The sequence below is a fragment of the Rutidosis leptorrhynchoides genome, chromosome 5 (assembly GCF_046630445.1).
Source record: "Rutidosis leptorrhynchoides isolate AG116_Rl617_1_P2 chromosome 5, CSIRO_AGI_Rlap_v1, whole genome shotgun sequence".
Lineage (NCBI taxonomy): Eukaryota > Viridiplantae > Streptophyta > Magnoliopsida > Asterales > Asteraceae > Rutidosis > Rutidosis leptorrhynchoides.
The window spans coordinates 292,817,905-293,106,262 of record NC_092337.1 but is presented as its reverse complement, the minus strand read 5'-3'; the positions used below and the strand labels follow the sequence as shown (position 1 = coordinate 293,106,262).

General features: G+C 35.0%; 2 protein-coding genes across 2 annotated transcripts; one reads left to right on the top strand and one right to left on the bottom strand.

The window, feature by feature from the left end:
* The first annotated feature begins 28,025 nt into the window (after window positions 1-28,025).
* On the top strand, window positions 28,026-29,351 carry LOC139847979 (uncharacterized). Its single transcript, XM_071837720.1, has one exon. It carries the CDS (start codon window positions 28,077-28,079, stop codon window positions 29,028-29,030), a length of 954 nt encoding a protein of 317 aa, XP_071693821.1. The 5' UTR covers window positions 28,026-28,076; the 3' UTR covers window positions 29,031-29,351.
* Window positions 29,352-29,628: 277 nt separating this feature from the next.
* LOC139846906 (ATP-dependent RNA helicase DEAH11, chloroplastic-like) lies at window positions 29,629-36,282 on the bottom strand. The gene is made up of 3 exons (XM_071836477.1): window positions 35,450-36,282; window positions 31,746-34,860; window positions 29,629-30,987 (listed from the first exon to the last, which is right to left on the bottom strand). The coding sequence occupies exons 1-3, from the start codon at window positions 36,242-36,244 to the stop codon at window positions 29,774-29,776; spliced, it is 5,124 nt and encodes a 1,707-aa protein (XP_071692578.1). The 5' UTR covers window positions 36,245-36,282; the 3' UTR covers window positions 29,629-29,773.
* Between the last annotated feature and the right edge of the window lie 252,076 nt (window positions 36,283-288,358).

Genomic DNA, 288,358 nt, shown 5'->3' with positions numbered 1-288,358 from the left:
TATATATATTATTTGGAATAACCATAGACACTCTATATGCAGTAATGTTGGAGTTAGCTATACAGGGTTGAGGTTGATTCCAAAATATATATATACTTTGAGTTGTGATCTAGCCTGAGACGTGTATACACTGGGTCGTTGTAACATCCTCAATCGGGCCTAGATGTAAGATTACTAGATTGGCCTTAAGTTTGTATTGCGTTATTATATGCTTTTATTTTTATTTAATATTTATTATTAAATAATGATGTGGTTAGGACCAGTTTGTGACAAGGGTCACAGAACAGGTTTGTTTATTTAATTTGGACTTCATTTGGGTCTCCAAATGATGTACGAAAGATATCAGATAACTGATAAATACCCGTGTGTCACACAGTGTGGGAAGTATCCACAATTAAGTGACTAGTCTGTGTTCTTTCTTTCCATTTCTAGACCCTTCTTCCCAAACACTCCCGTACCTTCCCTTCCACCTACAATCAAACCCTAATCCTTAATCTTTAGCTAGAGCTCAAATTGTTCATATCTTTGTGTTCCTTGTGACTTACTGATTCTAACAAGGTAAGATTCATAACTTTTCATGCTTTAATCTTCAAGAAAATGGAGTTTTTGTGTTAGTTTTCATAAAAGTGTAAATTTGTGTCAAAACAAGTGATTTAAGTGTTGTTATGGTCAAATTGTTGTGGGTTTTGAGTCTATAACATGTAGTGAACAAGTTGTGGCCGAATTTGTTGTTTAAAAAGGGCTCTAGATCGAGATTTGAGGATATCATCGTGAAGTCTGTAGCCTTTGTTCAGTTTCTGATGAAGATGAACACACTCGGCCGACTGTCGGTCGACAGTCGACCGACTGAGGGTTGAACCGGCCGATTAACGAAGACAACCGACCGACTGTTGAGTGAACTGACCGACTGAGATTTACCATCGGCCGATTGATGTAATACCAAATAAGTCGACCGATTAGGAAAGTCAGTCGACCGATTGTATAGACAGTCGACCGACTGTAAGAGTCAGTCGACCGACTGAGTGTCCAGGGCAGAATATTTTACCAAAGTGTTGATTTTTAGCCGTTATGCTGCCCGTTTGTATTTTGATGTTTATGATGTAAATTTTGAAAGTGCATAAGTGTTAAGCAAAAATCTTTAGCGGACAGTTTTTGATACAAAAATTTATATATTGTGTTATTTGATGTTAACGAACAGAAACTAACTTGTGGATATGTTTTCTCAGGAGAAAGAGAAGGTTCAGTGATTAGATAGCTGAATACCTTCTCGTTTGCTGGTAATTAGTGAGTGGGACTAACTGGAGAATATAGTATATAGAAGCATGTTATATTATGATTGCCATGTTTGCTAGATATACTTATTGTTGTGGTTAGTTAGTACATTCTGATGACTGCATGTTGGTTGATGCTTGTCTGCTGGAGCTCAGTGCGTCCCTATTGTGTGGTGGCCTCAGTAGGAGAGATCAACCTGCGGGTTGGGTTCCTCATGTGGTGGCCTAGACAATCGTGGTGTATATATATGTGAATGACGCGTCCGTCGCGTGTGGATTATGTATATACACACGGTGGTGGAGGAACTTCTGGTAAGCCCCAGTCCGATCAGCTGGTGGTTAATGGTTTGGCCGAGCCACCAGAGTCTCTGTAGATGGCACTTGGGTGATGTTTGTGTGTTAGACTATTGTGACATGATTAGTATAACGCTTATGTATGCTATGGCCTGTAGTTAGTCGTACTCACTTAGCTTCGTGCTAATTCCCCTCCATCTCCTCCCCGCAGGTTCTTAGCTTTTGTAGATAGTGCTTTTGGGAGAAGACGGGCATGATGATGTTAAGTTTGACAGGGTTAACTCTGATGTGGTCTTTTAGAATATGAACCGTGTACTTTTGAAAACAGAATGTATTTACGTCTCTTCCTGTTAATATGTAAATTGTTTTAATGACACGTGACATCGGTTTGTACAAATGTTGATATCGTATTTAATTAATATTATGCTCCCGCCACGTATTTATAAAAAAAAAATAGCGGTGTCACAAGTTGGTATCAGAGCTGAGTTTGGCAGCATGTGCATTGTGATCTACATGTCATGTTCCCAAACTTAGAAAAGTCATGTCAAACATAACATGCTGGGGATGGGTTAAGTGAGTATTAGGATAGGATATGTGTTAGTTGTTAGTACTAACAGAATTTATACTAAGATTTGGTGTGAGTGTTGTGGTAGTGCAGCAATGACAGATAACGAAGCAACCGCTACTGGCCCTGCTGCCCCTGGAACTGGTATATTCAGAGCCCCTGACGAAGATGGACATGTGTCTTCAGAAGAAGAAACTTCTCAAGAAGTAATAGAACTTCAAAGTTGGTTACTAGAAGCTCAGGAGAAAATTAAGGAATTGGAACAAGAACGGACGCAATGGAACCCTAATACCAATGCGTTAAATACAACCTTTCATCCTAACTTTTATAATCAAGCCGGTGGTAGTTCTCAGTTACAATTTCCACAAAATACCTATCAAAACTATCAAATGCCATTTCCGTTTAACCAGACTTTTTCTAATCAAATAATGTACCCATTTCAAGTTCCTGAGACAATAAGGAAGTGTACCTATAATGTAGTGACCCGATCTTTTCCATGTTTATATATATTAATTGAGATTGATATTTACATGATTAAATGTTTCCAACATGTTAAGCAATCAAACTTGTTAAGACTTGATTAATTGAAATATGTTTCATATAGACAATTGACCACCCAAGTTGACCGGTGATTCAAGAACGTTAAAACTTGTAAAAACTATATGATAACATATATATGGATATATATATATATATATATATAGTTAACATGATACTATGATAAGTAAACATATCATTAAGTATATTAACAATGAACTACATATGTAAAAACAAGACTACTAACTTAATGATTTTTAAACGAGACATATATGTAACGATTATCGTTGTAAAGACATTTAATGTATATATATCATATTAAGAGATATTCATACATGATAATATCATGATAATATAATAATTTAAAATCTCATTTGATATTATAAACATTGGTTTAACAACATTTAACAAGATCGTTAACCTAAAGGTTTCAAAACAACACTTACATGTAACGACTAACGATGACTTAACGACTCAGTTAAAATGTATATACATGTAGTGTTTTAATATGTATTTATACACTTTTGAAAGACTTCAATACACTTATCAAAATACTTCTACTTAACAAAAATGCTTACAATTACATCCTCGTTCAGTTTCATCAATAATTCTACTCGTATGCACCCGTATTCGTACTCGTACAATACACAGCTTTTAGATGTATGTACTATTGGTATATACACTCCAATGATCAGCTCTTAGCAGCCCATGTGAGTCACCTAACATATCTGGGAACCATCATTTGGCAACTAGCATGAAATATCTCATAAAATTACAAAAATATGAGTAATCATTCATGACTTATTTACATAAAAACAAAATTACATATCCTTTATATCTAATCCATACACCAACGACCAAAAACACCTACAAACACTTTCATTCTTCAATTTTCTTCATCTAATTGATCTCTCTCAAGTTCTATCTTCAAGTTCTAAGTGTTCTTCATAAATTCTACAAGTTCTAGTTACATAAAATCAAGAATACTTTCAAGTTTGCTAGCTCACTTCCAATCTTGTAAGGTGATCATCCAACCTCAAGAAATCTTTGTTTCTTACAGTAGGTTATCATTCTAATACAAGGTAATAATCATATTCAAATTTTGGTTCAATTTCTATAACTATAACAATCTTATTTCAAGTGATGATCTTACTTGAACTTGTTTTCGTGTCATGATTCTGCTTCAAGAACTTCGAGCCATCCAAGGATCCGTTGAAGCTAGATCCATTTTTCTCTTTTCCAGTAGGTTTATCCAAGGAACTTAAGGTAGTAATGATGTTCATAACATCATTCGATTCTTACATATAAAGCTATCTTATTCGAAGGTTTAAACTTGTAATCACTAGAACATAGTTTAGTTAATTCTAAACTTGTTCGCAAACAAAAGTTAATCCTTCTAACTTGACTTTTAAAATCAACTAAACACATGTTCTATATCTATATTATATGCTAACTTAATGATTTAAAACCTGGAAACACGAAAAACACCGTAAAACCGGATTTACGCCGTCGTAGTAACACCGCGGGCTGTTTTGAGTTAGTTAATTAAAAACTATGATAAACTTTGATTTAAAAGTTGTTATTCTGAGAAAATGATTTTTATTATGAACATGAAACTATATCCAAAAATTATGGTTAAACTCAAAGTGGAAGTATGTTTTCTAAAATGGTCATCTAGACGTCGTTCTTTCGACTGAAATGACTGCCTTTACAAAAACGACTTGTAACTTATTTTTTCGACAATAAACCTATACTTTTTATGTTTAGATTCATAAAATAGAGTTCAATATGAAACCATAGCAATTTGATTCACTCAAAACGGATTTAAAATGAAGAAGTTATGGGTAAAACAAGATTGGATAATTTTTCTCATTTTAGCCACGTGAAAATTGGAAACAAATCTATTTCAACCATAACTTAATCAACTTGTATTGTATATTATGTAATCTTGAGATACCATAGACACGTATACAATGTTTCGACCTATCATGTCGACACATCTATATATATTTCGGAACAACCATAGACACTCTATATGTGAATGTTGGAGTTAGCTATACAGGGTTGAGGTTGATTCCAAAATATATATAGTTTGAGTTGTGATCAATACTGAGATACGTATACACTGGGTCGTGGATTGATTCAAGATAATATTTATTGATTTATTTCTGTACATCTAACTGTGGACAACTAGTTGTAGGTTACTAACGAGGACAGCTGACTTAATAAACTTAAAACATTAAAATATATTAAAAGTGTTGTAAATATATTTTGAACATACTTTGATATATATGTATATATTGTTATAGGTTCGTGAATCAACCAGTGGCCAAGTCTTACTTCCCGATGAAGTAAAAATCTGTGAAAGTGAGTTATAGTCCCACTTTTAAAATCTAATATTTTTGGGATGAGAATACATGCAGGTTTTATAAATGATTTACAAAATAGACACAAGTACGTGAAACTACATTCTATGGTTGAATTATCAAAATCGAATATGCCCCTTTTTATTAAGTCTGGTAATCTAAGAATTAGGGAACAGACACCCTAATTGACGCGAATCCTAAAGATAGATCTATTGGGCCTAACAAACCTCATCCAAAGTACCGGATGCTTTAGTACTTCGAAATTTATATCATATCCGAAGGGTGTCCCGGAATGATGGGGATATTCTTATATATGCATCTTGTTAATGTTGGTTACCAGGTGTTCACCATATGAATGATTTTTATCTCTATGTATGGGATGTGTATTGAAATATGAAATCTTGTGGTCTATTATTATGATTTGATATATTTAGGTTAAACCTATAACTCACCAACATTTTTGTTGACGTTTTAAGCATGTTTATTCTCAGGTGATTATTAAGAGCTTTCGCTGTCGCATACTTCAATAAGGACGAGATTTGGAGTCCATGCTTGTATGATATTGTGTAAAAACTGCATTCAAGAAACTTATTTTGTTGTAACATATTTGTATTGTAAACCATTATGTAATGGTAGTGTGTAAACAGGATATTTTATATTATCATTATTTGATAATCTAAGTAAAGCTTTTTAAACCTTTATTGATGAAATAAAGGTTATGGTTTGTTTTAAAATGAATGCAGTCTTTGAAAAACTTCTCATATAGAGGTCAAAACCTCGCAACGAAATCAATTAATATGGAACGTTTTTAATCAATAAGAACGGGACATTTCAGTTGGTATCCGAGCGTTGGTCTTAGAGAACTAGAATTTTGCATTAGTGTGTCTTATCGAGTTTGTTAGGATGCATTAGTGAGTCTGGACTTCGACCGTGTTTACTTGAAAAAAGATTGCTTAACAAATTTTGTTGGAAACTATATATTTTTAACATGTGAATATTATGTGATATATTAATCTCTTAACGCGTTTGATATTATGTGATAGATGTCTACCTCTAGAACAAGTCCCATTGACTCACCTAATAATAATGAAGAGTCAAATGTAAATTGGAATGATTCGTGGACTGATTCACAAGTTCCCGAAGAGGAACCGGAAGAAGTGTCGGACCCGGAAGAAGAATCGGAACCGGAAGAAGAATCGGAACCGGATGAAGAAATAGAACCGGTGGGGGAAATAATAAAATGGTTAAGTAAAAGAAAATCCTCAACCAACCGACCAAGGTTAATTATGGTCAATGGTGTTTCCGCCAAGGAAGCAAAATATTGGGAGGATTACCAATTCTCCGATGAATCGGATTCTGAAGAGAATTCCGATGATGTTATAGAAATTACCCCAACTGAATTTAAAAAGGCAAAAAAAAATAATAAGGGAAAGGGCATAAAAATAGAGAAATCTAATTCCAACCCCGATGAACTTTATATGTATTGTCAACCCCCGAAGTCCTTAAGTTGTAACAATGACCCGGGAACCTCTAAACCACCAGGTTTTTCTAAACCAATGTGGAAAACGACGGCTCGTATTAGGGGAACATCATATATCCCTAGAAACTTGGCAAAACGAACCAAAACCGAAGAAGAAAAAACAAGTGAGTCGGAATAAGATAGTTGTATTCGTGTGGTGTAATATATGTAATATAGTGTGCGTATGCTTCATGATATATGTAAAAATTGCTTGTATTAATAAGTATTTTTTTTTATGAATCTAACTCTTGTCTATTTTACAGTATAAAAACACAAAATGGATAGACAACCCAATATTTTAAGAGACCTACCCGGAGACATGATTGATGAAATCTTGTCTAGAGTCGGTCAGAATTCTTCGGCACAACTATTTAAGACGAGATCAGTTTGTAAGACATTCGAAGAACGTTCCAAGAATGCCTTGGTTTATAAAAGGCTTTCGTTCAAAAGATGGGGGATATCACATTGGGAAATCCATAAGTTACGATGTGTTTACTTTGACGCATATATTACGGGGAACCCAAATGCTATTTTACGCAATGGGTTAAGAAATTATTTTGACTCAATATATCCGAATATTGGACTTCGTGATTTAGAAAAAGCGGCTAACATGCAACATAAAGAAGCATGTTATGCTTACAGATTAGTAATGTTCGCTTCTCACCAAAGTGAGAACAAGAACATCGGGCTACAACTATTAAACAAAACGTTCCCACAAGTGACGGAGTCGGTAATTGGGGTAAGAAATGAGGTTTTTAGATTGTTACGGGACTGTTGGACATTACGTAACCCTCGTCCATTTGACGACGTTACAACACGCTGTCTTATCAACGGCCATAACGGTTATGTTCCACAAGACCAAGGATGGGAAGTAATCTTAGTAAAACCAGAATGCATGACTTGTTTCTGGACGTATGAATTACGTGTCTTTATTGCCTTTGCTGAACGACTTGTGTACTAGCTAGAATTATCTTCACAACCATCTTGTATCAAATTTATTGTGTGCTATATTTCATGCTATATGTAAAATAAGCGGTATTGTAAGTTTGTAAAATATTGTGTAAAAGTTTGAACGCGAAATATTATTATAATCAGTTTTTCATATAGAATTGTAGTAGTTGAATTGTATATTAGCTACTAAGTATGAACTTAACGGGTAGGTACTACCCGAATTTAAACTTATAAAATGCTAATATGAAGAAAAAGCTTTTATAAATGAGTTCATATTATGCTACGAAATACTATTAACTACTCTTAATATTCTGTATGATTAACTTGTTCCATTTGACTATTTTGAAGGAAATGGCACCGACTACTCGACACACCGTGAATATGAATGAAGAGGAATTCCGTACTTTTCTAGCTTCAAACATAGCCGCAGTACAGGCTGCGCTACATACCAACAATAACCTTGGATCTAGCAGTACAGGAAATCGTGTAGGATGCACCTACAAAGAATTCACTGCCTGCAAACCTTTGGAATTTGATGGAACCGAAGGACCGATCCGATTGAAACGGTGGACCGAGAAGGTCAAATCGGTGTTTGCCATAAGTATGTGTACTGAAGAGGACAAAGTGAAGTACGCTACGCATACCTTCACAGGTTCTGCGTTAACATGGTGGAATACCTATCTAGAGCAAGTGGGACAAGACGATGCGTACGCACTACCGTGGTCAGCATTCAAGCACTTGATGAACGAGAAGTACCGTCCCAGAACCGAGGTCATTAAGCTCAAGACAGAACTTAGAGGGTTACGAACCCAAGGATTTGATATTACCACGTACGAAAGACGATTCACAGAATTGTGCCTATTGTGTCCGGGAGCATTCGAAGATGAGGAAGAGAAGATCGACGCGTTTGTGAAAGGATTACCGGAAAGAATCCAAGAAGATATAAGTTCACACGAGCCCGCCTCCATACAACAGGCATGTAGAATGGCTCACAAACTAGTGAACTAGATTGAAGAAAGAATTAAAGAACAGACTACTGAAGAGGCCAATGTGAAGCAAGTCAAAAGAAAGTGGGAGGAAAACGGTGATAAGAATCACCAATACAACAACAACGGCAATTACAACAATAATCGCAACAATTATCCATACAATCGCAACATCAATCGCAACTACAACAAACGGCCCAACAACAACAACAACAACAACAACAACAGCAACTACAACAATCATCCCAACAACAATAATAACCGCAACAACAACAACAATCAGAAGCAGCTATGCCAAAGGTGTGAAAAGTATCACTCGGGGTTCTGCACCAAATTTTGCAACAAGTGTAAAAGAAATGGTCATAGCGCGGCGAAGTGTGAGGTCTACGGACCAGGGGTTAATAGAACGAAAGGAACAAATGGTGTCAGAACGAGTAATGGCGGAGCAAGTAGTGTCGGAGCAAGTTATGCCAATGTAGTTTGTTATAAATGTGGAAAACCGGGCCACATTATTAGAAATTGCCCGAACCAGGAGAACACGAATGGACAAGGCCGCGGAAGAGTTTTCAATATTAATGCGGCAGAGGCACAGGAAGACCCGGAGCTTGTTACGGGTACGTTTCTTATTGACAATAAATCTGCTTACGTTTTATTTGATTCGGGTGCGGATAGAAGCTATATGAGTAGAGATTTTTGTGCTAAATTAAGTTGTCCATTGACGCCTTTGGATAGTAAATTTTTACTCGAATTAGCAAATGGTAAATTAATTTCAGCAGATAATATATGTCGGAATCGAGAAATTAAACTGGTTAGCGAAACATTTAAGATTGATTTGATACCAGTAGAGTTAGGGAGTTTTGATGTGATAATCAGTATGGACTGGTTGAAAGAAGTGAAAGCAGAGATCGTTTGTTACAAAAATGCAATTCGCATTATACGAGAAAAAGGAAAACCCTTAATGGTGTACGGAGAAAAGGGCAACACGAAGCTACATCTTATTAGTAATTTGAAGGCACAAAAACTAATAAGAAAAGGTTGCTATGCTGTTCTAGCACACGTCGAGAAAGTACAAACTGAAGAAAAGAGCATCAATGATGTTCCCATTGTAAAAGAATTTCCCGATGTATTTCCGAAAGAATTACCGGGATTACCCCCACATCGATCCGTTGAATTTCAAATAGATCTTGTACCAAGAGCTGCACCAATAGCTCGTGCTCCTTACAGACTCGCACCCAGTGAGATGAAAGAACTGCAAAGCCAATTACAAGAACTTTTAGAGCGTGGTTTCATTCGACCAAGCACATCACCGTGGGGAGCTCCTGTTTTGTTTGTCAAGAAGAAAGATGGTACATTCAGGTTGTGTATTGACTACCGAGAGTTGAACAAACTTACCATCAAGAACCGCTACCCACTACTGAGAATCGACGACTTATTTGATCAACTACAAGGCTCGTCTGTTTATTCAAAGATTGACTTACGTTCCGGGTATCATCAAATGCGGGTGAAAGAAGATGATATTCCAAAGACTGCTTTCAGAACACGTTACGGTCATTACGAGTTTATGGTCATGCCGTTTGGTTTAACTAATGCACCAGCTGTGTTCATGGACCTTATGAACCGAGTGTGTGGACCATACCTTGACAAGTTTGTCATTGTTTTCATTGATGACATACTTATTTACTCAAAGAATGACCAAGAACACGGTGAACATTTGAGAAAGGTGTTAGAAGTATTGAGGAAGGAATAATTGTACGCTAAGTTTTCAAAGTGTGCATTTTGGTTGGAAGAAGTTCAATTCCTCGGTCACATAATGAACAAAGAAGGTATTAAGGTAGATCCGGCAAAGATAGAAACTGTTGAAAAGTGGGAGACCCCGAAAACTCCGAAACACATACGCCAGTTTTTAGGACTAGCTGGTTACTACAGAAGGTTCATCCAAGACTTTTCCAGAATAGCAAAACCCTTGACTGCATTAACGCATAAAGGGAAGAAATTTGAATGGAATGATGAACAAGAGAAAGCGTTTCAGTTATTGAAGAAAAAGCTAACTACGGCACCTATATTGTCATTGCCTGAAGGGAATGATAATTTTGTGATTTATTGTGACGCATCAAAGCAAGGTCTCGGTTGTGTATTAATGCAACGAACGAAGGTGATTGCTTATGCGTCTAGACAATTGAAGATTCACGAACAAAATTATACGACGCATGATTTGGAATTAGGCGCGGTTGTTTTGCATTAAAGACTTGGAGGCACTACTTATATGGGGTCAAAAGTATTATATATACCGACCACAAAAGTCTTCAACACATATTTAATCATAAACAACTGAATATGAGGCAGCGTAGGTGGATTGAATTATTGAATGATTACGACTTTGAGATTCGTTACCACCCGGGGAAGGCAAATGTGGTAGCCGATGCCTTGAGCAGGAAGGACAGAGAACCCATTCGAGTAAAATCTATGAATATAATGATTCATAATAACCTTACTACTCAAATAAAGGAGGTGCAACAAGGAGTTTTAAAAGAGGGAAATTTAAAGGATGAAATACCCAAAGGATCGGAGAAGCATCTTAATATTCGAGAAGACGGAACCCGGTATAGGGCTGAAAGGATTTGGGTACCAAAATTTGGAGATATGAGAGAAATGGTACTTAGAGAAGCTCATAAAACCAGATACTCAATACATCCTGGAACGGGGAAGATGTACAAGGATCTCAAGAAATATTTTTGGTGGCCGGGTATGAAAGCCGATGTTGCTAAATATGTAGGAGAATGTTTGACGTGTTCTAAGGTCAAAGCTGAGCATCAGAAACCATCAGGTCTACTTCAACAACCCGAAATCCCGGAATGGAAATGGAAAAACATTACCATGGATTTCATCACTAAATTGCCAAGGACTGCAAGTGGTTTTGATACAATTTGGGTAATAGTTGATCGTCTCACCAAATCAGCACACTTCCTGCCAATAAGAGAAGATGACAAGATGGAGAAGTTAGCACGACTGTATTTGAAGGAAGTCGTCTCCAGACATGGAATACCAATCTCTATTATCTCTGATAGGGATGGCAGATTTATTTCAAGATTCTAGCAGACATTACAGCAAGCATTAGGAACTCGTCTAGACATGAGTACTGCCTATCATCCACAAACTGATGGGCAGAGCGAAAGGACGATACAAACGCTTGAAGACATGCTACGAGCATGTGTTATTGATTTCGGAAACAGTTGGGATCGACATCTACCGTTAGCAGAATTTTCCTACAACAACAGCTACCATTCAAGCATTGAGATGGCGCCGTTTAAAGCACTTTATGGTAGAAAGTGCAGGTCTCCGATTTGTTGGAGTGAAGTGGGGGATAGACAGATTACGGGTCCGGAGATTATACAAGAAACTACCGAGAAGATCATCCAAATTCAACAACGGTTGAAAACCGCCCAAAGTCGACAAAAGAGCTACGCTGACATTAAAAGAAAAGATATAGAATTTGAAATTGGAGAGATGGTCATGCTTAAAGTTGCACCTTGGAAAGGCGTTGTTCGATTTGGTAAACAAGGGAAATTAAATCCAAGGTATATTAGACCATTCAAGATTATTGATCGTGTCGGACCAGTAGCTTACCGACTTGAGTTACCTCAACAACTCGCGGCTGTACATAACACTTTCCACGTCTCGAATTTGAAGAAATGTTTTGCTAAAGAAGATCTCACTATTCCATTAGATGAAATCCAAATCAACGAAAAACTCCAATTCATCGAAGAACCCGTCGAAATAATGGATCGTGAGGTTAAAAGACTTAAGCAAAACAAGATACTAATTGTTAAGGTTCGATGGAATGCTCGTAGAGGACCCGAGCTCACCTAGGAGCGTGAAGATCAGATGAAGAATAAATACCCGCATCTATTTCCAGAAGATTCGTCAACACCTTCAACAGCTTAAAATTTCGGGACGAAATTTATTTAACGGGTAGGTACTGTAGTGACCCGAACTTTTCCATGTTTATATATATTAATTGAGATTGATATTTACATGATTAAATGTTTCCAACATGTTAAGCAATCAAACTTGTTAAGACTTGATTAATTGAAATATGTTTCATATAGACAATTGACCACCCAAGTTGACCGGTGATTCACGAACGTTAAAACTTGTAAAAACTATATGATAACATATATATGGATATATATATAGTTAACATGATACTATGATAAGTAAACATATCATTAAGTATATTAACAATGAACTACATATGTAAAAACAAGACTACTAACTTAATGATTTTTAAACGAGACATATATGTAACGATTATCGTTGTAAAGACATTTAATGTATATATATCATATTAAGAGATATTCATACATGATAATATCATGATAATATAATAATTTAAAATCTCATTTGATATTATAAACATTGGTTTAACAACATTTAACAAGATCGTTAACCTAAAGGTTTCAAAACAACACTTACATGTAACGACTAACGATGACTTAACGACTCAGTTAAAATGTATATACATGTAGTGTTTTAATATGTATTTATACACTTTTGAAAGACTTCAATACACTTATCAAAATACTTCTACTTAACAAAAATGCTTACAATTACATCCTCGTTCAGTTTCATCAACAATTCTACTCGTATGCACCCGTATTCGTACTCGTACAATACACAGCTTTTAGATGTATGTACTATTGGTATATTGAAAGGACCCGTTCATATACATTATAAACGATTCACAATAGTTGATTACATTGCGAGGTATTTGACCTATATATGATATATTTTACAAACATTGCATTCGTTTTTAAAAGACAATCTTTCTTTACATCAAAAATTGACAGGCATGCATACCATTTCATAATATCCACTATCCAACTATAAATTGATTTAATAATAATCTTTGATGAACTCAATGACTCGAATGCAACGTTCTTCGAAATATGCTATGAAAGACTCCAAGTAATATCTTTAAAATGAGCAAATGCACAGCGGAAGATTTCTTTAACACCTGAGAATAAACATGCTTTAAAGTGTCAACCAAAAGGTTGGTGAGTTCATTAGTTTATCATAATCATTTATTTCCATTATTTTAATAGACCACAAGAATTTCATTTCCAGTTATCATAAATATACGTCCCATGCATAGAGACAAAAAATAATCATTCATATGGTGAACACCTGGTAACCGACATTAACTAGATACATATAAGAATATCCCCTATCATTCCGGGATCCTCCTTCGGACATGATATAATTTCGAAGTACTAAAGCATCCGGTACTTTGGATGGGGTTTGTTAGGCCCAATAGATCTATCTTTAGGATTCGCGTCAATTAGGGTGTCTGTTCCCTAATTCTTAGATTACCAGACTTAATAAAAAGGGGCATATTCGATTTCGATAATTCAACCATATAATGTAGTTTCGATTACTTGTGTCTATTTCGAAAAACATTTATAAAAATTGCGCATGTATTCTCAGCCCAAAAATATAAAGGGTAAAAAGGCAAATGAAACTCACCATACTGTATTTCGTAGTAAAAATACATATAATGTCATTGAACAAGTGCAAGGTTGGCCTCGGATTCACGAACCTAATTTAATTATATATATTTATGTGTTGGTCAATATTTGTCTAACAAATTAGGTCAAGTCATAGTGTACCACAATCCTAATGCTCGAGACTAATATGCAAAAGTCAACAAAAGTAAATTTGACTCAAAATAATTTCCAAAAATTTATACATGATTAATATATAGTTTAAATATCGTCGTTTTATATTTTTAAATATTTTTAAAAGATTTATTAGAGTAAATAATATAATTTATTTATTAATAAATAAAATTTTATATTATATTTATATAATAAAATATACTTTTATATATATTAAGTAATAAAATTTATAGGGTTCATTTAATATTATAAAGATAATATGATACGTATTATTAAAGTAAGTTATTACACGTAGTAAAATATGTTTGTATCAAATATTTATTTGATAAAATAATATCTATAATGATAGTAAGTAAAAGTTGTATTATTTTGTAATAATAATTATTATTATAAAAATATCAATATTTATAATTACTAAGATGACATTATGATAAAATGATAATTCTAATTATGATAACTTTAATATTTACGATAATTTTTAATATTATCTTTAAAATAATAATTCTATTTAAAATAATAATAATAATGATATTTTATAGTAACAATGACATTTCTATTAAAATGATAATTTTTGTTAAAATGATAGTTTTAATACTAACGATAATTTTAATAATAATAGTAATGATAAAAATAATAAGAACGATAATTTTATCTAAATCAATATCTTATAATATTTTAATTTCATCATGATACTCTTACCCATTATTTCCTAATCGTTTCGTTTAATAGCTTTTAATCGTCTTTTATATCGTGTTCGTAATAATGATAATAATAGTAATCAAAATAATTAGGTGTTACAAATATTTGTTTTAATTACACTAATATTAATAATGATAGTTACTATAACATTATTAACGATAATACTAATAATTATCTTAATGATAATATAGTAATAATAATAATAACAATAACAATAACCATTTTTAAATAATGATATATATATTAATAATGATAATAATAATAATAATAATACCAATAATAATAATAATAATAATAATAATAATAATAATAATAATAATAATAATAATAATAATAATAATAATAATAATAATAATAATAATTGGATAATAATAATAATACTAATTATAACTTTAACGATAATAACGATAGTAATAATAAAAAAAATAACAATTTTTAATGATAAATCCTTTTATTAATAAAGATAATAATAATAATAATAATAATAATAATAATAAGAAAAAACTAGAATGACGATAATAACGACGATAATAATAATCATTTTTAATAATAATACAAAAATTCGATGGACTATAACTTTAAATCCGTTCATCGAAATCATTCGATATCTAAATGAAAAGTTCTTAATTTTTCGCTAGCTTTCCAACGACATGCATATCTTATACCTTATCTCAGTCGCATATATAACTAATTCAGGATTCAACATAACCTAACTAAAGGCAATATCAAAAGTACAAACATGCATAATTCTATATACTCGAGCACTAGTCAGGGATACACTATTAGTATGTAAAAGTTAAATTATGAGTACTCACGTATCAATATTGAGATTCAATATTGCAGGAAAGGTACGTAGACGCAACGGAGATGATAAACACTATATTGACCTCACGAGCATACCCATGAACCATACCAATCACCTCCATATCTATAACCCATAATTTCCTTAATCCAATCCCACTCGAAAAACAATTTCGAAATCACTCGGACAGCATTCTGACGTAATATTTTATGTATACTAATAATATCTTGAAATAATACGGAGTAAATATATATATGTAAATCGATTGAGAGAGTTTAGAGAAAAATATTTTCAAGTTTCTATGAAATAATGAAACCTATTAAATTCTATTTATAATAGATTTTTGAATTATTAAAGTGAATTATTAAAGTATGAATTGTTAAAGTGAATTATTAAAGTATGAATTATTAAAGTGAATTATTAAAGTATGAATTATTAAAGTGAATTATTAAAGTATGAATTATTAAAGTGAATTATTAAAGTTAAAGTAAAGTAAAAATAAAGTAAAGGTAAAGTTTAAGTATAGTAAAAGTATAAAACTATGTACGTATAATACGTGTATAAATATATATAATATTAATTTAAATCGTTATATATATTTAATAAAATAAAATATAAATATCGTTATCTTTATCATACTGGTTAAGTAATGAGTTGTCAAAAGTGGTTCTAGATATTTATAAAAGTTATATACGTTTTAATAATAAAGTTCTTTTTAAACTGAAAACATTTTTGTACGTTTGAAACTAAATCAAATAAATATAATAATTTTGTTTTCCAAAACCAAATATATTTTTAAGAATCATTTTGTTTAAAGGTTAAAATAATGGAAATCGTTATATCATAAAATGTTTTAAAAAAGTAGAATCATATATATTCATAATAGGTTTCAAGTTTTTAAATTACAGTTTGTTGGTGAAGCATGGGATAAAGTTCAAAGGTTAAATAAACGTATGAAATCATCTTAATGAAAAATGTCGAGTTACTTAACTTGTCGATATCCAACATCTAAGTTATTTACACTTCACGTTCTTACTTATAAATCACTTTACCATTTTCTGAATGTTGTCAAAAAGAATAGATTTCTTAAATCACAGTGGACCTCATAACATAGACCCGTAATCATATCATAATGTATCTGATAAATCAACAATTTGATATTATCTTCTAATTCCATCGATAAACATATTGAAACAAATACGATCATGTAAAGTATTATACGTTTAATACTTTATTAATATTCTCAAGTTATAATATATATATATATATACATATATATACATATTTATTTATATATAACGGTTCATGAATCGTCTGAATTTGGTCGAGGTTATAATGAATGTATGAACACAATTTAAAATTCTTGAGATTTAACTTAACAAACTTTGCTTATCATGTCGGAATAATATAAAGATAAAGTTTAAATTTGATTGGAAATTTCCGGGTTGTCACATATATACACTCCAATGATCAGCTCTTAGCAGTCCATGTGAGTCACCTAACACATGTGGGAACCATCATTTGGCAACTAGCATGAAATATCTCATAAAATTACAAAAATATGAGTAATCATTCATGACTTATTTACATGAAAACAAAATTACATATCCTTTATATCTAATCCATACACCAACGACCAAAAACACCTACAAACACTTTCATTCTTCAATTTTCTTCATCTAATTGATCTCTCTCAAGTTCTATCTTCAAGTTCTAAGTGTTCTTCATAAATTCTACAAGTTCTAGTTACATAAAATCAAGAATACTTTCAAGTTTGCTAGCTCACTTCCAATCTTGTAAGGTGATCATCCAACCTCAAGAAATCTTTGTTTCTTACAGTAGGTTATCATTCTAATACAAGGTAATAATCATATTCAAACTTTGGTTCAATTTCTATAACTATAACAATCTTATTTCAAGTGATGATCTTACTTGAACTTGTTTTCGTGTCATGATTCTGCTTCAAGAACTTCGAGCCATCCAAGGATCCGTTGAAGCTAGATCCATTTTTCTCTTTTCCAGTAGGTTTATCCAAGGAACTTAAGGTAGTAATGATGTTCATAACATCATTCGATTCATACATATAAAGCTATCTTATTCGAAGGTTTAAACTTGTAATCACTAGAACATAGTTTAGTTAATTCTAAACTTGTTCGCAAACAAAAGTTAATCCTTCTAACTTGACTTTTAAAATCAACTAAACACATGTTCTATATCTATATGATATGCTAACTTAATGATTTAAAACCTGGAAACACGAAAAACACCGTAAAACCGGATTTACGCCGTCGTAGTAACACCGCGGGCTGTTTTGAGTTAGTTAATTAAAAACTATGATAAACTTTGATTTAAATGTTGTTATTCTGAGAAAATGATTTTTATTATGAACATGAAACTATATCCAAAAATTATGGTTAAACTCAAAGTGGAAGTATGTTTTCTAAAATGGTCATCTAGACGTCGTTCTTTCGACTGAAATGACTACCTTTACAAAAATGACTTGTAACTTATTTTTTCGACTATAAACCTATACTTTTTCTGTTTAGATTCATAAAATATAGTTCAATATGAAACCATAGCAATTTGATTCACTCAAAACGGATTTAAAATGAAGAAGTTATGGGTAAAACAAGATTGGATAATTTTTCTCATTTTAGCCACGTGAAAATTGGTAACAAATCTATTCCAACCATAACTTAATCAACTTGTATTGTATATTATGTAATCTTGAGATACCATAGACACGTATACAATGTTTCGACCTATCATGTCGACACATCTATATATATTTCGGAACAACCATAGACACTCTATATGTGAATGTTGGAGTTAGCTATACAGGGTTGAGGTTGATTCCAAAATATATATAGTTTGAGTTGTGATCAATACTGAGATACGTATACACTGGGTCGTAGATTGATTCAAGATAATATTTATCGATTTATTTCTGTACATCTAACCGTGGACAACTAGTTGTAGGTTACTAACGAGGACAGCTGACTTAATAAACTTAAAACATCAAAATATATTAAAAGTGTTGTAAATATATTTTGAACATACTTTGATATATATGTATATATTGTTATAGGTTCGTGAATCAACCAGTGGCCAAGTCTTACTTCCCGACGAAGTAAAAATCTGTGAAAGTGAGTAATAGTCCCACTTTTAAAATCTAATATTTTTGGGATGAGAATACATGCAGGTTTTATAAATGATTTACAAAATAGACACAAGTACGTGAAACTATATTCTATGGTTGAATTATCGAAATCGAATATGCCCCTTTTTATTAAGTCTGGTAATCTAAGAATTAGGGAACAGACACCCTAATTGACGTGAATCCTAAAGATAGATCTATTGGGCCTAACAAACCCCATCCAAAGTACCGGATGCTTTAGTACTTCGAAATTTATATCATATCCGAAGGGTGTCCCGGAATGATGGGGATATTCTTATATATGCATCTTGTTAATGTCGGTTACCAGGTGTTCACCATATGAATGATTTTTATCTCTATGTATGGGATGTGTATTGAAATATGAAATCTTGTGGTCTATTATTATGATTTGATATATTTAGGTTAAACCTATAACTCACCAACATTTTTGTTGACGTTTTAAGCATGTTTATTCTCAGGTGATTATTAAGAGCTTTCGCTGTCGCATACTTAAATAAGGACGAGATTTGGAGTCCATGCTTGTATGATATTGTGTAAAAACTGCATTCAAGAAACTTATTTTGTTGTAACATATTTGTATTGTAAACCATTATGTAATGGTAGTGTGTAAACAGGATATTTTAGATTATCATTATTTGATAATCTAAGTAAAGCTTTTTAAACCTTTATTGATGAAATAAAGGTTATGGTTTATTTTAAAATGAATGCAGTCTTTGAAAAACGTCTCATATAGAGGTCAAAACCTCGTAACGAAATCAATTAATATGGAACGTTTTTAATCAATAAGAACGGGACATTTCATATAAATAGTTTATGGACTGCAAACCTCCTGAGTACAGCGGACACACAAACCCTACGATGACCCTCAATTGGCTAAGAGAAGTGGAGAGGCAGTTAGAAGCATGTTTTTGTGAGCCAGAATCCATGGTGTTATTTGCTAGTAGGCTTCTCAAAGGTGAAGCAATGGAATGGTGGGACTCTATCACTGCATATTTACCTAAAGAACAGATCAGTCAAATTACCTGGGAACAATTTGCTGCTAAAGTTCATGAGCAGTATTGTTCTGAGTATAAGATGGAAAGATTGAAGACCGAGTTTCTGAGTATGAAGATGACAGAAAGTATGACGATTGATGAGGTTTTCAGAGATTTCACATCTAAGCTAAGGTTCGTTCAACAGTGGGTACCAACTGAGAAAGATAAGATTCAGCATTTTATGCGGGTGATTAAGCCGGAGTACAGAACCATTGCGAGATTTGCAACAACCTTGGCGCAGGCTCATGAGATGGCTAAAGTTACAGAAGGTGATATAATGGCAGCGAAAAGAGAAAGTTCGAAAAGTGGATCTTTTGGAGGAAAATCAGAAAGTCAGTCGGGTGGTCAATCTGTTCAGCAATCAAGTAAGCAATCAGGATTTCGTGGTAAGAAGTCAGGTGGGTTTAAACAGAAAAGTAAGTCTGGTATGAGTGGATCGGGTTCTAGTTAGTCTGGTTGGTGTAATGTTTGTAAGTCGACTCATGCCGGTCCATGTTCTCCAATGACCCGAAGATGCTTGAGATGTGGAGTACTAGGTCATGAAACAACAACTTGTTCCTTTAAGTCCGATGTATGTTGGACTTGTCATCAGGTAGGTCATAGATCAGTGAATTGTCCATCTGCGTCAAGAGCCGGTTCTGGGGCAGGGTCAGGGGCGAGGTCAGCAACTTCTGGGGGATCTTCTGCTTCTACCGCCGGGCAAAAGAGAAAGAATCCTTCAACAGCAGAGGCAAGGGCATTTCAGATGACGGTAGACGCTGCAACCACTACCGATGACGTCATTACCGGTATGTTCTTGGTTAATTCCTTGCCAGCTCGTGTGTTATTTGATTCTGGAGCGAATCTATCTTTTATGTCCTTAGGCTTCTGTGATAAGTTGAAGTTGCCTATTAGAATGTTAGATGCACCTTTGGGAATAGAAGTAGCTGATGGTAAAATGGTTCCATGCACATCATCTGTGTCTGGAATTACCATCGAAATTGACGGCCATTCCTTTCCTTTAACCTGTTTGTTGATGCCTATACCTAGCTTTGATGTAGTCATAGGCATGAATTGGTTAAGTGCTAATAGGGCTAATATTAAGTGTGATAAGAAGATGATTTCTTTCCGTTTGACCGACGAATCCCGAGTGATAGCTAGGGGAGAGCGCAATGGATTTAACTTCCCTATGGTTTCAATAATGAAAGCTCAGAAGGCAATAACGAAAGGGTGTGATTCATTCTTAGTCTACGTGATTGATGTTAAGAAAAAGAAGAAGCAGGTGACCGATATTCCTGTTGTGTCAGAATTTCCCGAAGTATTTCCAGATGATTTACCAGGGTTACCTCCAGTACGTGAAGTAGAGTATAAAATTGATTTGATTCCGGGTGCTACGCTAGTTGCAAAAGCTCCTTACAGATTAGCTCCGTCAGAAATCTGAGAAATGATGTCTCAGATTCAGGAACTGTTAGATAAGGGGTTTATCCGACCAAGTTCTTCACCGTGGGGTGCTCCTATTTTGTTTGTGAAAAAGAAAGATGGGTCGCTTCGTATGTGTATAGATTACCGCGACTTAAATAAGAGAACAATCAAGAATAAGTATCCGTTACCAAGAATAGATGACTTATTTGATCAGTTACAGGGTGCTTCCTACTTTTCAAAGATTGATTTACGTTCAGGGTATCATCAGGTACGTGTTGCAGAGACCGACATACCGAAAATAGCATTCAGAACAAGATATGGCCACTATGAGTTTCTAGTTATGCCATTCGGGTTAACAAACGCGCTAGCAGTGTTTATGGATTTAATGAACAGGGTGTGTCATCAGTATCTTGACAAGTTTGTGATTATCTTCATAGATGATATCTTGATATATTCGAAAACTGAGAAAGATCATGCTACACATTTAAGATTGGTATTAGAACTTCTGAAACAGGAACAGTTGTACGCTAAGTTTTCTAAGTGTGAATTTTGGTTGCGGGAAGTACAGTTTCTGGGTCATGTGATTTGTGAACAGGGTATTAAAGTAGATCAGTCTAAGATAGAGGCCGTAATGAATTGGAACTCACCGAAAATGCCGACCAAAATTATGAGTTTTCTGGGTTTAGCAGGTTATTACTGCCGATTTATCAAAGACTTCTCTAAAATAGCAGGTCCGTTGAATAAGTTAACTAGAAAAGATGTAGCCTTTCGATGGACTGATGAACAAGAAAAGGCTTTTTAGACTCTCAAACAGTTGTTATGTCAAGCGCCGATTTTAGCTTTACCAGAGGGAACAGAAGATTTTGTGGTCTACTGTGATGCGTCATGTGTAGGTCTGGGTTGTGTTTTGATGCAGAGAAATAAAGTTATAGCGTATGCTTCACAACAGTTGAAGAATCATGAACGAAACTACCCTACTCACGATTTAGAGTTAACTGCAGTTGTGTTTGCTTTGAAGCTTTGGAGACATTATTTGTATGGTACACATTGTGAAATCTATACAGATCATAAGAGTCTTCAATATATCTTTTCGCAGAAATAATTAAATATGCGTCAACGTCGATGTTTAGAATTGATTAAAGACTACGATTGTGAGATTAAGTACCATCCGGGTAAAGCAAATGTGGTCGCAGATGCTCTGAGTCGCAAGAAAACCATCGAAGATGTTAGATTTATGAGAATTGAAATAGTTTCAGACTTGATTGATCGATTGAAATCCGTTCAGTTAGTAGCTTTGAATGACGAAAACCTAAAGACTGAACAAATGACTAAAAGAAAGTTTGACCTATGCAATGATTCTAGAGGATTAAAGACCTATAAAGATCGAATTTGGGTGCCTATGCTTGGAGATTTGAGGGATTTAACCTATAGTGAAGCGCATAAATCGAGATTATCAGTGCATCCAGGTAGTACAAAGATGTATAGAGATTTGAAAACATTGTATTGGTGGCCGACAATGAAGACAGATGTTGCAAATTTTGTCGAAAAATGTCATATTTGTGCACAAGTTAAGGCAGAACATCAGAAACCGTATGGATCTCTAAGACAGTTAGAAATTCCTCAGTGGAAATGGGATCACATAACGATGGATTTTGTAACCAAGTTACCCCGAATCCAGAAAGGACACGACATGACCTGGGTGATAGTGGATCATTTAACAAAGAGTGCTCACTTTTTAGCTACTCGTGAAACAGCTTCGTTAAGTGATTTGGCAGAATTGTACTTGAAAGAGATCGTTAGTCGACATGGTATACCGTTGTCAATAGTTTCCAATAGAGATACTAGGTTTGTATCGAACTTCTGGAACAGTTTACAACAGAATTTGGGTACACGTGTGAATCTAAGTACAGCATATCATCCACAGACAGACGGTCAGAGTGAACGGACGATTCAGACATTAGAAGACATGTTGAGAGCGTGTGTCTTAGAATATGGTGGTTCTTGGGATTCGCATCTTCCACTGATAGAGTTCGCTTACAACAATTCGTATCATTCGAGTATTGGAATGCCGCCATATGAAATGTTGTATGGTCGTAAGTGTAGAACTCTGACATGTTGGTTAGAAGCAGGTGAGAAACAATTTGCAGGTCCCGAAAATGTTCAGTTAACTGCAGAAAAAGTCGAAATTGCACGTGAGAAGTTAAAAGCAGCCAGAGACCGACAAAAGATGTATGCTGATCCGCGCAGACGTCCGGTGACATTTAATGTAGGTGATCGTGTTTATCTGAAAGTTTCGCCGTGGAAAGGGGTGATCAGATTTGGTAAACGTGGTAAACTAGCACCTAGGTTTATTAGGCCATTTCCGATCAAAGAAAATTTGAATGATCAGACTGTTGTTTTAGATCTTCCATCAGAGTTAGCAGTAATACACAACACGTTCAACGTGTGCTATCTGAGAAAGTGCAAAGTAGACGACGAAAGTCAGATTCTTCCATTGAAAGATTTGAAAGTCGACTTGACTAAGAAACTAGTAGAGGAGCCGGTTAGAATAGTGGACAAGAAAGTCACAAAGTTAAGAAAGAAACAGATTCCTATGGTGTTAGTGGAATGGCAGCACAGTTTAGGTTCTAACTTGTCGTGGGAATCCGAGGAGTTAATGACGGTGCGCTATCCCCATTTGTTTGACCTTGACCAGATTCCGAGGACGGAATCTTCTTAAGGGGGGTAGATTTGTAACATCCTCAATCGGACCTAGATGTAAGATTACTAGATTGGCCTTAAGTTTGTATTGCGTTATTATATGCTTTTATTTTTATTTGATATTTATTATTAAATAATGATGTGGTTAGGACCAGTTTGTGACAAGGGTCACAGAACAGGTTTGTTTATTTAATTTGGACTTCGTTTGGGTCTCCAAATGATGTACGAAAGATATCAGATAACTGATAAATACCCGTGTATCACACAGTGTGGGAAGTATCCACAATTAAGTGACTAGTCTGTGTTCTTTCTTTCCATTTCTAGACCCTTCTTCCCAAACACTCCCGTACCTTCCCTTCCACCTACAATCAAACCCTAATCCTTAATCTTTAGCTAGAGCTCAAATTGTTCATATCTTTGTGTTCCTTGTGACTTACTGATTCTAACAAGGTAAGATTCATAGTTTTTCATGCTTTAATCTTCAAGAAAATGGAGTTTTTGTGTTAGTTTTCATAAAAGTGTAAATTTGTGTCAAAACAAGTGATTTAAGTGTTGTTATGGTCAAATTGTTGTGGGTTTTGAGTCTATAACATATAGTGAACAAGTTGTGGCCGATTTTGGTGTTTAAAACGAGCTTTAAATCGAGATTTGAGGATTTCATCGTGAAGTCCGTAGCCTTTGTTCAGTTTCTGATAAAGATGAACACACTCGGCCGACTGTCGGTCGACAGTCGACCGACTGAGGGTTGAACCGGCCGATTGACGAAGACAACAGACCGACTGTTGAGTGAACCGACCGACTGAGATTTACCTTCGGCCGATTGATGTAATATCAAATAAGTCGACCGACTAGGAAAGTCAGTCGACCGATTGTATAGACAGTCGACCGACTGTAAGAGTCAGTCGACCGACTGAGTGTCCAGGGCAGAATATTTTACCAAAGTGTTGATTTTTAGCCGTTATGCTGCCCGTTTGTATTTTGATGTTTATGATGTAAATTTTGAAAGTGCATAAGTGTTAAGCAAAAATCTTTAGCGGACAGTTTTTGATACAAAAATTTATATATTGTGTTATTTGATGTTAACGAACAGAAACTAACTTGTGGATATGTTTTCTCAGGAGAAAAGGAGAAAGAGAAGGTTCAGTGATTAGATAGCTGAATACCTTCTCGTTTGCTGGTAATCAGTGAGTGGGACTAACTGGAGAATATAGTATATAGAAGCATGTTATATTATGATTGCCATGCTTGCTAGATATACTTATTGTTGTGGTTAGTTAGTACATTGTGATGACTGCATGTTGGTTGATGCTTGTCTGCTAGAGCCCAGTGCGTCCCTATTGTGTGGTGGCCTCGGTAGGAGAGATCAACCTGCGGGTTGGGTTCCTCATGTGGTGGCCTAGACAATCGTGGTGTATATATATGTGAATGAAGCGTCCGTCGTGTGTGGATTATGTATATACACACGGTGGTGGAGGAACTTCTGGTAAGCCCCAGTCCGATCAGCTGGTGGTTAATGGTTTGGCCGAGCCACCAGAGTCTCTGTAGACGGCACTTGGGTGATGTTTGTGTGTTAGACTATTGTGACATGATTAGTATAACGCTTATGTATGCTATGGCCTGTAGTTAGTCGTACTCACTTAGCTTCGTGCTAATTCCCCTCCATCTCCTCCCTGCAGGTTGTTAGCTTTTGTTGATAGTGCTTTTGGGAGAAGACGGGCATGATGATGTTAAGTTTGACAGGGTTAACTCTGATGTGGTCTTTTAGAATATGAACCGTGTACTTTTGAAAACAGAATGTATTTACGTCTCTTCCTGTTAATATGTAAATTGTTTTAATGACACGTGACATCGGTTTGTACAAATGTCGATATCGTATTTAATTAATATTATGCTCCCGCCACGTATTTATTAAAAAAAAAAAGCGGTGTCACAGTCGTGGATTGATTCAAGATAATATATATCAATTTATTTCTGTACATCTAACTTTGGACAACTAGTTGTAGGTTACTAACGAGGACAGCTGACTTAATAAACTTAAAACATCAAAATGTATTAAAAATGTTGTAATTATATTTTGAACATACTTTGATATATATGTACATATTTGTTATAGGTTCGTGAATCGACCAGTGGCCAAGTCTTACTTCCCGACGAAGTAAAAATCTGTAAAAGTGAGTTATAGTCCCACTTTTAAAATATAATATTTTGGGATGAGAATACATGCAGTTTTATAAATGTTTTAAGAAATAGACACAAGTAATTGAAACTACATTATATGGGTGAATGATCGAAGCCGAATATGCCCCTTTTGCTTGGTAACCTAAGAATTAGTAAACCGATCTACTAATTGACGTGAATCCTAAAGATAGATCTATTGGGCCTAACGAACCCCATCCAAAGTACTGGATGCTTTAGTACTTCGAATTCGTTTTTATCATGTTCGAAGAATTTCTCAGAATGATAGGGGATATTCTTATATGCATCTAGTTAATGTCGGTTACCAGGTGTTCACCATATGAATGATTATTTTTGTCTCTATGCATGGGACGTATATTTATGAGAACTGAAAATGAAAATCTTGTGGTCTATTAAAATGATGGAAATGATTATTTATGTTAAACTAATGAACTCACCAACCTTTTGGTTGACACTTTAAAGCATGTTTATTCTCAGGTATGAAGGAAATCTTCCGCTATGCATTTGCTCATTTTAGATATATTACTTGGAGTCATTCATGACATATTTCAAAAGACGTTGCATTCGAGTCGTTGAGTTCATCAAGATTATTATTAAGTCAATTATAGTTGGATGTATTATGAAATGGTATGCATGCCGTCAACTTTCGATGTAATGAAAGTTTGTCTTTTAAAAACGAATGCAATGTTTGTAAAATGTATCATATAGAGGTCAAATACCTCGCAATGGAATCATATGTTATCGTATTCGTCCCTATGGATTAGGACGGGTTGCTTCATATATATATATATATATATATATATATATATATATATATATATATATATATATATATATATATATATATATAGTTATTTAGTTGTAACTAGTAAAATGGGCCCGTGCGATGCCGCGGGACCTTTCGGGTTTTATATTCATAGTTAATGGAGCGTTATGTATTTACAGAAGTAAAAATGTTTTGCTACGGGTGTTTTTAAATACACGTAGTTAGTATCTAATGTACCTAATGACCTTTTTAACGGCATGAAGATCGTGTAAAAAAAAAGGAAACAGAATTATCGATATGATGTAGTTAGTTTGAGGAGTTTATTATAGGTTATGGAACACTTATCTAAATACACGTAATTAGCGTTTTTTTTTTTAAAGTGTCCGTGTCGCGTATAGTTAGTCTCGTTGTGTTCGTTAGATTTTTTTGAGTTGAACGGTGGGTTCGAAAAAAATTAACGCGAGCCGAGCGGGAAGATAAGTCCCGTTGAGTATTGAATAGAATCCGAGGTATTTTGCGTTTTTTTAGACGTGTCCGTTTCGCGTATAGTTAGTCCCGTTGTGTTCGTTAGATTTTTTTGAGTTGAACGGTGGGTCCGAAAAAATTTAACGCGAGTCGAGCGGAAAGGTATGTCCCGTTAAAAATATGAGTGAAGTTTAATTAAGATTTTTTATTAAAATATTGATTTTACACTTGATACCCCTGGTTTGAGAGTTGGGTTGTAACTTGTCACATTTTTTAGGGGGTGATTTGTATTTTTTTTTCCTTTTTTTTTTTTTTTTTCCTGTTGTCGTTTTTGGGGAAAATTGGGTGGGAGGTGGGATAAAACGACCAATTGTGATTGTAATGTACTCGTAATATACAGCATTATAATAATAATAATTATAATATAATGTTTCTAGCACTAAAACTTAATACTCGGTATATAGATTATATGATTGTCCATTTATACTGTCCATATATATACTTTTGGTTAACGCGGAAACTACTCCAACACAATCCACAAAATTCCAACCAAAATATCCACGAAACTTCCTTCTAATTTCTAAGTCAATCCCTAACTTTTAAACTCATCACTTATATTGCTTTCATTCATTCATCTTTATTTGATCAACTAATTTATTATCATCATCATCATGTCAATCTTCCACAGAAAAACACTTGATCGAGTAATTATCACCACCACAATTCAAAAACTTTGTGCTCCTCTTGATGATACTTGTGATGATCTTTCACCACCACCACCACCGCTGCTGCCGCCGCCGGCATCGGAAAACCACACCCTTTCACCCCTTCAAGTCTTGATGATAAGTAGTCTTATTTCTTGTTTCTTATTTGTTTGTTACATCACCTTCATCAAAATATATTCGACTTTTCGAAACAGATCGCTTGCTAGGAATACCAATACCAATACCAACGCCAATAATAATAATAATAATAATGATAATGATCGTTTTAACACAAATGATGAGACACATAATGATCATTTTACTCATGATGAGTCGTCAGTAGTGTTTCATCCGATTTGGTTGATTAATACTGTCGGTCTTGATCAATCTGTGATCGACTCAATCGAAGTTTTTAAGTACAGAAAGAAACATGAAAGTGATGTTAAAGATTGTGCTATTTGTTTAGGTGAGTTTCAAGATGACGAAACACTTCGAATATTGCCGAAATGTTGTCATGTTTTTCATGTTACTTGTATCGATACTTGGCTACGATCTCATGTTAATTGTCCTGTTTGTCGAGCTCCCATAGTCGATAACAATAACAATAATAATAATGATAATGATAATACTAGCATTAGCATAGACAATCAAGTTGATCAAGATCCAACACATTCAAACACGAATGATGAAGAGATTGTAATTCCAGTTGATGATGATTTGGGAAATGATGTAATACGAGATGAAAACGAGCAAAAGGATGAAAAGAAATATTTGTGTAATGGGGTTAGGGGGCAGAGCGATTTAAGGGATTATTATTGTTGTGATCAACGAATTGAACCGATGAGGAGGTCGGTTTCTATGGACTCGTTTTCAGGGAGTCTAGAATTAGAAGTTTTGAGGAAAACGAATGGGTGGAGATAAGAGGAAAGCGTAGAGGATTGAGCTCGAGTATAAGCATAAGCATATGGTACTCATAGAGCAATGAAGAGCTCTTCGTTTGGAATTTAAAGTCTCAATCTCTATGATTGTTTCTTCATATGATCTTAGTTTTTTTTTTTTTTTTTTTTTTTTTTCTCTCTTTTCAAATGTTACTACCTTGTTTATGAGACCCAAGTGTATATGAAAGCAAGTTATATTACCTTAGGAAACATGGTATGATTCTTGATTATTACTTTCTACTATTATTTTTCTAATTAACTTTAATAATTATAATTATAATTATAATGTGTGGTTTTAAAACTATGTGTTGTAATTAGTTAGTTATAGTTCTAGTTATGATGCTGTAACATACATGAAGGATGGATCATGGTTAGTACATTAAGTAGTTTAAGATTTTTACTTTATCTTACATTCTTACTATGTATTGGTTATGGTTATTTTGTTACAAACAGCAAAAAAGGGTGAAACAATCACCACTTTGTACTCGGAACATGGCCATATACATTATTAGTCTTCAACTTCCATTCATTGATGTAAACTTGCATATGAAAAAGAGGCATCATGGTAATATAATCTCCCAACAATACTCTATACAACGAACCATTAGATGATTAGACCAAGGATGAGTGGATATATACATGTGTTTATATATATATATATTTATGTTATATATACAGATCTATTTATAAGCAAAAATATCAAACATTAGATTATTACTACTTGTATTAAACAATTGCGTGATGTATAGACCTCAAATGTCCATAGCAAACTTCACTGCTCTTAAAATGATCAAGACACACCCAACATATATGAATCCCACACCTGCACTCAATATGGTTGCACCCATCAATCTTCTCTATGGTGAACCTGCAAACAGGACAATGTCTAACATCTTCTTTCCCTTTCATCCACTCCTTCAACGACAAATCCGGATCTCTTTTAAACTCGGAGTACATTTCACACGACAAAAACGGATGGTATTCAAGGTGACATTTCGTACACGTCTCCACAGAACATGCCCCACATGCAAACGGTCTCCCGTGGTCACCGTTTTCCGCCACTTGATAAACCGACATACAGTCTGGTGAAGGGCAAAATCGGTATTTCCCACAGCTAGTGTCCACAAACGACCCTACTGAAGCACGGAAAAGTTCGTCTAGCTTATCGGTTAACAACAATGCTTTTAGGTCCACCATTAAGATCATGGCGTTACAACCCTCGTGTACACAGCGTATCGGAAAACTGTTCCCCGGGTTCTTGATTGCTGATTCACATTGTTCGACTAAACACGACCTGCAAAACTCGTGGTTACAGCTTTCCAGATGGTAACCATCTTCGACGTCACATAGACATATCGGACACGAAGATGTTTCGCTTTTACTATGATTGAAGCTTGTGCTTTTTACAATCTCGTGTATTGAATCTTCAACGTTTTGTCTTACTTCTTTACTGCCCCGAACGGAGATGGTATGTTGTCGTGTATTAAGTGTAAAATCGGAACCCGGGAATTTTTCCTTGAGCCCGTCAAGTGTGGGTCCAAACTTTTCGACTACTTTTTTCATCAGATCGGGCGGTAATGAAGGTCCTCTAAGACAAACTTCGAGTTGTTTGTTCTCGTGCAGAGCTACAAGTGACTGAACCAACTTGTGTTGGGCTACATCGAGCTTGTTTAATGGACCGAACACTCTGACAGTATGGTTATGTCTATCGAAAAGGAAGAAAGTGCCGGTTTCACGTTGAATAGACTTTTGAAGAAAAAAACCTTCTCGGGAAAAAATAAGTTGTATGACTGTAGGAGTGAGACGATCATCAACTATAGTTTTGCCGTTCATAAGCTGTTCCAGAGGTCTTCTTGATTCAGCCATAATTTTTGTAGCCTTAGCAGATATCTTAACACGATAAGACCCATTCTCGTTCCTATCAAGAAAGAACTCGGCTCCTAAAAGAAAATATGAGTATGATTATTAGATGATGTTAGGTCACACAGTTCAGCATAAAAAGAAAAAAAAGAAACAATGCAAACTATTGTTCACTAATATCACAGAGATGGAAATTTTGACCTCTTGACTTAAGAATGGGTCCGGTCAATTTTAGTTGCGTTTTATCTTAATTATTATATTTAGGGCATTAATCACATGGAACAAACAGTTTAGAGTTACTCAAAGCCTATATATAATGTTAGAACACAGAAAACAGGGCAAGGATAAAGAGTTTTTAGAAATTTTTAGCTTGAGCCACAAAAGGATGGATTGGGTAATAGGTCAGATGGGTTATGGTCAACACGGGTAACTTCTATATGTGGGTCAAAACAGGTTAGTGACGTAGGGCGGCCAACTCACCGACACCTTGATAGTCTACTTGTTAAAAAAGTTGCAGTATATAACTAGTGACTTTCATATGATTGCATAAACTATACTGTTGTTTCAATATATCTTAAAAAAAGGTTAAAAGAATTTGTAAGCAGCTACATACATGTTAGGTAACTTTTGACCTACCTAACCCGTCTAACCCTGTATAGCTAACTCCAAATATAGGTTGAAACTGACACCTCTATTTTACTAAACAGTAAACTTCATTAAGGTTCCATCCAACTGTTATATGAATTATAGGCCCTTCACCACCAACACAGTTTTTATAATTTGTGGATGATTCAAATTCACTAGCTTACACGCAATAAAAAAAATACGATGTAAATACCTTTTCGAAGTTTAAGAGTTTTCAGTAAAGCATGCAGTGGCTCCTTAATAACCATGTAGACAGATGCAGGGCATGAAACACTGCTATTAAACTGCTGCTGACATTTAATCTTCTGCCATGGCTGACATCCCGTTAATACTTTTCCATCAATCTGCTCCAAAGCTTTCGCTGCCTCCAGATGCAAACTTCCATCAAAACTAATTTCAGCTTTCATGAAATAATCCATCGGTTCAGACGGAAAAATATGAACACTAACACATTCATTCTTCGAATTATTTTTTACCGGCATAAACGAGCTTACCTCTCTTAATAGTTCTTCTTCAAGAGCCATTAATGGCGGATTCTCAACAGCAACAGCTCGGGGAAGGGAAAGGTTAACAATTTCCTTATTCGTTGCTTTACTTAACGCATCAAATAATTTAGCCTCGAAAACATCCGTATCAAGATTAGTCAACATAATACTATCTGTAAACTTCATGCTCGGTCTGCAATGCACATTTTTCTCCCCTATTAACAGATTTGCAAAATCTTCAACCATGGTTAAAACATCATCTTGGTTACACTTAACAAATGCAAATCCCCGATTCCGCCTTCGTGGCCATGATACTTTCGCTTTGACAGCAGGAAACGACAAAAACTTATTTTCACCGACATACGTAGTTTTAGCGGGAGTAACTTTTAACGAAGCACCGTTAAAGTTAAATGGACTTAACTTTGTAGCTCTTTCAGCAGCTTCAGGGGTAAGAAACGTTACCCGGCCCCACTTTTCGTTGTCTTGACCAATCCCGTTAAGCCTATGAACCGCACAAATAGCGCCATCTGTATGTTTCTCTAAAAAAGACAAAAGTTCCTTTTCTTCAACATCGTTTGAACCGTGAAGAAATATATCAACTGTAAGACATCTTTTTTCTAGTTCAAGATGCTTTATTTCAGCACCAGCACCAAATAAAGCTACAGGAGGGGAAATATATCTCCCGAGAAACAAAAATTTCTCAAAGCACTCGTTTTTTAACCAATTTGCTTCACGCGCTAACGCAGAATTCACAATTTTTAAAGCTTGTCCCATGTTTTCAGACGATGCAAACAAGCTGATTTCATTTAGGTCAACATTAACTTCAAGCCTGATTCGATCATCATTAACAGTATCCTTGATGTATGAAAGAAGATGTTTAAGACTAGAGTTTGACTTACCACAAAACCTTTTCAATAATGTAGTTCCGTATCCCGTTAACACCTTTACTTGCAGTTTTCGAGTGTCGATTTGTGAGATATCAAATGGAAGAGGGGAAAGGGTTTGCAAGGATTCAAAATCGATAGAAGTAACACACACCAAGTACTGATTCGGCATTGCGATAATTTCTCCAAAGACTACCCAATTTGGTTTTTCACCGAATATTAGTAAAGAACACGAAGGATGCAATTGAACATGAGCCCCCGTTAACGCCACTTCATAACCAAGATAATCGTTTCCAGAATACATCGCTACGTTATCAGCGAAGGCGGAAAGAATAACATCTCGAAGAACTTTATCGTATTCAGTAATCACTTCAGGATTCCACCGCCAATAAGTCGGGATAATAATATTGAGCTCGTGTTGAAGACATTTTTCCATTTCGTGCACTGCTTCTTGACATCTACGCATAGATTTTGCGTTTATGCTATTATCCCAACACCATTGATTTCTTTTATCAAACGGAACACGTTCCCATTTCATGTAAACAGCTAACAAAGTGAATAAATCACCATTCCGATGGCAAAATTGTACTTTTAGACAATCTGATTTTTGCTTTTCTTCATCTTTACCAACTCTGCAAAATATACTGCTGGAATTTGCCATAACCGCTGCAAGAGCAATTCCCTCCCGACCCAAACGGTTTTCAAAGCATTTTAAAATCATTTTACCCAAACGGGGCTCGATTCCTAGTTTAACCAACATCCTACCATCTGCTGTTATCTTATGAAGCCCATGTTCAAGTACAACGGCTCCCAAATGAATAAGATTCTTGAGAGCAGTCTCGATAGCTGCATTGCTTGGTGCATCAATGAAATCAAACTCCTCGATATTATGAATCCCGAGAGCGATAATTCTAAGAACTGCAATACCAAGATTTACTCTACGGATTTCAGGTTCTTGATGAGAAGGCATGGATAGAAAGTCGGTTTCACTATAAAGCCGATAACATCTTCCAGGTTCAGTTCTTCCAGCCCGACCCGCACGTTGGTTAGCTGAACTTTGACTGATTTTGCAAACTTTAAGAACATTCATCCCTGACCCGGGTTCAAATTTGCTCTCTTTGACCATCCCAGAGTCGACTACAAATTTGACTCCTGGAATAGTCAATGATGTCTCAGCAAGATTAGTAGAAAATATTACTTTCCGCTTGTTGGGATAATCTAAATACACACGATACTGTTCTTCATGCGATAACTTTCCATGTAAAGGTAACGCTACGGCTGATGGCACTTTAAACTGTTCACACGCCCATTCTACCTCATTTTGAGAAGTTAAAAAAGCAAGAATTGTTCCTTTTTCTTCCATTTGACGAATCTCACCCACCTTTTTTAACACGTCAGAAACATAATAGTCACACGAACCATTAGATATTTGAGGATCGTACTTGATATCCACAGGAAAAGTTCGGCCCATTACATGATATGAACCACAACCGAAAAAATATTTAGAAAGTTGCTCTGCATCAGCTGTTGCAGACATTATAATAAGCCTTAGGTCTGACCTTCGATGAAGTAAATCCTTGATTAGTGCCAAAAGAAGATCAGTGTTTAAACTACGTTCATGTGCCTCGTCAATTATAATGCAAGAAACCCATCCAAAATCCTTGTCGTTCATGTAATGCTGAAGTAAGCAGTGATCGGTCATGTATATCACCTTTGAATCTAATTCATTATGAGATGAGTAGCTTGAAGAAAAAATGACAGAATTATTCTCGTAGCACCCGCGGGTTTCTTCCTGTACTCTGCTTGCTAATGACTGAGCAGCAAGTTTACGTGGCTGAGTGCAAACTATTGACTTGTCAGCAGCCACTCCTGCATCAGTAAGAAACTGAACCAGCTGTGTGCTTTTTCCAGAACCAGTTTCCCCAATCAACACCATTACCTGCAATACGTACATATAGTTTCGATAAGCTTTGTATCGTTCCAATTTTATCGGATGTCTCTGAAGGGACATAGTTTCGATAAGCTATGAACACCAGAGTCTGCTTTGTGTCTATCCTAAAGAATATTGCTCCTTTTAAATTGAGATTGAACAGAGATAAATTATTATTATGCAGTCCTATTACTAATGTATTCATTTTAAAGTACTCCGCCTAATCCAGACTATTAGAGCTGGAATACCAAGTAAGGAAGGACTTCATTCAAACTGAGAACAAACTACTACTTCCAAAAGCAGACTATGAGGTTCATTGGCCTATCAAAATCAAAACTATACACAAATAAACTTCAACACTTTAGGTCAAACAAACTACTTCCAATATTCACAGATTACTTGGACTCAAGTTATCACAAAAAACACATTAAACTATATGAGAACAAACATAGAAGGGGGTGTTAACATTCGAATTCTAAAACAGAATCAAACACTCATGTGCTTTCTTACACTACAAACTGATTCCTAACATGTAATACACATACTGTTAGTAAAACATACGTAGTAGTAAATTTAACAGTAAGCTCAAACAAACAACCTGCTGGCAATGAATTTGCCAAAGAATGTCTTTACGATCCCCATAAACCGGCAACCCATGATCAAGCCTTTTGCATTCCCTCTTAATAATCCAATAAATCTTGTTCCAATCAAATTTACCTTTCAACATTAACACCTTAACATCACTCCTATCAAACACCTTCCCATCAAGATAATCAAGCACACATTCCATTCCATATTTAAACTCTCTAATCCTCCTCATAATCAACCTCTTCTCACTAACAAGTCCATCCTTCTTTTTCGACATCTCCATGTACTCCTTAAACGGTCTCGTCTTCCTTAATGAAGATTCTAACTTACTAATCTCATTCGAAACCGTATCCACCTTCTTCTCCCAATTCTTCACCAATTCCCCTTCCATTAACCCTAAAACTCGTTCCTTGAACAAAACCCTAAGCCGTGTATTCAACTCTTCAGTATCAGAAGGAACCATCAAATTCTGCACAAGTTTCGGCATAAACGAAAGAGATTCGGATAATAAAGCTTGCCATAAGTACACAACTGAATCAAGTGCTTTAGGCCACTGCTGGTAAAAAAACCTAGCAGCAACAACGCCTGTTTTGAGGATAATGTAATCATCAGGACTGTAATTAAATTTCTCCATGAGAGTAACAATTTCATGACGGTTGTAACCGTTGTAATCGGTGTTCAACGAACGTAGTTCAATTACGAAATTTGGCCGGTGGTGAGAGACGTAAGACGGCGGAGAACATGGCGGAGGTCGATCTCTTCGCCGGTGATGGTTCGCCGGAAACGAAGGCCGGTTACGGTACATAGTTCGATTTGATCAGTGAGTGTAAGTGAGGGTTTCGTAATTAGGTAAAAGTGGACGAAAACGATGAAATTTTATAAATATGAAAAAAAAAAAAAAAAAAAAAATTAAAATCAAACAACGAAAGTGAAAGGGTTCTGGAAACTAATAGGACACTGTATTTATACGAAGTATTTTATACACGTATAAGGTAAGGTACATGAGTAAATGTAAAACGTGATGCCCTGGAATTTATTTTTTTTATTTTTTATTATTATTATTTTTTTTTTTTTGTTACGATATGAACACGGGTGGGATAGATGCACTGAAAAAAGCAATGTCATTTATAAATAAATCTATATTATATTATATGATTGATGGATAGATAGATAGATAGATAGATAGATAGACAATAGCCTAGTTGGTGAATGACTCACTCTCCCTTAGAGAAGGTGAGGGTTCGATTCTCACTAGGTGAGGATTTTCCAAATAATTGGATCAAAAACCATTCTTACCGGGCCCAAATGATCCCTTGATCCCACGCATGCGAAGATTGCAACAATAACAATGCAGGTTCGAATTTCGGGTCTGGCATGCTGTGGGGTAATTGGTGATGGTGTTTCGCCAGGCTCCAGTGGGCTACCGGGGACCGCTGAATGGGTTGACAAAGTCAACACAGGGCTAACATGTCCCTGCCGATACACATATTTTTTGCAACAATATAAAATTCATTTCTACAATGCTTTACAATGTTTTTTGGTTTTATGATCGAGTTGTCGATCTACCATTGTAATTTTACATCGTTACCTTTCATTATATTGATGAAGGTTCCAATGAATTTCAATATATTTTTCTCTTTCGTCGGAAAAAAAAGATATAAAAGATTCTTATATTTATATTATATTATATCATTTTATGCTATACTATATGTTAAAACACAAATTTAATTATATCTTCTTTACTAATTTTGAAATAAAAGGTTGTCACTCTTTAAACCTATATATGATAGATAATGTCATAAATCTATTATTTGAAATATAAATAATTAATTATAATTGTAATTCACGTAGTTACAAGTTTTTAAAAAAATGCATCAAAAATAGAAAATACAAACCGAAAGGACTAAATTTTAGCATTTATTCTATATAAATAATACCTTATTTAATTATTCATAATTAATAGAATGATTAATTAATTTTCCATTCAATTCATATTCTTAATACTATTTCTTTTATAGAATTTTTTTTTTTCACATCTCTAAGTACCTAATCTCAATTACCATTCTTCTCTACATCCAATCATCGTAAAGGTTTGTAATTCTCATATAATTGATATTTTAAACTGTAATATGAAAATTAGCCTAAATATTTATGTATACAGTTAACTTCGTAAACTCCTATATACTATTAAAATCGATTACAGTTGTTTTGCTTTAATCATAGTTCTCATCTTTAATGATAACTCATTCACATTATGTTTAAATCGTTAATAATATGAAGATGGTTATACATTTTTCTAATATGAAACGAGCCTTTTCTCATGTGACCCTAGCCATCAAAGATACTATTGCTAATATTGTATATGAGGCCGTGCGTGGAGCTTTCCAAACTATTATTGATTATGCTCCTCCACGTGCCTCCATCTCTACTGTTGAAATGCCCCATTCATATTAATTATAAACGTTTCATATTAATTGGTTTCTTTGCGAGGTTTTGACCTCTATATGAGACGTTTTTCAAATCTTGCATTCGTTTTTAAAAACAACCATAACCTTTATTATTGAATAAAGGTCTTACTGACATAATTTAGATTGTCTATCAAAGACAATCTCTTTAAATAAATAAGTTTTTACACAACCCATTACAACATAATCAAATATATTACAACAAACACTCCGAATGCAAGTTTAAACAATATAAACAATTATGCCGACTCCAAATCTTGACCTTGGGTTGGCATACGACAGCGGAAGCGTTTTTAATATTCACCTGAGAATAAACATGCTTAAAACGTCAACAAAAATGTTGGTGAGTCATAGGTTTAATTTCTATATAATAATCATAATATTTAATGTAACATCCCGCATTTTTCCGCTTACTTTTCCGTTTAACTATTTAAATTCCGTTATATGTTTATAACGTCTCCTGTTGTTACGCGTTTTAAAAATATCTCGTTTAGGTAATGTAACACCCTAGGTAAATCCCACATCGCCCACGAACATGAGTGATCATGGGATTATAATGTAATACTCACGCTTAAATGACACAACGCGTTTTGAGATCACAGGCTGAGTAGAAGTGCGAGTACATTGTGGTTAAGCGTGCTCGGGCGAGAGCACTACCAGGATGGGTGATCTCCTGGGAAAGTGCTTCTCGTGTGTGGTCGCCAAGAAAAAGCCGTGCGCCTGCGGGCAAAGCGGACAATATTGTGGTCATGTTAAGCTGGGGTGTTACAGAATGGTATCAGAGCCACTCATATGCCGTTGGGGGTGGTGGGGCAAACCTCATCGAGGACGATGAGTCCCTAAGGGGGGGTGAATGTAACACCCTAGGCAAATCCCACATCGCCAACGAACATGAGTGATCATGGGATTATAAGGTAATACTCACGCTTAAATGACACAACGCGTTTTGGGATCACAGGCTGAGTAGAAGTGCGAGTACATTGTGGTTAAGCGTGCTCGGGAGAGAGCACTACCAGGATGAGTGACCTCCTTGGGAAAGTGCTTCTCGTGTGTGGTCGCCAAGAAAAAGCTGTGCGCCTGCGGGCAAAGCGGACAATATTGTGGTCATGTTAAGCTGGGGTGTTACAGGTAATTCACGCACCCGCAACCGAACTCGAGGGACTAGTTTCGCCAAAGAGCCAAAGAGGTGACTAGCATTTGACTAGTCAACCCCACCCCCTTTCTTTTTCATTTTCATTTTCCTTTTCTTTCACTACTTCTCCATTTTCTTTCAATTATCCATTTCAAAGAATCATCATCTAAATCCAAGCTAGCGGGTGTCTTGCAAAACAAATTACATAGTTGGAATCCTTGCAACTTCCTCTTCGATTCCATACCGATTTCATTACGTTTGGGTAACTTTCTAAAATCACTAGATTTTGTGTTCTTGATGTTTTTAACATATAAAGTTGTTAATTAGTGTCTATGGCTCAAGTCTAACATGAATATATGATTTATATGTTCGATTTTGTTATTTGAAGTAACAAGCTTGAACATAAACTTTGGTGTGTTTGATTTGGTGATTTGGTTGTGTGGATGATGTTAAATGTTATAAATGCATGTATTAAATGTGTTCCTAACATCACTAGCTTCAATTTGATGTGTATGTTGTTTTAGAAAACTTCATAAACATGATTAGTGATTTTGATGTTGTTGGTTAGAGTTTGATAGAATTGAATGTGAATATTTAATGTATTGAATGCCATGAATTGTGGTTGGTAAGTGGTTAGTTAGATTATATGCTTGATTACCTACAAAACGGCGTGTCATATGTATGCATTTAATTCCCGAATCCTATTTTGTGCATTTATGAACTTGAGCATTAATTGAGCATTAAATGTTGGAAAGTCGGTTATTGCAAATGATGTTTTTGGTTGATGAAATGTGTTTAGTTGTGTTCTTTGTCAAATTAGCTTTCCAACGATATAAAATGCGTGTCATAAGTGTTTACGGTTTGTGATTTATGTTTGATCGAAGTTCGGAAAAAGACTTGAACAATTGAAACTAACCAGGCACCAGCACACGTTATGTGCCGCGGCGCGGCCAGCCTATGTCGCGGCGCGACATAAGGCGTGTCCAGGTTCTGACCTCCTTGGTCAAAATAAGAAAAATGTTTGGCACGCTATGGACCTCCGATTCACATGAGACTTGTTCTAACATGCTTATATATGAATAAAAACCTCAGAAAAATAGTTCGGGACCCGACCCGAACGTGTTGACTTTTTCGCTGACTTTGACCGACCAAAGTTTGACTTTTTGTCAAACTTAACCAAACGATTATGCAATCTTTCTAATTTGTTTCTATACTTGTATCTTGCATGAAACTTGACAATTTGATTCACATGCTACATAATCGAGTGCCATAGGACTAATTGAACATCTTTGACCTATCGCGTTTACCGTTATTGATACAACCTATTTGTTTAGGTCAAGACTAGCATTGTTCTTTGCACACGTTACTTTGTGAAGTACTTTTCATACGTGCACTCAAGGTGAGATCATAGTCCCACTTTTACTCTTTTGAACTTACATTTGGGATGAGAAAACATAAACGTTTCTTTCTTCTAAGTGAACACAAGTACAGGAAAACAAACATTCTACATACGAGTTTGAACAAAAATCCTCAATTCGATTATCATTAGTTACACTTGCCGGGTGTAAGCGAGAACTTATGTTATATGGCCATATGGGTTTGACAAACCCTCATTCAAACGGTTCGCTACCGTTTACGAATGAAATATATTTTCGAGAAACAGTGTATGTTCTAACACTATTGTGATGGGGTTCTATGGAAGGAATGTTAAGCATTGATAATTGGGTGCTCGTGAAACAAACTTTTGGAATGTATTACTATTATATCAATGTTACAAATCTTGTGGTTCACTTGTACTTACTTACTTAAACCTATGATTTCACCAACGTTTTCGTTGACAGATTTCTATGCTTTTCTCAGGTCCTTGAACGTTTTGTGATACATGTTTCCCCTCATTACTTTTGATACTTGCTTGGATGTCGAGTATATACATGCATACATGGAGCATCTTTTGGCTACTTTTGAATCGTGTCGCATAGATTTCAATTATACTTATAACTTTGTAACGTAACTTTTGGATGAACGATTCTTGTAAACTTGGGAACAAATCTTAACTTTTGAAATGAATGCGACATATTTTCGGTCAAATGTCATTTTAAAGACTTATGACCACGTAATGGGACCTAAGTAGCCAGCGCCGTCAATGGCGATTTTCTCGGGTCGCTACAGATGGTATCAGAGCTTTGGTTGTAGGGATTTAGAGTTCATTGGTGTCAACCCCGAGTCATAGGGTACATTAGTGAGTCTAGACTACAATCGGCATATAGACTTGAAGTAGGAATTACTTGACTACTTGTGCATTATACTCGAACTCTTCTATCATATCTAATTCTTATTCAACCTTAATCTCACGTTACTTGATTTAATTGACGCGCCACCTTGACTATATGAAATAGTGTCGAATGCACATATGAATTAGGGTAATATAATTTCCGGGATTATATTACGGTGACTCATATGAACATTCCGACATTATGACATAAAGAATTTAAGGCGAGTCAAGGAAAATTTCTCTCTATCCTTATTCCATATCATGGTTAGTATTATTAAGAATACTAATCAACGGTATTCTTGTGTTTTGAAGGAACAATACCTCCTCGTCGTGTGCCACGCCATGAGACACCCGAACAAGCTCTACAACGAATGGTAGCCACCGCCGTAGAGGCGGCCATGGCCGATCACTCCACCAACAACAATAACAATAACAACAACAACAATCAAGGGGCCGGTAACTCAAGCGAAGGGTGCTCCTACAAAGCCTTCATGGGGTGCAAACCTCACACCTTTGATGGAACCGGGGGACCGGTTGTACTCACTCGATGGTTCGAACAAACGGAAGCCGTTTTTAGCATAAGCGGTTGTCGAGACCAAGATAAGGTCAAATACTCCACTCACACTTTCGCCGGTGCCGCCCTCACGTGGTGGAACACGTATGTACAATCGGTGGGTACCGATGAAGCTCACGCCCTCTCTTGGGCCGACTTAAGGGAAAAGATGATCGTCGAATATTTCCCTCGTGAAGAAACCCAAAGGCTCGAACAAGTGCTAAGAACTTTGAAAGCGGTCGGAAACGATCTCAAGGCTTATAATCAACGATTTTCTGAACTAGCCTTGATGTGCCCAAACCTTGTGAACCCCGAAGCTTTAAGGGTTGAACTTTACATGGATGGTCTCCCAAAAAGCATCAAACACGGGGTAATGTCATCCAAACCCACTAATCATCAAGAAGCTTTGAACATGGCCAGCAAGTTGATAGAAACGGTGGACGAAATTGTAGTGCCGGCACCTAAAGCCGAGGATAAGTCGGGTAACAACAAAAGAAAGTGGGAAACCCCCCAATCAAGCAACAACAACTTTGCCAAGAAGCCTTACACCTCCGACGGCAAGAAGGGTTATGCCGGAAACCTACCTCTTTGCAACAAATGCAACAAACATCACTTTGGCGAATGTGGCAAGCTAATTTGCTATCGGTGCCAAGGAATTGGTCATAAGGCCAATGAGTGTAAAAGTGTTGCCCCCATCGCTCGAAAGGGGCCCAATGCACCAAAAACGAGCACTTGTTACGAATGTGGCCAAACGGGCCATTATAGAAATGCATGCCCGAAGAAGAAAGATAACCCCAACACACGCGGCCGAGCTTTCAACATCAACACCGAGGAAGCCCGAGATGACAATGAATTAGTCACGGGTACGTTTCTTCTCAACAACACTTATGTTACTTGTTTATTCGATTCGGGTGCCGATAAGAGTTTTGTATCCAAGACTTTGACTCATTCTTTTAACACTCCACCACTTCCACTAGATACCACTTATACCATTGAAGTGGCCAACGGAAAACTATTGAGTGCCGACACATATTACCGGGGGTGTACGTTAAACATTTTGGGTAATGAGTTTGAAATTGACTTGATACCCATGGAACTAGGAAGCTTCGATGTAATAATCGGTATGAATTGGCTAGCCAAAACGAAATCTCACATCCTTTGTGATCTTAACGCAATCCGAATTCCTATCGAGAATGGTGAACCTTTGATCGTCTATGGCGATAAGAGTTGCACCGGACTCAACCTCGTTTCATGCATTAAAGTTAGAAAACTACTCCGTAAGGGTTATTTTGCGATCCTTGCTCACGTTAAGAAAGTCGAGTCCGATGAGAAGCACATCGATGATGTGCCAATTGTTAGTAACTATTTTGATGTATTTCCCAACGAGTTGCCGGGTCTTCCACCTCATCGACCGGTTGAATTCCAAATCGATCTTATTCCGGGAGCCGCACCCGTAGCACGTGCACCATATAGACTCGCTCCATCCGAAATGCAAGAATTGCAAAGTCAAATCCAAGAACTACTGGATCGTGGTTTTATCCAACCTAGCCATTCACCTTGGAGCGCTCCGATTTTGTTTGTTAAAAAGAAAGACGGATCTCTACGAATGTGCATTGATTATCGTGAACTAAATAAATTGACGGTTAAGAACCGATATCCTCTTTCTCGCATCGATGACCTCTTTGATCAACTACAAGGGTCTTGTGTATATTCGAAAATCGATCTCCGCTCGGGTTATCATCAATTAAGGGTTAAGGGGGGAGATGTCTCCAAAACCGCTTTTCGAACTCGTTATGGTAGTTATGAATTCCTTGTCATGCCATTTGGTCTCACTAACGCACCGGCGGTGTTCATGGATCTTATGAACCGCGTGTGCAAACCGTATCTTGACAAATTCGTTATCGTGTTCATCGATGATATTTTGGTTTATTCTAAAAGCAAAGAAGAACACGAGGAACATCTTCGATTTGTGCTTGAACTTTTAAGACAAGAAGACTCTATGCCAAATTCTCCAAGTGTGAATTTTGGTTAAAGGAAGTTCAATTTCTTGGACATGTTGTAAGTGACCAAGGTATTAAAGTCGATCCAACGAAAATCGAAGCCATTAGTAAATGGGAGACTCCTACTACTCCTACTCACATTCGTCAATTCTTGGGTCTCGCCGGATACTATCGTAGATTCATCAAAGATTTCTCTTTGGTCACTCGTCCTCTAACCGCGTTAACTCATAAAGGAAGAAAATTCGTTTGGGCAACCGAACAAGAATTCGCATTTCAAATCTTGAAAACGAAGCTAACCACCACTCCTATCTTGTCACTTCCCGAAGGTAAAGATGATTTTGTTGTGTATTGCGACGCCTCGAAACATGGTTTTTATGTGTGTGTTGATGCAACGAACGAAAGTCATTTCTTATGCTTCTCGACAACTCAAAATTCATGAACGAAACTACACGACACATGATCTCGAACTCGGAGCCGTTGTCTTTGCACTTAAAATGTGGAGACACTATCTTTATGGAACCAAGAGTACTATCTTTACCGATCACAAAAGTCTCCAACACATCTTCGATCAAAAGCAACTAAACATGAGACAACGAAGGTGGATTGAAACCTTAAAGGATTACGATTGCGAGCTTCGTTACCATCCTGGAAAGGCAAATGTAGTAGCCGATGCCTTAAGTCGAAAGGAAAGAGCGGTGCCTCTTCGTGTCCGAGCCTTAAACATCACCATCCACACAAACCTTAATAGCCAAATTCGGGTAGCCCAAGATGAAGCTCTCAAGGATGAAAACGTTTCACGCGAGCTCTTGAACATTCTCGTCTCTCGATTCGAAACTAAGGAAACCGGACTCCGATATTTCGCCGGAAGGATTTGGGTGCCTAGTTATGGGGACCTACGAAGTCTTATTTTAGATGAAGCCCATAAGTCACGATACTCGATTCACCCCGGTGCCAATAAGATGTACCACGACCTTAAACAACAATATTGGTGGCCGAACATCAAAAGGGACGTAGCTACTTATGTTTCCAAGTGTTTGACATGTTCCAAAGTCAAAGCCGAACACCAAAGACCGTCCGGGTTACTTCAACAACCCGAAATCCCGCAATGGAAGTGAGAAAGAATAACGATGGACTTCATCACCAAGTTACCAAAGACAACGGCGGTTATGATACCATTTGGGTTATTGTTGACCGTCTCACCAAATCCGCACACTTTCTCGCCATGAAGGAGACCGACAAAATGGAGAAACTTGCACAACTTTACATCAAGGAGATCGTAGCCCGACACGGTGTACCTTTATCGATTATCTCCGACCGAGATGGCCATTTTGTTTCTAGATTTTGGCGTACCTTGCAAGAAGCATTGGGAACGCGTTTAGACATGAGCACCGCATATCATCCTCAAACCGATGGGCAAAGCGAACGCACAATTCAAACCTTAGAGGACATGTTACGGGCTTGTGTTGTTGATTTTGGAAAAGCTTGGGACAAGCACTTACCTCTCGCCGAATTCTCCTACAACAATAGTTATCACGCGAGTATAAAAGCTGCCCCATTCGAAGCGTTATATGGCCGAAAATTCCGTTCTCCTCTTTGTTGGGCCGAAGTAGGCGACGTACAAATCACCGGACCCGAACTCATTCACGAAACCACCGAGAAGATAATTCAAATCCGAGATAGGCTTTGGACGGCCCGGAGTCGTCAAAAGTGCTATACCGACAAAAGACGCAACGACCTTGAATTTCAAGTCGGTGACCGCGTCATGTTAAAAGTTGCACCTTGTAAAGGTGTCATTCGCTTTGGAAAATGTGGGAAATTAAATCCGCGGTATATTGGTCCCTTCAAAATTGTAAGGACCTGTTCATATACATTATAAACGATTCACAATAGTTGATTACATCGCGAGGTATTTGACCTCTATATGATACATTTTACAAACATTGCATTCGTTTTTAAAAGACAAAATTTCTTTACAACGAAAGTTGACGGCATGCACACCATTTCATAATACATCCAACTATAATTGGCTTAATAATAATCTTGATGAACTCAATGACTCGAATGCAACGTCTTTCAAAATATGCCATGAATGACTCCAAGTATTATCCTTAAAATGAGCTAATGCACAGCGGAAGATTTCTTTAATACCTGAGAATAAACATGCTTTAAAGTGTCAACCAAAAGGTTGGTGAGTTCATAGGTTTATCATAATAATCATTTTAATATATTAATAGACCACAAGATTTCTGTTTATAAATATATGTACACTCGCAAGTGTATAAAAGTATTCTATAAGTTGTAGGCACCCGGTAACAAGCCTTAACGTTCATGTTTTACCCTCTGAAGTACACCAGATCAGGTGTGTTTAAAATAACCTCGAAGTACTAAAGCATCTCATAGTCAGGATGGGGTTTGTCAGGCCCAATAGATCTATCTTTAGGATTCGCGCCTACCGTACATAGACAAGTAGTTTAATGTTACCAAGCTAAGGGTATATTTCTAGTTTAAACCCACGTAGAATTAGTTTTAGTACTTGTGCCTATTTCGTAAAACATTTATAAAAACAACGCATGTATTCTCAGTCCCAAAAATATATATAAAAGGGAGCAAATGAAACTCACAATACTGTATTTCGCAGTAAAAATACATATAACGTCATTTAACAAGTGCAAGGTTGGCCTCGGATTCACGAACGTATCAATATTGAGATTCAATATTGCAGGAAAGTACGTAGACGCAACGGAGATGATAAACACTAGATTGACCTCACGAGCGTACCCATGAACCATACCCATCACCTCCATAGCTATAACCCATAATTTCCTTAGCTTCGACTCATTAAAAAAAAACTATTTTGAAATCACTCGGACAGCACTCCGTCGTTATATTTTATGTATACTAATAATATCTTGAAATAATACAGAGCAAATATATATATATATATATAAATCGATTGAGAGAGTTTAGAGAAATATATTTTCAAGTTTCTATGAAATAATGAAACCTATTGAATTCAATTTATAATAGATTTTTGAATTATTAAAGTGAATTATTAAAGTATGAATTATTAAAGTGAATTATTAAAGTATGAATTATTAAAGTGAATTATTAAAGTATGAATTATTAAAGTGAATTATTAAAGTATGAATTATTAAAGTGAATTATTAAAGTGAATTATTAAAGTATGAATTATTAAAGTGAATTATTAAAGTTAAGGTAAAGTAAAAGTAAAGTAAAGGTAAAGTTAAAGTATAGTAAAAGTATAAAAACTATGTATATATAATACGCGTATAAATATATATAATATTAATTTAAATCGTTATATATATTTAATGAAATAAAATATAAATATCGTTATATTTATTATACTAGTTAAGTGATGAGTTGTCAAAAGTGATTTTAGATATTTATAAAAGTTATATACGTTTTAATAATAAAGTTCTTTTTAAACTAAAAACGTCTTTGTACGTTTGAAAATAGATTAATAGAATATTATGGAAACTAATTCTCCACTAACTTTTGTCTAACTTTCGTAAATAGCTTTACAAATTATTCTGAATATCGTTAAGAGGAATAGATTTTCTCAAATCATAGTGGACCTCTCAACAGAGACTTGTAATCATAATTCAATGTTTCTGATAATTCAATCATTTAATATATTTTTTTTAATTTCGTCAAAAATCATATTGAAACAAATACGTTCGTGTAAAGTATTATACGTTTAATACTTTATTAATATTCTCAAATTATAATATATATACATATACATATCTATTTATATATAACGGTTCGTGAATCGTCGGAATTTGGTCGAGGTTATAATGAATGTATGAATATAGTTTAAAATTCTATAGATTTAACTTAACAAACTTTTCTTATCGTGTCAGAATTATAAAGATTAAAGTTTAAATTTGGTCGGAAATTTTCGGGTCGTCACAGTACCTACCCGTTAAAGAAATTTCGTCCCCGAAATTTGATAGAGGTCGTCATGACTAACAATGAGAATGTTATTATAACGATTATAGAGTTTTATCATGTTCAAGAAGCATGGATTAAATAATTCAATTACTAGAAGCGTGTGAGTGAATTTATCGTAAATGAATGAAATAAGATAATAGTGATTCGTCGTATCTTTTGACGTCATCATGATTGATCTCTGAAACAAAAATCTTTGTAATTTATATTGGATTTGATTATTCGGCAATTAAGAAAATGATGATCCTCTTCGAATTAATGCGATAATCCATTTTGATTTCTCTGTCGGATATTTCACTATAAATCCACCTCCTTTGTTTTCTTACAACTCACACCTTCTCAACTCATATTTTAAAGTATTTGTCAATATACTTTATCCAGTGCTGATTCTTGATATACTCCTCACTTTCATATCTGTAGCTCTTTTTTTTATCTTCCTCCGGAAGAATCTATTTACTTCTACTATACTCTTTGTTTTATAGTGTTTTTAGTTCTCCCGTGTCTTTATATTGCTATATGCATTGATATATGCTGTTTGTGATTTCTGGGTTGTTGTTGGGTTTTATATCTTCCCTTATATTTCAAAGTCCTTGCTTCTTCTATAATCATTGTCATCCACAGTTAATGCTCTATTCTATTTGCTATAATCTATACTCCCATTTCTAGTTCGGAGCTTTGTCCTTTCGTTTCTTCTTCTTGCGATTAAGCACCGCTTGTAATGGTCCAGAATTCGCAGATATAAATTTCGGAATGAACATTGTTAATGTTCTAGGAAGGAAATTGTAATGGCACGATCTTGACTTGTCAAATTACCAGAATACCTCGGAAAATGCCGAATCATCAAGAAATATTTTCTTGATATTTAGAGATCAAATAGAATACAAGAGTCGTGTAACATAGCACATGATGACGTTATGATCTGTGAATCATCATGTTCCATTTAGAAACTCAGCATGAATTACTGTAACATAATCACGTTGATCAAGTGTCATTATATTATACTAACTCATGCTTCAGCTCCCAACACTTCTTCAAGAATATTCCTATTTTAAACTCGAATGTTTCAGAATTTAGAAACTAAAATAGTTTCTTTTATGATATAATACAGATAGCGTGAAGAGGTAAATGATTTCAGATAAGAATAATTATAAAAATATCTTAGAATGTCTAATATCAGAGGATGATGAAGGATATTGTCCGCAGAGGTTTAGAGTCAGGAGCAAGGTATTGGTTAATGACTTCAGCAAGTACTGAATCATTTGGATTCTTTGAAGGCAGGTTCAGCCTTTGTGATTTGTCCACAGCCTCCTTTATACTTTGCTCAATCCGTTTTCCAGTTCCAAAGCTTCTCTTTTTCTGAGCTTTGCCAATATACTATCCTTTATCATCCAACTTTTTACTGTTAAGGTCGTTTACAGTTTTTGCTGCTTCATCAGCATTTTTCAAAATTTCGAGAACTGGTTCGCAGTTTAGGGTGTTTTTCAGAAATTTCTCATTCAAAGAATGTAAGTCTTGGAGGTAGACGTTGTGTGTATATGTAATTGTTGATGTAGACATGCTGCGAGGTTTCAAAATACTGATTACTGATTCTCAATAATTGGTATGGCAATTCTTGTTATAAGGTACGAATGAGTATATGATAGGGTTTCGATAACTATAATGATTTTTTTTTAAAGTCAAAGATCAGTGAAGTTGTTGGTAAGTTTATTGCTAATGTGGTGAATATAAACGATTCCCCGGTAATGTTGGCGAAAGGGCAACGTATCTATCGAGGTTATAATAAGACTGTTTTGATTGAGAAGTCGAAGTTGACTTGCTGGAGCTGTGACAAAACTGTCTATTTTGTAACGGAATTGAAAAGTTATTTTGGCTAGTAAATGCCAAAGGGTCTAACACGGATACGTGTCGAACTATGACTTGGGTTTTGAGAGTTTTTCAGGTGTATAACTGTGGGTAGCATGTGGTTGGATCATCATCTCGATTGTTCCTTAGTTGAAGTGTCTTCAGGAATTTCGAAGGGTTTGAGCACATATTGTAATCGTTAATACATATGATGTTCTAACACAGTTTTGAAGTCAAAGTATAGCTTTAAAAGATATAGGAATCTAAGAGTGATGATACTGGTTATATTTCGAATTAAATTATGCGATTTCAAAATCAGAATATGTAATTGAATTTGAATGAGTATGATTGTTTTGATTTATATGAAAGAATGGATATTGTTGTGAAAGTAGGGAGTATAGTTGATGATTGTTGAATCAGTTTTGAAAAATGTAATATATTAATTGTGAATTTATATATCTCTCGGGTATTACCTACCCGTTAAAAAAAATTTCACAATTAATATTTTGTACAAAAGAAGTTTATTACTGTCTTTATGAAAATATATGTGTATATTTTCTTTAGATGTAATATAGATTTAATGAGTTAATATTAAATTAAACTCATTTGTTTTATGGTTGGAACTAGAATTGAGTAATCCCTAAAACTTTATAAATTGCATAAGTATTTCTTCAATAATATTGAAATTATGAATCATTACTTTGTTATTTGTTGGTTTTCATGAAATTCTTGTGAACTTCGCAAGGTACGAATGATGTTATTTGAAAAGTTTCGAGTAAATCGATGATGAAAGTGTAAAATCAAACATATATTCGAATAATACACTTGATTAATTATGAATTGGATTTTTATTGAATTGAGACAGAGATTGTAATTAACTATGGTTAAGTTGCGGACGAAGGACGTACATCATTGCATATTTGTAATATGAATTAACTGAGTAGTTAAGATTCACACATAATAGCTTAGTACGGGAAGATTTATTATGGTTTAAAAATTTATACATATAAAATATACATATAAATCTTTCGATTGGAAATGAGTTAATACTTCATAACTCGTTGATACAATATATTTGTTGTTGATTCGTAATGATGTCCCCAATGATTCTTGAACTGACAGAGTTTGTGATGTTACAGGTGCTGTTGATTCTGACGATACTAGCGGCACTGACTGTGTTGATGATGCTACGGTCCTGTTGATGCTGTTGGTAAAACAATTCTAGCTTGTAAATCGTACACCATTTTCGATCAAAGTTTCTACTCTACCATCTCCATTCACTCATCCGATTTACGGTCAGAATTAAATAATCTCTAAGATTTTGGAGATTACATAACTGCCGCAGAGATATATCTTCAATGAAGTTTATGAATTAATACTTCATCGTTTGTTGTTGTTGATATTCCTGGATATTTACAGGGCGTATGACGTTGATGTTTGAGATACAGATTGTGATGTTGTGGTGTGGGATGCGGATATTGTTGTTGGTGGTGGTGATGGTACTGTTGGTGTTGCTGATGGTGGTACTGTTTATGCTGCTGGTGCTGGTGCTGGTGTTTGTAACCTTTGCACCATATTCTCCAAAGCCACTACCCGAGCACGAAGCTCGTTGACTTCTTTTATTACACCAGGGTGATTGTCGGTTCGGACGAGCGGATAAATAAAATCTAGAATTTGGTGTAGTATGTAATTGTGACGAGATACTCTAGAAATAAGAGAGAAAATGGTGTTTCGGATAGGTTCGCCGGTAAGTGCTTCAGGTTCTTCGCCAAGAGGACAATGTGGTGGATGGAAGGGATCACCTTCTTCTTGTCTCCAATGATTAAGGAGGCTACGAACCCATCCCCAATTCATCCAGAATAGATGATGACTAATTGGTTGATCCATTCCGGTCACACTGCTTTCGGAACTTGAGTGGGATTCCATTTCAGAATCCGAGGGACTTGAACTAATGACAAATTCCATTTCGTATGATTGAATAAAGAATTTTTCGATATGAAATGATTTTTCAGGTATCGAGTGGTATTCTAATTATATAGAGCAAAAGGTTTCGTAGATTACGGAGAAATTTACGGAATATGTCAGGCAAAGTTTACAGTAACAGATACGCTAAGATATGAATTTTGTCTATACACTATTCATGCAATCATTGCAATAAGATGTGTCTAGACTAAGAATGATAAGCAGGTAATTTCTGACAAAAATGATGAGCAAAACTTTTGACATGCAGACACGGTCGAAGTCCAGACTCACTAATGCATCCTAACGACTATCAGTTAGACACACTAATGCAGACCTGGTTCGCTAAGACCACCGCTCTGATACCAACTGTAAGGACCCGTTCATATACATTATAAACGATTCACAGTAGTTGATTACATCGCGAGGTATTTGACCTCTATATGATACATTTTACAAACATTGCATTCGTTTTTAAAAGATAAAATTTCTTTACAACGAAAGTTGACGGCATGCACACCATTTCATAATACATCCAACTATAATTGGCTTAATAATAATCTTGATGAACTCAATGACTCGAATGCAACGTCTTTCAAAATATGCCATGAATGACTCCAAGTATTATCCTTAAAATGAGCTAATGCACATCGGAAGATTTCTTTAATACCTGAGAATAAACATGCTTTAAAGTGTCAACCAAAAGGTTGGTGAGTTCATAGGTTTATCATAACAATCATTTTAATATATTAATAGACCACAAGATTTTCGTTTATAAATATATGTACACTCGCAAGTGTATAAAAGTATTCTATAAGTTGTAGTCACCCGGTAACAAGCCTTAACGTTCATGTTTTACCCTCTGAAGTACACCAGATCAGGTGTGTTTAAAATAACCTCGAAGTACTAAAGCATCCCATAGTCAGGATGGGGTTTGTCAGGCCCAATAGATCTATCTTTAGGATTCGCGCCTACCGTACATAGACAAGTATTTTAATGTTACCAAGCTAAGGGTATATTTCTGGTTTAAACCCACGTAGAATTAGTTTTAGTACTTGTGCCTATTTCGTAAAACATTTATAAAAACAGCGCATGTATTCTCAGTCCCAAAAATATATATAAAAGGGAGCAAATGAAACTCACAATACTGTATTTCGTAGTAAAAATACATATAACGTCATTTAACAAGTGCAAGGTTGGCCTCGGATTCACGAACGTATCAATATTGAGATTCAATATTGCAGGAAAGTACGTAGACGCAACGGAGATGATAAACACTAGATTGACCTCACGAGCATACCCATGAACCATACCCATCACCTCCATAGCTATAACCCATAATTTCCTTAGCTTCGACTAATTCAAAAAAACTATTTTGAAATCACTCGGACAGCACTCCGTCGTAATATTTTATGTATACTAATAATATCTTGAAATAATACAGAGCAAATATATATATATATATATATATATATATATATATATATATATATATATATATATATATATATATATATATGTATATGTATGTATATAAATCGATTGAGAGAGTTTAGAAAAATATATTTTCAAGTTTCTATGAAATAATGAAACCTATTGAATTCTATTTATAATAGATTTTTGAATTATTAAAGTGAATTATTAAAGTATGAATTATTAAAGTGAATTATTAAAGTATGAATTATTAAAGTGAATTATTAAAGTATGAATTATTAAAGTGAATTATTAAAGTATGAATTATTAAAGTGAATTATTAAAGTGAATTATTAAAGTATGAATTATTAAAGTGAATTATTAAAGTGAATTATTAAAGTTAAGGTAAAGTAAAAGTAAAGTAAAGGTAAAGTTAAAGTATAGTAAAAGTATAAAAACTATGTATATATAATACGCGTATAAATATATATAATATTAATTTAAATCGTTATATATATTTAATGAAATAAAATATAAATATCGTTATATTTATTATACTGGTTAAGTGATGAGTTGTCAAAAGTGATTTTAGATATTTATAAAAGTTATATACGTTTTAATAATAAAGTTCTTTTTAAACTAAAAACGTCTTTGTACGTTTGAAAATAGATTAATAGAATATTATGGAAACCAATTCTCCACTAACTTTTGTCTAACTTTCGTAAATAGCTTTACAAATTATTCTGAATATCGTTAAGAGGAATAGATTTTCTCAAATCATAGTGGACCTCTCAACAGAGACTTGTAATCATAATTCAATGTTTCTGATAATTCAATCATTTAATATATATATTTTTTAATTTCGTCAAAAATCATATTGAAACAAATACGTTCGTGTAAAGTATTATACGTTTAATACTTTATTAATATTCTCAAGTTATAATATATATATACATATACATATCTATTTATATATAACGGTTCGTGAATCGTCGGAATTTGGTCGAGGTTATAATGAATGTATGAATACAGTTTAAAATTCTATAGATTTAACTTAACAAACTTTTCTTATCGTGTCGGAATTATAAAGATTAAAGTTTAAATTTGGTCGGAAATTTCCGGGTCGTCACAAAAATCTTGGAGCGTATTGGAACCGTTGCGTATCGTTTAGATCTTCCGCCCCAATTGAGCTCCGTTCATCCTACCTTTCATGTATCTAACTTGAAAAAGTGTCTTGCCGAACCCGATATCGTCATCCCTCTCGAGGAACTTACTATTGATGACAAACTTCATTTTGTGGAGGAACCGGTTGAAATTGTGGACACCTCCGTGTAACACCCCGTTTTCCCGTGCGCGTCTAAAGGTACGTACTTAATCAATAGTACGCTTATAACTTACTCGTCATGTGATTAAATGAACTAAAGTGTTAGTTAGGTGTAAGTGCATATATGTATATGTGTGTATATATATATATATAGGTATATTCAAATGCGTGCGTGTACGCGTATATGAATGTGTCGTGTTTGGCGTCGAGTCGTGTGAGACTTAAGGTCGAGGTTTAGACGTGCATAGGAAGGGTGAAAGTTGTTGTGCTTGTGTTTGAACCTTTGTTTTATGATTTGTTGTCGAAGTGACCAGGAACAGGCCAATGCCGCGCCGCGAGGAATGGGGCCGCGACGCGACAATCAAAGCAAATCCAGATCAGAACTTGAGTTAAGAAGGGTGGTTTTTCCTTCTTTATGTCGCGCCGCGGCACATCTGCAGTTCAGACTCCGAATTCCACTCAAATTAAATAGGGTTTAGGGGAAATTTGGTCTTTTCGCGTATAGATCAGATTGGAGCCTTTAATCTCAACCACTTGTTCTCCATTTCTCATTTTCTTTTCCATTTTCTTCCACATATTCCTCCCAAAACATAAAACCCACTAAGTTTAATTTTGAGATTTGAAGGTGAAGAGTTGTGAATCAACCCTAGGAGCAAGGATTAAAGTTGTTCATCGTATCTCTAGCTACACGTTCATAGTCTTGGTAAGTTCTAACTCTAAGTTTTGAGTTTCATTTAGTTTAAGTTAGGGTTTGGTTCATATGGAACTCGTGTGACCCATTTGAGGGTTAAATGAGTGGTTTTTGGGTTAGATTGTTGAAAGGAAACCCTAATTACCATAACCTAGGGTTTGGTCTAATGAAATGGGGTTTGTAAGTGTTAATGGTGTTGTAAGCATTAAATACACTTGTTAAATATTGTTGAGATTGTGAATAGGTCATGTTTGACAAAGTTTGAATGTGTAAGTGTCAAAATGGGTCATATGAGTCAAAGTTGAACTAATTGGGTAAAATGGGTATGAAATACACTGATTTTATGTTAGTTGATGTTAATAGACCCTAATCACTAGCTTTTAGTGATTTATGACAAGGAATGGTCATTAATGGGCGGTTTTGGTGTAGTGAGTCATTTAATGCAATAGGGTCATTAAATGCTCAAGGGATAGAAGTTGGCATTTAATACAACTAGATTATATGTTAATAAATGCATAATGTAATAGGTACGTTACATTGAAGGGTTGCAAGCTCGGTTAGCTTCCACAAGAATCTTGAGGTGAGTGGAATGATTATGCATATGTGTATATAATGTATTTACTTGTACGAGATTCGATGTGGGTTTAAGTTCGGGCGGTCGATACCACATCGGGTCAATATATGATATGGATTTAAGTTCGGGCGTTCGATGCCATGTCATGTATGTGTGTGGGCGTGTAGCTTGGGTTTAAAGTTCGGGCGTTCGATACCACATTACACGTGACGGGTGGGTTTAAAGTTCGGGAGATCGATACCACTCCGGGGTTAGTGTTATAATTCGTTGTACGCTAACGATTGTTGGGAACACCAATGGGAAACTCGAAGTACCATTCCTTGTACTATTGGTTAACCATGGTTATGTGTTTGTTGTGTGGTGTTTTCACAATATTCGAGTTATATATGTTATCATTGTGCTAGCTTGTGGTCTTGGAGATTTAGCGTTATGCCTTGCGTTGGTATGTCTTTTAAATTGCTAGCGTGTATGAGGTAATTGTGTATGTGATTGCATGTAAGTAGGTTATATATGTATGTGTATAATTATTGCATTCACTAAGCTTTGCTTACCCCTCTCGTTGTTTATCTTTTTAGATGCAGGCGCGGGCAAGGGCAAGGGGGTCGTTGGGCACTAGGTGTCCCTTGTTGTTGTTATGTTGGAGCTTTTGGAAGTTGGCCTAGTTTTGGGTAGTTTAGTCCCAAACCATGCTCGGAACGTCGTTTGGTTTATAAACTATCATTTGTAATGGGTCAAACTTGTACTAAACTTTATTCGTGGCCCTCGTGCCTATTGTAAACAATTAATTGTTGTGCGTTTTAAATAGAACTCGTGAAATGGGTTACATATTTAATTGGCGTGTAATTGTGTAGTATATAAAAAAAAAAAATTATCGTAAGGATTACGGGTTGGGTTGTTACAAGTGGTATCAGAGCATGGTCTAAGGGATTTAGGTGACTTGAGATAGGCGCCTAGACTTAGACTTTTGTGTTGTGGAATTATATGCGGGACTTGTAGGACTACGGGTCGGTGCGGGCTTTGATTAGTTCTTTAATGCATAGGTGGACTAACTATGCTATGATATGATATTACTAATCATGTGTTATTGTTTTGAACATCGAGCGAGATGGTTGTGATACGTTTGAGCATGGCACGGCATGTGAGCGTAATAGTGAGTCGCGACCACTATTACGGTTGCAAGTCAAGTCAAGCGAGGATGTGCGACAAGTATCGAGCTAGATGTGGTGCGTGTGCGGTCATATGCATAGGTATATATGTGTTTTAAATTGTTGGTGATGTCTAATCCATTTTTAATCTTTAGAATGAAGAAGAGAAACGGAACGAATACGAATGGCAACGGTGGTCCTTCTCATGTGGAGGAAACGGACGAGATGACCACCAAAATAGAGGCCGCTCTAGAAAACTATGTTTCAATTTTCTCTCAAAAGGTTAAGCAAATTCTTGAAGAGTCGGTTTCGGAACAAATTGTCGATATGATTCAAGAACGGATGACTAATGCCGTTAAAGAAGAAGTTGAAAGGAGGTTTCCTAGACCTCAAAATGTGGGCGAGTTGGAGTTTAGCTACAAGAACTTCTTGGCGACTAAGCCTCATCACTTTCACGGGGATCCTGACCCCATGAAGAGTGCGGCTTGGATTTCCAATATTGAAGGTTGTTTTCGCACTACCGAGTACCCTCCACAAAAGAAAACAAGGCTTGCTACTAGTTTGTTAAGGGGCCATGCTAAAGATTGGCTCGATGGCAAGATTGATATGGTGGGTGATGCGGCTTTTGTGGGGTTATCTTGGGCGGATTTCAAGAAGGAGTTTTTCCTTGAATATCATACGCAAGCGGATCTTTCCAAATTGCGCAACGAGTGAAGGAACATGCGTCAAGGGTCTATGGACCTAAACACTCTTAAAACCAACTTTCTCGCTAAGGCACGTTTTTGTCCCGAGTATGCGGGAAATGATCAAATGCTAATGGAAGACTTTCATGCAACCCTTAGAGATGATTTAAAGGGTAAAATTAGTATCAGTCATGTTGAAACTTTCGCTAAGCTTTTGGCAGTGGCAAAAGGGTTTGAAGCGCAAGCTCCGAGTCCGGTTAGTTATGCGCCAAGTAAAATAAAGTTTGAAGCTTCTAGTTTTTCGAACAAGAAGAGTAAGGGAGCAAACAAAAGTGTCGGTAGCGTGAAGAGGGGTGCTTCTAGTGGTCACATGGTCACATGTTTCAATTGTGGGCAAAAGGGTCACTACTCTCGTGACTGTCCAAAACCGCCTACTAATACAATCACGTGTTTTAATTGTCAAAATGAAGGGCACCGGAAGTCAGAGTGCCTCGAACTCCGAAATGACCAAGTTCAGAGAATGGAGAAGGCGGTGGGGTCGGCTAGGGGACGTAATTATTTGATGACCAATGACGAAGCCAAGTAATCCAATGAAGTCGTTTCAGGTACTTTCATGGTTAACTCTAATCCGGCAAGGATTCTATTTGATAGCGGTGCAAATTTATCGTTTGTGTCTCCAAAATTTGTGCCTAAACTTAATAAACCATTAGCTAAGTTAAGTTATCCGGTAGAAGTCGAAATAGCAGATGGCAAGACGGTGCTAGTGGTTGATGTGTGTAAGAATTGTAATGTCGTGTTTGGTTCCGAGAATTTTAATATTGATCTTATTCCGATGACGTTGGGTGATTTTGATATCGTGGTTGGTATGGATTGGCTCGATCATAATAGAGCCTATATTGCGTGCCATGAAAAATCTATTCGTGTGAAGACCCTAAGTGGGGGAGAGTTAATTATTCATGGTGATAGACGTGGAAGACTTGTACCGATATACACTTTTGCACGGGCACGTCGTCTCGTTGTTACGGGTGGCATGGCTTTCCTTGCTCATGTTATTGATACTCGTGACGAGCCACTACCCATTCGTGAAATTCCGGTGGTTAGTGAGTTTGAAGATGTTTTTCCGGATGAGTTACTGGGTGTTCCGGCGGAAAGACAAGTCGAATTTCGCATTGAGTTGGTTCCGGGAGCTACTCCCATTGCTAAAACTCCTTATCGTTTAGCACCGATGGAAATGCAAGAATTGTTGAATCAAATTCAAGAGTTACTTGAGAAGGGTTTTATTCGACCGAGTGCTTCGCCATGGGGTGCTCCGATTTTATTCGTGAAAAAGAAGGATGGAAGTATGCGTATGTGCATTGATTATCGGGAGTTGAATAAAGTGACGATCAAGAATCGCTATCCATTACCTAGGATTGACGATTTGTTTGACCAACTCCAAGGTGCGACGTATTTTTCAAAAATTGGCCTACGGTTCGGCTATCATCAAATGCGGGTCCGTGAGGAAGATATTGAGAAAACGGCCTTTCGAACGCGTTACGGGCATTTTGAGTTTGTGGTGATGCCTTTTGGTCTTACGAATGCGCCGGCAGCATTCATGGATCTTATGAACCGAGTGTGCCAACCTATGTTGGACAAGTCGGTAATTGTGTTCATCGACGACATACTTGTCTAGTCGAGGAGTATGAAGGAACATGAACACCATTTGCGTAGTGTGTTGAAGACATTGCGAAAGGAGAAGTTGTATGCTAAGTTCTCAAAATGTGAATTTTGGCTAAGGGAGGTTCAATTCCTTGGCCATATTGTGAACGAGAATGGCATTCAAGTAGATCCGGGGAAGATAGAGACGGTGAAGAGTTGGGGACAACCGACTACGCCTACGGAAATCCGAAGTTTTCTTGGATTGGCCGGTTATTATCGTCGGTTTATCCAAGAATTTTGATGTGGTAGCGTGAGGGTACGAAATAGTATTATTTTTACTAGGAAATACTACAAAATATGACACAAGTTTTATTAATTTACGGATGGGATATACCTAAACCTTGCTACAACACTATAGGCAGTGTACCTAATCGTAGAGTAGTGTAGTTTTTAGTAAGTCCGGTTCGTTCCACAGGGAGCTGGTGATACTTACTATATTTTTAACAACTATATTTATACAAAATATATATAATTATATAAGTAGTAATATTATTATAAAAGGGGGGTTTTACCGTTTAATGACCGGTTTGTCGATTCTATATTTTAAGCGCAAAGATAAATGACGATAATTAAAGTGCGTAAAATAATGACAATAAATAAAATGACAGTAAATAAAATTGCGAGTAATAAAATGACAGTAAATAAAGATACGATGAGAAATATAATAAAAGAATTATGCTTATTTAAACTTCCGTAATCATGATGTTTGACTTTTTGATTTTAATTAATTGTCCAATGGGTTAATTGTCCTTTGTCCTGGATTATTTGAAACCTATGTGGTTTTTATCCATAATAGTCCATCGGTCATAAATATAAAGTGCGAGTGTCCCCGTCAAATTACCCTTATACCCGAAGTCAAATATTCCAACTAATTAAGGATTTAAACTGTGACGCAGTTATCACTTCTGTCAACAATTACACCAGTTATCACTGTATGTAATCTACCCCTGTTTTGATTAGATATGAATATTAATTTACCCACTTGATCAGTTTGAATAATCAATTACCCAACCCGAATAATTAATTAAATGATTATAATAGATTCCATATGAACGTCACTAAATAGGACAACCATAATCATTATTAATTATTAGGATAATTAATTTGAAGATAGGTTCGACAGACTCCAATGAGTTGTCACTCAATTAGACAATACCCCCCATCTATTAATAGTCAATAGTCCAATTTCCACAAGTGTCGGTCTTTTGCCCAAACCTTAATTATGGTACAAAGCCCAATTACCCAATTTTAGTAATTAGCCCAACATCATGATTACTTCGTTTTAAATAAGCATAATAATAACTTAGCTACGAGACATTAAATTAAAAAGGAAAGACATAACTTACAGTGGTGATTTATCGCGTAGTGTTACTCGGACAGAGTTCCGACTTAAAACCCGTAAATCATTTATTACATAACTAAACTAAAGCATAATTAAAATTATTATTAAAATTAAAATTAAAATTAATATTATATATAATACGTTACATAGAAATGAAAAGAAAAAGATTGGAAAAAGGTTACCTAAAACATCGAATTCACTGCCTTTTATAGGCGAATTATGAATTTGAATTTTCATTTATGACCTCTGAACTATGCTCAATTAACAACTTTTTATTATTTAATATTATTCTTATTATGAATTATTTAAATATTATATTTTATTCTTGTGCATAGTTGACTCGTAATTTTTACACCGTTGCGTCGAGCGTTGAGAGTTGGTTCATGTCCCTGTTCCGGATTTTCGAACGTCCTTTCGTACTATTTTATATCGTGTACTTTGCGTTTTGTAACTTGTACTTTTGTCATTTTTAGACGTTCCTCATCAATAAATTGAATCTTTTTTATTGTATCTTGTACTTTTTAGCTTTTTGGACCTTTGCGTCTTCAATTCGTCGTTTTCGCCTTTTGTCTTCGCACTTATTAAATATAAACGAATATTACTTGAAAATGGAACAATTGCAACTAAAATCTTGTCTTTCTTGGGGAATAATGCTATGAAATATATGTTCCTTTTTAGCCTTATCAATATCCCCACACTTGAGCGTTGCTTGTCCTCAAGCAATACAGTCTTGAAATAAAAACATACTAGAATCACTTCTTTATTCTTCACACTTTATACATCAGTGATTTTGATACGGTGTTATAAACAATGATAGTAACGATAGAACAATGGTTAAAGGTGGGTGTGTCATCCACAGTTGCCTTGGGTTTAGGTCAACGACACTTGCAATCAAATAGCCGATTTACTTTCGGTTTCCAAAGCAAAGTGCACATTTGAAAGGCGGTTTACAGTCCCACATGACTATAAAAATGTAGATCCTTTAGGAAATTGGATCTTTATGAAAACATTTGATCTTTTAAAAATTCAAGCTAGATTTTACCCTAGACAAGTTTTCTGATTTGACCCACCATCGGTGTTGCAAAATATATTTGTGGATCAATATTTTGGCTAAAAACATTTAGGTTCGTGTAATCCACTGCTATCCCGGTATCGGAAAGCACACATCCAGTTTACTTGTTCCGTATATTACCTTTCGGTAAACTACCGTCCGGTTGTAAAGGAAAGCGATGAACAAGAAACTGTTAAGGCAATGTCCCGTGACATGCAGATGATTATGGTCTTATTAACGTGTCGGATGCTAGAACTATCCTTGGTAGGAGCGATAGTAAAGATCATCCTATAATTTTTCGGTCTGGCACAAGGTCCTGTCTCCGACCATGCTATGCAACCACCGTTCTTACGGTTGACACCCGATTTGGTTCAGGTGACCTAATGAATTCCAGGTGAATTTCTTAGGATTTTACGTTCAATGGTAATGAACGCATTGAAAATGGGTTTTCAGAAAACAAATCGGTTTGTAATTTTTGATCAAAATATTTTCTCGTTCAAGCTCGAGTTTAGATATCATCGAATTCCATGAGTTTGAATTCTCAATCTTTAAGGTCAATCTCAAGGATTGAGTAATATCAGTCTTAAAAGCTGATTTTTAATCTTTTAAGGAGATTATCCTTTTCTGGGGATCTGATTCATTAGTCTTATCAAGCTAATTTGCACGGTGCCCCCCCATTGTACGAGATAAATCCTCCTCATGGTTAGGATAAATCTGACCACTTGGCGACCCTGTTTGATGCTGAGGTCCGTGGATTTCCTGCTGATTTTAGTGATGACTTTTCTAGATTTTTCGTCAACCTACAGCTGGTCTGGACGACAACTTCATGACCTAAATCAAGAAGCGCGTGTCTTTTTCGGAAGACTTTACTTCCTTTTAATGATGGAATTGATTCATCGTGTAGATCCATCTTTCTTTCAAATGTATTACAGTAAACCGGGTAAAACTGATTAGTATCGTCCAAAGCAAAAGTACCTGCAATAATCTTGTACAAAAATATGTGATATATGTTTTAAATTGAATAACTTGGTACATTCTTCCCACACTTAGTTTCTTTCTTTGCCTTTTTATTTTCTTCTATTTCATTTTAAATGAATTCAAGCGTTTTAGGGTGTTTCTCAATTTATGTCCGTATCTTGTAACGATAATTTCGGTATTATCACCTAGTTTTCATCGTTCATAAATATGTATAAACATGATTTTGAGTTCATTTAATTGAAAATTTTTCAAATTTTCACAAAATTTGGCAAATAAACTAAGTGTAAACCCGAGAGAATTTATAACCCTTCCCCACACTTGAGATCATGCAATGCCCTCATTTGCATGAAATCAGACTATAATTATAAATTCATGAGGGTGATTAGTGTAGAAAAGTGATTAAAAATACCCAGTTTGTAAGCATATTATTTTACATCACATTTGATATTTTGCGCCTTGTCATCAAAATTAGTAGCTTTTTGTTGAACTTAATGACAGTCTTTGAAAGTGCGCTGTTTTACCCTGTTGTGTACATAACATAAAATACAAACATATATACATATTTTTGAAGTTTGGTATATAACCCCTACGTTCAAAAATTAATATAATATATATATATATTTTTTTGCATACTTTAGATCAATAAAATTAAATGATAACAAAATTTGTCGCCCCGCCCTCGGGTAAAGCAATTTCAGTTCAACTACCTAATCTTCAACTCACGACGAATTTTAGAAATCATTTTTTTTACTTAATGAAATAAAGTAAATTTTGTTTTTAAATTCACACAAAACTTAAATTTAAAAAGCATATTAATTTCATATAAAACCTACAAAATAAAAAAAATCAGAATGGGGGAAGAAAACTAGTTCTTTAGTGTCTGCTAGCGGAAAAGACCAATCGAATTCCATTCTCGGAACTACACGAGAACAGAACAACTAACTCCAAACAGCATTTTCTTTTTAGAATATTTGAATCTCCTCACACTTAGGTAGATGTGGTGTCGAAATTGTGATTAACTTCATCGTTAATTTCTCTTGGACCATAATCAACTTGCATATCTGTGACTTTTGCTTTAAGCCAGTGACCAGCTTTTTCCGTAATATCCACAAATTCAACTAGCTTCGCCTTTTCTTTAGGCGACAGATTGGATACTAACCGGTTACATAACTTAAAGTTCCCCTTACTTCTAGCATCAATAGCCCGTTTAAAAAGTTTCTTCATTGAACTGTTAATAACGGGGTCATTTAATTTCGTATCAATAACGGGGTTCTTTGTTATCATGTCATCATTAGGTGTTACTTCATTTTCCCCACACTTAGGCGTTTTATTATTATTAAGCACTACCGTTGGAGTTGGTAAAACAACATGGTTCTTACCAATCGTTTTTTCTGGTTCAACGGTCTTGGTTGGTGGAGATTTAGACTTTCGAATCATAAAGGTGATAGATTTGTCACCACTTTTAAGTGTCATTCTTCCATTTCCTACATCAAATAACGCCCCGGTGGACGCAAAGAATGGTCGACCTAAAATTAGAGGAATGTTTGGGTCCTCTTCTATGTCAATGACAATGAATTCGACTAGAAAGGTTAAATTACCTACTTGAATGGGTAGGTTGTCAGCAATTCCAACTGGGTGCTTAATGGTTTGATCAAAGAGTCGAACACTCATATCCGTTGGACTTAACTTACCTACACCTAATCTCTTATATAAGGAAAGAGGCATAACACTTACACTTGCACCTAAATCTGCTAGTGCATCATACATGACACAATCACTAAGTAGACAAGGAACAATAAATTCACCCGGATCACCTACCCTAGGTGGAGGTTTTGGTGGAACTGTCTTCACCGGGTTTATATTTACGGCTTTTGTTTCTTTCACTTTCTTATTCTTTTTCTTCTTCTTCTTTCCAGAGGTATCACAATCTTTATTACCTATCACTTGCTCATACTCAACTCCTTTTCTTGGAAACGGGATGGGTGGTTTGTATGGTGCCACCATTGGCTTTACATACTCTGGTGGTGGTGGTGTAACTTCTTCATTGTTACTCTCATCTAAAACCTTCCCATCTTCTGGTACTGGTTTTTCAGAATTTGTTGAAACCATATTAACATTCTCATTCCGAGGATTTACTTCAGTATTACTCGGTAGCTTTCCTTGTTCCCTCTCACTCATCATGCTAGCAAGAGTACCTACGTATTTTTCTAGATTCAAAATGGAAGCTTGTTGAGTTCTTAATGACTGATCAAACCTCTCGTTCGTTTGGGTTTGAGATGTAATGAATTGTGTTTGAGATTCAATCAGCTTTGCCATCATTTCTTCTAGATTTGGCTTTTTCTCTTCGGGTTGTTGTGGTGGTTTATACAAGCTAGGTCTTTGTTGATTGAAAGTGTTGTTTTGAGTCGGTTGGTTATTCGGACCTTGTTGGTTATACTAGTTATTTTCGGGTCCTTTTGGATTGTAAAGAATGTTTTGATTTCGATTGAAGTTTAGCTTTGGCGGTTGATAATTATTTTGATAATTATTTCCCGGCCTTTGGTTCATATAGAAAACATTCTCTCGTTGTTCCATGGTTGGTTCAATGTGACAATCTTTCAATAAGTGTGGTCCACCGCATAGCTCACAACTGATTCGTATTGCGTGAATATCTTTATTCATCTTTTCCATTCGTCTTTCGAAAGCATCTATTTTTGCGGAAACGGAATCAAAGTCATGGCTAGAATCGGCTCTAGCCGCTTTAGATGATCGAAAGATATCTTTTTCTTGGTGCCACTCATGTGAGTGGGATGCTGTGTTATCAATAATTTTGTAAGCTTCAGTTGCGGTTTTCTTCATAATGGAACCACCGGCTGTTATGTCGATGTCTTTTCGTGTAGCAACGTTGACACCTTGGTAGAATATTTGTACTATTTGGTAAGTGTCTAAACCGTGTTGAGGACATCCTCTCAACAACTTTCCAAATCTTGTCCACGCCTCATATAGAGTTTCATTTGACTTTTGTGTGAACGTAACAATTTCTCCTTGAAGTTTCACGGCTTTAGATGCCGGAAAGAATCTTTTAAGAAATTTCTCAACTAAAACATCCCATGTGTCAATCGCCCCTTCAGGTAACGATTCTAACCAATCTTTGGCTTCTCCCTTTAAAGTCCAGGGAAACAACATGAGATAGATCTGCTCATCTTCCACTTCTCGGATTTTGAATAGTGTACAAATTCTTTTAAACGTACGAAGGTGTTCGTTAGGATCTTCATTCGGTGCACCACTGAATTGGCATTGGTTAGTTACCATGTGTAGGATTTGTCCTTTAATTTCATAATCTGGAGCATTAACTTCAGGTTTAATAATGGCATAACCTTGGCCCGTGCGTGTAGCTCTCATTCGGTCTTCCATACTTAGAGGTTCTAGATTTTCCATGATTGGAAGTGTTGTATCTGAATCACTAGAGGTTTCTGATTTAATGGTTTCTTCCTCAACAATCTCTGTTTGAATGATTGGTGGTTCCGGAGAAATAATTAATGGATCAGGGTCTCGGAATTGTCCCTGAGTATTCTCCGGATTCTCAATTGTGATATTGGTTTCAAAAACTGGATTATCGGAAATTTGAGTTGAAGTACTCGGTCGACTTGATGACGAGTCTAAAGAAAAATCAACGGCAGCTATATTTGTTAAACGATGTCTTGATCGAGTTACAGGTGGTGAACGTACAAAAGGTGGTGAACGTCTTGCTCGGTGCATTCACAGAATATCCTATTAGTTATAAAAATAAGAAAAACTTATATAAGTTGTCCAATTAATAGACTTTTCTGATTTTGCCTACGTTTCGAATAGCCAAAAGATGCAGCAGAGGGGCAGGATTCGTTTGGTCTCAATATAATTGAGTACTGTTTGGCTCCAATAACCCGGTCCACGTACAAATCCAACTATTACTACGAACCAGAAAATTTTGATGTCTATCAATTTAACCACTTAAAATAAATTTTCGTAATTTTAAGAAATTTAGATAAGAAGTAGAATAAAAATCTTATCCTAAAACTAGAATAGCGAGAAATAAGAAAGAAAAAGATTGCGCGTCGAAAAAGGTCGAAAAATAAAAGGTCGAAAAATAGGCGTCGAAAAATAAAAATAAGAAAGTAGCGCGAAAAACGGCGTCGCAAAATTCTAAAGCACCTAAATCTTAGTCTAAGGAATAAGCACTTAAGGGATTTTACGGCAAAGCCTAAAAATTCTAGAAGTAAAAATAACTATGGCAAAACTAAACTTAATACTAAAAATTGTAACTAGAGTCTAAAAATCTAAAGGTAATAAAAAAAAAAACTTTTTTTTTTAATTTTTTTTTTTATTTCGTTTTTTTAAGGATTTTAAATTTTTTTTTTAAAAAAAAAAAATTTTTAAAAAAAAAAAAATTTTTTTTTTATATAATTTTTTTTTTTTAAACTTTTTTTTTAAAATTTTTTTTTTTAAAAAAAAACGATTTTTTTTTTACAATTTTTTTTTTTAAAACGAATTTTTTTTACACAAAATATTTTTTTTTTTTTTTAAAAACGAAATTTTTTTTTTCTTAAAAAAAACGATTTTTTTTTTACACAAATTTTTTTTTTTTTTTTTTTAAACGAATTTTTTTTTTTTTAAACGTTTTTTTTTTTTTTTTTTTTTTGAAATTCTTTTTTTTTTTTTTTAAAACGAATATTTTTTTTATTATAATATTATTTTTTTTTTCAAAACTTTTTTTTTTAATTCATTTACTATTCATGAATAGTAAATGAAAATAAATTAATTAATTTACTATTCACATGAAAGCGACATGATAGAAATTATTAATTATAAGTTACATAATATACCCCTGAAGTATTTAATAAATACGACTTTTTAAAACTTTTAAAACTTTTACGTATCAAATTTGATTCTAAAATATTATTATATTATTATATTTTATTTCAATATTATTATATTATTATATTCTATTTCAATATTATTATATTATTATATTTTATTTCAATATTATTATAATTAAAAATATAGCGTTTTAGCGCTCCCCGGCAGCGGCGCCAAAAACTTGATGTGGTAGCGTGAGGGTACGAAATAGTATTATTTTTACTAGGAAATACTACAAAATATGACACAAGTTTTATTAATTTACGGATGGGATATACCTAAACCTTGCTACAACACTATAGGCAGTGTACCTAATCGTAGAGTAGTGTAGTTTTTAGTAAGTCCGGTTCGTTCCACAGGGAGCTGGTGATACTTACTATATTTTTAACAACTATATTTATACAAAATATATATAATTATATAAGTAGTAATATTATTATAAAAGGGGGGTTTTACCGTTTAATGACCGGTTTGTCGATTCTATATTTTAAGCGCAAAGATAAATGACGATAATTAAAGTGCGTAAAATAATGACAATAAATAAAATGACAGTAAATAAAATTGCGAGTAATAAAATGACAGTAAATAAAGATACGATGAGAAATATAATAAAAGAATTATGCTTATTTAAACTTCCGTAATCATGATGTTTGACTTTTTGATTTTAATTAATTGTCCAATGGGTTAATTGTCCTTTGTCCTGGATTATTTGAAACCTATGTGATTTTTATCCATAATAGTCCATCGGTCATAAATATAAAGTGCGAGTGTCCCCGTCAAATTACCCTTATACCCGAAGTCAAATATTCCAACTAATTAAGGATTTAAACTGTGACGCAGTTATCACTTCTGTCAACAATTACACCAGTTATCACTGTATGTAATCTACCCCTGTTTTGATTAGATATGAATATTAATTTACCCACTTGATCAGTTTGAATAATCAATTACCCAACCCGAATAATTAATTAAATGATTATAATAGATTCCATATGAACGTCACTAAATAGGACAACCATAATCATTATTAATTATTAGGATAATTAATTTGAAGATAGGTTCGACAGACTCCAATGAGTTGTCACTCAATTAGACAATACCCCCCATCTATTAATAGTCAATAGTCCAATTTCCACAAGTGTCGGTCTTTTGCCCAAACCTTAATTATGGTACAAAGCCCAATTACCCAATTTTAGTAATTAGCCCAACATCATGATTACTTCGTTTTAAATAAGCATAATAATAACTTAGCTACGAGACATTAAATTAAAAAGGAAAGACATAACTTACAGTGGTGATTTATCGCGTAGTGTTACTCGGACAGAGTTCCGACTTAAAACCCGTAAATCATTTATTACATAACTAAACTAAAGCATAATTAAAATTATTATTAAAATTAAAATTAAAATTAATATTATATATAATACGTTACATAGAAATGAAAAGAAAAAGATTGGAAAAAGGTTACCTAAAACATCGAATTCACTGCCTTTTATAGGCGAATTATGAATTTGAATTTTCATTTATGACCCCTGAACTATGCTCAATTAACAACTTTTTATTATTTAATATTATTCTTATTATGAATTATTTAAATATTATATTTTATTCTTGTGCATAGTTGACTCGTAATTTTTACACCGTTGCGTCGAGCGTTGAGAGTTGGTTCATGTCCCTGTTCCGGATTTTCGAACGTCCTTTCGTACTATTTTATATCGTGTACTTTGCGTTTTGTAACTTGTACTTTTGTCATTTTTAGACGTTCCTCATCAATAAATTGAATCTTTTTTATTGTATCTTGTACTTTTTAGCTTTTTGGACCTTTGCGTCTTCAATTCGTCGTTTTCGCCTTTTGTCTTCGCACTTATTAAATATAAACGAATATTACTTGAAAATGGAACAATTGCAACTAAAATCTTGTCTTTCTTGGGGAATAATGCTATGAAATATATGTTCCTTTTTAGCCTTATCAAATTTTCAAAGATTGCTTCTCCATTAACTAAGTTGACAAGGAAGAGTACGAGATTCAATTGGGAGAACGAGCAAGAAATCACTTTTCAATTGTTGAAAGAGAAATTGTGTCAAGCTCCGGTCTTAGTATTGCCGGAAGGTGTAGATGATATGATGGTTTATTGTGATGCTTCTTTGAATGGGTTCGGGTGTGTTCTAATGCAACGAGGTAAAGTCATCGCTTACGCCTCTCGCTAATTAAAGGAACATGGAAAGAGATACCCGACTCATGATCTCGAGTTAGCAGCGGTGATCCATGCTTTGAAAATTTGGCGTCATTACTTGTATGGTGTCAAGTGTACGATTTATTCGGATCACAAGAGTTTGAAACATCTTTTTGATCAACGGGATTTGAATTATCGTCAACGTAGATGGATGGATGTGGTGAAGAATTATGATTGTGAGATACTTTATCATCCGGGCAAGGCGAATGTGGTCGCGGATGCGTTAAGTCGAAAGAGTCACCACTCGGCGTTACAATTGGGATTGTTACGTATGATTATTACTAACGATTTTCTTGAAAAACTTGGTGTGATTCAAATAGAGGCTTACGTTCACAACAAGCATGCAGAACGAATTGTGGGGCAATCGGAATTCATTACGATGGGTTCGCGTGGTTTATTGTCTTTTTAAGAAAGAGTGTGGGTGCCTAAGATGGGTGATTTCCGAAAGATGCTTCTTGATGAGGCGCACAAGTCTAAGTATTCCATACATCCGGGTGCGACGAAGATGTACCATGATTTGAAGAAAGATTATTGGTGGCCGGGCATGAAACGCGACGTTGTTAAGTATGTTGAGCAATGCGTCACGTGTTTGCAAGTTAAAGCCGAACACCAAAAGCCGTATGGTAAGTTGCAACCGCTAAAAATTCCGATGTGGAAGTGGGAGCATATTACCATGGACTTTATTACCAAGTTGCCGAAAACGGCAAGAACCCAATTTGACACTATTTGGGTGATTGTCGATAGATTGACGAAGAGTGCGTTGTTTCTTCCTATTAAAGAAGCAATTTCGTCGGAGGCACTAGCGAAGATGTTCATTAAAGAGGTGATATCGAGACATGGCGTTCCCGCGTCTATCGTTTCGGATCGGGACATGCGTTTTACTTCTCGATTTTGGAAGAAATTTCATGAAGATATGGGTACGAGGGTAAATATGAGTATGGCGTACCATCCTCAAACGGACGGTCAAACCGAACGTACGAATCAAACATTGGAGGATATGTTACGTGCGTGTATCATTAACTTCGGTGGTAGTTGGGATGAACATTTACCTTTGGTGGAATTCTCGTACAATAATAGTTTTCACTCTAGTATTGGAATGCCACTGATAATGCTAAAAACGAACATATATTTCATAGCATTATTCCTCAAGAAAGACAAGCTTTTAGTTGCAATTGTTCTATTTACAAGTGATATTCGTTTAAATAATAAAAGGTGAAGACAAAAGACAGATTCGACGAATTGAAGACGCAAACGACCAAAAAGCTCAAAAGTACAAAATACAATCAAAGAGGTTCCAATTATTGATAAGAAACGTCTCGAAATTACAAGAGTACAAGATTCAAAACGCAAAGTACAAGATATTAAATTGTACGCAACGACGTTCGAAAATCCGGAACCGGGACCAGAGTCAACTCTCAACGCTCGACGCAACGGACTAAAAATTACAAGTCAACTATGCACATAAATATAATATAATATTTAAATAATTCTTATAATTATTTATATATTATATAAATATTTAAAACCGTCGGTAAACAAAGAGCCAAACTTGTGTGAGCTGTAAAAGCAAACTCCGCGACTGGCGGAGTTTGAAGGCCAAAAGGACCGCGAGTCGCGGAGGCCCAAATTCTGAAAGTCCCTATAAAGCCAACCGAATTCTGATCATTTTTTACACACTCTTAATCTATCTCTCTCAATATATACGTAAATATATATATTTATATTTTAATTTTAATTTTAATTTTAATTTTAATTTTAATCCTAATAATAAGGGTATGTTAGCGAATGTTGTAAGGGTGTAAGTCGAAATTCTGTCCGTGTAACGCTATGCTATTTTTAATCATTGTAAGTTATGTTCAACCTTTTTAATTTAATGTCTCGTAGCTAAGTTATTATTATGCTTATTTAATCTCAAGTAATCATGATGTTGGGCTAATTACTAAAATTGGGTAATTGGGCTTTGTACCATAATTGGGGTTTGGATAAAAGAACGACACTTGTGGAAATTAGACTATGGGCTATTAATGGGTTTTATATTAACTAAACAATACCTTGTTAATTTAATATACAAACTTATAATTCGACATATTTATATATAACCACATACGCTTGACTGGGTACGGTGGGCGGGATATCTATAAATACCAATAATTATTCATTTTACCGGACACGGAACTGGATTAATAGTTAATAGACTTGTTGAAACAGGGGTGAATTACATTCAAGGGTAATTGGTGTAATTGTTAACAAAGTAGTAAAACCTTGGTTTACACGCAGTCGATAACCTGGTGTATTCATTAAACAAAGTATTAAAACCTTGTTACAATTCGAATCCCCAATTAGTTGGAATATTTGACTTCGGGAATAAGAATAATTTGACAAAGGCTTTCGCTCTTTATATTTATGACTGATGGACTATTATGGACAAATCTGTATGGACATATTAAATAATCCAGGACAAAGGACAATTAACCCATGGGCATAAAACTAAAATCAACACGTCAAACATCATGATTACGGAAGTTTAAATAAGCATAATTCTTTTATTTCATATTTAATTTCCTTTATTTTATATTTAATTGCACTTCTAATTATCGCATTTTTATTGTTATTGTATTTAATTGCACTTTTAATTATCGTACTTTTTAATTATCGCAAGTTTATTTTATCGCACTTTTATTATTCGCAATTTCATTATCGTTATTTACTTTACGCTTTAATTTAAGTCTTGTATTTATTTTTAATATTTTACATTTGGTTTTAACTGTGACTAAAGTTTTAAAATCGACAAACCGGTCATTAAATGGTAAAAAACCCCCTTTTATAATAATAATATTACTTATATATATATTTGTATTTTTATAAAAGTAAACTAATATAGCGTTAAGGTTTGTTTAAAGATTTCCCTGTGGAACGAACCGGACTTACTAAAAACTACACTACTGTACGATTAGGTACACTGCCTATAAGTGTTGTAGCAAGGTTTAAGTATATCCATTCTATAAATAAATAAATATCTTGTGTAAAATTGTATCGTATTTAATAGTATTTTCTGTAAAAATATAAGCTATTTTATATACTACTCTGCTAAAACATCAAGTATTTTTGGCGCCGCTGCCGGGGAACTCTTAAAAGCCGGAAGCGCAACGCTAATATAAAAAAAAAAAAATTTTAGTTTACTTTTATTAAAATTTGTTTTTATAAAAATACGTTTTAAATATTCAAAAATATTAAAAGAAAAACAAAAATAAAAATATTTTTAGGAGTTTGATAAATATTTAAGTTTTATAAAGTTTCTTTAGTTTGTAAAAATATAAGTTTTATTTAATTTATTTTATAAATATATTTTATAAATTTAAAACTGAAAAAAAAAATATTTTTATATATATAAATCTATTTTTAAGATATTTTTAAATTTATAAAGAAGTTCTATTTTTATTTAAGTTTTTAAATATAAGTTTTTTTTTTATTATACAAATATTTTGATATAAACATAAAATATAAAACAGAAAATATAGAAAAAAAACGCGTCAGTTTTAAACTGTTCCAGGGTTGAATTTTGAAACCCCGCGACTCGCGGGGTTTACTGCTTGAAATACCGCAAGTCGCGGAGATACTCTGACACGCGACAGAACCCTAATTCTGCATTTATTACGGGTAATTATTAATTATTATAATTATTAACCCTAATTATTATTATTATTATAATTAGTTTTATTTTAAAGTTTTACTTTTTATTTAATTTATATTTTAGTTAAATTAGTTTAATTAAATTGTAAAATTAATAGTTTTATAAAATAAATAATATAAAAATAATATTTTTATAAAAAATTGTACTTTTTACAACTTTTTGTATATTTTTATATTTTATCAATTTTTAATTGTTTTAGCGTAATATTTGTATTTTTCGCTCATATTTAGTTTTAAACTTAGTTTTTGCCATAGTTATTTTTACTTCTAGATTTTTAGGCTTTGCCGTAGAATTCCTTAAGTGCTTTTTCTTTAGACTAAGATTTAGGTACTTTAGAATTTTGCGACGCCTTTTTAAGTTTTAGTTTCTTTTTAAGTTATTTCCATTTGGGATATAGTTTTTCCTGTAAACTTTAATATTTTTAGACGACTTTTACCTATGTATCAATTATCATTCCAATTAGTAATCTCAATTTACGATTATAATTTTAAGTTAGTTGTAGTAATAAGGTTAGGTTAGTCAAGTGTTTTTAAGTTTTATAAGTTTCTTTTATTTTTTCCGTCACCTTTTATTTTTCAACCATTTTTCTTTTTCGACCTTTTTCGACGAACTCTGTTTCTTTCTTATTTCTCGCTATTCTAGTTTTAGGACATAGATTTTTATTCTACTTCTTATCTAAATTTCTTAAAATTACAAAAATTTATTTTAAGTGGTTAAATTGATAGACATCAAAATTTTCTGGTTCGTAGTAATAGTTGGATTTGTACGTGGACCGGGTTATTGGAGCCAAACAGTACTCAATTATATTGAGACCAAACGAATCCTGCCCCTCTGCTGCATCTTTTGGCTATTCGAAACGTGGGCATAATCAGAAAAAGTCTATTGATTGGATAACTTATTATAATTTTTCTTTCCTTTTAAAAACTAATAGGATATTCAGTGAATGCACCGAGCAAGACGTTCAACACCTTTTGTATGTTCACCACCTGTAACTAGATCAAGACATTTAGCAAATATTACTGCTGTTGATTTTTCTTTAGAATCGTCATCCAGTCGACCAAGTACTTCAGTTCAAATTTCCGATAATCCATTTTTTGAACCCGACCTCACAATTGAGAATCCGGAGAATATTCAGGAACGATTCGTAGATCCTGAACCACTAAACTTTCCTCCGGAACCACCAATCATTCAAACAGAGATTGTTGAGGAACGAACCATTAAATCAGAATCCTCTAGTGATTCCGATTCAACAAATTCAATTATGGAGAATCTGGAACCTTTAAGTATGGAAGACCGAATGAGAGCTAAACGCACTGGCCAAGGTCACGCAATTACTCATCCAGACATTAATGCGCCAGATTATGAAATCAAAGGACAAATTCTACATATGGTGACTAATCAATGTCAATTTAGTGGTGCGCCGAAGGAAGATCCAAATGAACATCTACGTACCTTTAATAGGATCTGCACACTATTTAAAATCCGAGAAGTTGAGGATGAACAGATATTTCTCATGTTATTTCCCTGGACTTTAAAGGGAGAAGCCAAAGATTGGTTGGAATCATTACCTGAAGGGGCGATCGAGACATGGGATGTTTTAGTTGAAAAATTTCTTAAACAATTCTTTCCTGCATCTAAAGCCGTAAGACTTCAAGCAGAAATTGTTACGTTTACACAGAAGCCGAATGAAACTCTATATGAGGCATGGACAAGATATGGAAAATTGTTAAGAGGATGTCCGCAACATGGTTTAGACACCTGTCAAATAGTACAAATATTCTACCAAGGATGCGACATCACTACAAGGAAAGACATAGATATAGCAGCTGGTGGTTCTATTATGAAGAAAACCGAAACTGATGCTTACAAAATTATTGATAACACTGCTTCCCACTCACATGAGTGGCACCAAGAAAAAGATATCGTTAGATCATCTAAAGCAGCTAGAGCCGATTCTAGCCATGACTTAGATTCCATTTCCGCAAAGATAGATGCTGTGGAGAGACGAATGGAAAAGATGACTAAAGATATTCACTCAATACGAATTAGTTGTGAGCAGTGTGGAGGACCACATTTGACAAAAGATTGTCTCAGTATTGAATTAACAATGGAACAAAGAGAGAATATTTCATACATAAACCAAAGGCCTGGAAATAATTATCAGAATAATTATCAACCGCCAAGACCGATTTACAATCAAAACCAGAATTATAACAGAAATATTCCATACAACAACCAACAAGGTCCTAGCAATCAACAAGTATCCAATAATACTTACAATCAGCAAAGACCTAATTTTCAAAACAAACCACCACAACAAACCGATGATAAAAAGCCGAATTTAGAAGATATGATGACGAAGCTAGTTGAAACTCAAACGCAGTTTTTCACATCTCAGAAACAAACCAATGAACAAAATGCTCAAGCATTTAGAAATCAACAAGCTTCTATTCAAAATCTGGAACAAGAAGTAAGTAACCTAGCAAGGTTAATAGGTGAAAGAAAACCGGGAAGTCTACCTAGTGATACAAATGCTAATCCCCGGAATGAAACAGCTAAAGCCATTACCACAAGAAGTGGTACAACACTTAAACCACTTGAAATACCTGTAACTTCTGATGAAGCTATTCCTACTCCACAAGAACCACAACCTGATCAAGATAAGGAAAAAGAACCGGTAGTTGAAAAGGTTAATGAAGATAGCACAGTTAAGGCTAAACCTTATGTTAAACCATACCAACCACCACTTCCTTACCCGAGTAAAATGAAAAAAGAGAAACTTGAAGCCGAGCAATCCAAATTCTTGGATATGTTTAAACAGATAAATGTAAATCTTCCTTTCATTGATGTGATTTCAGGAATGCCTAGATATGCTAAATTCTTGAAAGATCTAATTTCAAATAGAAAGAAAATGGAAGAACTCTCGGCTGTTACTATGAATGCTAATTGTTCAGCAGTGCTGTTGAATAAGATACCAGAAAAACTATCTGATCCAGGAAGTTTCACAATTCCATGTTTTCTGGGTAGTCTTAGTTCAATAGAAGCATTAGCAGATTTAGGTGCTAGTATAAATCTAATGCCGTATTCACTATACGCTAAACTAGACCTTGGAGAATTGAAACCAACCAGAATAAGCATACAACTAGCCGATAGATCAATAAAATATCCTAGAGGGATAATGGAGAACATGCTAGTTAAAGTTGGTACTTTAGTATTTCCAGTAGATTTTGTTGTTCTGGACATGGAAGAAGATTCTCAAGTTCCTCTCATATTAGGAAGACCATTCTTAAATACGGCTAAAGCAATGATAGACGTGTTCGGTAAGAAACTGACCCTAAGTATAGAGGATGAGAGTGTTACCTTTTCAGTTGATAGAGCAATGCAACAACCACCATCTGCAGATGATACATGTTATTATATTCAAACTATAGATGCACATGCAGAATTATTAGAAGAATTTCCAGAATTACAAGGAACAGGAGAATGTTCTTTAGGAGAAGGTAATGAACCAATTGATGAAGCTGAAATGTTAGCTACACTTATAGCTAATGGATATGAACCAACAACAGAAGAAATTCAAATGCTAAAAGAAGAAGACAGATATCGATACAAATCATCGATAGAAGAACCTCCGAAATTAGAGTTAAAGCCACTTCCAAACCATTTGGAATACGCTTATTTACATGGTGAATCTGAATTACCTGTAATAATATCGTCTTCTCTTACTGAAAATGAGAAATCACAACTCATTTCTGTGTTGAAAGCTCATAAACCAGCCATTGCATGGAAGATTCATGATATTAAAGGAATAAGTCCTTCGTATTGCACACATAAAATCCTTATGGAAGAAGGTCATAAAACGTATGTGCAACGCCAACGAAGACTAAATCCTAATATGCAAGATGTAGTTAAGAAAGAGATTATTAAACTGCTAGATGCAGGTCTAATTTATCCAATCTCTGATAGTCCATGGGTAAGCCCAGTTCAATGCGTGCCTAAGAAGGGTGGCATGACTGTCATTACAAATGAAAAAAATGAGCTTATTCCTACTAGGACTGCAACAGGATGGCGTGTGTGTATTGATTATAGAAAATTAAATGACGTCACCAGAAAAGATCACTTTCCCTTATCTTTCATAGATCAAATGTTGGAAAGATTAGCCGGAAATAGTTACTATTGTTTTCTAGATGGATTTTCAGGATATTTTCAAATTCCAATAGCACTCGAAGACCAAGAGAAAACCACATTCACGTACCCTTATGGTACTTTTGCTTACAAACGCATGCCATTTGGACTTTGCAACGCCCCTGCAACCTTTCAAAGGTGTATGATGGCGATTTTTCATGACATGATAGAAGAATGCATGGAAGTTTTCATGGATGACTTTTCAGTCTTCGGTGATACATTTGAATCATGTCTAGTTAATCTGGAACGAATGCTTATTAGATGCGAACAATCAAATCTAGTACTTAATTGGGAGAAATGCCATTTCATGGTTAAAGAAGACATCGTTCTTGGACATAAAATTTCAAAAGAAGGAATTGAAGTGGATAGATCTAAAGTAGATGTAATTGCTAAACTTCCACATCCCACCAATGTTAGAGGAGTTAGGAGTTTTCTAGGGCGTGCCGATTTTTACCGACGTTTCATAAAAGATTTTTCTAAAATTGCCACTCCTATGAATTAACTCCTAGAAAAGGATGCTCCATTCATCTTTTCCGATGAATGTATCAAATCTTTTAATATTCTTAAAGAGAAACTCACTAATGCGCCGATCATGATAACACCAAATTGGAATCTACCATTTGAACTAATGTGCGATGCAAGTGATTTTGCAATGGGAGCCGTTTTAGGACAAAGGATTGAAAAACGATTTCAACCTATATATTATGCTAGTAAGACGTTACAAGGAGCACAAACGAGCTATACAACTACTGAAAAAGAACTCCTTGCTATTGTCTTTGCTTTTGACAAATTTCGATCATATCTCGTTCTAGCAAAAACGGTGGTCTATATCGACCATTCTGCTCTTAGATACCTATTTTCAAAACAAGATGCTAAACCAAGATTAATCCGTTGGATCTTACTCTTACAAGAGTTTGATATTGAAATCCGAGATAAAAGAGGAGCAGAAAATCTCGCCGCTGATCATCTTTCTCGTCTTGAAAATCCCGAATTAGAAGTTCTAAATGAATCGGCCATACAAGACAACTTTCCTGATGAACATCTATTGAAGATAGATTATAAAGAAATTCCATGGTTTGCAGACTATGCAAACTATTTAGTATGTGGATTCCTTGAAAAAGGATTATCGTACCAAAGACGAAAGAAATTCTTCAGTGATATAAAACACTATTTTTGGGAAGATCCACATATGTTTAAAAGTTGTCCTGATGGAATAATACGCCGATGTGTATTTGGAGATGAAGCTAGTAAAATATTAAACCATTGTCACACAGGACCAACATGAGGGCATTATGGGCCTCAACTAACTGTAAGAAAAGTTTATGATGCTGGATTCTATTGGCCTACAATTTACAAAGACGCACACCTTCTTTGCAAATCCTGTGATGCTTGTCAAAGGGCCGGAAAAATACGTCAACGTGATGAAATGCCACAAAATGTCATCCAAGTATGTGAAGTATTTGACATTTGGGGTATTGACTTTATGGGTCCATTTCTAAAATCTCATAATAATCTATATATACTCGTAGCCATTGATTATGTATCTAAATGGGCGGAAGCACAAGCTCTCCTAACTAACGATGCACGAGTTGTAGCCAACTTTTTAAAACGTCTTTTTGCAATGTTTGGAACACCGAAAGCTTTAATAAGTGATCGGTGAAATGTCCCGTTCTTATTGATTAAAAACGTTCCATATTAATTGATTTCGTTGCGAGGTTTTGACCTCTATATGAGACGTTTTTCAAAGACTGCATTCAGTTTAAAACAAACCATAACCTTTATTTCATCAATAAAGGTTTAAAAAGCTTTACGTAGATTATCAAATAATGATAATCTAAAATATCCTGTTTACACACGACCATTACATAATGGTTTACAATACAAATATGTTACAACAAAATAAGTTTCTTGAATGCAGTTTTTACACAATATCATACAAGCATGGACTCCAAATCTCGTCCTTATTTAAGTATGCGACAGCGGAAGCTCTTAATAATCACCTGAGAATAAACATGCTTAAAACGTCAACAAAAATGTTGGTGAGTTATAGGTTTAACCTATATATATCAAATCATAATAATAGACCACAAGATTTCATATTTCAATACACATCCCATACATAGAGATAAAAATCATTCATATGGTGAACACCTGGTAACCGACAATAACAAGATGCATATATAAGAATATCCCCATCATTCCGGGACACCCTTCGGATATGATATAATTTCGAAGTACTAAAGCATCCGGTACTTTGGATGGGGTTTGTTAGGCCCAATAGATCTATCTTTAGGATTCGCGTCAATTAGGGTGTCTGTTCCCTAATTCTTAGATTACCAGACTTAATAAAAAGGGGCATATTCGATTTCGATAATTCAACCATAGAATGTAGTTTCACGTACTTGTGTCTATTTTGTAAATCATTTATAAAACCTGCATGTATTCTCATCCCAAAAATATTAGATTTTAAAAATGGGACTATAACTCACTTTCACAGATTTTTACTTCGTCGAGAAGTAAGACTTGGCCACTGTTGATTCACGAACCTATAACAATATATACATATATATTAAAGTATGTTCAAAATATATTTACAACACTTTTAATATATTTTGATGTTTTAAGTTTATTAAGTCAGCTGTCCTCGTTAGTAACCTACAACTAGTTGTCCACAGTTAGATGTACAGAAATAAATCAATAAATATTATCTTGAATCAATCCACGACTATCACACCCCCAGTTAGGGCCTGGGTGAAATGTGACTTAATATCAAATCAACCAACATATTATAATATACGAGAACAATACTAAATGATAAAACAAACTTTATTGAGCACGCAGCGGAAAATGAAACGTAGTTACAATGATAGGAATAACAATAATGGAAATGTTCACATGCAGAAGTAATAAATGCGATATCTCTTGATCCTATGTCCAAGTAGCATCACATAAGCAGTAAGTATAAGAGCTTGAATCAAACAGCACCTGAGACAAAACATGCTAAAGTGTCAACCAAAAGGTTGAGTGAAGTTCATAGGTTTAACAAATAAGTTTGACCGTTTGTTTTAGACCACAAGATTTAATTTGTAAGGTTGATCTCCCGCAGGATCAAAAAGTTATGCCAGTGCGTGATATTTAGACTAAACGTTCAAGTTTGCCCCATGACAAGTTGTGTCTGTCCTTGTCGGTTTAAATTTCATTATCAAGTAATACAAAGACTGAGTCAAATGTATCGGGGACGTTACTCCCGATAGGCCTACCCCCAATAAATAAGCATGCCGCAGCACTTAAAAATATCACTGTAGGGACTTAGTCGGACATAGCCGGGTATAGCATAGTTTTAACAGTTGGTACTGATATTTAGACTAGACTTTCAAGTTTACCCCGTGTCAAGTTATCGTTTATACTTGTCGGTTGGGGGCTTGCTGGTCATAGCCCAACATATCATAGTTTAATAGTTGATACGTGTAAGTACTGATATTTAGACTAGACTTTCAAGTTTACCCCGTAACAAGTTATCGTTTATACTTATCGGTTGGGGGCTTGCTGGTCATAGCCCAACATATCACAGTTTAATAGTTAATACGTGTAAAATAGTTATAAAAGTTGTGCATGTATTCTCACCCCAAAAGTTATAAAACAGTTATGAAACAGTAAAAAGTGGGGCTATGAATTCACGTATATAAATATTGTAAAACAGTTATTAAAATATTGCATGTTAAAAATTTAAAAGCAAGCATGTGTCTCACCCCATAGTTTCAAAACAGTAATGAAATAGTAAAAAGTGGGGCTATGAAATTCACCTTAGTAAGTAGAGAGAGAGTTATTCCTCGGAATAAAGAGTTGAACGAGTGAGCAGGAAAGTCAACCTATTGACATTTAAGAGTAGTTAAGTGTTTTGCCCATGTTTAAGTTTAAGTATGTGTTTAAGTATAGTTTGTTTTACTAAGTTTCTATTCCTAGTAAGTTACTATTTTTATAATGTTTCCATTTTTAGAAAGTTTCTTATTTTACTAAGTTTCTATGACTATAGAGTTTCTACTTTTATGAGTGTTTTTCATTTTAGGATACTTGCCGTATTAGATAAGCTTCCAATCACCCCTTTCCCTTCGAATGGCTAATTTAGATCTAGGGGCTTGAGCCATAGGACCCTTTAAATCGGAAGTCCAAACCCTCTGCCTAGAATCTCGTAGAAACCATTCGTCAAGAAAGTTCGAAGATCTATACATCTCTAATACATATCCCAAAATATTTTTGTGCTACAATATAAGTAGTAGGTTATAGGTGCTAGTAATAGTAATAGTGTATACATGTTAAGTACTAGTATAAGTAGTATTAGGGTTTAAGGTTTTAATATGTATATGTATATATAATTCGTATATATACATAAAAATATTTTTTTTTTTACATGTATATATGTATATATAAATCTAGGAGTGTTTATGTATATACTTATGAATAACAAGTTTATAATATGAATATGAATTAACAAAGATTAAAGTTTATGTAAATAGTTTAGGGTTTATGTTATACCTTTGAAGATTCAAGATAATTAACAAAGAAAAGATGAACACGATGAAGATGGAAGATCAAAGCCTTAAAAATCTTGAAGAACTCCTTGAAGATTCTTGAAGAACACGAAGAACAAGCTTGAAGATCCGAATACCACAAGAGAGGGAGAGGGAGAGATTGTTTTTGAGAGAGGATTTTGGTGTGATTTGTGAATGAGAAACTAGGAGTTTATATAGTACAAGTATTAGAGTGTTAGTCAACATAAGGATGTTCTAATTAATGATTTTATTTTATTTTATAATTTTTAGTCAACAATAGGTGGTACTAGTTTATATATATATTATTTTAATTTTTAGTCAACATAAGGATGTAATTGTTTAAGATTCTTTAGTCTCATTATTATTACTATTATTACTATTATTATTTTTTACATTTACTACATGATAAGTATTATTTTCTTTTTACTAATTCATGACTTGTATATATTTAGTTCTCAATTGTTTTATTATTTATATAAATGTAAATTTTTATTTATTACTTATAGGTTATCAGTTATAATATTACATAAATGCATAAATTTTAATTAGCAGTGAGTGTCGACTAACAGTTTATTATTTTCATCTTTTATTAACTTGTCAATTATTGCACAAAGTTAATTAATATGTTTTCTAACTCTTAATACTTAACAATTGTTGATTAAAGTTTAATCATTAAGTTTTGATTATATTGTTTGGGCATTTAATATTGGAAAAATATAGAATGGAAAAATGAGGGTCGTTATAGTACCTCCCCGTTATTGAAAACTTCGTCCCGAAGTTTTTAGGTAGTTTTCTCGTTTGCATCAGCAGTTGAGAAGAGATGGGGATATTTCCGTTTCATATGGTCTTTGCGTTCCCAGGTATATTCGGGGCCTCTACGCGAATTCCACCGGACTTTAACGATAGGTATATTGCTTTTACGCGTTTGTTTGACCTCTCCTTCCATGATTTCTATAGGTTCTTCAACGAAGTGCATTTGCTCATCAATGCGGACATCATCCAGAGGAATAACGAGTGTGTCATCGGCAAGACACCGTTTAAGATTTGAGACATGAAACACATCATGTACTTGACTAAGTTCGGTTGGCAGTTCTAATCGGTATGCCACGGGACCGACTCTTTTAGTGATTGTGAATGGTCCAACATATCGTGGACTGAGTTTACTTCGCTTACCGAAGCGGACAACACCTTTCCAAGGGGATACTTTCAACATGACTTTATCTCCAACTTGGTATTCGATGTCTTTTCGTTTCTTATTGGCATAGCTTTTCTGTCGGCTACGGGCAGTTTCTAAACGTTGCTTGATTTGAACGATCTTTTCGGTAGTTTCGTGAATAATTTCAGGACCAGTTAAATGTCTGTCCTCAAGTTCATCCCAACACAAAGGGGATCTACACTTCCGTCCATATAAAGCTTCAAAAGGTGCAGCCTTAATGCTGGAGTGATAACTGTTATTATAAGAAAATTCAACCAAAGGTAGATGTCTATCCCATCCTTTGCCGAAATCGATTGCACAAGCACGTAGCATATCCTCCATAGTTTGAATGGTTCGTTCACTTTGACCATCGGTTTGCGGATGATAAGCTGTACTCATGTCGAGTTGAGTTCCAAGAGCAGATTGTAAAGTTTTCCAAAATCTAGAAACAAATCGACTATCGCGATCAGAAATGATCGAGATAGGAACACCATGACGTGAGACGATTTCTTTAATATAAAGCTGTGCTAATCTCTCCATCTTGTCGGTTTCCTTGATTGGTATGAAATGTGCAGATTTAGTAAGACGATCAACTACGACCCAAATAGTATCGTTACCGTTCGAAGTCTTAGGTAACTTAGTAACGAAGTCCATAGTGATACCTTCCCACTTCCACTGCGGAATGTCGGGTTGTGTCAATAGACCAGAAGGCTTTTGATGTTCGGCCTTGACTTTCAAACAAGTGAGACACTTACTAACATAAGTAGCAATATCGGCTTTCATGTTAGGCCACCAGTAGAATTCCTTCACATCGTGATACATCTTACTGGAACCGGGATGGATAGAATATCTAGTCTTATGTGCTTCATCCAAGACTAGTTCGCGAAGATTACCAAAACGAGGAACCCAGATTCTATTGCCAAAGTACCGTGTACCATTAGCTTTCACTTGAAGTTGGTTCTCAAAACCAATAGGTCCTTCACCTTCGATAAGTGTCGGTCTAATAGCTTCCAATTGAGCTTCACAGATTCGTGAAATAAGATTCGATTTGATTTTTAGGTTTAAAGCACGAACACGTTTAATATCGTCTTTTCGACTAAGGGCATCGGCAACTACATTCGCCTTGCCAGGATGATATTTCAGCTCACAATAATAATCGTTCAATGTCTCGAGCCATCGACTTTGCCTCATATTCAGCTGTTTTTGATCAAAGATGTGTCGAAGACTTTTATGGTCAGTGTACACCGTAAAGTGATTACCATAGAGATAATGTCTCCATATCTTTAATGCAAATACCACGGCACCTAACTCTAGGTCATGTGTGGTATAGTTTACTTCATGTTTCTTCAACTGTCTAGATGCATAGGCGATAACCTTCTCTCGTTGCATTAAAACACAACCAAAGCCATGCTTTGAGGCATCGCAGTAAACAACAAAGTCGTCGGTACCTTCAGGTAAAGAAAGAATCGGGGCTGTGGTCAACTTCTCCTTCAGAATCTTGAAAGCAGATTCCTGTTCTTCGGACCACTCAAATTTCTTCCCTTTTTGAGTCAGCTTTGTAAGAGGTTTGGCAATGAGAGAAAAATCTTTTATAAACCTTCGATAGTAACCGGCAAGTCCCAAAAATTGACGAATATGCTTTGCAGTCTTTGGTATCTCCCAGTTCTGAATAGCAGTAATCTTAGCTGGATCGACATGTATTCCGTTTCTATCAACAACATGTCCGAGAAATTGTACGGTTTTGAGCCAAAACTCGCACTTAGAAAATTTAGCATAAAGTTGTTCCTTTCGTAAGAGTTCAAGAATCATGCGCAAATGTTGCTCATGCTCTTTCTCATTCTTCGAATAGATCAAGATGTCGTCAATGAATACGATGACAAATTTGTCAAGATACGGTTTACAAACACGATTCATGAGGTCCATGAACACGGCAGGAGCATTAGTTAAACCAAAAGGCATGACACAGAATTCATAGTGCCCATAACGAGTGCGAAAAGCAGTCTTAGGAATATCGGATTCCTTGACCTTGAGTTGGTGATAACCGGATCTTAAATCAATCTTTGAATAAACACTTGACCCTTGAAGTTGGTCAAATAGATCATCAATACGTGGCAACGGATAACGGTTCTTGATAGTAAGCTTGTTAAGTTCGCGGTAATCAATGCACATCCTTAATGTACCATCCTTCTTTTTAACAAACAGAATAGGAGCTCCCCAAGGGGACGAGCTTGGACGAATGAAACCTTTATCCAATAGTTCTTGGAGTTGGTTGGATAATTCCTTCATTTCGGAAGGTGCTAAACGGTATGGTGCTTTAGCAACAGGAGCAGCACCAGGAGTTAAATCAATTTGGAATTCAACTTGTCGAGGAGGTGGAATACCCGGAAGATCTTCGGGAAACACATCGGGAAAGTCTTTAACTACTGGTACATCTTCAATTCGCTTCTCTTTCGATTCAATCAGATTAACGTGGGCTAGAATAGCTGGATAACCTTTCATAAGGTATTTGCGGGTTTTAATACAGGAGATAATATTGAGATTGGAACCACTCTTTTCACCTTGGATAATAAGAGTCTCTCCATTTCCTAATGGAACATGAACGGTTTTATCGTAACACATGATCGCAGCTCTTAATGGACGTAACCAATCCATTCCAACTACGACATCGAAACTTCCTAGCTCGACCGACAAAAGGTCTATCTTAAATTCTTTGCTGGCTAAGATTAGGTTGCAGTTTTTATAAATTTTATCAACTTTCATGATCTTTCCATTGGCTACTTCTACTAATCGTTTAGTTTCTAAGGGTTGAGGCTTTTCAGTAAATAGGGTACAAAATTCATTAGATACGTAACTTCGGTCGGCACCAGTATCGAATAAAATAGTTGCGTAGCAATTATTGACGAGATACGTACCCGTGATGACCTCATCTTCATCTCGGGCTTCAGCAGCAGTAATAACAAATGCACGACCCTTTGCAGCAGTAGTATTGGCTCCAGTAGCAGGATTATCTCTCTTCTTAGGGCAATTTGGACTAATGTGTCCCTTTTCCCCACAAGTATAACAAGTAGGAGGAGCTTTGGCAGGAACAATAGATTTATTCTTTGGAGGAGTCCTACACGTCTTAGCTACGTGTCCCACTTTCTTACACAACGAACAAGTGGCAGTGCACTGCCCCGGGTGATGCCTTTCACAACGAACACAAAAAGGATAAGTGCCCCTATAATTCGTCCTTGTACTATCCATAAGCTTTTTACTAACATTCTGAGTTGAACCTTGAGACGGCTCAAACTTCCTCTTACCATCATTACCCTTGGTTTCAACTTGCTTATTGGCCGACGCCCTTCTTCTCTTGGCCAACATGAGATTTTGTGCCATGAGAATCACAGCATCCAAAGTAACCTTCTCAGCAGCAATAACATTCCCTTGAACATCCTCGGGAAGACCTTCAATATACCGCTCAATTCTTCTAGCTTCAGTAGGAAACATTTCAGGACATAGAGTAGAAAGCTCCAGATAACGATTGGTATAATTCTCAATGTCAGTACCCTTGACCCTGAGTTCCCAGAACTCAGCTTCAAGCTTCTGAACTTGACTCCTTGGGCAGAATTTGTTGACCATCATACTTTTGAGTTCGTCCCATGGAATTGCATTAGCATTATCAATTCCTACGGACTTGGCATAAGCAGTCCACCAAGTTAAAGCATTACCACCCAACGAGCTAGTGACATACTTTACTCGATCATCATCACCACAGTTGCAAATACGGAAAATAGATTCCATCTTTTCGAACCAACGAACTAGTTCGACAGCTTCTTCGTTTCCCTTAAAAGCGGGAGGGTGACAGTTTGTAAAGTCCTTGTAGGAACAAGGTTTTGGTTGAGTATTAGCATGATTAGCTTGGGCGTTGCCTTGGGCAGCAGCGAGTAACTGTTGGAATTGCTCAGTAGTTAACACAACGTTGTTAACGGTAGGTGCAGCTGGACGAACCATGATGTCACTACATAAAAGTGAACATATGTTTGATAAGTTTAACAAGTTATAAGTTTGAGTAATCACAAGTATGAATAAACTAAAGTATTGATATCGCATGATATTAATAAAACACTTTATATTATTAGAACGAGGCATTAAATAAGCCTTTATTACACGATTCGGAAATAGAAATTGTTTAAGGCACAGCCTTTACATAGATGGAAAATAGGAAAAATAACTAGGAAATATTAAGATTGAAGTAGTCTTCATATTTCGTCTCCAACCTTCTTCATAAACTCCTCAACTTTCTCATTTTTCGACTTTTGTTTCTCATAGAGATACTCGAAGTTGTCATAAAGGTTGGTAACACGACTGTTTACGGCATTAGTGTTGTACTCTCTTATGGCAAGTTGTTCGTCGACTCGACCTTTCTCCATTTTCATTCGGACATCAACATCCTCCTTGAGGTAAGCAAGTGATTGCTTTCCCCAGCGAGTGTTGCGTTCTTCCTCGCACTTTAGCATCAGCAACTCCTTTCTTAGCTCGACGTTTTCTTTCATAAGTTTCTTCATTCGACGATCCGCTCTTTCCATGTGGCGAAGTAGACCTCCAATGTTTCTCTCGGTATCGTTTCGTAATCTCATGATTTCATACTTAGGACCATCATAAAAAGGAGATCGGGCTCTCTTCCTTGATGGACCAACTTCTTCATGCCGTTTTCCCTTATCTTGGGTTCTCGGAGTTAGGTAGTATTGAGGAGACCCATGTGAATCTAAAATAGTATTCGGGCTATAATTCAGCGGTGGTGAAGCAGGACTATAATGAGGACTTCGAACTGGTCTCGAAGTTGAAGAGTGTCCAACGCCTACTTCGGTGGTAGGGTTGTGAGTTGCTTTGTTGGACTTGTTAACGCTTGAGCTTGACATCCTATCATTAGGAAAGAGACCTTGATTAGAATCTTTGAGTCAAGTTTATTAAAGCATAATTGTTAAGATTATACGACAATCCTAAGTGCTTTAAGTCCAAGGCAGGAAAGGTTATAGTTTCCTAGATTGCTAAGGCACCCTAGCTAACAAGTAAGGCACACATAAAAATGCAATCCTGGTTCTCTATAACAGCCTGGTTTGCTCTGATACCAATCTATCACACCCCCAGTTAGGGCCTGGGTGAAATGTGACTTAATATCAAATCAACCAACATATTATAATATACGAGAACAATACTAAATGATAAAACAAACTTTATTGAGCACGCAGCGGAAAATGAAACGTAGTTACAATGATAGGAATAACAATAATGGAAATGTTCACATGCAGAAGTAATAAATGCGATATCTCTTGATCCTATGTCCAAGTAGCATCACATAAGCAGTAAGTATAAGAGCTTGAATCAAACAGCACCTGAGACAAAACATGCTAAAGTGTCAACCAAAAGGTTGAGTGAAGTTCATAGGTTTAACAAATAAGTTTGACCGTTTGTTTTAGACCACAAGATTTAATTTGTAAGGTTGATCTCCCGCAGGATCAAAAAGTTATGCCAGTGCGTGATATTTAGACTAAACGTTCAAGTTTGCCCCATGACAAGTTGTGTCTGTCCTTGTCGGTTTAAATTTCATTATCAAGTAATACAAAGACTGAGTCAAATGTATCGGGGACGTTACTCCCGATAGGCCTACCCCCAATAAATAAGCATGCCGCAGCACTTAAAAATATCACTGTAGGGACTTAGTCGGACATAGCCGGGTATAGCATAGTTTTAACAGTTGGTACTGATATTTAGACTAGACTTTCAAGTTTACCCCGTGTCAAGTTATCGTTTATACTTGTCGGTTGGGGGCTTGCTGGTCATAGCCCAACATATCATAGTTTAATAGTTGATACGTGTAAGTACTGATATTTAGACTAGACTTTCAAGTTTACCCCGTAACAAGTTATCGTTTATACTTATCGGTTGGGGGCTTGCTGGTCATAGCCCAACATATCACAGTTTAATAGTTAATACGTGTAAAATAGTTATAAAAGTTGTGCATGTATTCTCACCCCAAAAGTTATAAAACAGTTATGAAACAGTAAAAAGTGGGGCTATGAATTCACGTATATAAATATTGTAAAACAGTTATTAAAATATTGCATGTTAAAAATTTAAAAGCAAGCATGTGTCTCACCCCATAGTTTCAAAACAGTAATGAAATAGTAAAAAGTGGGGCTATGAAATTCACCTTAGTAAGTAGAGAGAGAGTTATTCCTCGGAATAAAGAGTTGAACGAGTGAGCAGGAAAGTCAACCTATTGACATTTAAGAGTAGTTAAGTGTTTTGCCCATGTTTAAGTTTAAGTATGTGTTTAAGTATAGTTTGTTTTACTAAGTTTCTATTCCTAGTAAGTTACTATTTTTATAATGTTTCCATTTTTAGAAAGTTTCTTATTTTACTAAGTTTCTATGACTATAGAGTTTCTACTTTTATGAGTGTTTTTCATTTTAGGATACTTGCCGTATTAGATAAGCTTCCAATCACCCCTTTCCCTTCGAATGGCTAATTTAGATCTAGGGGCTTGAGCCATAGGACCCTTTAAATCGGAAGTCCAAACCCTCTGCCTAGAATCTCGTAGAAACCATTCGTCAAGAAAGTTCGAAGATCTATACATCTCTAATACATATCCCAAAATATTTTTGTGCTACAATATAAGTAGTAGGTTATAGGTGCTAGTAATAGTAATAGTGTATACATGTTAAGTACTAGTATAAGTAGTATTAGGGTTTAAGGTTTTAATATGTATATGTATATATAATTCGTATATATACATAAAAATATTTTTTTTTTTACATGTATATATGTATATATAAATCTAGGAGTGTTTATGTATATACTTATGAATAACAAGTTTATAATATGAATATGAATTAACAAAGATTAAAGTTTATGTAAATAGTTTAGGGTTTATGTTATACCTTTGAAGATTCAAGATAATTAACAAAGAAAAGATGAACACGATGAAGATGGAAGATCAAAGCCTTAAAAATCTTGAAGAACTCCTTGAAGATTCTTGAAGAACACGAAGAACAAGCTTGAAGATCCGAATACCACAAGAGAGGGAGAGGGAGAGATTGTTTTTGAGAGAGGATTTTGGTGTGATTTGTGAATGAGAAACTAGGAGTTTATATAGTACAAGTATTAGAGTGTTAGTCAACATAAGGATGTTCTAATTAATGATTTTATTTTATTTTATAATTTTTAGTCAACAATAGGTGGTACTAGTTTATATATATATTATTTTAATTTTTAGTCAACATAAGGATGTAATTGTTTAAGATTCTTTAGTCTCATTATTATTACTATTATTACTATTATTATTTTTTACATTTACTACATGATAAGTATTATTTTCTTTTTACTAATTCATGACTTGTATATATTTAGTTCTCAATTGTTTTATTATTTATATAAATGTAAATTTTTATTTATTACTTATAGGTTATCAGTTATAATATTACATAAATGCATAAATTTTAATTAGCAGTGAGTGTCGACTAACAGTTTATTATTTTCATCTTTTATTAACTTGTCAATTATTGCACAAAGTTAATTAATATGTTTTCTAACTCTTAATACTTAACAATTGTTGATTAAAGTTTAATCATTAAGTTTTGATTATATTGTTTGGGCATTTAATATTGGAAAAATATAGAATGGAAAAATGAGGGTCGTTATAACGACCCAGTGTATACGTATCTCAGTATTGATCACAACTCAAACTATATATATTTTGGAATCAACCTCAACCCTGTATAGCTAACTCCAACATTCACATATAGAGTGTCTATGGTTGTTCCGAAATATATATAGATGTGTCGACATGATAGGTCGAAACATTGTATACGTGTCTATGGTATCTCAAGATTACATAATATACAATACAAGTTGATTAAGTTATGGTTGGAATAGATTTGTTACCAATTTTCACGTAGCTAAAATGATAAAAATTATCCAATCTTGTTTTACCCATAACTTCTTTATTTTAAATCCGTTTTGAATGAATCAAATTGCTATGGTTTCATATTGAACTGTATTTTATGAATCTACACAGAAAAAGTATAGGTTTATAGTCGGAAAAATAAGTTACAAGTCGTTTTTGTAAAGGTAGTCATTTCAGTCGAAAGAACGACGTCTAGATGACCATTTTAGAAAACATTCTTCCACTTTGAGTTTAACCATAATTTTTGGATATAGTTTCATGTTCATAATAAAAATCATTTTCTCAGAATAACAAGTTTTAAATCAAAGTTTATCATAGTTTTTAATTAACTAACCCAAAACAGCCCGCGGTGTTACTACGACGGCGTAAATCCGGTTTTACGGTGTTTTTCGTGTTTCCAGGTTTTAAATCATTAAGTTAGCATATCATATAGATATAGAACATGTGTTTAGTTAATTTTAAAAGTCAAGTTAGAAGGATTAACTTTTGTTTGCGAACAAGTTTAGAATTAACTAAACTATGTTCTAGTGATTACGAGTTTAAACCTTCGAATAAGATAGTTTTATATATATGAATCGAATGATGTTATGAACATCATTACTACCTCAAGTTTAGTAGGTAAACCTACTGGAAGTGACAAGAAATGATCTAGCTTCAAAGGATCTTGGATGGCTTGAAAGTTCTTGAAGTAGGATCATGACACAAAAACAAGTTCAAGTAAGATTTTTGCTCGAATTAAGATAGTTTATAGTTATAGAAATTGAATCAAAGTTTGAATATGAATATTACCTTGAATAAGAAAGATAACCTACTGTATATAACAAAGGTTTCTTGATCTTAGATGATTACTTGGAATGGATTAGAAAGCTTGGAAGTAAATTAGTAAACTTGAAGGGATTTTTGAAGTATTCTTGAAGTGTTCTTCCTATGATGATTATAGCTTGATTCTTGAAGTGATTTTTGATGAAGATGATGATTAACTACTGGAAAAATACGTTCATAATAGTGTGGGTGTGTTGAGAGAGAATTAGAAAGAGATTTGGAAGTGAAATGGAGTGAATGATGAGTGTTAATTGGTGAGTGGTGAGTGGGGTTAAAAGGAGTTCTAGTTAGTTGACTAGCTCATGGTAGAAGTTAAAATTGATTAGTCATACATGACATAATCAAGAGTGGAATCCCATGCTAGTTCCTATTGGTATATACCCATAGTAAGTACGTTTTGAAGCTGTGTATAATACGGGTAAGAATACGACTAGAATTCTTGATGAAAGAAAAGAATGGGAAAGTAACTGTAACCATTTTCGTTAAGTATGAGTGTTTCGATATATGTCTTGAAGTCTTCTAAAAGTATTTTAATACATCTAAATACACTACATGTATATACATTTTAACGGAGTCGTTAAGTCATCGTTAGTCGTTACATGTAAGTGTTGTTTTGAAACCTTTAAGTTAACGATCTCAATTAATGTTGTTAACCCATTGTTTATTATATCTAATGAGATGTTAAATTATTATATTATCATGATATTATGATATATTAATATATCTTAATATGATATATATACATTTAAATGTCGTTACAACGATAATCGTTACATATATGTCTCGTTTAAAAATCATTAAGTTAGTAGTCTTGTTTTTACATATGTAGTTCATTGTTAATATACTTAATGATATGTTTACTTATCATAATATCATGTTAACTATATATATAACCATATATATGTCATCATATAGTTTTTACAAGTTTTAACGTTCGTGAATCACCGGTCAACTTGGGTAGTCAATTGTCTATATGAAACCTATTTCAATTAATCAAGTCTTAACAAGTTTGATTGCTTAACATGTTGGAAACGTTTAATCATGTAAATATCAATCTCAATTAATATATATAAACATGGAAAAGTTCGGGTCACTACAGTACCTACCCGTTAAATAAATTTCGTCCCGAAATTTTAAGCTGTTGAAGGTGTTGACGAATCTTCTGGAAATAGATGCGGGTATTTCTTCTTCATCTGATCTTCACGCTCCCAGGTGAACTCGGGTCCTCTACGAGCATTCCATCGAACCTTAACAATTGGTATCTTGTTTTGCTTAAGTCTTTTAACCTCACGATCCATTATTTCGACGGGTTCTTCGATGAATTGAAGTTTTTCGTTGATTTGGATTTCATCTAACGGAATAGTGAGATCTTCTTTAGCAAAACATTTCTTCAAATTCGAGACGTGGAAAGTGTTATGTACAGCCGCGAGTTGTTGAGGTAACTCTAGTCGGTAAGCTACTGGTCCGACACGATCAATAATCTTGAATGGTCCAATATACCTTGGATTTAATTTCCCTCGTTTACCAAATCGAACAACGCCTTTCCAAGGTGCAACTTTAAGCATGACCATCTCTCCAATTTCAAATTCTATATCTTTTCTTTTAATGTCAGCGTAGCTCTTTTGTCGACTTTGGGCAGTTTTCAACCGTTGTTGAATTTGGATGATCTTCTCGGTAGTTTCTTGTATAATCTCCGGACCCGTAATCTGTCTATCCCCCACTTCACTCCAACAAATCGAAGACCTGCACTTTCTACCATAAAGTGCTTCAAACGGCGCCATCTCAATGCTTGAATGGTAGCTGTTGTTGTAGGAAAATTCTGCTAACGGTAGATGTCGATCCCAACTGTTTCCGAAATCAATAACACATGCTCGTAGCATGTCTTCAAGCGTTTGTATCGTCCTTTCGCTCTGCCCATCGGTTTGTGGATGATAGGCAGTACTCATGTCTAGACGAGTTCCTAATGCTTGCTGTAATGTCTGCCAGAATCTTGAAATAAATCTGCCATCCCTATCAGAGATAATAGAGATTGGTATTCCATGTCTGGAGACGACTTCCTTCAAATACAGTCGTGCTAACTTCTCCATCTTGTCATCTTCTCTTATTGGCAGGAAGTGTGCTGATTTGGTGAGACGATCAACTATTACCCAAATAGTATCAAAACCACTTGCAGTCCTTGGCAATTTAGTGATGAAATCCATGGTAATGTTTTCCCATTTCCATTCCGGGATTTCGGGTTGTTGAAGTAGACCTGATGGTTTCTGATGCTCAGCTTTGACCTTAGAACACGTCAAACATTCTCCTACATATTTAGCAACATCGGCTTTCATACCCGGCCACCAAAAATGTTTCTTGAGATCCTTGTACATCTTCCCCGTTCCAGGATGTATTGAGTATCTGGTTTTATGAGCTTCTCTAAGTACCATTTCTCTCATATCTCCAAATTTTGGTACCCAAATCCTTTCAGCCCTATACCGGGTTCCGTCTTCCCGAATATTAAGATGCTTCTCCGATCCTTTGGGTATTTCATCCTTTAAATTTCCTTCTTTTAAAACTCCTTGTTGCGCCTCCTTTATTTGAGTAGTAAGGTTATTATGAATCATTATATTCATAGATTTTACTCGAATGGGTTCTCTGTCCTTCCTGCTCAAGGCATCGGCTACCACATTTGCCTTTCCTGGGTGGTAACGAATCTCAAAGTCGTAATCATTCAATAATTCAATCCACCTACGCTGCCTCATATTCAGTTGTTTCTGATTAAATATGTGTTGAAGACTTTTGTGGTCGGTATATATAATACTTTTGACCCCATATAAGTAGTGCCTCCAAGTCTTTAATGCAAAAACAACCGCACCTAATTCCAAATCATGCGTCGTATAATTTTGTTCGTGAATCTTCAATTGTCTAGACGCATAAGCAATCACCTTCGTTCGTTGCATTAATACACAACCGAGACCTTGCTTTGATGCGTCACAATAAATCACAAAATCATCATTCCCTTCAGGCAATGACAATATAGGTGCCGTAGTTAGCTTTTTCTTCAATAACTGAAATGCTTTCTCTTGTTCATCATTCCATTCAAATTTCTTCCCTTTATGCGTTAATGCAGTCAAGGGTTTTGCTATTCTGGAAAAGTCTTGGATGAACCTTCTGTAGTAACCAGCTAGTCCTAAAAACTGGCGTACGTGTTTCGGAGTTTTCGGTGTTTCCCACTTTTCAACAGTTTCTATCTTTGCTGGATCCACCTTAATACCTTCTTTGTTCACTATGTGACCGAGGAATTGAACTTCTTCCAACCAAAATGCACACTTTGAAAACTTAGCGTACAATTCTTCATTCCTCAATACTTCTAACACCTTTCTCAAATGTTCACCGTGTTCTTGGTCATTCTTTGAGTAAATAAGTATGTCATCAATGAAAACGATGACAAACTTGTCAAGGTATGGTCCACACACTCGGTTCATAAGGTCCATGAACACAGCTGGTGCATTAGTTAAACCAAACGGCATGACCATAAACTCGTAATGACCGTAACGTGTTCTGAAAGCAGTCTTTGGAATATCATCTTCTTTCACCCGCATTTGATGATACCCGGAACGTAAGTCAATCTTTGAATAAACAGACGAGCCTTGTAGTTGATCAAATAAGTCGTCGATTCTCGGTAGTGGGTAGCGGTTCTTGATGGTAAGTTTGTTCAACTCTCGGTAGTCGATACACAACCTGAATGTACCATCTTTCTTCTTGACAAACAAAACAGGAGCTCCCCACGGTGATGTGCTTGGTCGAATGAAACCACGCTCTAAAAGTTCTTGTAATTGGCTTTGCAGTTCTTTCATCTCGCTGGGTGCAAGTCTGTAAGGAGCACGAGCTATTGGTGCAGCTCCTGGTACAAGATCTATTTGAAATTCAACGGATCGATGTGGGGGTAATCCCGGTAATTCTTTCGGAAATACATCGGGAAATTCTTTTGCAATGGGAACATCATTGATGCTCTTTTCTTCAGTTTGTACTTTCTCGAAGTGTGCTAGAACAGCATAGCAACCTTTTCTTATTAGTTTTTGTGCCTTCAAATTACTAATAAGATGTAGCTTCGTGTTGCCCTTTTCTCCGTACACCATTAAGGGTTTTCCTTTTTCTCGTATAATGCGAATTGCATTTTTGTAACAGACGATCTCTGCTTTCACTTCTTTCAACCAGTCCATACCGATTATCACATCAAAACTCCCTAACTCTACTGGTATCAAATCAATCTTAAATGTTTCGCTAACCAGTTTAATTTCTCGATTCCGACATATATTATCTGCTGAAATTAATTTACCATTTGCTAATTCGAGTAAAAATTTACTATCCAAAGGCGTCAATGGACAACTTAATTTAGCACAAAAATCTCTACTCATATAGCTTCTATCCGCACCCGAATCAAATAAAACGTAAGCAGATTTATTGTCAATAAGAAACGTACCCGTAACAAGCTCCGGGTCTTCCTGTGCCTCTGCCGCATTAATATTGAAAACTCTTCCACGACCTTGTCCATTCGTGTTCTCCTGGTTCGGGCAATTTCTAATAATGTGGCCCGGTTTTCCACATTTATAACAAACTACATTGGCATAACTTGCTCCGACACTACTTGCTCCGCCATTACTCGTTCCGACACCATTTGTTCCTTTCGTTCTATTAACCCCTGGTCCGTAGACCTCACACTTCGCCGCGCTATGACCATTTCTTTTACACTTGTTGCAAAATTTGGTGCAGAACCCCGAGTGATTCTTTTCACACCTTTGGCATAGCTGCTTCTGATTGTTGTTGTTGTTGCGGTTATTATTGTTGTTAGGATGATTGTTGTAGTTGCTGTTGTTGTTGTTGTTGTTGTTGTTGGGCCGTTTGTTGTAGTTGCGATTGTTGGGATAATTGTTGCGATTATTGTTGTAATTGCTGTTGTTGCTGTATTGGCGATTCTTATCACCGTTTTCCTCCCACTTTCTTTTGACTTGCTTCACATTGGCCTCTTCAGCAGTCTGTTCTTTAATTCTTTCTTCAATCTGGTTCACTAGTTTGTGAGCCATTCTACATGCCTGTTGTATGGAGGCGGGCTCATGTGAACTTATATCTTCTTGGATTCTTTCCGGTAATCCTTTCACAAACGCGTCGATCTTCTCTTCCTCATCTTCGAACGCTCCCGGACACAATAGGCACAATTCTGTGAATCGTCTTTCATACGTGGTAATATCAAATCCTTGGGTTCGTAACCCTCTAAGTTCTGTCTTGAGCTTATTGACCTCGGTTCTGGGACGGTACTTCTCGTTCATCAAGTGCTTGAATGCTGACCACGGTAGTGCGTACGCATCATCTTGTCCCACTTGCTCTAGATAGGTATTCCACCATGTTAACGCAGAACCTGTGAAGGTATGCGTAGCGTACTTCACTTTGTCCTCTTCAGTACACTTACTTATGGCAAACACCGATTCAACCTTCTCGGTCCACCGTTTCAATCCGATCGGTCCTTCGGTTCCATCAAATTCCAAAGGTTTGCAGGCAGTGAATTCTTTGTAGGTGCATCCTACACGATTTCCTGTACTGCCAGATCCAAGGTTATTGTTGGTATATAGCGCTGCCTGTACTGCGGCTATGTTTGAAGCTAGAAAAGTACGGAATTCCTCTTCATTCATATTCACGGTGTGTCGAGTAGTCGGTGCCATTTCCTTCAAAATAGTCAAATGGAACAAGTTAATCATACAGAATATTAAGAGTAGTTAATAGTATTTCGTAGCATAATATGAACTCATTTATAAAAGCTTTTTCTTCATATTAGCGTTTTATAAGTTTAAATTCGGGTAGTACCTACCCGTTAAGTTCATACTTAGTAGCTAATATACAATTCAACTACTACAATTCTATATGAAAAACTGATTATAATAATATTTCACGTTCAAACTTTTATACAATATTTTACAAACTTACAATACCGCTTATTTTACATAAAGCATGAAATATAGCACACAATAACTTTGATACAAGATAGTTGTGAAGATAATTCTAGCTAGTACACAAGTCGTTCAGCAAAGGCAATAAAGACACGTAATTCATACGTCCAGAAACAAGTCATGCATTCTGGTTTTACTAGGATTACTTCCCATCCTTGGTCTTGTGGAACATAACCGTTATGGCCGTTGATAAGACAGCGTGTTGTAACGTCGTCAAAGGGACGAGGGTTACGTAATGACCAACAGTCTCGTAATAACCTAAAAACCTCATTTCTTACCCCAATTACCGACTCCGTCACTTGAGGGAACGTTTTGTTTAATAGTTGTAGCCCGATGTTCTTGTTCTCACTTTGGTGAGAAGCGAACATTACTAACCCGTAAGCATAACATGCTTCTTTATATTGCATGTTAGCCGCTTTTTCTAAATCACGAAGTCCTATATTTGGATATACTGAGTCAAAATAATTTCTTAACCCGTTGCGTAAAATAGCATTTGGGTTCCCCGCAATATATGCGTCAAAGTAAACACATCGTAACTTATGGATTTCCCAATGTGATATCCCCCATCTTCCGAACGAAAGCCTTTTATAAACCAAATCATTCTTGGAACGTTCTTCGAATGTCTTACAAACTGATCTCGCCTTAAATAGTTGTGCCGAGGAATTCTGACCGACTCTAGACAAGATTTCATCAATCATGTCTCCGGGTAGGTCTCTTAAAATATTGGGTTGTCTATCCATTTTGTGTTTTTATACTGTAAAATAGACAAAAGTTAGATTCATAAAAAAAATACTTATTAATACAAGCAATTTTTACATATATCATAAAGCATAAGCACACTATATTACATATATTACACCACACGAATACAACTATCTTATTCCGACTCGCTTGTTTCTTCTTCTTCGGTTTTGGTTCGTTTTGCCAAGTTTCTAGGGATATATGATGTTCCCCTAATACGAGCCGTAATTTTCCACATTGGTTTAGAAAAACCTGGTGGTTTAGAGGTTCCCGGGTCATTGTTACAACTTAAGGACTTCGGGGGTTGACGATACATATAAAGTTCATCGGGGTTGGAATTAGATTTCTCTATTTTTATGCCCTTTCCCTTATTATTTTCTTTTGCCTTTTTAAATTCAGTTGGGGTAATTTCTATAACATCATCGGAATTCTCGTCGGAATCCGATTCATCGGAGAATTGGTAATCCTCCCAATATTTTGCTTCCTTGGCGGAAACACCATTGACCATAATTAACCTTGGTCGGTTGGTTGAGGATTCTCTTTTACTTAACCGTTTTATTATTTCCCCCACCGGTTCCGATTCTTCTTCCGGTTCCGATTCTTCTTCCGGTTCTGATTCTTCTTCCGGTTCCGACTCTTCTTCCGGTTCCTCTTCGGGAACTTGTGAATCAGTCCACGAATCATTCCAATTTACATTTGACTCTTCATTATTATTAGGTGAGTCAATGGGACTTGTTCTAGAGGTAGACATCTATCACATAATATCAAACACGTTAAGAGATTAATATATCACATAATATTCATATGTTAAAAATATATAGTTTCCAACAAAAATGTTAAGCAATCATTTTTAAAGAAAACACGGTCGAAGTCCAGAATCACTAATGCATCCTAACAAACTCGATAAGACACACTAATGCAAATTTTCTGGTTCTCTAAGACCAACACTCGGATACCAACTGAAATGTCCCGTTCTTATTGATTAAAAACGTTCCATATTAATTGATTTCGTTGCGAGGTTTTGACCTCTATATGAGACGTTTTTCAAAGACTGCATTCAGTTTAAAACAAACCATAACCTTTATTTCATCAATAAAGGTTTAAAAAGCTTTACGTAGATTATCAAATAATGATAATCTAAAATATCCTGTTTACACACGACCATTACATAATGGTTTACAATACAAATATGTTACAACAAAATAAGTTTCTTGAATGCAGTTTTTACACAATATCATACAAGCATGGACTCCAAATCTCGTCCTTATTTAAGTATGCGACAGCGGAAGCTCTTAATAATCACCTGAGAATAAACATGCTTAAAACGTCAACAAAAATGTTGGTGAGTTATAGGTTTAACCTATATATATCAAATCATAATAATAGACCACAAGATTTCATATTTCAATACACATCCCATACATAGAGATAAAAATCATTCATATGGTGAACACCTGGTAACCGACAATAACAAGATGCATATATAAGAATATCCCCATCATTCCGGGACACCCTTCGGATATGATATAATTTCGAAGTACTAAAGCATCCGGTACTTTGGATGGGGTTTGTTAGGCCCAATAGATCTATCTTTAGGATTCGCGTCAATTAGGGTGTCTGTTCCCTAATTCTTAGATTACCAGACTTAATAAAAAGGGGCATATTCGATTTCGATAATTCAACCATAGAATGTAGTTTCACGTACTTGTGTCTATTTTGTAAATCATTTATAAAACCTGCATGTATTCTCATCCCAAAAATATTAGATTTTAAAAATGGGACTATAACTCACTTTCACAGATTTTTACTTCGTCGAGAAGTAAGACTTGGCCACTGTTGATTCACGAACCTATAACAATATATACATATATATTAAAGTATGTTCAAAATATATTTACAACACTTTTAATATATTTTGATGTTTTAAGTTTATTAAGTCAGCTGTCCTCGTTAGTAACCTACAACTAGTTGTCCACAGTTAGATGTACAGAAATAAATCAATAAATATTATCTTGAATCAATCCACGACCCAGTGTATACGTATCTCAGTATTGATCACAACTCAAACTATATATATTTTGGAATCAACCTCAACCCTGTATAGCTAACTCCAACATTCACATATAGAGTGTCTATGGTTGTTCCGAAATATATATAGATGTGTCGACATGATAGGTAGAAACATTGTATACGTGTCTATGGTATCTCAAGATTACATAATATACAATACAAGTTGATTAAGTTATGGTTGGAATAGATTTGTTACCAATTTTCACGTAGCTAAAATGATAAAAATTATCCAATCTTGTTTTACCCATAACTTCTTTATTTTAAATCCGTTTTGAATGAATCAAATTGCTATGGTTTCATATTGAACTGTATTTTATGAATCTACACAGAAAAAGTATAGGTTTATAGTCGGAAAAATAAGTTACAAGTCGTTTTTGTAAAGGTAGTCATTTCAGTCGAAAGAACGACGTCTAGATGACCATTTTAGAAAACATACTTCCACTTTGAGTTTAACCATAATTTTTGGATATAGTTTCATGTTCATAATAAAAATCATTTTCTCAGAATAACAAGTTTTAAATCAAAGTTTATCATAGTTTTTAATTAACTAACCCAAAACAGCCCGCGGTGTTACTACGACGGCGTAAATCCGGTTTTACGGTGTTTTTCGTGTTTCCAGGTTTAAAATCATTAAGTTAGCATATCATATAGATATAGAACATGTGTTTAGTTAATTTTAAAAGTCAAGTTAGAAGGATTAACTTTTGTTTGCGAACAAGTTTAGAATTAACTAAACTATGTTCTAGTGATTACGAGTTTAAACCTTCGAATAAGATAGTTTTATATATATGAATCGAATGATGTTATGAACATCATTACTACCTCAAGTTTAGTAGGTAAACCTACTGGAAGTGACAAGAAATGATCTAGCTTCAAAGGATCTTGGATGGCTTGAAAGTTCTTGAAGTAGGATCATGACACAAAAACAAGTTCAAGTAAGATTTTTGCTCGAATTAAGATAGTTTATAGTTATAGAAATTGAATCAAAGTTTGAATATGAATATTACCTTGAATAAGAAAGATAACCTACTGTATATAACAAAGGTTTCTTGATCTTAGATGATTACTTGGAATGGATTAGAAAGCTTGGAAGTAAATTAGTAAACTTGAAGGGATTTTTGAAGTATTCTTGAAGTGTTCTTCCTATGATGATTATAGCTTGATTCTTGAAGTGATTTTTGATGAAGATGATGATTAACTACTGGAAAAATACGTTCATAATAGTGTGGGTGTGTTGAGAGAGAATTAGAAAGAGATTTGGAAGTGAAATGGAGTGAATGATGAGTGTTAATTGGTGAGTGGTGAGTGGGGTTAAAAGGAGTTCTAGTTAGTTGACTAGCTCATGGTAGAAGTTAAAATTGATTAGTCATACATGACATAATCAAGAGTGGAATCCCATGCTAGTTCCTATTGGTATATACCCATAGTAAGTACGTTTTGAAGCTGTGTATAATACGGGTAAGAATACGACTAGAATTCTTGATGAAAGAAAAGAATGGGAAAGTAACTGTAACCATTTTCGTTAAGTATGAGTGTTTCGATATATGTCTTGAAGTCTTCTAAAAGTATTTTAATACATCTAAATACACTACATGTATATACATTTTAACGGAGTCGTTAAGTCATCGTTAGTCGTTACATGTAAGTGTTGTTTTGAAACCTTTAAGTTAACGATCTCAATTAATGTTGTTAACCCATTGTTTATTATATCTAATGAGATGTTAAATTATTATATTATCATGATATTATGATATATTAATATATCTTAATATGATATATATACATTTAAATGTCGTTACAACGATAATCGTTACATATATGTCTCGTTTAAAAATCATTAAGTTAGTAGTCTTGTTTTTACATATGTAGTTCATTGTTAATATACTTAATGATATGTTTACTTATCATAATATCATGTTAACTATATATATAACCATATATATGTCATCATATAGTTTTTACAAGTTTTAACGTTCGTGAATCACCGGTCAACTTGGGTAGTCAATTGTCTATATGAAACCTATTTCAATTAATCAAGTCTTAACAAGTTTGATTGCTTAACATGTTGGAAACGTTTAATCATGTAAATATCAATCTCAATTAATATATATAAACATGGAAAAGTTCGGGTCACTACAATCGGGGTACTCATTTCTGTAATAATCAACTTGAGAAAGTTCTTAAAAGATATGGAGTAACTCATAAAATCTCCACGGCATATCATCCACAAACAAGTGGACAAGTTGAAAATACCAACCGAGCTTTAAAACGAATTCTAGAGAAAACCGTAGGATCAAATCCGAAGGAATGGTCCATTAAATTGGAGGATGCACTCTGGGCTTTTAGAACTGCCTACAAAACTCCAATTGGAACCACACCTTTTAGACTTGTTTATAGAAAAGCATGTCATCTTCCAGTAGAAATTGAACACAAAGCATTTTGGGCTTTGAAGACATGTAATCTTGATTTACATGAAGCTGGACGTCTACGATTAAGTCAACTAAATGAATTAGAAGAATTAAGACATGAAGCATACGAAAATTCGTTAATCTATAAAGAAAGAACGAAGAAATGGCATGATAAAAGAATCAGAAGTTCAAAAGAATTTAAAGAAGGAGACAGAGTTCTTCTTTTCAATTCACGATTCAAGCTATTTCCTGGAAAATTGAAATCAAGATGGTCTGGACCATTCATAGTCAAAAGAGTTTTCCCATACGGAACGATAGAATTAATAAATTCAAATGGGATTGAATTTAAAGTTAATGGTCACAGAGTTAAACATTACATACATGGTCCGATGGAAGTTGACAATGAAGTTAATCATAATTTCACCACCCATGAAAACCTTCAAAATGAAAACATAAATATGTTATCAACAACATATGGAAAATCAAAATTGGAATATAGGGAGAATTCAAATTTGAGTGATGAAGAAGAATTCCTATACAAACCTCCCATTCCAAGAAACGAAGAAAAATGTGAACAAGAAATTCAAATAGAAATGAAAGAATCAAGGAAAGAACACCCGAAAAAAGTTTACAAACGAACTCGACTTACTAAAGCAGGAGACCCGGGTGAATTTATCATTTCTTGCTTACTTAATGATGGTGCTGTATATAATGGACTCGCAGATTTAGGAGCAAGTGCAAATATTATGCCTCTTTTCTTATACAAAAGATTAGGCATGGGTAAATTAAAACCAACCAAAATAGGTGTTCAATCATTTGACCAAACCATTAAACACCCGGTTGGAATAGCAAATAATTTACTTGTTAACGTGGGAAGTTTGACCTTTGTTGCAAACTTCATAGTGATTAATATGGAGGAAAACCTTGATATTCCTCTAATTCTAGGTCGCCCATTTTTAGCAACCACCGAGGCATTCATTGATGTAAGAGAAGGTAGAATGACACTTAGGGATGGTGATACATCGATCACCTTTGTGAACCGAAAGTTTAGATCTCCACAAACCAAAACTGTTAGACCAATAAAAACGCATAAGTGTGGGGAAGATGAAGAAACACTTAATGATGATCCAATCACAAAGAATGCCGCTGATGATACGAAATTAGATGAACCCATTTTTAACAGTTCAATGAAGAAACTTTATAAACGGATTCATGATGCTAAGATTAAAGGAAACTTTAAGTTATATAACCGATTAATATCCAATTTATCGTCAAAAGAAAAGGCAATGTTAGTTGAATTTGTGAAAGTTACGGAGGAAATCAACAAATGGATTGAAGAAAAAGTCAAAGATATACAAGTTATTGAAGATTCAATTGAAAATAATGTTAATCACAATTTCAACTAAGTATAGGGGGTTTATGTATTTCTGTTAGAGTTAGATTGTCTGTTTTTGTGTAGTTCTCGAAAATGGAACCCGAATGGTCTTTCCCTAGCAGACCCTAAAGAACTAGTCTTCTCCCCCCATTCTGAATTTTTATTTTTTTTAGGAAATAAAGACTGCCTGTGAACTAAACCATGGTCTAATGCTACACGCTTTGATCACTAAACGTAATAATGACACACTACCGAGTGAAATAGTATCAGTAATCAGAGAAAGAATGGACGGAGTTAGAAAAGAATCCAGATGCGAAGATAATAAGTTACAATTTGGTAAAGGAAAATCAAAATCCGCAGCAAAAAGAAGAGCACGACACCTAGAAAGATGTCACAAATGCGGAAAATGGTCACATGGAGGTAAATGTTCAAATAATCAAACCTATTCAAACACCGAATTTGTTACTTTATGCAGAGACGGACCGTTCATATGTTTAGAAGAAAAGACACTAAATGCTCAAGGTTACGCCTATGTAGCTATGGAAAACCAATTAAACCGACTATCTTATGAATGGGATAGATCATATAACTAAGAATACTATCTCACAGGTAAGTCTGTACAGTCTCAATTTTTTTTTTATTTTTTTTATTTTTAACCTTTTGATAATAAACGCTAATTTGTTCGCTATAAAGTATTAAATTGGTATTGAATAAAATTAGGTTTGGCGACCTAAATTATTGATATCATTTAAAAATTTATTACATCACTGCGAAATTTAACGTTTATTCTTAAGGTATAAATATCTTTAATCAATCAACCCAAAATATTTCAAAAATTCGTCATGAGTTAAATTAGGTCTTGGAACCGAAATTACTTTACCGAAAAGAGGGGCGCATATTTTTGATAATATTTGATTGATTAAAGTGGTATAAAAAGCCAAAAAGATTTTTAATTTTATTTTTACCATGTTTTTAAAATTAATATATAAATCTTAAATTAATATTGTAAACTTTGTAAAATCAATATATTTAAAATTGTAAATATTTGAAAAATTAATATAAGTTTGGTGTGAATTTATAATATGAATTTTTAAATTAAGTTTGGTGTGAATTTATAATATGAATTTTTAAATTAAGTTTGGTGTGAATTTATAATATGAATTTTTAAATTAAGTTTGGTGTGAATTTTTAATTTTTAAAATATGAATTTTTAATTTTATGCATTTTAAATTGTAAGTTTGGTGTGAATTTTTAATATTAATTTTGAATTTTATATTTAAATTGTGTGAATTTAAAAACAAAAATTTACTTTATCTCATTAAGTTAAAAATATGATTTTTAAAATTCATCGTAAGTTGAAGACTAGGTCTTTGAACCGAAATTACTTTACCCAAGGGAGGGACGAGAACTTTTATTATCATTATTTTTAATCTTATTGAATTAAAGTATGCCAAAAACATTAAAAAACCAAAAATCTTAGCTTTTAAAATAATCGCTACAAAAAGAAAAATTTTAAAATTTTGTCGAGGAACGGACTAGGACATCGATCCGAAACGACCTCGTCCTAAATAACAAGGGAAACAAAATTTTAAAAATTAATTACTTAATTATTTTATAAGTTAAAGATTATATAAAAAAAAAACAAACTCCGCGACTCGCGGAGTTTGAAGGGTAATTCACCGCGAGTCGCGGAGGGATCAGATTACAGAAAAAATAAAAAGAGCTGAAACAGCTCAGTCCACACAACACACAAAGAAAACACTGCGAAATAACTGCCGAAAAAACCCCCAAAAACACCCCCAAAATCACAATTTTTAACCGTTAATCATCAAATCTTTTACTAAAATCATGTTGAGAAGGATGCTATCAAGGAATTACTCAAGAAAAACGGTAAATTTCTACACCTAAACACCATTTAATCCGAAAATTAGTGTTCTTGAGCAATTTTTTTCCTCAATTTGATTTTGATGCTTTTTAGTGTAATTAGGCTTAAATTGTTTATGTATTATGCTTGTATAACCTAGATTGATGCTGTTTAACATGATTAGAAGCCTTAAACTTCAAATTTTGAGTAATCCAGGGTTTGTGTTCTTGAGCAAATTTGGGGCTTTTTGATATAAACAGGTTATGGCCGATTTTTGTCATGAATTGTTGCTAAATTAAGTAGTGTAACATATTTAGGTAGTTAAATGATCCAAACTTTGAGCCTAAACATGATTTTGAGAATTAAAGTGGACTTTTTCAAGTCTAAAAATTCATGAACTTGATTTTTGAAAGATAATGCCATTTGAAACTTGTTTATTTGCTAGTAATGATTATTTTGACATGTTATTTGAGTTGAATGCTTATGAACTTGGCGAACATTTTCGTATATGCTTATTTGAAAAAGTGTAGATTTGATAAAAATGTGAAAATGAGCTTAAGTTTGATATAAATTGATCATGTCATTGTAATTATTTTGATTGCTGATTTTGCTGACACTAATGCATATTTGGATGCACAAAAATTGTGTTTGATGTGTTTTGCAGACTGAAAGGGGTGAATCTTTATCCCAAGCTCGCAATGCTCCTGCTGAGAATACGGAACAACAGGAGGTGGATAACTACTACAAGCAGGATATACCTCATCCAGTCATGACATTTTCTGATATGCACTTGGAAGATTTGCATCCGAACCTGAGATTTGACAGACTTTGGATAGATTATCCAAAGTATCAAAGGGGGTTGCATACTCTTCATTCTAAAGTTGTTGAGGTACCTAGGGTCATAGAATGGGGACCCTTAGAAACTGTAGAATTGGCCGGGTCAATTAGGGAATTACTTGCACAGAGGTATGGTAATTCTACTTTTAATGACTGGGTACATTTATTCACCATGCGTAGACCTGTATATAAAGTATGGTGTGAAGAATTGTTGTGTAGTATAGAATTAAATGATCGGGTAGCTAGTTTAACCCATCGATCTTTTATTAGATTTTTGTTAGGAGGTTCGATGCGCCACATGTCTTTACTAGACATGGCTCAGGCTTTACGTATATATACGCCTGAGGAGTTAGCATCTGCCGATTGTAGAGGGTTGATACTAAATGGTAGAAAGATAGATGAAAATTTTGATACACACAGTGTGTGGAGTCAAATGATAAGCCATCACCGTTTCAAAGGGGAAAATTACTCTTATTTGGATATAGATAGAGCTGAATTAAGAGTGATTCATAGGTTTTTAGCTAATTCGATTACACAAAGAGGTAAGAACAAGGAAAAGGTAAATGAACAGGATTTGTTTTACCATATGTGTATTCGAGACCCACAAAGCGCTGTAAGTATACCTTATTGTGTGGGTTATTATTTATCAGCTATGGTTAGGGGGATGAGACCGCATAGCATAATAGGAGGTGGTATTTTTTATTACTTTGATTGCTGAATATCTCGGTGTGGATATAAGTCGGGGGGGATTATTAGACGAAGAACAAGAACCCCGCGATACTATAGGTTTAAATGTATACCATGGTGCGAAAGTTTTGAAGAGGCGAAATAACGCCGCAGTACAATACCAAGGTAGACATCCACAGGTTGAGAGAAACCAACAGCAAGGTAATGTAGGAGGGGGAAATGAAATGCAAGAAATGCAAAGGTTTATAGCTGCACAGGAGTACGAAAATGCTAGACAGAGAGCATTTGAAGATTGGCAAGTTCATCAAAACCAAATCATAGCTTATTGCCAACATATAGGTAGAAACTATATTCCTACTCCGAAACCCATCTTCCCTCTCTGGTCTATAGAGATGCAACCACCGTATCCTACGTATAACCCTGCCGAAGCATTCTATAGCACCTATGGTTATGCTTGGAACCCCTATTGGTATCAGTATCATCCCTAGTCTACTTAGTTTTATTTATTTTGTAATTTGTAATGATGATACGTTTAATACTTATGTTAATATTGTAATAGTTTTTATAATTTTCTAACTTTTATTCTTAGATTTTAATAATTTTTGAATGTGGGGTAATATACCAAACTTCAAAAATATGTATATTTGTTTGCAGTTTATCTTATGTACACAACAGGGTAAAACAACGCATTTTCAAAGACTGGCATTAAGTTCAGCAAAAGCAACTAATTTTGACGACAAGATGCAAAATATATGTGAAATAACAACAAGACGGAATGAACAAATGATGTGCACCATTTATCATTCAGCAAACAAACGCCAATATATTTGGAAACTTTGGTAAAATTTAATCATTTTCACACAAATCACCCTCAATAATTTAAATTGTTACTGATTTCTTGCAAATGAGGGCATTGCAAGATCTTAAGTGTGGGAAGGGGTTAAATTCTTTCGAATTTTAAAATTTTTACTTTATACACTTGGTTACCATTAAAAATACTAGTAAAGCAGTAGTTGTATTAGAATCTAGTGCTCTCTGATAATAAAGAACAGCCCTAGTCTTATATACTGACTACCCAATTCTAGTAAAAAAAATTTCAAAATTTTCAATTAAATGAACTCAGAATCATGTTTATACATATTTATGAACGATAAAACTAGGTTTTAACACCGAAATTATTGTAACCTCGGAAAGGACATAAATTGAGAAACAAACCAAAATGTTAAAATTCATTTAAAATGGAATAGAGGACGATAAAAAGGAAAATAAAAGCCAAGTGTGGGAAAATTACCAAGTTATCTTAAACATATGTCACATATTTCTGTAACAAATAACTGAAAATACTTTTGCTTTGGACTAAACTAAACTGTTTTACCCAATGAAAGAAAAGAAGAGATGGATCTACACGATGAATCAATTCCATCATTAAAAGGAAGTAAAGTCTTCCGAAAAAGACACGCGCTTCTTGATTTAGGTCAAGAAGTTGTCGTCCAGACCAGCTGTAGGTTGATGAAAAATCTAGAAAAGTCATCACTAAAATCAGCAGGAAATCCACAAACCTCAGCATTAAACAGGGTCGCCAAGTGGTCAGATTTATCCTAACCATGAGAAGGATTTATCTCGTAAAATGGGGGGGGGGGCACCATGCATATTAGCTGGATAAGACTAATGAATCAGATCCCCAGAAAGGATAATCTCCTTAAAAGATCAAAAATCAGCTTTTAAGCCTGATATTACTCAATCCTTGAGATTGACCTTAAAGATTGAGAATTACAAACTCATGGTATTCAATGATATCTAAACTCGAACTTGAACGAGAAAATATTTTGATCAAAATTACAAACCGATTTGTTTTCTGAAAACCCATTTTCAATGCGTTCATTACCTTTGAACGTAAAATCCTAGGAATTCACCTGGAATTCATTAGGTCACCTGAACTAAATCGGGTGTCAACCGTAAGAACGGTGGTTGCATAGCATGGTCGAAGACAGGACCTTGTGCCAGACCGAAAAATTATAAGGGTGAGCTTTACTATTGCTCCTACCAAGGATAGTAATTGCGTCCGACACGTTATAGACCATAATTAAAAGCATGTCAGGGAACATGGCCTTAACAGTTGCTTGTTCAACGCTTTCCTTTACAACCGGACGGTAGTTTACCGAAAGGTAATATACGGGACAAGTAAACTGGATGTGTTGCTTTCCAAATACAAGGGTAGCAAGTGGGTGACACAAAACCGCAAGTTTTGAGCTAAAATTTTCAAATCTGAAACCCACCAAACCCACAAAAATATTTTGCAAACACCGGTGAAGGGTTATTCCGGAAAACTTATCTAGGGTAAAAACTAGATTTAATTTTCAAAAGATCAAATATTTTCATAAAGATCCAATTTCCTTAATGGATCTAAATTTTTATAGTCATGTGGGACTGTAAACCATATCGTTACTACCATTGTTTATACCGCCGTATAGAAATCACTGATGTACAAAGTGTGAAGAATAAAGAAGTGATTCTAGTATTTCAAGACGATATTGCTTGAGGACAAGCAACACTCAAGTGTGGGAATATTTGATAATGCTAAAAACGAACATATATTTCATAGCATTATTCCTCAAGAAAGACAAGCTTTTAGTTGCAATTGTTCTATTTACAAGTGATATTCGTTTAAATAATAAAAGGTGAAGACAAAAGACAGATTCGACGAATTGAAGACGCAAACGACCAAAAAGCTCAAAAGTACAAAATACAATCAAAGAGGTTCCAATTATTGATAAGAAACGTCTCGAAATTACAAGAGTACAAGATTCAAAACGCAAAGTACAAGATATTAAATTGTACGCAAGGACGTTCGAAAATCCGGAACCGGGACCAGAGTCAACTCTCAATGCTCGACGCAATGGACTAAAAATTACAAGTCAACTATGCACATAAATATAATATAATATTTAAATAATTCTTATAATTATTTATATATTATATAAATATTTAAAATCGTCGGTAAACAAAGAGCCAAACTTGTGTGAGCTGTAAAAGCAAACTCCGCGACTCGCGGAGTTTGAAGGCCAAAAGGACCGCGAGTCACGGAGGCCCAAATTCTGAAAGTCCCTATAAAGCCAACCGAATTCTGATCATTTTTTACACACTCTTAATCTATCTCTCTCAATATATACGTAAATATATATATTTATATTTTAATTTTAATTTTAATTTTAATTTTAATCCTAATAATAAGGGTATGTTAGCGAATGTTGTAAGGGTGTAAGTCAAAATTCTGTCTGTGTAACGCTACGCTATTTTTAATCATTGTAAGTTATGTTCAACCTTTTTAATTTAATGTCTCGTAGCTAAGTTATTATTATGCTTATTTAATCCGAAGTAATCATGATGTTGGGCTAATTACTAAAATTGGGTAATTGGGCTTTGTACCATAATTGGGGTTTGGATAAAAGAACGACACTTGTGGAAATTAGACTATAGGCTATTAATGGGTTTTATATTAACTAAACAATACCTTGTTAATTTAATATACAAACTTATAATTCGACGTATTTATATATAACCACATACGCTTGACTGGGTACGGTGGGCGGGATATCTATAAATACCAATAATTATTCATTTTACCGGACACGGAACTGGATTAATAGTTAATAGACTTGTTGAAACAGGGGTGAATTACATTCAAGGGTAATTGGTGTAATTGTTAACAAAGTAGTAAAACCTTGGTTTACACGCAGTCGATAACCTGGTGTATTCATTAAACAAAGTATTAAAACCTTGTTACAATTCGAATCCCCAATTAGTTGGAATATTTGACTTCGGGAATAAGAATAATTTGACGAAGGCTTTCGCTCTTTATATTTATGACTGATGGACTATTATGGACAAATCCGTATGGACATATTAAATAATCCAGGACAAAGGACAATTAACCCATGGGCATAAAACTAAAATCAACACGTCAAACATCATGATTACGGAAGTTTAAATAAGCATAATTCTTTTATTTCATATTTAATTTCCTTTATTTTATATTTAATTGCACTTCTAATTATCGCATTTTTATTGTTATTGTATTTAATTGCACTTTTAATTATCGTACTTTTTAATTATCGCAAGTTTATTTTATCGCACTTTTATTATTCGCAATTTCATTATCGTTATTTACTTTACGCTTTAATTTAAGTCTTGTATTTATTTTTAATAATTTACATTTGGTTTTAACTGTGACTAAAGTTTTAAAATCGATAAACCGGTCATTAAACGGTAAAAAACCCCCTTTTATAATAATAATATTACTTATATATATATTTGTATTTTTATAAAAGTAAACTAATATAGCGTTAAGCTTTGTTTAAAGATTTCCCTGTGGAACGAACTGGACTTACTAAAAACTACACTACTGTACGATTAGGTACACTGCCTATAAGTGTTGTAGCAAGGTTTAAGTATATCCATTCTATAAATAAATAAATATCTTGTGTAAAATTGTATCGTATTTAATAGTATTTCCTGTAAAAATATAAGCTATTTTATATACTACTCTGCTAAAACATCAGCCACCGTATGAGATGTTGTATGGTAGAAGGTGTCGAACCCCGATTTGTTGGGGCGAAGTGGGACAAAGGGAAGTCGGGAGCTCCGACTTGGTATTGGAGACAAATGATAAAATCGTTATGATTCGGGAACATTTGAAAAAGGCGCAAGATAGGCAAAAATCTTACGCCTATAAGCGTAGATGTTTGATCGAATTCCAAGAAGGTGATATGGTGATGCTCAAGGTTTCGCCATGGAAGGGTATTATTCGGTTTCGGAAATAAGGAAAGTTAGCTCCTCAGTTTATTGGGCCGTTTAAAGTTTTAGCTCATGTTGGTGAAGTCGCGTATCGTTTGGAATTAAATGAAGAACTTGCGGGGATCTATAATACATTTCATGTTTCCCATCTCCGAAAGTGTCTGGCGGATGATTCTTCATGGATGCCTTTAGACAAAATTGAGCTAAACAACAAGTTAGAATACGTTGAAGAGCCGATTGCTATACTCGATGAGAAGGTAAAAATGTTGCGTAACAAAGAGGTGAGGACCTTTAAGGTCCAATGGCGTCGTAGTAAAGGTTCCGAGTTTACTTGGGAGCTCGAAGAATTTGTGTTGTTTTATCTTCCCTCGTGTCACGCGGCTTGGATCGCGAGGACATGCTCCGATTTAAGTGGGGGAGAGTTGTAACACCCCGTATTCCCGTGCGCGTCTAAAGGTACGTACTTAATTAATAGTACGCTTATAACTTACTCGTCATGTGATTAAATGAACTAAAGTGTTAGTTAGGTGTAAGTGCATATATGTATATGTGTGTATATGTATATAGGTATATTCAAATGCGTGCGTGTACGCGTATATGAATGTGTCGTGTTTGGCATCGAGTCGTGTGAGACTTAAGGTCGAGGTTTAGACGTGCATAGGAAGGGTGAAAGTTGTTGTGCTTGTGTTTGAACCTTTGCTTTATGATTTGTTGTCGAAGTGACCAGGAACAGGCCAATGCCGCGCCGCGAGGAATGGGGCCATGACGCGACAATCAAAGCAAATCCAGATCAGAACTTGAGTTAAGAAGGGTGGTTTTTCCTTCTTTATGTCGCACCGCGACAAACGAGCCGCGCCGCGGCACATCTGCAGTTCAGACTCCGTATTCCACTCAAATTAAACAGGGTTTAGGGGCAATTTGGTGTAGCGACCCCGACAAATCGTCAAGTGACGGCGTCGACTACGTAGGTCCCATTACCTGGTCATAAGTCTTTAAAACAGACGTTTGACCCAAAATATGTCGCATCCATTCAAGTGTAAAGATTGTTTCAAAGTTTACAAAGATAATTGACCACAAGTTAAGTTACAACGTTATAAGTACAAATGAAAACTATGCGACACAGTTTACATAAGTTCGAAAGATGCTCCAAAATGCATGTATACTCGACATCCAAGCAAGTATCAAAAGAGTGCGGAAGCATGTATCACTAAGCATTCAAAACCTGAGAAAACATAGAAGAATCTGTCAACGAAAACGTTGGTGAAATCATAGGTTTAGTAAGTATTAAACGTTGTTTTTGGACCATAAGATTTTGTATCTCCATAACGTAGATTATCCAAATCATTTGCATTCCAAAAGTATTGTTATACGCGAGCACTCAATTATCAAAACTTAACCAACGTTACCCCATCACACAGTGCTAGAACCCACACTAAAACACAAAAATATATTTCATCCGCATAACGGTAGCGAACCGTCCGAATGAGGGTTTGTTAAACCCGTATGGCCACACAATATAAGTTCTCGCTTACACCCTGCAAGTGTAACTAATGATAATCGAATTGAGGCATTTTTGTTCTAACTCGCACGTGGAATGTTTGTTTTCACACTTGTGTTCAAAACATAAAAGTAAGTAGTACAAGATGTAACAAAGTATATGTTTTCTCAGCCCACGATTTAAAAGTATAAAAGTTGTTGAAAAGGTGGGACTATGATCTCACCTTGAGCGCGAGAGTTAATAAAGTACTTCAACAAGTAAACGCGTGCAAAGATAAAGCTAGTCTCGACCTAAACATATAGGTTATATCAATATCGGTAAGCACAAATGGTCAAAGATGTTCAATTAGTCCTATGGCTCGTTACGACTCGATTATATTAACATGTGAATCAACTAGTCAAGTTTCATGCAAGTTACAAGTAATTAATCATGTTAGAAAGGTTGCATAAGTATTTGGTTAAGTTTGACAAAAAGTCAAACTTGGTCGGGTTCAAGTCAACGGAAAAGTCAACGGGGTCGGATTGGGTATCCGACAATTTTTCTAAGTTATATAATCATATATGAGCATGTTGGCCAAGTTTCATGTTAATCGGAGGTCCGTAGCATAGCAAACATTTTACGTCAAAATATCAAAGCAAACAGCCCATTTTAGTGTATCAGGACGGCGTCCCAATTGTCAGGACGGCGTCCTGATATGAAGAATGGGACGGCGTCCCAATTGTCAGGACGGCGTCCCAATATGAAGGGTGGGACGGCGTCTAGGAGGTTGGGACGGCGTCCCAAAAGGCTTACAGGTCCTGTTTGCAGAAAACACAAGGCACGAGCCAAACTTCAATCAATCCTAGTTTATGATCCGCAAACAATCAAGACATGTATTTTATATCACCGGAAAGCTCTTTCGACAAGGAACACAACTAGATACATTTCCTAAATCAAATTTATCATTTTAGACAACAAAAATCTCGTCAAAAGTTCGTTAAACGTTCCAAAACAAGGTTTCAAGTTCATCAATTGCAATTCAAGTTTCGGGAATCCAATTTATACATATGATATGCCGTTTTGAAGGTAATGAAACATGTAATACAACTAAACACTTACTAACAACATTTCATGGCGTTCAAATCATCAAAAGTTCATTTAAAGTCTATCAAACTCTAACGAAAATTCACAAAAATCAATAGTCATGAGTTTGATGTTTCCTTAATCAACCTATACATCAAAACGAAGCTAAAGATACTAGTAACACTTTTAAAACATGTACTTTAACAATCTAACAACATTTGATCATCCAAAATCAAGGATTTAGCAAAAAATTTTCATATTGAACTAGTTACACCAAAAACAACGAATCGAGCATACAAATTACATACACGACATCACAATGAGCCATAGACGCTAATTAACAACTTTATAAGTCAAGAACACGAATTTAAAGAAATCTAGTGTTTTAGAAATGTTACCCAAATGAGATGAAGTTGGTACCAAAACGAAGAGGAAGTTGCAAGGAGCTCAAATATGTAATTTGTTTTGCAAAATACCCGCTAGATCATAAATGGATGATGAATCTTTGTGTTTGGAGTTAGAGAGAAAATGGAGGAAGTAATAAAATGGAGGAGGTGATAATGAAAGGGTGGAAAGGGTTTGACCCTTTGACCTAGTCAAAGGTTTGAACCCTTGGCAAGTTTGGTCCCTCAACTATGAATCGGGTGCGGGAATTAACCGAACGAATTATTTTAAATTTCACGGGAGTACGGGAGATATTAAAATCCGATAACGAGAATATTTAAAATGTTACTTAACAAAGGATACGAATCCAGATACGAAGGGTATTATTTAAAAAGAAAAAGACGGGCGTTAAAATAATTTAACGGAAAAATGCGGGATGTTACATTATCCACACCTCAAAAGAAATTTCGTCCCGAAATTTAGTTGGAAGTAATAATCGATGCCTCTCACTCGAGGCCGGAGATGTTAATGCTATGAATAAGTGAAGGTACGTCCTTGAGTGTTCTCATGAATTTGGATTTTTTTTTTTTTTTTTTTTTTACGATCCCCGGTTTCAACTGGTTTTCCTATGAAGAGAAGTTTGTCATCAATAGCTGGTGCATCTAGAAGGATTGCAAGTTCCTATTCCGCAGGACACGTTTCTAAGTTTGTTACACAAAATGTAAGGTAAACGGAAACTTAATTGAGTCGGCAGTTCTAAATGGTAGGAAGCGGCTCCAATACGCCCCAAGGTTTCAAAAGGTTCAATATTGCGGATATAACCTTCCTCGATTTCCCGAAATGAATTACACCTTTCCAAAGTGCGGTTTCTCAATACTACGCGGTCACACACTGGGTTTGGTGGGGTTTTCATCTAAGTTCGGCATAACTCTTCTGGCGACAATGGGTTGTCTCGAGCCCTTCTCGGACTTGAACGATCTCAATTGTTGTTTCTTGATGGAGTTCAGATTTCGGTGGTTGATGCTTTGGTTAAATGAACAGGGGTATGACATTAGCGGTCATATAGGGTTTCGGAAAGTGCTGCGTTAATATACGAGTGATAGCTGTCGTTGTAAGAGGAACTACTGAAGGTGACAATACCAGTTTGTAACATGTCTTTCCAAGATTGAATCGTACGTTTGCTCGGTTCGTCGGTTGTGGGAGATACGCGGCACATGTGTCTAAGCGGGTTCCAAGGTTTCTTGTAAAACTAGAAGTGAAACGAGTATTTCGATACGGAATAATTGACAAGGATACACCGTGTTGGAATAGAATCTCTTAAGATATGTTTGAACAAGTTAGTTAGGGTTTCAAAAAAAAAATGTTCGTTAGGACTATTCACCCTCGTGGCGAATACTAATGTAATGTGAGGAGTTTCTCTATCCATGGAGAAATGTTACAAGGAGTTTCCTTAAACGGAAATGCGAGCGATAAAGATAGGAGTGAAATGAGGACTGAGAATAGGATGAGCTTACATCTCGAGGTTGCCATAACGTGCCTCTAGTTGTCGAAAATTGAAGTCTGGAAGAGAAACAAGATAGTACACGTAATTGTATAGTTCGGGGTTGAATAATAGTTGGCCGATTATCAGAAACACAAGGACTCAAAGAAGAGTGAAGTATCGTTGGATTGTGTGTTATCTTAAATTCCAGTAATATCAGACAGTAACGGTGAAATAACAGAGGTATGTGTGTGGTACGTGATGACGAGAAAGTTGATCGGATCTACAGTTTAGTATTCGAATTCTTCGTGCAAAATAACGAATTTTAGTTACGTAAATTTTGAGTCGAGAGAGTATGCCTTTCGGCGTTCATGTAGAAATATTTCCATGTTTGAGTTCCATCTGTTGCTATACGATTTTAACTAGAAATGTTGGTGTGAAGAATCACGCTCAAGGTTCGAACACGGAGAGGTTTAAAGTTTTCCCTTAGTGAGTTAACGAGTTTAAAAGTCGGGTAACACGAGAAAAGTCAGAAATGAATCTTCGGTGATAACAGGCGAGATCTAAGATTTTACGAATACAAGTCTGAGTTGAGAGAGTTTCATGATTACGTGTAGCTTGATTTCGAGATTGATTGTAATGCCTTGACCATTAACATCATGATCTAGAAAATTTGACTTCGTTTAACAGAAATTCTCACTCGGAGAATTTGGTATAGAGTTGCTCTTTTCTCAAAGTTCGAGCGTAAGATGATGATGTTGTTCGTTTGCCTTCTTTACTTGAATAAGTTAAGATGTCATCTATAAATATGATAACAGATTTGTCTAGATAAGTTGCATACGTGGTTTAGGAGGTTCATGAATACGGACGGAGTCCTAAATAAATCAAACGGTACTAAGAGGGATTTACAACTAACGTTGCGAGCTCGGAAAATGGCTTAGGAGACATCGTCTCCCTTAACCCCCAATTGATGATAACCAGAACGGAGGTCGATTTGGAATACACGGGATCCACGCAAATAATCATGAGGTAATGGATACGAGGAAGAGAGTATTGGTTTCCAACCGAAAGTTACTTAGTTCACAATAATCTATACATAAATGTAGGGCAACAATTTCTCCTTAATGAATAGGTTTTGAGTTCCTTAGTTCTATAGGTGTCGAGTCCAATTTCTTAACGCATATCCTCCGATAAAATTTATAGGCACACAATATTTTCCGACGGTCACTTAAATCGTCTAAGTAGTATCTGGGGAAAAGAGGTGGAATATAAAGAGCACGAGTCAAATCTGTGATGCCCCGTACAAAACCATCGTGTACGAATCATCAACAACAGGATCATTACAAGGTTAAGTACTATATGCTGTAATTAAAGAAGTTGCATTCACGATAAAAAGGTGATGTCATAACCGACATCAAATGTTTTACATTTCAAAAGCATGCTTCACTAAGTAGAAGCAAATAAATAAGTGTACGTGACCCCAAAGGTCGTTACATAACATAGTTTCAAAAGTAAATAAGTTTGAATGCAAGATAAGTAGTCATGCGATAACAACTCTAAGCAGCGGGTTCTACAGCACGACAAGTAAGACAGCGGAAGCAACCTCAAGCACCTGAGAAATACATGCTTAAAAACGTCAACACAACGGTTGGTGAGCTATAGTTTAAGTATAACAGTATGTAAGGTAGGCCACGAGATTTCAGTGCTGCAAAGAGCGTTTCAAAACAGTATGATAAAGTATATGTTAACCGTGGGCACTTGGTAACTAACTTAACGTTTAAAATACCCCCTGAAAGTACACTTGGCGAGTGCGTATGTTTACGAAGTATTAAACACTCGTTGACTGCTAGCGCGACTAGCCCGAGTGGGGATGTCAAACCCTATGGATCCATATCTAAGATTCGCGTTCATCGGTTCAAAAACCAATGACTAAACGTTACCGAGCTAAAGGGAATGTTTCTGCCGTTATATAACCCACACATATATTAGTTTAAGTACTCGTGCCTAGTATGTAAAATATAAAATCCGCATGTATTCTGAGTTCCCAAAATAAGTTTAAAGTAAAAAGGGAATGCTATAACTCACAATGATATGTAGCGGTAAAGTAGTAGTCGGGAAAGGTGTGCAAGTAAATGGTCCGAATTCCTCAACCTAAGTCAAATAGTACTAAGTCAGTAAATCGTCTTAATAGGTTTAAAAGTATGTATTTAAGGTCTTAAGGGTCATCATCAATCATCATTAAACAAAAGGCGTAAAGTAAGTTTCGTTTATGAAAGTAGTTTTCAACAAAGTCTGACTTCAGTCAGTCACCACGGCCTCTACCCTTACTGAATTAAGGTGAGACCAGTGGCCATGGCTCCTTCTATGAGTCCCTTAAGTGTGGTAAAATTTACAGAAGCAAACTCGTCTTGGTTTGACCATGGCGACGGTCTAAGTGCAAGTAGGTCAGAAATTTCTGCACAACGTTAAAGGACATAGTGACGATCGGAGGGCCATAAATCCTAAACCGTAACTCGGATTAAGACGAGTCCTATATGAAAAGTTATCTACACGAACTGAGATATCTGAAAATCAAGGTTACATTAGCCCAGGTGTACTGGTCTGTTACAGAAACCAGAAAAACAGAAACTGTACACAGAAAACAGAAAAGTAAATGGACATAGTGACGCTCGGAGGGCCGTAGACTCTAAACCGTAACTCGGATTAAGACGAGTCTTATATGAAAAGTTATCTACTCGAAAAGTTCTATCTAAAAATAAAGGTTAGAACAGCCCAGGTCTACTGGTCTGTTCCAGAATCATCAGGTCAGTAGGTTTTGGACAGAACAGTGAGTTTAAAAGGGGTTCCGGTGGTCTTGGTGCTTGATGTTCATCATGGTTCTCATCCTTGATGCATATAGCTTCAAGTGTACAACTCATTGATGTATATACATCATCTTAAACAAGTCTTGACCATCATAACCCTAGTGCAAGTCTAAGACATGAAGCACAACTCACTTAAGAGTTGCATGTAGTTTGATGAACCAAAGTTACATCAAAGTCTTAGGTTTGACACTTACATGAACTATAATAGAAATATTGAACTCTAAACTTGAAAATAAACTAACTACATGAAATTAAAGTGCAATAAATGAAGAAGTAACTAAGTAAACATGTAGTTTGTTCATGGTTGTTCATACTTTAAAGATTCAAACCAAAGTTTGATCTTTAGAAAGTAAACTTTAAAGTTTACTTCATGAACTTCAAGTATGAGTTTAATCAACACTTGAACTTGCAATCTTTTAAGAAAGTATATGTAGAATCATAACTAGTAAGCTATGTTCTTGAGTGTTCTTGCAATTACAAGATAAAAGAAGAATCTAACTAGAAAGTTGATTCTTGTAACAAGTATGTAACAACAAGAAGTAAACAACTATAACTAACAAGTAATCAAACAACAAAGATGATGATGATTTAAGGTGTATAAATTCAGTTTTGTAAGAAAAGAAAAGGAAGAAAAGAAGTTCATAATGCTTACAATCTAGAGAGAAAAAGAGAGGAAAAGTTGAGAGGATTTTGTGTGTGTTTTTGAGAGGATTTGTGAGTGAAGTAGTAAACAAGAAAATGAAACAAAACACTCCTAAAGGGAGCTTAGGGGCTGCAGTTTTTCAGCAGAAAATGGGGGGAAAGGAGAAGTTTTGTGGTCACTAGAATGTAAAGCTTCATAAAGGTGGTTAATGAATGGTCATGCATGGGGATAACAAGCTAACTAGATTCTTTCAAGTATTAAACTAAGTAGTCTCCATCTAATTGATACTTACAAGTGTAGGACATGGGCTAACTAAGTCCATTAATAATGTAGGGTGGGCTTGGAAGTCCAATAACATGAGTCCATTACACTAACAAAGCCCAAGTTCAAATAAATCACAAGTTAAACCAATTAAAGCCCAAGTAACTAACTAATAGCCTTAGTTAATTAAAATGATTAATAAATTTAATCATGAATGTAAATAATATCTAAAAATATTATTCGTGAAAGTTTCGGGTGTCACAAAGACGTTTCGGGCTCTTAAAAGTCAAGTACGGGCAATCAAGGCAACATGTAAATGTAATAACATACATTCGTTTAATCATACGTATTAATAATAGTAATTATTAATAAATAAATGTTGGAAATTCTAGGGTCGTTACATTACCCACCTGTTAAAGAAAATTTCGTCCCGAAATTTAAGCTGAGGTAGATGGAGGAGTCGGGAAAAGATGAGGATACTTCCGCATCATTTGATCCTCTCGTTCCCAAGTAAACTCAGGTCCTCGTTTGGCATTCCATCGTACTCGAACGATCGGAATCTTGTTGCATTTCAAAGTTTTGATCTCACGATCCATAATCTCAACTGGTTCTTCCACAAAGTGGAGTTTGTCGTCAATCGTAAGTTCCTCAAGTGGTATGATAAGTTCGGGTGCAGCAAGACACTTCTTCAAGTTCGATACATGGAAGGTAGGATGAACTGAGCTCAATTGTGCTGGTAGATCTAATCGGTAAGCAACGGGTCCAACACGTTCCAAGATCTCAAAAGGACCAATGTATCGTGGGTTTAACTTTCCACGTTTTCCAAAATGAATCACACCTTTCCAAGGTGCAACCTTTAACATTACACGATCACCAACGTTGAATTCAAAGTCTTTACGTTTAAGATCGGCATAACTCTTCTGACGAACACGGGCAGTCTTAAGTCTAGCTTGGATCTGAGCAATCTTCTCCGTGGTTTCGTGGACTACCTCGGGTTCGGTGATTTGCTTTTCGCCTACTTCGGCCCACCAAATAGGAGATCGGCACTTACGGCCATACAATGCTTCAAAAGGTGCAGCATTAATGCTAGAGTGATAACTGTTGTTGTACGAGAATTCAGCGAGTGGCAAATGTCTTTCCCAGGCCTTTCCAAAATCAATGACACATGCACGCAACATGTCCTCCAAGGTCTGAATCGTGCGTTCACTTTGCCCGTCAGTCTGAGGGTGATAAGCAGTACTCATGTCGAGACGAGTTCCCATGGCTTCTTGCAAGGAACGCCAAAATCTAGAAGCAAAACGGGGATCGCGATCGGAGATGATCGATAAAGGTACACCGTGTCGTGATACAACCTCCTTGATGTACAGCTGAGCAAGTCTTTCCATTGTATCAGTTTCCTTCATCGCTAGGAAGTGTGCAGATTTGGTAAGGCGGTCAACAATAACCCAAATAGTATCGTATCCGCCCACCGTCTTCGGCAGCTTAGTAATGAAATCCATTGTGATCCTTTCCCACTTCCATTGTGGGATTTCCGGCTGTTGAAGTAACCCAGAAGGTCTCTGATGCTCGGCTTTAACCTTCGAGCAAGTCAAACACTTACCAACATAAGTCGCAACGTCCTTCTTAAGATTCGGCCACCAATACTGTTCTTTAAGGTCGTGGTACATCTTGCCCGCACCGGGGTGAATCGAATATCTTGATTTGTGTGCTTCATCAAGTATCAGGTTTCGTAGATCTCCATAATAAGGTACCCAAATTCTTCCGGCATAACATCGGAGTCCAGACTCCCTAACCTCGAATCGAGAGACAAGTATGTTCAAATGTTCGTGAGATATGTTCTCCTCCTTAAGAGCCTCAACTTGGGCTACTCTGATTTGGTTGTTGAGGTTCGAATGAATGGTGATGTTCAGAGCCCTAACACGAAGAGGTGCCATCCTCTCCTTTTGGCTTAAAGCGTCAGCTACAACATTGGCCTTGCCAGGGTGATAACGGAGTTCACAATCGTAGTCGTTGAGCGTCTCGATCCATCGACGCTGTCTCATATTCAGTTGCTTCTGATCAAAGATGTGCTGGAGACTCTTGTGATCGGTGAAAATAGTGCTCTTAGTTCCATACAAATAATGTCTCCACAATTTGAGCGCAAAGACAACGGCTCCAAGTTCAAGATCATGTGTAGTGTAGTTCCGCTCGTGAATCTTCAATTGGCGGGAGGCATAGGCAATAACCTTTGATCACTGCATCAGTACACAACCAAAACCACTCTTCGATGCATCACAATAAGCAACGAAATCATCACTGCCTTCGGGAAGCGATAGAATAGGTGCGGAGGTTAACTTCTTCTTCAAAGTTTGGAATGCTGATTCGTGTGCGGGTTCTCAAATGAACTTCTTCCCTTTGTGAGTCAGCGCGGTCAAAGGACGCGCAATCAGAGAAAATCCTTCGATAAACCTCCGATAATAACCGGCGAGACCTAGGAATTGGCGAATATGCATTGGAGTAGTGGGGGTCTCCCACTTGCTGATGGCTTCAATCTTGGCGGGATCAACTTTGATACCCTGGTCGCTCACAACATGACCCAAAAACTGTACTTCCTTCAACCAAAATTCACACTTGGAGAATTTGGCATAAAGTTGTTCTTGTCTCAAGAGTTCAAGTACTAGTCGGAGGTGTTGCTCATGTTCTTCTTCGCTCTTAGAGTAGATGAGGATATCATCTATGAAGACGATAACAAACTTGTCCAAGTAAGGCTTGCAGACATGATTCATGAGGTCCATGAACACGGCAGGTGCATTTGTCAAACCGAATGGCATCACGAGAAACTCATAATGACCATAACGGGTTCTGAATGCAGTCTTCATCACGTCACTTTCCTTCACCCTCAACTGGTGATAGCCGGATCGTAAATCGATCTTTGAATAAACGCTCGATCCTTGTAGTTGATCAAAAAGATCATCAATTCGCGGAAGTGGATACCGATTCTTGATTGTCAATTTGTTGAGCTCACGGTAGTCGATACACATACGAAAGGATCCATCCTTCTTCTTCACAAACAGAACAGGTGCGCCCCAAGGCGAGAAACTTGGTTGGATAAACCCTCGATCTAATAGCTCATGTAGTTGACTCTGTAATTCTTGCATCTCGGAAGGTGCGAGTCTATAAGGTGCGCGAGCTACAGGTGTAGCTCCTGGCACTAAATCAATCTGAAATTCTACGGCTCTCGGCGGTGGTAATCCAGGCAATTCCTCTGGGAAGACATCAGAAAATTCGTTCACAATTCGAACGTCGTTCACACTCTTCACCTCAGTTTCTACCGCTTTCACATGTGCTAGGACAGCAAAGCGTACCTTCTTCATAATCTTTTGCGCTTTCACGCAACTAATGAGGTTCAACTTCGAGGTACATCTCTCTCCATAGATAACCAGTGGTTCGCCATCTCCTTGTGGTATACGAAGTGCTTTATCTCCACAGATAACATCGGCCTTTATCTTGCTCAACCAATCCATACCGACGATCACGTCAAAACTTCCCAGTTTGATAGGTATCAAATCAATTTCGAAATCTGCACCAGCTATGTTGATAATAGCTCCACGACTAATATGGTCAACCTTTTCAAGTTTTCCATTGGTGACCTCGACAAGCATACTTTCTTTTAACGGGACTAATGACCAATTAATCTTATCGCAAAAATGTCTACATACATAACTTCTATCCTCACCAGTATCAAACAAGACAGAAGCTAAAAGATTGTTGATTGTGAATATACCTGTCACCAAGTTGGGGTTATCGCGTGCATCCCTTGCATTAACATTAAAAGCTCTAGCACGCGGTGGTCCGCCATCCTTTCGTTTGTTCGGGCACTCGTTTCTGAAATGGCCCGTCTGCCTGCATTCGTAACACCCTTTCGGCCCGTTGGTGTTCGGCCTCCCTGTCATCGTGGTAGTCTTGCAGTCTCTACCGATGTGCCCGCTCTTCTTGCACTTCTCACAAACAGCATTACAATACCCAGTGTGGTGCTTGTAGCACCTCTTGCATTGTGGTAGCGTGCCCTTGTAGTTCGAGTTGGAGTTGTTGTTTTTGGGGTTGGGGTTGTTGTTGTTTTGCCTGAACCCCGCCGGGTTTTGATCATAGTTTCTACCCCTGTTGTTGTTATTGTTGTTGTGGTTGTTGTGGTTGTTATCCCATTTCCTCTTTTTGCTACTACCAGCTTCAAACTTAGCCTTCTCCGGCTCATCAATAAGGATCTGATTCATGAGAGTATGCACCATGCGCATTGCTTCGGGAACATCCGGTGGTTTGGATGAGGTGACATTTCCTTTGATGGACTTAGGGAGTCCCGAGAAGTATTTCTCCATGCGCTTGAATTCGGGGGTGACCATGGTCGGACACATAAGTGCCAACTCCAAAAACCTACGGTTGTAACTGTTAAGGTCGTTCCCTACGGCCTTTAACTGCATAAATTCGATTTCCATCTTCTGAATTTCGGTTCTTGGACAATACTCATCAATCATAGCACACTTAAACTCTTCCCAAGGCGTAGCATACGCCCCATCAATCCCTTTTGCTTGAGCTAACGTGTTCCACCACGTTAGCGCACCGTCTGATAGCGTGCAAGATGCAAACTTCGTCTTATGGTCCTCCGAACAGTTGCTAACTCGGAATACTGATTCAAGTTTTTCGAACCATCTGGTGAGACCAACTGGTCCCTCGGTGCCGCTGAAGTTATGCGGTTTGCAGCTCTGGAATTCCTTGTATGTACACCCATTTCGAATGGGTGGAATAACCGGTGGTGGTGGCGGTGGAGCTTCGAGATTTCTTTCTGCTAGGGCTGCAGCGACCCGTTCGTTGATCATGTCCTCAATCTGGGCGGCGGTAGGTGTGGATCTTCCGTTAGCCATGATATTCTAAACAAAAATTTTGACCCAAGTCAAAATCCAGCATTCGATATGTAGTAATATAGTACATTGTAACCAACATGGAATCAAAACATCACATGTTATTAAATAATGCATCTAGGTACAAATACCACAGAATCATCGTACAGTAATGTAAATAGAACACCGTGCAAGAATTAAATAATGCAAAGTTCCATTCATTAATAATAATAAGTTTCATACATCTGAATAAGTTCGTACAATACATGTGAAATACATGAAACTATATCTAGATTACATCATGAAATCTAAATACAAGGTCCTATGGTGAAGGCGGGTGAACTGCTCCTCGAGCCAACTGCTCCTCGAGCTCAGTGACTCGAGCTCAGAGAGTCTCAGTCTCCCTCATCAGTTCCTCGTTAGAGGGAGCTGGTGGGGCAGGCGGTGCAGGTGGGGCGGGTGGTGCGGGTGGTGCCGGTGGTGCTGATGTAGATGGTCCGGCTCCGGATGTAGACGGTACGTCCCTAGATGTAAGTGGTCCGTATCTAAATCTAGGTGGTACGGTTCCAGGAATAGTCAATACGTAACGGGGAACCTTACGTATCTGTGGGTCGGCAGGGTATGGCACAACTCGTTTACGAGCAGTAACTCTATGACGATGGCCAAAAGCGTCAGTAAAAGCACGACCTCTATTCACCCCTGGAATGACGGTGCCGTCGAAACGGTACCGCTTCATCGGCGGGGTGGAGGGTGCCTGAATAGGTCTATCAGCAGGATCCTCATCATCGCTGGAGTCGTCTGATGATGAAGAATCGGCGGATGATGAGTCATCCGAATCGTGTGGTGGTGACACTGGTGGCTGAGCTGGTAATCCGAAGCGTCCGAAGGCGGCCAACATCTGTCGGTGTCTGCCTGGTGGAATCACGACTAAACGTCCGTCGGGAGTGCGTCGGCAAGGCGTGCGCATGTGGTTACGAAACGGCCCTTCCCCGAACTCCGCGGGGATCTCAATACCACCAATGCGGGGCTGTGACCTCGGGGGTCCGGGAGCGGACACTGGGGCAGGTGCACTAGTACCATCTCCGGAAGTGGAAGCGCCGGGATCACTAGTGGGTGTCGGGGCCGGTGTATCGGCAGTAGCAGTAGCAGGTGTAGCAGTAGGTAGGGCGACGGGGTCTGAGTCTGTACTGCCCGAAATGCCAGCAGGTGGAACATCCGACATCTGAACAAGGAAAAATAAATTTTCCATGTCAGTATGTCATAAAGCAAGCAAATAATAGGCCAACAGTTTAAATCATGTATAACGGTAACCAGCATGGCAATAACAGTAATTCGTATGAAAGTAGCATGCAATCGAAAGCAAGTAGCATCATGCAGTAGTGAAATCATGTAGTAGCATACGGCATATAGCAGAAAAAGTAAGCATTAGCATGCAGTAAATTCAGCGGAAACAAGTAAACTAGCAAGTTGTAGATTAGTCCTATTAGTGAATCCTACTCGAGTCGGTCTTAGACTCACTAATGCGACCTAATTCCCTACAACCAATGCTCTGATACCAAATGTGATGCCCCGTACAAAACCATCGTGTACGAATCATCAACAACAGGATCATTACAAGGTTAAGTACTATATGCTGTAATTAAAGAAGTTGCATTCACGATAAAAAGGTGATGTCATAACCGACATCAAATGTTTTACATTTCAAAAGCATGCTTCACTAAGTAGAAGCAAATAAATAAGTGTACGTGACCCCAAAGGTCGTTACATAACATAGTTTCAAAAGTAAATAAGTTTGAATGCAAGATAAGTAGTCATGCGATAACAACTCTAAGCAGCGGGTTCTACAGCACGACAAGTAAGACAGCGGAAGCAACCTCAAGCACCTGAGAAATACATGCTTAAAAACGTCAACACAACGGTTGGTGAGCTATAGTTTAAGTATAACAGTATGTAAGGTAGGCCACGAGATTTCAGTGCTGCAAAGAGCGTTTCAAAACAGTATGATAAAGTATATGTTAACCGTGGGCACTTGGTAACTAACTTAACGTTTAAAATACCCCCTGAAAGTACACTTGGCGAGTGCGTATGTTTACGAAGTATTAAACACTCGTTGACTGCTAGCGCGACTAGCCCGAGTGGGGATGTCAAACCCTATGGATCCATATCTAAGATTCGCGTTCATCGGTTCAAAAACCAATGACTAAACGTTACCGAGCTAAAGGGAATGTTTCTGCCGTTATATAACCCACACATATATTAGTTTAAGTACTCGTGCCTAGTATGTAAAATATAAAATCCGCATGTATTCTCAGTTCCCAAAATAAGTTTAAAGTAAAAAGGGAATGCTATAACTCACAATGATATGTAGCGGTAAAGTAGTAGTCGGGAAAGGTGTGCAAGTAAATGGTCCGAATTCCTCAACCTAAGTCAAATAGTACTAAGTCAGTAAATCGTCTTAATAGGTTTAAAAGTATGTATTTAAGGTCTTAAGGGTCATCATCAATCATCATTAAACAAAAGGCGTAAAGTAAGTTTCGTTTATGAAAGTAGTTTTCAACAAAGTCTGACTTCAGTCAGTCACCACGGCCTCTACCCTTACTGAATTAAGGTGAGACCAGTGGCCATGGCTCCGTCTATGAGTCCCTTAAGTGTGGTAAAATTTACAGAAGCAAACTCGTCTTGGTTTGACCATGGCGACGGTCTAAGTGCAAGTAGGTCAGAAATTTCTGCACAACGTTAAAGGACATAGTGACGATCGGAGGGCCATAAATCCTAAACCGTAACTCGGATTAAGACGAGTCCTATATGAAAAGTTATCTACACGAACTGAGATATCTGAAAATCAAGGTTACATTAGCCCAGGTGTACTGGTCTGTTACAGAAACCAGAAAAACAGAAACTGTACACAGAAAACAGAAAAGTAAATGGACATAGTGACGCTCGGAGGGCCGTAGACTCTAAACCGTAACTCGGATTAAGACGAGTCTTATATGAAAAGTTATCTACTCGAAAAGTTCTATCTAAAAATAAAGGTTAGAACAGCCCAGGTCTACTGGTCTGTTCCAGAATCATCAGGTCAGTAGGTTTTGGACAGAACAGTGAGTTTAAAAGGGGTTCCGGTGGTCTTGGTGCTTGATGTTCATCATGGTTCTCATCCTTGATGCATATAGCTTCAAGTGTACAACTCATTGATGTATATACATCATCTTAAACAAGTCTTGACCATCATAACCCTAGTGCAAGTCTAAGACATGAAGCACAACTCACTTAAGAGTTGCATGTAGTTTGATGAACCAAAGTTACATCAAAGTCTTAGGTTTGACACTTACATGAACTATAATAGAAATATTGAACTCTAAACTTGAAAATAAACTAACTACATGAAATTAAAGTGCAATAAATGAAGAAGTAACTAAGTAAACATGTAGTTTGTTCATGGTTGTTCATACTTTAAAGATTCAAACCAAAGTTTGATCTTTAGAAAGTAAACTTTAAAGTTTACTTCATGAACTTCAAGTATGAGTTTAATCAACACTTGAACTTGCAATCTTTTAAGAAAGTATATGTAGAATCATAACTAGTAAGCTATGTTCTTGAGTGTTCTTGCAATTACAAGATAAAAGAAGAATCTAACTAGAAAGTTGATTCTTGTAACAAGTATGTAACAACAAGAAGTAAACAACTATAACTAACAAGTAATCAAAAAACAAAGATGATGATGATTTAAGGTGTATAAATTCAGTTTTGTAAGAAAAGAAAAGGAAGAAAAGAAGTTCATAATGCTTACAATCTAGAGAGAAAAAGAGAGGAAAAGTTGAGAGGATTTTGTGTGTGTTTTTGAGAGGATTTGTGAGTGAAGTAGTAAACAAGAAAATGAAACAAAACACTCCTAAAGGGAGCTTAGGGGCTGCAGTTTTTCAGCAGAAAATGGGGGGAAAGGAGAAGTTTTGTGGTCACTAGAATGTAAAGCTTCATAAAGGTGGTTAATGAATGGTCATGCATGGGGATAACAAGCTAACTAGATTCTTTCAAGTATTAAACTAAGTAGTCTCCATCTAATTGATACTTACAAGTGTAGGACATGGGCTAACTAAGTCCATTAATAATGTAGGGTGGGCTTGGAAGTCCAATAACATGAGTCCATTACACTAACAAAGCCCAAGTTCAAATAAATCACAAGTTAAACCAATTAAAGCCCAAGTAACTAACTAATAGCCTTAGTTAATTAAAATGATTAATAAATTTAATCATGAATGTAAATAATATCTAAAAATATTATTCGTGAAAGTTTCGGGTGTCACAAAGACGTTTCGGGCTCTTAAAAGTCAAGTACGGGCAATCAAGGCAACATGTAAATGTAATAACATACATTCGTTTAATCATACGTATTAATAATAGTAATTATTAATAAATAAATGTTGGAAATTCTAGGGTCGTTACAAAATCCTTGGTTATAAAAACGTCTAACGGTACTCGAATCGAATAAGTATGAAATATACGGTTTGTTGTGAAGAAACGTACCCGTGACTAGTCCATCATCGTCTCGGGCATCCTAGGTGGCGATGTTGTAAGTTCAACGGCGCGCGTTGGTTTTTGCTTTATTCTTTGGGCATTCATTCCTAAAATGACCCGATTGCCCACATTTGTAGCAAATACTCGGCTTTGGTGCGTCGGGCCCCTTTTGAGTGACGGGGGCAGTACTTCCACAATACTTGGCAATATGACCACTACCTTGGCACCGATGGCAAATTAGCTTGCCACATTCACCAAAATGATGCTTGTGGCATTTGTTGCAAAAAGGTCGTGTCCCGGCATAACTTTTCTTGCCGACGGGGGTGAGAGGTTCCTTGGCAAAGTTGTTGTTGTAGTTGCTCGATTGGGGGGCTTCCCATTTTCTTTTGTTGTCACCCGACTCATCCTCGGCTTTAGGTGCCGGCACTTCAATCTCGTCTACCGTTTCGATCAATTGACGGGCCATATTTAGGGCCTCTTGGTGATTACTGGGTTTGGATGACATTACTCCTTGTTTGATGCTCTTGGGAAGACCATCCATGTAAAGTTCAACCCTTAGAGGTTCGGGGGTCACGAGGTTTGGGCACATCAAGGATAGCTCAGAAAATCGTTGATTATATGCCTTTAGGTCATTCCCGACCGCTTTTAAAGTTCTTAGTTCGTGTTCGAGCTTACGGGTCTCTTCGCGCGGGAAGTATTCGGTGATCATCTTTTTCTTTAAGTCGGCCCATGAGAGAGTGTGAGCTTCATCGATACCCACCGACAGCACATACGTATTCCACCATGTGAGGGCGATACCGGCAAAAGTGTGGGTGGAATATTTGACTTTGTCTTGGTCCCGACAACCGCTTATGCTAAAAACGGCTTCTGTTTGCTCAAACCATCGGGTGAGCACAACCGGTCCTCCGGTCCCATCGAAGGTGTGAGGTTTGCACCCCATGAAAGTTTTGTAGGAGCAGCCCTCGTTTGAATTACCGGCTCCATGGTTGTTGTGGTTGTGGTTGTTATTGATGTCGGAGGAGATACTAGCCATAGCCGCACCTATGGCGGTGGCTATCATGCGTTGAAAAGCTTGTTCGGAAGTTTCATTACGTGGCCCGCGACGGGGAGGCATTGTTCCTTCAAGACACAAGAATATCGTTGATTAGTATTCTCAATAATACTAATCATGATAGGGAATGATGATGTAGAGAAAATTTTCCTTGACTCGCCTTAAATTCTTTATGTCATAATGTCGGAATGTCCATATGAATCACCGTAATATAATCCCGGAAATTATATTACCCTGATTCTCATGTGCATTTAACATTACCTCATAAAGTCAAGGTGGCGCGTCAACAAAATTTATCAACGTAAGATCAAGATCGAATACGAGTTAGATATGATAGAAGAGTTCGAGTATAGATGCACAAATAGTCAAGTAATTCCTACTTCAGTCTATATGCCGGTTGTAGTCTAGATTCACCTATGTACCCTATGACTCGGGGTGGACACAAATGAACTCTAAATCCCTACAACCAAGGCTCTGATACCACTTGTAGCGACCCCGACAAATCGTCAAGTGACGGCGTCGACTACGTAGGTCCCATTACCTGGTCATAAGTCTTTAAAACAGACGTTTGACCCAAAATATGTCGCATCCATTCAAGTGTAAAGATTGTTTCAAAGTTTACAAAGATAATTGACCACAAGTTAAGTTACAACGTTATAAGTACAAATGAAAACTATGCGACACAGTTTAAATAAGTTCGAAAGATGCTCCAAAATGCATGTATACTCGACATCCAAGCAAGTATCAAAAGAGTGCGGAAGCATGTATCACTAAGCATTCAAAACCTGAGAAAACATAGAAGAATCTGTCAACGAAAACGTTGGTGAAATCATAGGTTTAGTAAGTATTAAACGTTGTTTTTGGACCACAAGATTTTGTATCTCCATAACGTAGATTATCCAAATCATTTGCATTCCAAAAGTATTGTTATACGCGAGCACTCAATTATCAAAACTTAACCAACGTTACCCCATCACACAGTGCTAGAACCCACACTAAAACACAAAAATATATTTCATCCGCATAACGGTAGCGAACCATCCGAATGAGGGTTTGTTAAACCCGTATGGCCACACAATATAAGTTCTCGCTTACACCCTGCAAGTGTAACTAATGATAATCGAATTGAGGCATTTTTGTTCTAACTCGCACGTGGAATGTTTGTTTTCACACTTGTGTTCAAAACATAAAAGTAAGTAGTACAAGATGTAACAAAGTATATGTTTTCTCAGCCCACGATTTAAAAGTATAAAAGTTGTTGAAAAGGTGGGACTATGATCTCACCTTGAGCGCGAGAGTTAATAAAGTACTTCAACAAGTAAACGCGTGCAAAGACAAAGCTAGTCTCGACCTAAACATATAGGTTATATCAATATCGGTAAGCACAAACGGTCAAAGATGTTCAATTAGTCCTATGGCTCGTTACGACTCGATTATATTAACATGTGAATCAACTAGTCAAGTTTCATGCAAGTTACAAGTAATTAATCATGTTAGAAAGGTTGCATAAGTATTTGGTTAAGTTTGACAAAAAGTCAAACTTGGTCGGGTTCAGGTCAACGGAAAAGTCAACGGGGTCGGATTGGGTATCCGACAATTTTTCTAAGTTATATAATCATATATGAGCATGTTGGCCAAGTTTCATGTTAATCGGAGGTCCGTAGCATAGCAAACATTTTACGTCAAAATATCAAAGCAAACAGCCCATTTTAGTGTATCAGGACGGCGTCCCAATTGTCAGGACGGCGTCCTGATATGAAGAGTGGGACGGCGTCCCAATTGTCAGGACGGCGTCCCAATATGAAGGGTGGGACGGCGTCTAGGAGGTTGGGACGGCGTCCCAAAAGGCTTACATGTCCTGTTTGCAGAAAACACAAGGCACGAGCCAAACTTCAATCAATCCTAGTTTATGATCCGCAAACAATCAAGACATGTATTTCATATCACCGGAAAGCTCTTTCGACAAGGAACACAACTAGATACATTTCCTAAATCAAATTTATCATTTTAGACAACAAAAATCTCGTCAAAAGTTCGTTAAATGTTCCAAAATAAGGTTTCAAGTTCATCAATTGCAATTCAAGTTTCGGGAATCCAATTTATACATATGATATGCCATTTTGAAGGTAATGAAACATGTAATACAACTAAACACTTACTAACAACATTTCATGGCGTTCAAATCATCAAAAGTTCATTTAAAGTCTATCAAACTCTAACAAAAATTCACAAAAATCAATAGTCATGAGTTTGATGTTTCCTTAATCAACCTATACATCAAAACGAAGCTAAAGATACTAGTAACACTTTTAAAACATGTACTTTAACAATCTAACAACATTTGATCATCCAAAATCAAGGATTTAGCAAAAAATTTTCATATTGAACTAGTTACACCAAAAACAACGAATCGAGCATACAAATTACATACACGACATCACAATGAGCCATAGACGCTAATTAACAACTTTATAAGTCAAGAACACGAATTTAAAGAAATCTAGTGTTTTAGAAATGTTACCCAAATGAGATGAAGTTGGTACCAAAACGAAGAGGAAGTTGCAAGGAGCTCAAATATGTAATTTGTTTTGCAAAATACCCGCTAGATCATAAATGGATGATGAATCTTTGTGTTTGGAGTTAGAGAGAAAATGGAGGAAGTAATAAAATGGAGGAGGTGATAATGAAAGGGTGGAAAGGGTTTGACCCTTTGACCTAGTCAAAGGTTTGAACCCTTGGCAAGTTTGGTCCCTCAACTATGAATCGGGTGCGGGAATTAACCGAACGAATTATTTTAAATTTCACGGGAGTACGGGAGATATTAAAATCCGATAACGAGAATATTTAAAATGTTACTTAACAAAGGATACGAATCCAGATACGAAGGGTATTATTTAAAAAGAAAAAGACGGGCGTTAAAATAATTTAACAGAAAAATGCGGGATGTTACATTTGGTCTTTTCACGTATAGATCAGATTGGAGCCTTTAATCTCAACCACTTGTTCTCCATTTCTCATTTTCTTTTCCATTTTCTTCCACATATTCCTCCCAAAACATAAAACCCACTAAGTTTAATTTTGAGATTTGAAGGTGAAGAGTTGTGAATCAACCCTAGGAGCAAGAATTAAAGTTGTTCATCGTATCTCTAGCTACACGTTCATAGTCTTGGTAAGTTCTAGCTCTAATTTTTGAGTTTCATTTAGTTTAAGCTAGGGTTTGGTTCATATGGAACTCGTGTGACCCATTTGAGGGTTAAATGGGTGGTTTTTGGGTTAGATTGTTGAAAGGAAACCCTAATTACCATAACCTAGGGTTTGGTCTAATGAAATGGGGTTTGTAAGTGTTAATGGTGTTGTAAGCATTAAATACACTTGTTAAATATTGTTGAGATTGTGAATAGGTCATGTTTGACAAAGTTTGAATGTGTAAGTGTCAAAATGGGTCATATGAGTCAAAGTTGAACTAATTGGGTAAAATGGGTATGAAATACACCAAGTTTATGTTAGTTGATTTTAATAGACCCTAATCACTAGCTTTTAGTGATTTATGACAAGGAATTGTCATTAATGGGCGGTTTTGGTGTAGTGAGTCATTTAATGCAATAGGGTCATTAAATGTTCAAGGGATAGAAGTTGGCATTTAATACAACTAGATTGTATGTTAATAAATGCATAATGTAATAGGTACGTTACATTGAAGGGTTGCAAGCTCGGTTAGCTTCCACAAGAATCTTGAGGTGAGTGGAATGATTATGCATATGTGTATATAATGTATTTACTTGTACGAGATTCGATGTGGGTTTAAGTTCATGCGGTCGATACCACATCGGGTCAATATATGATATGGATTTAAGTTCGGGCGTTCGATGCCATGTCATGTATGTGTGTGGGCGTGTAGCGTGGGTTTAAAGTTCGGGCATTCGATACCACATTACACGTGATGGGTGGGTTTAAAGTTCGGGCGATCGATACCAATCAGGGGTTAGTGTTATAATTCGTTGTACGCTAACGGTTGTTGGGAACACCAATGGGAAACTCGAAGTACCATTCCTTGTACTATTGGTTAACCATGGTTATGTGTTTGTTGTGTGGTGTTTTCACAATATTCGAGTTATATATGTTATCGTTGTGCTAGCTTGTGGTCTTGGAGATTTAGCATTATGCCTTGCGTTGGTATGTCTTTTAAATTGCTAGCGTGTATGAGGTAATTGTGTATGTGATTGCATGTAAGTAGGTTATATATGTATGTGTATAATTATTGCATTCACTAAGCTTTGTTTACCCCTCTCATTGTTTATCTTTTTAGATGCAGGCGCGGGCAAGGGCAAGGGGGTCGTTGGGCACTAGGTGTCCCTTGTTGTTGTTATGTTGGAGCTTTTGGAAGTTGGCCTAGTTTTGGGTAGTTTAGTCCCAAACCATGCTCGGAACGTCGTTTGGTTTATAAACTATCATTTGTAATGGGTCAAACTTGTACTAAACTTTATTCGTGGCCCTCGTGCCTATTGTAAACAATTAATTGTTGTGCTTTTTAAATATAACTCGTGAAATGGGTTACATATTTAATTGGCATGTAATTGTGTAATATAAAAAAAAATTTATCGTAAGTATTACGGGTTGGGTTGTTACACTCCGTTAAGACATTGAAACAAAGCCAAATCCCGATTGTCAAAGTTCATTGGAATGCCAAAAGAGGACCCGAGTTTACTTGGGAAAGGCAAGATCAAATACAAAAGAAATACCCTCACTTATTCCCGATTCTGGAAACGCAAGATCCCGAGGAAGAAACAACGACTACTACGCCTACTTAAATTTCGGGAAAAAATTTCTTTTAAGGAGTAGGTAATGTAACATCCCGCCTTTTTCCGCTTACTTTTCCGTTTAACTATTTAAATTCCGTTATATGTTTATAACGTCTCATGTTGTTACGCGTTTTAAAAATATTTCGTTTAGGTAATTCACGCACCCGCAACCGAACTCGAGGGACTAGTTTCGCCAAAGAGCCAAAGAGGTGGCTAGCATTTGACTAGTCAACCCCACCCCCTTTCTTTTTCTTTTTCATTTTCCTTTTCTTTCACTACTTCTCCATTTTCTTTCAATTATCCATTTCAAAGAATCATCATCTAAATTCAAGCTAGCGGGTGTCTTGCAAAACAAATTACATAGTTGGAATCCTTGCAACTTCCTCTTCGATTCCATACCGATTTCATTACGTTTGGGTAACTTTCTAAAATCACTAGATTTTGTGTTCTTGATGTTTTTAACTTATAAAGTTGTTAATTAGTGTCTATGGCTCAAGTCTAACATGAATTTATGATTTATATGTTCGATTTTGTTATTTGAAGTAACAAGCTTGAACATAAACTTTGGTGTATTTGATTTGGTGATTTGGTTGTGTGGATGATGTTAAATGTTATAAATGCATGTATTAAATGTGTTTCTAACATCACTAGCTTCAATTTGATGTGTAGGTTGTTTTAGAAAACTTCATAAACATGATTAATGATTTTGATGTTGTTGGTTAGAGTTTGATAGAATTGAATGTGAACATTTAATGTATTGAATGCCATGAATTGTGGTTGGTAAATGGTTAGTTAGATTGTATGCTTGATTACCTACGAAACGGCGTGTCATATGTATGCATTTAATTCCCGAATCCTATTTTGTGCATTTATGAACTTGAGCATTAATTGAGCTTTAAATGTTGGAAAGTCGGTTATTTCAAATGATGTTTTTGGTTGATGAAATGTGTTTAGTTGTGTTCTTTGTCAAATTAGCTTTCCAACGATATAAAATGCGTGTCATAAGTGTTTACGGTTTGTGATTTGTGTTTGATCGAAGTTCGGAAAAAGACTTGAACAATTGAAACTAACCAGGCACCAGCACACGTTATGTGCCGCGGCGCGGCCAGCCTATGTCGCGGCGCGACATAAGGCGTGTCCAGGTTCTGACCTCCTTGGTCAAAATAAGAAAAATGTTTGGCACGCTATGGACCTCCGATTCACATGAGACTTGTTCTAACATGCTTATATATGAATAAAAACCTCAGAAAAATAGTTCGGGACCCGACCCGAACGTGTTGACTTTTTCGTTGACTTTGACCGAACAGAGTTTGACTTTTTGTCAAACTTAACCAAATGATTATGCAATCTTTCTAATTTGTTTCTATACTTGTATCTTGCATGAAACTTGACAATTTGATTCACATGCTACATAATCGAGTCGTAACGAGCCATAGGACTAATTGAACATCTTTGACCTATCGCGTTTACCGTTATTGTTACAACCTATTTGTTTAGGTCAAGACTAGCATTGTTCTTTGCACACGTTACTTTGTGAAGTACTTTTCATACATGCACTCAAGGTGAGATCATAGTCCCACTTTTACTCTTTTGAACTTACATTTGGGATGAGAAAACATAAACGTTTCTTTCTTCTAAGTGAACACAAGTACAGGAAAACAAACATTCTACATACGAGTTTGAACAAAAATCCTCAATTCGATTATCATTAGTTACACTTGCCGGGTGTAAGCGAGAACTTATGTTATATGGCCATATGGGTTTGACAAACCCTCATTCAAACGGTTCGCTATCGTTTACGAATGAAATATATTTTCGAGAAACAGTGTATGTTCTAACACTATTGTGATGGGGTTCTATGGAAGGAATGTTAAGCATTGATAATTGGGTGCTCGTGAAACAAACTTTTGGAATGTATTACTATTATATCAATGTTACAAATCTTGTGGTTCACTTGTACTTACTTACTTAAACCTATGATTTCACCAACGTTTTCGTTGACAGATTTCTATGTTTTTCTCAGGTCCTTGAACGTTTTGTGATACATGTTTCCGCTCATTACTTTTGATACTTGCTTGGATGTCGAGTATATACATGCATACATGGAGCATCTTTTGGCTACTTTTGAATCGTGTCGCATAGATTTCAATTGTACTTATAACTTTGTAACGTAACTTTTGGATGAACGATTCTTGTAAACTTGGGAACAAATCTTAACTTTTGAAATGAATGCGACATATTTACGGTCAAACGTCATTTTAAAGACTTATGACCACGTAATGGGACCTAAGTAGCCGGCGCCGTCAATGGCGATTTTGTCGGGTCGCTACATTTAATAAGCCACGAGATTTTATTTAATTAAATGCGCAGGATCATTACAACTGCAAAAATCATTCATACGATGAGTCGCCTGGTAACCGACCTTAACATGGAGCGCTTAAGATATCTGGCATCATACATTTCACTATTTAAATGTATGACAAGAACCCTTCGAATTACTAAAGCATTTCCACTATTCCAAAATGGGGGTGTTGGTGCCCGTAGATCTACCTTTAGGGTTCGCGTCAATTAGTGTTTTTCACTAATTCTTAGGTTACCAAGCATAATAATAATAAGTAGAGATATCTGGTATAACAAAACAACCGTAGAATGTAGTTTCGTGAACTTGTGCTTATTTTGTAAAACATTTATAAATTTGCATGTATTCTCATCCCAAAATAATTTAGATAGTAAAAAAGGGACTATAACTCACTTGTGATGATTTCCGAATAGATGGTGATAAGACTTGGCCTTTGACAAATTCACGAACCTAATAATAATGTTCTTGTGTCAAGATATATATATATATATATATATATATATATATATATATATATATATATATATATATAATTAATATTCCATACTTATGATACTTGTGATAATTTTAATTGTCCATTGTTAGGAGTCCAATGTTAGTAGTCCAATAGTCCGATAGTCCAACAGTATAAATATATATATAAATATAAATGCGTATATTGTGTTAGAATTCACTAACACTATAATATATTGTCTTAATATAATAAGACACATAATATGTATATTGTCTGAAGCAATCTGCGACCCATTGTATACATGTCTCAGGCTCGATCACAACTCAAAGTATATATATTATGTTGGAATCCACTTCGACCCACAGCTAACTCGAGATTACTGCCAATGGTGTCTTATAGTTCGTTCCAATAATATATATAGAAGAAGTCAAAATGATATGTCAAAACTTTGTATACGGATCCACAGTGATCAAGTCATATATATATATGGTGCCTTACGATCTTTATTAAGACTATAATATATTGTCGTAGAACTTAATTGTGACAACCCGGAAATTTCTGACCAAATTTAAACTTTAATCTTTATATATTCCCGACTCGATAAGCAAAGTTTGTAAGTTGAATCTCAAGAATTTTAAACTGTGTTCATACACTCATTTAAACTCGACCAAATTCCAATGATTCACGAACTATTATATAAACGAACATGATTATATATGTATATGTGTATATATTATAACTTGAAAACATTAACAAAGTATTAGACGTATAATACTTTACATGAACGTATTTGTTTCAATATGTTTATCGATGGAATTAGAAGATTATATCAAATGATTAATTTATCTGGTACGGTGTATGATTAAGAGTCTCTGTTGAGAGGTTCACTTTTGATTTAGCAAACCTTTCCTTTTTAACGGTATTCAGAAAAATTGGTAAAGTGATTTATTAGAAAGAACAAAAGTGTCAATTAACGGGAACTAGACAAGGGTTAGTGGAGATTCTCGTCGGATTTTCCATTTATGCTTTTCAATAATTGTCTCGTGACTTTTACTAAGATAAAACCATCTGTCATGTTAAGATGATTTTTTTAAACGTACATTTATCCATTTGATCTAATCCTACAACCCATGAATAAACTGTAAGTTAATAACTTGAACCTGTTATAATTTATTTATTGTTTTACTCTCTTAAGTAAAAACATTTTTTCGACATAATAGAACTAGTTTATTAATATATATGTTTAAATAACGTAGGTTGGAATATTAGTTGTTAGATATATGAATAACTTGCAACGTACATTAAAAAGTGTTCATTAAATATATATGTTTTTAAATTAGTTTAGTACACGATAATAACATTCGCTTAGTGATGCGATTGATATTTAAAAAGTTAATACACAAATGAATTGTATTTAATTAAGTTTTTAAATGAAAACGTTACGAGTTATAATATTTTTCTGAACGATTTTTAAAACGAACTTTGAAAAATAATTGGTTTTGAAAGATTAAATATTGTATCATTAGATAAATATTTCAAACATATATTATGTACAAATTTACAATTCTAAATAAAAATATATACATATATTTTAATTTAGTCATAAAACGTCCCAATTTAAAATAATATATTTTGGTAAACAACGAGTCACTGATTTATAGAAGCAAATGACCACGACGCTCAAATTGTATAAGATACATTTTAATAAAGTAATTTATTGATAAATAAGTCAAATTATTATTAAAGGTACACGTCGCGTCGTAAAAGGCTAGTTTTCTAAACGTACGAAAGTGCGCTCGAAAAACTGAAAGTGGTACATGAGTCGAGTGACAACGTACGAGTCATTTGAACAAAAATTACATTTTTACTACGCACGTAAATATAATATAATATTTAATTAATTCTAAAGATTAAATATATTATATATTAAATAATATATAATTATATGAATCTTACGTAACATTTATATATTATAATTAACAAAGTGTCGGCAGAGAAATTTAAGCTATTGTGAGCTGTTTTTTGGTACCATGCACTTGCATGGTTTTATCACACAAATCCCATGCACTTGCATGAGGGGTTAGGTGGGGAAAACATTGCATAAAGGCTCGAACGATTTCATTCCTGATTCATTTTTTTTCTTCATTTCATTCGATCTATCTATATGTATATTTATAATATAATAATTATTATTATTAATATTAAGATTATTAATATTAATCTTATTATTATTATTATTAGTAGTATTATTAGGAGCGATATTATTAGTATTATACATAAAATACTACGGCGAGGTTCTGCTCGCGCGTTTTCAAAACAAATTTTATGAGCGGGATAGAGCTAAGGAAATTATTTGTTACAGCTATGGAGGTTATGGGTATGGTTCATGGGTATGCTCGTGAGGTCAATCTAGTATTTATCGTCTCTGTTGCGTCTACGTACCTTTCCTGCAATATTGAATCTCAATATTGATACGTAAGCACTCATAATTTAACTTTTATATATTAATAGTGTATCCCTGACTAGTGCTCGAGTATATAGGATTATGCATGCTTGTACTTTTGATATTGCCATTAGATAGGTTACGTTGAATCCTGAATTAGTTACATATGCGGTTGAGATAAGGTATAAGATATGCATGTCGTTGGAAAACTAGCGGAAAATTAAGAACTTTTCCTTTAGATATCGAATGGTTTCGATGAACAGATTTGGAGTTATAGTCAATTGAAATTTAGTATTATTATTAAAAATGATTATTATCATCGTCGTTATTATTGTCGTTCTAGTTTTATCTTATTATTATCATTATTAATAAAATGAATTATCATTAAAAATTGTTATTTTTATTATTAATACTATCGTTATTATCGTTAAAGTTATAATTAGTATTATTATTATTACTATCTAATTATTATTATTATTATTATTATTATTATTATTATTATTTTTATTATTATTATTATTATTATTATTATTATTATTATTATTATTATTATTATTATTATTATTATTATAATTATTATTATTATTATTATTATTATTATTATTATAATTATAATTATTATTATTATTATTATCATCATCATTATCATTATTAATATATATATCACTATTTAAAAATGGTTATTGTTATTGTTATTATTATTATTATTATCAATAAAATAGTTATTAGTATTATTAATAATATCATAGTAATTATCATTATTAGTATTATTGTAATTAAAACTAATATTAGTAACACCTAATTCTTTTAAGTACTATTATTATTAGTATTATAAACACGATATAACAGACGATTAAAAGCTATTAAACGAAACGATTAGGAAATAATGAGTATGAGTATCATGATGAAATTAAAATCTTATAAGATATTGATTTAGATAAAATTATCATTCTTATTATTTTTATCATTACTATTATTATTAAAAGTATCGTTAGTATAAAACTATCGTTTTAACAAAAATTATCATTTTAATAGAAATGTCATTATTATTATAAAATATCATTATTATTATCATTTTAAATAGAATTATTATTTTAAAGTTAATATTAAAAAGTATCGTAAATATTAAAGTTATAATAATTAGAATTATCATTTTATCATAATATCATTTTTAGTAATTATAACTATTGATATTTTTATTAATAGAATAATAATAATTATTATTACAAAATAATACAACTTTTACTTACTATTATTATAGATATTATTTTATCAAATAAATATGTGATACAAACATATTTTACTACGTGTAATAAATTTACTTTAATAATACCTATCATATTATCTTTATGATATTAAATGAACTTTATAAATTTTTTACTTAAGATATATAAAAGTATATTTTTTTTATATAAAGTTTTATTTATTAAATAATGAATTATATTATTTACTCTAATTAATCTTTTAAAAATATTTAAAAATATAAAATGACGATATTTAAACTATATAATAATCATGTATAAATTTTGGAAATCATTTTGAGTCAAATTGACTTTTGTTGACTTTTGCATATTAGTCTCGAGCATTAGGATTGTGGTACACTATGACTTGACCTAATTTGTTAAGACAAATATTGACCAACATATAAATATATAATTAATTTAGGTTCGTGATTCGAGGCCAACCTTGCACTTGTTCAATGATGTTATATGTATTTTTACTACGAAATACAGTATGGTGAGTTTCATTTGCCTTTTAACCCTTTATATTTTTGGGCTGAGAATACATGCGAAATTTTTATAAATGTTTTACGAAATAGACACAAGTAATCGAAACTACATTATATGGTTGAATGTTCGAAGCCGAATATGCCCCTTTTAACTTGGTTGCCTAAGAATTAGGGAACAGACCCCCTAATTGACGCGAATCCTAAAGATAGATCTATCAGGCCCAACAAGCCCCATTCTGGAATTTGGAATGCTTTAGTACTTCGATTTTATCATGTCCGATGGGTGTCCCGGAATGATGGGGATATTCTATATGCATCTTGTTAATGTCGGTTACCAGGTGTTCAATCCATATGAATGATTTTTGTCTCTATGCATGGGACGTTTATTATGAGATCTGAAAACGAAATTCTTGTGGTCTATTAAAATGATGAAAATAAATGATTATGATAAACTAATGAACTCACCAACCTTTTGGTTGACATTTCAAAGCATGTTTATTCTCAGGTGTTAAAGTGTCATTTACTTAATAATAATCTCTACTGAACTCAACGACTTGAATGCAACCTCTTTTGAAATATGTCATGAATGACTCCAAGTAATATCTTTAAAATGAGCAAATGCAAGAAATCTTTTAATTCAAAGTTTAAGATAGATTTTTAAAATTAAACCCAAAACAGCCCCCGTTCGACTAAGACGGCGTATATTCGATTTTAAGGTGTTCTTCGTGTTTACAAGTTTTATATCCTTATGTTAGCTTGACATACAGTCATAATACATGTGTTGAAGTATTTTAAAAGTCAAGTTAGAAGGATTAAGTTTGTTTGCGAACAAGTTTAGAATTAACTAAACTATGTTCTAGTTGTTGTAAGTTATAACCTCATAATAAGATAGCTATATAGATATGAATCGAACGAGATTATGAATAAGGTGACTACCTCAAATCAACTAAGTGATATTACTGGAAAAATAAGAAGAGAAACTTGAGGTTGAAGGTCTTTTTGATAGCTTGGAATTCTTGGAGTAGAATCATAGGATGAACAAAAGTTCGACTAAGATTTCTATCTTAAATTAAGATAGTTATAAGTATATAAATTGAACCAAAGCTTATATATGATTCTTACCTTGATTTAAAATGATAAGTTTCTGAGATTAAAAGGATGTTCTTGATCTTTGAAGTGTTGTTGGAATGGATGAAAAGATTGGAAGTAATCTTGAAGTATAAACTTAAAATGGAAGTAGTAACTTGTAGTGTTCTAGATTGGTTTTTCTTATGATAATTAAAGCTTGTTTTTGAGGCTAGATCTTCATGGTTATTTGCTAAGATGTTTAAGGGTGTTTAAGGCTTAAGAGAGTTTGTGTTTAGCTAGAAAATGGAAGTAGAAAAATTGAATCAAAATGTTATACAACCTAGCCATTAAATGGCGTGAATTAATGGGGAACCAAAACAAAATTCAAGTTTGTAATCTTGTGTATTTTACATGCTAGCTTACAAATCCTAGTTACCTCATATCTAGGGCAGAAATTTGGTTGATTAGGATGTTGATTTGATGTGTATATACCAATAGTAAATACGTATAGAAGCTGGGTATTATACGGGTATAAATACCGAATGAATACGAGTAGAATTCTTGATAAAATTGAATGAGAAAAATGAGTATAGCTATCTTTGTTGAGTATAAGTATGTTAGTATATATGTTTAAGTCCTTCAAAAGTGTATTAATACATATTAATACAATACATATACATACATTTTAGTTTAGAAGTTACTACAACGTTAATCGTTATATATATGTATATAGTCTTGAAGTCTTTAAGTTAGTAATCTCATTTTATGTATATAACCAATTTTTATTATATGTAATGAGATACTTAAATATCATTTTATCAAATCATAAGTATATATATATATATATATATATATATATATATATATATATATATATATATCCATATATACATCATTATATAATTATTTCGAGTTATGACATTCGTGAATCGTCAGACAAACTGGGTGGCCAAACATTTGTATAAAATTCATTTCAAATAACCAAATCTTAATGACTTTGATTGCTTAACATGTTAAAAACATTAATTATGTAAATATTAATCTTCTATATATTAGCGGAAAAATCCGGGTCGTTACATTACACACCCGTTAAATTAAATTTCGTCCCGAAATTTAGAATAGTACCTAGTTAACGTGCGATATCGGAAAACAAATGTGGGTACTTCAGCTTCATTTGGTCTTCTCATTCCCAAGTAAATTCAGGTCCTCTACTAGCATTCCATCGAACCTTAATGATTGGTATCTTACTTTGTTTGAATCGTTTGACCTCACGATCCATAATTTCGACGGGTTCTTCGACGAAATTTAGTTTCTCGTCAATTTTAATCTTGTCTAAAGGAATAATGAGATCTTCGGTAGCTAGGCATTTCTTCAGGTTTGAAACATAAAAGGTGTTGTGAATCTTTTCTAATTGTGGAGGTAGCTCAAGTCGATAGGCCACCGGCCCAATGCGTTTTTCAATCTTGAATGGCCCAATGTATCTTGGGCTCAATTTCCCCCATTTTCCAAAACGAATAACACCTTTCCAAGGTGATACCTTAAGCATAACCATATCACCTTCCTCAAACTCTAAAGGTTTTCTTCTAACATCTGCATAGCTCTTTTGTCGACTCCGGGCTGTTTTCAATCGTTGCTGAATCTGAATGATTTTATTGGTGGTTTCTTGGATAATTTTCGGACTTGTAATCTGTTTATCCCCCACATCAATCCAACAAATCGGAGACCTGCACTTCTTACAATAAAGTGCCTCGAATGGTGCCGCCTCAATACTAGAATGATAGATGTTATTGTAGGAAAACTCAGCTAACGGTAGATGTCGATCCCAACTGCTTCCAAAATTAATAACACATGCATGTAGCATGTCTTCGAGTGTCTGAATCGTCCTTTCACTCTGCCCATCAGTTTGTAGATGATAGGCAGTACTTAAATCTAGACGAATTCCCAACGCTTCGTGTAATGCCTGCCAGAATCTGGAAGTGAATCTGCTATCACGATCAGAGATAATAGAGATTGGTATACCATGTATAGAAACAACTTCTTTCAGGTATAATCGTGCTAATTTCTCTATACCATCCTCTTCTTTTATTGGCAGAAAGTGTGCTGACTTAGTAAGACGATTGACTATTACCCAAATCATATCATAACCACATGCAGTTCTCGGTAACTTAGCAATGAAATCCATGGTAATGTTTTCCCATTTCTATTCTGGGATTTTAGGTTGTTGGAGTAGACCCGATGGTTTTTGATATTCAGCTTTGACTTTAGAACAAGTCAAACATGCTCCTACATATGTGGCTATATCGGCCTTCATTCCTGGCCACCAAAAGTTTCTCTTGAGGTCTTGGTACATTTTCCCCGCACCGGGATGTATTGAATATCTGGTTTTATGTGCTTCATCTAGTACCACTTTCCTCAAATCCCCATTCTTTGGTACCCAAATTCTTTCAACTAAATATCTGGTTCCATCTTCCCAAATATTAAGCTGTTTTTATAATCCTTTGGGTATTTCCCTTTCAAAACTTCCTTCCTTCAAAACCTCCTGTTGTGCCTCTTTTATTCGAGTAGTAAGATTAGTATGAATAATCATGTTCATAGCTTTTACTCGAATAGGTTCTCTTTCCTTTCGACTCAAGGCATCGGCTACCACATTCGCTTTCCCCGGGTGGTAACGGATTTCACAATCATAATCATTTAGCAGCTCAACCCACCTACGCTGCCTCATATTTAGTTTCTTTTGATTTAAAATATGTTGGAGACTTTTGTGGTCGGTGTATATGATAAACTTGACCCCATATAGATAATGTCTCCACATCTTTAATGCAAAAACAACGGCGCCCAATTCCAAATCGTGTGTGGTGTAGTTTTGTTCATGAATTTTGAGTTGTCGAGAAGCATATGCAATCACCTTCTTCCGTTGCATAAGAACACACCCAAAACCCATTCTTGATGCATCGCAGTAGATAACAAAATCTTCCATTCCGTCAGGTAACGATAAAATAGGTGCTGTAGTCAACTTCTTTTTCAACAATTGGAAGGCACCCTCTTATTCGGAAGTCCATTCATACTTCTTCCCCTTATGTGTCAAGGCAGTTAAAGGTTTGGCTACTCGAGAGAAATCTTGAATAAATCTCCTATAATAACCGGCTAAACCCAAAAATTGACGTATTTGCGTTGGAGTTTTCGGGGTTTCTCAATTTTTGATGGCTTCGATCTTGGCGGGATCAACTTTGATTCCATTACTACTGACTACGTGGCCAAGAAATTGTACTTCATTTAACCAAAAAGCGCACTTAGAGAATTTTGCATAAAGCTGTTCTTTTCTTAACAATTCTAACACAAGTCTCAAGTGTTGTTCGTGTTCTTGGTTATTCTTCGAATAGATAAGAATGTCATCAATAAAAACAATAACAAACTTATCTAAATATGGACTACATACTCGATGCATGAGGTCCATGAAAACTGCGGGTGCATTGGTTAGACCGATTGGCATAACCATGAATTCGTAATGGCCATAACGAGTTCTAAAGGCTGTTTTCGGTATATCGGCTTCTTTAACCCTCAGTTGATGATAACCCGACCTTAAGTCAATTTTGGAGTATACGCTCGAACCTTGGAGTTGATCAAATAGGTCGTCGATTCGGGGTAAAGGGTATCGGTTTTTAATGGTGACTTTGTTCAGCTCACGGTAATCGATACACATGTGAAAAGACCCATCTTTCTTTTTAACGAACAAAATTGGAGCTCCCCATGGTGACGTACTCAGTCGGATGAAACCACATTCTAATAATTCTTGTAGCTGACTTTGAAATTCTTTCATTTCGGTGGGCGCAAGTCTATATGGAGCACGAGCTATTGGTGCGGCTCCTGGTACAAGATCTATTTGGAATTCAACGGATCGGTGTGGAGGTAGTCCCGGTAATTCGTCCAGAAACACCTCAGGAAATTCTCTTGCAATGGGAACGTCATCGATTTTCTTTTCTTCTTTTTCAACCTTCTCGACGTGTGCTAGTACGGCATAACAACCTTTTCTTATTAGTTTGCACGCATTCAAACTACTAATAAGATTTAATTTGGCATTACCCTTTTCTCCGTACACCATTAAGGGTAATCCGTCTTCTCTCGGAATGCGAATCACCTTCTCATGACAAACAACTTCGGCTTTCACCTTAGACATCCAGTCCATTCCAATAATTACGTCAAAGCTTCCCAATTTCACCGGTATTAAATCAATTGCAAACGTTTTGCTAACTAAACTAATTTTTCGATTTCGGCAAATTTTATCAACCTTAATTAGTTTACCGTTTGCTACTTCAACTATACACTTTTTATCCAAAGGCGTTAACGGGCAAATTTAATTTGGCACAAAATTCTCTACTCATATAACTTCTATCGGCACCCGAATCAAATAAAACATAAGCAGGGGTATTGTTTATAAGAAACGTACCCGTAACAAGCTCTGGGTCTTCCTGTGCTTTCTCTCCATTAATGTTGAAGGCTCTCCCACGGCCTTACCTATTTCCATTTCGGAACTGGTTTATGGTATGGCCCGGTTTTCCACATCCATAGCAAACAACATCGTTATTATTTGTTCCGGCATTATTTGCTCCTCTGTTTCTATTTGGTCCGTAGACTTCACACTTTGCCGCAATATGGCCATTCCTATTGCACCTGGTACATAACTCTCTACAAAACCATTCCGGATGAAACGTATCACACCTTGGGCATATAGTCCTTTGCTTTTTGTTGTCGTTGTTGTTGTTGTTGTTGTTGTTAGGGTTATTGTTATTGAGACATTTGTTGTTGTTATTGTTGGGATTGGGGTTGTTGTTGTTGTAGTTATGGTTGCGGTTATTGTTGTAATTATTATTAGGATGGTTGTTGCGGTTATTGTTGCAGTTGTTGTTGCGATTATTGTTGTTGGGGTGGTTGTGATTGTGGTTGTAGTTGTTGTTTTGATTGTTGTTGTTGTACTGGTGACCCTGGTCACCGCTTTCCTCCCATTTTCTCTTTCCCTGTTTCATTATGGCCTCCTCGGCCGCCTCTTTCTTTATCCTTCCTGTAATTTAGCCTATTAATTTGTGGGCCATACGGCTCGCTTTCTGCATTGTTGCAGGGTCGTTAGTACCTACATGCTCTTGGATTCGTTCCGGCAACCCTTTTATGAATGCTTCAATTTTTTCTTCTTCGTCCTCAAATGCTCCAGGACACATTAAAGCCAGTTCATTGAAACGCCGCTCGTAGGTAGTGACATCTAACCCTTGGGTTGTTAGTGCTTTAAGCTCTGCCTTGAGCTTGTTGATTTCGATTCTGGGACGGTACTCTTCCTTCATCATGTGCTTGAAGGTGGACCATGGAAGTGCGTAGGCGGTATTCTGTCCTACGTAGTCCATGTAGGTATTCCACCATGTCAAAGCAGTACCCCTGAAAGTATGTATGGCATACTTAACTTTATCCTCTTCTGCACAGTTGCTGATTACGAACACGGTTTCAACCTTCTCTGTCCACTGCTTTAGTCCAACGGGTCCTTCCGTTCCTTCAAACTCATTGGATTTGCAGGCCATAAAAGCTTTGTAGGAACATCCAATCCGGTTGCCATTGTTTCCTCTACTGCTGGAACCCGATTGGTTATTGTTGTTCATTGCATTCACCACAGCAGCCATATTTGCAGCGAAAGCTTGAAGTTCTTCTGTGTTCAATTGTTGTTGTCTAGTAACTGGAGGAGCCATTTCTTTCAAAAATAGCCGAATGAGTTAATCACATAGAATTTTTAGAAGTAGCCAAAAAGTATTTTATAGCTTAATATGAACTTATTATTATAAAAGCCTTTTCTTCATATTAGCGTTTTATAACTGTAATAATGTTCATACTTGGTAGCTAACACACAAATTAACTACTAAAATTCTAATATGAAAAACTATGGTAAGTTATTACGTTACTACGTAATAATAAGTTGTAATAATAAAAATAAACCTTCCATGCTTATTCTTATTATTATACAATCATAAGGAAAAATTACATCGCAAACTTTCATACAAACTTAAACGTACAATATACTACATATTTCACAATGCATGGAATACAGGATAGCTGCCGATGGTTCAAGAACGGCGAGATTTCTTGGATGTTGACGTTGTTTCTTTCTCGGCCAAACGTTTGGATTTTCGTTTGGATAGTTGTTTTTCCAATTCCTCCCAATTGGTTCTTTTGGCTAATTGTTTGGGAGCAAAACCACCAGTCGTTATACGAGCAGTCATGTTATAAACTAGTTTCTTAGATGGTTCAGGTGGATGATCACAAACATTTTGGATCATAATAGGTTCATCGGGTTTGGGATCGGGTATAACAGCCAAAGATTTTCCCAAATCACGTTGTGGTTCGGTAATTTTCACAACTTCTTCAGGATCTTCTTCTTCGGGTTCCTCCTCTGGATCTTCTTCCGGATCCTCTTCTGGAACCTCTTCTGAAAATTGTGAATCTTCCCAATTTTCCCAACAATTTTCCTCTTTAATGGTAGTACCAAAAGTTAACTTTTCCGTTGGTTCATAAGTCGTATGCTTTGACTCAGTCTCCGAATCACTTGATAAGTAAATGAAATCTGAATCACTAGAGATGCTTATATGATCGGATGAAGTCATCTATCACATAATAGCAGGCACGTTAAGGGAATAATATATCTTATAATATTTACATATTAATAATCTTATGTTTCCAACAATTATGTTAAGCAATCATTTTTAAAACAAATACGGTCGAAGTCCAGACTCACTAATGCATAAAAAAAATTCGTTAGACACACTAATGAAAAATTTTCTGGTTCTCTAAGACCAACGCTCGGATACCAACTGAAATGCCCCATTCATATAAATTATAAACGTTTCATATTAATTGGTTTCTTTGCGAGGTTTTGACCTCTATATGAGACGTTTTTCAATTTGCATTCATTTTTAAAAACAACCATAACCTTTATTATTGAATAAAGGTCTTAATGACATAATTTAGATTGTCTATCAAAGACAATCTCTTCAAATAAATAAGTTTTTACACAACCCATTACAACATAATCAAATATATTACAACAAACACTCCGAATGCAAGTTTAAACAATATAAACAATTATGCCGACTCCAAATCTCGACCTTGGGTTGGCATACGACAGCGAAAGCATTTTTAATATTCACCTGAGAATAAACATGCTTAAAACATCAACAAAAATGTTGGTGAGTCATAGGTTTAATTTCTATATAATAATCATAATATTTAATAAGCCACAAGATTTCATTTAATTAAATACGCAGGATCATTACAACTGCAATAATCATTCATACGATGAGTCGCCTGGTAACCGACCTTAACATGGAGCGCTTAAGATATCTGGCATCATACATTCCACTATTCAAATGTATGACAAGAACCCTTCGAATTACTAAAGCATTTTCACTATTCGAAAATGGGGGTGTTGGTGCCCGTAGATCTACCTTTAGGGTTCGCGTCAATTAGTGTTTTTCACTAATTCTTAGGTTACCAAGCATAATAATAATAAGTACAGATATCCGGTATAACAAAACAACTGTAGAATGTAGTTTCATGAACTTGTGCTTATTTTGTAAAACATTTATAAATTTGCATGTATTCTCATCCCAAAATAATTTAGATAGTAAAAATGGGACTATAACTCACTTGTGATGATTTCCGAATAGATGGTGATAAGGCTTGGCCTTTGACAAATTCACGAACCTAATAATAATGTTCTTGTGTCAAGATATATATATATATATATATATATATATATATATATATATATATATATATATATATATATATATATATATATATATATATATATATATATATAATTAATATTCCATACTTATGATACTTGTGATAATTTTAATTGTCCATTGTTAGTAGTCCAATGTTAGTAGTCCAATAGTCCGATAGTCCAACAGTATAAATATATATAAATATAAATGCGTATATTGTGTTAGAATTCACTAACACTATAATATATTTAATATAATAAGACACATAATATGTATATTGTCTGAAGCAATCCGCGACCCATTGTATACATGTCTCAGGCTCGATCACAACTCAAAGTATATATATTATGTTGGAATCCACTTCGACCCACAGCTAACTCGAGATTACTGCCAATGGTGTCTTATAATTCGTTTCAATAATATATATAGAAAAAGTCAAAATGATATGTCAAAACTTTTTATACGGATCCACAGTGATCAAGTCATATATATATATGGTGCCTTACGATCTTTATTAAGACTATAATATATTGTCGTAGAACTTAATCACGGCTATTATAAATTGTATTTCCATAAGTTCGGGAACAAGACATGTATAAATACATGTAGGATACAAGGTAAGTTAGCTAGGATAAGGTTAGCATCTATTTTTATTAATCAAAACCGTAGCTAAAAACAAACAAAAATATCCAATTTTATTTTACCCATAATTTCTTCGTTACAAATCCGTTTTGAGTGATTCGAATTGCCATGGTTTTGTATCGAACCGTTATTTATTAATCTAAACAGAAAAAGTATATATTTATAGTCAAAAATATAGCTTAGGTGTCAAATAAGAGAAGATAGTCATATCCGTCGTAAGAACGACATCTTGATGACCCTTTTGAAAAACATACTTCCACTTAGAGTTTAACCATAGATTTTGGATATGTTTCGTATCCATATAAAATAAGATTTTTCACCAAAGGAAATCTTTTAATTCAAAGTTTAAGATAGGTTTTTAAAATTAAACCCAAAACAGCCCCCGTTCGACTAAGACGACGTATATTCGATTTTAAGGTGTTCTTCGTGTTTACAAGTTTTATATCCTTATGTTAACTTGACATACAGTCATAATACATGTGTTGAAGTATTTGAAAAGTCATGTTAGAAGGATTAAGTTTGTTTGCGAACAAGTTTAAAATTAACTAAACTATGTTCTAGTTGTTGTAAGTTATAACCTCATAATAAGATAGCTATATAGATATGAATCGAATGAGATTATGAATAAGGTGACTACCTCAAATCAACTAAGTGATGTTACTAGAAAAATAAGAACAGAAACTTGAGGTTGAAGGTCTTCTTGATAGCTTGAAATTCTTGGAGTAGAATCATAGGATGAACAAAAGTTCGAATAAGATTTCTATCTTAAATTAAGATAGTTATAAGTATATAAATTGACCCAAAGCTTATATATGATTCTTACCTTGATTTAAAATGATAAGTTGCTGAGATTAAAAGGATGTTCTTAATCTTTGAAGTGTTGTTGGAATGGATGAAAAGATTGGAAGTAATCTTGAAGTATAAACTTAAAATGGAAGTAGTAACTTGTAGTGTTCTAGATTGGTTTTTCTTATGTTGATTAAAGCTCATTTTTGAGACTAGATTTTCATGGTTATTTGCTGAGATGTTTAAGGCTTAAGAGAGTGTGTGTTTAGCTAGAAAATGGAAGTAGAAAAATTGAATCAAAATGGTATACAACCTAGCCATTAAATGGCGTGAATTAATGGGGAACCAAAACAAAAATTCAAGTTTGTAATCTTGTGTATTTTCCATGCTAGCTTACAAATCCTAGTTACCTCATATCTAGGGCAGAAATTTGGTTGATTAGGATGTTGATTTTATGTGTATATATCAATAGTAAATACGTATAGAAGCTGGGTATGATATGGGTATACATACCGAATGAATACGAGTAGAATTCTTGATAAAATTGAATGAGAAAAATGAGTATAGCTATCTTTGTGGAGTATAAGTATGTTAGTATATATGTTTAAGTCCTTCAAAAGTGTATTAATACATATTAATACAATACATATACATACATTTTAATTTAGAAGTTACTACAACGTTAATCTTTATATATATGTATATAGTCTTGAAGTCTTTAAGTTAGTAATCTCATTTTATGTATATAACCAAATGTTATTATATGTAATGAGATACTTAAATATCATTTTATCAAATCATAAGTATATATATATCCATATATACATCATTATATAATTATTTCGAGTTATGACGTTCGTGACTCGTCAGACAAACTGGGTGGCCAAACATTTGTATAAAATTCATTTCAAATAACCAAATATTAATGAGTTTGATTGCTTAACATGTTGGAAACATTAATTATGTAAATATTAATCTTCTATATATTAGCGGAAAAATCCGGGTCGTTACAACTATTGAAGACCATCTTAAGCAGATAGTTGGTTTTGCTAACACCGTAGCTGATGATATTGAACGCAACCAGCTAAGTACTGCAGATCTGGGTCATCTAATTCTCACTCATGAACAATATGTTTCTCATCTCTCCAAAATTGAAGCTGATCTTAATGAAGAGAGACAATGCAATCCCTATCTAAATGAGGAGAATCGAATTCCTGAGGACCGGATCGAAGATCTTCAAAGACAACTAGACTTCAGGGTACCAGTTACATAGTATCTAAGACTTGTTGAGACTCTGCACCAAATGGTTGAATGTCAAGCTGCTAACAGATATGATGTGGCACGAATTGCTATGATTGTCTTTATAAATGAAGTTAGAACCGCTAATCTCTGTACAAACCATCTTGGTGCTGACCCTGGAGCTCATCTCTCTAGAGCTGATGCTGAATGGAACATGTGCTGAAGATGTTAAGGATTTTAGTACTGGCAACATGTTAAGAATGTTGGTACTGGCAACATGTTAAGAATGTTGGTACTGGCAACAATAAGTCTAGTAGCCCCCAGTCTAAAATATGTGCTGACGATGTTGGTACTGGCAGTAAGCCCAGTAGTGCCCAGTTAGAAGCAATGGTTAAAGCAAAAATCCCTGTTGTTTCTCAAAGTATTGAAAGAAAGAAAAATTCAAAGATCCGTTTAGAGACACCAGAGAAAACAGCAAGCTGTTAATGATGCCTTCAATGCTTGGTTCGGGGAATACTCTAAAAAAGACAACAAAAGATCATTGACCGAGTAAATCTCACTAATGCTCAAAAGGAAAGAAAATGCCAAATAGCTAAACTCAAAAAGCACTTGAAACAACATGAAACAACCTAAATCCGATTATCCGAATACGAAAACATTTTTTTTATATGTATAAACAAGGTTAATACATTAAAACACACGATCCATTTAACACTAGTTTTAACGTGTCCAATAAAAAATTAAACACATGTTTAACATATGACCAAATCCAAAACGTTCAACTCGACACCTTTCGACTCATTACACAACAAGCAAGTAATTACGACCCATTACGCTACAAACCGGGTTAAGACTCGATAACCCAACCCGATTCCAAGAGCATAATCCCGTGAATTTACCAAGCCCCCAATCTACGTACGAGTATCCAAATGCTACCCCATCAAGCTCAAGAAACCCAAAAGCAACTAGTCTATCAAGTAGTAGTCTCCTCCTTAACAAATGGTACTTATAAAAAGGTAACAACAACGAGGGGTAAGCTTACGCTTAGTGAATACAATAATTATACATATACATATATAATCTACTTACTTCCAAACACTTACACAAATACCGCATACGAGGTAGCAATTCAATAACCATGCAATCACAATGCATAAACTAAATATCCACAATTCACAATAAGATATCATCGCCAATAGCATATAGTTCACAATTTAATATGCAAATACAAAAATCACACAACCATGGTTAACCAATAGCACAAGGGAATTGAAACGACCCGTCCATATTACTATAAACGCAGTACGTTATTCATTGGTCCCATAGCGAGGTATTTGACCTCTATATGTTACGTTTTAGAAAAATATTGCATTCATTTCATAAAAAGCACACCATTATTATACATAATGCATGTTTTAAACAAGTGGGCGATTATTTAAGAAATAATCCCCATGATACATTGGTTTCCAAATACTATACACGTGACATAACAATCGAATATAATACATGACAAAGGTTTTATTTAATGCAACACTTCATTTAAACAAAAGCATGAGACTCCATGCACAGCTTGCTCAGATAATGCAACAACAGAAGACTTTCTTAAGGACCTGAGAATAAACATGCTTAAATAGTCAACACAAAGGTTGGTGAGATATATAGGTTTAGCATCGATATAAATATAGACCACAAGATTTTCATAGTTATAAATATATGTATACTCGCAAGTGTATAGAAGTATTCTATAAGTTATTGAGCGCTTCGGTAACCATACTTAACCATTAATGTGGCATATTCCCTTTATTATGAAATCTCCCTACACTGTACCAAGTGTAGTAAAAATGAAGTACTATGCAACCGTTTACGATACTAGAGCGACTAGCCCGGTTGGGGTTGTCAAACCCGATAGATCTATCAATAGGATTCGCACTTACATGTTCTTACAACATGTAAATATTAGTTACCAAGCTATTAGGGAAGATATGCAAGGTGGTACAACTCAACATAGAATATATTTTAAGTACTTGTGTCCATGGCGTGAAACATAAAATGCATGTATTCTCATCCCAAAATATTTGTAGAGTTTAAAAATGGGACTATATACTCACGGTAGTAAAAGTATATTAATAATAAGTTTTTAACTTATTAAAAATATGGTCGTCGTCCTTGGATTCACGAACCTATAATAATAATAACGATTCAGATAGTAATACATGTGAACAAAATTAATATAGCAAGTTCATATCATATATTCAATCACATGTGATTGTTTAAGTTTATATTTTAATCACATGTGATTATTTATATTTTCAATCACATGTGATTATTTAAGTTTATATTTTCAATCACATGTGATTATTTATATTTTCAATCACATGTGATTATTTAAGTTTATATTTTCAATCACATGTGATTATTTAAGTTGTCAAGTTTAGTAGTCCAAAATAGTCCGAAAAGTCCAACAGTCCAATAATCGGTATATATATATATATATATATATATATATATATATATATATATATATAAAAAATCTTAGAATTACCTCACGGTGTATTGTGTACGTATTGTCTTGCATCAATCTAGAGACATATTGTATACGTATTGTCTTAGAATTAACTAAGACGTATTGTGTACGTATTGTCTTAGGATTTATCAAAAGTATTGTGCACGTATTGTCATGGAACGTACCAAGATTATTATATATATACAATTTCGAAATTAATCAAGATTATAATATTTTGTTATACTAATGATAACATGTCCAAATATATATAGGATATAGGAAAAGTTAACAAGGATATGGTTAATATAGTTTTTATAATATAAATTTCGTCCATACCACGTTAATTTTAGCAGGTTTTGTTTTGCTCGCCAAATATTCATTACAACTCCGTTTAAAGTGAATCAAATTGCTATGGATTTCTTAAGAAGTCAATTTTACAAAACCAATTCGAAAATTTTATCCTAAGTAGTAATTTTTAGAGATTTACCCTCTTTTTGTGTCGGTGGACAAATTTGGAAAAATCCCGGCATCCACCCAATATATGATTTTTGATAAAATACTTCCACTTTGTCTAAAATCATGAAACAAAATACTGGAAGTCTTATTTACATATATTAACATATTTCCAAAGTCTTAGCCTCGAACTCAAAGTCTAAGATAGGTTTTTAATTCCCAACCCAAAACAGCCCGCTTTTTACTGAATGGAGATTAAAGGATATATGTAAGTTTCAAGGTGTTCTTCATATGTACAAGTTATAAGTTCTTATATTAACTTAATATAACATCATAATACATATAAATAAGTGTTATTAGAGTTAGGTTAGAAAGATTAGATTAGTTTTTCAAACAAGTTTAGAATCAACTAAACTATGTTCTAGTTTATAAACTCTTATATAGATAGCTATAAACATATGAATTGAACAAGAGTTGAAGTAGAGTTTTTACTCAAGTTTAGAATGTAAAGTTGCTGGAAAGAAGTAGTAGAACAAAACTTGAGAGAGTTCTTGCAAGTGTGTGTGAAAATTAGAAGTAAAATTTGAAAAATGAATGTGTAAAAATGAGTTAGAAATGGTGCTTATTTATAGTCTTGAAAATTTGGCTTTTAGTGAAAATATCTAAGATAAGTTAAAATGTATTAAGTCATGGATGACATATTAAATTGATTAGGTCATGGATGACATATTACACAAATAATTGCAGATTTCTATTGGTATATACCAATAGTAAATACTTCTAGAAGCTGTGTATAATACGGGTAAAAATACCGTATGGATGTGAGTAGAATTCTTGAGAAAATTGAACAGAAATACGAGTATAGCTATCCTTTATATGTATTGGTATATTATAAAGTGTATTCAATACTTGTAAGGATGTATTTACACTCGTAATACATTATATGTAAATACATTTTAACATAAGTTAATTACGTCGTTTAAATAGTAACATATATATTGTTCATAAACTCTTTAAATTAGTAGTATGAAAATATATATACAATACTTTGTTAATATACTTAATGAGATATTTAATTATCATATTTTCAAGTTAAATATATATAAATCCATATATATACACAATAATTAAACAATTAAATCAAGTTATGACGTTCATGAATCGTCGGAATAAAAGGGTGAACAAAAGCTTGTGTAAAACTCTTTCTAGAGGTTCAAGATTTATTAAAAATTCATTGCTTATAAAGTCGGAATTATATAAAGATTAAGTTTAAATTTGGTCGAAAATTTCCGGGTCGTCAAAGGAATGGTACTCGCGAATGACCAGCGGTGTTCACAACAACCATTAGTGTACATACGCATTGTTTCACTAACGCCTGGGTGGTATCGAACTCACGAACTTAAAGCCACCCATCACGCTTAATGTGGTATTGAACTCACGAACTTAAACCAACATTTCAAGCCACACGTAATGATGTGGTATCGAACTCACGAACTTTAAACCTACATCACACACCAACCTACATGACAATGAGGTTTCGAACTCACGAACTTTAAACCCTCATCTCATGCCAAACACAATGTGGTATCGCACTCACAAACTTTAAACCTACATCGCATCCCACCCAAGTAGATACACCATATACATACACGCATAATTATTCCACTCATCTTTGGATGCCCGCACAAGTCATGTAATATGATTTCCGCCCAAATATCCAAGCAAGTAGTTATCTATATCACACATAGGCACAAAATACACATAAATAAACATTCTCTAAAAGAGAATCCGTCACACTAATCCCCTAGCCGAGGGATCACACCTTGCTCTCCAAAATCCATCCATTTAACACCTAATGGACACAAACCAATTACTACTTCGGGTGGTAATTCAAATCGGCTTTACAAAGTACAATTTAACCCCAAATTATATTTTACACCAATTAGGCCAACCTAGGTCCTGACACTAGATTACTACTTAGGTAGTGATCATTTCAAACCGTCATTTACACCAAAACTACAACACGTGCAATATTGACCCATATCACACTTGACCACATTCGACTTATGTCAAACTCACCCAAAATCACTAATAGCTAGTGATTATGTCTCAAAACACCAATTAACACATAAACCAAGTATTTACATACTTGATTCACCAAAACTTGACTTAAATTTAGTTTGACACTAAATCAAAGTCAACACCCAATTTTGACTCACAACATGTTCTTATGAACATCAAAATCACCAACACACTTACAATCTAGTGATTAACACCCAAACCATGACAAATACTTCCAAATTCATCATCTAACCCTAAACCTACAATAAACGGGTTTAGTTACACAATACATACAACAAAACCCCCAATTTCATAAGAAATGAGGTTTATAACCCAACACTAACTCAAACCTAACTCAAATCAATAATCACACACTAAAATTCAGATATAGCGTTTACCTTAGCACCATAACGAGTCCTAGTAGCTAGAAACATAAAGAGCACCAAGATCCACTCTAATTTGGGCAAGAATCATCATCTTCTTCATCCATTCAAGCTTTCTCTCTCTAAAAACCCACTTCCTCTCTCTAAGAAGGGTTTGATTGGTGCGAAATGAAGATAAGATATGGTTTGGGGGTATAAATCTGACCCCATGTGAAAAGACCCAAAGGTCCTCATCAATTTTACAAAATTACAAAATAAAACCCGTCAGGCAACAGGAACGCCGTTCCTCAGCTTCAAGAACGTCGTTCCTGTGAACAAATGGAACGTCGTTCCATAAAGAGGAACTCCGCTCCTCAAACGGCCTCTAGACTCATTCTATTAAGGTTTTGTAATTTTCATTGTTACACAACGTCATTCCTTACCTTTGGGATGTCGTTCTTGCTTCTGGAACGTCGTTCTTGCTTCTGAAATGCCGTTCCTATCTGAAAAAAGTAGGATGTTACACAACATAAGAAGAGATAAGCTAACTATAAGATCAGATTTGAGAAGAAGAAGGCAACGCTCTATGATGAGATAACAGACCGAATTAAAGATCTTAATGCTGAAAAAGTACAAGCTTAAATACAATCTAATCAGCGTCAAGCCGAAAAGAGTGCTATCTTCCAACAATGGTTATTCTCCAGCGTGCAAACAAGAGCTTCTGATCAACCAGCACTACCTGAACAGCAACAACAACAACATCAACCACTAGAGGCTAGTCAAACCTCTATTGGTAATCAAGATATTCCAGTAGAGACACACCAGTCTGTTACTGAGGGGGAGCAACTTCAATCAATTCCCCTCATGGCAACACAAGGATCAGCATCACCACTTGAACTCGAATCAATTGATAAACAGAGGGTGAAATCTCAACCTAGAAATCATCAACTTCTTCAATCTGAAACTTTATTTATGTCAAGTGGTGAAGATGTTGAAACAAGCAAACCTTCTGATTCTAATGAAGAAATTATACCACCCATCAAGTATCCAATACATTATGTTCCATTGAAGGATTGGGTGAAGATTATATCAGGAGTGAAAGACTCAACATGAGAAGTTGAGAAAGAAGACCCATCACGAAGTATGCTGCTGGGTAATCGAAGTGATTAAGACCCAACATAGGTGGATGAGTTAGGTGCTAATGAAGATACTACTTCTGCTGGTGAAGGACCAACCCGTGTTTCTGGTGACCAATTGTGACAACCCAAAAATTTCTGACTAAATTTAAACCTAATCTTTATATGAATTCGACACATTAAGCATAGTCTGTTATCTTGCATATCAAAATTTTAAACTGTTTTCATGAATTCAATTACCTTTCGACCAATTCCGACGATTCACGAACAATTATTTGTAAATAATAATGCATCAGTATTAATTTATTATATTAATATTATTATTAATATTAATATAATATTTAACAAAATTATCATTAATTATTATCATTTACAATTATCATTATCAGTATTGTCATTATGATTAAAAATATTATTATTAATATTATTATTATTACCAAAATTATTATTATTTGAATTATTATTATCATTTTTACTATTAATATAAGTATTATATTTATATTATTATTAGTATTATTATTATTATTATTATTAAGTATTAGTATTAGTATTATTAGTATTATTATTATTAGTAGTATTATATTCATTATTATTAAAACTATCATTTTAATAGAATTAACATTATTATTATTATTATTATTATTATTATTATTATTATTATTATTATTATTATTATTATTATTATTATTATTATTATTATTATTATTTTTATCATTAATATTATTCCAAAAATTATCATTTAGATTATTATTATTATCATAATTATTATAGTAGTTATTATTATTATTATTATTATTATTATTATTATTATTATTATTATTATTATTATTATTATTATTATTATTATTATTATTATTATTACTAGTATCAAGTATTATTTTCAAAATTATTATTTTCATTATCATTTTATTGTTAATATAAGTATTTTTATTATTATTAAGAACTATTGTTATTATCATTTTCATTAAAAACTACTGTTATTATAATAATTATTATTATTAATATTATTATTATTAATAATTCTATTATTATTAAAAGTATTATTGTTATTAATATTAATTATTAATTATTAATATAAATTAGGAATTAGGTATATATCACTTTCTATTATTTTTTATTTTATTTTTTATCGTGATCTGCATTTTTATTTTTAAAACTGATCGTATCTGCTTTTAATTTTTCTAAGTAATCGTGATATATTTTTTTCTCTCTACTGGTTTTGATTTTGTTTTATGTCGACCACTTCATGCTATAAATCAATCGAATTGCTTGATTAAATCATTCAATTCTTCATCCCCATTATCAATTACAACTATCCACTACTTGCACTTCATGAATTAAAACAGAAATTTTTATAAAAAGCTCGATATCTCTGTTTTGAACTCAAAAGATCAAAAATTCGATTTTGTATTAATTTTTTGAAATCTATTAATGCAGTCTTGTTAGGAATCATTTAATCAAACTATCTGTAAAGTTTCAAACCCAATTCCTTCTATTGATTTCGAATTTGAGAGTCAAAGTTTTAAAATCAAAAGTCAAACAATTGTTCTTCATGAAATTCGAGTTATCTGTGATGTTTCAAGTTTAATTAAGGATATAGAAAGTTTATAGGAGTGATTTAGAAAATATTTCATGAAGGAATCAAGGTCTCAAAACAGCCCAATCTCAAAAATCGATTATCATGTTCTTAGTTTTTTTTTACAGCACAGCTATTGCCGTGAATGCTTTCTTTCTTTTCTTTTGATTCAAATCATCAAACGGGTGTATCTGTTTCTATTTTATTACCCAAATCCAATAGATAATTCATTAGTATGATTATCTTGATCACTGATATAATGAAGAAGAAGAAGAAAATGGGAAACAGATTAATAATGGGTTAAATATAATTGGGTACGGTTTAAAAACAGAAAGACAGAAGCAATCGAGTGGTTTTTGTATATTTTCGGGTTTACAAGAAGTCGCGGGTTCGAGCCCGGCTTAGAGCATTTTTTTAAAAAGGCTTATTTTAAGGTAGTTTTCACTTATTATTATTATTATTATTATTATTATTATTATTATTATTATTATTATTATTATTATTATTATTATTATTATTATTATTATTATTATTATTATTATTATTATTATTATTATGAATATAGTAATTATTATTAATATTATTATTACTAATATTATTATCATTACTAAATATTATCATTTAGTATTATTATTATTATTATTATTATTATTATTATTATTATTATTATTATTATTATTATTACTAATATTAATATAAGTATTATGTTTAACATTATCATTATTATTATGAGTATCATTATTAATGAACTATAATTAAAATTATTATCATTAATAATGAAATGGTTATTTTTATAGTTATTATTATTATTATTGGTATTATTATTGATATCAGTAATACTAAAAGTATCATTATTTTTAAATCTATTAATTTATTTAGTATTATCATTAAGAATATTATTAGTAGTATCATTATTATTATTTTTATGAATATTACCATTACCATTATCATTATGAATATTATTATTATTATCAAAAAATAATACAACTCTTTATTCATTATCATTATTAATATTATTTTATCAAATAAATATATATATATATATATTTATATATATAAGTATATATATAGAAATATATAACAATTACAATAATATATATAAACTTGTTCAATTACGAGTATATGTGTTAATATATATACTTGATATAGGTTCGTGAATCCGAGGTCAACTCTGCACTTGTTTAGTGCCGTCATACGCATAATTACTACGAAATATCGTATCGCGAGTTTTCATAGCTCCATTTTTATCTATATTTTTGGGCTGAGAATACATGCACTATTTTTATAACTCTTTGACAAAATAGACACAAGTACTAAAACTTCGTTCTACGTGGGTTTGAATCAAAAATCCCCTAGCTTGGTAACTTTAAACATTGGTCTTTGTACTGATGGTGCAAATCCTAAAGATAGATCTATCGGGTTTAACACCCCCACCCAGTATGTTGTACTAGTCAATGATTTATATTGGCTTAGAAGAACGGGTGTTTAGTACTTCGAGGTTAACAAACATGCACTTGATTCGGTGTACCTATTATTATAACTCATGGGGTAAAAATTTTGTTAAGGCTAGTTACCGGGTGCTCACAACATGGAATACTTTTATACACTGTGGTGTATGTATTTATTTATTGAAACTGAAATCTTGTGGTCTATTATATATATACTGAAATCATGATTTATGATAAACTTATGAACTCACCAACCTTTTGGTTGACACTTTTAGCATGTTTATTCTCAGGTATTACATAATGTTTCCGCTGTGCAGTTGCTAATTGAAAGCAACATTACAACGAGTCATTTATGGATAATTTGAAAGACTCTGCATTCAAAATCATCACTGTGCATCATCTAGATGTCAATACCTCGCAATGGGACCAGATGTTGACGTACCGCGTCAATGGCAATTTTGGCGGGGCGTCACAGTTGGTATCAGAGTGGTGGTTGTAGGGAATTAGGCAGTTTTAATGTGGATAACCCAGATTAATAGGGTGCATTAAAGTCTAGTCTACAGCCTGACCTATAGCTTTAGAACATTATTACTTGCATCATATATATGCATATCTTTTATTCTGTCACTCCGGGAGGAACTCCCATTGTGATTCACAATATTCAATAACTCACGCGCATTATCTTTATAAAACCACCTCGGTTGGTTAAACCTAGGGCTGTCACTCATGATTATTGACATTCTTGACATTCCTATGTCATCTATCCTGATTTTGTGTATTACGTATGTATTACATGAAATGTTATCCATGATTTTTGAAATTTCTATGTTTGTTACTACTTATACTCAAACGTATATAACCTCCCTTTTATATTACGTACCTATGTGCCCTTATGCCTTTGTGCATTGGTTTGCGAACCGGAAAATGTCATTATTGGCTCATAAAAATTCTCGATAACTCAAAGACATCATAATGTCATCACTATTCATATTCATTACTTTTAAAATTTTTGTTTTCTCATTATTTTTTATCATTGAACTTTCTTGACGGATGGCGTCTACGAAACTCTAGAATGGAAGGGTTTGGATTACCGATTTAAAGGATCCTATAGTTCAAGCCCCTAGACCTGAATAGGCCATTACGAATTGAAAGTCTTTAAGCGAAAGTTTATCTGATTACATACTTATCATTTTTAATCTAGACACGTCATACTGCAATTATTGCATAAATGGAGTATAGACAAATCATATCTTATCATATCTATCCCAATAGACTTTGTCTGACACTTTTCCTAAATTCGCTCCGTAAATTACGGAATCTTTTTGCTATATATATGTATTCGAGGAGACAAATATATCATTCAGTGTTCAACACTCATTCATAACAAAAACCCTTTATCCAATCATATAATATGGATTTCTCACTTGATTCCTCGAACTCCTCGAGCTCCAATGGCAGTGTAACTGGAATGAACTAACCAATTAGTCATCATCTTTTCTGGATGAATTGGGGGTGGGTCCGTAGTCAGCTTGATCAATGGAGACAAGAAGAAGGTGATCCCTTCCACCCACCAAATTGTCCTATTGGCGAAGAACCTGAAGCACTTACTAGCGAACCAATCCGGAACACCATTTTCACCCTCATTTCCAGGATATCCCGTCACGAATATATAATATCTAGAATTCAAGATCTTATTCATCCACTCGTCCGAACCGCCAATCATCCCGGAATAATGGAAGAAGTTAACGAGCTTCGCGCTCGAATAGTGGCTCTGGAGAATATGGTGCAAAATCTAAGAGTATCAGCAGCATAACCAGCACCACCAGTACCAGCAGTACCGCCAACATCACCAGCACCACAAACACTGAAAGCACCAGCAGCATTACAAGCTCCGCAAACTCCGAAATCACTGAAGACATCAACACCACAGCCACCAAGGAATATTAGTAATAATGAGTTAAGATGTATTAACTCATTCTTCCCGAAGATTATATATATATATATATATATATATATATATATATATGTATATATATATATATGTATATATATATGTATATATATATATATATATGTATATATATATATATGTGTATATATATATATGTGTATATATATATATATGTATGGTTAGGAACAATAATAAATCTTTTCGTACTAAGCTATTACATGTGAATCTTAACTAGTATGTACTACTTGGTTAATTCATATCACTAATATGCTATGATGTACATCCTTCGTTAATGACTTAACCATCGTTAACTACAATCTCTGTTTCAAATCAATGAATTCCATTTCATAATAAACCAAGTGTATTATTCAAATACATGTTTGATTGTATACTTTCATTGTCGATATACTCGAAACTTTTTAGAAAACATTATTCGTGCCTTGCAAAGTTCACAAGGATTCCACGAGTATCAACATCTTATACCGAGGTATATCAATAACAATGAACGATGAAGTATTGATTCATAACTTCATTAGCGAAATATTTCGCGACAATTACGAAATCTCTCAAGTTTTGAAGACTATTTATTATCGTTCCAACCGCAAATCAAATGAGTTTAATATTACATTAATTCATAAAATCTATATTAAATATGAAGAATACATATATGAACGTATATCTTCATAAAGATTGTAATTAAAAATTCTTTTGTACAAACTATTGATGGTGAAAATATTTTAATGGGTAGGTAATACCCAAGAATTATATAAGTTCACAATTAATATGCTACACTGTACTATCTTTAATTTGTTAACCATACTCACTACTTTCACAACGATATATATATTCTATAATAGAAATCAGAACAATCATTCTCATACAAATTCAATTACATATTCTGATTTTGACATATCGGATTTCAAGTAAAGCTTTAGCAGGTGTTATCTTCCTAAAGATCACTACATTCATGAATTATATTCATTCGTATTCTGTTATGAATTATCACATCAAAGCACCAAAATTATCATACGTTAATTTTGAAAATTACAACATTTCTTCGTCAACCGTTAGATCCGTTGATGGTTACATCTAGCGTTCAACGCTCAAAATCAAAATTCTTAAAAACAATTCAGATTGATAACCAATGATTCAGATATGAGAATGCTGATAAAGCAGCAAAAGCTATAGATGGTCTTAATGGCCAAAAGCTTGATAATAAAGAATGGTGTGTTGAAAAAGCTCAGATTTGGAACTGGAAAACGGATTGAGCAAACTATGAAGGAGGCTGTGGACAAATCATAATGACTAAACCTACCTTCAAAGAATCTAAATGATTCAGTGTCTGCTGAGATCTTTAGCAAATACATTGCTCCTTACTCTAAACCTTTACGGACAAATCTTCTTCATCATCTTTCGATCTTCGAAATTCTCAGATATCATCGTATCTTTAAGAATAAATATCCTCAATATTTCTGAAGATATCTTCATAATTATTTTTGTCTGAAATCACTTATCTCCTCGTGTTATCTGTATTACATCAAAAAGAAAACTATTTTAGTTTCTAAATTTTGAAAAATTAGAATTTAAAATATGAATGTTTTTGAAGTAGTGTTGGGAATTGAAGCATGAGTTAATATAATATAATGACGCCTGATCAATGTGATTATATTGCAGTAAGTCATGCTGAATTTCTAATGGAACGTGATGGTAGTGATTGACAGACCTTACCCTTATCATGGGCCATGTTACATAACTCTTAGATTCTACCTAATCTCTAAACATATCAAGAACATATTTTCCTGATAGTTCTATTTTTTCTCGTGACTTCGGGTAATGTGACAAATCAAGATCGTACTATTACAATTTCTTTCTTAGAACATTAGCAATGTTCATTTCGAAATTCATACCTACGAATTCTGGACCATTACTTGTTAGAGTCGAGAAGAGAAAAACAAAAGCATGAAATTTTGAAATAGAATAAGGAGTATAAGTCACAGCAAAAAGGAAAGATCATTAACAGTGGATATCAATGATTATGGAAAGACAGAAGCATGGAGCTAAAAAATATAAGGGAAAATATAAAGCCCGATAACAACACAGAAATTACAAACCGTGTATATCAATACATATAGCAACATAAAGACACGGGAGGATTAAAAAACCCCAAGGTAATAGTAGAAGTAAACAGATTCCTCTGGTGGTAGATGAAAAAGAAGAATGACAGAAGCGATAGTCAGAAAAATATCCAGGAAAGAACTGGGTGGAGCATTTTCACAATCTTTGGAAGTATGAATTGAGGAAGAAAGTATAGGAGTGGTGAAAATAATGAAACGGGAGAAGTTAATTTATAGCGAAATATCTAACATAGAAATCAAGGCAGACTACCGCATTTAATTAAAGAGAATCATAATTTCCTTAATTACCGGAGAATCAAATCTTATACAGATTACGAAGATTTTCTTTAAATCCATTGAATTTCGAAAATCAATCGTGACTACGTCAAAAGTTAAGGCGAACATTTAATTTCCTCATTTCACTCTTTTACGATAGCTTCGTTTATACTCTTTCTATAATCGAATCGTTTTATCCATATTATTCAAAGGTGATAAAACTCTATTTTCAACTCATATTCATCATTAAAATATTCTTGTTGTCAACAATGACGATCTCTATCAAATTTCATGACTGTGATTTTCACGAACTCCTCTCTGTTTTGTCTGCCCAAATGTTGCGGCATAAACGCTCAAGGTTTTAAATTAGCTCAATACTATTCATAACACATTTCATGTATCCAATTTACCGAAATGACTTGTAAAACATCATCAATCTTTTCTGAGAAAACCTAATCAATGACACTCGTGTTATTCCCTTGAATGACCTCCGCATTAATAATAAAATGCACTTCGTAGAAGAAGCTGTAGAATTTATGGATCGTAAGATTTAAACGCATGAAACAGAACAATATTCTATCCGTTGGAATTCACGCAAGGCCCCGAGTATACCTGGGAATGTGAAGACCAAATAAAATGAAAATATCCTCACTTTTTTACAAACAATGCCGACTGATGGCAACAACTAAATTTCGAGACGAAATTTCCATTAACAGGGGGATACTGTGACAACCCGGAAATTTCCGACTAAATTAAAACCTAATCTTTATATGAATTCGACACATTAAGCATAGTCTGTTATCCTGTGTATCAAAATTTTAAACTGTTTTCATGAATTCAATTACCTTTCGACCAATTCCGACGATTCACGAATAATTATTTGTAAATAATAATGCATCAGTATTAATTTATTATATTAATATTATTATTAATATAATATTTAACAAAATTATCATTTATTATTATCATTTACAATTATCATTATCAGTATTTTCATTATGATTAAAAATATTATTATTAATATTATTATTATTACCAAAATTATTATTATTTGAATTATTATTATTATTATTATCATTTTTACTATTAATATAAGTATTATATTTATTATTATTAGTATATTATTATTAAGTATTAGTATTAGTATTAGTATTATTAGTATTATTATTATTAGTAGTATTATATTCATTATTATTAAAACTATCATTTTAATAGAATTAACATTATTATTATTATTATTATTTTTATCATTAATATTATTCCAAAAATTATCATTTAGATTATTATTATTATCGTAATTATTATAGTTATTATTATTATTATTATTATTATTATTATTATTATTATTATTATTATTATTATTATTATTATTATTATTATTATTATTATTATTATTGTTATTATTATTATTATTACCAGTATCAAGTATTATTATCAAAATTATTATTTTCATTATCATTTTATTGTTAATATAAGTATTTTTATTATTATTAAGAACTATTGTTATTATCATTTTCATTAAAAACTACTGTTATTATAATTATAATTATTATTACTAATATTATTATTATTATTATTATTATTATTATTAATTCTATTATTATTAAAAGTATTATTATTATTAATATTAATTATTAATTATTAATATAAATTAGGTATTAGGTCTATATCACTTTCTATTATTTTTATTTTATTTTTTATCGTGATCTGCTTTTTTATTTTTAAAACTGATCGTATCTGCTTTTAATTTTTCTAAGTAATCGTGATATATTTTTTTTCTCTCTACTGGTTTTGATTTTGTTTTATGTCGACCACTTCATGTTATAAATCAATCGAATTAGTTGATTAAATCATTCAATTCTTCATCCCCATTATCAATTACAACTATCCACTACTTGCACTTCATGAATTAAAACAGAAATTTTTATAAAAAACTCGACATCTCTGTTTTGAACTCAAAAGATCAAATATTCGATTTTGTATTAATTTTTTAAAATCTATTAATGCAGTCTTGTTAGGAATCATTTAATCAAACTATCTGTAAAGTTTCAAAACCCAATTCCTTCTATTGATTTCGAATTTGAGAGTCAAAGTTTTAAAATCAAAAGTCAAACAATTGTTCTTCATGAAATTCGAGTTATCTGTAATGTTTCAAGTTTAATTAAGGATATAGAAAGTTTATAGGAGTGATTTGGAAAATATTTCGTGAAGGTATCAAGGTCTCAAAACAGCCCAATCTCAAAAATCGATTATCATGTTCTTTGTTGTTTTTCTACAGCACAGCTATTACCGTGAATGCTTTATTTCTTTTCTTTTGATTCAAATCATCAAACGGATGTATCTGTTTCTCTTTTATTACCCAAATCCAATAGATAATTCATTAGTATGATTATCTTGATCACTGATATAATGAAGAAGAAGAAGAAAATGGGAAACAGATTAATAATTGGTTAAATATAATTGGGTACGGTTTAAATACAGAAAGACAGAAGCAGTCGAGTGGTTTGTGTGTATTTTAGGGTTTACAAGAGGTCGCGGGTTCGAGCCCGGCTTGGAGCATTTTTTTAAAAAGGCTTATTTTAAGGTAATTTTCACTTATTATTATTATTATTATTATTATTATTATTATTATTATTATTATTATTATTATTATTATTATTATTATTATTATTATTATTATTATTATTATTATTATTATTATTATTATGAATATAGTAATTATTATTAATATTATTATTACTAATATTATTATCATTACTAATTATTATCATTTAGTATTATTATTACTAATTATATTATTATTATTATTATTATTATTATTATTATTATTATTATTATTATTATTATTATTATTATTATTATTATTACTACTACTACTACTACTACTACTACTACTACTACTACTACTACTACTACTACTACTACTACTACTACTACTAATATTAATATAAGTATTATTATTAACATTATCATTATTATTATGAGTATCATTATTAATGAACTATTATTAAAATTATTATCATTAATAATGAAATGGTTATTTTTATAGTTATTATTATTATTGGTATTATTATTATTATTGATATCAGTAATACTAAAAGTATCATTATTTTTAAATCTATCAATTTATTTAGTATTATCATTAAGAATATTATTAATAGTATCATTATTATTATTTTTATGAATATTACCATTACCATTATCATTATGAATATTATTATTATTATCACAAAATAATACAACTCTTTATTCATTATCATTATTAATATTATTTTATCAAATAAATACTTATATATATATATATATATATATATATATATATATATATATATATATATATATATATATATATATATATATATATATATATATATATATATATATATATATATATATATATATATATATATATATATATATATATATATATATATAAGTATTTATTTGATAAACGGCACAACAGAGGTACCACTTACATTTCCTCCATCTTCCCCCAAGCCAAATGACAAAAACACAGTTTGGGAAGATGAACCTTCTGAACCAGTGAAGCCTCTGTAGTGACCCGAACTTTTCCATGTTTATATATATTAATTGAGATTGATATTTACATGACTAAATGTTTCCAACGTGTTAAGCAATCAAACTTGTTAAGATTTGATTAATTGAAATAGGTTTCATATAGAGAATTGACCACTCAAGTTGACCGGTGATTCACGAACGTTAAAACTTGTAAAAACTATATGATGTAAGATCCTGAATTTTATGCATCAGAAAATGTTCCTGAAAGTGTCAGAAAATGTGTGCACCAGAAAGCGCCACAAAAGGTCTACCTAACACTTATGAATTTTCAGAATTTACATCAGAATCAGGATTAGTCAGAATCAGTCCCTGAACTTCAGAATCGGTTTAAACCCTTGTGCGCGCCGCGCACATTCAAGGGTGCGCGCCGCGCACCCCACCTGAGACAGTTTTTCTGTCTTTTCTATTTTTGAGTTAAATGAGGGGCTTTTTGGCCTTTTCACTTGAGGACGGATCTGTGGACATATTGGCAGTTTTAGATCCACTTTTGGATCACTTTCACATCCACAAACACTCTCATCTATCTTAGAGAGAGAGAAAGAGAATTCTAGAGAGAGATTTGGGGTTTTGGAGATGAAGAAGCTTGAATCGATCAAAAGCTCGGGTGTTAACGTTGTTCATCTCGTTCTTGGCTACGTTTTGGTAGTGTTGGTAAGCCCTAACTCCGAATTTAATTGTAAGATTCTTGTTTATGTTTAGGGTTTGAGCTTGTAAGGGTTCTAAACCCCATTTCTCATGAAATTGGAGGTTTTATTGTATTGCTAGTGTAAGTGAACCCGATTATTGTGGGTTTAGGGTTAGATGACAAATTAGAAGTATTTGTCATTGGTTTGGGTGTTAATCACTAGATTGTATATGTATTGGTGACTTAGATGTTCATAAGAACATGTTAGTTGGTTAAAATGAGTGTTAACCTTGATTTGGAGTCAAACTAAGATATGAGGTCAAGATTTGATGAACCAAGTATATAAATGTTTGATTTAGGTGTTAATTGGTGTTTTGAAATTATAATCACTAGTCGTTAGTGATTTTGGGCGTTTTCGGGACTTATGTCAAAACGGGTGAAATGAGATGGGTCAATTTGGTAATGACTTTAATTTTGGATTAATGGGTTAATAAGCAATTTTATTAAGACCTATATTGGCTTAAATGGTGTCAAGTATAATTTTGGTTAAATTGTACTTGTTTGAATGGGTCAGAATTACCACCCGTAGTGGTAATTGGTGAAGTCTATTATAGGTGACTAAATGGGCGGGTCGTTGTGTTAGATAGAAACACTCGGTTAAGGGTGCTGGCGTCGAATTCTCTTGTAGAGAATGTATGTTGATTGTGTGTATATCTATATGCATATTATAGGTAAAGTTTGCTCGTTTGCGTTTGGATGTGAATTACATACATGACTTGTGCGGGCAATCCAAGGTGAGTGGAATAATTATATGCATATGTATATAATGTATTTATTTGTATGCTATGGTATGAACCAAAGAGCCGGTAGTGCCATAGTATGTGCGAGCGTGCTATGATGTAAACCAAAGAGCCGGTAGGGTCATAGTACGTGTGTTATAGTGTGAACCAAAGAGCCGGTAGCACTATAGCATGATTTGTTAGGGTGTGAACCAAAGAGCCGGTAGCACCTTAGCGTTGTTAGAGTGTGAACCAAAGAGCCGGTAGCACTCTAGTGTGAGTATGACTCGAGTTGTGATGTGAACCAAAGAGCTGGTAGCATCATGACAAATGCGTATGGTGTGAACCAAAGAGCCGGTAGCACCATGACGCGAGAATGGTTAACCATATTTTGTGTGTGTTGTTTATTTAGCATTTAATATTGTGATGAATATATGCTAATTGTTATGCTAGCTTACGGTATGGGAGATTATTAGCTTTATACTTGCGATGGTATGCTAATTAGATTGCTAGCATGTATGCGGTATTTGTGTAAGTGTTTGCAAGTAAGTAGATTATATTTGTATATGTATAATTATTGCATTCACTAAGCTTTATGCTTACCCCTCTCGTTGTTTACCTTTTTCAGGTATTTTGTTATGAGGCTAGCTAGTTGTTAGACTAGTTGCGTAGGAGCGCTTGGGCTCGATGGGGTAGCTTTTGGATATGCGGACGCGGACTGGGGTTTGGTAGTCCCCGGGATTCTGCTCTTGGTATCGGGTTGGGTTATAGAGTCCTAACTCGTCTAAGTGTAAATTGGGATTGAAACTTGTATTTTGTACGAAAGTTGTAAAACGGCCGACGTGGGCCCGGTGTCGTAAAACTCGTTTTATTATTAGAACGCGTTAGTCTTGTTTATTATAATGTGTTGCGAAAAGCGTTTTGTCTAAAAATGTCGGGAAGTGGGAGATCTTTAATCAAAATTTGGAAAATCCGGATAGAGGCTGTCAGTGAAATGTCCCGTTCTTATTGATTAAAAACGTTCCATATTAATTGATTTCGTTGCGAGATTTTGACCTCTATATGAGACGTTTTTCAAAGACTGCATTCATTTTTAAAACAAACCATAACCTTTATTTCATAGATAAAGGTTTTAAAAAGTTTTACGTAGATTATCAAATAATGATAATCTAAAATATCCTGTTTACACACGACCATTACATAATGGTTTACAATACAAATATGTTACAACAAAATAAGTTTCTTGAATGCAGTTTTTACACAATATCATACAAGCATGGACTCCAAATCTCGTCCTTATTTAAGTATGCTACAGCGGAAGCTCTTAATAATCACCTGAGAATAAACATGCTTAAAACGTCAAGAAAAATGTTGGTGAGTTATAGGTTTAACCTATATATATCAAATCATAATAATCGACCACAAGATTTCATATTTCAATACACATCCCATACATAGAGATAAAAATCATTCATATGGTGAACACCTGGTAACCGACATTAACAAGATGCATATATAAGAATATCCCCATCATTCCGGGACACCCTTCGGATATGATATAAATTTCGAAGTACTAAAGCATCCGGTTCTTTGGATGGGGTTTGTTAGGCCCAATAGATCTATCTTTAGGATTCGCGTCAATTAGAGTGTCTGTTCCCTAATTCTTAGATTACCAGACTTAATAAAAAGGGGCATATTCGATTTCGATAATTCAACCATAGAATGTAGTTTCACATACTTGTGTCTATTTTGTAAATCATTTATAAAACCTGCATGTATTCTCATCCCAAAAATATTAGATTTTAAAAGTGGGACTATAACTCACTTTCACAGATTTTTACTTCGTCGGGAAGTAAGACTTGGCCACTGGTTGATTCACGAACCTATAACAATATATACATATATATCAAAGTATGTTCAAAATATATTTACAACACTTTTAATATATTTTGATGTTTTAAGTTTATTAAGTCAGCTGTCCTCGTTAGTAACCTACAACTAGTTGTCCACAGTTAGATGTACAGAAATAAAAAAATAAATATTATCTTGAATCAATCCATGACCCAGTGTATACGTATCTCAGTATTGATCACAACTCAAACTATATATATTTTGGAATCAACCTCAACCCTGTATAGCTAACTCCAACATTAACATATAGAGTGTCTATGGTTGTTCCGAAATATATATAGATGTGTCGACATGATAGGTCGAAACATTGTATACATGTCTATGGTATCTCAAGATTACATAATATACAATACAAGTTGATTAAGTTATGGTTGGAATAGATTTGTTACCAATTTTCACGTAGCTAAAATGAGAAAAATTATCCAATCTTGTTTTACCCATAACTTCTTCATTTTAAATCCGTTTTGAGTGAATCAAATTGCTATGGTTTCATATTGAACTCTATTTTATGAATCTAAACAGAAAAAGTATAGGTTTATAGTCGGAAAAATAAGTTACAAGTCGTTTTTGTAAAGGTAGTCATTTCAGTCGAAAGAACGACGTCTAGATGACCATTTTAGAAAACATACTTCCACTTTGAGTTTAACCATAATTTTTGGATATAGTTTCATGTTCATAATAAAAATCATTTTCTCAGAATAACAACTTTTAAATCAAAGTTTATCATAGTTTTTAATTAACTAACCCAAAACAGCCCGCGGTGTTACTACGACAGCGTAAATCCGGTTTTACGGTGTTTTTCGTGTTTCCAGGTTTTAAATCATTAAGTTAGCATATCATATTGATATAGAACATGTGTTTAGTTGATTTTAAAAGTCAATTTAGAAGGATTAACTTTTGTTTGCGAACAAGTTTAGATTTAACTAAACTATTTTCTAGTGATTACAAGTTTAAACCTTCGAATAAGATAGCTTTATATGTATGAATCGAATGATGTTATGAACATCATTACTACCTTAAGTTCCTTGGATAAACCTACTGGAAAAGAGAAAAATGGATCTAGCTTCAACGGATCCTTGGATGGCTCGAAGTTCTTGAAGCAGAATCATGACACGAAAACAAGTTCAAGTAAGATCATCACTTGAAATAAGATTGTTATAGTTATAGAAATTGAACCAAAGTTTAAATATGATTATTACCTTGTATTAGAATGATAACATACTGTAAGAAATAAAGATTTCTTGAGGTTGGATGATCACCTTACAAGATTGGAAGTGAGCTAGCAAACTTGAAAGTATTCTTGATTTTATGTAACTAGAACTTGTAGAATTTATGAAGAACACTTAGAACTTGAAGATAGAACTTGAGAGAGATCAATTAGATAAAGAAAATTGAAGAATGAAAGTGTTTGTAGGTGTTTTTGGTCGTTGGTGTATGGATTAGATATAAAGGATATGTAATTTTGTTTTCATGTAAATAAGTCATGAATGATTACTCATATTTTTGTAATTTTATGAGATATTTCATGCTAGTTGCCAAATGATGGTTCCCACATGTATTAGGTGACTCACATGGGCTGCTAAGAGCTGATCATTGGAGTGTATATACCAATAGTACATACATCTAAAAGCTGTGTATTGTACGAGTACGAATACGGGTGCATACGAGTAGAATTGTTGATGAAACTGAATGAGGATGTAATTGTAAGCATTTTTGTTAAGTAGAAGTATTTTGATAAGTGTATTGAAGTCTTTCAAAAGTGTATAAATACATATTAAAACACTACATGTATATACATTTTAACTGAGTCGTTAAGTCATCGTTAGTCGTTACATGTAAGTGTTGTTTTGAAACCTTTAGGTTAACGATCTTGTTGAATGTTGTTAACCCATTGTTTATTATAACAAATGAGATGTTAAATTGTTATATTATCATGATATTATGATATATAATATATCTCAGTATGATGTATATACAGTTAAATGTCGTTACAACGATAATCGTTACATATATGTCTCGTTTCGAAATCATTAAGTTAGTAGTCTTATTTTTACATATGTATTTCATTGTTAATACACTTAATAATATATTTACTTATCATTTAACATAATTAACCAAGTGTATCAATATCTTAATATGATTCATACGTACCTAGTAAGACGTTGTTATAACGATAATCGTTATATATATCGTTTTCGAGTTTCTTAAATTAATAGTCTCATTTTTATGTATATAAATCATTGTTAAAATACCTAATGAGATACATACTTATAATAAAAACATGTTAACTATATATATAACCATATATATGTCATCGTATAGTTTTTACAAGTTTTAACGTTCGTGAATCACCGGTCAACTTGGGTGGTCAATTGTCTATATGAAACATATTTCAATTAATCAAGTCTTAACAAGTTTGATTGCTTAACATGTTGGAAACATTTAATCATGTAAATATTAATCTCAATTAATATATATAAACATGGAAAAGTTCGGGTCACTACAGTACCTACCCGTTAAATAAATTTCGTCCCGAAATTTTAAGCTGTTGAAGGTGTTGACGAATCTTTTGGAAATAGATGCGGGTATTTCTTCTTCATCTAATCTTCACGCTCCCAGGTGAACTCGGGTCCTCTACAAGCATTCCATCGAACCTTAACAATTGGTATCTTGTTTTGCTTAAGTCTTTTAACCTCACGATCCATTATTTCGACGGGTTCTTCGATGAATTGAAGTTTTTCGTTGATTTGGATTTCATCTAACGGAATAGTGAGATCTTCTTTAGCAAAACATTTCTTCAAATTCGAGACGTGGAAAGTGTTATGTACAGCCGCGAGTTGTTGAGGTAACTCAAGTCGGTAAGCTACTGGTCCGACACGATCAATAATCTTGAAAGGTCCAATATACCTTGGATTTAATTTCCCTCGTTTACCAAATCGAACAACGCCTTTCCAAGGTGCAAGTTTAAGCATGACCATCTCTCCAATTTCAAATTCTATATCTTTTCTTTTAATGTCAGCGTAGCTCTTTTGTCGACTTTGGGCGGTTTTCAACCGTTGTTGAATTTGGATGATCTTCTCGGTAGTTTCTTGTATAATCTCCGGACCCGTAATCTGTCTATCCCCCACTTCACTCCAACAAATCGGAGACCTGCACTTTCTACCATAAAGTGCTTCAAACGGCGCCATCTCAATGCTTGAATGGTAGCTGTTGTTGTAGGAAAATTCTGCTAACGGTAGATGTCGATCCCAACTGTTTCCGAAATCAATAACACATGCTCGTAGCATGTCTTCAAGCGTTTGTATCGTCCTTTCGCTCTGCCCATCAGTTTGTGGATGATAGGCAGTACTCATGTCTAGACGAGTTCCTAATGCTTGCTGTAATGTCTGCCAGAATCTTGAAATAAATCTGCCATCCCTATCAGAGATAATAGAGATTGGTATTCCATGTCTGGAGACGACTTCCTTCAAATACAGTCGTGCTAACTTCTCCATCTTGTCATCTTCTCTTATTAGCAGGAAGTGTGTTGATTTGGTGAGACGATCGACTATTACCCAAATAGTATCAAAACCACTTGCAGTCCTTGGCAATTTAGTGATGAAATCCATGGTAATGTTTTCCCATTTCCATTCCGAGATTTCGGGTTGTTGAAGTAGACCTGATGGTTTCTGATGCTCAGCTTTGACCTTAGAACACGTCAAACATTCTCCTACGTATTTAGCAACATCGGCTTTCATACCCGGCCACCAAAAATGTTTCTTGAGATCCTTGTACATCTTCCCCGTTCCAGGATGTATTGAGTATCTGGTTTTATGAGCTTCTCTAAGTACCATTTCTCTCATATCTCCAAATTTTGGTACCCAAATCCTTTCAGCCCTATACCGGGTTCCGTCTTCCCGAATATTAAGATGCTTCTCCGATCCTTTGGGTATTTCATCCTTTAAATTTCCCTCTTTTAAAACTCCTTGTTGTGCCTCCTTTATTTGAGTAGTAAGGTTATTATGAATCATTATATTCATAGATTTTACTCGAATGGGTTCTCTGTCCTTCCTGCTCAAGGCATCGGCTACCACATTTGCCTTCCCCGGGTGGTAACGAATCTCAAAGTCGTAATCATTCAACAATTCAATCCACCTACGCTGCCTCATATTCAGTTGTTTCTGATTAAATATGTGTTGAAGACTTTTGTGGTCGGTATATATAATACTTTTGACCCCATATAAGTAGTGCCTCGAAGGTATTAATGCAAAAACAACAGCGCCCAATTCCAAATCGTGAGTCGTATAATTTTGCTCGTGAATCTTCAATTGTCTGGACGCATAAGCAATTACCTTCGTTCGTTGCATTAATACACAACCGAGGCCTTGCTTTGAGGCATCACAATATATCACAAAATCATCATTCCCTTCAGGCAATGACAATATAGGTGCCGTAGTTAACTTTTTCTTCAACAATTGAAACGCTTTCTCCTGCTCATCCTTCCATTCAAATTTCTTCCCTTTATGCGTTAATGCAGTCAAGGGTTTTGCTATTCTGGAAAAGTCTTGGATGAACCTTCTGTAGTAACCAGCTAGTCCTAAAAACTGGCGTATGTGTTTCGGAGTTTTCGGGGTTTCCCACTTTTCAACAGTTTCTATCTTTGCCGGATCCACCTTAATACCTTCTTTTTTCACTATGTGACCGAGGAATTGAACTTCTTCCAACCAAAATGCACACTTTGAAAACTTAGCGTACAATTCTTCCTTCCTCAATACTTCTAACACCTTTCTCAAATGTTCACCGTGTTCTTGGTCATTCTTTGAGTAAATAAGTATGTCATCAATGAAAACAATGACAAACTTGTCAAGGTATGGTCCACACACTCGGTTCATAAGGTCCATGAACACAGCTGGTGCATTAGTTAAACCAAACGGCATGACCATAAACTCGTAATGACCGTAACGTGTTCTGAAAGCAGTCTTTGGAATATCATCTTCTTTCACCCGTATTTGATGATACCCGGAACGTAAGTCAATCTTTGAATAAACAGACGAGCCTTGTAGTTGATCAAATAAGTCATCGATTCTCGGTAGTGGGTAGCGGTTCTTGATGGTAAGTTTGTTCAACTCTCGGTAGTCAATACACAACCTGAATGTACCATCTTTCTTCTTGACAAACAAAACAGGAGCTCCCCACGGTGATGTGCTTGGTCGAATGAAACCACGCTCTAAAAGTTCTTGTAATTGGCTTTGCAGTTCTTTCATCTCGCTGGGTGCAAGTCTGTAAGGAGGACGAGCTATTGGTGCAGCTCCTGGTACAAGATCTATTTGAAATTCAACGGATCGATGTGGGGGTAATCCCGGTAATTCTTTCGGAAATACATCGGGAAATTCTTTTGCAATGGGAACATCATTGATGCTCTTTTCTTCAGTTTGTACTTTCTCAACGTGTGCTAGAACAGCATAGCAACCTTTTCTTATTAGTTTTTGTGCCTTCAAATTACTAATAAGATGTAGCTTCATGTTGCCCTTTTCTCCGTACACCATTAAGGGTTTTCCTTTTTCTCGTATAATGCGAATTGCATTTTTGTAACAGACGATCTCTGCTTTCACTTCTTTCAACCAGTCCATACCGATTATCACATCAAAACTCCCTAACTCTACTGGTATCAAATCAATCTTAAATGTTTCGCTAACCAGTTTAATTTCTCGATTCCGACATATATTATCTGCTGAAATTAATTTACCATTTGCTAATTCGAGTAAAAATTTACTATCCAAAGGCGTCAATGGACAACTTAATTTAGCACAAAAATCTCTACTCATATAGCTTCTATCCGCACCCGAATCAAATAAAACGTAAGCAGATTTATTGTCAATAAGAAACGTACCCGTAACAAGCTCCGGGTCTTCCTGTGCCTCTGCCGCATTAATATTGAAAACTCTTCCGCGGCCTTGTCCATTCGTGTTCTCCTGGTTCGGGCAATTTCTAATAATGTGGCCCGGTTTTCCACATTTATAACAAACTACATTGGCATAACTTGCTCTGACACTACTTGCTCCGCCATTACTCGTTCCGACACCATTTGTTCCTTTCGTCCTATTAACCCCTGGTCCGTAGACCTCACACTTCGCCGCGCTATGACCATTTCTTTTACACTTGTTGCAAAATTTGGTGCAGAACCCCGAGTGATACTTTTCACACCTTTGGCATAGCTGCTTCTGATTGTTGTTGTTGTTGCGGTGATTATTGTTGTTGGGATGATTGTTGTAGTTGCTGTTGCTGTTGTTGTTGTTGTTGTTGTTGTTGTTGTTGGGCCGTTTGTTGTAGTTGCGATTGATGTTGCGATTGTTGGGATAATTGTTGCGGTTATTGTTGTAATTGCTGTTGTTGTTGTATTGGTGATTCTTATCACCATTTTCCTCCCACTTTCTTTTGACTTGCTTCACATTGGCCTCTTCAGCAGTCTGTTCTTTAATTCTTTCTTCAATCTGGTTCACTAGTTTGTGAGCCATTCTACATGCCTGTTGTATAGAGGCGGGCTCGTGTGAACTTATATCTTCTTGGATTCTTTCCGGTAATCCTTTCACAAATGCGTCGATCTTCTCTTCCTCATCTTCGAATGCTCCCGGACACAATAGGCACAATTCTGTGAATCGTCTTTCGTACGTGGTAATATCAAATCCTTGGGTTCGTAACCCTCTAAGTTCTGTCTTGAGCTTATTGACCTCGGTTCTGGGACGGTACTTCTCGTTCATCAAGTGCTTGAATGCTGACCACGGTAGTGCGTACGCATCGTCTTGTCCCACTTGCTCTAGATAGGTATTCCACCATGTTAACGCAGAACCTGTGAAGGTATGCGTAGCGTACTTCACTTTGTCCTCTTCAGTACACTTACTTATGGCAAACACCGATTCGACCTTCTCGGTCCACCGTTTCAATCCGATCGGTCCTTCGGTTCCATCAAATTCCAAAGGTTTGTAGGCAGTGAATTCTTTGTAGGTGCATCCTACACGATTTCCTGTACTGCTAGATCCAAGGTTATTGTTGGTATGTAGCGCAGCCTGTACTGCGGCTATGTTTGAAGCTAGAAAAGTACGGAATTCCTCTTCATTCATATTCACGGTGTGTCGAGTAGTCGGTGCCATTTCCTTCAAAATAGTCAAATGGAACAAGTTAATCATACAGAATATTAAGAGTAGTTAATAGTATTTCGTAGCATAATATGAACTCATTTATAAAAGCTTTTTCTTCATATTAGCGTTTTATAAGTTTAAATTCGGGTAGTACCTACCCGTTAAGTTCATACCTAGTAGCTAATATACAATTCAACTACTACAATTCTATATGAAAAACTGATTATAATAATATTTCGCTTTCAAACTTTTATACAATATTTTACAAACTTACAATACCGCTTATTTTACATAAAGCATGAAATATAGCACACAATAACTTTGATACAAGATAGTTGTGAAGATAATTCTAGCTAGTACACAAGTCGTTCAGCAAAGGCAATAAAGACACGTAATTCATACGTCCAGAAACAAGTCATGCATTCTGGTTTTACTAGGACTACTTCCCATCCTTGGTCTTGTGGAACATAACCGTTATGGCCGTTGATAAGACAGCGTGTTGTAACGTCGTCAAAGGGACGAGGGTTACGTAATGTCCAACAGTCCCGTAATAATCTAAAAACCTCATTTCTTACCCCAATTACCGACTCCGTCACTTGTGGAAACGTTTTGTTTAATAGTTGTAGCCCGATGTTCTTGTTCTCACTTTGGTGAGAAGCGAACATTACTAATCCGTAAGCATAACATGCTTCTTTATGTTGCATGTTAGCCGCTTTTTCTAAATCACGAAGTCCAATATTCGGATATATTGAGTCAAAATAATTTCTTAACCCGTTGCGTAAAATAGCATTTGGGTTCCCCGCAATATATGCGTCAAAGTAAACACATCGTAACTTATGGATTTCCCAATGTGATATCCCCCATCTTTTGAACGAAAGCCTTTTATAAACCAAGGCATTCTTAGAACGTTCTTCAAATGTCTTACAAACTGATCTCGCCTTAAATAGTTGTGCCGAAGAATTCTGACCGACTCTAGACAAGATTTCATCAATCATGTCTCCGGGTAGGTCTCTTAAAATATTGGGTTGTCTATCCATTTTGTGTTTTTATACTGTAAAATAGACAAGAGTTAGATTCATAAAAAAAATACTTATTAATACAAGCAATTTTTACATATATCATAAAGCATAAGCACACTATATTACATATATTACACCACACGAATACAACTATCTTATTCCGACTCGCTTGTTTCTTCTTCTTCGGTTTTGGTTCGTTTTGCCAAGTTTCTAGGGATATATGATGTTCCCCTAATACGAGCCGTCGTTTTCCACATTGGTTTAGAAAAACCTGGTGGTTTAGAGGTTCCCGGGTCATTGTTACAACTTAAGGACTTCGGGGGTTGACGATACATATAAAGTTCATCGGGGTTGGAATTAGATTTCTCTATTTTTATGCCCTTTCCCTTATTATTTTCTTTTGCCTTTTTAAATTCAGTTGGGGTAATTTCTATAACATCATCGGAATTCTCGTCGGAATCCGATTCATCGGAGAATTGGTAATCCTCCCAATATTTTGCTTCCTTGGCGGAAACACCATTGACCATAATTAACCTTGGTCGGTTGGTTGAGGATTTTCTTTTACTTAACCGTTTTATTATTTCCCCCACCGGTTCTATTTCTTCATCCGGTTCCGATTCTTCTTCCGGTTCCGATTCTTCTTCCGGTTCCGACTCTTCTTCCGGTTCCTCTTCGGGAACTTGTGAATCAGTCCACGAGTCATTCCAATTTACATTTGACTCTTCATTATTATTAGGTGAGTCAATGGGACTTGTTCTAGAGGTAGACATCTATCACATAATATCAAACACGTTAAGAGATTAATATATCACATAATATTCACATGTTAAAAATATATAGTTTCCAATAAAATTTGTTAAGCAATCATTTTTCAAGTAAACACGGTCGAAGTCCAGACTCACTAATGCATCCTAACAAACTCGATAAGACACACTAATGCAAAATTCTGGTTCTCTAAGACCAACGCTCTGATACCAACTGAAATGTCCCGTTCTTATTGATTAAAAACGTTCCATATTAATTGATTTCGTTGCGAGGTTTTGACCTCTATATGAGACGTTTTTCAAAGACTGCATTCATTTTTAAAACAAACCATAACCTTTATTTCATAGATAAAGGTTTTAAAAAGCTTTACGTAGATTATCAAATAATGATAATCTAAAATATCCTGTTTACACACGACCATTACATAATGGTTTACAATACAAATATGTTACAACAAAATAAGTTTCTTGAATGCAGTTTTTACACAATATCATACAAGCATGGACTCCAAATCTCGTCCTTATTTAAGTATGCTACAACGGAAGCTCTTAATAATCACCTGAGAATAAACATGCTTAAAACGTCAACAAAAATGTTGGTGAGTTATAGGTTTAACCTATATATATCAAATCATAATAATAGACCACAAGATTTCATATTTCAATACACATCCCATACATAGAGATAAAAATCATTCATATGGTGAACACCTGGTAACCGACATTAACAAGATGCATATATAAGAATATCCTCATCATTCTGGGACACCCTTAGGATATGATATAAATTTCGAAGTACTAAAGCATCCGGTTCTTTGGATGGAGTTTGTTAGGCCCAATAGATCTATCTTTAGGATTCGCGTCAATTAGAGTGTCTGTTCCCTAATTCTTAGATTACCAGACTTAATAAAAAGGGGCATATTCGATTTCGATAATTCAACCATAGAATGTAGTTTCACATACTTGTGTCTATTTTGTAAATCATTTATAAAACCTGCATATATTCTCATCCCAAAAATATTAGATTTTAAAAGTGAGACTATAACTCACTTTCACAGATTTTTACTTCGTCGGGAAGTAAGACTTGGCCACTGGTTGATTCACGAACCTATAACAATATATACATATATATCAAAGTATGTTCAAAATATATTTACAACACTTTTAATATATTTTGATGTTTTAAGTTTATTAAGTCAGCTGTCCTCGTTAGTAACCTACAACTAGTTGTCCACAGTTAGATGTACAGAAATAAATCGATAAATATTATCTTGAATCAATCCACGACCCAGTGTATACGTATCTCAGTATTGATCACAACTCAAACTATATATATTTTGGAATCAACCTCAACCCTGTATAGCTAACTCCAACATTCACATATAGAGTGTCTATGGTTGTTCCGAAATATATATAGATGTGTCGACATGATAGGTCGAAACATTGTATACGTGTCTATGGTCGAAACATTCCGACTATAAACCTATAATTTTTCTATTTAGATTCATAAAATAGAGTTCAATATGTAACCATAGCAATTTGATTCACTCAAAACGGATTTAAAATGAAGAAGTTATGGGTAAAACAAGATTGGATATTTTTGATCTTTTTAGCTACAGGAAATGTTTAACAAATCTATACAAATCATATCTTAGCTAACTTATATTGTATTATACATGTATTCTAATATATTATGTAATCTTGGGATACCATAGACACGTCTGCAAATGTTTTGACATATCATATCGACCCATGTATATATATTATTTGGAACAACCATAGACACTCTATATGCAGTAATGTTGGAGTTAGCTATACAGGGTTGAGGTTGATTCCAAAAATATATATACTTTGAGTTGTGATCTAGCCTGAGACATGTATATACTGGGTCGTGAATTGATTCAAGATAATATATATCGATTTATTTCTGTACATCTAACTGTGGACAACTAGTTGTAGGTTATTAACGAGGACAGCTGACTTAATACACTCAAATCTTTAAAACATAATAAAAATGGTTGTAATTATATTTTGATCATACTTTGATATATATGTACATATTTGTATAGGTTCGTAAATCGATCCGTGGCCAAGTCTTATTTCCGAGGAAGGAAATATCTGTGAAAGTGAGTTATAGTCCCACTTTTAAAATCTAATATTTTTGGGATGAGAATACATGAAGGTTTTATAAATGATTTACAAAATAGACACAAGTACGTGAAACTACATTCTATGGTTGAATTATCAAAATCGAATATGCCCCTTTTTATTAAGTCTGGTAATCTAAGAATTAGGGAACAGATACCCTAATTGACGCGAATCCTAAAGATAGATCTATTGGGCCTAACAAACCCCATCCAAAGTACCGGATGCTTTAGTACTTCGAAATTTATATCATATACGAAGGGTGTCCTGGAATGATGGGGATATTCTTATATATGCATCTTGTTAATGTCGGTTACCAGGTGTTCACCATATGAATGTTTTTTATCTCTATGTATGGGATGTGTATTGAAATATGAAATCTTGTGGTCTATTGTTACGATTTGATATATATAGGTTAAACCTATAACTCACCAACATTTTTGTTGACGTTTAAAGCATGTTTATTCTCAGGTGAATACTAAGAGCTTCCGCTGTTGCATACTAAAATAAGGACAAGATTTGGAGTTCATGTTTGTATGATATTGTGTAAAAGCTGGATTCAAGAAACATATGTCGATGTAATATATTTCTATTGTAAACCATTATGTAATGGTCATGTGTAAACAGTTAAAACAACCCAACCCGTATTAAAACCGGCCCATAAATTTGTTTTCCTTTTAATACGCATTAAATAATACTTTAGGTCCCATTACACTAATTCCAAAACATATTTGTTACCAAAGTAAGTTCAATGAACTTAAAACATACATCAATAATTTAAACTCCCTATTACAATGGTTCGTTAATTAAATTGTAATCCGGTTGTAATCATTATGACCCAACTAGTTACGTTTACACAAAATCGAGCATGGTGATTTGGGACTACGCTACCCAAATCCTAATCGAGTCCAAAAGCAAGATCTTCTAAAGCAACCTAGCCAAGATCTCTAATCCCCAAGCTTACCCGAGCCGCCAAGCATGCGAACCTATAAAAATATCAACAACGAGAGGGTAAGCTAACACTTAGTGAGTGATAATATACTACATACATATATATGTATAAAATGGACACGCCACACAAAAGTCAAATACCACATACCGAAGCATCCAAGTATAAGGCAACTACACTAAGCATACCGTACGATCTCTAAGCACAAGCTAAAGATATCAACAAAGTATAAGTTAGTTCACCAACGACAAGGTGAACAACGCCAATGAGCTACACCCGGAGGGTTAGCTACATCACAACAATACAACAATATACGTATACAATATTTAACATGCTAAACAATATCCAACAACATAATATGGTTAACCATAATGCTATGGTGCTACCGGCACGTGGTTCACACCATACACATTTGAGTCTCACTCTTTTATAGTGCTACCGGCACGTGGTTTACACTTCGACGCTACCGGCACGTGGTTCACGCTCATTTTATAATGCTACCGACACGTGGTTCACACTCGATGCTACCGGCACGTGGTTCACATCATTATATTTATAGTGCTACCGGCACGTGGTTCACACTCGATGCTACCGGCACGTGGTTCACATCTTATCGCACACATGTTATGGCACTACCGGCTCGATGGTTCATGCCATAACACCAACAAATAGATACGCCATATACACGTATGTATAAATACTCCACTCACAATATTAACCCTTCGCCATTGGGGTTATATAATCCACATCACATGCCTATGTGATAACGTACACACAAAGTGTGCACCTCGCCAAAGGTAGTCAACCAAAACGCACAACCGTGCCAATTGGACCTATACACAAGTCCATCAATCCACCTATATGTGAAGTGAGCTCTATGACCGAGAACAACTTCACCCGACCCGCACCCATCCTACACATACATATGAACATAGGATATTAACACTCACCTTGTCACCTTGATGAATGCAACCGAATAATCCGCAACACGCCAATGGAAAGTACCTATTCCACCAATCACATAACAAACAACAGAATTAGGGTGGATTTACAAATCGACCCAAATTGACAACTAGTGAAAATTCGACCCAAATTGCACTTCCAAGCTCAAAGCACGCCAAAGCTAACCAACAATCGCTAACACAAGTGAAAATGGTCCTAATATGCCAATTAAACCCAAGCATAAGCGTTAAACACCAATCTTGTCCAATATGACACCTTAACCCTAATTTTGACCCATTTCAAAATTAGTTAACCAAAATACACCCAAAGTGGTTCCAACACTTCTATAATCACTAATACTAGTGATTACACAAAACATACAAGTCCTAAACATGGTTAAATCATTAACCAACCCAAAACCTACCAACATCAACAATAACTAGTTACAATTACCCATTTCACCTCCTAAATGGGTTTTACAACTAACTAGCTCAAAACCCTAAACTTGAATATCAAATCACCAAGATGAAATTCGGAGTTAGAACTTACCAATACCGCCAAAATGATGCCGTTAACGAGTGGAACAACTTTAACACTTGAGGTTTAACCCGAAACACACTTCTTCTTCTCCAAATGGAGCTCTCTCTCTCTCTAAATCTCTCCTCTCTCTCTAGGGTTTGAAGATGAGAGTGTTGGTGAGTGAAAATGAGGATAATATGAGCCTTGAATCAGTCTTATGGCTCTAGAACAGGCCATAATTGAATTTACCAAAACACCCTCAAAAGATTCCATTAAAATGGGTTAATAATGTCATTACAGCGACATTTGTCGCGTTTCGCGACACCTTGTTGCTTTTCACGACACCAATACGCGACACACAACACTCAAACGTGACAAAGTGGACAGAAATCGCCATCAGAAGTTGTCTCGTTTCAAGCATGTTTGTCACGGAACGCGACGCACCAGAACGCGACAAACTGCACTCAAACTCGACAGTTTACCTGATGCACTCCAATTTCACTTTTAAAACATCCCAAAGTCAATCGTGGTTAATGCATTACATCCAAACTATTAAATAATCATTCTTGGACTTCAAATGACGCCCCGAGCGTCATGTTTAGAAAAACGGGGTGTTACAACTCTCCCCCACTTAGATTCGATCACGTCCTCGTGATCCTAATCACTTAATCAATCCAAACCGACATACTACGGTTCTCAACAAATGTTTCAATCTGACTTTCATCACATTACTCATTAACCCAAGGACTAATCCATTAACTAAGACATACACTTGCACGCATTCTGAGCCGTGCAATACACGCAACAACCGAAGGTTACAACAATCACTTAGAATACGCGAAATTGCCACGTATTCTTCCAATTCTGTCGGGCAATTCTTCTCAAAGAGTTACCCTTAGCAACTAAATTATCACCCGCGATTTATCAAATCACAATCCGAGCACTAAAACCTTACTCATTCCCTCGCATCTGGAAAAATCAACCAATCTCGAACCGAGATATCAATCCCTTAGCGTACCCTTACCGAGTACAATGCTAAAAGCAACCAATCTCAACCTAAGGTCAACAACCCGAAACGATGAAGACCGAACCAAACGAATCCTTACGGATAACACTTTCCACTTAACATCCCTTGTAGTGCGCAATACAACCAATACGCCACTATCCTAACATCATAAGCAACGGCTAAAACCAAAAGCGCCCAAAATGACTATGGCAATGCTAATCCTAAGGTGTACAAAATCGACTATTGTCACACCTGTAACAACATGTGAGCGAAACACGGCTATCGCATCACTAATCACACAACATGGTCCTCACGATCCCACCATCAGTGTATAAAACAACCGATAGATCACACCACCGGATGAAGTCAGCGGACCCCGTCAACGGTCATGCTTCACCGATATGTCACTACTCCCATGATGAAGTCAGCGGACCCCGAAGGTCATGCTTCACCAATCAACAATACCATGATGAAGTCAGCGGACCCCGAAGGTCAAGCTTCACTAATCAACGCCCTTTTGGCCTCGAACAACGAGTAGCGTAACATCGCGCCCTGCTACGCCATAGTGAATCCTAATAGATACCACTAACCATTCACACAATCGATCAAGAACCACCTACATCAAACATAGGTACAAAACAATAATTCTCTAGAAGAGAATCCGATACGCACATCCCTTAACCGAGGGATTTCAACTTGCTCGCCAAACACGTCCATTATTTCTCAACGAGATTTACCACATTACCACCTCGGTGATAATCTACGAATCCAAAAATCATAAGCACAATTTTAACCAAAGTTGTACTCTACCACAAATCGACCAAAACTAGGTCTGAACACAAGTTTCGGATCTACCATAAGCATTATCCGAAATCTCACCCTAAGGCCTCCTCGTGCGGGAGTGTAACTCCCCCACTTGGAACTGCGTTCCATATCCACAACTCGTACAACCGTACAATGCTACCAAAGGTAGACTTTACAAACATTTGGGTTCACACGACCCATCTCCACATCTTGCTCCAACCTTGAGCACACGAAGGATTTCAATCAATCCTTAAACACTTCGAATGAAAAGTGTACCACGATTACACAAACCATACCCTCGCAATCATCCAATTGCTTTAGTTTGTCAAATTCCACCTAGTCACTCATGTACTTGAGGGTTTCACTTCGGTACCTTGAGTACAATATAACCACAACATAATCGGAGTCGAACACCACGCTAGTAGGTATAAAAGAGGCACCTAATGTCGCGTTATATAAACTCCATTACCAACATACATCGAGATTCAAAACACTCGATCTCAAGGGTTTCATCCCACCCATCGAACCTCATGGTTCATCAACTCCAACACACAAGCGAACACGCGCTTAACAATCGAACACCAAAACCCATTTCCATGGCTTGGTAGAAACATTTCCCAAATACTAAGGAATGCTTGGTTGTACCAAGTCTTACGCCCTTCGCCCGTTAATCAAACGTTACCATAGGGTACTTCCATTAGGAACGTCACCCATAACAACAATATGCACAACACAAGGCATTTTACAACTCAAACACAAACGACACTTAATAAATAATCAAAGGACATATTTATTAAAACGAAACGTACCTTAATGTCTCCTTGCCGCACTCGTCCCCGCTAACTTGGGACATTCCGACTTACGATGTCCTTCTTCTTGGCAATTGAAGCACACCATGCCATCATCCTTTGGCACCGAACATTCCCACGACTTGTGACCCCTCACGCCACAATTGTAACATCGAGACGTACTAGAATCCGGTATACCCATCCACTCGGACCCTTAGTCCTCTTACTCGGAGTACCATACAAAACAACCCTTCTCTCACTTGAAGGTTCACACCTCTTCGATCGTGAATACGACTCGAAACCTCTAGCCAAGTCAAATAATTCCGCAAATGATTTCGCTTGACCCCGGCTAATTTTACTCTTCAAGTCATCATTCAAGGTCCGATAGAAATCTTGCATCAACAAATGATCATTCCCCAAATACTCCGGGTAAAAACGAGCCTTCGCCATAAAGGTCGTCTTGAGAGTATTCAAATCCATAGAACCCTGTTGCAAATTTCGTAACTCATTACGCATTTTCGACAAATCGGCTGAAGTTCGGAACTCCTCAAAGAATTCCTTCTTAAATTCGTCCCACGATAAAGCCATAAACGGCTCACCACCGACAAGATCAATCTTACCATCCAACCAATCCTTCGCCCTACCCCGCAACAAACTAGTAGCGAGTCTTGTCCTCTTCTCAGGAGGGCATTCAATAGTACGAAAACACCCTTCGACATCCGAGATCCAAGTTGTGCTTATCAAAGGATCCGGTTTTCCGTCGTACATCGGGGGTTTAGTCCTCATGAAGCTCTTAAGACAATGCTCCATTTCACCACTACTCCGAGATTCAGAATACTTCCTATCCATTTCTTCTCGAAACACACTCATTTGCTCCGCAACGGTGGCCGCAACTCTAGCGTGAAACTCCAAATCGTTCGTCTCGATCCCGTTTCCCGTCGCCATTCTAAGGAATGCAAAGCGATTAGATCACGAACGTATAAAGCACACACACAATACCGCCCCCATCTTGCTAAACACTCGTCGTACATCACTTGCTAGACACGATTTTCACCAGTAATAAGGTTTGCAAGTCCTTATTACGTACACACGCCGTATCAACTCGTTAGTACAACGACCGCCTCGCTCGATGATATAAACAAACACAAACAAAATTCTACGCGATATGCACATACGCGAGAATTATTATCACAACACAATTAATATATTAATAATATCCGCATTACTAATATAAACGTTAGTCCACCTACAAACAGGGCACTAACTATAACCTATTTCGACTCGTAATCCTACAAGTCCCGCAACAATTAAGCACACACAAAAGTCTAAGTTTAGGCACCTATCTCAAGTCGCCTAAATCCCTTAGACCATGCTCTGATACTACTTGAAACAACCCAACCCGTATTAAAACCGGCCCATAATTTTTTTTTTCCTTTTAATACGCATTAAATAATACTTTAGGTCCCATTACACTAATTCCAAAACATATTTGTTACCAAAGTAAGTTCAATGAACTTAAAACATACATCAATAATTTAAACTCCCTAATACAATGGTTCGTTAATTAAATCGTAATCCGGTTGTAATCATTATGACCCGACTAGTTACGTTTACACAAAACCGAGCATGGTGATTTGGGACTACGCTACCCAAATCCTAATCGAGTCAAAAAGCAAGATCTTCTAAAGCAATCTAGCCAAGATCTCTAATCCCCAAGCTTACTCGAGCCGCCAAGCATGTGAACCTATAAAAATATCAACAACGAGAGGGTAAGCTAACGCTTAGTGAGTGATAATATACTACATACATATATATGTATAAAATGGACACGCCACATAAAAGTCAAATACCGCATACCGAAGCATCCAAGTATAAGGCAACCACACTAAGCATACCGTACGATCTCTAAGCACAAGCTAAAGATATCAACAGAGTATAAGTTAGTTCACTAACGACAAGGTGAACAATGTCAATGAGCTACACCCGGAGGGTTAGCTACATCACAACAATACAACAATATACGTATACAATATTTAACATGCTAAACAATATCCAACAACATAATATGGTTAACCATAACGCTATGGTGCTACCGGCACGTGGTTCACACCATACGCATTTGAGTCTCACTCTTTTATAGTGCTACCGGCACCTGGTTCACACTTCGACACTACCGGCACGTGGTTCACGCTCATTTTATAGTGCTACCGGCACGTGGTTCACACTCGATGCTACCGGCACGTGGTTCACATCATTATATTTATAGTTCTACCGGCACGTGGTTCACACTCGATGCTACCGGCACGTGTTTCACATCTTATCGCATACATGTTATGGCACTACCGGCTCGATGGTTCATGCCATAACACCCACAAATAGATACGCCATATACACGTACGTATAAATACTCCACTCACAATATTAACCCTTCGCCATTGGGGTTATATAATCCACATCACATGCCTATATGATAACGTACACACAAAGTGTGCACCTCGCCAAAGGTGGTCAACCAAAACGCACAACCGTGCCAATTGGACCTATACACAAGTCCATCAATCCACCTATATGTGAAGTGAGCTCTATGACCGAGAACTACTTCACCCGACCTGCACCCATCCTACACATACATATGCACATAGGATATTAACACTCACCTTGTCGCCTTGATGAATGTAACCGAATAATCCGCAACACGGCAATGGAAAGTACCTATTCCACCAATCACATAACAAACAACAGAATTAGGGTGGATTTACAAATCGACAACTAGTGCAAATTCGACCCAAATTGCACTTCCAAGCTCAAAGCACGCCAAAACTAACCAACAATCACTAACACAAGTGAAAATGGTCCTAATATGCCAATTAAACCCAAGCATAAGCGTTAAACACCAATCTTGCCCAATATGACACCTTAACCCTAATTTTGACCCATTTCAAAATTAGTTAACCAAAATACACCCAAAGTGGTTCCAACACTTCTATAATCACTAATACTAGTGATTACACACAACATACAAGTCCTAAACATGGTTAAATCATTAACCAACCCAAAACCTACCAACATCAACAATAACTAGTTACAATTACCCATTTCACCTTCTAAATGGGTTTTACAACTAACTAGCTCAAAACCCTAAACTTGAATATCAAATCACCAAGATAAAAGTCGGAGTTAGAACTTACCAATACCACCAAAATGATACCGTTGATGAGTGGAACAACTTTAACACTTGAGGTTTAACCCGAAACACACTTCTTCTTCTCCAAATGGAGCTCTCTCTCTCTCTAAATCTCTCCTCTCTCTCTAGGGTTTGAAGATGAGAGTGTTGGTGAGTGAAAATGAGGATAATATGAGCCTTGAATCAGTCTTATGGCTCTAGAACCGGCCATAAGTGAATTTACCAAAACACCCTCAAAAGATTCCATTAAAATGGGTTAATAATGTCATTACAGTGACATTTGTCGCGTTTCGCGACACCTTGTCACGTTTCGCGACACCAATACGCGACACACAACACTCAAACGTGACAAAGTGGACAGAAATCGCCATCAGAAGTTGTCTCGTTTCAAGCATGTTTGTCACAGAACGCGACGCACCAGAACGCGACAAACTGCACTCAAACTCGACAGTTTACCTGATGTACTCCAATTTCACTTTTAAAACATCCCAAAGTCAATCGTGGTCAATGCATTACATCCAAACTATTAAATAATCATTCTTGGACTTCAAATGACGCCCCGAGCGTCATGTTTAGAAAAACCGGGGTGTTACAACAGTATATTTTAGATTATCATTATTTGATAATCTACGTAATGTTTTTAAAACCTTTATTGATAAAATAAAGGTTATGGTTGTTTTAAAAATGAATGCAGTCTTTGAAAAATGTCTCATATAGAGGTCAAAACCTCGCAACGAAATCAATTAATATGGAACGTTTATAATCAATATGAACGGGACATTTCAGTTGGTATCAGAGCGTTGGTCTTAGAGAACCAGAAAATTTGCATTAGTGTGTCTTATCGAGTTTGTTAGGATGCATTAGTGAGTCTGGACTTCGACCGTGTTTTCTTTAAAAATGATTGCTTAACATTTTTGTTGGAAACTATATATTATTAACATGTAAATATTATGTGATATATTAATCTCTTAACATGTTTGATATTGTGTGATAGATGTCTACCTCTAGCACAAATCCCATTGACTCACCTAATAATAACGAAGAGTCGAATATATATTGACAAGATTCACAAGTTCCCGAAGAATCGAAAGAAGAGGAAACGGAACCGGAAGAAGAGGAACCAGATGAAGAGGAACCATAAGAAGAGGAACCAGAAGAAGAGGAGGTTCCGGAGGGGGGAATAGTAGGAACCATAGAAAACCGGTCAAATAAAAGCTAATCCTCAACCAATGGACCAAAGTTAATAATGGTCAATGGTGTTTCCGCTAAGGAAGCAAAATATTGGGAAAATTACTAATTTTCCGATGAATCGGATCCTGATGAGGATTCCGATGATGTTATAGAAATTACCCCGACCCAATTTAATGAGGCAAAAGAAAATAATAAGGGAAAAGGCATCAAAATAGAGAAATCTGATTCCGACCCCGATGAACTTTATATGTATCGTCAACACCCGTATTTTCAATGTCGTGACAATAACCCGGGAACCTCTAAACCACCAGGTTTTTCTAAACCAATGTGGAAAACGACAACTCGTATTAGAGGAACATCATATATCCCTAGAAGATTAGGAAAAAGAACCAAGTCCGAAGAAGAAGAAACCAGTGATTCAGATTAGAGGGGTGTGAGCATGTTGTGTAATAAATGTATTGTAGTGTGCTTGTAGTTTTATGTTCTATGTAAAAATTGCTTGTATTTTTTGTTTTTACGAATCTAATTGATGTTTCGCGAGGTGTATATAAAATAGCTATTAAATTTAGCAGGAAATACTATTAAATACGATATAATTTTACACAAGATATTTATTTATTTAGAGAATGGATATACTTAAACCTTGCTACAATACTTATAGGCAGTGTACCTAATCGTACAGTAGTGTAGTTTTTAGTAAGTCCGGTTCGTTCCACAGGGAAATCTTTAAACAAAGCTTAACGCTATATTAGTTTACTTTTATGAAAATACAAATATATATATAAGTAATATTATTATTATAAAGGGGGGTTTTTACCGTTTAATGACCGGTTTGTCGATTTTAAAACTTTAGTCGCAGTTAAAACCAAATGTAAAATAATAAATAAATACAAGACTTAAATTAAAGCGTAAAGTAAATAACAATAATGAAATTGCGATTAAAAGTGTGATAAAATAAACTTGCGATAATTAAAAAGTACGATAATTAAAAGTGCAATTAAATACAATAACAATAAAAATGCGATAATTAGAAGTGCAATTAAATATAAAATAAAGGAAATTAAATATGAAATAAAAGAATTATGCTTATTTAAACTTCCGTAATCATGATATTTGACATGTTGTTTTTAGTTTTATGCCCATGGGTTAATTGTCCTTTGTCCTGGATTATTTAATATGTCCGTCTAGTTTTTGTCCATAACAGTCCATCAGTCATAAATATAAAGTGCGAGTGTCCTCGTCAAATTATTCTTATACCCGAAGTTAAATATTCCAACTAATTGGGGACTTAAACTGTAACAAGATTTTAATACTTTGTTTAATAATTACACCAGGATGTCGACTGAGTGTAACCTAAGGTTTTAATATTTTGTTATCAATTATACCAAGTGTCCTTGTACATAATTTCACCCCTGTTTTAATTATTCTAGTGGCTATTAATCCATTCCCGTGTTCGGTTAAATGAACGATTATTCGTACATCTAAATACCCCACCCATCGTGTCCGATCGAGTGTATATGGTAATTTATAGGGACGCCCAATTGTAAATCTTTATATTAATATTAACAAACTATCATTTAGTTAAACAAATATAAAGCCCATTAATAGCCCATAGTCTAATTTCCACAAGTGTCGTTCTTTTGTCCAAACCCCAATTATGGTACAAAGCCCAATTACCCAATTTTAGTAATTAGCCCAACATCATGATTACTTCGGATTAAATAAGCATAATAATAACTTAGCTACGAGACATTAAATTAAAAAGGTTGAACATAACTTACAATGATTAAAAATAGCGTAGCGTTACACGGACAGAATTTCGACTTACACCCTTACAATATTCGCTAACATACCCTTATTATTAGGATTAAAATTAAAATTAAAATTAAAATATAAATATAAATATATACGATATAGATAGAGAGATGGATATATGAGTGTTATTTGCGATCAGAATTCGTTTGCTTTTATAGGGAGTTTCAGACTTTGGGGCTCCGCGACTCGCGGCATTTTTTGCCTTCAAACTCCGCGAGTCGCGGAGTTTGAAATTACAGCTCACTCCAGTTTGGAGTCTTTCTTGCCGACGGTTTATTTTATTTATATAATATATAAATAATTATAAGAATTATTTAAATATTATATTATATTTATGTTCATAGTTGACTTGTAATTTTTAGTCCATTGCGTCGAGCGTTGAGAGTTGACTCTGGTCCCGGTTCCGGATTTTCGAACGTCCTTGCGTACAATTTAATATCTTGTACTTTGTGTTTTGAATCTTGTACTCTTGTAATTTCGAGACGTTTCTTATCAATAATTGGAACCTCTTTGATTGTCTTTTGTACTTTTGAGCTTTTTGGTTGTTTGCGTCTTCAATTCGTCGAATCTGTCTTTTGTCTTCACCTTTTATTATTTAAATGAATATCACTTTTAAATAGAACAATTGCAACTAAAAGCTTGTCTTTCTTGAGGAATAATGCTATGAAATATATGTTCGTTTTTAGCATTATCAAATATTCCCACACTTGAGCATTGCTTGTCCTCAAGCAATATCGTCTTGAAATACTAGAATCACTTCTTTATTCTTCACACTTTGTACATCAGTGATTTCTATACGGCGGTATAAACAATGGTAGTAACGATATGGTTTACAGTCCCACATGACTATAAAAATTTAGATCCATTAAGGAAATTGGATCTTTATGAAAACATTTGATCTTTTGAAAATTAAATCTAGTTTTTACCCTAGATAAGTTTTCCGGAATAACCCTTCACCGGTGTTTGCAAAATATTTTTGTGGGTTTGGTGGGTTTCAGATTTGAAAATTTTAGTTCAAAACTTATGGTTTTGTGTCACCCACTTGCTAACCTTGTATTTGGAAAGCAACACGTCCAGTTTACTTGTCCCGTATATTACCTTTAGGTAAACTACCGTCCGGTTGTAAAGGAAAGCGTTGAACAAGCAACTGTTAAGGCAATGTCCCCTGACATGCTTTTAATTATGGTCTATAACGTGTCGGACGCAATTACTATCCTTGGTAGGAGCAATAGTAAAGCTCACCCTTATGATTTTTCGGTCTGGCATAAGGTCCCGTCTTTGACCACTATGCAACCACCGTTCTTACGGTTGACACCCGATTTGGTTCAGGTGACCTAATGAATTCCAGGTGAATTCCTAGGATTTTACGTTCAATGGTAATGAATGCATTGAAAATAGGGTTTTCAGAAAACAAATCGGTTTTATTTTTGATCAAAATATTTTCTCGTTCAAGCTCGAGTTTAGATATCATTGAATTCCATAAGTTTGTAATTCTCAATCTTTAAGGTCAATCTCTAGGATTGAGTAATATCAGGCTTTAAAAGCTGATTTTTTTTATCTTTAAGGAGATTATCCTTTCTGGGGATCTGATTCATTAGTCTTATCAAGCTAATTTGCATGGTGCCCCCCATTGTACGAGATAAATCCTTCTCATGGTTAGGATAAATCTGACCACTTGGCGACCCTGTTTAATGCTGAGGTCCGTGGATTTCCTGCTGATTTTAGTGATGACTTTTCTGGGTTTTTCGTCAACCTACAGCTGGTCTGGACGACAACTTCATGACCTAAATCAAGAAGCGCATTTCTTTTTTTGAAGAATTTACTTCCTTTTAATGATGGAATTGATTCATCGTGTAGATCCATCTTTCTTACAGTAAATCAGGTAAAACTTTTTAGTTTAGTCCAAAACAAAAGTATTTTCAGTTATTTGTACAAAAATATGTGATATATGTTTTGAATAACTTGGAGAATTTTCCTTTTTATTGTCCTCTATTCCATTTTAAATGAATTTTAACATTTTGGTTTGTTTCTCAATTTATGTCCTTTCTGAGGTAGCAATAATTTCGGTGTTAAAACCTAGTTTTATCGTTCATAAATATGTATAAACATGATTTTGAGTTCATTTAATTGAAAATTTTGAAAAATTTTACTAGAATTGGGTAGTCAGTATATAAGACTAGGGCTGTTCTTTATTATCAGAGAGCACTAGATTCTAATACAACTACTACTTTACTAGTATTTTTAATGGTAACCCAGTGTTTAAGATAAAAATTTTAAAATCCGAAAGAATTTAACCTCTTCCCACACTTAAGATCTTGCAATGCCCTCATTTGCAAGAAATCAGAAACAATTTAAATTATTGTGGGTGATTTGTGTGAAAATGATTAAATTTTTACCAAAGTTTCCAAATATATTGGCGTTTGTTTACTGAATGATAAATGGTGCACATCATTTGTTCATTCCGTCTTGTTGTTATTTCACATATATTTTGCATCTTGTTGTCAAAATTAGTTACTTTTGCTGAACTTAATGCCAGTCTTTGAAAATGCGTTGTTTTACCCTGTTGTGTACATAAGATAAACTGCAAACATATATACATATTTTTGAAGTTTGGTATATTACTCCACATTCAAAAATTATTAAAATCTAAGAATAAAAGTTAGAAATTTATAAAAACTATTACAATATTAAATAAGTATTAAACGTATCAACATTACAAATTACAAAATAAATAAAACTAAGTAGACTAGGGATGATACTGATACCAATAGGGGTTCCAAGCATAACCATAGGTGCTATAGAATGCTTCGGCAGGGTTATACGTAGGATATGGTGGTTGCATCTCCATAGACCAGGGAGGGAATATGGGTTTTGGCGTAGGAATATAGTTTCTACCTATATGTTGGCAATGAGCTATGATTTGGTTTTGATGAACTTGCCAATCTTCAAATGCTCTCTGTCTAGCATTTTCGTACTCCTGTAAAGCTATAAACCTTTGCATTTCTTGCATTTCATTTCCCCCTCCTACATTACCTTGCTGTTGGTTTCTCTCAACCTGTGGATGTCTACCATGGTATTGTACTGCGGCGTTATTTCGCCTCTTCAAAACTTTCGCACCATGGTATACATTTAAACCTATAGTATCGCGGGGTTTTGGTTGTTCGACTAATAATCCCCCCCGACTTATATCCACACCGAGATATTCAGCAATCAAAGTAATAAAAATACCACCTCCAATTATGCTATGCGGTCTCATCCCCCTAACCATAGCTGATAAATAATAACCCACACAATAAGGTATACTTACAGCGCTTTGTGGGTCTCGAATACACATATGGTAAAACAAATCCTGTTCATTTACCTTTTCCTTGTTCTTACCTCTTTGTGTAATCGAATTAGCTAAAAACCTATGAATTACTCTTAATTCAGCTCTATCTATATCCAAATAAGAGTAATTTACCCCTTTGAATCGGTGATGGCTTGTCATTTGACTCCATACACCGTGTGTATCAAAATTTTCATCTATCTTTCTACCATTTAGTATCAACCCTCTACAATCGGCAGATGCTAACTCCTCAGGCGTATATATACGTAAAGCCTGAGCCATGTCTAGTAAAGACATGTGGCGTATCGAACCTCCTAACAAAAATCTAATAAAAGATCGATCGGTTAAACTAGCTACCCGATCATTTAATTCTATACTACACAACAATTCTTCACACCATACTTTATATACAGGTCTACGCATGGTGAATAAACGTACCCAGTCGTCAAAAGTAGAATTACCATACCTCTGTGCAAGTAATTCCCTAATTGGCCCGGCCAATTCTACAGCTTCTAATGGTCCCCATTCTATGACCCTCGGTACCTTAACAACTTTAGAATGAAGAGTATGCAAACCCCTTTGGTATTTTGGATAATCTATCCAAAGTCTGTCAAATCTCAGGTTCGGGTGCAAATCTTCCAAGTGCATATCAGAAAATGTCATGACTGGATGAGGTATATCTTGCTTGTAGTAGTTATCCACCTCCTGTTGTTCCGCATTCTCAGCAGGAGCATTGCGAGCTTGGGATGAAGATTCACCCCTTTCAGTCTGCAAAACACATCAAACACAATTTTTATGCATCCAAATATGCATTAGTGTCAGCAAAATCATCAATCAAAATAATTACAATGACATGATCAATTTATATCAAACTTAAGCTCATTTTCATATTTTTATCAAATCTACACTTTTTCAAATAAGCATATACAAAAATGTTCGCCAAGTTCATAAGCATTCAACTCAAATAACATGTCAAAATAATCATTACTAGCAATTAAACAAGTTTCAAATGGCATTATCTCTCAAAAATCAAGTTCATGAATTTTTAGACTTGAAAAAGTCTACTTTAATTCTCAAAATCATGTTTAGGCTCAAAGTTTGGATCATTTAACTACCTAAACATGTTACACTACTTAATTTAGCAACAATTTATGACAAAAATCTGCCATAACCTGTTTATATCAAAAAGCCCCAAATTGCTCAAGAACACAAACCCTAGATTACTCAAAATTTGAAGTTTAAGGCTTCTAATCATGTTAAATAGCATCAATCTAGGTTATACAAGCATACTACATAAACAATTTAAGCATAATTACACTAAAAAGTATCAAAATCAAATTGGGGAAAAAATTGCTCAAGAACACTAATTTTCGGATTAAATGGTGTTTAGGTGTAGAAATTTACCGTTTTTCTTGAGTAATTCCTTGATAGCATCCTTCTCAACATGATTTTAGTAAAAGATTTGATGATTAACGGTTAAAAATTGTGATTTTGGGAGGTTTTTTTCGGGTTTTTTCCCTGTATGTTCGCTGATGACTCGCGGAGTTTGTTTGTTTGTTTTTTTTTTTTATTTCTTATACTAATTAAAACAATTAAGTAATTAATTTTAAAATTTTGTTTCCCTTGTTATTTAGGACGAGGTCGTTTCGGATCGATGTCCTAGTCCGTCCTTCGACAAAATTTTAAAATTTGTCTTTTTGTAGCGATTGTTTTAAAAGCTAAGATTTTTGGATTTTTTAATGTTTTTGGCATACTTTAATTCAATAAGTTTAAGAAAATAATGATAATAAAAGTTCTCGTCCCTCCCTCGGGTAAAGCAATTTCGGTTCAACGACCTAGTCTTCAACTTACGATGAATTTTAAAAATCATATTTTTAACTTAATGAGATAAAGTAAATTTTTGTTTTTAAATTCACACAATTTAAATTTGAAATTCAAAATTAATATTAAAAATTCACACCAAACTTTAAAATTTGAAATGCATAAAATTAAAAATTCATATTTTAAAAATTAAAAATTCACACCAAACTTAATTTAAAAATTCATATTATAAATTCACACCAAACTTATATTAATTTTTCAAATATTTACAATTTTAAAAATATTGTTTTTACAAAGTTTACAATATTAATTTAAGATTTATATATTAATTCTAAAAACATGGTAAAAATAAAATTAAAAATCTTTTTGGCTTTTTATCCCACTTTAATCAATCAAATATTATCAAAAATATGCGCCCCTCTTTTCGGTAAAGTAATTTCGGTTCCAAGACCTAATTTAACTCATGACGAATTTTTGAAATATTTTGGGTTGATTGATTAAAGATATTTATACCTTAAGAATAAACGTTAAATTTCGCAGTGATGTAATAAATTTTTGAATGATATCAATAATTTCGGTCGCCAAACCTAATTTTATTCAATACCAATTTAATACTTTATAGCGAACAAATTAGCGTTTATTATCAAGAGGTTAAAAAAAAAAAAAATAAAGACTGTACAGACTTACCCGTGAGATAGTATTCTTAGTTATATGATCTATCCCATTCATAAGATAGTCGGTTTAATTGGTTTTCCATAGCTACATAGGCGTAACCTCGAGCATTCAGTGTCTTTTCTTCTAAACATATGAACGGTCCGTCTCTGCATAAAGTAACAAATTCGGTATTTGAATAGGTTTGATTATTTGAACATTTACCTCCATGTGACCATTTTCCGCATTTGTGACATCTTTCTAGGTGTCGTGCTCTTCTTTTTGCTACAGATTTTGATTTTCCTTTACCAAATTGTAACTTATTATCTTCGCATCTGGATTCTTTTCTAACTCCGTCCATTCTTTCTCTGATTACTGATACTATTTCACTCGGAAGTGTGTCATTATTACGTTTAGTGATCAAAGCGTGTAGCATTAGACCATGGTTTAGTTCACAGGCAGTCTTCATTTCCTAAAAACCTAAAAAAAATAAAAATTCAGAATGGGGGGAGAAGACTAGTTCTTTAGGGTCTGCTAGGGAAAGACCATTCGGGTTCCATTTTCGAGAACTACACGAAAACAGGCAATCTAACTCTAACAGAAATACATATTATCCTTTAAAGACTTGATTCTCCCCACACTTAGTTAGCTGTGGTGTCGAAATTGTGATTAACTTCGTTGTCGACTTCCATCGGACTATCTATGTAGTGTTTAACTCTGTGACCATTAACTTTAAATTCAATCCCATTTGAATTTATTAATTCTATCGTTCCGTATGGGAAAACTCTTTTGACTATGAATGGTCCAGACCATCTTGATTTCAATTTTCCAGGAAACAGCTTGAATCGTGAATTGAAAAGAAGAACTCTGTCTCCTTCTTTAAATTCTTTTGAACTTCTGATTCTTTTATCATGCCATTTCTTCGTTCTTTCTTTATAGATTAACGAATTTTCGTATGCTTCATGTCTTAATTCTTCTAATTCGTTTAGTTGACTTAATCGTAGACGTCCGGTTTCATGTAAATCAAGATTACATGTCTTCAAAGCCCAAAATGCTTTGTGTTTAATTTCTACTGGAAGATGACATGCTTTTCCATAAACAAGTCTAAAAGGTGTGGTTCCAATTGGAGTTTTGTAGGCTGTTCTAACAGCCCAGAGTGCATCCTCCAATTTAATGGACCATTCCTTCGGATTTGATCCTACGGTTTTCTCTAAAATACGTTTTAAAGCTCGGTTGGTATTTTCAACTTGTCCACTTGTTTGTGGATGATATGCGGTTGAGATTTTATGAGTTACTCCATATCTTTTAAGAACTTTCTCAAGTTGATTATTACAGAAATGAGTACCCCAATCACTTATTAAAGCTTTCGGTGTTCCAAACCTTGCAAAAAGACGTTTTAAAAAGTTGACTACAACTCGTGCATCGTTAGTTGGGAGAGCTTGTGCTTCCGCCCATTTAGATACATAATCAATGGCTACGAGTATATATAGATTATTATGAGATTTTGGAAATGGACCCATAAAGTCAATACCCCAAATGTCAAATACTTCACATACTTGAATGACATTTTGTGGCATTTCATCACGTTGACTTATTTTTCTGGCCCTTTGACAAGCATCACAGGATTTGCAAAGAAGGTGTGCATCTTTGTAAATTGTAGGCCAATAGAATCCAGCATCATAAACTTTTCTTGCTGTTAGTTGAGGCCCATAATGCCCTCCTGTTGGTCCTGTGTGACAATGGTTTAATATTTTACTAGCTTCATCTCCAAATACACATCGGCGTATTATTCCATCGGGACAACTTTTAAACAGATGTGGATCTTCCCAAAAATAGTGTTTTATATCACTGAAGAATTTCTTTCGTCTTTGGTATGATAATCCTTTTTCAAGGAATCCACAAACTAAGTAGTTTGCATAGTCTGCAAACCATGGAATTTCTTTATAATCTATCTTCAATAGATATTCATCAGGAAAGTTGTCTTGTATGGCCGATTCATTTAGAACTTCTAACTCAGGATTTTCAAGACGAGAAAGATGATCAGCGACGAGATTTTCTGCTCCTCTTTTATCTCGGATTTCAATATCAAACTCTTGTAAGAGTAAGATCCAACGGATTAATCTTGGTTTAGCATCTTGTTTTGAAAATTGGTATCTAAGAGCAGAATGGTCGGTATAGACCACCGTTTTTGCTAGAACGAGATATGATCGAAATTTGTCAAAAGCAAAGACAATAGCAAGGAGTTCTTTTTCAGTAGTTGTATAGTTCGTTTGTGCTCCTTGTAACATCTTACTAGCATAATATATAGGTTGAAATCATTTTTCAATCCTTTGTCCTAAAACGGCTCCCATTGCAAAATCACTTGCATCGCACATTAGTTCAAATGGTAGATTCCAATTTGGTGTTATCATGATTGGCGCATTAGTGAGTTTCTCTTTAAGAATATTAAAAGATTTGATACACTCCTCTGAAAAGATGAATGGAGCATCATTTTCTAGGAGTTTATTCATAGGAGTGGCAATTTTAGAAAAATCTTTTATGAAACGTCGGTAAAAACCGGCATGCCCTAGAAAACTCTTAACTCCTCTAACATTGGTGGGATGTGGAAGTTTAGCAATTACATCTACTTTAGCTTTATCCACTTCAATTCCTTCTTTTGAAATTTTATGACCAAGAACGATGACTTCTTTAACCATGAAATGACATTTCTCCCAATTAAGTACTAGATTTGATTGTTCGCATCTAATAAGCATTCGTTCAAGATTAACTAGACATGTTTCAAATGTATCACCGAAGACTGAAAATTCATCCATGAAAACTTCCATGCATTCTTCTATCATGTCGTGAAAATTCACCATCATACACCTTTGAAAGGTTGCAGGGGCATTGCAAAGTCCAAATGGCATGCGTTTGTAAGCAAAAGTACCATAAGGGCACGTGAATGTGGTTTTCTCTTGATCCTCGGGTGCTATTGGAATTTGAAAATATCCGAAAAATCCATCTAGAAAACAATAGTAACTATTTCCGGCTAATCTTTCCAACATTTGATCTATGAAAGGTAAGGGAAAGTGATCTTTTCTGGTGGCGTCATTTAATTTTCTATAATCAATACACACACGCCATCCTGTTACAGTCCTAGTAGGAATAAGCTCATTTTTCTCATTTGTAATGACAGTCATGCCACCCTTCTTAGGCACGCATTAAACTGGGCTTACCCATGGACTATCAGAAATTGGATAAATTAGACCTGCGTCTAGCAGTTTAATAATCTCTTTCTTAACTACATCTTGCATATTAGGATTTAGTCTTCGTTGGCGTTGCACATACGTTTTATGACCTTCTTCCATAAGGATTTTATGTGTGCAATACGAAGGACTTATTCCTTTAATATCATGAATCTTCCATGCAATGGCTGGTTTATGAGCTTTCAACACAGAAATGAGTTGTGATTTCTCATTTTCAGTAAGAGAAGACGATATTATTACAGGTAATTCAGATTCACCCTGTAAATAAGCGTATTCCAAATGGTTTGGAAGTGGCTTTAACTCTAATTTCGGAGGTTCTTCTATCGATGATTTGTATCGATATCTGTCTTCTTCTTTTAGCATTTGAATTTCTTCTGTTGTTGGTTCATATCCATTAGCTATAAGTATAGCTAACATTTCAGCTTCATCAATTGGTTCATTACCTTCTCCTAAAGAACATTCTCCTGTTCCTTGTAATTCTGGAAATTCTTCTAATAATTCTGCATGTGCATCTATAGTTTGAATATAATAACATGTATCATCTGCAGATTGTGGTTGTTGCATTGACTGAAAAGGTAACACTCTCATCCTCTATACTTAGGGTCAATTTCTTACCGAACACGTCTATCATTGCTTTAGCCGTATTTAAGAATGGTCTTCCTAATATGAGAGGAACTTGAGAATTTTCTTCCATGTCCAGAACAACAAAATCTACTGGAAATACTAAAGTACCAACTTTAACTAGCATGTTCTCCATTATCCCTCTAGGATATTTTATTGATCTATCGGCTAGTTGTATGCTTATTCTGGTTGGTTTCAATTCTCCAAGGTCTAGTTTAGCGTATAGTGAATACGGCATTAAATTTATACTAACACCTAAATCTGCTAATGCTTCTATTGAACTAAGACTACCCAGAAAACATGGAATTGTGAAACTTCCTGGATCAGATAGTTTTTCTGGTATCTTATTCAACAGCACTGCTGAACAATTAGCATTCATGGTAACAGGCGAGAGTTCTTCCATTTTCTTTCTATTTGAGATTAGATCTTTCAAGAATTTAGCATATCTAGGCATTCCTGAATTCACATCAATGAATGGAAGATTTACATTTATCTGTTTAAACATATCCAAGAATTTGGATTGCTCGGCTTCAAGTTTCTCTTTCTTCATTTTACTCGGGTAAGGAAGTGGTTGTTGGTATGGTTTAACATAAGGTTTAGCCTTAACTGTGTTATCTTCATTAACCTTTTCAACTACCGGTTCTTTTTCCTTATCTTGATCAGGTTGTGGTTCTTGTGGAGTAGGAATAGCTTCATCAGAAGTTACAGGTATTTCAGGTGGTTTAAGTGTTGTACCACTTCTTGTGGTAATGGCTTTAGCTGTTTCATTCCGGGGGTTAGCATTTGTATCACTAGGTAGACTTCCCGGTTTTCTTTCACCTATTAACCTTGCTAGGTTACTTACTTCTTGTTTCAGATTTTGAATAGAAGCTTGTTGATTTCTAAATGCTTGAGCATTTTGTTCATTACTTTGTTTCTGGGATGTGAAAAACTGCGTTTGAGTTTCAACTAGCTTCGTCATCATATCTTCTAAATTCGGCTTTTTATCATCGGTTTGTTGTGGTGGTTTGTTTTGAAAAGTAGGTCTTTGCTGATTGTAAGTATTATTGGATACTTGTTGATTGCTAGGACCTTGTTGGTTGTTGTATGGAATATTTCGGTTATAGTTCTGGTTTTGATTGTAAATAGGTCTTGGCGGTTGATAATTATTCTGATAATTATTTCCAGGCCTTTGGTTTATGTATGAAATATTCTCTCTTTGTTCCATTGTTAATTCAATACTGAGACAATCTTTTGTCAAATGTGGTCCTCCACACTGCTCACAACTAATTCATATTGAGTGAATATCTTTAGTCATCTTTTCCATTCGTCTCTCCACAGCATCTATCTTTGTGGAAATGGAATCTAAGTCATGGCTAGAATCGGCTCTAGCTGCTTTAGATGATCTAACGATATCTTTTTCTTGGTGCCACTCGTGTGAGTGGGAAGCAGTGTTATCAATAATTTTGTAAGCATCAGTTTCGGTTTTCTTCATAATAGAACCACCAGCTGCTATATCTATGTCTTTCCTTGTAGTGATGTCGCATCCTTGGTAGAATATTTGTACTATTTGACAGGTGTCTAAACCATGTTGCGGACATCCTCTTAATAACTTTCCAAATCTAGTCCACGCCTCATATAGAGTTTCATTTGGCTTCTGTGTAAACGTAACAATTTCTGCTTGAAGTCTTACGGCTTTAGATGCAGGAAAGAATTGTTTAAGAAATTTTTCAACTAAAACATCCCATGTATCAATCGCCCCTTCAGGTAACGATTCCAACCAATCTTTGGCTTCTCCCTTTAAAGTCCAGGGAAATAACATGAGATATATCTGTTCATCCTCAACTTCTCGGATTTTAAATAGTGTGCAGATCCTATTAAAGGTACGTAGATGTTCATTTGGATCTTCCTTCGGCGCACCACTAAATTGGCATTGATTAGTCACCATGTGTAAAATTTGTCCTTTGATTTCATAATCTGGCGCATTAATGTCTGGATGAGTAATTGCGTGACCTTGGCCAGTGCGTTTAGCTCTCATTCGGTCTTCCATACTTAAAGGTTCCAGATTCTCCATAATTGAATTTGTTGAATCGGAATCACTAGAGGATTCTGATTTAATGGTTCGTTCCTCAACAATCTCTGTTTGAATGATTGGTGGTTCCGGAGGAAAGTTTAGTGGTTCAGGATCTACGAATCGTTCCTGAATATTCTCCGGATTCTCAATTGTGAGGTCGGGTTCAAAAAATGGATTATCGGAAATTTGAACTGGAGTACTTGGTCGACTGGATGACGATTCTAAAGAAAAATCAACGGCAGTAATATTTGCTAAATGTCTTGATCTAGTTACAGGTGGTGAATGTACAAAAGGTGGTGAACGTCTTGCTCGGTGCATTCACTGAATATCCTATTAGTTTTTTTAAAAGGAAAGAAAAATTATAATAAGTTATCCAATCAATAGACTTTTCTGATTTTGCCCACGTTTCGAATAGCCAAAAGATGCAGCAGAGGGGCAGGATTCGTTTGGTCTCAATATAATTGAGGACTGTTTGGCTCCAATAACCCGGTCCACGTACAAATCCAACTATTACTACTAACCAGAAAATTTTGATGTCTATCAATTTAACCACTTAAAATAAATTTTCGTAATTTTAAGAAATTTAGATAAGAAGTAGAATAAAAATCTATGTCCTAAAACTAGAATAGCGAGAAATAAGAAAGAAAAAGAGCTCGTCGAAAAAGGTCGAAAAAGAAAAATGGTTGAAAAATAAAAGGTAACGGAAAAATAAAAGAAACTTATAAAACTTAAAAAACACTTGACTAACCTAACCTTATTACTACAACTAACTTAAAATTATAATCGCAAATTGAGATTACTAATTGGAATGATAATTGATACATAGGTAAAAGTCGTCTAAAAATATTAAAGCTTACAGGAAAAACTAAATCCCAAACGGAAATAACTTAAAAAGAAACTAAAACTTAAAAAGGCGTCGCAAAATTCTAAAGCACCTAAATCTTAGTCTAAAGAAAAAGCACTTAGGGAATTCTACGGTAAAGCCTAAAAATCTAGAAGTAAAAATAACTATGGCAAAAACTAAGTTTAAAACTAAATATGAGCTAAAAATACAAATATTACGCTAAAACTATTAAAAAGGGACAAAATATAAAAATATACAAAAAGTTGTAAAAAATACAATTTTTATAAAAATATTATTTTTATATTATTTATTTAATAAAGCTATTAATTTTATAATTTAATAAAACTAATTTAACTAAAATATAAATTAAATAAAAAGTAACTTAAAATAAAACTAATTATAATAATAATAATAATTAGGGTTAATAATAATAATAATTAATAATTTCCCGTAATTAATGCTGAATTAGGGTTCTGTCGGTGTGTCAGAGTGTCTCCGCGAGTTGCGGTATTCCAAGCAGCAAACCCCGCGAGTCGCGGGGTTTAAAAATTCAACTCAGGTACAGTTTTTTATTCGACGTGTTTTTTTTTATATTTTCTGTTTTTATATCAAAATATTTGTATAATAAAAACTTATATTTAAAAACTTAAATAAAAATAGAACTTCTTTATAATTTTAAAAATAGATTTATATATATTAAATTTTTTTTTTCAGCTTTATATTTATACAATATATTTATAAAATAAATTAAATAAAACTTATATTTTTACAAACTAAAGAAACTTTATAAAACTTAAATATTTATCAAACTCCTAAAAATATTTATATTTTTGTTTTTCTTTTTGTATTTTCGAATATTTAAAACGTATTTTTATAAAAACGAATTTTAATAAAAGTAAACTAAAAATATTTTTTTTTTATATTAGCGTTGCGCTTCCGGCGTTTAAGAGTTCCCCGGCAGCGGCGCCAAAAATAACTTGATGTTTCGCGAGGTGTATATAAAATAGCTATTAAATTTAGCAGGAAATACTATTAAATACGATATAATTTTACACACGATATTTATTTATTTAGAGAATGGATATACTTAAACCTTGCTACAATACTTATAGGCAGTGTACCTAATCGTACAGTAGTGTAGTTTTTAGTAAGTCCGGTTCGTTCCACAGGGAAATCTTTAAACAAGGCTTAACGCTATATTAGTTTACTTTTATGAAAATACAAATATATATATAAGTAATATTATTATTATAAAGGGGGGTTTTTACCGTTTAATGACCGGTTTGTCGATTTTAAAACTTTAGTCGCAGTTAAAACCAAATGTAAAATAATAAATAAATACAAGACTTAAATTAAAGCGTAAAGTAAATAACAATAATGAAATTGCGATTAAAAGTGTGATAAAATAAACTTGCGATAATTAAAAAGTACGATAATTAAAAGTGCAATTAAATACAATAACAATAAAAATGCGATAATTAGAAGTGCAATTAAATATAAAATAAAGGAAATTAAATATGAAATAAAAGAATTATGCTTATTTAAACTTCCGTAATCATGATGTTTGACATGTTGTTTTTAGTTTTATACCCATGGGTTAATTGTCCTTTGTCCTGGATTATTTAATATGTCCGTCTAGTTTTTGTCCATAACAGTCCATCAGTCATAAATATAAAGTGCGAGTGTCCTCGTCAAATTATTCTTATACCCGAAGTTAAATATTCCAACTAATTGGGGACTTAAACTGTAACAAGATTTTAATACTTTGTTTAATAATTACACCAGGATGTCGACTGAGTGTAACCCAAGGTTTTAATATTTTGTTATCAATTATACCAAGTGTCCTTGTACATAATTTCACCCATGTTTTAATTATTCTAGTGGCTATTAATCCATTCCCGTGTCCGGTTAAATGAACGATTATTCGTACATCTAAATACCCCACCCATCGTGTCCGATCGAGTGTATATGGTAATTTATAGGGACGCCCAATTGTAAATCTTTATATTAACATTAACAAACTATCATTTAGTTAAACAAATATAAAGCCCATTAATAGCCCATAGTCTAATTTCCACAAGTGTCGTTCTTTTGTCCAAACCCCAATTATGGTACAAAGCCCAATTACCCAATTTTAGTAATTAGCCCAACATCATGATTACTTCGGATTAAATAAGCATAATAATAACTTAGCTACGAGACATTAAATTAAAAAGGTTGAACATAACTTACAATGATTAAAAATAGCGTAGCGTTACACGGACAGAATTTCGACTTACACCCTTACAATATTCGCTAACATACCCTTATTATTAGGATTAAAATTAAAATTAAAATTAAAATTAAAATTAAAATATAAATATAAATATATACGATATAGATAGAGAGATGGATATATGAGTGTTATTTGTGATCAGAATTCGTTTGCTTTTATAGGGAGTTTCAGACTTTGGGGCTCCGCGACTCGCGGCATTTTTTGCCTTCAAACTCCGCGAGTCGCGGAGTTTGAAATTACAGCTCACTCCAGTTTGGAGTCTTTCTTGTCGACGGTTTATTTTATTTATATAATATATAAATAATTATAAGAATTATTTAAATATTATATTATATTTATGTGCATAGTTGACTTGTAATTTTTAGTCCGTTGCGTCGAGCGTTGAGAGTTGACTCTGGTCCCGGTTCCGGATTTTCGAACGTCCTTGCGTACAATTTAATATCTTGTATTTTGCGTTTTGAATCTTGTACTCTTGTAATTTCGAGACGTTTCTTATCAATAATTGGAACCTCTTTGATTGTCTTTTGTACTTTTGAGCTTTTTGGTCGTTTGCGTCTTCAATTCGTCGAATCTGTCTTTTGTCTTCACCTTTTATTATTTAAAGAATATCACTTTTAAATAGAACAATTGCAACTAAAGGTTGTCTTTCTTGAGGAATAATGCTATGAAATATATGTTCGTTTTTAGCATTATCACTAATCCTTGTCTATTTTACAGTATAAAAACAAAATGGACGTTAAGGGTAGACAACTGAATATTTTAGAAGACCTACCAGAGGATATGATTGAGGAAATCTTGTCTAGAGTCGGTCAGAATTCATCAGCACATTTAGTTATGGCGAAATTAACTTGTCAAACATTTGAAAGACTTTCCATAAATGCCTTAGTTTATAAAAGGCTTTCCTTTGATAGGTGGGGTATATCACATTGGGGAGACTTTAAGTTACGCCGTGTTTTCTTTAAAGCGTTAAATGCGGGGAACCCAAATGCAATTTTACGCTACGGGTTAAGAACCTATTTTGACTCAACATATCCCAACATAGGATTTCGTGAATTAGAAGAGCTTCTAACATGCAACATAAAGAAGCATGTTATGCTTACGGGTTAGTGATGTTCGCTTCTTACCAAAGTGAGAAAAAGAACATCGAATTAAAGCTTTTAAATAAAACTTTCCCACAAGTGACGAATTCAGTAGTTGGGGTGAGAAACAAGGTTTTTAGATTATTACGGGGCTGTTGGACATTACCAAACCCTCGTCCTTTTGACGAAATTACAACATGCTGCCTAGCTAATGGTCATAACGATTATTTTCCACAAGACCAAGGATGGGAAGTTGTCTTAGTAAAACCAGAATGCATGACTTGTTTCTGGACTTATGAATTACATGTCTTTATTTCCTTTGCTGAACAACTTGCGTATTAACTAGATTTATCTTCAAAAACTGTCCTGTATCATAGTGTACTATATTTCATGTTATATATAATATAGCGAAGTTGTAAGTTTGAAGAATATTTGTATGTGGTATATTATTATAATCAGTTTTTCATATGGAATTGTAGTAGTTGATTGTATATTAGCTGCTAAGTATGAACTTAACGGGTAGGTAGTACCCGAATTTAAACTTATAAAAAGCTAATATGAAGAAAAAGCTTTTATAAATGAGTTCATATTATGCTACGAGATACTATTGACTACTCTTAATATTCTGTATGATTAAATTGTTTCATTTGACTATTTTGAAGGAAATGGCACCGACTACTCGACACACCTTGAATATGAGCGAAGAGGAATTTCGTGCCTTTCTTGCTTCAAACATAGCCGCAGTACAGGCCGCGCTACATGCCAACAATAAATCTGAATCTAGTAATACAGCTAACGGCGCAAGAAATCATGTAGGATGCTCCTACAAGGAATTCACTGCCTACAAATCTTCAGAATTTGATGGGACCGAAGGACCAATCGGATTGAAACGGTGGACCGAGAAAGTTGAATCGGTGTTTGCCATAAGTAAGTGTGCTGAAGGAGACAAAGTGAAGTACTCTACGCATACCTTCACAGGTATTGCGTTAACATGGTGGAATACCTATCTAGAGCAAGTGGGACAAGATGTGCTTACGCGCTACCGTGGTCAGCATTCAAGCACTTGATGAATGAGAAATACCGTCCCAGAACCGAGGTCAATAAGCTCAAGTCAGAACTTAGAGGGTTACGAACACAGGGATTCGATATTACTTCGTACGAAAGACGATTCACAGAATTGTGCCTATTGTGTCCGAAAGCGTTCAAAGATGAGGAAGAGAAGATCGACGCGTTTGTGAAAGGGTTACCGGAGAGAATCCAAGAAGATATAAGTTCACACGAGCCTGCCTCCATACAAAAGGCATGTAGAATGGCTCACAAACTAGTGAACCAGATTGAGGGAAGAATTAAAGAACAGGCGGCCGAAGAGGCCAACGTGAAGCTAGTCAAAAGAAAGTGGGAGGAAAATGGTGATAAGAGTCACCAATACAACAACAACTATCCCAACAATCGCAACATCAATCGCAACAACAACAAACGGCACAACAACAACATCAACAACAACTACAACAATCATCCCAACAACAATAATAACCGCAACAACAACAACAACAATCAGAAGCAGCTATGCCAAAGGTGTGAAAAGTATCACTCGGGGTTCTGCACCAAATTTTGCAACAAGTGTAAAAGAAATGGTCATAGCGCGGCAAAGTGTGAGGTCTACGGACCAGGGGTTAACAGAACGAAAGGAACAAATGGTGTCAGAACGAGTAATGGCGGAGCAAGTAGTGTCGGAGCAAGTTATGCCAATGTAGTTTGTTATAAATGTGGAAAACCGGGCCACATTATTAGAAATTGCCCGAACCAGGAGAACACGAATGGACAAGGCCGCGGAAGAGTTTTCAATATTAATGCGGCAGAGGCACAGGAAGACCCGGAGCTTGTTACGGGTATGTTTCTATTGACAATAAATCTGCTTACGTTTTATTTGATTCGGGTGCGGATAAAAGCTATATGAGTAGAGATTTTTGTGCTAAATTAAGTTGTCCATTGACGCCGTTGGATAGTAAATTTTTACTCGAATTAGCAAACGGTAAATCAATTTCAGCAGATTATATATGCCAGAATCGAGAAATTAAACTGGGTAGCGAAATATTTAAGATTGATTTGATACCAGAAGAGTTAGGAAGTTTTGATGTAATAGTTGGCATGGACTGGCTGAAGGAGATGAAAGCAGAGATCGTATGTTACAAAAATGCAATTCGCATTGTACGAGAAGAAGGAGAACCCATAATGGTATATGGAGAAAAGGACAACACGAAACTACATCTTATTAGTAATTTGAAGGCACAAAAACTAATAAGAAAAGGTTGCTATGCTGTTCTAGCACACGTCGAGAAAGTACAAACTGAAGAAAAGAGCATCAATGATGTTCCTGTCGCAAAAGAATTTCCCGATGTATTTCTGAAAGAATTACCGGGACTACCTCCACATCGATCTGTTGAATTTCAAATAGATCTTATACCAGGAGCTGCACCAATAGCTCGTGCTCCTTACAGACTCTCACCCAGTGAGATGAAAGAACTGCAAAGCCAACTGCAAGAACTATTAGAACGTGGTTTCATTCGACCAAGCACATCACCATGGGGAGCTCCTGTTTTGTTTGTCAAGAAGAAGGATGGTACATTTAGGTTGTGTATTGACTACAGAGAGTTGACTAAACTTACCATCAAAAACCATTATCCACTGCCGAGAATTGACGACTTATTTGATCAACTACAAGGCTCGTCGGTTTATTCGAAAATCGATTTACGTTCTGGATATCATCAAATGCGAGTAAAGGAGGATGATATTCCAAAAACTGCTTTTAGGACGCGTTATGGTCATTACGAGTTTATGGTTATGCTGTTTGGATTGACTAACGCACCAGCTGTGTTCATGGACCTTATGAACAGAGTGTGTGGGCCATATCTTGACAAGTTTGTCATTGTTTTCATCGATGACATACTTATTTACTCAAAGAATGATCAAGAGCACGAAGAACATTTGAGAAAAGTGCTAGAAGTATTGAGGAAAGAAAAACTGTACGCTAAGTTTTCAAAGTGTGCATTTTGGTTGGAAGAAGTTCAATTACTCGGTCACATAATGAACAAAGAAGGTATCCAGGTGGACCCGGCAAAGATCGAAATCGTTGAAAAGTGGGAAACCCCAAAAACTCCGAAACATATACGTCAATTTTTAGGATTGGCTGGTTACTACAGAAGATTCATCCAAGATTTCTCCAAAATAGCAAAACCCTTGACTGCATTAACACATAAAGGGAAGAAATTTGAATGGAAGGATGAACAAGAGAAGGTGTTTCAGTTATTGAAGAAAAAGCTAACTACGTCACCTATATTGTCATTGCCTAAGGGGAATGATGATTTTGTGATTTATTGTGACGCATCAAAGCAAGGTCTCGGTTGTGTATTAATGCAACGAATAAAGGTGATTGCTTATGCATCTAGACAATTGAAGATTCACGAGCAAAATTATACAACTCACGATTTGGAATTGGGTGCTGTTGTTTTTGCATTAAAGACTTGGAGGCATTATTTTTATGGGGTTAAAAGTATTATATATACCGACCACAAAAGTCTCCAACATATATTTAATCAGAAGCAACTGAATATGAGACAACGCAGGTGGATTGAACTGTTGAATGATAATGATTTTGAGATTCGATACCATCCGGGGAAGGCGAATGTGGTAGCTGACGCTTGGAGTAGAAAGGACAGAGAACCTATACAGGTAAAAGCTATGAATATAATTATTCGTACTAACCTTACTACTCAAATAAAGGAGGCGCAACAGGGGGTTGTAAAAGAAGGAAAGTTGAAGAATGAGATACCCAAAGGATCAGAGAAACATATTAATATTCGGGAAGACGGAACCCGATATAGGGCTGATAGAATTTGGGTACCAAGGTTTGGAGATGTGAGAGAAATGGTACTTAAAGAAGCACATAAAACTAGATATTCAATACATCCCGGAGTGGGGAAGATGTATAAAGATCTCAAGAAACACTTTTGGTGGCCGAGTATGAAAGTTGATATTGCTAAATATATAGGAGAATGTTTGATGCTTTCTAAGGTCAAAGCTGAACATCAGAAACCATCAGGTCTACTACAACAACCTGAAATCCCGGAATGGAAATGGGAAAACATTACCATGGATTTCATTACTAAATTGCCAAGGACTGCAAGTGGTTATGATACTATTTGGGTAATAGTTGATCGTCTCACCAAGTCAGCACACTTCCTGCCAATGAGAGAAGATGACAAAATGGAGAAGTTGGCGCGATTGTATTTGAAGGAGGTTGTCTCCAAACATGGAATACCCGTCTCTATTATCTCTGATAGGGATGGTAGATTTGTTTCAAGGTTCTGGTAGACGTTGCAACAAGCATTGGGGACTCGTCTAGACATGAGTACTGCCTATCATCCACAAACTGATGGACAGAGCGAAAGGACAATACAAACGCTTGAAGACATGCTACGAGCATGTGTTATTGATTTCGGAAACAGTTGGGATCGACACCTACCGTTAGCAGAATTTTCGTACAACAACAGTTATCATTCTAGTATTGAGATGGCACCGTTTGAGGCACTTTATGGTAGAAAGTGCAGGTCTCCGATTTGTTGGAATGAAGTTGGGGATAGACAGATTACGGGTCCGGAGATAATACAAGAAACTACCGAGAAAATCATCCAAATTCAACAACAATTGAAAACTGCCCAGAGTCGACAAAAGAGCTACGCGGACAGTAAAAGAAAAGATATAGAGTTTAAAATTGGAGAAATGGTCATGCTTAAGATTTCACCTTGGAAAGGCGTTGTTCGATTTGGTAAACGGGGGAAACTAAATCCAAGGTACATTGGACCATTCAAGATTATAGATCGTGTCGGACCAGTAGCTTACCAACTGGAGCTACCTCAACAACTCGCGGCTGTACATAACACTTTCCACGTCTCGAATTTGAATAAATGTTTTGCTAAAGAAGATCTCACTATTCCGTTGGACGAAATCCAAATCAATGAAAAACTTCAATTCATTGATGAACCCGTCGAAATAATGGATCGTGAGGTTAAGAGACTTAAGCAAAACAAGATACCGATTGTTAAGGTTTGATGGAATGCTCGTAGAGGACCCGAGTTCACCTGGGAGTGTGAAGATCAGATGAAGAAGAAATACCCGCATCTATTTCCAGAAGATTCGTCAACACCTTCAACAGCTTAAAATTTCGGGACGAAATTTATTTAACGGGTAGGTACTGTAGTGACCCGAACTTTTCCATGTTTATATATATTAATTGAGATTGATATTTACATGAATAAATGTTTCCAACGTGTTAAGCAATCAAACTTGTTAAGACTTGATTAATTGAAATAGGTTTCATATAGACAATTGACCACCCAAGTTGACCGGTGATTCACGAACGTTAAAACTTGTAAAAACTATATGATGACATATATATGATTATATATATAGTTAACATGATATTATGATAAGTAAGTATCTCATTAGGTATTTTAACAATGATTTATATACATAAAATTGTGTTTATTGAATTAAGAAACTCGAAACGATATATATAACGATTATCGTTATAACAACGTCTTACTAATTACATATGAATCATATTAAGATATTGTTACGCTATGTTTAATCATGATAAATGACAAGTAAACATGTCATTATGTATATTAACAATGAACTACATATGTAAAAAACAAGACTACTAACTTAAGGATTTCGAAACGAGACATATATGTAACGATTATCGTTGTAACGACATTTAAATGTATATATATCATATTAAGATATATTAATATATCATAATATCATGATAATATAATAATTTAACATCTCATTAGATATAATAAACATTGAGTTAACAACATTTAACAAGATCGTTAACCTAAAGGTTTCAAAACAACATTTACATGTAACGACTAACGATGACTTAACGACTCAGTTAAAATGTATATACATGTTGTGTTTTGATATGTATTCTTACACTTTTGAAAGACTTCAAGACACATATCAAAGTACTTCTACTTAACAAAAATGCTTACAATTACATCCTCGTTCAGTTTCATCAACAATTCTACTCGTACGCACCCGTATTCGTACTCGTACAATACACAGCTTTTAGATGTATGTACTATTGGTATATACACTCCAATAATCAGCTCTTAGCAGCCCATGTGAGTCACCTAACACATGTGGGAACCATCATTTGGCAACTAGCATGAAATATCTCATAAAATTACAAAAATATGAGTAATCATTCATGACTTATTTACATGAAAACAAAATTACATATCCTTTATATCTAATCCATATACCAACGACCAAAAATACCTACAAACACTTTCATTCTTCAATTTTCTTCATCTAAGTGATCTCTCTAAAGTTCTATCTTCAAGTTCTAAGTGTTCTTCATAAATTCCATAAGTATAGTTTCATAAAAATCAAGAATACTTCCAAGTTTGTAAATCTACTTCCAAGCTTTCTAATCCATTCCAAGTAATCATCTAAGATCAAAGAACCTTTGTTATTTATAGTAGGTCATCTTTCTAATTCAAGGTAATATTCATATTCAAACTTTGATTCAATTTCTACAACTATAACAATCTTATTTCGAGTGAAAATCTTACTTGAACTGTTTTCGTGTCATGATTCTGCTTCAAGAACTTTCAAGCCATCCAAGGATCCTTTGATGCTAGATCCATTTTTTTCATTTCCAGTAGTTTTATCCAGAAAACTTGAGGTATTAATGATGCTCATAACATCATTCAATTCATACATATAAAGCTATCTTATTTGAAGGTTTAAACTTGTAATCACTAGAACATAGTTTAGTTAATTCTAAACTTGTTCGCAAACAAAAGTTAATCCTTCTAATTTGACTTTTAAAATCAACTAAATACATGTTCTATATCTATATGATATGCTAACTTAATGATTTAAAACCTGGAAACACGATGAACACCATAAAATCGGATATACGCCGTCGTAGTGAAACCGGGGGCTGTTTTGGTTTGGATAATTAAAAACTATGATAAACTTTGATTTAAAAGTTGTTCTTCTGGGAAAATGATTTTTCATATGAACATAAAACTATATCAAAAAATCAAGGTTAAACTCAAAGTGGAAGTATGTTTTCTAAAATGGTCATATAGACGTCGTTCTTTCGACTGAAATGACTACCTTTACAAAAAAGACTTGTAACTTATATTTCCGACTATAAACCTATAATTTTTCTGTTTAGATTCATAAAATAGAGTTCAATATGTAACTATAGCAATTTGATTCACTCAAAACGGATTTAAAATGAAGAAGTTATGGGTAAAACAAGATTGGATATTTTTGATCTTTTTAGCTACGGGAAATGTTTAACAAATCTATACAAATCATATCCTAGCTAACTTATATTGTATTATACATGTATTCTAATATACTATGTAATCTTGGGATACCATAGACACGTATGCAAATGTTTTGACATATCATATCGACCCATGTATATATATTATTTGGAACAACCATAGACACTCTATATGCAGTAATGTTGGAGTTAGCTATACAGGGTTGAGGTTGATTCTAAAAATATATATACTTTGAGTTGTGATATAGCCTGAGACGTGTATACACTGGGTCGTGGATTGATTCAAGATAATATATATCGATTTATTTCTGTACATCTAACTGTGGACAACTAGTTGTAGGTTATTAACGAGGACAGCTGACTTAATACACTCAAATCTTTAAAACATAATAAAAATGGTTGTAATTATATTTTGATCATACTTTGATATATATATGTACATATTTGTATAGGTTCGTGAATCGATCCGTAGCCAAGTCTTATTTTCGAGGAAGGAAATATCTGTGAAAGTGAGTTATAGTCCCACTTTTAAAATCTAATATTTTTGGGATGAGAATACATGCAGGTTTTATAAATGATTTATAAAATAGACACAAGTACGTGAAACTACATTCTATGGTTGAATTATCGAAATCGAATATGCCCCTTTTTATTAAGTCTGGTAATCTAAGAATTAGGGAACAGATACCCTAATTAACGCGAATCCTAAAGATAGATCTATTGGGCCTAACAAACCCCATCCAAAGTACCGGATGCTTTAGTACTTCGAAATTTATATCATATCCGAAGGGTGTCCCGGAATGATGGGGATATTCTTATATATGCATCTTGTTAATGTCGGTTACTAGGTGTTCACCATATGAATGATTTTTATCTCTATGTATGGGATGTGTGTTGAAATATGAAATCTTGAGGTCTATTGTTATGATTTGATATATATAGGTTAAACCTATAACTCACCAACATTTTTGTTAACGTTTAAAGCGTGTTTATTCTCAGGTGAATACTAAGAGCTTCCGCTGTTGCATACTAAAATAAGGACAAGATTCGGAGTCCATGTTTGTATGATATTGTGTAAAAACTGCATTCAAGAAACATATGTCGATGCAATATATTTCTATTGTAAACAATTATGTAATGGTCGTGTGTAAACAGTATATTTTAGATTATCATTATTTGATAATCTACGTAATGTTTTTAAAACCTTTATTGATAAAATAAAGGTTATGGTTATTTTAAAAATGAATGCAGTCTTTGAAAAACGTCTCATATAAAGGTCAAAACCACGCAACTAAATCAATTAATATGGAACGTTTATAATCAATATGAACTGGACATTTTAGCCTCCTTCTCCTCCAAAACTTTTATTTGAAGAATGAGAAACCCAAATGTTGAACATTTCTATTGAGGAATGACTGTAAAGGGATGCAGCTGTTAGAGCTGATAATGAAAGAAGAATCAGGATGCTCTATCATCCGTTGGATCAAGAACACTACATTCTTGTTGCCAACCTCAACATGTCTATAGAAGAATACCTTAAAGTAAACAGGCCGAGGCTAAGAACTGAGGATGAAAAGCTAAATTTTGTTGAGCCTAGCTGACTCAGCATTGGTTTGTAAGAGTACTTGATTCTAGTGAGTATAGAGGAAGGAAGATTGATGTCAGCTGCAGCTAAAGAATTGAACTTTTCACGTGAAGAATATTTATTGTCTGTTCAACTAGAACAGTAGGCAAAGTCTGATGATGAGCTGGCTGAATGTATAAGTCTACAACAATAAGAAGAAAAGTTGGTTGCTTAACAACAAAAAGAAGTTAATGAGCAAAAATCTCTTAAGGCGGCCAGATCACTTGTTGTTGCTCAAGACAGAGAATTAGATGCTGAAGAGGCAACTGAAAAGATAGCAAAGAAAGCCAAGCCTACTCTCAGTGCCAAATCTCAAGCTACCTGGGATAAAATGATGAAGGAAAAATATATTGATGTAATGAAATGAAGACCAAATCTGGAAAAAATCATCAAGTGTAAAAAATGCACAAAAAGTGTCTTCAACATCAGCAGAGACAATAATGTATTTAAGCAGGTTAAACTGATCGATCTAAGAAGATATGTTCATTCTGAATGGATGGAGATACTTGACTACTTTAGAGGTAAAAGGGACAGTGAGCTAAAAAGTATTATAGTTGAAGAATTGAAAGAATTGTTCAAGATGTCCACTGTATATGCTAATTTACCAGAAGTTCATATTCATGCTGAACTGGCAAATAAGATTAAAAAAGCTAGTGCTAGCCCATTCAGAAATGATCCAATCATACTACCACCATTCATACCCACGCTCAAAATAGAAGATCTTCATGAAATCTTCCCAGATGTAAAGATCAAAGAAGAACAAGCTAAATAAGATTAGAACTTTGTTCTTTTGATAATCTGTAACTTTTATAATATTCCATTAAAAGTTGTAATGAACTCTGAATGAAAATAATGGATATTATCATTTGAGCTATCATCAAAAATATATCAAGTTATAATATTTAGATAACTCATCAAAAGATCCCAGGAAAAGTAAACTTAAGGGACAATTTCCTAGTTATTATCTTAAGTCCTTTGATTTTGGGCCTCAATGTTTATCTTTTCCTATTACATGTTTTGTCATCATCAAATAGGGGAGATTGTTGAGTCCCCTACATAATTAAGGATTTAATTATGACTAAACATGATTATGAACACTAATTTTTATGTGTGGCTAGCATAGGTTTACTTAAATATATCTAGGTCTGCGAACAACAATGTATGCTGTGTCTAAGTAGGTTAGTGTGATGCTTTAAATATCAGTACAAGATAGTTAAAAGATTCAAGGGTTCTTAATAGCCAGCATAGAATGTATGTCGAACCAACAGAAGAGTTGTAGAAGAACCAACATGAAAACAACTAGCATCTGGCTGGAGCAGCACACAATACTTAGACAAATTATGCTCTATTATAAGCATAATTGTTTTCTGTGTTGTCTGCATTAAAAAGTACTATTCAACTGACATCGAAGACTAAGTTGAAGAGAAAAGGGCACGTGTCATCAGCTGACAAAGAACCTTACAAGATAACTAAGGAATGCAGAAGGTTAACCCATGCGCAGTTTATGGTTAACACTTTATTCAACGCCTAAGGAATCCAACATTCTATTTTTTTATTCAAATGGGATGTCTAACCATTTGGGGTGTTCCTGCAAATAGCTACCAAAGAAGAAAGGGAGTCATGTGCTCTCTGACAAAGTTGTCAGTTAAAGTACAAACATTCTTTGTACCAATGGACAATAGATTATTTACACGATTTTTAGGATCTCTATAAATAGTTGAATTCCACTATTGTAGTATTTGATGGTGTAGGTATTAAATCAATAGAGTCCAAACCTTGTATAAGCTTAAGATGTTCGAAATCTATATAGGCGTAATTTGTATCAAACGATTATCTATTCCGCCAAAGGATAACTGTGATTCTTTGAGATTATTTCAGTAAAAGAATAACATTGAAAATTACATCGACTCTGATTTAATTATTTGTTAATTACATGTTTAATTGATAAAATGTTTTAATTAACAAAATAAATTGTGCTCACCCCCTACAATACTTCATGTTGTTTATCGGGACCAACAGGTATATCGAACCTAGTTAAAATCCTAACTTTAGTACATTCCCAAAGTCGTTTAGTCCAAGCTAGTGAGTGTCTTGCTACACGATTTGGGAGCCCAAAGTGCTTTGAGAGGGGGGGGGGGGAGCTTCCAAGAATTCGAATTGTTCATTTCAACATGAAGTGATGTTATAAGAATGAATCTTGTATATGAACGTTACAACACTCGCGCTTCAATTAAAGAATTGTTAGTTTGGGGGAGAGCTAAAGATTCAAAGAAGATCCTACAACATACAGGGAGTTTACGATCATGGCTTACCGGGATTCCATTGTACTTTGATATAGAGCCCATGTGCTTTGTGGGGGTGCTTCTAGAGTTTCAGCACTTTAACTCAAGTCAAACTAAGTCTAGTTCAAAGACCGTTGAAGATAAAAGAATGTCAAGATTCAAGATCTTCATCAATGGCCATATTGATTCGTAGGGGAGTTAGTTAGTAATAGAAAAGTTCATTTCATGTAATTTTGTATGTTTCCCATAGGGAGTTACTTTTGGAAACACAATCAACTCACTGGGGGAGAATGTTGGAACCCTGGAAATGAGTCAATTGTACTACAAAAAGTTCTATAGATGAGGGTTACATATAGAACCCTAGGGCACCTTAGTTAGTCAACGATAGCCACAGATATTGTGACGACCCGGAAATTTCTGACTAAATTTAAACTTAAACTTTATATGATTTCGATACGATAAGCAAAGTATGTAATGTTGAGTCTAGAAAAATTTTGGAACGATGTTCATATATTCAATTGACCTTCGACTGCTCTCGACGATTCATGAACAATTAATGGTAAATAGATATGTGTGTATGTATATATAAATAATAATTCGAAATATAATTCGAAGTATTATATGTTGTTGTTATTAAAAGTTAATAAAATAAAAATAAGATATAATAATAATTATTATTTAAAATATATCTATATATATAAATAAAGTATATTAAAAATAAATATTAAATGATTGTAATACTCGTTTGATGTTTCGAGTGATATTAAGTAAGTTAAATTTAAACTTATATGATTTTAAAATAAATGGTGATCCAAAAATGAGTCTTATAAATTTTAGGCTTATTAATGCATTTCTTCATCACAATTTGATTCAAAAATTCTAAGATACTAGTGGTCATTGCCCGTGCGTTGCACGTGGCGGGTTATTTGATGGACATGTGACAGGTTCCAACACAAAATAGTTATAATGGTTGCATGTTAAAAGGATTGGTTAATTACTAACTTGTAACACAAAAGACTTATACAGCCTGCATACATAAAGGATATGATGATTACAATATCCAGAGTTCGGGAAAACGGTTACACGCAATGCAGAACCAACGTTGAAATTATTCATATGCCTCATAGGCTATAGTAAATGATTTACAAAACTGCAACTGCAGGATCGAATGTAGGGCTTTAAGCCAATTTTTTTGACCCGGACGTAGTTTCCAAACTGTGGAGTAACCTGATTTGGTTTCCTGAAAGAAAGAAATTGCAAATGAAAGAACCTGACGCAGTTTACAAAGCGGGACGATTGATGTATAATATAAATGGTAACAAACCTGATATAACGTAGACATGTAGTTGAACCAAAAAAAAGTATGGCTTTCTTGAAATTTCTTTACCTGCACGCAAGTAGGGCAATAACCAATCTAATAGTCAACTATTTTGTTATAGAGTGGCATATGAATTTAGGCATAACGTAGACATGTAGTTGAACCAAAAAAAGATAATATAACCATTGTACATTGAATATGCAGGCGAATGGAGAAGAGTCAAATTATATTATTTCTATAAGTGTAGATCATCATTACAAAAATAAGTTGTATTATTTCTAATTCTGCTAGGGACCTAATATTTTGCTAACTATAATACATCACAATTTATTGATCTCTTGACACATACAAATGGAAAAAAAAAACCTTAGCTGTTTTAGAAATGCCAAAACAGTCAACAGTCAACTGGTTAAAATGGGTTGACCTATGCAAAGGAAATACCCATAACACATGGAAGCCAACTGTCAATTGGTTCAAATGGGTTGAGCTAAGCAAAGGAAATACCCATAGCATATGGAAGTCAACTGTCAAGTGGTTAAAATGGGTTGACCTGTGCAAAGGAAATAGCCAGAACACATGGAAAGAAATACAATATAGTAATTGTATAGTTGATATTCATGATGGCAATCTGATAAATGGAATTTTCAATATGGGAGTTGGTGTGAACAGTTGTTGGGGGTAGACAGATACACAAAAAGCAAGGAATGGGACAATCAACCATGATTCCAAGTTATTTCAAACTGCGGTTAAATATAGGGTGTTAACAACAAACAGATGTTTAAAAAACCACATTATTATTTACTGGTTTAGTGAATGGTGATGCTGACCTGTTTTTTATTAGGCGATAGCATTGACCATGGAAGACTGTGGGTCTGTGGCAGTGACAGTCAGGAAACCCCTAATTAAACTGTCACATGAGTATATTATTGGTAAATCTGACAAATCTAAGTACGTTGCAACTGAGGAAGGTGGATCCTTGCAACTGAATTAGCACTTTGTTATCCTTCAGAATGCGATAATCGTCTTTATTTGGTATGACCTCGAATTTGTTGAGTAAATAAACTGAACCTTCCTTCAACCTTGAGATAAAACAATGGGCAACAGTATTCCTGGCAGTCAATTGAATGACATCACCCTGACCAACATAGTATATATACATATTATCGTTAGACATGGATGATTAATACATATAGGTGTATGTGTATTCTAATATAGAGGGAAAATAAAAGCAGGCGTAATCATATATACATGAGTCAAAATGCAGCATGGGAAAAGTAATACAAACAATATAAATATAAACATATGTAGAGAGGGAGATGTAACCATATATATATATATATATATATATATATATATATATATATATATATATATATATATATATATATATATATACATATATATGCGTACATCGACAAATATTCAAAAGAATGTATGTGTGCAAATATATATAATTCCACGCATATTAAATATACCCAGAAATTCAAAGTATGGCTCAACATATGCATACTAAAGAAATATGTACAATATATATACAACAGGCATATACACCTACACAGATAGATACATATATATGTATATACACACACACACCAAAATATATATGTATACACACCCACACAAACAAAAACACACACACACACACACACATATATATATATATATATACATATATATATATATATACATATATCCATCTATTTATGTATACATATATGTGTGTATAACAAAGGGGTTTGGAATATTAGACAACATAAACATATTTAAAAAACCTGATATGCAGAATTTGTAGGTCCAATAAAACATTAAAAAGAGGTTTGCAATTGAAATGCATGTTTCAATCAGGTATATTGTAGGAAAAAGGACAATAAGCATAACATGTAGCCACACAAAGCATTAAAAACATGGTATAATTGAAATAGATGTTTCCCTCATCTATGTTGTAATACGTATACATACACATCACCCAAATTTTATATAATATATCCATTTAAATAATATATACAGATACAGATATAGCATTAAAAACATGGAATAATTGAAATAGATGTTTCCCTCATCTATATTGTAATACATATACATACCTTCTCATCAGTAGCAATGAAATCAGTGCTCAGGTATTTTCCATACGATGTGTGGGTATCCCACATGTGGCATCTCATGATCCGAACCTCCGCCTCCTTACCAACCTGTAGATCACGAAGATACACATAGCTTTTTGGGGTGGCCTGGGCTGTGGAGTTTTCATTAGCTAGGGCCATTTCAATATTTGTTGTTGGTAATAATGCATAATACGGTCATATACCACAACAATTTATAACCAGGTACCCTAATTATTGAAGGCCACAGTTAGAGAAGATGAAAACTAAAGGAGGAATATGAAAGGAGAATGTAAACGAACTCCATAAATTAAATATTGGCAGTTACATTCTTTGACACCCGAATTAAATAGATTTAATGAAATCATTGAATTCAATTAATACAATGTGTGCCGACTTTTGAAATCCCTAAACACACAGACCAAATTTCAAGGCGAATTACCTGTGATAGCAGCCCATGATGAGGAAGACGATGGAAGAACAGTGGGGATAGGGTTCGTAGTGGCTGAAGTCCCGTCGAGATTCAATTGTTTTGCACCAGATCTGGAATAATACACATGCAATCGAGGTTTTACGGTTTGGGTGAGGGATGGAGGGGTGGGGTAGCTTTTGAATTCGGGTAAATTAAAAAAATAAAATAACTTAAAAAGGTTTAATTAATTTTAGGTAGCAGCTGATTTTTCTGTATCTATAATCTGTAATGTATAAACTTAAACTATATTATTAATAATATAATATTAATTAATATTAATATACTTAACATAATAATAATAATAAGAACAAATTGAATTAATGTATTATGGTTAAATGGGTGGTTAAATGGGTGTAACTTTATTTTAATCCATGGTTAAAGGGGTATTTAAATAAGTAATAGATGGTAAATTCTTAAGGGCAAATGCCTCATTTATGAATTTGGGAGTCAAAATTTGTAAATATAATAATAATTAATATTAATATACTTAACATAATAATAATAATAAGAACAAATTGAATTAATGTATTATGGTTAAATGGGTGGTTAAATGGGTGTAACTTTATTTTAATCCATGGTTAAAGGGGTATTTAAATAAGTAATAGATGGTAAATTCTTAAGGGCAAATGCCTCATTTATGAATTTGGGAGTCAAAATTTGTAGGTATATAGATTATCGTATCTTTCATTATTAATATCCTCAATATTTCTGAAGATATCTTCATAAATATTCTCGTCCGATATAAATTATCTCTCCACGCTATCTGTGATATATCATAAAAGGAAACTGTCTTAGTTTCTATATTCCGTAAACCCTCGAGTTTAAAATAAGAATGTTTTTGAAGTAGTGTTGGGAACTGAAGCATGAGTTAGTATAATATAATCGCACTTGATCAACGTGATTATATTACAGTAAGTTAGCCTGAGTTTCTAGTGGAACGTGATGATTCACAGACCATAACATCATCATATGCCATGTTACACTACTCTTACCTTATATCTAATATATAAACATATCAAGAACATAACTTCTTGAAAGTCTTATCTTTTCTCTTGAATTCTGGTAATTTAACCAATCAAGATCGTGCTATTACAATTTTTCTCTTAGAACATTAGCAATGTTCATTTGAAACTTCATACCTACGAATTTGGACCATTATTCGCTCGACTTAAAGTCAGGAAGAGAAAACAAAAGGATGGAACTCCAAAATCTAAAGGAAACAAAGGGAATGGAATTATAGTGAAATATTAGATAGAGAAATCAAGACAGATCATCGCATTTGACTAAAGAGGAAACAAAATTCCTTAATTACCGAAGAACCAAATCTTATTACGAAGATTTCCTTTAAATCCCTTGAATTTCGGAAATCAACCGTGACTACGTCACCGGTTAAGATGAACTTGCATTTACTCATTTCTCTCTTTTGTGATAGCTTCACTCGTACTCTTCACAAAATCAAATTGTTTTATCTATATTACTCAATGATGATAAAACTCTAATTTTCAGCACGTATGCGTCATGAAAACATAATTATTGTCTACCATGACCATCCCAATCAAATTTCGGGACGAAATTTCTTTAACGGGTAGGTACTGTGATGACCCGGAAATTTCCGACTAAATTTAAACTTAATCTTTATATGATTTCGATACGATAAGCAAAGTATGTAATGTTGAGTCTAGAAAAATTTTGGAACGACGTTCATATTGTAGTGACCCGAACTTTTCCATGTTTATATATATATTAATTGAGATTGATATTTACATGATTAAATGTTTCCAACATGTTAAGCAATCAAACTTGTTAAGACTTGATTAATTGAAATATGTTTCATATAGACAATTGACCACCCAAGTTGACCGGTGATTCACGAACGTTAAAACTTGTAAAAACTATATGATGACATATATATGGATATATATATAGTTAACATGATACTATGATAAGTAAACATATCATTAAGTATATTAACAATGAACTACATATGTAAAAACAAGACTACTAACTTAATGATTTTTAAACGAGACATATATGTAACGATTATCGTTGTAAAGACATTTAATGTATATATATCATATTAAGAGATATTCATACATGATAATATCATGATAATATAATAATTTAAAATCTCATTTGATATTATAAACATTGGGTTAACAACATTTAACAAGATCGTTAACCTAAAGGTTTCAAAACAACACTTACATGTAACGACTAACGATGACTTAACGACTCAGTTAAAATGTATATACATGTAGTGTTTTAATATGTATTTATACACTTTTGAAAGACTTCAATACACTTATCAAAATACTTCTACTTAACAAAAATGCTTACAATTACATCCTCGTTCAGTTTCATCAACAATTCTACTCGTATGCACCCGTATTCGTACTCGTACAATACACAGCTTTTAGATGTATGTACTATTGGTATATACACTCCAATGATCAGCTCTTAGCAGCCCATGTGAGTCACCTAACACATGTGGGAACCATCATTTGGCAACTAGCATGAAATATCTCATAAAATTACAAAAATATGAGTAATCATTCATGACTTATTTACATGAAAACAAAATTACATATCCTTTATATCTAATCCATACACCAACGACCAAAAACACCTACAAACACTTTCATTCTTCAATTTTCTTCATCTAATTGATCTCTCTCAAGTTCTATCTTCAAGTTCTAAGTGTTCTTCATAAATTCCAAAAGTTCTAGTTTCATAAAATCAAGAATACTTTCAAGTTTGCTAGCTCACTTCCAATCTTGTAAGGTGATCATCCAACCTCAAGAAATCTTTGTTTCTTACAGTAGGTTATCATTCTAATACAAGGTAATAATCATATTCAAACTTTGGTTCAATTTCTATAACTATAACAATCTTATTTCAAGTGATGATCTTACTTGAACTTGTTTTCGTGTCATGATTCTGCTTCAAGAACTTCGAGCCATCCAAGGATCCATTGAAGCTAGATCCATTTTTCTCTTTTCCAGTAGGTTTATCCAAGGAACTTAAGGTAGTAATGATGTTCATAACATCATTCGATTCATACATATAAAGCTATCTTATTCGAAGGTTTAAACTTGTAATCACTAGAACATAGTTTAGTTAATTCTAAACTTGTTCGCAAACAAAAGTTAATCCTTCTAACTTGACTTTTAAAATCAACTAACCACATGTTCTATATCTATATGATATGCTAACTTAATGATTTAAAACCTGGAAACACGAAAAACACCGTAAAACCGGATTTACGCCGTCGTAGTAACACCGCGGGCTGTTTTGGGTTAGTTAATTAAAAATTATGATAAACTTTGATTTAAAAGTTGTTATTCTGAGAAAATGATTTTTATTATGAACATGAAACTATATCTAAAAATTATGGTTAAACTCAAAGTGGAAGTATGTTTTCTAAAATGGTCATCTAGACGTCGTTCTTTCGACTGAAATGACTACCTTTACAAAAACGACTTGTAACTTATTTTTCCGACTATAAACCTATACTTTTTCTGTTTAGATTCATAAAATAGAGTTCAATATGAAACCATAGCAATTTGATTCACTCAAAACGGATTTAAAATGAAGAAGTTATGGGTAAAACAAGATTGGATAATTTTTCTCATTTTAGCTACGTGAAAATTGGTAACAAATCTATTCCAACCATAACTTAATCAACTTGTATTGTATATTATGTAATCTTGAGATACCATAGACACGTATACAATGTTTCGACCTATCATGTCGACACATCTATATATATTTCGGAACAACCATAGACACTCTATATGTGAATGTTGGAGTTAGCTATACAGGGTTGAGGTTGATTCCAAAATATATATAGTTTGAGTTGTGATCAATACTGAGATACGTATACACTGGGTCGTGAATTGATTCAAGATAATATTTATCGAGTTATTTCTGTACATCTAACTGTGGACAACTAGTTGTAGGTTACTAACGAGGACAGCTGACTTAATAAACTTAAAACATCAAAATATATTAAAAGTGTTGTAAATATATTTTGAACATACTTTGATATATATGTATATATTGTTATAGGTTCGTGAATCAACCAGTGGCCAAGTCTTACTTCCCGACGAAGTAAAAATCTGTGAAAGTGAGTTATAGTCCCACTTTTAAAATCTAATATTTTTGGGATGAGAATACATGCAGGTTTTATAAATGATTTACAAAATAGACACAAGTACGTGAAACTACATTCTATGGTTGAATTATTGAAATCGAATATGCCCCTTTTTATTAAGTCTGGTAATCTAAGAATTAGGGAACAGACATCCTAATTGACGCAAATCCTAAAGATAGATCTATTGGGCCTAACAAACCCCATCCAAAGTACCGGATGCTTTAGTACTTCGAAATTTATATCATATCCGAAGGGTGTCCCGGAATGATGGAGATATTCTTATATATGCATCTTGTTAATGTCGGTTACCAGGTGTTCACCATATGAATGATTTTTATCTCTATGTATGGGATGTGTATTGAAATATGAAATCTTGTGGTCTATTGTTACGATTTGATATATATAGGTTAAACCTATAACTCACCAACATTTTTGTTGACGTTTAAAGCATGTTTATTCTCAGGTGAATATTAAGAGCTTCCGCTGTTGCATACTAAAATAAGGACAAGATTTGGAGTCCATGTTTGTATGATATTGTGTAAAAACTGCATTCAAGAAACTGATTTCGATGTAACATATTTGTATTGTAAACCATTATGTAATGGTCGTGTGTAAACAGGATATTTTAGATTATCATTATTTGATAATCTACGTAAAGCTTTTTAAACCTTTATTTATGAAATAAAGGTTATGGTTTGTTTTAAAAATGAATGCAGTCTTTGAAAAACGTCTCATATAGAGGTCAAAACCTCGCAACGAAATCAATTAATATGGAACGTTTTTAATCAATAAGAACGGGACATTTCAGTTGGTATCAGAGCGTTGGTCTTAGAGAACCAGAATTTTGCATTAGTGTGTCTTATCGAGTTTGTTAGGATGCATTAGTGAGTCTGGACTTCGACCGTGTTTACTTGAAAAATGTTTGCTTTACAAATTTTGTTGGAAACTATATATTTTTAACATGTGAATATTATGTGATATATTAATCTCTTAACGCGTTTGATATTATGTGATAGATGTCTACCTCTAGAACAAGTCCCATTGACTCACCTAATAATAATGAAGAGTCAAATGTAAATTGGAATGATTCGTGGACTGATTCACAAGTTCCCGAAGAAGAACCGGAAGAAGAGTCGGAACCGGAAGAAGAATCGGAACCGGAAGAAGAATCGGAACCGAATGAAGAAATAGAACCGGTGGGGGAAATAATAAAACGGTTAAGTAAAAGAAAATCCTCAACCAACCGACCAAGGTTAATTATGGTCAATGGTGTTTCCGCCAAGGAAGCAAAATATTGGGAGGATTACCAATTCTCCGATGAATCGGATTCCGACGAGAATTCCGATGATGTTATAGAAATTACCCCAACTGAATTTAAAAAGGCAAAAGAAAATAATAAGGGAAAGGGCATAAAAATAGAGATATCTAATTCCAACCCCGATGAACTTTATATGTATCGTCAACCCCCGAAGTCCTTAAGTTGTAACAATGACCCGGGAACCTCTAAACCACCAGGTTTTTCTAAACCAATGTGGATCACGACGGCTCGTATTAGGGGAACATCATATATCCCTAGAAACTTGCCAAAACGAACCAAAACCGAAGAAGAAGAAACAAGCGAGTCAGAATAAGATAGTTGTATTCGTGTGGTGTAATATATGTAATATAGTATGCTTATGCTTTATGATATATGTAAAAATTGCTTGTATTAATAAGTATTTTTTTTTTATGAATCTAACTCTTGTCTATTTTACAGTATAAAAACACAAAATGGATAGACAACCCAATATTTTAAGAGACCTACCCGGAGACATGATTGATGAAATCTTGTCTAGAGTCGGTCAGAATTCTTTGGCACAACTATTTAAGGCGAGATCAGTTTGTAAGACATTCGAAGAACGTTCCAAGAATGCCTTGGTTTATAAAAGGCTTTCGTTCGGAAGATGGGGGATATCACATTGGGAAATCCATAAGTTACGATGTGTTTACTTTGACGCATATATTGCGGGGAACCCAAATGCTATTTTACGCAATGGGTTAAGAAATTATTTTGACTCAATATATCCGAATATTGGACTTCGTGATTTAGAAAAAGCGGCTAACATGCAACATAAAGAAGCATGTTATGCTTACGGATTAGTAATGTTCGCTTCTCACCAAAGTGAGAACAAGAACATCGGGCTACAACTATTAAACAAAACATTCCCACGAGTGACGGAGTCGGTAATTGGGGTAAGAAATGAGGTTTTTAGATTGTTACGGGACTGTTGGACATTACGTAACCCTCGTCCCTTTGACGACGTTACAACACGCTGTCTTATCAACGGCCATAACGGTTATGTTCCACAAGACCAAGGATGGGAAGTAGTCCTAGTAAAACCAGAATGCATGACTTGTTTCTGGACGTATGAATTACGTGTTTTTATTGCCTTTGCTGAACGACTTGTGTACTAGCTAGAATTATCTTCACAACCATCTTGTATCAAATTTATTGTGTGCTATATTTCATGCTATATGTAAAATAAGCGGTATTGTAAGTTTGTAAAATATTGTGTAAAAGTTTGAACGCGAAATATTATTATAATCAGTTTTTCATATAGAATTGTAGTAGTTGAATTGTATATTAGCTACTAAGTATGAACTTAACGGGTAGGTACTACCCGAATTTAAACTTATAAAACGCTAATATGAAGAAAAAGCTTTTATAAATGAGTTCATATTATGCTACGAAATACTATTAACTACTCTTAATATTCTGTATGATTAGCTTGTTCCATTTAACTATTTTGAAGGAAATGGCACCGACTACTCGACACACCGTGAATATGAATGAAGAGGAATTCCGTACTTTTCTAGCTTCAAACATAGCCGCAGTACAGGCTGCGCTACATACCAACAATAACCTTGGATCTAGCAGTACAGGAAATCGTGTAGGATGCACCTACAAAGAATTCACTGCCTGCAAACCTTTGGAATTTGATGGAACCGAAGGACCGATCGGATTGAAACGGTGGACCGAGAAGGTCGAATCGGTGTTTGCCATAAGTAAGTGTACTGAAGAGGACAAAGTAAAGTACGCTACGCATACCTTCACAGGTTCTGCGTTAACATGGTGGAATACCTATCTAGAGCAAGTGGGACAAGACGATGCGTACGCACTACCGTGGTCAGCATTCAAGCACTTGATGAACGAGAAGTACCGTCCCAGAACCGAGGTCAATAATCTCAAGACAGAACTTAGAGGGTTACGAACCCAAGGATTTGATATTACCACGTACGAAAGACGATTCACAGAATTGTGCCTATTGTGTCCGGGAGCATTCGAAGATGAGGAAGAGAAGATCGACGCGTTTGTGAAAGGATTACCGGAAAGAATCCAAGAAGATATAAGTTCACACGAGCCCGCCTCCATACAACAGGCATGTAGAATGGCTCACAAACTCGTGAACCAGATTGAAGAAAGAATTAAAGAACAGACTGCTGAAGAGGCCAATGTGAAGCAAGTCAAAAGAAAGTGGGAGGAAAACGGTGATAAGAATCACCAATACAACAACAACAACAATTACAACAATAATCGCCACAATTATCCCAACAATCGCAACATCAATCGCAACTACAACAAACGGCCCAACAACAACAACAACAACAACAACAACAGCAACTACAACAATCATCCCAACAACAATAATAACCGCAACAACAACAACAATCAGAAGCAGCTATGCCAAAGGTGTGAAAAGAATCACTCGGGGTTCTGCACCAAATTTTACAACAAGTGTAAAAGAAATGGTCATAGCGCGGCGAAGTGTGAGGTCTACGGACCAGGGGTTAATAGAACGAAAGGAACAAATGGTGTCGGAACGAGTAATGGCGGAGCAAGTAGTGTCGGAGCAAGTTATGCCAATGTAGTTTGTTATAAATGTGGAAAACCGGGCCACATTATTAGAAATTGCCCGACCCAGGAGAACACGAATGGACAAGGCCGTGGAAGAGTTTTCAATATTAATGCGGCAGAGGCACAGGAAGACCCGGAGCTTGTTACGGGTACGTTTCTTATTGACAATAAATCTGCTTACGTTTTATTTGATTCGGGTGCGGATAGAAGCTATATGAGTAGAGATTTTTGTGCTAAATTAAGTTGTCCATTGACGCCTTTGGATAGTAAATTTTTACTCGAATTAGCAAATGGTAAATTAATTTCAGCAGATAATATATGTCGGAATCGAGAAATTAAACTGGTTAGCGAAACATTTAAGATTGATTTGATACCAGTAGAGTTAGGGAGTTTTGATGTGATAATCGGTATGGACTGGTTGAAAGAAGTGAAAGCGGAGATCGTTTGTTACAAAAATGCAATTCGCATTATACGAGAAAAAGGAAAACCCTTAATGGTGTACGGAGAAAAGGGCAACACGAAGCTACATCTTATTAGTAATTTGAAGGCACAAAAACTAATAAGAAAAGGTTGCTATGCTGTTCTAGCACACGTCGAGAAAGTAAAAACTGAAGAAAAGAGCATCAATGATGTTCCCGTCGCAAAAGAATTTCCTGATGTATATCCGAAAGAATTACCGGGATTACCCCCACATCGATCCGTTGAATTTCAAATAGATCTTGTACCAGGAGCTGCACCAATAGCTCGTGCTCCTTACAGACTCGCACCCAGCGAGATGAAAGAACTACAAAGCCAATTACAAGAACTTTTAGAGCGTGGTTTCATTTGACCAAGCACATCACCGTGGGGAGCTCCTGTTTTGTTTGTCAAGAAGAAAGATGGTACATTCAGGTTGTGTATCGACTACCGAGAGTTGAACAAACTTACCATCAAGAACCGCTACCCACTACCGAGAATCGATGACTTATTTGATCAACTACAAGGCTCGTCTGTTTATTCAAAGATTGACTTACGTTCCGAGTATCATCAAATGCGGGTGAAAGAAGATGATATTCCAAAGACTGCTTTCAGAACACGTTACGGTCATTACGAGTTTATGGTCATGCCGTTTGGTTTAACTAATACACCAGCTGTGTTCATGGACCTTATGAACCGAGTGTGTAGACCATACCTTGACAAGTTTGTCATTGTTTTCATTGATGACATACTTATTTACTCAAAGAATGACCAAGAACACGGTGAACATTTGAGAAAGGTGTTAGAAGTATTGAGGAAGGAAGAATTGTACGCTAAGTTTTCAAAGTGTGCATTTTGGTTGGAAGAAGTTCAATTCCTCGGTCACATAGTGAACAAAGAAGGTATTAAGGTGGATCCGGCAAAGATAGAAACTGTTGAAAAGTGGGAAACCCCGAAAACTCCGAAACACATACGCCAGTTTTTAGAACTAGCTGGTTACTACAGAAGGTTCATCCAAGACTTTTCCAGAATAGCAAAACCCTTGACTGCATTAACGCATAAAGGGAAGAAATTTGAATGGAATGATGAACAAGAGAAAGCGTTTCAGTTATTGAAGAAAAAGCTAACTACGGCACCTATATTGTCATTGCCTGAAGGGAATGATGATTTTGTGATTTATTGTGATGCATCAAAGCAAGGTCTCGGTTGTGTATTAATGCAACGAACCAAGGTGATTGCTTATGCGTCTAGACAATTGAAGATTCACGAACAAAATTATACGACGCATGATTTGGAATTAGGCGCGGTTGTTTTTGCATTAAAGACTTGGAGGCACTACTTATATGGGGTCAAAAGTATTATATATACCGACCACAAAAGTCTTCAACACATATTTAATCAGAAACAACTAAATATGAGGCAGCGTAGGTGGATTGAATTATTGAATGATTACGACTTTGAGATTCGTTACCACCCGGGGAAGGCAAATGTGGTAGCCGATGCCTTGAGCAGGAAGGACAGAGAACCCATTCGAGTAAAATCTATGAATATAATGATTCATAATAACATTACTACTCAAATAAAGGAGGCGCAACAAGGAGTTTTAAAAGAGGGAAATTTAAAGGATGAAATACCCAAAGGATCGGAGAAGCATCTTAATATTCGGGAAGACGGAACCCGGTATAGGGCTGAAAGGATTTGGGTACCAAAATTTAGAGATATGAGAGAAATGGTACTTAGAGAAGCTCATAAAACCAGATACTCAATACATCCTGGAACGGGGAAGATGTACAAGGATCTCAAGAAACATTTTTGGTGGCCGGGTATGAAAGCCGATGTTGCTAAATACGTAGGAGAATGTTTGACGTGTTCTAAGGTCAAAGCTGAGCATCAGAAACCATCAGGTCTACTTCAACAACCCGAAATCCCGGAATGGAAATGGGAAAACATTACCATGGATTTCATCACTAAATTGCCAAGGACTGCAAGTGGTTTTGATACTATTTGGGTAATAGTTGATCGTCTCACCAAATCAGCACACTTCCTGCCAATAAGAGAAGATGACAAGATAGAGAAGTTAGCACGACTGTATTTGAAGGAAGTCGTCTCCAGACATGGAATACCAATCTCTATTATCTCTGATAGGGATGGCAGATTTATTTCAAGATTCTGGCAGACATTACAGCAAGCATTAGGAACTCGTCTAGACATGAGTACTGGCTATCATCCACAAACTGATGGGCAGAGCGAAAGGACGATACAAACGCTTGAAGACATGCTACGAGCATGTGTTATTGATTTCGGAAACAGTTGGGATCGACATCTACCGTTAGCAGAATTTTCCTACAACAACAGCTACCATTCAAGCATTGAGATGGCGCCATTTGAAGCACTTTATGGTAGAAAGTGCAGGTCTCCGATTTGTTGGAGTGAAGTGGGGGATAGACAGATTACGGGTCCGGAGATTATACAAGAAACTACCGAGAAGATCATCCAAATTCAACAACGGTTGAAAACCGCCCAAAGTCGACAAAAGAGCTACGCTGACATTAAAAGAAAAGATATAGAATTTGAAATTGGAGAGATGGTCATGCTTAAAGTTGCACCTTGGAAAGGCGTTGTTCGATTTGGTAAACGAGGGAAATTAAATCCAAGGTATATTGGACCATTCAAGATTTTTGATCGTGTCAGACCAGTAGCTTACCGACTAGAGTTACCTCAACAACTCGCGACTGTACATAACACTTTCCATGTCTCGAATTTGAAGAAATGTTTTGCTAAAGAAGATCTCACTATTCCGTTAGATGAAATCCAAATCAACGAAAAACTTCAATTCATCGAAGAACCCGTCGAAATAATGGATCGTGAGGTTAAAAGACTTAAGCAAAACAAGATACCAATTGTTAAGGTTCGATGGAATGCTCGTAGAGGACCCGAGTTCACCTGGGAGCGTGAAGATCAGATGAAGAAGAAATACCCGCATCTATTTCCAGAAGATTCGTCAACACCTTCAACAGCTTAAAATTTCGGGACGAAATTTATTTAACGGGTAGGTACTGTAGTGACCCGAACTTTTCCATGTTTATATATATATTAATTGAGATTGATATTTACATGATTAAATGTTTCCAACATGTTAAGCAATCAAACTTGTTAAGACTTGATTAATTGAAATATGTTTCATATAGACAATTGACCACCCAAGTTGACCGGTGATTCACGAACGTTAAAACTTGTAAAAACTATATGATGACATATATATGTATATATATATATAATTAACATGATACTATGATAAGTAAACATATCATTAAGTATATTAACAATGAACTACATATGTAAAAACAAGACTACTAACTTAATGATTTTTAAACGAGACATATATGTAACGATTATCGTTGTAAAGACATTTAATGTATATATATCATATTAAGAGATATTCATACATGATAATATCATGATAATATAATAATTTAAAATCTCATTTGATATTATAAACATTGGGTTAACAACATTTAACAAGATCGTTAACCTAAAGGTTTCAAAACAACACTTACATGTAACGACTAACGATGACTTAACGACTCAGTTAAAATGTATATACATGTAGTGTTTTAATATGTATTTATACACTTTTGAAAGACTTCAATACACTTATCAAAATACTTCTACTTAACAAAAATGCTTACAATTACATCCTCGTTCAGTTTCATCAACAATTCTACTCGTATGCACCCGTATTCGTACTCGTACAATACACAGCTTTTAGATGTATGTACTATTGGTAGATACACTCCAATGATCAGCTCTTAGCAGCCCATGTGAGTCACCTAACACATGTGGGAACCATCATTTGGCAACTAGCATGAAATATCTCATAAAATTACAAAAATATGAGTAATCATTCATGACTTATTTACATGAAAACAAAATTACATATCCTTTATATCTAATCCATACACCAACGACCAAAAACACCTACAAACACTTTCATTCTTCAATTTTCTTCATCTAATTGATCTCTCTCAAGTTCTATCTTCAAGTTCTAAGTGTTCTTCATAAATTCCAAAAGTTCTAGTTTCATAAAATCAAGAATACTTTCAAGTTTGCTAGCTCACTTCCAATCTTGTAAGGTGATCATCCAACCTCAAGAAATCTTTGTTTCTTACAGTAGGTTATCATTCTAATGCAAGGTAATAATCATATTCAAACTTTGGTTCAATTTCTATAACTATAACAATCTTATTTCAAGTGATGATCTTACTTGAACTTGTTTTCGTGTCATGATTCTGCTTCAAGAACTTCGAGCCATCCAAGGATCCATTGAAGCTAGATCCATTTTTCTCTTTTCCAGTAGGTTTATCCAAGGAACTTAAGGTAGTAATGATGTTCATAACATCATTCGATTCATACATATAAAGCTATCTTATTCGAAGGTTTAAACTTGTAATCACTAGAACATAGTTTAGTTAATTCTAAACTTGTTCGCAAACAAAAGTTAATCCTTCTAACTTGACTTTTAAAATCAAATAAACACATGTTCTATATCTATATGATATGCTAACTTAATGATTTAAAACCTGGAAACACGAAAAACACCGTAAAACCGGATTTACGCTGTCGTAGTAACACCGCAGGCTGTTTTGGGTTAGTTAATTAAAAACTATGATAAACTTTGATTTAAAAGTTGTTATTCTGAGAAATTGATTTTTATTATGAACATGAAACTATATCTAAAAATTATGGTTAAACTCAAAGTGGAAGTATGTTTTCTAAAATGGTCATCTAGACGTCGTTCTTTCGACTGAAATGACTACCTTTACAAAAACGACTTGTAACTTATTTTTCCGACTATAAACCTATACTTTTTCTGTTTAGATTCATAAAATAAAGTTCAATATGAAACCATAGCAATTTGATTCACTCAAAACGGATTTAAAATGAAGAAGTTATGGGTAAAACAAGATTGGATAATTTTTCTCATTTTAGCTACGTGAAAATTGGTAACAAATCTATTCCAACCATAACTTAATCAACTTGTATTGTATATTATGTAATCTTGAGATACCATAGACACGTATACAATGTTTCGACCTATCATGTCGACACATCTATATATATTTCGGAACAACCATAGACACTCTATATGTGAATGTTGGAGTTAGCTATACAGGGTTGAGGTTGATTCCAAAATATATATAGTTTGAGTTGTGATCAATACTGAGATACGTATACACTGGGTCGTGGATTGATTCAAGATAATATTTATCGAGTTATTTCTGTACATCTAACTGTGGACAACTAGTTGTAGGTTACTAACGAGGACAGCTGACTTAATAAACTTAAAACATCAAAATATATTAAAAGTGTTGTAAATATATTTTGAACATACTTTGATATATATGTATATATTGTTATAGGTTCGTGAATCAACCAGTGGCCAAGTCTTACTTCCCGACGAAGTAAAAATCTGTGAAAGTGAGTTATAGTCCCACTTTTAAAATCTAATATTTTTGGGATGAGAATACATGCAGGTTTTATAAATGATTTACAAAATAGACACAAGTACGTGAAACTACATTCTATGGTTGAATTATCGAAATCGAATATGCCCCTTTTTATTAAGTCTGGTAATCTAAGAATTAGGGAACAGACACCCTAATTGACGCGAATCCTAAAGATAGATCTATTGGGCCTAACAAACCCCATCCAAAGTACCGGATGCTATACTGCTGTGTTTGTGCACACTTGTGTGATTCAGGTGATTTATTTAATATATTATAATTATAGATATTATTACGATCAATTATTGTTAGTTTTATATTATATTAAATTATATACATATGTATTACTTGTTTGTGAATTGAATCATAAGAACCAGTTGCAATTTATGTTCTTGTACAAGAACACATAACCAACCATCACTCTTCATCTTCAACTGTCACCCTAGAGCCACCTTGAACAACCACCGGTTAACACCATGACCTACCATCTTCAAACCGGGCACCATTACAAACGTCTTCAACTGAGAACACAACAACTCAACACCTTATACTAATCGGTTTTCATTTTTGCAACTCACCACCACCGTGATCACCTTCTACAACAACCATGATCCACCATCACCATCTTCAAACAACGACGATCACCACCTCTCTCTCTCTTCCTCTCTCTCCCTTTTCTTCTTTGTTGAAACAACATCCACACCCACCGTTCTCATCAATCACCACCACAACCAAAACTCATCACGACTTGTTTGATTCAGTCAACGTCATCATCTTCCATCACTTCCCTTCTCCTTCTCTATTCTTTTCGTGAACAACCTTACACCACCTTTTATTGCTTTTGATCAAAGAAAAAATGATAGATATCGATTGCAGCAACAACTGCTGTTGTGTTCCCATATTCTTGTTCGTAACCCATCCACAACACACCCTTGTTATACTACATTATTTTTTTCTTTCTATTGACAAAACACAGCCCACAATCCAAGGGTTTCTGTTACTATTCAATCGTCTTCTACTCAGCTTCTATAAATTCTTTTCCCTCTTCGATCACAACTACAGCTGCTATACTCGATCATGGTTTGTATTTCTTACTGCTGCAATTTATTCTTGTATGTAGTCTGATCAAACCCAAAATGAACTATAAAACTGCTGGGTTGCTTCGATTAAAAACCACAACTACAATTAATAAATAATTCTGTTTCAATTAAAGAATTACTATTATATCCGTAAAACTTGTTCGGTTATATTTCAAGAGACACAAAACCAAACACTTTTCTGTGTGGACCCTTTTGTGCGCTTATTGCCTCCCAATGAAATAACTTTACAGTTATCAACCAAAATTTAATCAGAATATTCAAAGATATAAAAACCACACGTTGCAACTTGTATTGGGCTGAGCATGGGATTTTTTTTGGTTGCTTGAATAAGTGGGCCGAAAATACTTGGGCTAACATGGCTGCTACTTTCGTTACTCTTGCTGTACAAAACCCATAAACCATGGAAGTTTAAGCGATGATAAATCATGATTATGATCATGGAAGATGATTATGATCGTGTAAATGACGAAAGCCAATGATATTGATGATGACCACGATTATGGTGATGATCACATGATTATGATTGTAACGATAATAATTAGATTATGATTAAGATGCGGTTATGGTAATGAAATGATGATGATAATTAGGTTGTGTAACTCTATCATGATGTTTATGTTTATGATTAATTGGATGATGAAGAGAAGACAGGCTAGAAATAGTTAAAATGAATTAAACTGGGATTTAAAACAGAAAGTTAGGAATAAAGGGACGGTTAGGTGTGTTTGTGTTCGATCGAGAGGTCCCTGGTTCGAAACTTGGCATAGGCAGTTATACATATATTTTTTTTTGTTAAAAAGGAAGCTGGGTTGTTATCAAAGTGAGGAGTTGGGCCGTTAAATTTCTGTTGGGTCGATGGCTCGGTTTAAATAAATAAGTTACATCATAAAATAGAAAAGTTGGAACATAGGAGTGGTATAAGAGTGTTGTTGGGGTTTCGAGAGGTCGTGGGTTCGAGTCCCTACGTGGACTGTTATTTTTGGAACTAATTCTTGTGAGGTAGCCTTTTATTGTTTATTATTTATTATTATTATTATTATTATTATTATTATTATTATTATTATTATTATTATTATTATTATTATTATTATTATTATTATTATTATTTTAGTTGTTATTATTATTATTATTAGTATTGTTATTATTACTAAGTGTTATGAACATCATTTATTACTAGCATTATCAATATCAATATTGTTAAGTATTATAAATGTTATTATTACAAATATAAGAACTAGAATAAAATTTATTATTATTTTCAATAATATTAGTATTAGTATCATTTTTATTAGTATTATTAACATATTTAAAATTTGTAATATCCTTGTTTTCATTATTATCAGTAATATTATCATAACTATCATTTTTAATCGATATATAATGTACATAAAATATACTTAATATATGTAAGACCCAAATATTTCATAGTATACTTGTGTGAATAAGTGATTCAAGTTGTGGGGTTTACGTTGTATGTAATTAAAGGGCAAAAAAAGCTGAACTGGGCATTTGGCGCGCCGCGCGGCCTTATGGCGCGCCGCGCCATTTCGGGCTGACAGATTCTTCCTTCTTTTTAAATTAGATATTTTGGGGGCAATTTGGTAAAATCACTTTGGGGTCCGACTTTAAGGCCCCAAATCAGTTGTTGGAGTCTCCTTTACTCCATTTCCATCTACCTTATCACTTTTCATTAAATCCTAAAGAGAGAGGAAGTTCTAGAGTGAGAGAGCTCCATTAAAGGAAGAAGGAAGTTGAATCGGGTCTTAATGCGAGTTCTAAAGTCGTTCATCTAGTCGCTAGCTACGTGGTGATTGTGTTGGTAAGTTATAAAACCTAATTTCTTACTTTAATTGTATTAAGGGTTAGGGTTTGGGTTATTTGCACATAAAAACCCATTTGTTAATGAATTAGGGGTTTTTGGGTGAATTTGGGTCATGAAGACTCAAAGTTGACTAACTAGGGTTTTCTAAGTACTAATCTATGTTTATGAGCTTAAATTAGTTAGTTAAATCACTAGCACACTTAAATATATGTAAAGGGGTGTTAAGTGGGTTAGTGGATGACCCGCAATGGGGGTATTGACTTAAATGGTCAAATGGGTCAAAATGGTCCTAAGTGGGTTAATGTATGTGTTTGATGCATAAACCTTGTATTGGAAAGCGTCTTAGGACTTAACTTGGCTAAGGATTAGGGTTTTGGTTATGATTGACCCAAATATTAGGGTTAAGGGTGCAAATGGGTCCAGATTGCACCATGGGTCAAAATGACTATAGAATGGAGTTTGAGTTGGTTGACCAACTTGAGTTTGTGATTGATATTATGTATAATGTAATAGATACGTTACATTGAAGATTTCCGAGCTTATAAACCTCTCATCAAGACTTTGAGGTGAGTGGAAAATCTATATATGTATGTATATGATTTACGTACCGTATTAATGGTGTCACATAGCCGTTTTGTGACCGTAGTTGTGAGACATAGCCGTTTTGTCCACGTTTTATATATTATGCACATAGCAGTGTTTGTGCATATAGTGGCGAGTAATAGTCGTGTTTTACTCCCACATTATTATCCGAGTTATTGTGCACATAGCCGTGTTTGTGTACATAATTGTGAGTAATAGCCGTGTTTTACTCACACATTGATCAAGTGATGCCATAGCCATTTTTGGGAACACTTGGGGGTGATGCCATAGCCGTTTTTGGAACACCTCGGGGGTTAGCATACCATAGCTGTTTTTGGCAGCTAACGGTTGTTATGAACATCGGTGACTTGTTTCGCGAAGTCATTCCCTTGCGAATATATTGGTTAACCATGGTTTATAGTTGTTGACGTTAGCATTAAATTATTATTATGAATATTATGTTATTGATGTTGCTAGTTGTACGATTTGATGGTACTAGCTTGTTATTGAGGCGTTATGCGGTTGTATGCGTTATATGATATCGTGGATGAGAGTAGGTAAGTCTTATATGCATGTATATATTTATTCTACTCATTAAGCGTTAGCTTACCCTCTCGTTGTTTACCATTTTATAGGTTCCGGCGTGGATAAGGGTAAGGGCATACGGTTGGATTAGAGATCCCGCTTGTTAAGGGACGCCTTTTGGAAGTTTAGTTCTTGGAGTTTGACCGAGACTTGGGTAGTTTAATCCCAAACGCCATGCTCGTAGTGTAGTTTGGTACTTAAACTTTTTGGCGGTCGAAACTCATAATTTGTATTAAACTCGTAAAACGGCCGAAGTGTGCCCCGCTTTGTAAAACTCATTTTACGTTTGAATTGTGTTAGTTTTACATATTTGAATGTGTGGTTAAAAGCGTGTCGTCTAAAAATGTCGGGAACTAGTCGATCTTTTTCACATTTTGAGACTTTCCGGACAGACCCGAATGGCGCGCCGCGCGGCCATCCTGGCGCGCCGCGCCAATTCACTGTGCAGCAATTTTTTTTTTATTTTGTATTTTTGGACGTGGTTTGCTTGCGGGTTGGTTTGGGTTGTTACAAGTGGTATCAGAGCATGGTCTAAGGGATTTAGGCAACTTGAGATAGGTGCCTAGACTTAGACTTTATTGTGTGTACGTGTTATGCGGGACTTGTAGGACTTTGGGTCTAATCGGGAATTGTTAGTACTTTGGTTTATGTGAACTAACCTTGTGCTAATGGTTTTGTGTTGTGTTTAGCAATCATCAAGCGAGATGGACGTAGTACTAGCAAGTTAATGCGACGTGCTCACGTAACAATGATTAGCTACCGTTGTTACGGGTGCAAATCGTGTCAAACAAGTAATGTACGACGATTGTCGAGCAAGATGGAGTAGTGTGGTGTATATGTATATACTTATGTATTAAGTCCTTTCGTTTCGTTGTTTAAATCTTTTCCGTTTTATAGAATGAAGAGGAGAAATAGACACGGCACCAATGACGGAAGTACGAGTGAGGACATTGAGTTCACGGCCAAAGTTGAGGCCATCTTTAAACGACAAAAGGCGGAGTTCCTTGAGGATATTAAGAAAATGTTTCTAGATACGATTGACGAGCAATTAGTCAATGTAGTCAAGGAGCAAGTGAAGGTCGTTCTTCAAGGGGATAATGTGGGGAGACGGGACTTCTTCTATAAGAACTTCAAGGACTCTCAACCTCCTACCTTCGATGGTGAACGGGACCCACTTAAGAGTGCCCGTTGGATCTTCGACATGGAGGGGGCTTTTCGTACGTGTGAATGCCCTCTTGATAAAAAGACGAGATATGGTTGTAGCATGTTAAGAGGTGATGCTAAATTGTGGTGGGACGCGAAGATCCGACTTTATAGCGAAGAACAGTGCATGGAGTTCACATGGGATGAATTAAAGGCGGAGTTTTTCGATGAATACCGAAATTCGGCCGATCTTACAAGGCTTAAGGATGAACTACGTTCCTTGAGGCAAGGGTCGATGGATTTAAACACTCTCAAATCCGTGTTTTTGTCCAAGACCCAATTTTGCCCGGAGTATCTCGGGAATGATAAAATGTTGAAAGAAGATTTCTATCGAATCTTGAATGATAACTATCAAGAGAAAATTAGTGTGAACGTGGTGAAGAGCTTTGATGAATTGTTCAATATGGTAAAGGGTTTTGAAGCGCTTGTGTTGAGAAAGAGTAGTTTTACTTTTGGAAAGAGGAGGTTCGAGAATTCGAGTCAATCGAGCTTTTCCCACAAAAAGAACAAGAAGGGGTCCAAAAGCGTCGGAAGTGTGAAGAAGGGTGGTTCAAATACTTTTGCACCTACTTGTTATAGTTGCGGGAAGTCGGGTAATTACGCCCGTGATTGTTTGACCAAGTCGGTCACGTGTTTTAATTGTGGGAAGGAGGGGCACAAGAGGCCGGAATGTCCCGATTTGAATAATGATCATGTCAAGAAGTTAGAAAAGGCGGCGGGTACGGCTAGGGGTTGCAACTATTTGATGACCAATGATGAAGCCAAACAATCGAATGAAGTTGTCTCAGGTACTTTCATGGTTAATTCTAATCCGGCAAGGATTCTCTTTGATAGTGGTGCAAATTTGTCGTTTGTGTCTCCTAAATTTGTGCCTAAACTTAATAGACCGTTAGCTAAGTTAAGTCGTCCGGTAGAAGTCGAAATAGCGGACGGCAAGACAGTGCTAGTGGTCGATGTGTGCAAAAATTGTGATGTTGTGTTTGGTGCCGAAAACTTTAAGATAGATCTCATTCCAATGACTTTGGGTGATTTTGATATTGTTGTGGGTATGGATTGGCTCGATCATAATAGAGCCGATATTGCATACCATAAAAAATTTATTCGTGTGAAGACACCAAGTGGGGGAGAGTTAATTATTCACGGTGATAAGCGTAGAAGACTTGTGCCGATATGCACTTTTGCACGGGCACGTCGTCTCCTCGATAGTGGTGGCATGGCTTTTATTGCCCATGTTGTTGATACTCGTGATGAGTCACCACCCATTCGTGAAATTCCAGTGGTTAGTGATTTCGAAGACGTTTTTCCGGACGAGTTACCGGGTGTTTCGGCGGAAAGACAAGTTGAATTTCGCATTGAGTTGGTTCCGGGGGCTACCCCCATTGCTAAAACTCCTTATCGTTTAGCACAAACGAAAATGCAAGATTTGTTAAATCAAACCCAAGAGTTACTTGAGAAGGGTTTTATTCGACCGAGTGCTTCGCCATGGGGCGCTCCGGTTTTATTCGTGAAAAAGAAGGATGGTAGTATGCGGATGTGCATCGATTACTGGGAGTTGAATAAAGTGACGATCAAGAATCGTTATCCTTTGCCTAGGATTGACGATTTGTTTGACCAACTCCAAGGTGCAACGTATTTCTCTAAAATCGACCTACTGTCCGGCTATCACCAAATGCGGGTCCGTGAGGAAGATATCGAGAAAACTTCTTTTCGAACGCGTTATGGGCATTTTGAGTTTGTGGTTATGCCTTTTGGTCTTACGAATGTACCGGCGGCATTCATGGACCTTATGAACCGAGTGTGCCAACCTATGTTGGATAAGTCGGTGATTGTGTTCATTGACGACATACTAGTCTACTCGAAAAGTATGAACGAACATGAACGTCATTTGCGTGAAGTATCGAAGACGTTAAGAAAGGAGAAGTTGTATGCCAAGTTCTCCAAATGTGAATTTTGGCTAAGGGAGGTTCAATTCCTTGGCCACATTGTGAACAAAGACGGTATTCAAGTAGATCCGGGGAAGATTGAGATGGTGAAGAGTTGGAGACAACCGACTACGCCTACGGAGGTCCGAATTTTTCTCGGATTGGCCGGTTATTATCGTCGGTTTATCCAAGACTTTTCTAAGATTGCTTCTTCGTCGACGAAATTGACAAGGAAGAACGCGAGGTTTGTTTGGGAGAACGAGCAAGAAATTGCTTTTCAATTGTTAAAAGAGAAGTTGTGCCAAGCTCCGGTGTTAGTTTTTCCGGAAGGGGTGGAAGACATGACGGTTTATTGTGATGCTTCGTTAAATGGGCTCGGGTGTGTTCTAATGCAAAGAGGTAAAGTCATCGCTTATGCCTCTCGACAATTAAAGGAACACGAAACGAGATATTCGACTCATGATCTTGAGTTGGCGGCGGTTGTGCATGCATTGAAAATTTGGCGCCACTACTTGTATGGTGTCAAGAGTACGATATATTCGGATCATAAGAGTTTGAAACATCTCTTTAATCAACGAGATTTGAATTATCGTCAACGTAGGTGGAAGGACGTGGTGAAAGATTATGATTGTGAGATACTTTATCATCCGGGCAAGGCGAATGTGGTCGCGGATGCGTTAAGTCGAAAGAGTCATCACCCGGCGTTACGATTGGGATTGTTACGTATGATTATTACTAACGATTTTCTTGAAAAACTTGGTGTGATTCAAATTGAAATGTCCCGTTCTTATTGATTAAAAACGTTCCATATTAATTGATTTCGTTGCGAGGTTTTGACCTCTATATGAGACGTTTTTCAAAGACTGCATTCATTTTTAAAACAAACCATAACCTTTATTTCATAGATAAAGGTTTTAAAAAGCTTTACGTAGATTATCAAATAATGATAATCTAAAATATCCTGTTTACACACGACCATTACATAATGGTTTACAATACAAATATGTTACAACAAAATAAGTTTCTTGAATGCAGTTTTTACACAATATCATACAAGCATGGACTCCAAATCTCGTCCTTATTTAACTATGAGACAGCGGAAGCTCTTAATAATCACCTGAGAATAAACATGCTTAAAACGTCAACAAAAATGTTGGTGAGTTATAGGTTTAACCTATATATATCAAATCATAATAATAGACCACAAGATTTCATATTTCAATACACATCCCATACATAGAGATAAAAATCATTCATATGGTGAACACCTGGTAACCGACATTAACAAGATGCATATATAAGAATATCCCCATCATTCCGGGACACCCTTCGGATATGATATAAATTTCGAAGTACTAAAGCATCCGGTACTTTGGATGGGGCTTGTTGGGCCCGATAGATCTATCTTTAGGATTCGCGTCAATTAGGGTGTCTGTTCCCTAATTCTTAGATTACCAGACTTAATAAAAAGGGGCATATTCGATTTCGATAATTCAACCATAGAATGTAGTTTCACGTACTTGTGTCTATTTTGTAAATCATTTATAAAACCTGCATGTATTCTCATCCCAAAAATATTAGATTTTAAAAGTGGGACTATAACTCACTTTCACAGATTTTTACTTCGTCGGGAAGTAAGACTTGGCCACTGGTTGATTCACGAACCTATAACAATATATACATATATATCAAAGTATGTTCAAAATATATTTACAACACTTTTAATATATTTTGATGTTTTAAGTTTATTAAGTCAGCTGTCCTCGTTAGTAACCTACAACTAGTTGTCCACAGTTAGATGTACAGAAATAAATCGATAAATATTATCTTGAATCAATCCACGACCCAGTGTATACGTATCTCAGTATTGATCACAACTCAAACTATATATATTTTGGAATCAACCTCAACCCTGTATAGCTAACTCCAACATTCACATATAGAGTGTCTATGGTTGTTCCGAAATATATATAGATGTGTCGACATGATAGGTCGAAACATTGTATACGTGTCTATGGTATCTCAAGATTACATAATATACAATACAAGTTGATTAAGTTATGGTTGGAATAGATTTGTTACCAATTTTCACGTAGCTAAAATGAGAAAAATTATCCAATCTTGTTTTACCCATAACTTCTTCATTTTAAATCCGTTTTGAGTGAATCAAATTGCTATGGTTTCATATTGAACTCTATTTTATGAATCTAAACAGAAAAGTATAGGTTTATAGTCGGAAAAATAAGTTACAAGTCATTTTTGTAAAGGTAGTCATTTCAGTCGAAAGAACGACGTCTAGATGACCATTTTAGAAAGCATACTTCCACTTTGAGTTTAACCATAATTTTTGGATATAGTTTCATGTTCATAATAAAAATCATTTTCTCTGAATAACAACTTTTAAATCAAAGTTTATCATAGTTTTTAATTAACTAACCCAAAACAGCCCGCGGTGTTACTACGACGGCGTAAATCCGGTTTTACGGTGTTTTTCGTGTTTCCAGGTTTTAAATCATTAAGTTAGCATATCATATAGATATAGAACATGTGTTTAGTTGATTTTAAAAGTCAAGTTAGAAGGATTAACTTTTGTTTGCGAACAAGTTTAGAATTAACTAAACTATGTTCTAGTGATTACAAGTTTAAACCTTCGAATAAGATAGCTTTATATGTATGAATTGAATGATGTTATGAACATCATTACTACCTTAAGTTCCTTGGATAAACCTACTGGAAAAGAGAAAAATGGATCTAGCTTCAATGGATCCTTGGATGGCTCGAAGTTCTTGAAGCAGAATCATGACACGAAAACAAGTTCAAGTAAGATCATCACTTGAAATAAGATTGTTATAGTTATAGAAATTGAACCAAAGTTTGAATATGATTATTACCTTGTATTAGAATGATAACCTACTATAAGAAACAAAGATTTCTTGAGGTTGGATGAACACCTTACAAGATTGGAAGTGAGCTAGCAAACTTGAAAGTATTCTTGATTTTATGAAACTAGAACTTTTGGAATTTATGAAGAACACTTAGAACTTGAAGATAGAACTTAAGAGAGATCAATTAGATGAAGAAAATTGAAGAATGAAAGTGTTTTTAGGTGTTTTTGGTCGTTGGTGTATGGATTAGATATAAAGGATATGTAATTTTGTTTTCATGTAAATAAGTCATGAATGATTACTCATATTTTTGTAATTTTATGAGATATTTCATGCTAGTTGCCAAATGATGGTTCCCACATGTGTTAGGTGACTCACATGGGCTACTAAGAGCTGATCATTGGAGTGTATATACCAATAGTACATACATCTAAAAGCTGTGTATTGTACGAGTACGAATACGGGTGCATACGAGTAGAATTGTTGATGAAACTGAACGAGGATGTAATTGTAAGCATTTTTGTTAAGTAGAAGTATTTTGATAAGTGTATTGAAGTCTTTCAAAAGTGTATAAATACATATTAAAACACTACATGTATATACATTTTAACTGAGTCGTTAAGTCATCGTTAGTCGTTACATGTAAGTGTTGTTTTGAAACCTTTAGGTTAACGATCTTGTTAAATGTTGTTAACCCAATGTTTATAATATCAAATGAGATTTTAAATTATTATATTATCATGATATTATCATGTATGAATATCTCTTAATATGATATATATACATTAAATGTCTTTACAACGATAATCGTTACATATATGTCTCGTTTAAAAATCATTAAGTTAGTAGTCTTGTTTTTACATATGTAGTTCATTGTTAATATACTTAATGATATGTTTACTTATCATAGTATCATGTTAACTATATATATATCCATATATATGTCATCATATAGTTTTTACAAGTTTTAACGTTCGTGAATCACCGGTCAACTTGGGTGGTCAATTGTCTATATGAAACATATTTCAATTAATCAAGTCTTAACAAGTTTGATTGCTTAACATGTTGGAAACATTTAATCATGTAAATATCAATCTCAATTAATATATATAAACATGGAAAAGTTCGGGTCACTACAGTACCTACCCGTTAAATAAATTTCGTCCCGAAATTTTAAGCTGTTGAAGGTGTTGACGAATCTTCTGGAAATAGATGCGGGTATTTCTTCTTCATCTGATCTTCATGCTCCCAGGTGAACTCGGGTCCTCTACGAGCATTCCATCGAACCTTAACAATTGATATCTTGTTTTGCTTAAGTCTTTTAACCTCACGATCCATTATTTCGACGGGTTCTTCGATGAATTGAAGTTTTTCGTTGATTTGGATTTCATCTAACGGAATAGTGAGATCTTCTTTAGCAAAACATTTCTTCAAATTCAAGACGTGGAAAGTGTTATGTACAGCCGCAAGTTGTTGAGGTAACTCAAGTCGGTAAGCTACTGGTCCGACACGATCAATAATCTTGAATGGTCCAATATACCTTGGATTTAATTTCCCTCGTTTACCAAATCGAACAACGCCTTTCCAAGGTGCAACTTTAAGCATGACCATCTCTCCAATTTCAAATTCTATATCTTTTCTTTTAATGTCAGCGTAGCTCTTTTGTCGACTTTGGGCAGTTTTCAACCGTTGTTGAATTTGGATGATCTTCTCGGTAGTTTCTTGTATAATCTCCGGACCCGTAATCTGTCTATCCCCCACTTCACTCCAAAAAATCGGAGACCTGCACTTTCTACCATAAAGTGCTTCAAACGGCGCCATCTCAATGCTTGAATGGTAGCTGTTGTTGTAGGAAAATTCTGCTAACGGTAGATGTCGATCCCAACTGTTTCCGAAATCAATAACACATGCTCGTAGCATGTCTTCAAGCGTTTGTATCGTCCTTTCGCTCTGCCCATCAGTTTGTGGATGATAGACAGTACTCATGTCTAGACGAGTTCCTAATGCTTGCTGTAATGTCTGCCAGAATCTTGAAATAAATCTGCCATCCCTATCAGAGATAATAGAGATTGGTATTCCATGTCTGGATATGACTTCCTTCAAATATAGTCGTGCTAACTTCTCCATCTTGTCATCTTCTCTTATTGGCAGGAAGTGTGCTGATTTGGTGAGACGATCAACTATTACCCAAATAGTATCAAAACCACTTGCAGTCCTTGGCAATTTAGTGATGAAATCCATGGTAATGTTTTCCCATTTCCATTCTGGGATTTCGGGTTGTTGAAGTAGACCTGATGGTTTCTGATGCTCAGCTTTGACCTTAGAACACGTCAAACATTCTCCTACGTATTTAGCAACATCGGCTTTCATACCCGGCCACCAAAAATATTTCCTGAGATCCTTGTACATCTTCCCCGTTCCAGGATGTATTGAGTATCTGGTTTTATGAGCTTCTCTAAGTACCATTTCTCTCATATCTCCAAATTTTGGTACCCAAATCCTTTCAGCCCTATACCGGGTTCCGTCTTCCCGAATATTAAGATGCTTCTCCGATCCTTTAGGTATTTCATCCTTTAAATTTCCCTCTTTTAAAACTCCTTGTTGCGCCTCCTTTATTTGAGTAGTAAGGTTATTATGAATCATTATATTCATAGATTTTACTCGAATGGGTTCTCTGTCCTTCCTGCTCAAGGCATCGGCTACCACATTTGCCTTCCCCGGGTGGTAACGAATCTCAAAGTCGTAATCATTCAATAATTCAATCCGCCTACGCTGCCTCATATTCAGTTGTTTCTGGTTAAATATGTGTTGAAGACTTTTGTGGTCGGTATATATAATAATTTTGACCCCATATAAGTAGTGCCTCCAAGTCTTTAATGCAAAAACAACCGCGCCTAATTCCAAATCATGCGTCGTATAATTTTGTTCGTGAATCTTCAATTGTCTAGACGCATAAGCAATCACCTTCGTTCGTTGCATTAATACACAACCGAGACCTTGCTTTGATGCATCACAATAAATCACAAAATCATCATTCCCTTCAGGCAATGACAATATAGGTGCCGTAGTTAGCTTTTTCTTCAATAACTGAAACGCTTTCTCTTGTTCATCATTCCATACAAATTTCTTCCCTTTATGCGTTAATGCAGTCAAGGGTTTTGCTATTCTGGAAAAGTCTTGGATGAACCTTCTGTAGTAACCAGCTAGTCCTAAAAACTGGCGTATGTGTTTCGGAGTTTTCGGGGTTTCCCACTTTTCAACAGTTTCTATCTTTGCCGGATCCACCTTAATACCTTCTTTGTTCACTAGGTGACCGAGGAATTGAACTTCTTCCAACCAAAATGCACACTTTGAAAACTTAGCGTACAATTCTTCCTTCCTCAATACTTCTAACACCTTTCTCAAATGTTCACCGTGTTCTTGGTCATTCTTTGAGTAAATAAGTATGTCATCAATGAAAACAATGACAAACTTGTCAAGGTATGGTCCACACACTCGGTTCATAAGGTCCATGAACACAGCTGGTGCATTAGTTAAACCAAACGGCATGACCATAAACTCGTAATGACCGTAACGTGTTCTGAAAGCAGTCTTTGGAATATCATCTTCTTTCACCCGCATTTGATGATACCCGGAACGTAAGTCAATCTTTGAATAAACAGACGAGCCTTGTAGTTGATCAAATAAGTCATCGATTCTCGGTAGTGGGTAGCGGTTCTTGATGGTAAGTTTGTTCAACTCTCGGTAGTCGATACACAACCTGAATGTACCATCTTTCTTCTTGACAAACAAAACAGGAGCTCCCCATGGTGATGTGCTTGGTCGAATGAAACCACGCTCTAAAAGTTCTTTTAATTGGCTTTGCAGTTCTTTCATCTCACTGGGTGCGAGTCTGTAAGGAGCACGAGCTATTGGTACAGCTCCTGGTACAAGATCTATTTGAAATTCAACGGATCGATGTGGGGGTAATCCCGGTAATTCTTTCGGAAATACATCGGGAAATTCTTTTGCAATGGGAACATCATTGATGCTCTTTTCTTCTGTTTGTACTTTCTCAACGTGTGCTAGAACAGCATAGCAACCTTTTCTTATTAGTTTTTGTGCCTTCAAATTACTAATAAGATGTAGCTTCGTGTTGCCCTTTTCTCCGTACACCATTAAGGGTTTTCCTTTTTCTCGTATAATGCGAATTGCATTTTTGTAACAAACGATCTCTGCTTTCACTTCTTTCAACCAGTCCATACCGATTATCACATCAAAACTCCCTAACTCTACTGGTATCAAATCAATCTTAAATGTTTCGCTAACCAGTTTAATTTCTCGATTCCGACATATATTATCTGCTGAAATTAATTTACCATTTGCTAATTCGAGTAAAAATTTACTATCCAAAGGCGTCAATGGACAACTTAATTTAGCACAAAAATCTCTACTCATATAGCTTCTATCCGCACCCGAATCAAATAAAACGTAAGCAGATTTATTGTCAATAAGAAACGTACCCGTAACAAGCTCCGGGTCTTCCTGTGCCTCTGCCGCATTAATATTGAAAACTCTTCCACGGCCTTGTCCATTCGTGTTCTCCTGGTTCGGGCAATTTCTAATAATGTGGCCTGGTTTTCCACATTTATAACAAACTACATTGGCATAACTTGCTCCGACACTACTTGCTCCGCCATTACTCGTTCCGACACCATTTGTTCCTTTCGTTCTATTAACCCCTGGTCCGTAGACCTCACACTTCGCCGCGCTATGACCATTTCTTTTACACTTGTTGCAAAATTTGGTGCAGAACCCCGAGTGATACTTTTCACACCTTTGGCATAGCTGCTTCTGATTGTTGTTGTTGTTGCGGTTATTATTGTTGTTGGGATGATTGTTGTAGTTGCTGTTGCTGTTGTTGTTGTTGTTGTTATTGTTGGGCCGTTTGTTGTAGTTGCGATTGATGTTGCGATTGTTGGGATAATTGTTGCGATTATTGTTGTAATTGCTGTTGTTGTTGTATTGGTGATTCTTATCACCGTTTTCCTCCCACTTTCTTTTGACTTGCTTCACATTGGCCTCTTCAGCAGTCTGTTCTTTAATTCTTTCTTCAATCTGGTTCACTAGTTTGTGAGCCATTCTACATGCCTGTTGTATAGAGGCGGGCTCGTGTGAACTTATATCTTCTTGGATTCTTTTCGGTAATCCTTTCACAAATGCGTCGATCTTCTCTTCCTCATCTTCGAATGCTCCCGGACACAATAGGCACAATTCTGTGAATCGTCTTTCGTACGTGGTAATATCAAATCCTTGGGTTCGTAACCCTCTAAGTTCTGTCTTGAGCTTATTGACCTCGGTTCTGGGACGGTACTTCTCGTTCATCAAGTGCTTGAATGCTGACCACGGTAGTGCGTACGCATCGTCTTGTCCCACTTGCTCTAGATAGGTATTCCACCATGTTAACGCAGAACCTGTGAAGGTATGCGTAGCGTACTTCACTTTGTCCTCTTCAGTACACTTACTTATGGCAAACACTGATTCGACCTTCTCTGTCCACCGTTTCAATCCGATCGGTCCTTCAGTTCCATCAAATTCCAAAGGTTTGCAGGCAGTGAATTCTTTGTAGGTGCATCCTACACGATTTCCTGTACTGCTAGATCCAAGGTTATTGTTGGTATGTAGCGCAGCCTGTACTGCGGCTATGTTTGAAGCTAGAAAAGTACGGAATTCCTCTTCATTCATATTCACGGTGTGTCGAGTAGTCGGTGCCATTTCCTTCAAAATAGTCAAATGGAACAAGTTAATTATACAGAATATTAAGAGTAGTTAATAGTATTTCGTAGCATAATATGAACTCATTTATAAAAGCTTTTTCTTCATATTAGCGTTTTATAAGTTTAAATTCGGGTAGTACCTACCCGTTAAGTTCATACTTAGTAGCTAATATACAATTCAACTACTACAATTCTATATGAAAAACTGATTATAATAATATTTCGCGTTCAAACTTTTATACAATATTTTACAAACTTACAATACCGCTTATTTTACATAAAGCATGAAATATAGCACACAATAACTTTGATACAAGATAGTTGTGAAGATAATTCTAGCTAGTACACAAGTCGTTCAGCAAAGGCAATAAAGACACGTAATTCATACGTCCAGAAACAAGTCATGCATTCTGGTTTTACTAGGACTACTTCCCATCCTTGGTCTTGTGCAACATAACCGTTATGGCCGTTGATAAGACAGCGTGTTGTAACGTCGTCAAAGGGACGAGGGTTACGTAATGTCCAACAGTCCCGTAATAATCTAAAAACCTCATTTCTTACCCCAATTACCGACTCTGTCACTTGTGGAAACGTTTTGTTTAATAGTTGTAGCCCGATGTTCTTGTTCTCACTTTGGTGAGAAGCGAACATTACTAATCCGTAAGCATAACATGCTTCTTTATGTTTCATGCTAGCCGCTTTTTCTAAATCACGAAGTCCAATATTCGGATATATTGAGTCAAAATAATTTCTTAACCCGTTGCGTAAAATAGCATTTGGGTTCCCCGCAATATATGCGTCAAAGTAAACACATCGTAACTTATGGGTTTCCCAATGTGATATCCCCCATCTTTCAAACGAAAGTCTCTTATAAACCAAGACATTCTTGGAACGTTCTTCGAATGTCTTACAAACTGATCTCGCCTTAAATAGTTGTGCCGAGGAATTCTGGCCGACTCTAGACAAGATTTCATCAATCATGTCTCCGGGTAGGTCTCTTAAAATATTGGGTTGTCTATCCATTTTGTGTTTTTAAACTGTAAAATAGACAAGAGTTAGATTCATAAAAAAATACTTATTAATACAAGCAATTTTTACATATATCATAAAGCATAAGAACACTATATTACATATATTACACCACACGAATACAACTATCTTATTCCGACTCGCTCGTTTCTTCTTCTTCGGTTTTGGTTCGTTTTGCCAAGTTTCTAGGGATATATGATGTTCCCCTAATACGAGCCGTCGTTGTCCACATTGGTTTAGAAAAACCTGGTGGTTTAGAGGTTCCCGGGTCATTGTTACAACTTAAGAACTTCGGGGGTTGACGATACATATAAAGTTCATCGGGGTTGGAATTAGATTTCTCTATTTTTATGCCCTTTCTCTTATTATTTTCTTTTACCTTTTTAAATTCAGTTGGGGTAATTTCTATAACATCATTGGAATTCTCGTCGGAATCCGATTCATCGGAGAATTGTAATCCTCCCAATATTTTGCTTCCTTGGCGGAAACACCATTGACCATAATTAACCTTGGTCGGTTGGTTGAGGATTCTCTTTTACTTAACCGTTTTATTATTTCCCCCACCGGTTCCGATTCTTCTTCCGGTTCCGATTCTTCGTCCGGTTCCGATTCTTCTTCCGGTTCCGACTCTTCTTCCGGTTCCTCTTCGGGAACTTGTGAATCAGTCCATGAATCATTCCAATTTACATTTGACTCTTCATTATTATTAGGTGAGTCAATGGGACTTGTTCTAGAGGTAGACATCTATCACATAATATTAAACACGTTAAGAGATTAATATATCACATAATATTCATATGTTAAAAATATATAGTTTCCAACAAAAATGTTAAGCAATCATTTTTAAAGAAAACACGGTCGAAGTCCAGAATCACTAATGCATCCTAACAAACTCGATAAGACACACTAATGCAAATTTTCTGGTTCTCTAAGACCAACGCTCGGATACCAACTGAAATGTCCCGTTCTTATTGATTAAAAACGTTCCATATTAATTGATTTCATTGCGAGGTTTTGACCTCTATATGAGACGTTTTTCAAAGACTGCATTCATTTTTAAAACAAACCATAACCTTTATTTCATAGATAAAGGTTTTAAAAAGCTTTACGTAGATTATCAAATAATGATAATCTAAAATATCCTGTTTACACACGACCATTACATAATGGTTTACAATACAAATATGTTACAACAAAATAAGTTTCTTGAATGCAGTTTTTACACAATATCATACAAGCATGGACTCCAAATCTCGTCCTTATTTAACTATGAGACAGCGGAAGCTCTTAATAATCACCTGAGAATAAACATGCTTAAAACGTCAACAAAAAAGTTGGTGAGTTATAGGTTTAACCTATATATATCAAATCATAATAATAGACCACAAGATTTCATATTTCAATACACATCCCATACATAGAGATAAAAATCATTCATATGGTGAACACCTGGTAACCGACATTAACAAGATGCATATATAAGAATATCCCCATCATTCCGGGACACCCTTCGGATATGATATAAATTTCGAAGTACTAAAGCATCCGGTACTTTGGATGGGGCTTGTTGGGCCCGATAGATCTATCTTTAGGATTCGCGTCAATTAGGGTGTCTGTTCCCTAATTCTTAGATTACCAGACTTAATAAAAAGGGGCATATTCGATTTCGATAATTCAACCATAGAATGTAGTTTCACGTACTTGTGTCTATTTTGTAAATCATTTATAAAACCTGCATGTATTCTCATCCCAAAAATATTAGATTTTAAAAGTGGGACTATAACTCACTTTCACAGATTTTTACTTCGTCGGGAAGTAAGACTTGGCCACTGGTTGATTCACGAACCTATAACAATATATACATATATATCAAAGTATGTTCAAAATATATTTACAACACTTTTAATATATTTTGATGTTTTAAGTTTATTAAGCCAGCTGTCCTCGTTAGTAACCTACAACTAGTTGTCCACAGTTAGATGTACAGAAATAAATCGATAAATATTATCTTGAATCAATCCACGACCCAGTGTATACGTATCTCAGTATTGATCACAAATCAAACTATATATATTTTGGAATCAACCTCAACCCTGTATAGCTAACTCCAACATTCACATATAGAGTGTCTATGGTTGTTCCGAAATATATATAGATGTGTCGACATGATAGGTCGAAACATTGTATACGTGTCTATGGTATCTCAAGATTACATAATATACAATACAAGTTGATTAAGTTATGGTTGGAATAGATTTGTTACCAATTTTCACGTAGCTAAAATGAGAAAAATTATCCAATCTTGTTTTACCCATAACTTCTTCATTTTAAATCCGTTTTGAGTGAATCAAATTGCTATGGTTTCATATTGAACTCTATTTTATGAATCTAAACAGAAAAGTATAGGTTTATAGTCGGAAAAATAAGTTACAAGTCGTTTTTGTAAAGGTAGTCATTTCAGTCGAAAGAACGACGTCTAGATGACCATTTTAGAAAGCATACTTCCACTTTGAGTTTAACCATAATTTTTGGATATAGTTTCATGTTCATAATAAAAATCATTTTCTCTGAATAACAACTTTTAAATCAAAGTTTATCATAGTTTTTAATTAAGTAACCCAAAACAGCCCGCGGTGTTACTACGACGGCGTAAATCCGGTTTTACGGTGTTTTTCGTGTTTTCAGGTTTTAAATCATTAAGTTAGCATATCATATAGATATAGAACATGTGTTTAGTTGATTTTAAAAGTCAAGTTAGAAGGATTAACTTTTGTTTGCGAACAAGTTTAGAATTAACTAAACTATGTTCTAGTGATTACAAGTTTAAACCTTCGAATAAGATAGCTTTATATGTATGAATTGAATGATGTTATGAACATCATTACTACCTTAAGTTCCTTGGATAAACCTACTGGAAAAGAGAAAAATGGATCTAGCTTCAATGGATCCTTGGATGGCTCGAAGTTCTTGAAGCAGAATCATGACACGAAAACAAGTTCAAGTAAGATCATCACTTGAAATAAGATTGTTATAGTTATAGAAATTGAACCAAAGTTTGAATATGATTATTACCTTGTATTAGAATGATAACCTACTGTAAGAAACAAAGATTTCTTGAGGTTGGATGAACACCTTACAAGATTGGAAGTGAGCTAGCAAACTTGAAAGTATTCTTGATTTTATGAAACTAGAACTTTTGGAATTTATGAAGAACACTTAGAACTTGAAGATAGAACTTAAGAGAGATCAATTAGATGAAGAAAATTGAAGAATGAAAGTGTTTGTAGGTGTTTTTGGTCGTTGGTGTATGGATTAGATATAAAGGATATGTAATTTTGTTTTCATGTAAATAAGTCATGAATGATTACTCATATTTTTGTAATTTTATGAGATATTTCATGCTAGTTGCCAAATGATGGTTCCCACATGTGTTAGGTGACTCACATGGGCTGCTAAGAGCTGATCATTGGAGTGTATATACCAATAGTACATACATCTAAAAGCTGTGTATTGTACGAGTACGAATACGGGTGCATACGAGTAGAATTGTTGATGAAACTGAACGAGGATGTAATTGTAAGCATTTTTGTTAAGTAGAAGTATTTTGATAAGTGTATTGAAGTCTTTCAAAAGTGTATAAATACATATTAAAACACTACATGTATATACATTTTAACTGAGTCGTTAAGTCATCGTTAGTCGTTACATGTAAGTGTTGTTTTGAAACCTTTAGGTTAACGATCTTGTTAAATGTTGTTAACCCAATGTTTATAATATCAAATGAGATTTTAAATTATTATATTATCATGATATTATCATGTATGAATATCTCTTAATATGATATATATACATTAAATGTCTTTACAACGATAATCGTTACATATATGTCTCGTTTAAAAATCATTAAGTTAGTAGTCTTGTTTTTACATATGTAGTTCATTGTTAATATACTTAATGATATGTTTACTTATCATAGTATCATGTTAACTATATATATATATCCATATATATGTCATCATATAGTTTTTACAAGTTTTAACGTTCGTGAATCACCGGTCAACTTAGGTGGTCAATTGTCTATATGAAACATATTTCAATTAATCAAGTCTTAACAAGTTTGATTGCTTAACATGTTGGAAACATTTAATCATGTAAATATCAATCTCAATTAATATATATAAACATGGAAAAGTTCGGGTCACTACAGAAATAGTGGCTTACGTTCATAACAAGCATGCGGAACGAATTGTTGGACAATCAGAATTCATTACTATGGGTTCACGTGGTTTGTTGTCTTTTCAAGGAAGAGTGTGGGTGCCGAAGATGGGTGATTATCGACAAGTGCTACTTGATGAAGCACATAAGTCAAAGTATTCCATTCATCCAGGCGCGACGAAAATGTATCTTGACTTAAAGAAAGATTATTGGTTGCCGGGCATGAAACGTGATGTTGTAAAGTACGTTGAGCAATGCGTCACGTGTTTGCAAGTTAAGGCCGAGCACCAAAAGCCGTATGGTAAGTTACAACCGTTAGAAATCCCGAAGTGGAAATGGGAGCACATTACCATGGATTTCATCACAAAGTTACCTAAAACGGCGAGAACCCAATTTGACTCGATTTGGGTGATAGTTGATCAATTGACGAAAAGTGCTTTGTTTCTTCCCATTCGGGAAGCGATATCGTCGGAGACTTTGGCTAAGTTGTTTATCAAGGAAGTCATCTCTCGACACGGTGTTCCTATATCTATTATTTCGGATCGAGATACCCGTTTTACATCTCGGTTTTGGGAAAAATTTCATGAAGATATGGGTACGCAATTAAAACTGAGCACGGCGTATCATCCTCAAACGGACGGTCAAACCGAACGTACGAATCAAACTTTGGAAGATATGTTACGGGCGTGCATTATTGATTTCGGTGCTAGTTGGGATGACCATTTGCCCTTGGTGGAATTCTCGTACAATAATAGTTATCACACTAGTATTGGGATGCCACCTTACGAGATGCTTTATGGGCGGAGGTGTCGAACTCCGATTTGTTGGGGTGAAGTGGGACAAAAAGAAATCGGGAGTACCGATTTGGTTTTGGAAACAAATAGCAAGATTGTTACGATTCAAGAGCATTTGAAAAAGGCTCAAAATAGACAAAAGTCGTATGCCGACAAGCGTAGACGAACGATCGAATTTCAAGAAGGCGACATGGTAATGCTTAAGGTTTCACCATGGAAGGGTATCATTCGATTTCGAAAACGGGGAAAGTTAGCTCCTCGGTTTATTGGGCCATTCAAGGTTTTAGCTCGTGTTGGTGAAGTTGCATATCGATTGGAATTACCCGAAGAGCTTGCGGGGATCCATAACACGTTTCATGTTTCAAATCTCCGTAAGTGCCTTGCGGATGATTCTTCATGGATGCCATTAGACGAAATCGAGCTGAACAATAAGTTGGAGTATGTTGAAGAGCCGATTGCTATACTTGATGAGAAAGTGAAAATGTTGCGTAACAAGGAGGTGAGAACTTTTAAGGTTCAATGGCGTCGGAATAAAGGTTCAGAGTTTACTTGGGAACCCGAAGAATTCGTGTTGGTTTATCTTCCCTCTTGTCATGCGGCGTGGATCGCGAGGACGCGCTCTAAATTAAGTAGGGGAGAGTTGTAAGACCCAAATATTTCATAGTATACTTGTGTGAATAAGTGATTCAAGTTGTGGGGTTTACGTTGTATATAATTAAAGGGCAAAAGAAGCTGAACTGGGCATTTGGCGCGCTGCGCGGCCTTATGGCGCGCCGCGCCATTTCGGGCTGACAGATTCTTCCTTCTTTTTAAATTAGATATTTTGGGGGCAATTTGGTAAAATCACTTTGGGGTCCGACTTTAAGGCCCCAAATCAGTTGTTGGAGTCTCCTTTACTCCATTTCCATCTACCTTATCATTTTCCATTAAATCCTAGAGAGAGAGGAAGTTCTAGAGTGAGAGAGCTCCATTAAAGGAAGAAGGAAGTCGAATCGGGTCTTAGTGCAAGTTCTAAAGTCATTCATCTAGTCGCTAGCTACGTGGTGATTGTGTTGGTAAGTTATAAAACCTAATTTCTTACTTTAATTGTATTAAGGGTTAGGGTTTGGGTTATTTGCACATAAAAACCCATTTGTTAATGAATTAGGGGTTTTTGGGTGAATTTGGGTCATGAAGACTCAAAGTTGACTAACTAGGGTTTTCTAAGTACTAATCTATGTTTATGAGCTTAAATTAGTTAGTTAAATCACTAGCACACTTAAATATATGTAAAAGGGGTGTTAAGTGGGTTAGTGGATGACCCGAAATGGGGGTATTGACTTAAATGGTCAAATGGTCAAAATGGTCCTAAGTGGGTTAATGTATGTGTTTGATGCATAAACCTTGTATTGGAAAGCGTCTTAGGACTTAACTTGGCTAAGGATTAGGGTTTTGGTTATGATTGACCCAAATATTAGGGTTAAGGGTGCAAATGGGTCCAGATTGCACCATGGGTCAAAATGACTATAGAATGGAGTTTGAGTTGGTTGACCAACTTGAGTTTGTGATTGATATTATGTATAATGTAATAGGTACGTTACATTGAAGATTTCCGAGCTTATAAACCTCTCATCAAGACTTTGAGGTGAGTGGAAAATCTATATATGTATGTATATGATTTACGTACCGTATTAATGGTATCACATAGCCGTTTTGTGACCGTAGTTGTGAGACATAGCCGTTTTGTCCCCGTTTTATATATTATGCACATAGCCGTGTTTGTGCATATAGTGGCGAGTAATAGCAGTGTTTTACTCCCACATTATTATCCGAGTTATTGTGCACATAGCCGTGTTTGTGTACATGATTGTGAGTAATAGCCGTGTTTTACTCACACGTTGATCAAGTGATGCCATAGCCATTTTTGGGAACACTTGGGGGTGATGCCATAGCCGTTTTTGGAACACCTCGGGGGTTAGCATACCATAGCCATTTTTGGGAGCTAACGGTTGTTATGAACATCGGTGACTTGTTTCGCGAAGTCATTCCCTTGCGAATATATTGGTTAACCATGGTTTATAGTTGTTGACGTTAGCATTAAATTATTATTATGAATATTATGCTATTGATGTTGCTAGTTGTACGATTTGATGGTACTAGCTTGTTATTGAGGCGTTATGCGGTTGTATGCGTTATATGATATCGTGGATGCGAGTAGGTAAGTCTTATATGCATGTATATATTTATTCTACTCACTAAGCGTTAGCTTACCCTCTCGTTGTTTACCATTTTATAGGTTCCGGCGTGGATAAGGGTAAGGGCATACGGTTGGATTAGAGATCCCGCTTGTTAAGGGACGCCTTTTGGAAGTTTAGTTCTTGGAGTTTGACCGAGACTTGGGTAGTTTAATCCCAAACGCCATGCTCGTAGTGTAGTTTGGTACTTAAACTTTTTGGCGGTCGAAACTCATAATTTGTATTAAACTCGTAAAACGGCCGAAGTGGGCCCCGCTTTGTAAAACTCATTTTACGTTTGAATTGTGTTAGTTTTACATATTTGAATGTGTGGTTAAAAGCGTGTCGTCTAAAAATGTCGGGAACTAGTCGATCTTTTTCGCATTTTGAGACTTTCCGGACAGACCCGAATGGCGCGCCGCGCGGCCATCCTGGGGCGCCGCACCAATTCACTGTGCAGCAAATTTTTTTTTATTTTGTATTTTTGGACGTGGTTTGCTCGCGGGTTGGTTTGGGTTGTTACAATATATATATATATATATATATATATATATATATATATATATATATATATATATATATATATATATATATATATGTATGTATGTATATTCTAGCTTTATAATCATATATCAAACATAATAACATTTTTATATAAATACTTATATATAACAAATTATTAAACTGTAAATCTAATACTAAACACATAGATAGATATAGATATGGTAATATAACTAAATGTATAGATAATAATTATTTTTATATATCAAACCTATTAATATTATATATATAAATATTTGCATATCACAAACTATTGATTTTTAAAAAAAACACTAAACAATTATATATATAAATATAAATATAGATATATTAATATAACTATATAAATATTAATCATTTTGAATATATACACATATTAAATATATATAATATATAAATTAAGTTATAATAAATAAATTTGTTCGATTACAATTATGTATATTAATAAGTACATAAATGATATAGGTTCGTGAATCCGAGGTCAACCCTGCATTGTTCAATATTGTCATATGTATTTTTACTACAAAATACATTAGGTGAGTTTCATTTGCTCCCTTTTTAAATGCTTTTGCAATATATATTTTTGGGACTGAGAATACATGCGCTGCTTTATAAATGTTTGACGAAATAGACACAAGTACTTAAAACTACATTCTATGGCTGGATTATTAAACCGAATATGCCCCTTTTTAGTCTGGTAATCTAAGAATTAGGGAACAGACCCTAATTGACGCGAATCCTAAAGATAGATCTATTGGGCCCAACAAGCCCCATCCAAAGTACCGGATGCTTTAGTACTTCGAATTTATCATGTCCGAAGGGAGTCCCGGAATGATAGGGGATATTCTTATATGCATCTTGTTAATGTCGGTTACCAGGTGTTCACCATATGAATGATTATTTTTGTCTCTATGCATAGGACGTATATTTATGAGAAATGGAAATGAAAATCTTGTGGTCTATTAAAATGATGAAAATGAATGATTATGATAAACTAATGAACTCACCAACCTTTTGGTTGACACTTTAAAGCATGTTTATTTTCAGGTATGAAAGAAATCTTCCGCTGTGCATTTACTCATTTTAGAGGTATTACTTTGAGTCATTCATGACATATTTCAAAAGACGTTGCATTCGAGTCATCGAGTTCATCAAGATTATAATTAAGTCAATTATAGTTGGATATATTATGAAATGGTATGCATGCCGTCAAATGTCGATGTAATGAAAGTTTGTCTTTTAAAAAACGAATGCAATGTTTGTAAAATGTATCATATAGAGGTCAAGTACCTCGCGATGTAACCAAATGTAATGTATTCGTCCAGATGGATTAGGACGGGTCATGAAAGTTGGTATCAGAGCGGTGGTCTTAGCGAACCAGGTCTTGCATTAGTGTGTCTAACTGATAGTTGTTTAGATGCATTAGTGGGTCTGGACTTCGACCGTGTCTGCATGTCAAAAGTTTTGCTTATCATTTCGTGTCGAAAATCATCTACTTATTATCCTTAGGAAATTACCTGCTTATCATTCCTAGTCTAGACACATCTTACTGCATTGATTGCATGAATAGTGTATAGACAAAATTCATATCTTAGCATATCTGTTATTGTCACCTTTGCCTGACATTTTCCGTAGATTCCTTCGTAACTTATGGGATTTTAGTATTATATATGCATATGTAAATTATGTATTGCAGGGTACTAATCTACAACCTATAATCTATTTCCTATCGAAAATCCTTCATCTGATCGTACGAGATGAATCCCTCAACCAGTTTGAATTCCTCGAATTCCGACAGCTATTCCGATATGGAGTTTCACCTAAGCTTCGAAAGCAGTGTCACCAGAATGAATCAACCAATCATCCATCCCCAATTCATCTGATGGGTTCGTAGCTTACTTAATCATTGGAGACAAGAAGAAGATGATCCCTTCCATCCACCACATTGCCCTATTGGCGAAGAATCTGAAGCACTTACCGACGAACCAATCCGTAACACCATTTTCTCTCTCATTTCCCGAGTATCCTGCCACGATTATATATTATCTAAACTTCTAGACCTTGTTCATATAACGGCCCTCTCGTTCTGACCGACAATCATTCCGGAATAATGGAAGAAGTCAACAAGCTTCGCGCTCGAGTAATCAATTTGGAGAATGTGGTGCAAAACTTACCAGCTTCAGCAACAACATCAACACCAGTACCACCAACAACCCAAGTTTTAACATCACATGCCTCAACATCGCAATCTATACCTCGAGCATAATTTTCGTTCTACATCTTGTCCTACATCGATTATCTTCGTTCTACGCATCGTTCTACATCCTTAATATTCGTTCGACATGACGATTATGAAATCTCTAATATTTTAGAGATTATGTATTCTTGTTCTAACGGTAAAGCAAATGAGATTAATATCATATTAACTCATTAAATCTATGATTACATCTGAAGAAAATATATATGTATATATGTTTTCATAAAAATTGTAATTAAAAATTATTTTGTACAAACTGTTAATGATGAAAATATTTTAACGGGTAGGTAATACCCAAGGAATATTTAGATTTCACATTAATAAATTACACTGTACATTCTTCGAATCTAATTCAACAAGCCATTTACTATCCTATTTACAACCACCGATATACGTATTCGTTCACCGCAGAATAAGCCTTTTCATTCAATTTCATATTTGGATTTTGATCTATCAGAATCCAACAAGTGACATAATGAAGAAAACATTGGACAAAAATAAAATTTGTTAGAAACAAACAAATTAACCATGATAAAATTTTGTTAAGAATCCACGTTAACAAAATCCTAGCTAACTGTTCCTAGCTAACTGATTACATTTTATTTATCGCATTTTATTTATCGCAATTTAATTATCGCAATTTTATCTATCATCATTTAATTTCTGTTATTTACTTTACGCACTTTATTTATCGTCATTTAATTTCTGTTATTTATTTTACGCGCTTTAAATATCGGGACACGTATACAAGGTTTTGACATATCATATCGACGCATCTATATATATTATTTGGAATAACCATAGACACTCTATATGCAGTAATGTCTGAGTTAGCTATACATGGTTGAGGTTGTTTCTCAAATAATATATATACTTTGAGTTGTGACCGAGTCTGAGACATGTACACGGGTCACGATACATATTAATTAATTCGAATATTATATATTAAACTATATATGAATTATTGGACTGTTAACAGTGGACTATCGACTATGGACTAATAACATTGGACAATTAAAATGAATTAAAATATTGATGATAACATATAAAACTAAATATTTCTTCAAGTTTGCCACTTGAGTTCATCTTAAACCTCATTTGTATCTTGATGATTACAATCTGCGTTCAAACCTTTCATGATTCTTGAAAACACCTCAATTGAGAGGATGAACCAACCGCACTTCATTTACGGAAGAAAAGATTGATGCATATAGTGTTGCACCTGAAAAACACTAGGAACCTGAGTAAACGTTTAACACATAGTTGTGCTAATTCCTTTAGTGTTATTATTACAGAAATTAACTTTGCAACTCCTGATCGAGATAGCTAGTTTTCTCACAGCTCCAACAAGTCAACTTCGGCTTTTAGTTCGAAACAACCTTATTATAACCTTGATATATATGCGTGCTCTTTTATTTTTTCCGGGGAATCTTTTATATTTCACTAAATTACTAGCAGACGTACCAGCAACCTCGTTGCTCCTTAGATTAAATCTCTGCGACAAATCAATATATTTATCTATTGAAGTCTTATCATGAACTCATCGGTATCTCATAACGATAATTACCATACCAAGTACCGGAAGGCATCAATCGATAATCTCAAAATTCTCAGCGATTCTACGACAACAATTTTTATATATATATATATATATATATATATATATATATATATATATATATATATATATATATATATATATATATATATATATATATATATATATATATATATAACTTCTATCTCCTGGATTTACGAATTTCAATTCTGAATTTCTGAAAAGTGCTTTAGCTTATGAATCAGTTTCTCGAGTTTTGAAAAAGCTGATGAAGCAGTAAAAACTGAAGACTGCCTTAACAGTCAAAAGTTTGATGATAAAGAATGGAGTGTTGGAAAAGCTCAAAGATTTTGATACTGAAAAATGAATTGAGCAAATCATGAAAGAGACTCTGAACAAGGATTAAACTTGTACATAAAAGAATCCTGATGATTCTGTTTCTGATGAAATCTTTAACGAATACCTTGCTCCTTAATTGCTCTAAATCATCGTGAATGAATTTCTTCATCACAATTTGATTCAAAAATTCTAAGATATTATCGTATCTTTCATTATTAATATCCTCAATATTTCTGAAGATATCTTCATAAATATTCTCGTCCGATATAAATTATCTCTCCACGCTATCTGTGATATATCATAAAAGGAAACTGTCTTAGTTTCTATATTGCATAAACCCTCGAGTTTAAAATATGAATGTTTTTGAAGTAGTGTTGGGAACTGAAGCATGAGTTAGTATAATATAATGGCACTTGATCAACGTGATTATATTACAGTAAGTTAGCCTGAGTTTCTAGTGGAACGTGATGATTCACAGACCATAACATCATCATATGCCATGTTACACGACTCTTACCTTATATCTAATATATAAACATATCAAGAACATAACTTCTTGAAAGTTTTATCTTTTCTCTTGAATTCTGGTAATTTAACCAATCAAGATCATGCTATTACAAATTTTCTCTTAGAACATTAGCAATGTTCATTCGAAACTTCATACCTACGAATTTGGACCATTATTCGCCCGACTTAAATTCGGGAAGAGAAAACAAAAGGATGGAACTCCAAAATCTAAAGGAAACAAAGGGAATGGAATTATAGTGAAATATTAGACAGAGAAATCAAGACAGATCATCGCAGTTGACTAAAGAGGAAACAAAATTCCTTAATTACCGAAGAACTAAATCTTATTACGAAGATTTCCTTTAAATCCCTTGAATTTCGGAAATCAACCGTGACTACGTCACCGGTTAAGATGAACTTGCATTTACTCATTTCTCTCTTTTGTGATAGCTTCACTCGTACTCTTCACAAAATCAAATTGTTTTATCTATATTACTCAATGATGATAAAACTCTAATTTTCAGCACGTATGCGTCATGAAAACATAATTATTGTCTACCATGACCATCCCAATCAAATTTCGGGATGAAATTTCTTTAACGGGTAGGTACTGTGATGACCCGGAAATTTTCGACTAAATTTAAACTTAATCTTTATATGATTTCGATACGATAAGCAAAGTATGTAATGTTGAGTCTAGAAAAATTTTGGAACGACGTTCATATATTCAATTGGCCTTCGACTGCTCTCGACGATTCACGAACAATTAATTGTAAATAGATATGTGTGTATGTATATATAAATAATAATTCGAAATATAATTTGAAGTATTATATGTTGTTGTTATTAAAAGTTAATAAAATAAAAATAGGATATTATAATAATTATTATTTAAAATATATCTATATATATAAATAAAGTATATTAAAAATAAATATTAAATGATTGTAATACTCGTTTGATGTTTCGAGTGATATTAAGCAAGTTAAATTTAAACTTATATGATTTTAAAATAAATGGTGATCCGAAAATGAGTTTTATAAATTTTAGGCTTATTAATAATATATTTAGAAGTTGTTTGTCAAATTTTAAAACTTTTTATATTTTACATGGGGTTCGGAGTGAATAATTAATGTAATTTTTATTTAATAATTTATGATTGAATTTTATATCATAATGACCAAAATAAATAAAAATAGTTAATTTAAAAATATGGGATTTTTCTGAAGACTTTTATCCGCCACTGATTAATAACGGAGAACGATATACCCTTCGCGTTAAAAGTGTCGGTAGAAAGAGCCAAAGTAAAGGCTGCTATACTGCTGTGTTTGTGCACACTTGTGTGATTCAGGTGATTTATTTAATATATTATAATTATAGATATTATTATGATCAATTATTATTAGTTTTATATTATATTAAATTATATACAAATGTATTACTTGTTTGTGAATTGAATCATAAGAACTAGTTGCAATTTATGTTCTTGTACAAGAACACACAACCAAAAATCACTCTTCATCTTCAACCGTCACCCTAGAGCCACCTTGAACAGCCACCGGTTAACACCATGACCTACCATCTTCAAACCGGGCACCATTACAAACGTCTTCAACTAAAAACACAACAACTCAACACCTTATACTAATCGGTTTTCATTTTTGCAACTCACCACCACCGTGATCACCTTCTACAACAACCATGATCCGCCATCACCATCTTCAAACAACGACGATCACCACCTCTCTCTCTCTTCCTCTCTCTCCCTTTTCTTCTTTGTTGAAACAACATCCACACCCACCGTTCTCATCAATCAACACCACAACCAAAACTCATCACTACTTGTTTGATTCAGTCAACGTCATCATCTTCCATCACTTCCCTTCTCCTTCTCTATTCTTTTCGTGAATAACCTTACACCACCTTTTATTGCTTTTGATCAAAGAAAAAATGATAGATATCGATTGCAGCAACAACTGCTGTTGTGTTCCCATATTCTTGTTCGTAACCCATCTACAACACACCCTTATTATACTACATTATTTTTTTCTTTCTATCGACAAAACACATCCCACAATCCAAGGGTTTCTGTTACTATTCAATCATCTTCTACTCAGCTTCTATAAATTCTTTTCCCTCTTCGATCACAACTACAGCTGCTATACTCGATCATGGTTTGTATTTCTTACTGCTGCCATTTATTCTTGTATGTAGTCTGATCAAACCCAAAATGAACTATAAAACTGCTGGGTTGCTTCGATTAAAAACCACAACTACAATTAATAAATAATTCTGTTTCAATTAAAGAAATACTATTATATCCGTAATACTTGTTCGGTTATAATTGAAGAGACACAAAACCAAACGCTTTTCTGTGTGAACCCTTTTGTGCACCTATTGCCTCCCAATGAAATAACTTTACATTTATCAACCAAAATTTAATCACAATATTTAAAGATATAAAAACCACACGTTGCAACTTGTATTGGGCTGAGCATGGGATTTGTTTTTGGTTGCTTGAATAAGTGGGCCGAAAATACTTGCGCTAACATGGCTACTACTTTCGTTACTCTTGTTGTACAAAACCCATAAACCATGGAAGTTTAAGCGATGATAAATCATGATTATGATCATGGAAGATGATTATGATTGTGTAAATGACGAAAGCCAATGATATTGATGATGACCACGATTATGGTGATGATCACATGATTATGATTGTAACGATAATAATTAGATTATGATTAAGACGCGGTTATGGTAATGAAATGATGATAATGATGATAATTAGGTTGTGTAACTCTATCATGATGCTTATGTTTATGATTAATTGGATGATGAAGAGAAGACAGGCTAGAAATACTTAAAATGAATTAAACTGGGATTTAAAACAGAAAAGTAGGAATAGTGGGACGGTTAGGTATGTTTGTGTTCGATCGAGAGGTCCCTGGTTCGAAACTTGGCATAGGCAGTTATACATATTTTTATTTTTTTGTTAAAAAGGAAGCTGGGCTGTTATCAAAGTGAGGAGTTGGGCCGAGATTTTCATATTGGGCCGTTAAATTGCTGTTGGGTTGATGGCTCGGTTTAATGTAACAACCCAAACCAACCCACGACTAAACCACGTGAAAATACGGAGTAAAAAAAAAAATTTCCTGTTGCTGCAACTCGCGCGCCGCGCCCCCTTCCTGGCGCGCCGCGCCAAAACGGGCTGTCCCCGGGACTTTTTAATGCGAAAATGTTTGACTAGTTCCCGACATATTTAGGCAAAACGCTTTTAACCACATGTTCAATATATGAAAACTAACACGAATCAAACATAAAATGATGTTTTACAAACCCGGGCCCACATACGCCCAAATTACCCTTTGAGTACAAAAATACAAGTTCGACCACAAAAGTTTACGTTCCAACAAAAACTACGAGCATGATGTTGGGGATAAACTACCCAAATCCTAGGTCGAATCCAAAAGTAAGCCAATCAAGCATCAAAAGGGATAATCATCTAATCCCGAGCATACCCTTACCACGTCCGCCTTCGAACCTAAAAATGTAAACAACGAGAGGGTAAGCTAATGCTTAGTGAATGCAATACTTATACATATACATATGTAATTTACCTACACGCATCCACTTACAAACCATATATACAATGATAAACGAACTAGCATCAACAAACACACGACTAGCAATAACGTTAGTATAATAATCAACACAATAATATACTAAACATAAAAGGCATAAACACGCTAACCGTTCACCGCTTGCTACTACCGACTTGTAGCCGACCAAGTTCATCGAGTCTCACTCGTATCATGTCACCGACTTGTGACTCGTCATATGGTGTCACCGACTTGTGAATCACCATGTAGCATCACCGACTTGTGAAGCCCCACCTAGTGTCACCGACTTGTGAACACTAAGTAATGTCACCGACTTGTGACTCATCATAAGGCGTCACCGACTTGTGAACGCCGTGTGGCATCACCGACTTGTGAAGTACCACCAAGTGTCACCGACTTGTGAACACTATAGGGTGTCACCGACTTGTGCACCACCCGCCATTACATATGAGGCCACCGACTTGTGAACCTCCAAGAGGTGTCACCGACTTGTGAAGCACCACTAAGTGCCACCGACTTGTGAGCACTATGAAGTGTCACCGACTTGTGAATCACTTCCCCGACCTAAGGCATCACCGACTTGTGATCCACCACAAAGTGTCACCGACTTGTGAACACTAATAGGTATTACCGACTTGTAATCACCTAACGAACATCTAATAAGGGTCACCGCCTTGTGAACCACCATGAGGTGTCACCGACTTGTGAGGCACCTAGCGAGATACTACCGACCCGTAGTTCTCTTCACCCAAATCCCAAATAAGTCACCAACTTGTGACATAACATCCAATACTCACGAAGTGGCGCCAAAGGCCCACATCGCGTACGAGTAAATAAACCACATACATACATGTATAAATATTCCACTCACCTTGAACACTTGAAGAACGTATCCGCGATCTTACTTCTTCCACCGACTTCAGGCAAATCACCTACGCAAAGTATCAAGGCAAATAAGCTACACAAAATGCTTATTCGACTCGAACAACACTTATGTTCTTCTAGAACATCCTATTGACCAACTTTGACCAAAGACCATTTTTCGCTCGAAAACCTTCATAATCACAAATGACTTGTGATTATGCCTCAACAACATCATTTAAACATGGTTTGGTCATTCGATCACTCATTTAAACACACGACCCGCCCATTTGGTCCTAAAGTGTGTTTTACACCCTAATATGCATAAAACGATACTCACAAGTCCAAAACTTATGAAATCACATCCCGCGCTCCCGAAATAGCTAATCTTAACTCTTTTAGCCCTTAAACGCCATTTATAGGGTCGTTTACTCCAAAAACCCATTTTATGACCTAAACTAGTCAAACTTTCCAATTCAAGAGTTCTTTCATCAAATCCCTTAAATCATAATTCCTTTAGATGAATTAAACACTCTAATTAGGTTCTTTGATCAACTAATCACATTAACAAACCCTAATCTCAATTTAAACAACCAATTCCATCATCACTAGTTTAAACCTTCAAGTTCATGACTAGTGGGGTTCTTTAAACTAATTACAAGACAAATAACACAAATCAAACTCCAATTCATATGAAGAATCAACCAAAAACGGATCTTAGAGTTAATACATACCGTTTGTACTCCCGTGTAGCCAAGAACGAGGAGAGAAACCTTTCCTCTTGCTCCTAAGTTCGAATCAAAACCCTTGAACCTCCAATCTTCCCTTTAATCTTGAATGTGTTTAGTGTTTGGTGAGAATATGAAGATTTAAATGGAAAATAAAATGAAATAAGGAGATTTGGATCAGATTTGATCAGTTTTTATGGCCCCAATCCGTCCATATGCGAAAGTACCATAATACCCTTCATTTAGACACTTAAAATGCTGAAAAAAACGCATCAGACCCAATCGGCGCGCCGCGCCAAAAGGTCGCGCGCCGCTCCACACTGCAGGTCAGATTTCAGAAACTTGTTTGGGCCATAACTTTTTGACCGTAGCTCCGTTTTCGATGAACCAAATATCGTTGGAAACGTAATAAGATTTCCTTTCCAATGGTAAGGCTTTGAAACATCAACTCAAACTTTATTTGGGGTTGAAAAGATACGCACACCCCTTGTACCTCCAGCAACGTCCAGTTTTCTTCGACATTCGAGCAAGCAGCACGTACATGCTTCGTACACTTCATATATGCATCGTACACCATAAATACAATATGTACAATAAATATTTGGGTCTTACAACTCTCCCCCACTTAAACTCGATCACGCCCTCGTGATCTTCGTAACTTAACCATTCAGACATACACTTCGCGGTCCTTCGACTCGCTCACAAACTCGAAACCTTTCGAACGTTTCCAAAATTCTCATATTTTTTTTTTCATAACTCCTTTGGCAACTTCTCTCCATAAATTGCCATTTTGATTAAGATCACCACTAACGACCCATCAATACCACGATTTCGAGCGCTACACCTCGCTCACCACCTTCTTAAACAAGAAGAAATTCAACAAGTCGCCTCTTTACTAGAGTTCACCACATTCTTACCTCGAGTAGCAACTTAATCTTATCCAAAAAGGCGCTTTAATCCGAACCGAACTCTACATTGAACCGACCAATCCTAGGTCTCGACACCAAATTCCGAATTTAACACGAACACCATTCGGAATTTTCGTCCACAAACACTTTCGTGCGGGAGTGAAACTCCCCCACTTGGTACCTTGTTCCATAAACTCATCAATCAATGACCCAAAGTCAACTCGACTTGTACATTGTACATCAATTAACGCTACCTGCAAGGTAGTCTTTACGAAACATCGGGTTAACTCGACCCCGTTACCGTAAACTCTTCCGGATAAAACACGATGTTCCTTCATCACCTCACACGAAGGAATTTCCCACATAGCACACAAACCTCACTAACATCAAGGTCAACTATCACGTCAACCCCTTGTCACAACGTCATGTAATTGGAAGCAATGTAAATAATCTCTTACCACGTCATGGTTACGCCCGACTCGGCTGAGCTTCCAATAACAGCAACTAATCCCGATGTTGATAAGTCAACATCCTAAACCAATCCGACCAAGTCAACACTTAGTATCTAGTGACCACCCGACTCGGTTAAGTCAAATACTCCCGGTCAACTCTCAACTTAGTCAACCCTCTAACACTTGTTGATTAACCCGGCTTGGTTAAGTCAACTCTCTTGGTCAATCCTTTATAAAATTTAACTAACCCGACCCGGTTAGTCAAATACGCTCGGTCAATCCGCCTCGATCAAAATTTACCACCAAATCAATTAACCCGACTCGGTCAACTCGTACACATTAGGTCAACCCGACTTGGTCAACACTCTCCTAACAACAAATGTTTAACCCGACTCGGTTAAGTCAAATCCACTAGGTCAACCCGACTTGATCAAACCTCTAACAACAATTGACTAACCCGACTTAGTTAAGTCAAATACACTAGGCCAACCCGACTTGGTCAAACCTCTAACAACAATTGACTAACCCGACTTGGTTAAGTCAAATACACTAGGCCAACCCGACTTGGTCAAACCTCTAACAACAATTGACTAACCCGACTTGGTTAAGTCAAATACACTAGGCCAACCCGACTTGGTCAAACCTCTAACAACAATTGACTAACCCGACTTGGTTAAGTCAAATACACTAGGTCAACCCGACTTGGTCAACACCTAACATCCAATTAATTAACCCGACATGGCTAATCGAATCGCAAGGACTAACCCGGCTTAGCTAGTCACTACAACACATGGGTAAACCAACCCAAACACAAGGTCACGCATACAACAAAATAAGGTAGGTACCAAAATCAAATAATACCTTACATACACGTCGCGAGAGTCATCACTTCAACTCGGGACACTCCGACCTCCGGTGTCCCTCTTTCCGGCACTTAAAACATGTAACCTTCCCCGACGGACAATCACGAGACTTATGCCCCGTTTGCCCACAATTATAACACGCGAACTTAGAACCACCCGCGTCATTCACCTTTACGCTTCCGACGCATTCGGTAGCGCTTTTACTTTTCTTGTTCGAAAACATCGTAGTCTCGAACTTCCGCTTACTAGTATCGGAAACACTTTTCCTTAGAACAAGCGTCTCAAAACCTTTCGCCATGTCAAACAACTCGTCAAAATTTTTCACCACGTTCACGCTAATCTTCTCTTGGTAACCATCGTTCAAGATTCGATAGAAATCCTCTTTCAACATCTTATCGTTACCGACATACTCCGGGCAAAATTGGGTCTTTGATAAGAAAACGGATTTGAGAGTGTTTAAATCCATTGACCCTTGCTTCAAAGCACGCAACTCGTCCTTAAGCCTAGAAAGATCGGCCGAAGTTCGATACTCATTGAAAAATTCTGCCTTAAACTCGTCCCATGTAAAGTCCATACATTGTTCCTCACCATAAAGTTGGATTTTCGCGTCCCACCACAACTTGGCGTCGCCCCTCAACATACTACTACCATACCTCGTCTTCTTATCGAGAGGGCACTCACTAGTACGAAAAGCCCCCTCCATATCGGAGATCCATCGAGCACTCTTAAGCGGATCCCGCTCTCCCTCGAAAGTGGGAGGTTGAGCATCCTTGAAGTTCTTATAGTAAAAGTCCCGCCTTTTCACATTATCTTCTTGAAGAGCAATCTTAACTTGTTCCTTGACCATATCGACTAATTCCTCTTTAATCGAGTCCCGGAACATCCCTCTAACGTCCTCTAGAAGAGCCGCTCGTTGACTTTGTATAATGGCCTCGACTTTGGCCGTGAACTCGGAGTCATCGCTTTGATCTTCGTTATCATGTCCGTTCCTTGTCCTCATTCTAAGAAATGAATTCGATTAGGAACGCAACACAAATAAGTCACATACACCGCCATGAACAATAATCACATTCATATAAGTATGACAACGTTCGCGCATCCCATCTAGTCCAATAATTGTTGTACATCACTTGCATGACTTGGCTTGCAACCGTAATAATGTTCGCGACGCATTATTACGCTCACACGCCATGCCGAGCTCATGAATACAACAACCATCTCGCTAGATATTCAACGCAAAACAACACGGTTAGTAGCAACATAGACAACACGTAGTTAAAGCACCTATTCTCAAAGGCACAAACTAGAAACCCGAACCGACCCGCAATCCTACAAGTCCCGCATAATAGCACACACAAAAGTCTAAGTCTAGGCGCCTATCTCAAGTCACCTAAATCCCTTAGACCATGCTCTGATACCACTTGTAACAACCCAAACCAACCCACGACTAAACCACGTGAAAATACGGAGTAAAAAAAAAAAATTCCTGTTGCTGCAACTCGCGCGCCGCGCCCCCTTCCTGGCGCGCCGCGCCAAAACGGGCTGTCCCCGGGACTTTTTAATGCGAAAATGTTTGACTAGTTCCCGACATATTTAGGCAAAACGCTTTTAACCACATGTTCAATATATGAAAACTAACACGAATCAAACATAAAATGATGTTTTACAAACCCGGGCCCACATACGCCCAAATTACCCTTTGAGTACAAAAATACAAGTTCGACCACAAAAGTTTACGTTCCAACAAAAACTACGAGCATGATGTTGGGGATAAACTACCCAAATCCTAGGTCGAATCCAAAAGTAAGCCAATCAAGCATCAAAAGGGATAATCATCTAATCCCGAGCATACCCTTGCCACGTCCGCCTTCGAACCTAAAAATGTAAACAACGAGAGGGTAAGCTAATGCTTAGTGAATGCAATACTTATACATATACATATGTAATTTACCTACACGCATCCACTTACAAACCATATATACAATGATAAACGAACTAGCATCAACAAACACACGACTAGCAATAACGTTAGTATAATAATCAACACAATAATATACTAAACATAAAAGGCATAAACACGCTAACCGTTCACCGCTTGCTACTACCGACTTGTAGCCGACCAAGTTCATCGAGTCTCACTCGTATCATGTCACCGACTTGTGACTCGTCATATGGTGTCACCGACTTGTGAATCACCATGTAGCATCACCGACTTGTGAAGCCCCACCTAGTGTCACCGACTTGTGAACACTAAGTAATGTCACCGACTTGTGACTCATCATAAGGCGTCACCGACTTGTGAACGCCGTGTGGCATCACCGACTTGTGAAGTACCACCAAGTGTCACCGACTTGTGAACCTCCAAGAGGTGTCACCGACTTGTGAAGCACCACTAAGTGCCACCGACTTGTGAGCACTATGAAGTGTCACCGACTTGTGAATCACTTCCCCGACCTAAGGCATCACCGACTTGTGATCCACCACAAAGTGTCACCGACTTGTGAACACTAATAGGTATTACCGACTTGTAATCACCTAACGAACATCTAATAAGGGTCACCGCCTTGTGAACCACCATGAGGTGTCACCGACTTGTGAGGCACCTAGCGAGATACTACCGACCCGTAGTTCTCTTCACCCAAATCCCAAATAAGTCACCAACTTGTGACATAACATCCAATACTCACGAAGTGGCGCCAAAGGCCCACATCGCGTACGAGTAAATAAACCACATACATACATGTATAAATATTCCACTCACCTTGAACACTTGAAGAACGTATCCGCGATCTTACTTCTTCCACCGACTTCACGCAAATCACCTACGCAAAGTATCAATGCAAATAAGCTACACAAAATGCTTATTCGACTCGAACAACACTTATGTTCTTCTAGAACATCCTATTGACCAACTTTGACCAAAGACCATTTTTCGCTCGAAAACCTTCATAATCACAAATGACTTGTGATTATGCCTCAACAACATCATTTAAACATGGTTTGGTCATTCGATCACTCATTTAAACACACGACCCGCCCATTTGGTCCTAAAGTGTGTTTTACACCCTAATATGCATAAAACGATACTCACAAGTCCAAAACTTATGAAATCACATCCCGCGCTCCCGAAATAGCTAATCTTAACTCTTTTAGCCCTTAAACGCCATTTATAGGGTCGTTTACTCCAAAAACCCATTTTATGACCTAAACTAGTCAAACTTTCCAATTCAAGAGTTCTTTCATCAAATCCCTTAAATCATAATTCCTTTAGATGAATTAAACACTCTAATTAGGTTCTTTGATCAACTAATCACATTAACAAACCCTAATCTCAATTTAAACAACCAATTCCATCATCACTAGTTTAAACCTTCAAGTTCATGACTAGTGGGGTTCTTTAAACTAATTACAAGACAAATAACACAAATCAAACTCCAATTCATATGAAGAATCAACCAAAAACGGATCTTAGAGTTAATACATACCGTTTGTACTCCCGTGTAGCCAAGAACGAGGAGAGAAACCTTTCCTCTTGCTCCTAAGTTCGAATCAAAACCCTTGAACCTCCAATCTTCCCTTTAATCTTGAATGTGTTTAGTGTTTGGTGAGAATATGAAGATTTAAATGGAAAATAAAATGAAATAAGGAGATTTGGATCAGATTTGATCAGTTTTTATGGCCCCAATCCGTCCATATGCGAAAGTACCATAATACCCTTCATTTAGACACTTAAAATGCTGAAAAAAACGCATCAGACCCAATCGGCGCGCCGCGCCAAAAGGTCGCGCGCCGCTCCACACTGCAGGTCAGATTTCAGAAACTTGTTTGGGCCATAACTTTTTGACCGTAGCTCCGTTTTCGATGAACCAAATATCGTTGGAAACGTAATAAGATTTCCTTTCCAATGGTAAGGCTTTGAAACATCAACTCAAACTTTATTTGGGGTTGAAAAGATACGCACACCCCTTGTACCTCCAGCAACGTCCAGTTTTCTTCGACATTCGAGCAAGCAGCACGTACATGCTTCGTACACTTCATATACGCATCGTACACCATAAATACAATATGTACAATAAATATTTGGGTCTTACATTTAAATAAATAAGTTGCATCATAAAATAGAAAAGTTAGAACAGAGGAGTGGTATAAGAGTGTTGTTGGGGTTTCGAGAGGTCGTGGGTTCGAGTCCCTGCGTGGACTGTTATTTTTGGAACTAATTCTTGTGTGGTAGCCTTTTATTGTTTATTATTTATTTATTATTATTATTATTATTATTATTATTATTATTATTATTATTATTATTATTATTATTTTTAGTTGTTATTATTATTATTATTAGTATTGTTATTATTACTAAGTGTTATGAACATCATTTATTACTAGCATTATCAATATCAATATTGTTAAGTATTATCAACGTTATTATTACAAATATAAGAACTAGAATAAAATTTATTATTATTTTCAATAATATTAGTATTAGTATCATTTTTATTAGTATTATTAACATATTTAAAATTTGTAATATCCTTGTTTTCATTATTATCATTAATATTATCATAACTATCATTTTTAATCGATAAATAATGTACATAAAATATACTTAATATATATATATATATATATATATATATATATATTCTAGCTTTATAATCATATATCAAACATAATAACATTTTTATATAAATACTTATATATAACAAATTATTAAACTGTAAATCTAATACTAAACAGATAGATAGATACAGATATGGTATTATAACTAAATGTATAGATAATAATTATTTTTATATATCAAACCTATTAATATTATATATATATAAATATTTGCATATTACAAACTATTGATTTTTAAAAATAACACTAAACAATTATATATATAAATATAAATATAGATATATTAATATAACTATATAAATATTAATCATTTTGAATATATACACAAATTAAATATATATAATATATAAATTAAGTTATAATAAATAAATTTGTTCGATTACAATTATGTATATTAATAAGTACATAAATGATATAGGTTCGTGAATCCGAGGCCAACCCTACATTGTTCAATATTGTCATATGTATTTTTACTACAAAATACATTAGGTGAGTTTCATTTGCTCCCTTTTTAAATGCTTTTGAAATATATATTTTTGGGACTGAGAATACATATACTGCTTTATAAATGTTTGGCAAAATAGACACAAGTACTTAAAACTACATTCTATGGCTGGATTATTAAACCTAATATGCCCCTTTTTAGTCTGGTAATCTAAAAATTAGGGAACAGACACCCTAATTGAGGCGAATCCTAAAGATAGAAATATTGGGCCCAACAAGCCCCATCCAAAGTACCGGATGCTTTAGTACTTCGAATTTATCATGTCTGAAGGGAGTCCCGAAATGATAGGGGATATTCTTATATGCATCTTGTTAATGTCGGTTACCAGGTGTTCACCATATGAATGATTATTTTTGTCTCTATGCTTGGGACGTATATTTATGAGAAATGGAAATGAAAATCTTGTGGTCTATTAAAATGATAAAAATGAATGATTATGATAAACTAATGAACTCACCAACCTTTTGGTTGACACTTTAAAGCATGTTTATTCTCAGGTATGAAAGAAATCTTCCACTGTGCATTTGCTCATTTTAGAGGTATTACTTGGAGTCTTTCATGACATATTTCAAAAGACGTTGCATTCGAGTCGTCGAGTTCATCAAGATTATAATTAAGTCAATTATAGTTGGATATATTATGAAATGGTATGCATGCCGTCAAATGTCGATGTAATGAAAGTTTGTCTTTTAAAAAACGAATGCAATGTTTGTAAAATGTATCATATAGAGGTCAAGTACCTCGTGATGTAACCAAATGTAATGTATTCGTCCTGATGGATTAGGACGGGTCATGAAAGATATGTAAAGAGTTCATGAGAGCCGTGGAATGATAGTTTGATTATTTGACTTATGCTCTCAATCTTTATTGGTTATTCGTTTCTATTCATGTGATATTCATAGACATTCATACTTTTGGGATCCAAAAAAGTTGATAAAAGGTAAGAGGAAAAACTATAAGTACAGTGTGATAAAGATAATTATATTTTTAATTTGCGTGTTTTTTATTCTAGAAGAATAGAACTTCGGGGGGAAGAGGAACAATAAATTAATGCGCAAATTCCACTAAAGGTCATATTTTTACCTCAATTTCCTATTTTAGGTAATCTATGTTAATTTTGATGTTTAAAGGATTGTTTTATCAAAGGTAAATCAAAAAGAGGAATATTGTTAATTTTAAGTTAGAACTCCGTAATGATACTCCATTTTTTTAAGTAAATAATATGTAAGCCTGATCATTGGCACTTACCCGATGTAACACCTTGAATTTTATGCATTAGAAAGTGTCAGTAAATGTATGCATCAGAAACTGCCATTAAAAGTCTACCCTATACTTGTGCATTTTTAGAATTTACATCAGAATCAGACACCCTGAACTACAATTTGAAGAAAAGCTGATGGAGATGGATCTCGGTCGCGATCCAGGTAATCACAGTCGCGAAATACAGGGTCACGAACAACACATTTTTTGGGGCAAGATTGCGGTCGCAATACAGCTTCCTAAACTCATTTTAAGGGGTATTTTGAGGTGTTTTAGTCTTTTCACTTACGGGTCGATTTGGGATCATCAAAACTGATCCAAGGTTCTTTCAAGCCGCATTTTCATCCACACAAAACCATCTCATCCTATCTTAGAGTGAGAAAGAGAGTTTTAGAGAGAGAGAGAGAGAGAGAGAGAGAGAGAGAGCTTGATTTGGAGAAGAAGAAGTGGAAATCTCATCAAAGTGCTAGTGTTAAAGTTTTTCATCTCGTTCCTAGCTACATGTTGGTAGTGGTGGTAAGTTCTAACTCCAAATTTCATTTGCTAGTTTGATATTCAAAGTTAGAGTTTGAACTTGAATTGATGAGAAACCCATTGATGCTCATGAAGTGAGTTTGTTGTTGCTAGTAAGTGGGTTTTAGACTCATTATTGGTGGGTTTTGGGTTAGAAGACTAATTGACCTTGTTTAGGTCAAGATGTTAGTGATAATCACTAGTAAAGGTGTAAACTAGTGATGGTGTTGATGTTTAAATTCATAAGAGTGTATTTGGAAGACTAATTTTGAAATGGGTCAAAATTAGGGTTTATGGGTCAAATTGGGGAAGACAAGTATTTAATACTTATATTTTGGTTTAATTGGTGTTATAGGATCATTTTCACTAGCGTTAAGTGATTATTGGTTAGTTTGGGCATTGGTTGTGCTTGGAAGTGCTTTTGGGTCAAAATTGCACTAAGTGTCAATTTGTGTTGGTTTGTATTCCACACTAATTGTGTTGTTTGTTATGTGATAAATGGACTAGGTACTTTCCATTGGTGGTTTGCGGATTTGGCTTTGCATTCATCAAGGCACTAAGGTGAGTGTAAATATATTATATGTGTATGTATTCATATGATGGGTGTGGGTGGGGTAGAATGATCCTTGTGCATTCGGGTTCACTTTACATATGTGGGGGATGATGGACTCTATGAGTTTTGGGTCCACTTGGCACGTTTGTGCGTTTGGGTTACCACCCATGGGGTAGTGAATCCCGTGAGCTTCAGATTCACATTGACAAGTAGGTCAACCCCGTTAAAGTTATTGAGGTGATTTGGGTAGTGATTCTCGTGTAGTTCGGCTTCACTAGTGAATCTCGTGTAGTTCGGATTCACAATGTCGTGTGTAGTCCGGATGTTCCCAATGTTGTTGTTGAGGTGATTTGGGTAGTGATTATCGTGTAGTTCGGCTTCACTAGTGAATCTTGTGTAGTTCGGATTCACAATGTCGTGTGTAGTTCGGACGTACCCATTGTTGTTATTGCGGCCTAGGGTAGTGATTCTCTTGTAATTCGGCTTCACTATTGAATCTCGTGTAGTTCGGATTCACAATGTCTCGTGTAGTTCGGGCATCCTATTGTCATGTGGTTTGAGGCAGTGTATCGCATGAGTTTTCGGATACGCTAGGGCGCGTGAGGTTTTGGCCAACCTTTATGCGTTTAAGGTTCAGGGGTTAACCTTGGGGTTTTCGGGTATTGCGTATATACATATGTAACACCCCGTTTTTCAGTTTCAAGTTATTTTGGACGTCATGTGGGTTACAAGGCATGTAATCATATATTTTGACCCAAAATAAATTTTGATTTAATGTTTTAGAACCTTACCATTGGAAAATAGACCTTATTACGTTTCCGATGATATTTGATTCATCAAAAACGGAGTTACGGTCTGAAAGTTACGACCAAAAGAAGTTTCACCAAAAATGCTGAATTAAGGACATTGCGGGCGCGAGATTTACATCACGGTCGCGAAATACGAGTCTGGTGCAGCATTTTAAGTCATTTTTTGAGGTTTTTAGAGGGGTAAAGTGATCTTTTCACTTGTGAACGTGTATATGGCTTAGGATCAGATCCAAAACTCAATCTTATCTTCAATCTCACCCACCAAACATCTTATAGAGAGATGAGAGTTCTAGTGAGATAAAGCTCCAAATGGTGAAGAAGATGGTGATATTTGCCCAAATTGGACTTCTTCTTGGTGTGTCTAGCCTCTAGGCTTCTCATTGATTCTTGAGGTAAACCCTAATCCGAATTTTATTGGTTAAATTGAAGTATGTTAGGGTTGTGCTAGTTAGGGTTATAGACCTCATTTCATGTGAAATTTGGGGGTTTTGAGTATTGTTAGTCTACGTAAACCCGATTATTGTGGGTTTAGGGTTTGATGGCAAATTTGAAAGTATTTG

Bases quoted from the DNA above. Each gene is read 5' to 3' on its own strand.
- LOC139847979 (XM_071837720.1), top strand. From the start codon at position 28,077: ATGTCAATCTTCCACAGAAAAACACTTGATCGAGTAATTATCACCACC.
- LOC139846906 (XM_071836477.1), bottom strand. From the start codon at position 36,244: ATGTACCGTAACCGGCCTTCGTTTCCGGCGAACCATCACCGGCGAAGA. The intron at 34,861-35,449 runs GTTGTTTGTTTG...TACGTATTGCAG, and splicing joins GGCAAATTCATTGCCAGCAG to GTAATGGTGTTGATTGGGGA. The intron at 30,988-31,745 runs GTATTTACATCG...ATTTTCTTTTAG, and splicing joins AACTCTTAAACTTCGAAAAG to GAGCCGAGTTCTTTCTTGAT.